The 288,358-nt window shown below is 41.7% G+C and overlaps 5 protein-coding genes across 14 annotated transcripts; 3 read left to right on the top strand and 2 right to left on the bottom strand.

The window, feature by feature from the left end:
* The first annotated feature begins 33,463 nt into the window (after positions 1-33,463).
* Positions 33,464-68,171, top strand: MRPS9 (mitochondrial ribosomal protein S9). Of its 2 annotated transcripts, none has more exons than XR_011050289.1 (11): positions 33,464-33,554; positions 40,270-40,449; positions 48,989-49,051; positions 49,151-49,181; positions 51,476-51,555; positions 57,709-57,791; positions 60,451-60,526; positions 63,267-63,435; positions 65,240-65,348; positions 66,246-66,390; positions 67,790-67,878. XR_011050289.1 is itself a non-coding variant. In XM_068424917.1 (11 exons), exons 1-11 carry the CDS (start codon positions 33,477-33,479, stop codon positions 67,879-67,881), a joined length of 1,131 nt encoding a protein of 376 aa, XP_068281018.1. In that variant the 5' UTR covers positions 33,464-33,476; the 3' UTR covers positions 67,882-68,171. The 2 variants fall into 2 exon arrangements, 1 of the variants encoding a protein (XP_068281018.1); XM_068424917.1 differs by having other exon boundaries at positions 66,221-66,390; positions 67,790-68,171.
* Positions 68,172-94,346: 26,175 nt separating this feature from the next.
* Positions 94,347-94,977, top strand: GPR45 (G protein-coupled receptor 45). The gene is given in 4 exon segments (XM_068395298.1): positions 94,347-94,489; positions 94,670-94,706; positions 94,806-94,838; positions 94,840-94,977. Coding segments are annotated over 4 exon segments (351 nt in total).
* A 1,781-nt stretch (positions 94,978-96,758) lies between these two features.
* On the bottom strand, positions 96,759-135,824 carry TGFBRAP1 (transforming growth factor beta receptor associated protein 1). 4 transcript variants are annotated; one of them, XM_068425494.1, is made up of 13 exons: positions 135,627-135,824; positions 133,868-133,937; positions 132,169-132,870; positions 124,056-124,250; positions 122,638-122,792; positions 116,652-116,734; positions 110,211-110,552; positions 108,784-108,841; positions 107,348-107,491; positions 106,178-106,324; positions 104,424-104,583; positions 102,369-102,802; positions 96,759-101,492 (listed from the first exon to the last, which is right to left on the bottom strand). In XM_068425494.1, the coding sequence occupies exons 2-13, from the start codon at positions 133,935-133,937 to the stop codon at positions 101,304-101,306; spliced, it is 2,679 nt and encodes an 892-aa protein (XP_068281595.1). In that variant the 5' UTR covers positions 135,627-135,824; the 3' UTR covers positions 96,759-101,303. The 4 variants fall into 4 exon arrangements, with proteins under 4 accessions (XP_068281595.1, XP_068281596.1, XP_068281598.1 ...); XM_068425495.1 differs by lacking the exon at positions 133,868-133,937 and having other exon boundaries at positions 135,681-135,824; XM_068425497.1 differs by lacking the exon at positions 133,868-133,937.
* A 2,484-nt stretch (positions 135,825-138,308) lies between these two features.
* C2H2orf49 (chromosome 2 C2orf49 homolog) lies at positions 138,309-151,149 on the top strand. 3 transcript variants are annotated; one of them, XM_068425131.1, is made up of 4 exons: positions 138,309-138,442; positions 140,150-140,316; positions 146,287-146,659; positions 149,572-151,149. In XM_068425131.1, the coding sequence occupies exons 1-4, from the start codon at positions 138,314-138,316 to the stop codon at positions 149,626-149,628; spliced, it is 726 nt and encodes a 241-aa protein (XP_068281232.1). In that variant the 5' UTR covers positions 138,309-138,313; the 3' UTR covers positions 149,629-151,149. The 3 variants fall into 3 exon arrangements, with proteins under 3 accessions (XP_068281232.1, XP_068281234.1, XP_068281233.1); XM_068425133.1 differs by lacking the exon at positions 138,309-138,442 and adding an exon at positions 139,224-139,488; XM_068425132.1 differs by lacking the exon at positions 138,309-138,442 and adding an exon at positions 139,797-139,862.
* Positions 151,150-152,767: 1,618 nt separating this feature from the next.
* On the bottom strand, positions 152,768-199,048 carry FHL2 (four and a half LIM domains 2). Of its 4 annotated transcripts, none has more exons than XM_068425125.1 (6): positions 198,976-199,048; positions 168,465-168,644; positions 160,403-160,577; positions 157,112-157,281; positions 155,132-155,318; positions 152,768-153,603 (listed from the first exon to the last, which is right to left on the bottom strand). In XM_068425125.1, the coding sequence occupies exons 2-6, from the start codon at positions 168,618-168,620 to the stop codon at positions 153,452-153,454; spliced, it is 840 nt and encodes a 279-aa protein (XP_068281226.1). In that variant the 5' UTR covers positions 168,621-168,644; positions 198,976-199,048; the 3' UTR covers positions 152,768-153,451. The 4 variants fall into 4 exon arrangements, with proteins under 4 accessions (XP_068281226.1, XP_068281228.1, XP_068281231.1 ...); XM_068425127.1 differs by having other exon boundaries at positions 168,465-168,639; positions 198,976-198,997; XM_068425130.1 differs by lacking the exon at positions 198,976-199,048 and adding an exon at positions 180,672-180,820.
* Between the last annotated feature and the right edge of the window lie 89,310 nt (positions 199,049-288,358).

A 288,358-nucleotide genomic window follows, 5' to 3' on the forward strand; every position in this document is an offset into this window, starting at 1 on the left:
AGCTACATCACCGAGCGCAGGCCTCAAATTGGAACCATCTGGCCTGCAGAAGCACCATGAGATCTTTGGGGAAGGCATGGATAGTTTTGCCTTGGGCTGTAACTCATACACCTGCAGAATGGGTAGACATGTTGGCAGACAAGCTGAACTCGTACAGCAATACAAGCCTTCTCTCACAGCGCTGTGGCAGTGCCGGAGTTTGGAAATTACCCTGACATGTTTAATAAATGCAATCACTGTACTGCATGCTCTCTGGATAGCAAATATTCAGCTACACTCGCCATTAAGCTAATTCAGACGGGTCTGCACTCCAAGGCCCATGTCTTTTCGCCCTTCTCACACAGATAGCCCCTTTGAAGGCAAAATAAGGACAAGGGAAGGAAAACAGTGAGCACAAAACCACACATTACATCTCAAGGCTGGCTCTTGCAGGAGTCAGCCTCATGTGATATTCGTGTGAACTGGATTAGATTGAGAAGAGTTTCTCAATAGTAAATACTACAGCTCTCTGGGAACACAAAAAGGTAAAAGAGTGCAGGTGTCAGTGCGATCTAAAATAATCTGTCCACCTCAGTGGGGGGTTTGTAAAATCTCTAGGCTGGATGCAGAAAGAAAGAGAAGCCACATGCAGATTCTGAAGGTCGCGACTTGAGAAACTGTCAGAAAGAGGTGGTGACCGAGTCCAGCCAGAAAATGAAAATGCACATCACAGAAGCAGAAGGACATACATCCTTTGACTGGAATGTTATTAAACAATTAGGATCACAGGTTTTCCCGGAGCCCTGCGCAGCACCCAGCTTTCCGCCTGCAGCCTGGCGGATGGCAGAGCAAAAGACCAGAACGTGACATTTGCACCTCTGTGATCTGTAGTTGCAAATGCTATTTTGCACCTGCAAATTTGTGCCCTGACCCTACGGGCGCTCTTCAGACAAAACTCCCAGCGGTCCCTCGGGGCCAAAAGGTTAAGGCCCGCATAGTTGGACATCAATACTGTGTTATTCTCCTTTCAGCGATACAACGTACACGGCATCCTAGGCAGAATTTCTGATGCCGGGTTAGAAAGTGTTGCTACTCACATCACACTGGAGCGGAACAAGTTTTCCCCAGCCTCCTCCCTCTGCCTAGAAATCACAATGACCGTATCAATCTTTCTATTGGGAAAGTTTACACCCCGAACTGTAACTGTACTTTCCCATACTCCTGAAGAAGTCCAAAGAGAACATTTTGGCCCAACTTTGCTTTCAATGTACCCTATATTGCTAGCATCTGGAGTCATGTATGTGGGCTATCCCAGCCCTGAGCCAGGGAATAAAATAGACAGAATGCACAAGATCGCAGTCTAGTCCTGTGAGATGCAGTGTCCTGAGCACTGCTGGCTCCTGTTGTCTTCTCTTTAGGAGGTGATGAAATGTTTTCAGAGCCAGATCCTCAAGGCGACTTTCTAATTGCTTCACTGAGAGCTAGACTGGGGTAGGGATAAAGGAAGCCTAAGTACAGTGTGTAAAAAATCAAACGCAAAGCCTCTAGCTCTCCTCTCCTGCACTCCTCTGTAAATGAGAAGCAGCTCTACAGAAGCCGACAGGACAGTGCCAGGGTAAAACAGATAATGGAGAAAGCAAAAGCAAAATAATTTTTTCTGAGAGGTATGGAGATATTATGGAAATTTTGTGGACAGTCAATTAAATATAACAGGAATAAAGGTTGAGCTATCTCAAAGGATAGTGCTCTGAAATGGGCTCCTTAGTTCCCATCTCAATCCTGTCTGATTTTGGATAGGAAATCTAACGTTAGATACTGACACATAAGAATGATAGGATACAGTATGTGTTGCCAGAGACAAACCTCCTTCTGCAATCGTATTGGATTTGCTTTTGCTCTTCACCATACCTTGTTTCACCTCGCCTCACAGCAGCTCCTCACTGCTGTCCACGCAGCCAAGGTAGCTTTGCCTAATACACAGCTCCAACAGTTTCCAGCGCTGTTTCAGCAACAAGATGAGAGTTAATGAGGCTCAACACACTTCCTACCAAACTTTATGGGGAAAACCCCTTGAGTGAGAGCAGGAAATCCATCTTGTAAGAATTACAATGTGGTCTCAGTTCCTCAACCAGAAGATGAAGAGAATATTAATACTTTTCAATATATCAAATACTAAATGTGGGGGTTCCCCAGCCAAATTTCTCTTTGGTTCAACGGGGCAATTTTTCATTTCAGTGTCATTTAGATTTCTGAAATAATTCATTATATACTTCAAGAATATTGAAAATTTCCTGAAGCCAGATTCTGCTACCTTTATTTCTCCAGGCTGTGCATAAGCAATCCCACTGCTTCTAGGAAAAAACGTGGTGTTTGCTATGAGGGAGTGTGGGCAGAATCGGACCTTTCCTAAAAGCCTTCTGAAAGACAAGGAAACGCAGAAGGGCCCAGGTTTCAACAAGTGCATTTTGACAAATAACTAAATTACCTTGTGATCCCAACCAGCAAAGCAGGGAGGCTTACCACAGCCTTGCCAAATGCCTTTAACAAACAGAAATTCCCTCACCGCATTCTGGGAATAACAACAACAAAAAAAAGGAAATCTTTATGAGGGGAAAGCAAATGTAGCTGTGAACCTGGGAGACCAGGTAAAAGGATATGCAAGCACATAAAGAGAAAAGTACTTTCTCTTAGCAAGTTTTTTCAGTCATCTGGCTCTTCCCGCTCTCCCCGCCCCAGTCCCGGGGGTGATGGTCCTCGCAGCACGTTTTTCCAGACACACACCAAACCTGACACATGGGCTGCAGCCGCAAGCCAAATGTCTGCTTCCAGATGTGTCTGCCGGCCCCAGCGGAGCTGCTCCCCCGTCCCACAGCAGGCGACCCCAGGTTGGCAGATAAACTGTCCTGGGGTACCCAGCAAATAAGTGACTGCCCAAATCCTGATCCTTCCTTAGCTCTGCCCCTGCTCTGGTTTCTAACAGACACCGGAGAGACATTCCCTGCCTCCGTCAGGTTTCACAGCACCAACTATCCCTCCCTGTCCAGACATGGGCATTTTCTTCCTGTGGAAACCATGGTGGGGGACAGGAGAAGGAGGATCCATTTTAGACACAGATCCCATCCCTGCACAAGGCCAGGATGTGGCCAGAATGTGCATTCGAATCCAGAAGCCGGCGAGCGCTCTGGGGCCCCATGATTTAGATGTCGTTCAAGTGCTGCTAGAGGAGTCATGTGTATGCAGTTTACAGAAATGGAGCTTTTTTATGAGATACTTTTCCCTTTCCATCAGCAAAGGCAATAGAGAGCTCTTTCTCCTCTGGAGCTTCAGGCCGTGGAGTTCACTTAGAAATGTCCACAGTCTTTTGAGATTGACGGTGTTCCAGCTATTGATTTTCTTGACTTGTTCATAAGTTAATATTTACCATAAACATCTCAATGAGAAAATAAAAAAAAAAAGACATTTTCAAAACAGAAAGCAGAATATGGGGAGATAATGAATAAAACACAACTTTAAACAAGATGTTTTAAAAAGCATTAGAACTTCCTTCCCTTTTTTAATTAGAGGCAAAAAGAAAATATGAAAAAAAAAAAACAAAACCAGAAGGGTGATAAGCAGCTGTTTGTTGTTGTTGTTCATTACTCTGATTATTTTGGGAGAGAAAACATTTTTCTCTTAATTGATGAGCCAGAAACGAGCTCTTTGCAGCCTGTATTAAAAAGATCTCCTTAAAAACCACTGCAAAAAGATGACTTTGCTAGAAAATTCTAGCTGGTTCAGCCATATCCAGATGACTGAGAAACCTGATTATGGCTCGACTAACTCTCAGCTGCCCTCATCAAAGCATGGTCAAGACCGGGAGCTCCCAGGAGCCAGTGTCCCGGCAGCGGCAGCACGGCAAGCGGAGGATGCGATGGGCTGGGCCACCATGAGCGAAGGCAGAGGGTTCGGCTGTGACAACAGGCTGTGTCGTGGCAGCCCAACCGGTTGTTAATGGTAGAGGGGGGGGAACCAGCTCGCTCCCCTCCAGCTTGCAGCCCCAACGTGGGCTTCGCTGGTCTGCCGGCCAGGGGTCTCCCGCACTTGTCTCCGTGCTGCCCTGGAAATGGCAGCGAACATAACTCTCCCCCTTCCCCTCTCCTCAGCCCCGTGCCGGGGAGAGCTGCTGACAAGCTCACCGACAGTGAGGGCAACGCATGAAAGAAAACACACAGCCGACAGAAAAACGAAAGGCACATGGCGGGGAATAATATTTCATTTGTGCGGTAGCGGCCCTGTGCGAGCAGTGCAAATAAAGCAGGTTACTGAGACGTGAATATGCCACTGTTTATAAATACTAGCCCTTCTGCCCAGAGACGTGCGTGAGGAGAGCTGGACACTCGTGAGGTCACCCGGCCGCATTTTATGATTTACATAAATCATGTCAACACCGCTAGCAGGAGCGGCGGGCGAACGGGGCCGCATGAAGCGAGCCATTCAGCCTTCTGTCACAGGTCTTAAAACAGGTAGAAGCTGTTAACGGACCCACCAAATATCTTAAAATGCAGAGGGGATGGGGGATAATACAACCAGGGAAGCAAGGCATGCACCCTCCCCACACGCCTCAGCCGACAGCAGCCTTCCCCATCTCTGAGGAGCAGAAAGCCAGCCAAAAAGTGGATGCCGGCACAGCCCAGGAGCTAAACTTGTTATTAATGTTCACCTTCACAGAGGGTAGTGTGTCCCACTAAGCAACTGCTCTTATGAAGAAAATGAGCCACCTGGTGAAGGTGAAGAAAAGGCCCCATGGCTGCTGCATGCGGGACCCTTCCTCCCCTTATTTACCAAGCACATGGAAAATGTGAAATTTTTGCCAGAGGAATCAATATTCCAGGACTAAACAGAATTCCCTTGGTAGGTTTGCCTTGCATCTGAGTGCCTGTGGTTTGAGGGCTGGAGACGAAGGCAGAGCGGGGACAGATGCAGGAGAGCGCTGCGCAGCTTCCCACGAATTTCCTTTTGACTCCCAGGGAGCTCCATGTCCAACTGGGATCACGCAATACAAGGCCAAAGCTGCAACTAAAGATAAAAGTGACAAACAGTTTTCCTTTTCCTTCACACTTTGCAGCCGTGTATCACTATGGGGCTCTCCTAATTTTGGAGGACAGTTGTCCCTTTCAGTCCAATTTGCCCAGCTCTGGAGACAGATGATGCCATCAGGGTGGGTGCCTGAAACATTGAGGATCTGGCTTGCAGTTTTTAACTCTGCCCAAATTTCAGCTCTAATAACATGCAATTATGTAAAATAATTGTAAAAATTACAATTACACATGAATCATGTATAATTATGCAAAAGAAATGTAAAAAATATCAAAGCAGTACAAAATCCTTATGATACATTGCTGGTATACGGACATGTACTATTCACTGCTCTTAAATGCAAGCTGATTTAGAAATATTACTTTGACCATAAATCAACCGTGTTCTGTGTGATTCCTGTTGATATACAGCTGTGACACGTTCTCAGAGAAGAACAGATGTAAATATTAGAGAAAATGGGGAAGTGTTTTGGGAAATGTTTTTCATTGGAAAATGTGGATTTGTGAAAATCAAAGCCTTAGGGCGGAGAGGGGATTTTTTAATGAATATGCCATATTCAAATACAGTTGGAAAATGTTTTTAAAAATGATCAAAATATCCCCTTTCTACACTTTCAAAAGAAAAGATGTAATTTTTAAGCTGAAAGTAAGCTTCTGTTTTGAAATCTAAGTAAATTTACACCAAAAACATCGGAAAAAGCCCCCTTAAGTCAAAACACTTCAAAGCTTACAAAGGATCAACATCTCAGAACTAATTTAGTTTTGATCCAATCTAAATTTTTGTATTTTATTCTCTATATTCAATTTTTTTTCAAGAGTTGCACTTCTGGGGCCAATCTGAGACAGGAAAAATTCTTGTAGTTATGCAAAATACGATGAGCTGAAAACCATTTTCTTTTACCTTTTATAATCTGTAAAAATGTGTTTTCAGCAGACCACAGACAGACCATGCCAGCTCTAGTATCTTCTCCAGAAAAGCTTCACCAAGCTGGAAGAAGGGGGATCTCAGTCCTTCAGCCCCGGCCCTCTCCACCCGTGGGGGCCAGCAGATAATCCCTGATCTGCTTCCCCAGTTTCATTTTGGACCCCAGGGAAAGCTTTTTACCCAAAGGAGAAATGTGGAGGCGCCCTGCAGCTGGTGCTTTTCCCCTCTACACAGAGGTGGCACCGCAGTGGGGTCCCTCCCTTGCATGGGGGATGGGTGACCTTTGCATCCTAGTCTGGTCAAGGTCACAGCTTGGAGGAGCAGGTCTCTGCTACTTGAAACAAAGCCCTGACTAAAAACCAAAAGATTTGGGTTTTGATACTGTGCCTTCCTGACAGTGACTTCTTTTCAGGGGCAATTAAATGCTAAGCATCGGTCTGTTAAATTTAGTGGCAATTTCAGTTGTAGGCAGCATCAAGTCAAGGACAATTTCAATTTCAGGGCAGATTTTATTTCATGTTTTGAAACTGAGAGTGCTTTCTATTCAAGAGCAGCTTTTGTTTGAAATAATATAGCCTAGCCTGTTTCTCCACAGACCTGATCCCGCAGCTCAGAAAGGGCCTTGCTCACAGCCAGAATCCTACTGAAAATCAGGTGTTTTCCATAGGGAAACTGACGTGCCCTAAGCACAGGCTGATACTTTCTGTGCATACCTCTCTCAGTGTGGGGAGGGTTATTAGGATCCAGAGGTTTTCTCCCTGAAAGCCCCCCAACCCAGACTCACTGGCGAGAACCTTCGAGAGAAGAGTCAACTGCAAGATTTGACTTTGGATGCAGACCCGGATCAGAGCTCCAGTGGTTTGCAAAAGTATTTTGTTCAGGCATGTCATTCGGTTCCTTGTGGGAGTGGGTGTGCGTACCCACTCGTACATGCCTGCATAGCCGTACTTCGCCTCTCTACAGGCAAGAGCTTCCCTGAGCTTCTTTCCTTAAGACTCAGGTTTTAAATTACCAGGTAAATTTCCTTTCAGCTTTATTTGCATGGAGCAAGAGTGACATTCTGTGGCCAGTTAGATTTATGGCAGCGCTCTCTTGCTCTCTTTTTTCCCCTCCCATAAATACCTCAGGGTATAAACCATCCTCTGATAGTCTTTTGTTTTGTTTGTGGCTTCTATCACGCTTTGTAAGAAACAGAAATAGCGGAATTCTCAAACACATTTTTGTGGCATAAAATCCTTAGGGACTACTTTGCCACGAATTCCTGACAAATTCGGATGTCTATGTACTGATTATTATTTTATGAGAGCAATGCCTGATCGTAATGTAAGTAACCAGAAGCATGAAGAACTACGACACGTTCCTCAGGCTCCGCTCTAGCTGGCTCAGCCTGTTGTACTTGGAAGGGATGAGGAAGCCATGTTCCAAAACCTCATAAAAAATAAAGCGGAGTGCTGTTTAAAACAAAGCAGTGGGCTTTTTAGGCACTTATGTGCTCCAGATAATACACCAATGACACTAAATTGAACTCATTTAGCTGTAAACATGATATTACACTTGACAGTTTCCAGTGGTGAAACACCAGACGGTCCATGCTGAGGAGAAAAGAAACAATATGCAAGGAGCAAAGCTCGTCACAAGAGTAGCCACAAAAGGGCCAATGGGGGAAAAAATACCCAACAAAACCCCAGCATTTTTCAGTGGTTTGGAGTCGTAACTCAGCTCAGACACACATGGTACCAAACGCAACCTGCCCGGTTTAAACAACGAAGAGCAGGCGGTGGAGTTTATGTTGTTCCTCTGTTTATTAAAAACGGATGGGAGCACTTGACAGAAAAATCAAACTTCTGGTCATGGCTCATTAATCTCTGTTGTATCTGTCAGATATGTGTGTCTAGAGTTTCAACAAGGCTCTAGAATCGAGGTTACTGCTGAGCTCTGTTTTTTTCTCTAATTTTGAACGAGGGGGAATGCCGCCAATCACCCCAGGCAAGAGGGGAGCATGGGGCTGCTTCCGCAGCCCTTTGCAGTGGGTCATCTCCCTGCCCCGTGGTTTGGATCTGATTTCAGAGGCAGTGACATCTCTCTCCCCTCCTCACCACGACCTGAGTTTTGGCTGGCTCCCCCCCTTCTCTCCCCTGAAAACCAGACTCAGCACTCGCCACCAAAGCGCATCCCCATCGGTGTTAGGGTGATGACGAGGGCAATCTGCGGTGGCAGTGGATGCTCCTTCATCTCTGGATTCTGCGCTCGCACACAAAAGTGTTAATCGCATTAATCTGCTGAAGAGAGTGGAGCTCCTCCAGTGTAAAACCAGGGTAAGTGATGGGCTCAGCAGGCCTAGAGTGGGCTCAGCAGGACTGAGATGAATATGGTATGAAACAATTAGCTGCAGATGGTATAGGAATCTCGTTTTCTGGAAATACAGATTTTGCCTGGAGATCTTTCTATATATATTGGATTTGTCAAACTGATAATGACTTGAACATTTGGAGAGAGAGGATAATCTACCTCAGGGCCAGATGCAGCTGTGATGGGGAAGATGGAGGATGTGTATTAGTCCCGAAACGTGGCTGTCTCCCCTTCGTGTCACCATGCCAGTCTGTGGCGATGGGAGGATGGGTAAGGCCCTGAGCAGGACAGGGGAGCTCACCCGCTGCCTCACCTTATGCCATTACTTTCCTTATTTGCTTTGGACATTGCTCATTTCATTCACTCATTCTTTTCTTCCCCCCTTTCTTCCTTTTTTTCATTATCAGCGATGCTGTTCCCAGAGATAGCAAAACTGCCAGGCACTTCAAGGATGAGGCACAAGACTTAGCTCCTGCTTCACTTGAGTGCAAAACAGAAGCAGTTGCGAGTGGAGGTTTCCAGCTCCGTCAGCTGGAGGACAGGATGGGCACTCCTTTAAATCCTGATATCACTAGCAAGGGTTCTTCTTCAGGCATGAACAGTGGATTCATGCAGCACAAATACAGACACAGACTGAAAAATAACAAAGAAGATCTGATGTTTTACAACCGTGGGTACAACACAGGCAGGCAGGCAGTCTGACCCTCACTGCTCGCAGACTGTAAATGGCAATAGTGGGACTGTGTAAAAGGCACGTTTGCCAGCTCCCTTCTCAATGAAACACATGGAGTTTCCCTTGAGGGGATGTCTCTCCTGCCTGCCAAAGTCTGTCCTCAAGTTCAGCCTTGCCTGCTGAGCCAGCTGCAGGTTTGCAGGCATGGCTGCTGCGTGGCACTTCAGATCATATGGAAAGCCATATTCCTGGGGATGCCCGGGCATGCTGGAGAGCCTGCCTGCATGGCAGTCAGCTGGACCGCAAGCGGGCAGTAGGCAAATGGCAAAAAGCAGAGCTTAGCCTTCTCCTTGCTGCAGCTCGTCATTTCTGAGAAGCGCAGGCACAGCCCCACGTTTCAACTCCAGCAGAGCTTGCCCATGCGGAACACTTCCCCAGGCCATTTTGAAGACCAGATTTATAAAGTTTGACCTATTAAGAAACAGAATGTCCTTAATGGACAGGGTGAATCCAGCCGCCCGCTAATCTACCTGCAATGTGGCAGACTGTTCTAATCCCAAGAGTAAATTCCCATTGCCATAATGCTAGCTCCTATCACTTAGAATATTTTTCCAGTGGGGTTTTAGGAATCTGGATTATTGGGCCTCTTGATCTGTTCGTTCTTGCAGACATGTAAGCAGCTATACTAGCTGGTATAACATGCTGTTGATCAGAGAAGCCTGTGCAGCTATATATATACTTGCAGCATTTCTGAAGCTTCTCTGTATTTAACACTTAATTTTTTTCTATAAAGCGTAAGTGACGTAGGAGCCATTTACTGTCACATCAGCACTTAAGCCCAGATCCTTTAAGCTATTCAAGTACTTATATATATATACCTCGGTGGAAGTGTTTCAGACACCTCGGCGGGTTAGATGAGTAGTTTCCACTGAAATCTGCCCCCAGTTCCAGCTTCCCCTCAGTTGCTTAAGTTGTTCCTTTGGGATTTAGATACTGAGGTGACAGGTGCCTAAGATACACAATAGCTGGATGACATGCATAAGGTAAAGATGGGTGTTTGAACACTGTGGGATGCAGGATCATCCTTAGCTGAGCTCAGAAAAAGGGCATGTGGCCCTCCTAGGCATCTCCTGGCCACCAATATCCCTGGAGTAAAATTGTCAGGTTGTAAGTGCTGACAGGGGCCCTTGAGGGTGTGAAATTTCTAATGCTGATACAGAAGTTATGGCACAGGGAAAATCTCCATGCTAGTCAGCTTTTTGGGAGCTGAGCCATAGCAGTAGGCATCTCAACAGAGAGCACTGCAGGTCAGCTTGGACATAAGCGGGAGCAGAGACGAGACCCACACACCAACCTGAGAGAAATACAGGTTTGTTTCATTGAAATAGAGAGTGAAGGCATTTTTAATGGCAACCTGTGAGGGAGCTGGAGTCTATCCTCCAAAAAGCTAATGCAACTGCTGCCAGGCAGGCAATAGCTGAGCATCCTTATTGGGCTGTATCACTTCCTAACTCTGTGCATTGGTCAAACAAAGCCACAAACTACAAACCCAGGATTTGTTATCTTCTTCCATCCTTTCGGGAGCTAGCTTTTCTCCAGGAGGTTACAGATCTACTCCAGCTCTACTTCTTTCTCCAGGACACAGAAGATATAGGAGACCTTGGTGTCCCTCACTGCATGGTGTGGCAGCAGCACTCTTTTTCTTCTCAAAAAGACTTTGAGTCTCCCTGGAGAGAATCACAGAACGGTTTGGGTTGGAAGGGACATTTAAAGGCCATCTAGTCCAACCCCCCTGCAATGAGAAGCCAGGAAGTTTCCTTGGGTGATGTCAGTTGGTGCTGCCATGTACCACAAATACCATTTTTAAGCAGCCACCATGTCCTTCGCCTTCATGGTTTCCTTCCTGCTCTCTATTGCTGGTAATTTTTTTGCATACATCTGTTACTGGAACAAAATAAAATGTTGTTTTCAAGTGTGTAACTATAGAAAAATCAGTTACTGGCAGTTTGCTGGGCAGGTTAGTGGAAAGCAATTACAAATGTTTTTATGCTTAGCAAAATATGGCTGAAGATATTACCTGCTTTGAACGGCAAAACCAGAAAGTACTACAAACCCTTTTGTTATATGAGACAATGCATCACTGAATAAAGACTCTTTTTATGATGGGAAAGCTTAACAAAACCCAATGATGTTATATTCATTTACAATGAAACCACAGCCTTTCCCTCTGCATCTCTGCTTCTACCATCAGCCATACAAACCCCTTCTTCTTATCACAGAATATATCAACTGCAGGTCTCCAGATAACTCATGGGTGAAATGTGCTTGATACCAAATGAATGGATGATCATAAAAACAGCGTTCCTTTTTCCTGGAAACGAAAACCAGTGGTGATACGTATTGCTTCTGTTTTCAGTCAAAGACTATAGTACCAGATGGTTAACACAACCGTAACAGCTAGCTGCATCTGGATTAAAAAGTTTGGATGGTGTGAGCTAATCTTTAAAAAATGCCAGATAACTTTTGTCTCTTTAAATCATGCTACTGCTCAGTGTATTTCCTGCTCACGCCATCCGAGGACTGCTCAGACATGCCTTAGATATGTTCATTAAGCATCATTAAACTGAACAAAAGGCTAGTAACTATCTTGGTGAAGTCAGAGGTCAGCTTTTGGGACATGATCCAAGCCCCACTGAAGGCAAGGGAAGATGTCTCACTGATTTTTGTGGCCTTTGAACTAGGAGCCTAGCAGTTATTTCCCCTTGTCCACATCTATTACGGCTGTAGATGAAACATACTGGTTAAGGAGAAGACAACTTGTCTCTTTGGATAGAATGACCTGGCTTTTCATCCTTAAATGTACTTTTTCCCATAAAAGCAAAAATGCTTGGGTGACAATGTTTGGCTAGCTATGTAACCTGAATACTGAACAGATGGAGAAGAAACACATCTTTTTGCTCTATGTGATTATGAGATACCCGAAACAATAATTTGCAGGGAGGCCCTGGGCTTAGCTGCAGAGGCTTGCATTGCAACAGCCAGATATCATTTCAAATGACTTTTAATTCAATATCTTTCAGAATCAGCTAGAAATGAAATTCATACACTGTTGGATGGGAAAGTTATTGGAATGGGCTTTGAGAAAGCAAGCATTTTGATTTGTGAACAGGAAGACCAAAACCTGTGGGTGATGGACTAGGTACAGAGGACACTGTTATTTCTCTCCAGAGACTGCGCCGGGCTACCAAACAAGATTCTGAGTGCTAGCTCTTGGGTTGGCTTTGCTTTTCTTTCCCCTCCCATTTTCTTTCCTATAATGGTAGCAGCGTACCTTAAAAATTCCACAATTTCCTACCCTAATCTTTGCCACAGTGTCTCAGACACTCGAAGGGAAGAGTCTCACAATTACTCAGTGTTTCGCACTGTTAAAATGTCACAAGCATTCAAGTATTTTTGATATGGGAACATCTACAAAACTGCATGACTCACTCAACCAGGACAGAAAAGAGAACAACCTTGCAATGCTTTATGCTGTTTCTTGAACGTTGGCTATCTTGAAGGGGTCAGCGGTGACATTTGTCTTGCAAGCCATCCAGTAAGGAGGGAAGTTCTCACACAGTCTTCCTCACAGATGGTGAGACCTGCCAGCAGTTTTACGGCTCAGCAGTGAATGGCTCTGCAGCTGTACGGGCATACCTGCTGGAAGGCTGCCCGAGTGATACAGCCAACGCGCGCGTCAAAAAACCCCGGCACTGCTGGTGGGTCCCTTTGTTTAATCTTCGTCCAGCAAACAAAAAGTGACTTGGCTTCAAAACAATGGGAGGGAGGGAGAAAAATAAGGGGAGAGGGTGCTACTGAAAGATTTAGTTAAAGTCTATTCTTCTCTGGTATTTCTCAGAGTAGGGGTCAATGGTTTAATTACAACAGGCTTGATTCACTGCCTGGATGAAGCAGATGGGGCAGACTGCCAGGCAGCGGCTTCCAAATAAAAGCTGCTGAGGGCAGCTTTAACTTTTCTCACAAATCAAAGGGCCATTATAATAGTGAGAAAGTGGGACCTGACCCTACTCAGCCTTCACTTCCATCTGCTCCCGGGAATTCTTCTTACAGCAGGTTGGGTCAGAAGGGCCAGCTGAACCATCCCTCTCCTCCTGTGCCAGCGGCCTGGAGATCCAGTACAAGAGTTGGCAGGCCGTCTTCCTGCATAGGGGGGTACAGTGATTGCCTAAGACCATCCAGCCCCGGTGTGTCATCTTATACTCTCACCTGGAGCCCACATTATGCTGCAAGATGAGGTGCTGCACCAGCAAATCACAAAAGATGCTCTTGCCTAAAAGAGGAGACAGTCTAAGCACAAAACTAGAGACATCAGTGGGAACATGGACATTGATAAGGAAACACAAAGAAAGAGTGAGCTGATGTTGTTCAGCATCCTGGTAAGAAGCCAGTTGCCTGGTTGCTGTTATGTGTGTTGCAGGCATCATGACACTTAAAGCAGGGAATGAGGTAGGTTTGCAGACATCTGCTGGGAGTTCTCCCAAAAGAAAGTTTGAGTGAAGGGGTGAAAGTGCTTACTTGGAAGTGTGGTAGGTGGGCAGTAACTATGGCTTCATGGGACAATTAGATGCAAGAGTCAAAATAATGGCAATGATGATAGGTCAGGTAGGAATAGACACTGAAGATCCAGGAAAATGGAAACAAGCAGTTTATATCAGTTGCAATACAGGAACCAAGAGAGAAGCAAAAATATACAGTCAAGCTGCAGTCTAAAAGAATTATTTTTTCCATAGAAGTCAAAATAGATTTCATTGGCACTCAACTTCCCATGATTTAACTGTGATGTTTGCACACTATCATCCAAGACCCCTTTCCCTTCTCAAACCTCGAGCAGACCCTAAGAAAACCCTCAGTGATAGAGGAGCATCTGGAATTAACACCCAAAGACAGCTACTTCTCATTGAAGTTTTTAGCATCAGTGGTCTCTGAGCATCACTGTTAGTCTACAGAGGAGTCTATGTTATGTACTTTTTCTAGATTTTTAGAGACCCAGACTTTGAGCTACTAGCACCCATGTTGTTTCCCAAGCTTTTCCACAACCTGAGTTATGAGTCTTCATAGCCATAAGAACACACAGATCTGATGAAAGGGTATTGTACAGATTTCTATTCCATGTATGGAAAAGTGTGAATACATTTTTCCATGTCTCTTTGGGCATATATATTATTAGATAGATAGATTGATAGACAAATAGATAAAAATAAATCATTCCACATACTGTATGACCAGGATATTCCACTGTCAGTAAAGTTATCTGTATTTCCATAATAACATTTATTTTTTTTATTCACTGATTCATAACTTTTTCAGTTCTTTCACACCAACGTTTGTCTGTTTGCTTGTTTCACGAGTGTCTGAACAAGCATAGCATAACTGCCTTTCATATGTCCATCACCTACCATTGCCTTTGCTTTCAGCCGTGACGTTCCCTAGGCACCAAAACAAAGCATTCTTCTGCACATGCTCAGGAGCTTTGCTCTCATACATCACAAGCTAGGCAGTTAGTTCCCACATAGTTCAGTGCTCTACTAATCCGGAAGAAAACTACACTTGTCCAAGTCCAAAGGGATTCTAATTTGGAACTCCTGTTCCCATGGGAATTATGTATTGATCAGACTACAGATATTCAGCCATAGTGTAGAAAAAAGTGCAACGAACTCATACAGGGCCAGGAAAAAGAGGAAAATGATGGAGGAGTCTGATTCTGTGGCCCAGTGACAACAGGAATCCCATGAGTGGGTAAAGTCATCATTACTTCATTACCTCTGTCTTCTGCCCTGACCCTGCACCTTATCATCAGTGCGTAATTCTTACAGTCCCTGGATTGCTGTGACAAAACCTTGACTGTACTTTCAGTTCTAACTTTGAAGAACTGGGTCAGAATGCACATGTAACAGATAACCAAAACTACAGAAGCAATAAAAAAATGCAGAAGGCACTAGTTGTGCAATGTAGTCCCATGAATGTATCACACCAAACATCTCACCTTTGGACTTTCCTGAGGTAATTTTAACCATATCGTCTTCACATGACATTAGAAGTCCTCTTTGTATAAGGCCTAGTGTGAGGTTAGCAAGTGGAGCAGGAACTGAAACGTGGGCTTGTGGGCTTAGTGACTTTAACCTCTGCTGCCTGACCTTGAAGGTGCCAGTCAGGAGAGACACACAGAGTGCCAGCGTGGGTTACAGTAGCATATTCTTTCGTTGTCTGCTACTCACATCCTTATTTTCAAAGAGGAAAAGGAAGATCAACAGGCCTGAAGGAAATGTAAGTGTTCCTGGACTCAAACTAAAATAATAAGACTTATTTTGAGTATTAAGACACATATGCATATGTGGGGGTTTGGAGTGAGGAAAGAAAAATACTCAGCATGGGTGTTAAGAAAAGCAGTGTCTGCTTTGACTGTTAGTATTTGGTGCTCTCTTCTGCACCCATCTGTATTTTTAAAGTTCTTTAGAATCAGGAGAAGAGCATCTGTTTGTTGTCCATTTCCACATAGCAGTACTTTGCTGCTAGGGGCAAGGGGTCATCCTAGCAGATGTCAGCCATCACGGTGATGGGAAAAGTAGAATGTTTTCTTAGGTGAGAGGAATGAGTTTGTTAATAGAGAATAAAAGGCTGTAAATAGAAATTGAAAAATATTTAACTAAGATTTCATTTATGACATCTAAATTATTATATTAATAAAAATAGATTGTATTTTGATTGTGACTGAATAAGAAACATTCCATGTATGTAAGGTATATAATCAGTTTAATCACATGCTGATCTAGGGACAATCTCATCCCAACATTTTATGAAATTACAAATAACATATAGCGCACACAATTCTTCATAGTAATTTAAATGTCACTTCCCTAAATGAACTTGAAGACAGATTTGCACTTCTTGAATGCAGAATCATTCCAATATTAATTTCTATTTTTTCCATTACTGAAAGATAATTTTATGCTAGAATTTCAAATACTGAAATCCAAAAGGTTCACTAATTCTGCTCTCAGTTTTTGAGTTTCAGCAGTATCAAATTCAATTGGAAAGCTTGCTAACTACCTTTATCTTTCTACCTTGAACTTCACTTTATCTGCAGACGCACGAGGCATTGCAAACACCTTGCAGCAGTCTCTACCAGTCTGCCACAGTCTGGGCAGCTCTTGTTTCCTGCAGGTTTATTAATTTATTTTGAAGAGGGATGATACAGAGGTTATCATTGTGCCTGCTCACAGCTCCTCCACTGAGAACTGAAGAGAGCAGTATCTAAATCATAGGTGTTGTTATGAACATGACAAGCCTCAGGTTCCTGTACGGCAGTCCGCCTGAGCCCCTGACCCAGGGCAGGGTTGCTCAGAAACATATCTGAGCAAGAAGCAGAAGACTGAGGTCTGGTTTTACCCTTCCAGGTATGTCTCTGTTCCTGTTTATTGCTGGTTGACTTCATGAGAAGAAACCCATCTGACATTTTAAGACTTACTTTCTTGGATACATAGGTTTGAGCAGCTGCTGCTAACCTCCCCTACAGTTTTGAAGCCAGTTTGTTTTCAGTCAAGCTAAACCTTAGAGCCAAAACTGTCAAATTTGGGTGACTACATTCCACATAGAGACATGAAAGCAATTGGCCAGATTTTTGAGGTTGAAAAACATTCAGTGTTTGCATCAACTCAGCACCTCTAAAACTCAAGCCATTCATTTAAGTGAGCAAATATGCATTTAGATTCCCAAACATAGATTCCTATTTGGAAAGGCTGGCTAGTATTTTTGATTTCCTTCAGCAATGAAGTGCTTACTAACCCGTCCTGCAAACTGTTACCTTCTTTCCTTTTATTTTAACTTTGGGGGAGGGAAGATATGTCTTTACTGTAATTACTAAATTTAATACCTATGTCAGAGGATAGGTAGAATGGGGTATATTGTAGAACAAGGCCCTGAAAAATATGCAGACTGCCACTCTGAGCAGACACCCGACCTCAAAAGCGCGCGCAGACACGGTGCACGCAGGCAAGTTCTTCCCAAATCTGACATATTATTGCCACTATGCAGATCTGAGCAATACAAGGAGTCTTGCTATACCAGAAGATCTGCATCTTATTGTGCAGGAGTGCAAATCCCAAATGCAGGAGCATCTCTGCAAAGCTAACTTTAGCTTAAATGTTGCCTAAGTTTAACTCACACATAGGATCCTAACTTCAGCGTGATGAAGACTGTAGCACTAACTGGCTGGCCCACTAATAGATGCAGTCTAACAATTGCTCTCCCTGTAGCAGGGACATATGTTTGGTCCATGGGAAAACTTCAAGGATATACAGTCCTTCAGTGCCTTCTGCTCATCTAAAGAGGTCAGCGTTTTCTTATAAACAATTAACGGGGGATGTTTTGTTTTGTTTTGTTTTGCAACTTGCTCCAGGAAAGGAATCCATAGGATGCCCATCCACAAGTCTCAGTATTACATACAAGCATAGCATGGACAAAACAAACACAAGTGTTATTTCACAGTGTGGTTGCTTTCATGCAAACAGAGCTAATACAAACAGTGTAATTCAAGCATGGATAATTCATGTTAACTCTTCACTGAAGACACATCCATCAGTGGTGCAAAGGAAGTGATTTTACCCTTGCTTTGTTTTCACTTAGGTCGCTAATTAAGAGAAGTTAATCTAAACAAGTTGAACTGGATTCAAAGTGTCAGCCTCAGGGATTTTTTTCTAGTTTACATAGATCAAATAAAATTAATTGGTGTAAACTTTTGGAACTTTTCTAGTGAGGACAAGACCAAGTGCAGCAGCAAATATGAGCACAGACTGCAAAAAATAGATTCTAGAGCTTACAGCACCTCTTTTTGTGATGTCTTACACTTTATATCATATGACCATCTGCAGCTAAGTGGAGCTGGCTATCCAACAAAGGGACCAGTCAGGTCACTGAAATATGGAGTTGCCCTTTGCTTGTATTTGGATAACTCTGATTGATAAAACATTGTCCAACATTATTCAGAAATGACATCAAACATTTTTGCCTCCGTACACAAAAAATTGCAGTCTAGACTGAGAGGAGGCTTTCAGCATTCTTGTTTTCTTCTCAATTTTTGCAAAAAAATCCCTTTGAATTCATTATTAAATGACGGCATTTAAAAATACTAAACCAAAGCTGCACTTTCAACTCAAACAAGGATGAAGTACTGGTAGAAAGAGGAAGGACATTTTCCTCCTTTTACCGCCGTATCTACAGTTTTTGAAGGTGATTAACTGTTGTATGCTCTAACATTAAAAGGATTTTTAAAAGGCATTTTATTGGGAGGATTCCTGATTTAAAGAGGTGCTTGAGGAAGTAATCAGCTGTTTTACTATCCTGTTGAGATAGCTATCTCTCTGCCACTGTAAGCTCAAGTAATATTCATATCAGTATAAGCAATGTTATGGCATACAATCTCAGAATAAACTGAGTGGAAAGTGGCTTCTAACATTGCATCATCTACATAGTAAAAATATATGCCATTAATAGAATGTACTTAACAAGGACAACAAACAAATATCACGGGTAGGCTGCCTAGGAGAAACAGGCTTTATCACTACGCCATCATCATATTCCTCTAACCTAATATCAGAGTCAGTTAAGAACATGATTTCAGAATAAAAACACTTGGGTCTTCTTTTTCAGTGTCTATGAACATCGGATCAACTGCCTCAGCCTTTAAACTGCTTGCCTCGTGTCACACTGCATCAACCGAAATGAGCAGAGGGACTTGTGCTAGAAGTCTCCTCTTTAAAAAAGAGGAGTCTGGCAGGGGGGTGAATTTCAGAGCAGTTTCCCTGAGTTTGGAAAGCATTCCCTACGCCGATTGGTTTATCCAGGCTTTTTTTTTATTTGAGTCTGTCCTTACAGATTCCAGAAGCTAGTTGTACTACCAGGCCTGACAATCAGGCTCTGAAAAAGCCCCCTTTTAACTCTAAACGTCACTTAATACATCCAGAACCTAAAAACTCTAGCAGTGTCCTCAGTCCAAAGGTCATGAGGAAACCATTCTGAACTGCTACCTAAGGTGGCTCAGCACTGATCAAAACATCATCAGTTCTTGAGGAGAAACAGCTTAATTCATCTCATTCTAAATCTATAGTATTCTACTTAAATATACCGATGAAAGGATTGAGCCCAAGAGCCGAAGTGTCTAGTAGCTGTATCCTGAGAAAATAACTCCGCTCTCATCTGAATAGGATGAGCTCTGGAAGTGTGTGCTGCCACCTAGCTCCCCATGGATCAGGGCAAATCTCACCTCACCTAGTGTTAACCACCTCTCCACTTCAAGGGAAACAGTCACCCCCTTCTTAGACCAGGCCACCCAGCCTGCAGCATGAGGAGAACATCTCTCAGCAGAAGCAATACCTGTGCAAAGGGACCCCAGTGTCATCACGAAATGGAATCTTAAGAGTCAGTAGAGGTTTTCTCCTAAATATGCCTGAAGCCAGGGCATAGAAGATCACACTCCTTGGCTTATGTCTGCTTCAGCAGAGGGCAGGAGAGAACCAGGCAGAAGGCAAGGAAGGTCTGGACTGAGATGGAGAAGAAAGGAAAGAAGAGTGCCTGAGGGAACTAGGGAAGGAAGCACCACTCTTTGCCATGCAGACCACAGGACCTCACTTGGCATGTTTGTTTCTGTTAGTACTCATCCTCCAGCAGAGCAGCAGGCAACTTAAACCTTAGCTGCATCTTGGGGCTGAAGCAATGTCAGGTTATGCCACGGTGCCTTGCTACACTGCATGCAGTCCTGACAGAAAGGTTCATCCGAGACCTGCTACACCATTCCAGAAGCTGCTACTGGCTTCAGTGACACACGGGATTCTTGGGACTCCGTTATTGAGCCAGTCTCTACTGCTATCTACTAATAAATTAAACAGTGTCAGGGAAAGTTCCTGCAGGGGAAGTCCATCAGCTATACTGTAAAATTACACTGTTAGAATAGTTCCTGGCACAGCTTTGGTCTGTGCCAAATAGGACTTCGCCAAGCCTAGGTCAAGAATTAGTATAGCCCTGGCACCACTTCCAGCAGGTGGTTTGGATGTGGCTGCCCTTTGCTGAAGTGTAAGAGCTTTATTAATATACTTGCAAGCCACTTGGTGACAGTTGGCCTCAGTGCCAGAACAGGGCCCCAGGATGGTTCGCCTACCACCAAATGTAGCCTAAGTGCCTGCCAGCTGAAGACATACTTGGCCTCTGCAGAAATTCAGGACCAGATTCAAGATGTTGCTCCCAAAAGGTCTGGAGACACTGAGAGGGTGGATGACGAGCCAGACCACTTCACTCGTCCTCAGAACTCCAGGGCACTCACTGACATGCCTCTGGAGAGCAATACCTTGTCCGTGTGTGCTGCATTAGCCTGACTTAACATTTGTTGATGAAAGTGAGGTAAGTATGCTTTTGGTGGCTACCAGAAATGGAAATGGAAGCACCGCTGAGCATGGGATTGCTGCTGTTATAGGTAATATGAAAATGAAAAGGATTATACACCTTTCCATTTAGGTGTTCATTTCCATAGTTGTAATTTTCAGATGAAAGGGTATGTCCTGCTGCAGTCTTAACTTCCAGTAAACACAGACATGGTTGCTAATAAATATATACTGTGGCTGACAGAAAATACAAATCATGTGCCTTACCACTATGCAATAAACCTCCTGGATTCCTTTTATTTAATTAATCAATGCACAGGGAGATTTTTATCTGAACATCAAGTCACTCCTTAACTATTAGAGCTCACTCCCTGGAGAGAAATATCCCCAATTATAATAATTATCATATAGTTCAACTTCTGCAAATTTTATATTATGCATTTAACTTTTGGCATCATAAAATGTGAAGCGCAAAATACACAAGATGTGCTTTCCTGCACAACTTAAGAGTAGCATTACCTACTTCCTAGCTTTGCACACTTTTTGTACTTCTGACATGGAATTACACAAACACTAGCCATTCTTCTCTGTTACCAAAGTAAGACAAAGCATTTGTTTGCTTCAAAAACACTTTCTATAAACCAATCCTCCATTATGGTAATCATTCAAAAACTGTTTTCTCAATTTTTAGAAAAATTCCCGATTAAATTCCTGAAATCAACATAACGGGTTAGCTATCTTCTTTCAGAGCTGACATGTATAAAAACTCTTAAACAAAAGTCTTCTGTTTATTGATACATTCATTCGACTTGTTTGACTTTCTTCTCATTTATTTTTAAGAGGTAGGAGCAATCTCTGTTACAATGGCACTGACATACCAGGACTGCCCCCAGCAATGACAACTTATTAGATGCTTTCCAAGAAAGAAAGGTTTCTCTGCAGCTTCTAAGTGGTAGTCTACTTGGCAAATGAGTTACTCAAGAAATTCACTTTCCGAATATACTTATTCTCCTGGGTTTTCTTCAGAAGTTTTTCTAACTATTTACTTGAGGAAAGATCAGAATAGATCATTGTTGGAAATGTAAAGATAATCTTGTCACTTGAAACATCGGATTGCATTTTTAAATTAAATATAATTAATCTGTATTTTGTCCTTTTGATATTAGATGCTTTGAAGCTCTGGTTAAGCAACCTAAGGATGTATTTAAGAAATTTTCTTTGGATTTATGAACAAGAGCTTTTATTCTCAGTCTTGTTTATTTAGGTGTTTTGGACACACGCTATAGCTTCCTTTCTGCCATAGGCTTCTATCCCACCATCATCTGTTTATTTTTACTCCTAAACGTATATTTGGAATTGTCACTTAAGAGAAAGCCTATTTTGTCAACATCCTTCTCTGTTCTGCTTCATTCAGATCTGTTTCTTTTATTTCTATATCTTCACCTTCATTTCTTTAAATATTGACTTAGAAATTTTTTAATTCTTAACTAAGAAAAAAGACAGACATCTTTATTGGTTTGTGCTAGAATTACTCATGATGTACTATATATGCCATTGCAATAAAAGAAATGTAAAAAGCAGATTTTGATCTAAATCAAGAAAATGTACCATAAATAGGACCATAACAGCTTGTTAGCAGAGACTGAGAATATTGCTGTAGCATAAAGGTTTCCACATTTTTCCAAAGACAAGTAAAACAATGAGATAGTGGTATTAAAAGGAAGAATCTTCAGACATGGAATATGGAGGAAGGTTCAAGAATGTAGATTCACTTGGAGCTACCCAAAATATGATCATATTCCAACAGTAATGTTTTTATAGATTAAAATCATAAGTATAACTGGCAGTCTAAGGAGAAGTTATTTAGAAAAGATGAACCATCTTTTTATAAAATTGGTTTTGATTCTTTGAAAACATTTGGCTTCCATCTGCTACAAATTATAAAACAAGCACAGAATAGGTACAAAAGAGAGAATATTAATTACTCATTATTATTGTCTTTGATTTATGGATATGATCTTGTTTGTGTTAGCATAAACTAACACTATATATGTTGGTCTAACCAGCATATTTTTAAGTAGAAAGAAGATACTTCCCTGCCCACTCCCTTTTATGGCTTCTCTTTTGGGTCAGCTTGTTCAGACATCTTTAGTAGGGTTCAAAGAGGCTGAAAGTTGCATACACATAACCCCAAAGTGTAAATCAACTATTTATTGGCCAGCAGCCACAAAAGGTAGTCCGGACCTAACATTTAAGCATTACTGTGCTCACCACCCTGACAAGGCACCTGATGACTTTCTGCTGGCCAGGCAGGCATCAGTCGCATGGGGGGAAAGGCTGACCTCCAGGGCTCCTGAGGATGGTCCTTCAGCGTGGCAGAACTGCCATCTTCCATCACAAGCTGAAAGTCCCTGATCTGAAAAAAACCCATGAACTGATCTTGGAAATGCTTAGGATCTAGATTTGAAATCCCTTCTTGAGGTGAATGGCATTTAATAGTGTGCCATTAATAGCAACAGTTTGTTCACCAGGTAAGAAGCTCTTTAAATGAATATGGCAGCAGAACCTTGGCCTTGGCTCAGTTCTAAAAGGAATTTCAAGAGAACAGAAGCCTCTCAGTTTTGCAAATATATCCAATTATTCTCTGCCTTCATTGACAGCATCTGTTTTACCCAGAGGAGATAACTGTTCCACAGTTTCTGTTGGCAATTCAGACTCTTCAGGTTCAAAAAATGCGGTGCTATTCATGTTCAATTTTGTTATAATCATCCACTCTACATTTTTGTTAATTTGCTTCACTGACCTTAAACTTAACTTCTGAATATTTCTAATTTTACATTTTTCTGAATACTATATTCACTACCAGTAACTGCAGTGCAATTACTCAGTGACAGTGACAAGCTGTTCTATGTATTCTAAAACACGTACATTACCATCATCTAGCTGCTGAATGTTGCAAAGAAGGTTTAAGAATCCATGAGGGTCCTCTAATATTTGAAAAGAGAAGACTCATTCATATATGTTGATTCATTTTGTCAGATTTGTTTACTACTGGAGTGAAGAACCAAAATATTTATCATCTGATTTCCAGCGTGAACATGAGAAGATGAAAATTTGCTTTCTCTTAAGAATTTCAAATAATTCCAATTTTGTCCATCAAATATTTTAATCTGAGAAAAAAATCTAAAGACCAATGTGTGTTTGCGAACATTCTCAAAATAATTAGAAGATGCTCCACTAGCATATGCTGGCAGAGTGTAAAAACCTATTTCAATAAACCTAAATAACCAATTTAAAGTAACAATTAAACTACGTATCATTTGTAGAAAATTTCAAACAGAAAGAGGCAAAACAAATTTTGTTTCCCTAAGCCCCGTCCTCATTGCAAGGCCAACCATTTGCAGGCTCCAACAAGGCATTTAAAAAGTGACCTGAGCACTATCCTGAGTGTAGAAATACTTTACCAAGTAATTCCTCATTTAATTTCATGTTATTCCGTGTATTGTCCATTAGATGAAATGGCAGTGGGACAAAGCTCCTCACCAGAGAGGTTTCCTATTTAGGAGTAAAGCACACATCTGTATTTCTTAAAACACTCCATCAGCTTGAGTAAGAGATATCATTATCAGGTCAAGACGAAGGAATAGCCTTGACAAGATAGGAAGGAGAATGTCCATATCAAGGCAAGAATAATAGCCCCATCAAGAAAAGTGGTGAGAAAAGGATAGATCCAGGAATGTAAGGAATATCTCTGCCAGCTATATCTCTCAATCCTTTACTTACTCCGGTGTCAAGAGAAAGTACTTCTAATATACAGGAACAAAAACCAAATGCCTAATTATGAAAAAACTCTGACTATTCTTCACAGGAGTAAAGTTACTCATTCATTTGAGCATTTTCAGAATCAGACCTTTTATGACAAATTCATCAAAAAGCAACATTTCTCACCTGAAGAGCGACAACGCTGGCAGTTTGTCAGGAAAGCGTTTATTTTACTTTCAAAAACCAAAGTAACCTTTCTTAGTGGTTCTACTGTTTAGTCCTCACACATGCAATGACATTTGCTTGTAGTGGGATTGAAGTCCTGCTTTTAACAGTTGCTGGTCCAAGAACTGCTAAACATGAGGTCATCTTTTGTTCTCCTATTTTAGCAGAATGAAAATCCAAGGAAAATGAGCACATAAAAGCTATGTAGACAGGGACTGATCCAGCAGCCGCAAGATCAGTGTCATACCTTCCATAGACTCATGAAAATCAGATCAGTAAGGTCAAGCCTGTATAGACAGGATCAGTAAGGTATGGAACTGTCCCTGAAGTGCCTGACAGAGCGAAATACAAAATCATGCCATTGATTGTGGACAAGTAAGTTAGACTTACCTTCAAGTTCTGGTTTCGTGTTAGGTTTATTGGAATGTAGAGGAAAGAGTACTGACAGGAGTGTTACATAGAAATACAAAAGAGAAAGGCAAAGAGAAAAAATGTCTATCATATTGATCCCACAGAAGAGTTACATGTAGTCTACTCCTCACCATTTTTATTTTTAGTGTTTGAAAGTGTAGCTTTTTATTTTGAATAGCATGTTTTCCCTGGCAACTCCACTCTAAATAATTTTTCTCTGAAAGAATTTAGGTTTTTTCCATATTTGTTCAGAACCTCTAGACTTCAAAAGAAACTCTTAATGAAACTTCTGTTTGATTCTTTTTTTTTAACGTATCCAGAAAAATGGAAATCTAGCAATCACATCCCACTTAGTGGGGGACAGTGAAGTCCTCTCCCAAGAGATATTTAGCAAGCCTTTTTTTCATTTTGCTTTGCTTTTATTTAAGTAAACTGAAACAATTTAATATGATCTGTTTTAATCATATTGTATATCTAAGTACAGATTGACCTTTCCATGTAACTTTATAAACGACTGGGAAGGCTTGGCCAAAGAGACAAAATGTCTGGCATCCTTTAAAACAAGCTGGAGCCTACCTACCTCCACAAGGTTCAGGATAATTTGCTGCCAGCCAACCACGTGCAGCTGGATTGTAGCAGCACGTTACAAATGACACATGACTTGTGTCATCAATAAGCAAGTAATTCAGTCAGTTTGTGACTATGCTCACAGAAGTTGGAGATTCCTTCTCTTTCCCTTCCAAATTCACAAACTTTCTCTCCCCTGTTTTGGCTCCCGTTTTGAAACAGAACTACCATAATCTGAGAAATACAGTTGCTTGCTGCAGATGTTCAGATTTAGGCTGACATGCAGTATTAGATTCTCACATGTAAGGAGGTGATGATTCAGGCAGTTTCTACTGATACTTATAATAATCTTAATTATGCATGCTATTTCATGAGTTAGCTCCAGACTGCATCGCTTGCCCTCTTAAGTGCTTTCTTTGATGGTTGAAGATGGCAGAGTAAGAGATGTCAAAACAGAGACTGCCTTTCTACCTGCAGGTTAGACGGTTGAGAAGAGAAAGCATTCAATAGCGCTTCCTACTCTTCTCCTCACGATTATTTTCTATAGTTGGAACTTGTCCCAAAGCGGTCAACAGCTGACAGGTTCTCAAGGCTAGCATGAAACGCCTGGAGGCAAAACTATTATCCAGGCACCAGCTGAGCTCTCGGAGAGCAAAGTACTACTTCTGCATTCAGGCTAGCTCTTGCACACATGTTTGAATGCTAAAGAATTTTCCCGTGCTTACCTCTCCCTCCAACCATACCCACACAGGATTATTGTGGACTACGCTCTCCTTCTTGTGCAGCAGAATGACAGGAAGGGATCTCATCCAGGTGTTGTGGTGACTGGCTCTTCAGGTACTGGCACGCACAGGGTACACCATAGGTAGTGTCTCATTGCTGCAATAAGAGAGAAGCCAGAAAGAATGATCCATTCTTTTCTTAGAACATCTGGGGAAGACATCTGTATTATGTTAGATACTCGGTTTTGCTGGACACTTTATAGCCTTGATGTCCTAACATAAGTTACCTGAAACACTATAGCAGATACAAAACCATTACTTATTCTCTTAAATAGTTGTCTTAGCATAAAGGAAAGCAAATGCTCCCAAAGTATTTTAAATAGATTCAATACAGGCACATGAATGGCTTGTTTCTGTAAAGCCATTTCTGTTTCTGTTTCTGTTCCTGTTCTACAGCAGAAAACTGCAGATTATTTTCTCCATTATTTTAATATAATGGTCAGAAAGTAACAGCAGTACTTGGTGCTTTTTTTCTTAATCCAGATCCAATTTGTTATTCTCTTTCCTTGTTACTTCAGTGAAAGATGCATCGTATGTATTTCTTTAGATTTTCTGTGGAAGCCCTGGATGACTCAGAAGCTTCTGCTGCTACAGTTGTTTTAAAACCTGAAATCTTTAAGTCATACTTGCTCGTGCTTTGTTATTTCAGAGACTGATCCAAAGCCTGCTAAAATAAATTTTCAGCTCTGAATTGGCTGGCATGTTGTTCATTGTTTTCATTTTGAGAGGAGAAGAAATTTAATTCTTCCACTTTGTCCTCTGTAGAGCACCTCCAAGAAGCATGGAAAAGTGTTAGGTGCTGGAACTGACATTTCCCAAGCTCCAAAGACACTGAAAGGACCACTTTTATTCTATAACTTTTCAACTCCCATCCAGCTTTCAGCAGGTGAATGCAGTCTCCTGCCAGATTAGTTTGTGGCCAAGGTGACCATGTCCTCAACAACCTGGTCTCCTCGGCAGGAGTAACTTAGCGTCTGGGACCACAGCACTCTATGGGATAGTGCTTGGCCATTGGTCGTCACATGCCCTGCATGAATTTTAATCCAGCAGGAAAGACGTGAGGCCACGGGAAAGCGCATCCCAGCTTAAAACCAAAATGGAGCTTGCAGTCTGACAAAGACACATAGGGAGTTCACAGCCTCCAACAGCACCCATAAACTGTACATCGGCAAATCCCTCGCGTTGGCCCAGGAGGGCATGCTCTGAGATGTATTTTCTGGTTAGCTGGTGAGGTAGATAGGACTTACAGTGTCTACTCCCTATCTATAAATGAATCTTGGGAAGAAAATACAGTTTGAAAAACTACTGTTTTCTTCCATTTATTCTGAATATATGTATGTCTCCAGTACCTAGAAAAATCAATAACGACAAGCTAAATCTGAACAGATTCAGTAATGGGAAGAGCAATAAATTTCCCTCTGTGTGATGAAGAGCTAAAGCTACTACTGCTCTGTATCTATGGATGGGGGAGATTATTTGTATTTCTGGTTTTATTTTGGGCTGTTCCAAGCAGCTCCACTGTACAGGGAACGTGGCTCTAATCAGCACTGATGTGACTCAGTCAAGGTCCCTTCATCTCTAGGCCAGTCCTTAGGCCTCTTGTATTTAGCAGTATAGGCACAGCTTCTGGATCTAATGTCAGCTCTGACTCAAAGTTGCTACTAGGATCAGTAATGACATTACTCTAATTATATAGAGACAAAAAAGTCTGATGCAAATCCTAGTCTAAATAACAGCTCCAAATGATTCTATTATTGAAATACTGAATCAGCAATAGCAACAGCGATAAACATATGGAGGCAAAGTGTATGGCAGACAAATGACAAAGGCACATTACATTGTCTAAAAGCACTTCCCCACTAAAAATAGGCCCAGACACTGCATTTGGATCTCTTTGGGCTGACTCTGGCATCCATGTGGTATAAAACAATCTTCAGATGCCTCCAAATTACATCCATACAAGTTCTCTTTCTTTTTGAGAACTGTTTGTAAATTCAATGGGGCTCCTCAAGCACATAAATTATGGCAGAGCTGGAACATAATACTGCAGAAAAGAATGGTCCCCAAAGTGCCTTGCAGTGCTCAGTGATACCCATAAACTGTGGGGAAAAAAAAAGCCCAAACCAACAACCCCCAGACTGCGAAGAAAAGATGAAACAGATGCGGGGCTGTGATCCAAACTGCGGTGAAGATTTGGGTAACACCTTCTTTCATGGAGAAGGAAAGCTGTAGGAAGGAACAAAACAGGGAGCACTGCTTTACAAGCAAAGATCTCTGGCTATTTTTGATTCACCTTTACTGATTCTGTGCTCAATCCAAACCACTTTCACTATAAAATGAAATAAGATCCCTCTGTATTTGGTGTTGTCATGTAAATTTATTTTATTTTTATATTTGATAAATACTGTTGGAATAATGATTCTTGAAATCTCTCTCACAACAGATTTGATTGACAGCCCCCTAAGTGCTGTGCCTTTTATAGCGTAACATAATTGACAACTCTTAGGTAGCTAGCGTATGCAGGCTATGAAATGGAGTGTGCTCGCTCCACATTTGAAGAAAAGTAGGTGCAATGAAACAGTTGTTCCTATTATTAGCTTTTAAAAAAAAAATCTATGTGCTTGCATTTAAGAAAGCATGACTTCTGGATATATCAGCCTCAAGCCTTTTAATAGCGATGAAAAAGATCAATGCAAAACAATTTCTATGTCAAAAAGCACACACATACCATAAAATATTTAGAAATTACTTAACTGGAACAGCATTAAAATACTGCTGAATTATCTACATTTTTAACATGCATTTTGTTTTTTTCAAACACATACTGATCAGCTTCTGAAACACAAAGCTTTCTGTCAAGCCACCCTTCTTCAGTGCTCTCCCCAGCCAAAATCTCAAGTTTAGGACACCTGGGTGTTCCCAAACTTCCCTGGGTCTAAAGAGGATCCAGAAAGTTAGGCTCTGAGGAATATGCTCAGCATGTGGATGCTCTCTCTAGCATCCTCAGACTCTGACACCCAAACGCTCAGTCCCTGGACGAGCACTGGTGACTGCTGTCCCTTTTGGCATAGGTGCCCCAGAACTTTAGCCAAAATACTGACAGCCTAAGGAAGAAAGGCACAGGGGAAAGCGAACAGGAAAGAGTTTACATGAAGAATGACTTCAGTTCGGAACGGAAAAACAAACCTACTCTTTTATTTCTGTTTAGGGAAAACCCTAAAAAACATAGGCATCTCTTCAGAAGCGGATTTAGATTATGGCATCCTGAGAAATTTAAACTCTCCTATAACTATTTTCTTTGTCTTCTGATTCATGGAGTCTCACCCTCTCTGCTGCAGGTTAGCTTGTTCTGTTGCACGGCAGCAGGTCCTGTTACATCCTCCATGAAGTCCTGCCCTCTTCTCCTGCATAAATTTCTTGTATGTCTCAGCCTAAGATACTGCCTTCAGCTCATTGCAGGTCAAGATACTTTATCAGGGAAGTATCTCTGTATATTTTCTCTGTCTTTCTACTCTTCTGTAAGCATCTATCATTGGCCACTGCTAGAGTGAAGCCACCAGGTTCAATGGACCTTCGGTCTGATTCAGTACTGCCATCCTTGCCATCTTTTCATCTGCATTGATGAGGCAGTGAGCTGAAGACTCATACATCTCCATCACTGCCACTGGGATACCTCTTCCTCAAGCAACTGTTTTTCACACTATTCACACCAGTAACCTGAACTCATGCTATCTACAAATCCCATCCCTGATTCAAAAGGACACCCCAAATCTCACTGCAGGGCTGGCTGCATGTAGGCTGGCAATGCAAGCAATCAGCAAATTTGGACTGAAGCTCAGCCTCAGGTTTCTGCTCAAGAATTTGCATATACTACAGATATACTACTGCCCCTCAGGCACATCTGACCCGTGCACGTGGCAGGCTCCGCCTGGTTTCCTTATTTTGCATTCAGTGATTTTTCATTTCAGAAACTTCAAGCCCCACACAGAAGCACCATTTTCTTAATGTCAGGCTGTCCCTGAAAGACAGCACTCCAACGCTTTTATCATCCCAAATACTATGCTTACCCTCCTTACCTAGTCTCAAAACAAAAGCAGGTAGTGCGCTGCAGGCAACAGTCCCCAGTTCTGTGATTGCATAGAGCGTGATTAGCAAGTTACACGAGTATGTGGGTAATCAGGTTCACGATTTAAACAAGTTCCCAGAGTTGAACATTGCCCAGCTGGGCTCAAAAAAGGACGTTCCTGCCACACAAGAGACTAAAGATCCGCAGAGGGCTTAGCAAAGTGTCAGGCTAGTTTCATGGATTCGGTAAGCACCTACAGTCTGTCAACTAAATGCAGAGATAGAAAGAGAAGCCCTTTGGAGTTATTCTTGGGGTAAGTAGATTAAACATGGTTTTCTTGCATTTCCCTCCACCTCTGTCTTAATAAACATTTGAGAGAGGGATGGGGATGCAGGGGGCTGAGCATGTAAATAACTTCCAGTCACTTTTATCTTACCTTGGCTTGTGCTAAAAACTGATTTTGAACTGGCAAACCCAGACTCCTGCCATTTGAGCAGAAGTGGCAACCCTTCCACTAGAAGGAATCTTTCTGGGACACGTTAGATGTGCCCACTGCAGAAGTACATTTTCTTCAAAGCATCCCAAGTAATAACTACATGCACTCACATTTAGCTATATGATCAGTCTAGAAACTGGTCACCCAGGCATCTCTGTAGAAGTGTCTTCCAGGGACAAGTAAGCCTATGTAAACTCTTTGGCAGCAGCAGGATGGTCAGGAAATATACCTGAATCCAAGGAGCTCAAAGACATTTGTGCAAAAAACTTCCACCTTGAAGAGGCAGCCTTTAATTTCTAAGGGCTGACTACTCTAAAGATCCAAGAGGGATACAACATGGCCCTTGTCATTAAATGCTGGACTCCACACACGCCAAGGTCTCCATTCAGCAATTTGTGAGAATAATTTTGTAAACTCATACTGAAACCATGGACTGTAATAGACTCTTATGTCATTGAACACCTGCTCCAGACTGAAAAAGCGTTTTCGTTTTTTTCACAGTGGGCATAGGAGTTGATAGACTGAGGGAGTTGGATTTACAGCAACCAGTTTCCAAGTGGCTGATATTGTATAGATGGCCCTGCTCCTCGAATTTAATTGACAATTAATTATACATGGGGAATGAAAACTGTTCACTCCAGCGGCGCTTTGTTTCTGTAGAGCTGACAGGGGTACGGGGTAACAATTGCTCAGTGTGGTGAGGACCGAGGAGCTCCTCTGCCGCTGAACAAAGCCAAGCCGCGGGGCAACAGATGGCAGATGAGATTCACCACGGGCCTTGAAGAGGCTGTACCATCTCTGGCTTTCTCCACCCCTTCAGCTCTGCTGGCTACTCCAGGAGGTGGGTCAGTGGGACCGTGACCCCAACCCAACCCCCTTTTTTTTCCTCTTTTGGAGAAACAGCTGCTAACCAAATACCATCCCTACACACCCTGTGAATGAAAGCGCAGCTGCACTTCCCAGTGCTTGGCCAGGTGTGCACAGGAGAAAGACACTCCACCGCTCTCCTTCAGTGCAGTGTTCACAGCATTCACTTGCACGTGTCCTTGTCAATAAAACTACAGACGGTTTCATTTTTGCAGCTGGTAACTCTAAGAATAAGTGCGCCTTTCCAGGCGGCTTCTCCCTGACCTCCCTGCATGGGTGACTTTCCTTGCCCATGGCCAGTTTTCTTACACCTGTTTTTCTATCCCAGGAAGGAAATGATACTTATGTCTGCACGGGGGGAAGCGAGAGCCACCTGTGAAAAAGTGAAAGGAGAAACAACTCTGGAAAAGTAGAGATTCACTTGAGAATTTCCTCTCAAATAATAACTGCTCCTAAAGGGAAGGCGCCAATAAGTCTAAAGTAGAACTTTTTTTTAATTCGACTTTTAATTAGTTTCTTCTTTTCCTGTGGTAGAAAACACCACTGCCAAAATCCCATCACCTCTAAGGGTACCTTGGGGAAATGACGAACACTCTCAAGCCCCCCAAGGTTCAGCATCCAGATTAACATCACCTTGGGAAGTGACAGTATCAGTCCCAAACTCCCCCTCAGTGGGAGACAACTGCTGCATCTCTAGAAAACGGCATTTTTTACGTGGAAAAAACCCCAGTGTTAGGGTGAAATATGCTTTTTGCTACAACTCTTCAGAGTTAGTCGGGTTTTACCAAACATGCTGCAATTTCCAATGCTTCCTGCTTAACCAGGAATCTTGGTTCACAGAATCATAGCATGGTTTGGGTTGGAAGGGGCCTTAAAGATCATCTAGTTCCAACCTCCCTGCCACAGGCAGGGACACCTTCCACTAGACCAGGTTGATCAAAGCCTCATCTAATCTGGCCTTAAACACTGCCAGGGAGGGGGCAGCCACAACTTCTCTGGGAAACCTGTTCCAGTGTCTCACTACCCTCACAGGAAAGAATTTCTTCCTAATATCTCATCTAGGTCTACCCTCTGTCAGTTTAAAACCGTTACCCCTTCTCCTATCACTACATCCCCTTGTAAATAGTCCCTCTCCAGCTTTCCTGTAGGCCCCCTTCAGGTACTGGAAGGCTGCTAGAAGGTCTCCCTGGAGCCTTCTCTTCTCCAGGCTGAACAGTCCCAACTCTTTCAGCCTCTCTTCATAGGAGAGGTGCTCCAGCCATCTCATCATCTTCGTGGCCCTCCTCTGGACTCGTTCCAACAGCTCCATGTCCTTCTTATGTTGGGGGCCCCAGAGCCGGATGCAGTGCTCCAGGTGGGGTCTCACGAGACCAGAGCAGAGGGGCAGAATCACCTCCCTTGACCTGCTGGCCATGCTGCTTTTGATGCAGCCCAGGATACGGTTGGCCTTCTGGGCTGCAAGCGCACGTTGCCGGCTCATGTTGAGCTTCTCATCAACCATCCAGCTATAGCCTTTTCCTTCAGAGCTGGGGTTGACTGGGCCAAAGCCCACCTCAGGCGACGCGCACACGCCTGCTCCCCAGCGCGACCATGACGTAAGCTATAAACCACCATTTTAACGATCAGTCTCAATTTTAATAACTCTGATGTGTTTGATCTTTCAAACACACGTTGACAGCCCCACCCAAACACGGCCACGGCCGCCACCGCACCCCCATGGTGACACCAGCCTCCCGCGCTGCGCTGCCGGCAGCGTACGGCACAACGCGCAGGCGCTGCCCCGGCCCCGCCCCCTCGGCCGCTCCCGCCAATCGGTGACGCCGCGCCGCGCCGTGCCCTCCCCCGGCGGCCGGGGCGGGGCGCAGCGGGCATGGCGGCGGCCGTTGGGCGCGTGCTGAGGCTGAGCGGCCGCTGGAGCGCGGCGGCGCCGGGCGGGCCGCGCACTCAGGTGAGAACCGGGACCGGCCCTTTCCCCGCCACCCCCGGTGCGGAGGCCGCCTGCTTCGTGCGCTGGTCCCCCGGGCCCTGCTTGGTGGCAGGAGGCGAGCACGAAGGCGGCCGGGGGTGTGGAGGCGGCGGGGCGGGTTCGCGTCCCCGGCGCGGCTGCGGAGGGGGCGGGGCGGAGCGGGGATGTCCCTGCCGGGGCGACACTGCGCTCGGTTCGGTTGGGCCGGGGTGTGGTGCCGCCCCTGCCCCTAGGCGGCCCGGCCGGCGGCGCGCCGGCGGTGCGTGCGCGGGGCTGGCGCCGAGAGGAGGCCGCGTTGGGCGGGGGGGGTGCGAGAGCCGCGCCGCGTCCAAGTCAGCCCTTCGATGAGCTGCGTTTATTCTTCTTAATGGGAAGAAAAAGCGTAGTTAAGCCCTGATTTTATTATGTATATCACTAGAGTTAACAGAGCCATGTATAGACCCAAACCAACACAAAAGTGAAGTACTTCGAGATGGTAGTTTTTTAGGTTGATTATCTTGAAATGTGTTTGGTCAGCAAGTAGATAATGAAGCCTCCCAGTTCCTGCAATGGAGAGAGAAATGCGTTCCTCAAGTGCAGTAACTTGTGATTAACCAGACTTAACGTGCTTGTTTTGATAGATACCGGTGTTCAGCAGATTGCTGTTTAATTAAAAAGCTTAGCTGCTGTCAGTATTGGGGATAGTCACTGTGTTTGTGTGGTGGTATTTGATACACCTGTATGCATATTTAATTGGTCACCAGCAAGTGGGTAACAAGGCATGCGGGTAACGCTTCCAAGTTACAACATAAGTTCTTCAGCTGATGGACAACTGAACTAAATCAAACCATGGGGTAACAGAAGAGAAGATGCCGTAAGGAAATGAAAGGTAATACTGGAAGGAGCAATTTGAACTGTTTATATGTTACTCCTAGATTAACTTTACCCATTAGGGATAAAGACCTGGTGCCCGTGTGGGTAGTTCTTTACGCAGCAGCTAGAAATAACACATGCTTAAATTGCCCAAGAAATGAGAAAAAGTCTGAAAATACCCTAACACTTGATATAGTTCTCATTTGGAATAGTTTGTGTTGTTTTGGTTATCCTATATCAAAGGTATGCTTATGACAGTAGCTTAGTTTTCCTGGCCAGGCACCTGCTTGAGTTTGAGCCGAAAACTATTTGTACGGTAAATGAGGAAATGATCTTGCAGGAGGAGTCACTGTAGAAGGCAGGGCTGGAAGGGGCCTTGAGAGATCATTTGTCTGCACCTTTCACCCCCAGAGGTGGGATCAGTACCTAAGCCTGTAGCTATGTACAAATCATCCTGTTTGCGACTGTCTGTGAACCAAAGGATGTGAAGGAAACTAATGGGAGGCAGAGCCCTGGAAACTTAAGACTTCTTTCCATTAGGTATAGTTAACCTGTGGAAATGCTTGATGAGGATGTTCAGGATATTAAGCATTTATGTGAATACAAAAAATACAACTTAAGAAACTCAGAAGAAAATTCCACTGAGGACTGTTAAAAGCAAGATATCAGCATGACTTTGAGCCACATATTGCTGGAAACTGGGGAAGTGTCCTGGCAAAATTATCACTACTTGTTTGTCCTCTCCTTCTGCCTCTGATTCCAGCTGCTGTTGAGGACAGGGTAATAAGTTGATGTACCCTTGTTCTGACCTGCTATAACCGTTTCTTATATCAAGCACTTGTCTGTCCTTACTCTTATGGAACTTTTTTTATGATGCCTATCCTAAAAATCCCTTGCTGGAGTTTAGTTCATTACTTCTTGTCTATCTTAGTGGGGGAAAAAGTGTAACTTCTTGGGGTTTTCTGTATTTGAAAGTGCCTTGCATTGCGAGAGAAAATGGGAGAGAAACTTTGTAATCCCAGTTCCCTTAGCTTTGACTGAACAATAGGTTTAGTTTCCTATTCTTCTAATAACTAAAACACAGAGATTTAGCACAACTTCTAAAGAAAAAAGATCTAGCTTGGTTACTGTCAGTCACTTCTGATGCGATTGAATAGCTGTTCTCAATAGAAGACTTCAGAGTACCATATGTGCTATTTCATTTGATTGGGTCTGGTACTTGATCACCATGGATGATATATGTACTGATATCAGAAAGAGATGATACCACTTTGGTGACAGTCTTTCAGGACTACATGTTTGGAATGGAGTAGCTTTTTCTGCAGTTGTTAACTAAGCTAGAGTTGAAGAGCCTGTTAGTATTTGGTAACTTGTGGCTCAGAACAACCGGATCTAAATTCTGTTCCCCGTTACGCATGTCTGACACTTGCCATGTATCTATACATTTAGAGCTATCCTTTATTTCCGTAGTAGACAGTATAAGCAAAACTTAAGACGTAGATTTGGTTGAATATGCACAGAAAGTATATTCTCTCGGTGAGAGAGAGATGCAGTTTTACAGTTACCTGTCAAGAGACTTCATTTTGAGAATAAGTTTCTTCTGATTAAATACTTTGTGAAATCAGGTATAAAAAGTAATATAAAATCACTTGTGCATATTTGCTGACACCTTTTAATACTTTCTGATGTGTTCTACAAAATGCTATTGAAACATAAACCTGATACTGTTTCACCTAGTTTGTAGGCCAACTGAAATCTGAGATTATGTAAATATTGTTTAAGCAAATAAATTAAAACACATTTTTGTAAAACAGAACACTAGAAAGCCAAAACTCACCTATTGAACAGAAAGTCATTCTTCAGAAACTCAGAATGGGTCTGAGCATTTACATTCTGTATGATCACTACTTTATATATGTTTTTTCTTGCACAATGAGTGACCAAAGGACCGCCATTGGTATCTTGCATGTCTGCTGGGTTCAGTAGCACTGGCTGTGCCAGTAATTGGAGCGACGGACACAGGGCAGCTTTAGTCTTGCATGCTGATGTGGTTATGCAGCTCCAGCTCTGCATCTCCTAGTGAAGTTCGATCCCAAAGATTACTTCTTAATACAAATTTCTTTGTGTGCTGCATGGTTTTGGAAAAGGAGAAGGTTGAAGTCTGCCAGTTTAGAGCATGGAAGCAGCATGAAAATGGTGCAACTGCATGCATGTCACCTCATTTGGTATCGTCTTCTATCTTTGTAACTATGTCATGTTGTAAAATGGCCAACATTTTCTCTTGAATTCAAGCCTCCTGTCTCCAGTTCCCCTTTCCTCCCATTCCAAAAGTACAGGAAACTTGATTCCTCTGTTAGTGGTACGTGTTGATTTTATATCCATATAACTCCAGTGAAGCAAAATGAATAGGACGAGTAAACAGACAGGTCCTACTTATTTCTGTTCCTGGAAAAAATAGGCCAGAGAAGTTGAAGTTGTCTGGAAATGCTTATTTTTTTCCTAAGGCAAATTTTACATAAGCTGATTTTCTATAAATTCACGGTCTCCCTGGAAAATCAGGATTTGCCAAACTGTTTTAATGCTAGGTTGCTGGGGTAGGAGTCAGGAGGGGAGGGTTAATATCAAAGAGTTGTGTTCAGAAGTGAAGGCTTTCCCTTCTCCCCTGTCCTGGTGGAAGAGTCTGTTATTTCAGGAGTACTGTTAATAACCATTATTATTTAAAAAATGGCGAGGCTGCTGTCTGCAGTAATGCTTTATGAAACATGTAAGAGGTGAATGCAAACCTCTGTGATTTCCTCTAGAAAGCAGAGGAGCATGCTTTCTTGTTTGACTGAAATGCCAGAAGCATTTAGCGGTGCTCTGCGGTTCTTGCCTGTACCACCCGTGAAACCGTACTCTTATCCCAGAAGTGGTACCCAATACAATAGATATTAATTTGCATAAGAGGCTGTTTTCTAATTATGAACAGTTTGTGTGTCCAGGGACTCTTGATTAGTGACGAATTGAAACTAGGGAAGAATATGAATAGCTTGAGGGAAGGAGGACAAAAATGAGAAAATTACAATAGAAATTGACAGGAGGAAGATGAAAGCAATCTTTTTTAAAGTATTCTGTTTAAAGCATAGCAGAGAGAAAGCAATTTTGGGCCAAGTAATAAGGAATCATATGTTCATTAACAAGAATTACAAATAATTAGTTACTATTAAGACAAGTAAGACAGAAGATGAATTGAATTCTTTCCTGAGGAGTGACTAGGAGAGAAGAATAGGGCATACGCAGAGATACCTCTGTCTTTCTTAGTGCCTTCTAAGGAAATCACCAGTCTTGCCTGTGGAAAATGTGTACATTTAAAATTTTGACTATTTTTCTTTTAATTCGGTGTATGTCAATGTAACCTCACAGAAAACATGAATATAAAAAAAAAAATGAAGGGGCAAACCAGGACTAGCATTGCATATGATACATGTAAGCTGTGGAGAAAACAAAGCAAGAACTGGCTCTTCAGCACCAAATTCTGCCTTGGAGTTGTTTTTAAATCTTTTCTGGCAGAGGTATTGGTTACTTTTCTAAGGTACATCCCTTGGGGGGCATATCTTTATCGATGTCAGATGGTGAAAGCATAGAGGGTCAGTTCTTTCCATCTTGTGTGACCTTGTTATTCAAAGATTATTTTACCTTCTATATCAAACCTCACTCATAGTACCTATCCTGCAGCACAGGCATGTGCTATACGTAGGTTTAAGGCAGGGTATTGTAGTCTTTGTTCCAAAGTATAATTTTAAGTGGCGTTGTTAGATTTTTGTATATTGAAGCCTGAGACAGTCATGGACAGGTAGATTGATCATGAATAGCTTTACATATGTGCAGCAAATTGGATATGTTGGACCAGTCGATCCTGGGCTGCCAGATGTCCAGAATACCAACCGGGCATTGTGAAAGTACAAGAAAAGCTGGTTTTTATCTCCTGTTCATGTAGGACTTGGCTATGTAATGCAGAACACCCAAAGCTTCTAGTCATGGGAGAAGTTTGTGTCAGCTAACTCGTGTTGCTAACAGAAGGTAGAAGTTGGATCTGCTTTTGTGTTTGTCTTGCAGATGTGTCCATGTAATCTTGTTTCGATGAGACGTCTGTGTTTGTATCATTGTGGTTATAATTAGGTTTGAAGATTACTGCTGTATGTGTAGTAAGTATAGGAAGATAGCAAGTATTTTGTGCTATTCATTTGTGCTTAACTCAGAATGGTTAAAATCCATCAAGATGGTCAGCATGTCTAAATTGTGATCTGGAGAAGACAATTCCTGTGACTCAGAGAACATTTAGCTGTTTCAGATACTAGCTTTTTTCTGTTCCTCATAATAAGACCCCTAACTAGTTCACTTTGTTGTGCGTGTTTGGGTTTTCATATTTGGTTAAAGGTAGACTGAGGCTGCAGTCCAGAAGCAGCAGAGGCAGTTTAATAATTTGGTCAAAGAAATGAAGGTAAAGAGGGGACTCCCCCTCTACTTCCTTGCTCCCAGTTGCATGGTTCAGCCACCTTCTCGTGTCAGCTTTGGCTCTTCTCAGAGCCTTCTCTGAATTGCTCAGACTTACCAGCTCAGCTGAGAACTGCCCACTTGTTGGGAGGAAACAGAAGGTAGTGTTCTGCCACAGTTAGGGAGCTGAGCTGGCGTGCAGAAGAGTCTGAATGCCAGAGCTGGCACAGGGTGAGTGAAGGGAGTGGAGGAAAGAAAGCCAGCAGGAGTGGACTGTGAGACAGGCTCGCTCTTCCTTGTGAAACTGCACTGTCTGCTCACAAAGCCAAGCCCGTGGCATGTTCAAGGGGCTGGAGAGAAGTGTTGCAGGATACTAGCTGGTGAACAGAACCAGTCATTTTTCTGATTCAGAAGTGATGTTTTTTTCTGTCTTTGCTTTTCTGTCCCACATAGCCTTTTTTCTTGTGATTCCCTCCCTCTCCCCACCCCCAGACGATCACACAAATAATCAATTCTCATTTGGTTTGTGGAATAATTAAGCTACAGAGGGCTTGGCTAATGCTAACACTGGGGAGACAAAATAGTGCATGATATTGGTACTAGGCTAGAATTGGGACATCACAGCTCTGTCATTGAAGTTCCTGTTTGTCTGGCAGAGAGCTTGATTGAAATTAGTCATTTTACCTCCTGGTTGTCCTGATAAAAGAAAAACCAAACCTGTATCCCACAAAGATCAAAAGATAACTGTCTTCTGAGTAATGTCGTCTGAGCTTGGTAGTTATTTGCTGATGAGAACTACCCTACTAGTTTTCTAACTGTTCTCCTGAGACAATGAAATAGCTTAAGAACCATTCTGGCACTGTGAACAAGGAAGGAGCACTCCACGGCCTTTCCAGAGCCTTTAGCAGTGTTTGTGCAGCCCCATGCTTCTGAAAGCCACTAGAGAGCTGCCCTGCAGCTTCTTTTCATGCTTTGTTATGGGATGCTTTTAGGTGAAGGCAAAACCTGCTTATTTGCTGATAGATTTTTTTTTTTTTTTTTTTTTTTTTTTTTTAAGACTGCATCTGTTGGTTAGTTATGTTTTGCTTTTGCTGGATGTTCCTGACATATGATACTACATTTCTTTTAGTCAGAAAAAATATTCTGAATTAATTGTAATATGTGAAAACGTTCAACTTTTAGAGTGTGTTTATGGGTATTAAACAATTGGAAGAAAATGGTTTCATGAGTAATACTGCCTTTTCTAACTTAATAAAATAATATGTTGAATCCTGTTATGGGTATGCGTGGGTTGTTATACTATTCATTTTATTTAGAGCTCACTGTGCCAAAAATATAAATTTGTTTGTTTGTTTATTTCTGTTTTTGTTAGATGTTAAGGCTAATCTATACCACTACAGCAGTGCAGAGGAAAAATGTAGGAGCCTCAGGACCTGAAAAATACACGGAGACATTTATTGAAAAACAGATTGAAGAGTTCAACCTAGGAAAGAGACATCTAGCCAACATGATGGGAGAAGATCCAGAAACTTTTACCCAAGAGGATATTGATGTAAGTACAGTTGCTCTGTTGGAGAAGTAATTTACTGTAGAGTTTCAGATATTGAAAGCACTTTACTTCAGCATGAGCCCCTCAGCTCTCTTGTGAATTTTAATCAAACTGTCAGAATAAGAAAGAATGCTACTATACATTGCAAACATTGCAAATGTGACTGTGAATAGAGATTCTACCTGTGCTACCATGTGAGGTCAGACATCACAGTATAGAGCTATATACTATATCTTGCTAAAGCACAGTAGGTTCTTTTCAAAAGTACTAATGGATAATCCCCTTGATCTGAGGGTGTAAGAGGCACTGTAAAGGTTTATGTAGCACTTCGAAATGTTTACCCACAATTTGACCTGCTGTGTATATTTGGGTCAGGTTTTCTTGTATGATACTGTGGTTGCTGGTAATGCAAATTAAATTTTACAGGATGTTTTACAACTAACGCTCTGGTTCAGCTTAGGGATTTTAATATAGACATGAATTTAAGCTCATATCAGTAGCTCCAAACCTACTATTTTATTGCCATTCCCTCTGACAACTGACAGATGGGTGGCCTCCTCTTTCTCTGTGTCATTTAGGCTCATGTATAGATATGCTCCCTTTCACTTGGAAAAATGTTCTGTTACATGTTTGTTTTTTTTTTCATGTCCCACCTGGTCTTCACTTCTGTCATTTCTGTCTTGTTTTATCACACATCAGAGGTAGGGAGGAGAAATGTCATTTGGTGACATTCACTATTAGGTGAAGCTGCATGAAGTTTCATGGCTGAAGCTTTCTTTGCACAGCAGCAACACTATTACTGTAGCCATGGCAGCACAGTGTATCAGCAGGGCCCTTAGGGTAGATGTAGTAAGGTGGTACGTGCCAGGAGAGAGGTGTGCGTGGTTTAGTTTTTTGAGGGTGAGGAGATTGTTGCCTCTCTCTCGCAAAATTCTGTCAGCATAGCTGTGTCCACATAAGAGGTCTTGACAGCGTGCTTATGCTGAGAAAGAACTACATCTGTAGGTGGCGATACAGGCTGATTTCAAACACATTTGACAGGCTTCAAAACTAAGTTCTGAAAACTTCTCTGAAAATAGACAGCAAAGTAGAGAAGAGACACACGGTTAATGGCCTGCTGAGAAAAAGGCTGAAATGAGACTTGAGTTTTGTCAGGTTATCAGAAAATCTGTAAGGGAAGCTTGGCTTCAAGTCACAAATCTGTAGGGAATCAAGCTTTATGAGTTCGAAGCTATGCAGTGATACCGCGAGTACTTTCGTTCAGAATCATAGATATCACTTTGCTTTTCTACAGACAAGTGACAATGCAGAGACCCTTCCAGTCTCAGTGTAGAGTAGATAAGGTCCTGTCAACAGTAAAAGTATTCATCAGGGTACCTGGATCAGCAGTAATAGCAGCCTGTTTCTTTACATTGGCTTTCTTATTTCTGTACAGACTATAGAATTTCCTTTCCCTGTATTTTTCAGGTTTTTTCTTACTGTTGATGACCTTTATCTTTTTCAATTACTTTCTTGTATTCATGCACAGACCTGCCACCAGAATACCTCCCATGTTAGTACAGTACGATGATGATGCTAAGAGTTCAGTTTGCTTGCCCGAAAGGTTAATGGTAGGAGAATGCATTAATCTGCAGTCTGGCTTCCTTTCTTGATAGGGTCCGGGGGAAGGCTTACAGACAGGAAGACAGCAAGAAATGGAAAATGATCATATCTAAGTAGTGGTTTCTTCTTTATCAATCCACAGAACTATGATCGTTTGCACAAAATTAACTGAGCTCCATCATTAGTAAAAGCAGATTCATTCTGGAAATTAGCTTTTACAAATGCAGTGCAGGTGACAAGTATGGGACTGCTTTGCAGACTCTCTTTCTGAAAAGACGGAGAAGTGGAGCCAAAAGAGTAGTGTTTTGTTTGGTGATACCAAATATCTGTGGTACATGTTTGAGTTCTTTATATTCTATCAGCTGTTGGAAGGTACTTAGAGTGTGTAATAGTGTCTGCTATGCATAATTAAATTTCTGTTATAAAAATATAAAAGCTGCTTAAGCACTGGCAGGAGAATTATCAAGCTTTACATTTCGAACAGTAATAATTCTTTCTGATGAGTGCTTATATACCTCCATGTCTTGTACTGTTAATCAGTCTGTGCAGTGTATTTCAAAAGTAGACATCATAGGATTCTGTCCTTCACTGGAGTTTTAGGTATAGTTTATAAAAGCTAAACCTTGTGAAGTTTTAAACAGGAAAATAAGTTGAATTGCTAATCCTTCTGGATGTTGTGGAAGCAGAATTGCCTCTTACTGATGCTTTTATTTAGGAATGAAAAGTTAAGCTGTGCATTACAATTGCATTTCTGGAGGAGAAAAATCCAGCAAATTGATATATAACTCTGCAGAAGTCTACCAATTGCTTTTTAATTGGTATTATAGACCTCACTCTGAAGCTGTGATGTTTTATTCTCCTACGTGTGAATATGTGCTATGAAGTTTCTCTAATTGATTTGCTTTGCCCATTCCATTTGATGTATCATTTTTCACAATATTTCATAATTTGTGCTGATTTCTAATGAACAGAGTCGTTAGGACAGGCATGTCTAAGTACAACTGACAGCTAACATTAGGTGCCAGATGCAGTTTATAAAGCTATGTAGAACTGCAGAGAACAGTTTAAATAAATTAGCACCTGTACATTAGTCTCACTTGCTGGTAATTTATAAGCGAATCAGTAGAGATGACATTTAGGTAAGTCATTGATCAAGTTAACAGCTGCATACCCATTGCCCAGCTGGGATACCTAATTAATAGAGATTGCAGTCCTGACCTAGTGCTTTTCCCTGGTTGAGTCTGTAATCCTTTTATTTTGTGATTTAACTTTGACTTATGGTTGTAGTAAACAGCCCACCTTCATTTTCCACTGTCAGTTCTGTGATATTCTACTTTAAAGCCCAGAAATCTAAGTAAGATTAATGCAAGAAAACCATCTTAATCTTCATGACCTATTTATATGCCAGTACTTTTATTATTCATTTTTATGCAGTCACTAAATGCTCTTCCAGATATGAGCTTGTCATAAAGCGATATTCTTTCCCTGTAAGGGTTAGTAAAACTCAAAAACTAGAGATCTCTGTTCGTTTTCTCATGTTGTCTGCCTTATGACCTAATAGATTGTTGTCAAGCAGATGGAATAATTTGAATCTAAAATACATGTTTATCTTCACTAGCATATATATTGTTGCAAAAGTACCAGTAAGGTCGTTAACTATGAAAACGTTAAATGTGGAAAAACTTCATTCCTCGTAGGGTGTAGTTTCTTTCAATGAATTAAGACTTCTTTAATGAAAAATAGGTTGTATTCAATTGTTTTTAAAAGTGGCTCAGCACATCTGATTGCTAAAAAACATTCAAATTTTAGCAATGCAGTGTTAGAAATGCGTGAATATTGGCATATGTGAAATGTCAGAAACGTTATTTAGAACAAAATGCATTTCTGAACTTTCTGTTGACTGCAAGAAGGGTGTGTTGTCCCTTACAAGAAGTACCAGAGTTTTGTATTGTTTTTTAAATAGTTGAAGCTAGAACACTTTTCTCAACTTTTTTTTTTTTTTTCCCGTGGAGGCAAACTCGGCATCAGTATTTTCTTACTTCTGCATTGAAGTCCATCTGAACTGATGACTGCTGTATTGTTTTAAACTCTTTTTAATACTGTTAAGTGTTCTGAAAAGTTGAAATGAAGATAGAAATAATGACTCTTTCAACAGGTTTTTGGGTTTTTTTTTGCTCTGGACGAGACACTAATTTTTGTTTTGAAAATGATTATAGTTAGTATAAAAATAATGTAATGTTAAAAGAAGGTGGGTTTTTCATATAATGCTAGTGGGTTGTTTTGTTTTGTTGTTTCCCCCCACCCCCCCCAAGTGATGGGGATAAAATGATATATCAGTGTGAACTTGAAATTTCTTTTTGTCCAAGCTAGGGTTTTATTGTAATAAAACAACTAAAAACTAACTACTAAACTTTATTGAAATCACCCCAATCATTTGTTGATTGGGGTGATTTCAATAAAGTTTAGTAGTTAGTTGTTAGAGGAGGATTTTGTTTTACAAGGTGTAGGTGTGTCATTGATATTTTTTTTTGTTGTTAACCTGTTTTGTCTTGTTAAATAAAAAGGCTATTTCAGAGTTAACATTTTGCATCCCATTTTTGTTTCATTCATTCCTGGTTCTACCCCAAACATTCTGGATTTTGGATGCTGAAAACTTCTAAAGCATAATGCTAGTGTGGTTAGAAGGAAGAACAGCTGTTCCAGCAAACATCTCAGTCTGAGAAATGCTGAAGTACAGTGGCTAAATAACATGATTCAAGAGGCAAGGTTTAAGAAGGGAAGTGGCTCTTGTGTGATCTAATTGAGGAGTAGAAGTAGCTGAAACAGTGATCACTCAGGCATTTCGTTAAAACGTTTGAGCATAAAGTGTCACTTCTCACCTCAGTGTTTTGATGATCGAAGTTTTGTGTATATTTAAAAAGGAATGAATTGGTTTCTTGAGCCCTCTACCAAAAAGGATGCTGCTGCAAGGGGACCCCAGGGTTGGAGGTTTTTGATTTATTTATTTTTTTTTTTTTCCTTCTTCTTTCCTTGTTTTCTACAAAATACCTTTCCTCATTGGCTGTTACTTAGATTGTCTTTGCACACCATTTGAGCAATGAAAATTAGTGGAATGTTTTGTGTTTGAGCTGTAGATTCAACAAAAGTGCGGGAAGACACTTGGGCAAGATCAATTTGCCCTGCCAAACCTCTCCTACTTATGACAGGTTAAGGACTGAACTGTCTCAGTCTCCTTTCCCTATCCCAGTATGACTCAGTCAATTCTATTTGAATTAAAGTATTGAATTCTTAATTTCTCAAGACAGTTTAAAAAAAAAAAGTAGTAACCCTTACTGACCCAGCTGAACTTGTTTGGTTCAGTTAGTCTCTGATGTTTGAGAAACTGAGCGAACAAAACTTCTTGGCTTGTAGATAGATAGGAAGGGATGGGGGATCAGAAGTTAGCATGTGCAACATGCACAATGAAGAGGGAAAATGAGGGTGTGGCAGGCATAGTGAATTTGTACATGCCACGTGCAGTGCTGGACAGGTTATTTAATAAATTGGTTTGCATGTTTGAAGGACCACCAGATGCAATTCTTTTTTTTTGTGGGATTGGAAGCTTGTTCTCAGTATTCCAACTGGCTTGAATTCAAACTTATAGCTGCAAGTGAAAGACATTGTGGTCCTATGGGCAGTATCTTGAATCATCTGATCCCTCAACAAGCGATGATATAACAGAATTCCTTTTAGTTTATTACAGGAATGTTAAGTTTACCAATGCAGTTTAAGAAACGTCTGATGTAAACCATCTTGTTACTAACATGTGTTCATTATGATCTGCTATTTTTAAAGGTGTGACTACTGGGATATTTTTTTTTTTGCTGCATGGATCAACAGTAGAATTTAAAAACAAACACTTTCAAATTCTGAAAGGAAATGGCTAAAATGTTTTTCATTAATTCATAGCAGAAGGAGGCTGTACCCGTTCCACCTCTTTCCAGTAGTTTATGTAATTATTTTTGGAAACACTATTGTGTTACTAGGTACCAGATTTTTAATTGTGATTCTGCTGAAAATAATTACAGATGTTTCTTTTTTAGAAAGTTGTGTTTTATTTCCAAACACCATGGCAACAGTGTGATTTAACAAACAGAATTGTGAAATATCAGCCCAGAACCTGTGGAGGCTAGAGTGGGGTGAAACAATCTTGTATAGCTGAAACGATGACCTGAAGAAAGTAGTTCTTGGTCATATTCAGCACAATGTTTCCTTTCTCATCTTGAGTTCAAGTCAAATTAAGCACTAGAAGAAGGATATGGGCCATGACCCTTAATCTGAAAACCACTCCTGGAATGGAAGACTGCAGTTAAATCTAAAAGGTTTCTTGGCAACTTTACTGCTAGCATTTAAACCTTGATTATAAAGTTTTAAGAGGGACGTTCACCTGCTTTTTGTATGTTCAGGAAAATGCAGAATGTGCAGTTAATTCTCTACAGAATTTTGACTCGAGACATGGAGATTCCTGAAAGGAAGCCTATGTTCCAAATCTGAAGACGTTGCCAAAAGATTTCAGGAAAATATTTCATGGTTGTTTATGTGCTCCAGCTGCAGTTTGGAGAGGGTAATTCTGATGCCATTCTTAAGGTTGATCCACCATCTTATTTTATTGCTAGTACACATGGGTGTTCAGAATTACAGTTTTCCTGAAATGCTCCTTTTCTACAAAACCAAAACATTTGCGTAGACAAAATCAGCTTCTATAAATGAATTTTCTGAGAGGCAGACTGACTTGCTATGTAGTTGCTAAAACTACAGTCTGACGACACAGCTATTTAAAATTAAGGAGAAACTTCTCAATAAAGGTGAACTGGAGTCTGTTGCATCCCAGGATAGTTCCTAACGCGATGTAAAGATAAATACCCCATCCTTGATTGCATTTCCTTAAAAAGGCAGAAGTCAGGAAGACTCTGTTTCTTTTCATTTTGGAACAACAGAAAAGCAAACTTATAGAGTGAACTATTATTCTTTGGCTAGTTGTTGCGTGGAGAGCTGAAAGTAGACGTTAGGATTTCTTAATGTGGGGTTTGTTTATGCTTTAGCGTGAAAGACGTGAGTATACACTCAAGCAATATATAATAAACTTTCTAGAAGTAGAAGGTGTCAGATGGCAGCCACTATTATAAATGTTGTTATATTTGGCATTCATTAAGGTGTCATAGTTACAGTGACTGTTTTGACTGAGATTCTGGAAATGCTTATATAAAGACTATGTCTTAAGTACACACACAGTCAGTCTCCATATCCTGTAATAAATTCTTTTAATATATTATATAAGGTGTTTGTTTAACATCATTTGGCTCACAGCAGATTTCTCTATTGTCATCATAATTAATCCCCATTTGTTCATAAATAGGTGTTCACCTACTGTGTGTATGCATAAAATGCCCTTTGACTAACAAATGGGAATACAGTAGTCACCAAGAGAAACAAAATTACCATTTCATAAAATCAAGTTAAGCCTTTTGTTTGCTTCAGAATTCTCAAAATTTCTGTTCAGAATGCCAGTAGGGGATTAATGAAAGTAATAGGTTAGGTCTTTTTACACTCCATGCATACTAAATCAGTTGAAGCACTGACAAACCACTCCATGTCCATGGAAAAAAAGTTATCAGCAAGTAATAGCCCTAAGAACCATTCTTCTTAAGAGAAGATTTTAAACTCTGATTTTGTTGTAATTCTGTTTTTCTGTACTGTCTAATGGAAATATAAACGAGACCACTGCTGGAGTGGTTTATTCAGTTAGTCCATGTTACTGTACAAGCACAAGATTTCTATCTCAAGCTCTAATACCCATCGTCTGAAGTTGGCTACTCTTGCCACACCTCTACGTTGGGGGTTTTTGATGGCTAGCTTTTTCTGTTTTGTTTTTAAAAACAAATGGAAATAAACAGCGATCATAAATGCATTTTTTTGCTTTATTAAATTATATTTTAGTTACATGGAAGAGTAAGATGATGTTGAACAGTAATGCATGTCGTTGGGCTTAACCTTGTAAGGTGCTTCGCTTTCCATTTTACCAGAATGACTTGGAATACTGGTATACCTACTTTATTTGTTGGAGGCAAATAATACTAACTTTATACATCACATGAATAGTGGTAGATATTGGTTAAGTAAAAGCAAGTTACGTACCGTGTACTTAGTGAAAACAGTGGTAAACAATGAGTATGTAATGGATGTCATATGTTTTTCTAAATTGTTCTAGCAAACCCTTCGGTACCTAAGGAGAAGAAAGATGGCATTTAAAAGTCTTTCTTTTCTGAGCAATTAGTTCAAGTTCAGCAAAGATTGTAGTGATTCACAGTTGTTTCCAACTGCAGTGATCAATGAAATGCTTATTTAGGCTATGTAAAATATCTTCGACTGTCGCAATGAGCATTGCTTTTAGACTTGAGGAAACTGTGTCTGTAGAAACTGGGATTCTAAATGTGTAAAACTTTGCTTTAAATAAAATTTCCATGCGTGGTCTGTCAGTAGGCACTGTTAACAAGCACTGATCTTTTCAGAAAGATAAATGTTGTGATTTCCTATGAAGTCACAGCACTTGAAATTTTAGGGGAAAATCACTGTGTATAAAGGTGGTCTTTGCACTTGAGTAGTTCTCTTAAGTTATGATAAATGCATACCATAAAAACTAAAATTCACAGAAGAAAGTTCACTCATTCTGATATAGTAGAGTACAGCCTTCAGAATGAGACTTTACTTTTCCTGAGGATTCCTGAGGAAATGATCTGCTTTTCTTTTCAGCACAGCACATATGCAGCACTCTTTCTCACCGATTTGGTTGCCTACTGTACAAAGGTTATGCTATTTTTCTCTACAAGAATGTACCTAAGAAATGCTTTGATGATGCTTTTGTGGAAAAAATTACATATATGATCTCTCTCTTTGTTTTCAGAGATCTATTGCCTATCTCTTTCCTTCTGGCTTATTTGACAAACGAGCCAGGCCCATGATGAAGGTAGGGTGGTTTTTTTTTGTTGTTGCGTTTCTGAATCGCTGTAGCATCATATTTTAAGTAGCTTTTTCTTTTTGCTGATATTTGTTTATTTATTTACAGCATCCTACTGAAATTTTTCCAGAGCAGAGGAGTAAGTATTCATAGATATTTTTATCATTTCTAAGTATTAGAATTTTTGCATATGTAGAATTCCTTATTTTCACAGATTTACTTTTTTCCCCATGTACCTAATAACTGTTAAGACATGAGCAGTAAAAGTCTGATCTGATATTCTAGGTTTTAGGATAAAAAATATTGCTGGATTCTGTAATACCAATGGTCTTTTCAGACATCTTGTTAACTGACTATAAATAAATGTTTTCATTGTTTAAAAATAAACAGTAGGTAGGATGCCGTGCAGAATCTGTTGAAGTCACAGGAAAACCTTTTGTTGAATTCAGCAGCTTTTTGTCAGAGCTGTCTATCACAGCCATAAAATATTCATTAATACTATTTTAAACCAAAAGTTTTCCTAGTAACTTCATTGCTCTAAAAGCTTAGAAATTACAGCTTTGGAATTGCCAGTTGAGAGAATAGGGAGAGTGGAAACTCTTCCAATCATGTCTTGGATTTGACCTGAAAGTTCTAACTCTGCACTTACGTCCATACTGTCTTTGGTCTTGCTCCTGAGACACTGTATGAAGTCCCAGTTGTCAGTGATCTTGCCAGTACGTTCATCAGTGAGAACTTCCCTGAAATCGCCAAATTAATTTTACATGGAATATTTCAAAGATATGTCAAAACCTATTGTCCACTTTTGACTCACATTAGTATGAACTAGTTGCATGGGTGTGAAATTCTACATTCACTGAGGTATCAAGTCCCAGGTGGATGCTTCTTATTATCAGTGAAATCTTGGCATTTTCCTTCCTCCCTTTTACTGTTCCTGGAATTAATTGATACTTGATGGTTTTGGGGCTTTGTGTGTCTTTTAGAAAGCTGTCCAAATTATTTGAAATCTTGGAATTTCAGCTTTCAAATGGTATCATCCATTATTTTCTAACTTCGCAGCATTGTGAAGTAAAAAGTAGAATGCGAAAGGGTAAGAGAGAGTTAATCATTATGCAATTTTAAAATACAAGGGCTGTTTTATGGCAGAACTAAGCTACTATTCTGCATGCTTTCAGGACTAAAGAATTTTTTAAAATTCTATCTGTGTCCTGAAGAGTGTAAGAACTAATTAGTATAAATGTATATCTTTGTGTTTACGTCTAAAATTAACACTTTCAATAAGTCTCTCTTTTAAGGCAGCTTTGTCTTGTCTATGCATTAAGTCTTTGGTAAATTTGAAGTACAAAAATGTAAATGTATACTTCAGAATGTTCCCTGAACAGTAATTTCAACAAAATAAGCTTTCACAGCTGCATATGTGGAAATTCACACATTCCACTAGCAGTATGTGTCGGTAAAAGCCCCCTGTATGGCTTCTGTTCTAGTAAGTTTTCCATCTTTCCATTCAACCTCTGCTGTATTATGCCTTAACGTTCCAGTGCGATACATATCGTGCAATACATACAGACAGGTTCTTGGAGTCTTATATTTGTCTATAGCTTATAGATATCTTCATTTGAACTTCACTGGATCAAACGACTGAGAGTTCCTGTACAGCTCAATTTGTAAAAAGCTCTCAGGTTTTAATTTTTATTACTTTGTTTGGAAAAGATCTTTGTTGTGTTACATTTAAGTTGTGGTTTTTTTTTTTCTGAAGTTGAAATTGATTTGTCCTTTAACATTTTTCAATGAATAAAATAAATTGAATGTGCTGAATGATATGGAATATATGTTTTCTTACTGAACTAATTATGTAAACGATAGCATAGGTCTTTGTGTTTAAATATCCCAAATGTATTAACATGAACAAGTCCTAAAATCACCCAAGCTGTGAATACAATTGTGTTACCCAGAGAAGACAATTGTACGAATACTTAGTTTAGACATATTATACTACTAAAAAATTTGCTCTGTGTTTGAAGCACTGTTTTCCAGAGCTGTTAATCTTTCGTCTTTCACAATCATTATGTAGATTTCAGTTGTCTCTTAATTTGTACTTCTTCCTGTTCTAAAATGGATACTTCTATCTGTAATACCAACTATACAGCCTTTGAAAGTTTATTTAAGATGTACATGAGGGATTCCCTCATGTTAAATGGTATTTAGAAATATTATGTTAAATATTTTGTTATAATTGCAGACAGAGATTGTTTTTTAACAAGGTAGGCTAATCATTAGATTTCTAGACAGGTTGAATACCTGTAAAGTGTCTTTGTTCTCTGATATTTAAAAAGATAATCAGTATTAAGAAAGAGGTTTATAACTGCAATTAAATACAAGGGCTTTTTTCAGTGAGTGTATATTGCTTTCTTGTCTAATCTTGCTTTTCATTAGAAATCCAGTGGGGAGAAGATGGCCGACCATTTCACTTTCTTTTTTATACTGGCAAGCAGTCATATTATTCATTAATGCATGTAAGTATGTTATAATACATAATAAATAATGTTAGCTCCCAGTCAAGTACATGTTATTCTAGAGATGTGTATCAGGAGCTCCTGAGTTTACTCATGTTTTCACAGTAGGCCATATATCACCACTGAAGCTAAATGCAATGTGTATTTTTATGGCACAATACCCATTATTGGGGGCATTTTTATGTCGCATTTAAGAGAACAGACTACATAATAGTTCTTGCTTTAATTTTTGGTTTATTTTACAGTTTTGACTATGGACTGGGTTTGAGTAGTCTAAATGCTTTCTTGTAGGCTGTATCTGGTTAGTAGCATAAAGTTAGTAGTGGAGAATGCATATACAACAAAAATGGCTAATTCATTGTAGAATAAAAAGTAGAGGTTTTTTTTACCCTTGAAGGGCAAAGCTATAGGAAATGTTATTTGTGCTGACATTTAGTTTGAAGAAAATTTGCATTTAAACTGCTTAATTGATTTTTCTAAGGCTGTTCCATTCATGTAAACTTAAGGCTTTTCCTGACTAGTATGGTTACAGGAGTAAAGGGTCTGCATCTGTTTACCTTTATGAAAAAAGCTGTATCTAATAGAACATCACTAGACCCTGAGTCTTAATGTGGATTATGAACAGACATTTCATATCTATGACCATCAATGGCACAAGCATTATCTGCCTCTGTAGAAGAGTTTATAGAAAGATGTGCATGTTTCTTACGTGTACTTGTAGAAGACAAAAGCATTAATAATGTATGCAGAAATATTTAATTGGACAGTCTTGTCAGATTTTGTTTCCTCATTAGACAGTCTTAAAAAGTTAGTTCTATGGTTAGTCTGTTGTGAAAAAAATAAATTTTATGTTATCAAATTTGGTGTGCAGCTTTACTGAGTGTAGTGTTTTTACTAGAGTTATCTGATATTTATTTGCTTTCTGCGTACCCAAAGGACAAAATCCCCACTTGTCAGGTACATTTATTTCTTTGGGAGAATAAAAAACACCCCTCCCCTCTTTTTTTTTTTTTGTTGTTGACCTTGGGCAAATGAGCTTCTTGCCCTGGCAGAAATGAAATGAATGATAAATGTAGAGTGTGTCTTTGCTGAGTAATGGAGCTGCAGCATAGGCTTTCCACAGAGGTTTTCTCCTGCACAGCCTGAGGCAGCCCGAGGTCCCCTGCTGTTCATTTAAATAGGTATGTCAAATCTGCCTCGAAACGCCGCTGGTTTGATCTGTGGTAATATTTGTGAAGGTTCCATATGGACTTGAGCCCCCTGCAGTGCTAAGAAATAATGTACAACGCTTCATGGTGCAGACGCAAATTTTCTCTGAAAAGGGATGCAATGCTGCGTTTTAGCTGTCGGAGAGGATGATGGAGCTGACGCGCTAAGCCTGTCAACTTGTTACACGGATGGGTTGCACGCAGCGAGGCTGTGGAAAATCTGTGCCTTTTAACTTTTCTACTTAATCACGGTTGTAGCATTGCCTTTAGACTGTATGCTACATTAATTCTCTTCCTGCCTTCTGCCTTTCATCCCAAGTTTCACGGAAAAAAGTAAAGCATGCAGGTCTTGTAGAGGAGCCTTATCAAACAGCTGTCATCTGACAAGCCATTTGCATTTGTTTTGGCTGAAACAGAGCAACCCAAGGGCAAGATGTTTTGTTGCATTCCATCATAATGAAGAAATTACAAATTTTACAAGGAGCACAAGTTTATTTTTAGCTCTTCCTAGCAGTTAGAAAGAGTATGCAAGCTTGCCTTGGAAATCTCTTAAAGAATAGTGTGCGTCTTGTTTCTAACAGCGTGGCAACCACCTTCAAACAAATCGATTTGACAAATGCATTTTTCATTAGTATAGGATACTTGAGTGTTCTTCGACTGTTTCTAAATACTTTCGTGAAATAGGCTTCTCTAAACCTAAATCCCTTAAGTGAGGTTTAACAGGGATTTTTTTAGTCAGCAAAATGAAAGCAGAAATCTACATGAAATTCCCGACATTGTTTTAACCTCTTATTAGACAGATAAGTGTTTACGAAAATGTATTTTTAAGTCTCAAACCTAATTAATTTGACTAGGAAAAAAAAGGGTTGTATGTTAATACAGTCTAGTGTAAGTAATCAATCCCATTTGAGGATGTCTTTTCAATTGCTACATTAAGTCTAATAAATCGGATAAACATAATATTTAGCTTAAACTTGTACACCAGTAATTACTACATAGACTCATGTGTAACTTGAATTTTATTAATTGCTAGTAATATAACTGGTCACAGCATTATTTGTTTAGTTAATGCTAATAAATAATATTACCACTTACTAAAAATAGACTGTCTATGTTCACAGGTATTATAACTGCCAATATATATGTTGTTATTACTTGAATATTAAATGAACTTTCATAAAGGATATTTGCTTTACACTCCATTGTTGTCTTTGTTTTACCTGTTGAATAAAGTTTAGCTGTAGGAAGAAGGACAATTTTTTTTTCTTCTGATACACAAAAGAATGTTTATTGCATGAAACACCATTTCACAAATGTTTGATAGTATATTTGATCATCATTTAACTTAAAAGTTTTTTAGAGTAATGTAGTATTTTTGTAATGTGCAGAACAAGACGAAGTGGTCTCTTCATACCATTCTGTCCAGCAAAATAGTAATTTTGTGTAATTGTGCTTCTTGTACTTCTTTAGGAATATCAGAGGTTGTAGATCAGAGGTAAATGCTCTAACAATAGAGCATTTTAACTCTTAAAATCTAAAAAACCCCAAAGTATGTGCTGAAGTCAAAACCACGTAAGAAGCAAAGAAAAATGCAAACTGTGATGTAAAATGATGTAGACTCTGCAGCATATTTTAACCAAAATATTAAAACTAAGATTTTTTTCTCCGTAAAAATCTCCCCTTCTAGGGTTCCATTTGTTAATTTATTCCCTAAAATTTTTATGCGGGGTAAAATAAGAGTTTTATTTTTTATTTTAAAAGAGAGCATCCTCATAGAGATAGGAAATTTGATCTCTCTATTAGAAATAGAAGCGTTTCAGTACGTAGCCAATCTTGTAAAATCAGCTATTTTGATTGTGTAATAGCTGAGTTTACAAGACACACAGATGTGTACATTCATGAATTGGACTACTGAATCCTGAAGTGATTAGTAAAATCTTCACCTGCCAGCTTTGAAAAAGCAAGTGTGTCTTCAGAAGCTTTCTTTACCCTTTGGGGAGTGAAGATTTGTCAGATAAATTATTGGGCATTACATGTGATTCCTGATTTTCCAAAGGCTCATCCACATACTTTACTTCACACGTGAGTGGTTCTTTTAGTCTGTTGACTTCATCTCTATATAGAGATTAAATGCATGCATTATTTTTTTTTTAATAGTTAAGACCAAAATTTTATTTCATAAGAGATGCAAGCCCACTTTCATTGCCAGAAATATGCAAGGAATTATATTTAGCCTTTCTCTAACACTTAGAAGTGTTTTAAAATACTACTTTTTATGTCGTTTGACTTCCATCTCCTGTGGAAGGGTTCTTCGTATGAATGGAAGTGGTTATGGTAATTAAACCAGAACAGTTTAAAGAGATCGTTTTGGTTTCTGGAAGTGCACATTCTTAGAACTTAAACAGGCTGTGGAGTGTTGGTGTTCTTTGGGAATACCTAGGGAGGGTCTTCAGGAAAATCTTAGTGTTCCAGCTGTTGTAAAGCTTTCTTTGTAGTTGTAATAATGAATTTCGGAGGCTGAAAACTGAACACACTTAATTTTATTTGCCTGTGTGCATCAGTAGTTTCTGAATATGATGACAAAATCCTTAAGTCTACCTTTAACTTTTGTCATGTTACCTGAAAATACTTCATGGCTGTTCAGAAGCAGTTCTGACTGTAGTCAGTCTGTCCTAAGGTAACAGCTGTGGTTCCCTTCCCCTCCCCCTTTTTATTTTTTAAGAACTGTGATACAGTTGTGTTTTTGTTGGGCTCCTGGTTCATGTGTTTTTTGCTGACCATTCCACTAGATAAATGTATGTGCCAGAGTGTAGTGAAGATGATGGGTATTTGTGAGGAGGCAAACTGGAGACTGCTTTTGCCAGGTAGGAAGGTGACACTCTGTCTGACAAAGGCAAAATGTTCTGGCTGAGCTCTCCCCAGATAGCTGAGGGGCTGCTGCAGCTCTCCTTCCCCTTCTTGTCCCTCCCTTGACAGTCCAGAGCAGAAGCTTCTATACTGAGTCTTTTTCATGTCCAACTACAGATGCAGAAAAATTGCTTGGTGTCAGGCACATCTCATGCCCTCTAACCCAAACCATGTCTGCGCTTTTAATGTATAGTCAATAATTTTTGCAGCCTAATAGTCAGCTCTGAATGGAGCCGTTAAGATTATTAGAGTGATGTGACATGTATCTTGCCCAGAGTCGTGCTACCGTATCTTGTTATCTTAAAGATCTACAGATATATTGGTGAGGTTTGGAAATATTTGGAAGTATTGTTTGTTATTCTCTTTTATATAATGTTTCCTGTGTTTGAAGATAAGTAGACTTTTCTTAAGTTGAAAAATTTTCATAGTTCCTATCTGATACAGTTATCTCTTACCAAAAATAAAGGATTTCTGAAAGGCATGCTACTATAATATGTGAGTTCTTACGGTGACTCAAAGAAAAGTGGACAATATTGTACTTCAGGATTTTGTACTGTGGAGTTATTCCAAAAATACTTTTGTTCCACTGTGCTGTTAAAAAAAAAAAAAGTCACCAGTGACCTGCATCAAAGACTTCAGTGAATTGTCCCTATTTAAGTCCTTTAAGTGCAGCTTAGATAACATCTGTTCTTAGTACACTTTAAATACAAATATTTTTAGTGGATGTGGGGGTGTATTTTTCTATTAGTGAATAAATCAGCTTGAACAGTAGGTGTTTATAACTAAGCAAGGTTTTTTGTTTGCGTTTTTTTTAAAATGTGAACTATTAAAGATATTTCATTGCATCCTGTTGCAAATCCCAGTATTATGTTAAGAACTAGTATGTCATTGGTTTATTTTTGGCAGTACAGAGCTGTCTCACATTGCTTCTTTTATTGTTTTTTGTAAGTAATACAAAGAAAAAACCCCAACCATTATTTCTTGTCCCCACTAATTCTTACACTGTAGTTTCTCTCTAGTATTTGCTAAAACTCATATTAATAATTTTTTTGAAAGAGATTATAAGCTTTCTATTTTCACTTCTTAATGAAAGTAAATTATTTGGCATATAAGTACTTTGTTGTAGTACAACAATTCTGTTTTGTTTCAATATTATTTGTAATTATTTCTCCAAATATTCCTATTTCACTTGTGATTTGAATCACTCTTGTAATTCAGAGTATTAGATGTTGTATTTTTAGAACCAAATAGTCTGAAATTTTCTGAACTGAAAAAAAACCTGAAAATACTTTATTAAAAGCATGTTTCTTCTGTAATATTTCCAGTGTGACTTTTTGGAATGTTTTTCCTTTGTTTTTCTGAAGTGGTAAATCACTGTCACAGCATTGTTTGAAAATAATAGCATAGCTGAGAATTTTGAGAAAACTGTTTAAAAAAAATACTGAAAATTCAGAGTCAATATGTCTGTGACATTTGAGAGAACAGAAATTCTGATTATGGTAAATATACAACTTTGTGTGTCCCTGTGGATATGCCTGGGTAAGAGGGAGTTCTGCCTGATACAGACCACCAATAAAGCTGACGCTCTAAATGTACAAAAATCTAACTAAATGAAATTATTTACAATCTTAAACCTTGTCTGTATTTTGAGGAAGTCAAATTAAAATGTGATGTGCTGGTGAAATTATTGTGTAGTATGTTTTGGAGTTACATGCATTATACAAATGTATACGGTTGAGAATTTTTTTTTTTACAAGCATATGTAAGAAGCCAACAAACATCGTTGAAGAAAAATAGCAGAATTCAAAATTAATTACTTTGAACTGCATATGAAAATATTATATATACTATCTAAATGTTTGTTGGTTTATATTTAACTTGCTATATATATTTTTTTAATTGTTAGAGCTCTGCTTGTTTTCTGACCTCTTCTGGATTTTAGGTGTTTGGAGAGCAAATCCACATAAACACGTGTTTTAAATAACAATATTTAAATATTAACTGGAAAAATACATTTAAATAACTTTATACATTCTAGGAAACATATGAAAAATTGCTAAATGTTCAAAAATATCAAGACCAACTGACAGCTCAAGACCTTCTTCCTCAGAAGGAAAAAAGGTAAGCTTCCGATTAGAATGAATATTGATACCAGTTTTCTTAAAATGCTTCAGTATGTGTTTTAGCACTTCTTGTAGTTCTCCACACTACCTGCCTTTTATTCCATAAATGCATTTTCAGACTTTTTCCCTATTCCTTGCCTAATATTTCTATGGTAATTTCAGGTTGAAAAAGCTTATCTGTAGTATGTACGTGCAGAGTGCTCACTTCTCACTGCTAAAATAGGGAAAGCCCACCTATTTCTCTTGCTCTTTAATCTCTCCCTGCTCTTTTCAATATTCTCTCCGATATAAAAATTCTAAAGTGTTATTTGAAAATAAGTAGAGAATATCAAGGACTCTGTGTTTCTGTATATGAAATTTTGTATTTACTTCTTTATTAAAGGTTTTTGAAAATGGAGGTAAACCTTTTATAAGAAAATAAGGCATTTTAAAATACCAAGTAAGTTGCTTACCTGTTGGAAAAACCCTAAGGCCTAAAGCTGAGCTTTTTAATACCCTTTCATTAATTACAGTTCTTGAATATTTTTACTTACCAGTATTTAACTTGAAGAGTATCAAAATACTTAATTTCACAGTTTTTCTTCTAATGGCTTTGAACAGCAAAATCATCAAAAACTATAGTAATTTTAGAAAAGTTTATTTGGTTGTATTTGTTTAAATATCACCATTATTAGTAACTAAAACTTAGTTTCTCTTCTTTTTCCTCTTTAACTTCTCTGGTATGAACAGCAAGCTCTTCAGGTAGTTAGCCACTGGACAAAGAAGATATATGTCAACCAGAAGCTATGGGAGATGCTACAATTGTTAGTTTCTTAGTGCATCAGTCAGGGTTGTCTTTGAAATGGGTGTTCTCTTAGACTGTATTCTTGATTTTCTATTTTGAGATTTTTTGCAAGGATTTTATGATATGCTAGAATATTAAATTAAAAAGAAATGGATACAACCAGGGAGTTTCGGTTTTGGCATTTACTACTTTACTGTATAGTTACTTTTTCACTGTCCAAGTTGTTTTTATCTTTGCTCTTGCTGTGTAATTTCTAGACAGATTTATGTGCTGTTCCAGTTGCACATCATGTTGGTTTGTTATTTCTTAATTACAGCCATTTGTTATTTATTTTAGGAAGAGAAAGGATTAGTTTGCTGAGATTATTTCAGTTTCTTAAATAACAGAAGTTCATGTTTCTTCATGATATAAATAGTGTCCTATGACCCAGAGAATGTTTTATCATAGATTCATGTTAGCTTCTGAGCAGACAAGAGAACAAATGAATTTAGTTTCTTGGTGTATGCTGCTGAAAAATAACCTGACTCCTTACAGAGCTCAGCCAGTGGATTTACTGATGTGAAAAATGACCTAAAGCTAGTCAGAGTTGAAAGGTTTTTTCCCTGTTAGGTTTGTAAAAGCTCAGAGAATTTAAAGGATTTTTGAGACTTATTTTCCACACTGGATATGTTACTTCCTCTGAGATTAGCCTGGATAATTTATTTCTGAAGTGTAGGTAGAGGGTGGGTGGGAAGGGCTGTTTGCTTTTTTTCCAGAAAATAATCTATTGTGGATGCATTCTGTAATATTAACTGTAGGGTTAGGACCTGATCTTATACTTAAAAGTAGTTTAGCTTTTCCCATGTAAAAAATTTCATTGGCTTCACTGGAAGTAGCAACATGTAAATATAAGTATATACTTGAGTCTCTCAGGATTGGAAACTTTTAAAAATTACTGTTAAAACCAACAGTGTTTCTAAATAAATGTTTCTCATGCCCTGACTCAGAAAAGCATTAAAATACGTACTTAAGAAGTACTACTACTTAAAATCACCTTTAGAGGTAATGCTTTTATGAGTCAAATCTTCCTTAATGCTGCTGAAAACATTCATTAAGATTGTTTCTAAAAAACCTAAAGAGGTAAGAAACTAGTTACAACTTTGCCTTACATTTACCTGATAACATTGGCATGTATATTTGTGGTGGCATTCTCTTTTGTTGGTCACTTCATATCATACATATTTCACAAAGATTTATTTCAAGCATTTGTTTTTCTTTGTGTTAGCATCTCCGTATGAGGCTGTTTTCTTAGAAATTTCTGCTTTTGCTATTATCAGTGCAGTTTCTGTGCTGAGCAGGTCAAGATTGCACAGTAGATAAAATACAGTGTGTCATTGCTGCATTAGTACTTTGATCATGCTTACTGCTAGTGGAGTTTTTTGTACTGATCAGAAAAGTAAAGACCAGAGACAAAATTCTGTTACTTTAGAATCTGATTTTAACGTTCTGCCTTTGATTTTGTTCTGTGCTGCTTGTAAACCAAACTTTTCCTAGCAGCCGGCTTTTAAAACTAAGTCCTAAGTTGGGGGGAAGATTGCTTACTATTACAATATCAGTCTAGCTCAATCTCGGACTTCAACAATATGAGTAATGCATAACTGATACTCATAATTTTCATGTGGTTGGTTCAATATGTGAAGTCACCATCCCTTTCAAAAGACGGATCTTTTAAAATCAATGTAGGCTTTCTCATGTTTACTATAGGAATGTGATCTGTATTCATTTATAATGGAAAATGTATTTCTGAACGAAGACTGACTGTATGTGTGGTCCTTTGTGATGTAACTCTAATTGCATGGTTAATTAAAGGGAGAATATATGTGATTTTAAACAGAAACCTGGCTGGCAGCAGATGGCTGACTAAGATTGAATTGGAAGAAATGTTGTTAGAAAAACTGTCAGACGATGATGTAAGTAATTAATCTTTCTAATCTTAAGGAGGCTTGTGTCTTGAAAATACAGACTCTGGGTGCATTTTTGGATACTGAAAAGGTACTATGTAGAAGCAGGTGCTCTTCAACAGAGTTTTCTTCCTTCTCATAAAATCTATATGTGCTCACAGCACTATCACGTTCATGTTGTCTTGAAAAGTGCCCTGTATAACTTTTTTTCCTCCGGCACAGTACAGAACTATTAAGGGTTTTCCATTGTTACTAACAGTTTAGTTTTTCTCCTGGTAACATTGTGAGGCCTAGAGCACTTGTTCGTTGTCATCTAATTATGTAGTCAGGAATGGAGAGTAGTAACACTTTATAATAGAACTAAATAGTCATTTATTCTAGTTACAGATGAATAATGGACAGAGCTAGAACCTCTGTTGCTTATTGTAGAGAAGGGGTAAATGTTCAAGATGGAAAACGTGATGGATTCGTGTAATGGTAAACATGCACGGAGTTTCTGATTGTTTAATCTTAAGAAGGATGTGATAATGATAGAAAAATCAGAGAAGGCTGGTGAGAAATAAGGAGTCCTTTTTCTTAGTGATTGGCTATAGAACCAAATATCAGAAACAAGATACAAAGCTACATAGATCTGTGGTCTCGTAGAGATATCTCTTGTTATATTCTTCTTGATTTGTATATGGTGGGAGAGAGGAGGGATTTGCAGTTTCCCCAGTATCTGCAAACTGTATCACTGTCTAGATTTGGAGTCCTTCTTTACATGTATCTCTGGGAATAAGACTATTCATCCTGATAGTCATACACTTTTTTTCTCACTCAGAGCTTTTTCTTAGTCCCCTAAATAGCATTGAGTTTTATAACAGCACGTTTAGTCTACATGGCCAAAGTCAGTTTTCTTTTGGAAGTTTAAGCTTGAATATGATAGTACCAGAGAATATAACACTGTCTCAGCATCCCATGTATTTTCTCACCTAGAAACACCATTCTTCAGTTTCTTCTGTCCTGTGGACAGCATCCTTGCAAAAATAGCAAGGCAGCAGCAAACATGCCCTTTGCTCACTTGTCATCCAGAACAGTAACATGTGATGGCTTCCTTGTCTATGGGCAACGTGAAAAGGTCTTGAGCAGGTTGTGGTCCATAAGCATAAGTTAGAAATCACTGTTGTAAATTCTCCATCCTGGTGTATCCAGGAGACTTCCTTTATCTTGCTCACAGTAGAAGCAGTTATGACTATAGTGTTTTCAGCAACTCCTGCACTTGGAATGGCTGTTTTTCCTCTCAGAATGCCAGGAACTGGTCTAGTTGGGCAACCAAACAGTTTGGTGTTCTTCACTGCTTGACTTTTGTACACTCTGCATCTGTAAAAATAGACTGCAGTAAACTAAAACAAAACAGAAAAAAAACCCGCCACAAAACAAAAACAAAACCACCAAACTCTAAAACCTTTTACATGCTGGCCTCTCACACGTAAAACCACAAAGCCTCAGCCTGTAGGAACAAACATTGTTTAAATGTATTTGAAATGTCTCAGTATGCGCTACCAGTCGTACCTGCTCAAATTCTTATATTTTGCTGTTGCAACAAAATTTTCTATGGTGTTTGCAGTATTAAACAAAGTCAGAGCTATTGATATTTTTTTTTCCTTTGTACTCTGCAAGTGAAAACTATTGGAAGCTTTTTTCATCTATAGCCTCCATAATTTTAAAATTTTTGTATTTTTATATTTCTGCTCTTCAAAGGCTTTACCACACATCTGTGTCATATTGTTAGACAGAAGTAGCTTTCTAAGTAATGTCAGAATTCCAGGGGCTATTGCTGGGTTACGAGAAAACTATTAATTTTGTGCAGAAGACTCTGGTAAGAGAGAGAAGAAAAAATACTTCTAATAACAGCTAAACTAAAAAAAGTAAGCAAAGAAAACTTAAAAAATAAGGTTATGATATCTATATGAAAAATCCATTTTAGATGATAGCATACCTTTATATCCAGTGACCAGCTGTATAGTGCTCCTGCCAGTAACACTTCATAACAGGGCATCCCAGCTTTTAGCACAAATGGGTTAACACAGGGGTGTTTACTCTTTAATCACATGTTAAAGAACTTTGGAGGGGAGTGTAAGGGGGAAGGAGAACTACACAGTAGCAAAGGATAATTTATTTCAAGAGGTTGCCCTTTAAGTCAAGTATCTCTTGAATTTTTAAATAGCTTGATTGTTCGATTTTAAAGGAAATCATAAACATTAAAGTAACTCAGCTTGAACAGCCAAAGATAGATAGATAGGTATTTCCTGTATATATTGTGAAATATAATCATATAAGAGGTTCAGTTTAGTGAAATAAAATCATTTCCAAGTCAATGAACATGCTGACTTACGGAAAATGAGGTGAAAATCTTTTCCTTTTGCCATTTTACTAAAACAATAATAAAAGGATGAAGACCCCTCTCAATGTTTTCTTTTTAAAAATGAGATGAACTTCATTCTAATACAATAATCCTGTATTACAAAGTGGTTGGTTATGCTTTGAATTAAAGTTTCATTGTTGCCTGAAGAAAGAACTAGGTATCTTTAGTCACACAGCAAATGATACATCTGCATGCTGTTCTTAAATCAGCACGTAGGTGCAAAAGTGTCATCTTGTCAGAAATCATCAATAACAGTGAAGTAGGAAAGATCAATTATGTAAAAATAGAAAGTTTTAGCAAATGCAATTAAACTTGCATCCTTTAATGAAGTCTTGTTGTCTACAGTATTCAAGATTTATTCAACTCTTACAAAAATTGATAACGTTGCCATGCGGTGAAATCGAGGAGGAGTATATAAAAAAGTTTTCTAAAGAAGTTCCTGCGCAGTTACAAAAGGTAGTTATTGAGCCCTTGAAGTATGATGAGCGAGGAGTGGCCTTCAGCACCGGTGAAGGTAATAATTTCAAGTTGGTTGGTAAAGATGCAGAATTCTTTCCCCTTCACGCTACTTCCTTTATAGTATGTACAACACTGCTGAATGTGTCACTACTTCATTTTATATGCTTATGTGTCTATTGCATGTATAATTGTTAATTATGTTATGGCATACTAAGTTATGATGTAGCCTGGTAGCAAAGTGGAAGTTTTTGGCCCGGAAGCTATCAACTATTAGTTTTTATCTGTATTTCTACACAGTAGTACCTCTGTAGAGAGGACCCTGTTGTGCTACATGTTGTAGGATACAAAAGGACTAATTGCTGGCAAGAGTTAACTGTTGAACATAAAGGGCAGGGGACTGGGGGAAGCACAAACACATATGGAGAATTCCATGGCTGTAACAGTGTTGTTGCTTAGTATAAACGTGGCATGCTTAGACCACTAAGTAACCTTTATCATGACTTTTGTAGGCAGTCCAGCAAAGGAGAATTTTGAACATGCAAAGAATAAATAGCAAGGTATTTGGATGTTTACAAACAGCCTGGGAAAATGCAAAGAGGGAATTCCTAAATTTTCAGACAAGTGGACGAACCACAGCTAGCATTATGGGACAGAGATGGGGATTGATCAATGGTACCGAGACAGAGGGGATGTTAGAGAAAAGCCATGAAAGGTCTCTGTATCTTCTAAATACAGACCACTTACATTTTCAGTGGAGGGACACTTTGTGGAAGAATGGTATGATATGAGTGATTTTCTAGAAAAAATAATGTAGCAACAACATGGATAAGAAAGTCTGATGACTTTCTGGACAAAGCATGTGCACACGCGCACACTTTATAGCTATGCTGTACATTTAAGAGGAATCTTAGAGGTGACATGTATTCTTAAGCAGCAGGCAGCAGATGATGATAAGAACAAAGATCACAGAGAATTTGAGGAGCAAAATGGCTAGAGAGCTCTGTTCTAGCTGGGTTGGCTTCAAGATGACGTGACGACAAGGAGGTGTGAGAGTGCCAAACTGGGATTTAATCCACAGTTGTTTTCAGTAGTGTCTTCAGGATAGTAGTTATTGAAATGTTATAAACATGCAACCCATGTTATTTAAGAAAAGCCATCAGATTTTGTAAGTTCAAGTCTTGTTTGTGTCCCATTTCCCCCCCTAAATTAAGAAAAATGTCTAATTTGTTTCATAATTCCTTTATCAGAATGATTGCTTCCTTTGTGTTATGGAAGATTGGTCTTAAGCTTTGGCACCGAGAGTTTGTCATGTTTTAGCTTGAAGCTAATGCACTTAGAACTGTAAGTAGTAATTTCTGAGGAAACTACGCTAAATGATGCATAGGCATTGCTTATACCAGTATAATGAATGTATTAACCTTTCCCATGTGAATATTCTTAAACTTCTGTACCTTGGTACGCTTTTATACAGTATTTTAGCATTATTAGAAATTGTACTTATGGTATACGTTTACCATACCATTTGTTGTTCAACAAGCTGTTTATTTTCATATACTGGGACATCACCAGGTCAAAGTGTCCCAATCTACTGAAGTTATGGGAGGAAGAATGTTACCTCTGCCTCCTCCCAACACACACTTCCGCCCCTCCTTAATAGACATTGATTAAAATATATTGAAACTTAGTTGTTCATTGTTTGTATTTATTTCCTTCTCCTAATTATTTTTTTTGTTACCTAAGCCTCCAAAAAGAAACATCTGGTACTGTATGGAAGTGTTGAGATTTGCTTAACTTCTGGGGCACTTGAAATTCTGTAGAATATTGAAGCCTCATAAGAGATTGGTTTTAATTCCTTTAAGGTAAAAGAAAAACTGCAAGAGCTACTGCAGTGGTTTATGACAATGGGACTGGAAAAATGACAGTGAATGGAATAGATGTTTTACATTACTTCCCAGTGCTTCAGGACAGGTGAGAGCACTATAAAATGCTTTATTCTTACTGTACTTAAATTATTCCACCAAAAGTAATGCCGTGCAATTCTATTTTGGTGCTGTGTTCCACAGAGTTGATGCTATGTTCCTGTTTCTGTATAACTATCTGTTTTATGAAAACTGATCTTGCTTTTCCTCCTACTTTTCAGGAGTCAGTAGTTTAAGAACTGATAGGTAAGCCTTGCTCTGTGCTTCTTGTCTCTCCCTTTCTGAAGGGATATAAAAACCAAGAGCACAGACTATTTGGATAGTTCAAATTTTGGTCCACTTAGATAGGGCTTGCAGATTATTTTAAAAATAAATAAATAATAAACAGCGTCTTTAAGTGTTTCCTGAGAGAGTTGAAAATTATATGCATGTGCAATTACTCTGGCAGGCAGTAACATAGTGGAAGCAAACAAGGTCATACACTTCATGTAAAGCTTCACATGGAGAATGTGCACAGTCTGATACAGAGAAGACTTCTCATAAGGCTGACATAAGCAGGTTTCTATCCCTTATGTCATTTTTATTTTATATTGTGGTTCCTGAGCTCAAGAATAGAGTGAGAGATTGCTCAGTTTGAATATCCAGAGCTGACAGATCTTGGCAAGTATAGATAATTAGTGAAACAAAAGTAATTGTAAAACTGAATTTAAAATACTTACCGTTGGCAGTTTGAATATGCTCCTAGCTGTTAATTTCCCATTTATTTAGTTGAGATCAGTAGGAAATTGGAGATATGAGTGCCTTTCAGGATATCTGCCTGAAAGTTAACTATGTTTTTGTATATACTATGATAAGAAATTTACATAGCATGTAACTTTATATACATGTATATATTTTATTATTATTATTTTTTATTTTTAGAGAACAGTTGTTGTTCCCTTTCCAGTTTCTTGACAGAGTTGGAAAACATGATACGGTTTGCACAGTTTCTGGGGGAGGAAGATCTGCACAGGCTGGAGCAATACGTTTAGCCTCTGCAAAAGCCTTAAGGAGTTTTGTGACAGAGAAGGAAGTGGAATTCATGAGGCAAGGTAGGAATTGAAATGATTTCAATGTTTCTTAATGGGTTTCTGGTAATGAACAGAATTAGTACAAGGATCATTAAGGATCAGATAGTGCAAATTTGAGTAAATAATCCCAGTGAAACCTTGTATATTGTATGAAAGGGATCTGCATTTATTTATAAATTGTTTTCACTTGTTTCCTAGCATCCTTTGTGTACATTTTGGATGACTTCTTGAGCATTTTTCCATCTGTTCATGACCTCTCTTAGGTCTATTAACCAGCTTATATTGCCTCAATATAGAATCACAAAACATGAATGTGTATTCACTAACAAATAAATCTGGATAAGGCATTAGTGAACTGTCAGGTACTAAGACTGTATTTTGTTTTACTTGGGTAGTCACATCTGTTCATGTTTAAAAAAGTTTTATTCTCAAACTTAAACGCTAGAGGGTTAGCTTCGAAGGGATAATAATGAGCATAAACATATTACGTGCAACTAGCCAGACTGAAGCAGCTTCTTTCCTCTCTTGCTTTATTTAGAGCTTACAAGTGACCTTGGATAAGATAGAACTTGTTTGGATAACTGCAGTATTTGATGCTTCTCAGTTATTAGATGCGATACTGTTTCAGCAAATAGAGAATTATGAACTGTGAGCTTTTAACTATGTTCTTTCTGGACTAGTAGGGAGAATACCTGCGTGTATTACTGGCACAACAGCTATGATTTTTTCAGTGTATAGCCATCTATGGAAGTAAAGCTGTCTTCATGCTAGTATCTTTGCAAGAAGTTTCTTTGATTATAGTTTTTCAGTACTGACAAGTACGACTTGCTAGGAATACCCCTGTAAACTGACATTGTAATGAGTTGGATATCTGTAATGAGATCAGCATAATTCTGAACATGTTTTGGACATTGCCAAATACACTTTGGAAACACTAAGTGTACTTTAAAGCAGTGGTCTCCAAAGTGGGGTGGGTGCACCCTGGTGTTGCACAAGATGATCCATTGGGGTGCAGGAAGAAAATCTTAGAATTTCAGTAATGTGTATAATTTATAAATGAATAAATACACATATATTCAGGGTACATGCTCAAAAATATTTTACTGATAGGAGTGCACAATCAAAAAAAATTTGGAGACCGCTGCTCTAAAGGCTTAAGCAATATAGATATAAAACAATGTGGGATTTTTTAGCGGTTTGTAAAGCAAAATGTGAAGAAAGTTCAGTTACTAAAGAAAAGTGAAAGTGTTAGAGGAGCTGATGAAATTCCTTTCAGTGTGCCTTATACTGAACCCTTATCCTTCTAGATGTTACAATTCATATGCAAAGTTATTGGCTGCCTTGAATCCCTCCACATGTAGTATATCTGTAATATTTACTTACAACAGTAAACAAATGGGTGCTTTTCTGTGTTTTGTAGCTGGACTGCTAACTGCTGACCCACGTGTGAAGGAACGAAAAAAGCCGGGTCAAGAGGGAGCCAGACGGAAATTCACCTGGAAAAAGCGATAAGTCCGAGTATTTAAAGAATGACAGAATGCTACTGGAATTTCAAAACATACTGAATTATGATTTAAAACTATTGTATAAATATATTTAGTAATAAAGACTTTTTCCATTATAACTACTATGTTTTCTCTGTTTGAAAAGCAACAAACAGCTTTCTTTAAATTTATTTAAAATTGTGGAAAATTGTGTGATTTGCCAAAATGCTAAATCTAAAAGCGTAGACTGAGTGCCAGCTTTGCATCTTAGCTCCACTGAAGTCAATAAAGATTTCTGAAACTGTTGGTGGATTATAACTTTTTAAAATCAGTGTGTTTAGTGACTTGACTATCTAAATTCAGGAATTAGGCAGCTCCTAAACAGGTAATTGGACAACTTTGACATGCCTCCCTTTCTGCCTCACAGGTATTGGAGGACAAGTGACAACTTCCCACCTAAGCTATGGTGGAGTTGAGAAACTAGTGAGAATGGTACTGACAATTGAGGGGATGTTGGGAGAGGAACAGTCACAGAGGATAATCTTTGCCTGTGGAATTTGTTGTCTCCAGGATGCCTCCCTAGGTTAAGTAGGGAGTGATTCAGAGCAAGTACCTAAATTTAGGTGTTCTGAATCACCCTCTGGCGGAGTCAGTTTTTCTCTTCTTCCCCTAAATGCAATAAGAGCTGGAGGGAATAGGCTGAAGTTAATCTTTTAGAATACTCTCTTCACCCCTTAAATCTCAAGGGGCCTGATCAAGGAGACGTGTTCCGAATATGGCTAATGCACAAAGATATCACTGGACTCTTTGCCAAATACAGTCATAACTTTTCTTTTTTAAAATCAGAAGCAGGAGGTGATGACAGTGTTGCCCACCTCCTGTCTATAATTGTAGCCTTCCAAAATAGATCAGTGGTTACAGCACTCACCCAAAAGTGCTAGGTTTTGGTTTATTGCCAACTTCCTTCCTGGGACCGAGGTCAAATACATAGGGCTTCCAAGGAAGAGCATATCCTTCATCTTTCCCGTAGGAACTGGGCTACAGCCAAAAAGAGTGTGAGTTTCATCTCACCAGGAGAAAGTAGAAAAAAAAAAAATTTCAACTCAGTAGTTTTAGCAACAGGGCACCTTCCAACTTTCTTTTAATTTAGAAGATTTCAGTACTTGAAATTCTTCCTCTCCAGCCAGATTTTTTAAGTGCTAGAGTACCTGCCCTGCTTCTTACTTGCTGTAGATTATACCAAAAATATTACACCTCAGAAGTAACAAAAGGTGCCTAGCAGGTGACCGCAGGTGATAAACAACTATGAGTGATCTGTATGGGTCATTATTTTCCTGAGCACCATTCAAGAGGGGGCAGCAAGAAAAGAGACCTCTTCACCTGAGTAAAACAGAGGTGGTGAGAAACTGGGTATGCATCATTGACTGATGTGTTTCTGATTTCTTATTCTCCAAAGCCACTCTGTGCCTCTTTTTAACTCTTGTTTCATGCGAATACTTGGTAAACTTGCGCAAGATTTCTCATTGCTAAGGTAGTTCGTCTCAATCAAAATATGTGACTCTACAGCTACCTGAAAGGAGGTTGTAGCAAGGCAGGTGTTGGGCCCTTCTCCCAGGTAACAGATAATAGGATGAGAGGAAATAGCCTCAGGTTGTGCCAGGGGAGGTTTAGATTGGATATCAGGAAAAAATTCTTCACTAGAAGGTTGTCAAACATTGGAACAGGCTGCCCAGGGAAGTGGTGGAGTCACCATCCCTGGAGGTATTTAAAAGATGCGTAGATGTGACACTTAGGGACATGGTTTAGTGGTGGACTTGGCAGTGTTAGGTTTATGATTGGACTCGATGATCTTAAGGGTCTTTTCCAACCTAAATGATTCTACGATTCTATGACTTGTTAAGTTGAATTCACTAGCTGAGGCAATTCACGTAACTGAAAAACAAATGGGGGTTACATGAGACATGTTTTATGCTAAGGCAAATACAAAATGGCTTAATTAGCATTTCGGCTAATTTAACTCTGAATTATTTGTGTGTAGCAAAAGAACTCTATATCGTGTTTCAGGAAAAGCTGTGGCTTGTAATAAAAGCATTCAGTAGATATCCATGCTGGGACATGGATTCATGGTACCTAAGGATTCTTTTGACATGCTTATGTAACAAAATCCACATAAGTACATGGACTTAAATGAAGGTGCTAGCTGAAGAAGATATAGGAGGAGATTAAATAGTAGAATTTTAATCTTAAGACAAATGAAAATCAATCAGTTTGACTATATTCATTTTCCTCCATTCCATTTAGCGCCTCATTATTAGGCACTAAAGCTATAAGAGTGCAACAGCATATCAGTATGTACAACATACAAAGTCTTATGTTTTAAAGGATTTCTTAACATTTTACCTTCTAAAAAAGTATGGGCATGGGCTTTGGTGTTTGGACCCAGCAAAAATTTTCGATAGGGTAAAGCTTTAGAATTTATCACAACTTTTTAGGGAAGTCCCTAGAAATACTACTTAATGCTCTGCAACCTGGTTGCTTGCTTCATATCTATTTGCTCAGGCTTCCAATAATTCTGAAACTGAGTGAAAAGGGAGAAGCATTTTGAAAAGAAAAAAACAGAATTCTACATAACTTTTGCATTTTTCACTTGTATGAAGTTCCTCTCAATCATCTGCAATACATGCCAACATTTAGGAGTTAGGGGATGAAATAATTCTATTAAGAAGGACTATTTTTGTAGCGTTAAAGATGAAAAAGTGAGACTACCCTTTTTTCCCCTCATTTTTACAGATTCATCAGAACTGAAGTATCTTATGGGAAAACCAGATAAGGAAATTTCATTGGGGTTGTTAATTTTGGTTTGTGACAGCAGCACAGTAGTAGAATCAGATTATCAGTTTGAATAATCTGTTGTAACTTCCCGTTCCTCTCATTCCCTTGCATTCCTAAGGTTATTGAAAGAAACAGTCCTGAACACCTGCCTGATAACTGTGTCTGAGCCAGGCTTCTCAGGTCTCAATTTTGAACCACTGGCTGTGTGAACCAGCTTGCCTTGCCAACAAAATCTCAGAAAAGTGTCCTGAATGTGACAGATGCTTATACTTTACACATTAAAATGTTTTCTGAATGTGGGCAAAAAGAAAGAAGTCCTCTGTGCTTTCTGGTCGGTGTGTTGCAATTCATCCAGGCTTTTCTTTTTTCTCTCCACCACACTGATGTTTTGCTTTCAGTTAGGATACCAAAATTGTCTCTAAGACAAATGGAATATATCTGTGCCATCGATTTTGGTAATCGTCACATTTCTTTAGTGTGGAAAGCAGTTAGAAGGTAAAGCTGTAAGGGTTTCTGTTTTGTATTAATGCTGCTGTGTTACCACACGATGGAGCAGTTTGCAATCTAATGAAATAAGCTAATTCCAGAAGTGGTATGGAGATACTTGGGAAAGAAATGATCACGAATCTTCCTTATAAACAGTGATTTTATAACAACAGATTAATATGAAAATAAATGTATTTGCTTTCAAAAGGGTAGATTCAGATTGTCTTTCCAGGTTTTTTTTTCTCCTGACAAGAGATACAAATTTTAGTAAGAAATAATAAATGTCAGTTAATGCTAGTTTTCAGCAATCTAATTTCAATGTATAAGTAATACCTTTAAATTAATATTACAATGTTATGCTAAGAAATACCAGCTGATGTGTGAAGCTTGGAAATGGTACAGTAACATTGTGCCATTCATCACAAAATTAAAATCACAGAATGGTTTGTGTTGGAAGGGACATTTAAAGATCATCTAGTCCAGCCCCCCTGCCATAGGCAGCGGCATCTTTCACTAGACCAGGTTGCTCAAAGCCATGTCCAGCCTGACCTTGAACATTTCCAGGGATGAGGCATCCACAGCTTCTCTGGGCAACCTGTTCCAGTGTCTCACCACCCTCACAGTAAAGAATTTCTGCCTTATGTCCAACTGTCACGGTTTAAAGCTGGGCTGGCTATTAAACCTGCGGCAGATGCCCTCTGTTATCCCCCCGCCCTCCCCCCAGAGGGAAAGGGAAAGGGAAAAGGGAGAGAGACTTCTGGGTTGGAAAATTAAAACAGTTTAATAAACTATAATAATGAAAAAAAAGTATAATAATAATAATAGAAATAATCAAATATATACAAATATATATACAAAACCAAGATTGAGCTCCCCTGAAGTCAGCCACGTCACCACCGGCACTGCAGGGCAGGCTCCGGGAAGGCCCAGCCTGGGCCTAACGATGGTCGAGAGCTGGATTCAGGAACGCACGGATCGGGATCGGGGGCAGCAGGAAAACAGACGGAGTCCTCCCTGGACACCGGCCATAGCAGAAAGAGAGCGAGACCCTCGTGATCCCCCCGCTTTATACTGAGAATGACGTGTATGGGATGGAATACCCTCGTTGGTCAATTTTGGGTCACCTGCCCTGTCCGCTCCCCCCTGCAGCTGCGACCCCCCTTCGGCTCTTCACTCGTAAGCAGTGAGGAATTCAGCAGTGACCTTGGTTTCTCTCAAGAACAAGTACAGCAAGAGCCTTTCTGCACAACATCCCTACCGGTGCCTCAGTGATAACTACAAACTTCGAGCGTTACCAGTCCTGGAAGCAGACACTGTCCGCAAAAACATGCAGTTAGTTTCAGAAAGTGCAGTTACTTAGAGGAGACTTAGCTGAAAGTAAAAATCACTGAAAGGAAAATCGGCCTGGTTTAGACCAAACCAGGACACCAACCTAAACCTACCCTTAGTAATCTCATACTAATCATATACATAACAAATAAATGTTATGCACATTTAGACAAAATGCCAGAAATTGGTTTCAGCTAGGGGGAGGGAGAATTGTTACTGAAACTGCATTTTATCTGTACAGTTTCATAAAATCCTTGTGTATATAGATATTAATTTTCACAGTATTCTGTGATATTTTATGTAGGTAAGAATTCATGGGCTGGAATTGGAACCAAATGTATTATTTATGCTCTGCTAGCACCCAGTGGACATCGGTTGTAGTAGCTTACTAGATGTCCTGCAAACACATGTGAACACGAATCACTGCCCATGTACCTGCCCACGTAAACAGAACAGTGTGGGAAAAGAACAAAACATGCAAACAAATGGACAATAATGGGTTTAGACCTCATATTGTTTAGCATTCACCCTCAACCACTATATCAGCAGTCACCTTCACTATTAGTGTTCAGTATTAAATAACTGAATATTGAAGTCTTTCTGGTGGGCAATTTCAATCCCGCCTGCCATTTCTCTTCTAGTTACCAGCCACATCAGCAGTAATGGGTGCTCTTCTGCTCACCTGGGAACTTGTTCATTTTGAAGGAAAAAAGCCTTGGGTGCTCCACAGAGGAGGTCTGTATTTAAACACGCTAAATCTTTAAGGCATTCAAGATGTGTGCTGACCATTTCTTCATCATTTCAATAAAACTGATCCCCAGTGAGGGCTCTTACGCAGGAACACCGGTCCCTGAGAAGGCTACGACAAAATATCTGCTTCATTCAACTCCGTTGCAAAAAGGAGAACGCAAGCACACAGTTACACAACATCCTCCCCACTCAGCTCACATACAAAATCACAGGGCAGCGGGGTTGTCGGACCTTCCAACTTCCTGCTGCATGCCACCTTTCATGCTCAACCCGAGTTGGACATCCCCATCTCAGTAACTTTGGGGATAGCTGAGGAAATCCCCACCAGCAACTGCTGCGGTGGTGCGTTGTGGTGCCAGGCACGGTGCTGTCATCTTTGCTGCCTGTGGTTACTGCAAGAGGGAAATGAGACTTGGAAAGATCTCGCCGAGGCTGTGAAGTTCTTGTGGGGATGGATGCCAGCAGTGCTAAAGCAAGGGCTGCCCCTTGTTATTTGCCCCTATTATTTAGTGTAAGTTCACTCATGGATTATATCACCTGCAAGGTAAAGAGGAATTTGTTTTTCTCCTCACCCAGCTGCAATTAAATTTCTAAGGATTAAAAAGTTGTTCTTTAGTGAGACCTTGACATGAGTGCTGACATCTCTCTGATGTTCTTGAGCTGAGAGCACAGGCCTCCTCTTTCACCTAAGACAGCTCTGGTAGCTATTGCTTCTGCTAGAACTGATGAGACATACAGGTTTAACAGTCAGCATCCGTCATAGTTTCTTTCCCTGTGCAAAAGTCACTTTGAGAGTTATTCTAAGTCCCCCCTGCTCCAACATTACCTCTGAACTCTGTTTAATTTCAAAGGTTAAGCAAACAGGCAGATTATTTTCCCCTCTAAGTGCATGTTTCCAAGGCTGAAGGACTCATTTGTACTCAAGTTGCGAAGAACACTTAATGATTTTGACTAAGGCAAAATGAGAAAGGGAAATGATATTTAGAAAACTTCATTAGAAAAATGTTTGCTGCTTTGTTTCTGTAACAGAAAGATTACTGGGTAATCTCTGCCTTAACTCGTCGGGGATACCTGATTGCAGCAGGTATGCTGATGGAGCTGATATTGATGGGCTGAGCATGCAAAGTGTACACATTACCCTCTGGAAGACTCATAAGATGCCTCAGACCAGGAACATGCAAAACAGCTGCCCCGTAAGGATATCCCAAGATGCAAAACAAAAACTAGGCAGGAGGCAGAACAGCTCAGGGCAGTAACAGAGAGTCGAGGGCAACTGAACTTGCTAGAGCACCAAGCCAGTGTTGCTGGCTGCTGCAGGCTGGGGAGGTCCTAGGAGAGGAGCCAGCTCAGGCAGTTGATCGCTGCTCAACGTGGAAGCTGTGACACTGATTGATGCAGTGATGGTGTCTAGCACTTCAACCATTTGGGATGTCACCCTTCATTCATGAGGTGTGGGGTCCTGGATCCCCCCTACAGACACCCATGCCAGCAGGTGAGGAGGAGGCAGGCAGCTGGGCTGCCCTCAGGTAGACAGGACAGAGGTGGGGAAGGGCTTCACTGAGGGAAGTAGGAACCACTGGCCGGAGCTCTCGCACCTTGCACGGGCAGAGGAGGAGCTCTTCCCTACAGCAAGTTCTGTCATTTACCAACAAAAAGAGGACACTGGCTGTGTTTCATAATCCACTGTGAATTTGTTTTTACCTTAAGGAACTTACCGTTTACAAATATAATGCTTTACTTTAGCATAAAGTTTACCATCAAACATTTATCATCAAAAGTCAAGACTTCATCCACCGCCTGAATTTGGCGTAAATCTGATTGGTTTCTTTTGTAGAGAGCCAATTTAGGAATGAATTACATATTTGAATGGGTGTGAAAACAGCTCCTCTTTGGTTATTGTAGTAGATTACAGCTTGTAGTCTGACATCACTTAACTGCGTAGCAAATTGTCTGAATATGAAAACTCCTATTAGGACACTTAAAAAATTTCTGTTTCAAAATGACTACTTAACAACCATTAAAGCATCTCTATAGAAATGTCACTCCCCTCGTTACATCTGTACCTTTGGTTAGTTTCTTCTCCCCCTTTCCAATTTTCTCCCAGCTTCTTGCAGCTTGCCTATTATTTGGATGTATAATTAGAAATCCATTATTATGTTTTATGGAGATGTAAAGAGTAGGAAGAAAGCTGCGCAACTACTTTTTACATTGAGCATGCAAATTATCCACCTTGTGTATTTTGGCTCTGAATGTTCCACAGATGTAGTTTCATTTCCCTTGAATCTCTGTTTACCCATTTTTATTGCTAGTCATCAAGTATAGCAACAGAAAAATGAAAATAGGAGCGGAGAGGGACCTTGCCGTAGAAGCAGCTTAGCATGCTCCTGTCACAGAGTGGTATAGACATTAATGTGCTTCACCTACGCAGCACTGTGCATGGCCATTATTTATAATAGATGGTCATGGATATGGTAGGGGTAATCAACATTGCATGAGAAAATGGTCACTGCCAAAGCTGAATAGTTGGGAAAGTGCTTTAAATGTTCTATCCGGATACTACATGTACTGAGAAGGGACGTAGGATGGGGCTTCGGCTGTGCCTCACAGCTCAGAGCAAGCAAACGCCTCCTTCCTCAGCCTGATTCTTCCAGCTGACATTTGTTCTGGTCTTGCCTAAGGGTAATATCCAGGTGCGTGATGTACTCAAGACCTGATCCGAAGTCAGTGGAAACCTTAGGGACTTCATGGACATTTACATCAGGCCCTTATGGGGCCTAGCAGGCATGCATTTAAAAAATACATTTTTTTCCTGAATACATTATCTAGTTCCTCTAGCCACTGACTGGACAAACCAGATATAACAATATCCATATTTTTCCCCATTCTGAATTGCTGCTGTTTTTACTTAACTTTTGATTACATAAAACAGGCAAAATAATACATTGCCCAAGAATATCAGTCTCTTTCAGTCATGGTAAAAGTAGGAAACAGATTCTGGTCAACCAGACATTACCATTTAATAATAAAGTAGTATTTGGTCAGTGTATTATATGCATATATATATGCACACACATATGCATCCAGGTATTATACACATATATGTATTAGAACTAGGGAAGATAGTTCATTCTTTCTGATAAAAAAAAAAAAAGAAACTTATTTCTTGGGCTAATTTTGTAACTATGCCATAGTTATGACTTAGGGAAGTCATATAGCTATAAAGACTGGAACAATTCAGAATAATATTGCAATTAAGAAGAAGTTCTTATGGTGCTGGGCTAGGACATGGAACATAGGTCAGCTCCTGCGCCATTCCAGAGCTTGTGTGTGACTACAGAGAAATTGCTTACTGCCTGACCATGAGCTGCAGGAATTTGGTAACACTCGAACAGTGGGAATGGCACTGGATGTCTATTTAGGTCTTGGTCTTTCTGACAGTGTCCAAGCTTTCAGTAGAGAATCCAAATAGGAGAGTGATACTGCCTGGCTCCTTGACCTTGTCTGTCCATCCTTACGGTTGCTCCCAGGCAGCCTGCAGCTCATGCTGCTGCCCTCGTGCTGTGTCTTGAGCCAAGTCCTCATGTCTGATGGCACCAGAGATGCTGCTCTCAGAGAAGAACAGTGCTGCCTCCTTATCTGCTCCCAGTTGGCCACCAGCCCTCCAAGGGCTCCGTTCAACTGGCTTTTGGGACTTTTTGAACTTAATATGGCTACACAAATTTTAGCTGGTGGTCAAAACTGGTCTATGGCTTTTCGGAATTGTAGATGAAACAGCAAGATGTTTCTAGGATGAGAGGCTGGGCTGGGCTGGGCTTGGCCATGGAAAGGAGAAAACATGGGGCAGGACAGCAGGTCAGACCTTTAGTTTCTACTGCCATTAGCAATGCTGGAGAGGTACGATGAATGACCGCTGCTTTGGGGTGGCAGCAGTCCTTCCTCAAAAAAGAGTTATGTTCTTTCTCCGTGTCTTCTCCTCCTTGGTGGCAGCTGTGGCAGCCACACTGGCTCTTTAGGAGCCTCGTGTGTGTTTGAAAGAGGCAGCAACTTTACGACCAGTTTGTTGCACCCAGAAGTTTTGGGGACAGACTTTTTAGTAGGGCCTGTAGTGACAGGACAAGGGGTAGTGGTTTTAAACTAAAGACGGGTAGATTCAGATTAGATTGAAAGAGGACGTTTTTTACGATGAGGGTGGTGAAACACTGGAACAGATTGCCCAGAGAGGTGGTAGATGCCCCATCCCTGGAAACATTCAAGGTCAGGTTGGACAGGGCTCCGAGAAAACTGATCTAGTTGAAGATGTCCCTGCTTACTGCAGAGGAGTTGGACTAGATGACCTTTAATGGTCCCTTCCAACCCAAACCATTCTGTGATTTTAAGTTTGCTCCCGCGGATGATGTACTCACTGTGCCTAAGCCAAGGTTGTCCTGCTCGCCAGTCAGGAGAGGGAGTCTTTGTCCCAACTGGAGGCCTGCCACAGTCTACCCAGGCATGATCAAAGAGCGACTAGGCTGCATTTGTGCAACCCTACATACATTTTTCATTTTAGACAAGGAAGGCTGCAGCAACATTTTAGCCTTACTTGAAGAAGAGAGTGGGATTTGAAGACATTGGGGTTGTTGCTTGCCTATCACCATGGCTGACAACAGCTTTATCCAAAACTGTAGCTGGGGGCTTAGGTCAGTGCAGTGATGCAGTTCAGCCAGGTACGGACCAGAAAGTCTCCAGCTCAATCCTGTTCCATTTATGGGTTGTGTCTTGCAGGTCCAACAGCTGTAGAAACTTTTTTTTAATCACTAGTTTAAGAAGATGTTTCTCTGGATACATCCCAGGAGTAGGTCTGTTGAGGAAGCAGGTGCCAGTTTGCCATAGTTACTTTTAAGAGCCAAATTGTGCTTTAGTGCTGATTTTTAGTTTTAAGGCAATATTGAGAATTTAAAACCCCTTCTTTTTAATTTTTTTTAATTTTATTTTTTATTTGATCCAGCTGGAGCTTGTACTTCCTCTTTAACTTTTTCTTTTATTATTTAAAATCCTTAATTATCCGAGACAAAATTGGTAAGGAAATCTGCAGAATCTAGGGATTCCACAGAGCTCTCTCTATAAACACTCAGGCTATTCACTGTTGCCAAATAGACATGTGCCAACTCTGAAACACCCACCCGCTCCCTCCTTCTGCCGCAGCAAACTAATAAGCGCATTGATTACATTCATTTAAAGAAAAACAGTGCTCTTTTAATCTTTACATTCCGCATGCTTTAGATTTCTGATTACGAGAGATATCCTGTTTATCACACATCATGTGGTGAAAAAGCTACTTGACACACCTCAACGCATTAGATATTTTAAAAGAATATTTTATAGGGTACAAGCAAGTGGTAGTAGGAGATAATTATCATTTCCTGCAAGCTGTTGTACTATTCGCAAGACGAACGAGAGGTCTCTTAAATGTGTTTTTTTTGTAAAGGTCCCTTAAATGCCTTCAATCCCCTCAAACAAAAATGTTCACATGTTCTCTCTTCCTTCCCTCTCCTTTCCCCCTTCTCCCCCTTGCAAATCTGGAATAACTTTGCTATAATAATATGAGACAACAACATGATACCTATTTCACGCTCTATAGAAATCAGTCATTAAGAATGACAATTATATAGTTATATATAGGTTTATATGTATACATATAAAAAGGAAATATACATATAAAAGGAAATATATATAAAAAAAAGAAATACAAAATCATATGCATGTATTGTACATGACTGATAAAATATATAGTGCACATTTAAGCCAAACTTGAAACCCACTGCTTTAAAGAGTTGAGCAACTTTTTTGATTTGAAGACTGGCAGGAACATCCAGAGTTAGGTGCAAAAGCCTTTCCAAATGTCCCGTGCAGGTTTACGTATGTATGTACACGGACAAGCTTGCTTTCCTCCAGCAGACTATAGTGGAAGGCGCCCACCTGACAGGTGGGGGTGTTTATTTGTTAAATGGGGAAAATACCCAGAACCTAAGCAATGAACCAGAATCCTGATTAACTCTCCTCGCTTGAAATAGCATACTTCTGAAGAGGGTCAATGGTAGGACGCCAGCTGCATTTGCTAACCAGCGATGTTCCACAGCAGTGTTGGTAACAGCGATCTGCCATGATAGTGCCGTGTTTAGTTTCCAATTCTCAGTACTTCGCACTCCTGAAGCTCCCTGACCAGCCCTTAGCCTTTAGACTGGCAGTGCCCCCCGAGAGCCTGCCAAGGGATTAAATCATTGGTAACGGTGCAGAGGGACATTGTCTGTAGACACCCTGGCATCAGTCTCTGCAGCACCCCTGCATGCAATAACCATCCTGTGCAGCTTTGCTTTTCTTTTTTTTTCAGAAAGGAGAGGATATCTGCAGGTAGCAGAGAAATCTTCTGGCATCCAAGCTGTCTTCGCTGCTAAACTTCAATATCTGGGTTTCTGAACTCGATGCTGTTGTGCTACTGTGATAGAGTGCAGACACTCATGCATCTGTAAAACCGGTAACCATAACCCAAGCAGCTTGTGGGTATGAGGTGACGTGAGTTCTTAAAACCCACTCTGATCATTCCTCGCCTGGAGTGCAACCCTTAGGATTAAAATTTTTTTGAAGTCAGAAGTCCTGTCTCCACACCATGCAACTGTCTCATTCTTCAGGCTAGAGCCTGTTCATATTTCTCAGTATAATCATGTATCCTCAGTTACCAATTCATTTTGCTGGTTACCTTTAACACAACTACTTATTATTGACCAAAACCATGAATACTTCTAAAAAATGTATCTTCTTCCCCCTTTGCTCTGTTGGCCTATAAATTACTAAGGTAGATTGAATTTTTCAGTTAAAGCCAGCTAAAGATAGATACTAGAATAAAACTGTTTGGTTTTATATATATGCAATCTCCATAGCTATTCTGGTAGATTTTAAAGACAGCATTTACTAAGAATTCTTCCTAATATTTTGACTGCTAGCCATTTTTTTTCCCCCTAAGAACATCTTTTCTAATGGAACAATTCAGAAGCAGCACTATCATCATATCATAATGTACTGTGACAAGCACTGTTCAGCTTTACATTTTGGCATTTAATGTATTCTCAGCTCTTCACTGTGGCTGGCAAGGGTGACTTTAAGCAGCCAATATTGTAGAGAAGTGGTTGAAAAAAATTTTTGTAGTAAGAGATTCAGGACCAATTGTAGCAAATCTGCTTTTGCTGGTTTTCAATTGTTTTTAACATGTGTGTGTTTCTGTCTGGTATCTTCCAGCAGAAGTAGACAACACCAGATGAAGACTCCTGTGATTCACCTCTACAAAGTTTCTGTACACTTTCCAAAATTTAGTAGAGATCATCCCTGTCCTTGGAAAGAAGGGAGCAACTAGCTCACACAGGAACCCAAAATATACAGAAATCATGGCTCTCAGTAGAGAGATTTTATTTGTAAAACCTAATTTGCTTCCAGAAACTTAATTGCATTGTCCGAATATCAACTACTTCATTATGGGCTTGCATATATATCACAAATAAGGAACTTATAAAGCTACAGAATACCCTGAAATTTCAAGTGCTGATGAGAAGCCCTCTATAGGGCTCAGTAGAAGTTGCAAAAGCATTTATTTCTCTGAGTCTAAAGGACCTGGAAAGAGCTGAAAATATCAGTTCATGCTGTAGAACCTTGTTCCTCTCACCACATGTTTTCCTTGCTGTTCCTGTTGAGACTTTCTGCTGTAGTGATCCTTACAGGGAGGATTCCCAGAAGGCCTGAAACCTTTCAGATCTTATTGCTTATACGTTTTCTTTTCTTGACAGAACAATATGAAATAGTTGATCTTGCCCAGAGCAATATCATTAAAGCTAAACAAGATGACACTTGTACTGCCTCTTGGTCAGCAGCTGTCTAAAGCACTTTCTGAATTCTTGCAGAACAAGAACAAAAATTTCAGGCAATTGAAATACATGTAATACTAGTCAAATAATGTTTCTTGTTTTAACATGAATTTATAGGTGTATTAATATGCACATTTAAAATGAAGAAATGGAGTGTTTTACAGCTCAGAAGCTCATCTTGAAATATTTATTTATCACACAGTAAATGAAATGAATACTTAGATTAGAAGAACCTTTGTTTGAGGATCTACTAATGTTCTCTGGGCTACCATCTGTGCTTGCCAGGTGACGGTGGAGGTCTGTCAGGATGTTTTCATCCCTCATACCAAATGTTGGAGAATAGACAGAGCCCCACTGACATTAGATAGCGTCAACTATACTTCAGACAAGGTGAATGGGGAGACAGAGGGGGCTAACATGGGCCAGTGGGGAAGGGGAGTAGACAGAAATTTTCTGTATTGAACACAAGAAGACAAAAATGATTTTTTGACAGACAATAAATCTAGTCTTCCTTTTTTTCCTTTACTCGGGAAGGAACTCGGCACACTTTACATACAGGTCTCATTCATGCAGCCTTTGTGTCCACATGCTTAATTGGGCAAATATTTTAAAGTCATCGTTCTCTTCACCTTCTTCTCCCCAGCGCCCCTGAGTCAATGCTTCAGGGGCTTATGCCAGCGCTGCTTCTGTTATGATGCTTGTGCCATCCTGTGACCTAGTGAATTGTCACTGTTGGTTTAAGGAGTGAGATGCTGCAACCCGTTCATGAAACCATGCAGACACCATGGGCAATACCCTCCTTTGGGCAGTTTTCCTTGCCTGCTCACTAGCTAGGAGACGCTCTTTTACTTCGGTTCTCCTCTGTGCTTGCACAGGATGGGTAGTGCTGAGGAGGGCGAATAACCTCATAAACAGGATTATTCTCCTTTCTGGATCACCTTTTCCCATGATGTACTGGCTGTTGTGTATTTTTCCTGGTACACCAGAGCTTTGCTAGGCTGGAGTGCCATTCACAGCACAGTTCCCATCCTGGAGATTGTAGTCAACACAGATGGCTCTTTGTCGCTAAGTGTACATGAGTGCTAAATTGAATGTGTGCTCTTGTCTAATATTTAACAAAGCACATTGAGTTAATGACTAATGTTTCATTATTGCAGGAAGCTTTTAGTACCAAAAGGTTAAGTGGTTCATTTGAATATCGCCCGAGTATCTTTGGCCTGTCAGGTTTTTTTTTTTTCCTGAAGTTAATTTGCTATTGTTGCAAACACGTCTGACAAGTGGTGGGTAAAAGCAAAGGCAGGTTGTGGGGGTCTGTTTCCATGACATAATTTTACTGGTATTTAGCAAGTTGGATTTTACTCAGCTGAGCATCTAATTTACAAGGACCCTTATTCAGGGATGAAAAGCCAGTTTTGAGCATAGGCCATCTTCTGCTGGGCATCATTTGCATCAGCGGCAAAGGGCCTGGGAGGAAGTGATAGAAAAGTGGGCAAAGTTAATGGAGCTAGAAGAGGCTACCAGAAGAGACTTGCTGTGCATTCACACAGGTAGAGGAGTAGGCTTAGGAATTATTGTTAAATATAAAATTACAGTGGCTGAGTGCTAGTAAAGCACCATGGAAACAAGTTTCTGCTACAATGACATTAATGATATAATTTGTGACAGGTGGTGATAAAAATGGAGAAAAAATTCTAAGAAAAAAAGCCTCCGTGTTACTTTGGTTATGCTGAACTCTCAGTTCTTTGAATGAATTTTTTCAGTGAAAAGCAGATTTCTAGAAAACTAGTTCCCCACATCTTTTCCTGTTTAATTTGTTGAGAAGGGGAACACAGATGCATGTCAAATCCACACAGTCCCACTTTGCTGCTTTCCTGCACGGGAGCAGTTTGTGAAGTTGCCTTCTGACCCTTGCAGGAAAAACATGGCTGTTGCAATTAATCAGCCTTTTTTTTTTTTTACATAGTCACTGTAGTGGCTTTGCCACCCTATGGCAGAACGTAATGCTAAACATTCACCTGTGCTTTGTAACACTGGCATTTTTAGCGTAACTGCTTCTCAGGTCTGAGTGGTCCAGTTGTCTTTTGAATAGATTTGGATACTTTTTATTCCTAATCTTCAATTCACAGAATCACAGAATGTTAGGGATTGGAAGGGACCTCGAAAGATCATCTAGTCCAATCCCCCTGCCGAAGCAGGATTACCTAGACCATATCACACAGGAACGCGTCCAGGCGGGTTTTGAATGTCTCCAGAGAAGGAGACTCCACAACCTCTCTGGGCAGCCTGTTCCAGTGTTCGGTCACCCTCACCGTAAGTTTTTCCTCATATTTATGTGGAACCTCCTGTGTTCCAGCTTGCACCAATTGCCCCTTGTCCTGTCAAGGGATGTCACTGAGAAGAGCCTGGCTCCATCTTCATGACACTTGCCCTTTACATATTTATAAACATTAATGAGGTCACCCCTCAGTCTCCTCTTCTCCAAGCTAAAGAGACCCAGCTCCCTCAGCCTCTCCTCATAAGGGAGATGTTCCACTCCCTTAATCATCTTCGTGGCTCTGCGCTGGACTCTCTCTAGCAGTTCCCTGTCCTTCTTGAACTGAGGGGCCCAGAACTGGACACAATATTCCAGATGTGGCCTCACCAGGGCAGAGTAGAGGGGGAGGAGAACCTCTCTCGACCTGCTAACCACACCCCTTCTAATACACCCCAGGATGCCATTGGCCTTCTTGGCCACAAGGGCACACTGCTGGCTCATGGTCATCCTGCTGTCCACTAGGACCCCCAGGTCCCTTTCCCCTACGCTGGTCTCCAACAGGTCTGCCCCCAACTTGTACTGGTACATGGGGTTGTTCTTGCCCAGATGCAGGACTCTACACTTGCCCTTGTTATATTTCATTAAATTTCTCCCCACCCAACTTTCCAGCCTGTCTAGGTCTCTCTGAATGGCTGCGCAGCCTTCCGGTGTGTCAGCCACTCCTCCCAGTTTTGTGTCATCAGCGAACTTGCTGACAGTGCACTCTATTCCCTCATCCAAGTCATTAATGAATATATTGAATAGAACTGGTCCCAGTATCGACCCTTGAGGGAAATTAAAAAATCTTTTTTGCTGCTGATTAATGATAACGCCCTATAGTTTCACCTCTCTGGAAAAGAGATCTAGCTTAGTACACCAATGCTAATGCAAAGAAAAAAGCAATCGGAGAGGCTTTGCTTTTGAGATAGTGTGCATGTTTGTTTTTTTTTTTTAACTGGTTCATTATTACAGTTTCTATATAGATTTTTTAAATTGGGCAAGGTTTTTTTTTTCTGTTTGCAAAAAAATTAAGATGGCTTTTGAAGTAACGCTTGCATTGTAACTGAACCTGAAATGTTGATAAATTCAGGTACCTCCTGGTTACATATTCTTGTTTAGTTTGTAAGATAGAAATGAAGCTTCTTTGCAGCTTTCAATTTGAACAGTCTGATCTCCCTTAAGCATTGATGGGGTGAGTATCCAGGAGTAAGGCCAAAAACAACTGTGTCTGTGCACTAGTATGGGGGATCTAAATTAATCATCATCAATTAATTTGACATACTTGCAAACTTCTTGGTCCTAGCACAAAATGGTTTAAAGTTCTTTTAAGGATACTTTTGTGGGCCTTCGAGGAGCCCTTTAGGTGTTCCTCTGGTGGAGTCATGCTCCTGCCCAGGAATATGTCTCTGCAGTGTTAGAGTAAAGGGAGAATTACTAAACTCCTTCTTCCCCCAGAAACAAACCCAATATTCTTTTTGTTTACTTTGCAGTCCAAAGCTGGAAATGTTCCCTCAAATGGTTCTCAATGGCTCCCTATGTGTCTTTCAAGCACAGTAACTAGCTTAAAAATCAGCCTCCCATTTTTCACGTGTCAGGAGTCCAGAGAATTTTGAGGTAAAAAGTGTTTTATCATGCAGTGCTCGAAGTACTTGAAGGGAATACTCACTGCAGGAAAAAACACTGACTGCTCTTATGCCAAGGGCCTTCCCTTCCCAAGTCCACATCTTTACCTCCCTTAGGGCAAAATCTCTGTGACTGTTATCAAAGCACTGTCATATCATACTGATTTTCTGTGTAAGTGCTTTGATAAATCAGGGTTCTCTGTGAATCTCAGCACTGAGATCCTACAAAGGAATCAGACCTCTTTTTATGAGTTTAGATCAAAAATAGGCATGAAGAAGTATTTTTGTAAAGGTACAAAAATTCGTCAAAAGGTATTAGTCTCTAAGACTGAATGAACAAGATCTTATGGGATTGACCTGATTTCACTCCTTCTTTAATATCATCCTTTTTTTTTTGGTAGCTTTTTTCTGCCTTATTACATCAGTAGATCCCTGCTTCTGGTGGTATCTTGTTACCTCTGACATTAAAAAGCAAAGCACGTGTTTTAGCAAGCCTCCTCACAACAGGGTTAGGCTGCCAGGCAAAGCACATGCCTACAAACCAAAGAAGTCCGTGTTGAGCATCACGGCGAGTGCATACTTTGAGCCAAGACATTGCACCCTACTTAAGAGACCAGGGAACAACCTTTCCCTCACATCCTCAGGACCGCTTCAGGAGAGACCAAGGGGTGACCAAAGGGCACACCTACAGTGCAGCACACACCTCCTCTGCTACAGAGCAAGTAAAAGAAAATATCTCATTTCAACAAACGACACCTCACATTTCAGTGCCTGCCTCCCCTGGCAGTGATCGCTGAGGGATGCAGCGACGCTCGTGCCAGGGCAGCAGCTGTTCCCAGATGCGGTGAGGTGTGAGAGAGCTTCCCTCAATGTGCCCGACGCTCCCTGTGCCGTGTGAGGCCAGACCGTGCTGCGCTGGAGCCTGAAGCAGCACTGGAGCCTGTTTGCTCCACAGATCTGAAAACGTTCGCCCATTGGCATTTTCCCATACAAGTTGACAGGGGAGGAGTTGCTAAATTTGTGTCAAAAGCCAACATTTTCATGCCTCTGCAGGTCCTTGCAATGCTTAACTCCATGTATCCCACAGAAAAAAAGTCTCTGTGTTGTGTCTTATCCTCTAAAACAGGTTTCCTCAGAAGATTAGTAGGGTTTTTTTAACCTTTTAATGTCTTTTAAACAGTGAAAAGCCAAAAAGATTGAAGGAGACCTCAGAAGCCACTAACGATTCCCTTGTGTGGAAGTAGACTCTGAGCCTTGCAATGTGATCTACTCCTTGGCCTTAAACTCATGAAAAAGAGGGAACTCTGCAATGCTGAGTAGCGGTGTATAGTTACTTACTATAACATATTTCGATAAGTTTACCTCTCTGGGCTCTGAATCAATGTAAAGCTCTTCCCACAGTCCTTCTAGTTTAAAAGTTCCCTACTACGTCTTGTTGTAGATGTTGTTTTCTGCCATTTCTGGGTGCATCTGAAGTTTGCTAATTTTCTTTTAATTTTGGCTGTTTCCACGCCTAGGATGTTGATATGCTAAACTCAAAATCTATGAAAGAAAATTAAAAAGACTAATGTGCCAATGCAATTACCTTTTAAAAATAAACTCAGTAGACTACTTTTTGGACGTATAATTGTGACAGCAGAGGTTTCTAACAAAGAGTGTGAAAGATGTGAATGTCTGGGACAGACACAGTTTATTTAATCCAGGTTAGAGACATGTATATCACCTGTTCCAAGATAGACAGACAAAATGTGCTCATCAGGAGACCCTTCAGCTTATAAGTAACCGTCAAAGAACGGTGGGCAAAGTGTCCTAATGTGAGTTACTATCAGGGAAAAAGTGATCTAAAGACAATACTGGGAAATATACCTTCTATGTGAATCAAAGTAGGCTTCAGTGGTAGCCTGGGATGAATTTAGGCTTCTCCAGCGTTAAAATTGTGTAGCTTCAACTCTTCTGCCAGCAAAGTGCTACAGCTCCAGGTCCACTCATGTTTTCTTTCTCAGCTTCAATTACTGTGGAGGTGCAACAGCCATTATATGTGGTGGGTACTGTGCAGGTATTAAAACTGTCCTGTAAGGACTACTGCTCCAGTTGTGTTTTGCTCTGGTGTGTGTAGGGTTCATGAGGTTTTAATGCTGTGAATTCAGAAGCCTTGTCCTTACCCATGTAGAAGCTCATAGGAACTGCCAGCAACCCCAACCCATTCCCTAAAACAAATGCAGCACCAGCTGCCTGGCAGCATCTCACAAAGCCAAGGGGCTTGCACATGGTGAACCTCCATCTCTCAGAGAGTCAGGACGATACATTGGCTGGCTAAAACTGCACACCCACAGCAGGTCAAGGCTCAGCCACATTCTGAAGAACTAAAAGCATTTTGGCCATTAATTGTCTGTACAGACCTAAACCCCAAACTTCTCCAAAGTAAATGCAGCAAGCTATCTTAAACTGCTAACCTAAACATAAAGACAGCAGCCTTCTTTTTCATGTACATCAGGGCCCTGGCAATATTTTTTTTTTGCAAGAAGGAAATGGAAAAAGGTCGGTGATGAACTGAAGCTCCCATGTCACTGGTTACAAGGCTGGCTAAGGCTCTTTTGTCTGCAGTTTTCACCACTGCAGTCGTGCTTGATTTTCCATAGGCATATGTCTAGCTGTAGCCTGCTGAGTTTTGTCTCTTACCATACGCTGCTCTCCTTCTTAGCACAGCATTTCCTATACGAACTGTGTCTAGTGCCTATTTCTAATGACTCTGTTTTGGTGGTCTTTCCTGGTAGCAGGCGATGGACCAGGCTGCTGTAGGCAAAGGTGGTACCCGGTGCCCATGGCTGTGCTGGCTGCTGCCCAGGGTCGCTTTCGCTGCTCTGCCGCCAGACGAGCACCCCATTCACTCAGGCGCTTCAGCAGATGTGCATGATTAATGGATTGCTTACTTTTTGCTGCCTGATTATTATTTTTTCTGCCTCTAACCTTTTCACTTTTACAAATTTATTTTGACTTTGAAATTCTGGGAATTCCACTTATAACCTTTATGTTTATTGGTGAAGTAGCTATTATTAGGCTGTTTTTCCCCCTCCTTCTAATGCTAGAGTTTAATTATATTTTTCCTTCTGCCTTTTGGTACAGGTGCAGTAATTAAATGGCATTAAGTCTGTTTCACGATCATTAAGTAGGCTCGTTATTGTCCTTGTTGTATATATTTGAAGTTGTAAATAAGTCACCTTTCTAATGAATTCACTTGGTAAAACTTTGACGCATCACTGAGATAGTGCTGCTGTGGTTGTATGAAGAAATGCCTTGAGTTAGGTACCATCCCTGGCCCTTTCCAGCAACCAGCACAGAGAGGTCTGAGTCAAAAGAGAATCGCTGTGTTTGAGAGCGCAGCGTAGCCTTGCAGGCGGAATGAGACAAGGGGAAGAGGGGAGGCAAAGAGGAGAGCAGCAGGACAGAGGTTTCATTTGACTCCTAGGGACAACATTCTCAAAGCCCCAGGGGCATTTGTGGGTGTCTCCAGACAGATAGTCCTAAAATCTGAGTGGGCACTGGGAAATACTTGCATAATCTTATTTTTCCTCTGTCTTTCCTTTTCTTTCACCTTGGCATTCCTTTCCCCATTCTGCCAGCCCCCTCCAGCCTTATCTCTGGATTTTTTATGCCGTTTCTATAATTTATGTGCTAAGGTGCACGGTGCTGATTCCTTCCTTAGTTTTCCTTTGGAGCGTTTCTCCCTCCCCCGCCTTTCTGATTGCTTGTGCACACTGACCAGGCACAGATGCTCTCGGGACTCTTGCTCTGCTGTAGCTGGTCTCTTGCATCAACTCTGTAAAAGTGGATCTGAATTGTGCTGAACCTTAAATAATAAATACGAATTCTTAAAATACTGAAATTATTCAGGGGCGAGTTTGTTTTTAAGGCTTGTGAGCTCAGGCCACTTGGATGAGATCCCTGACATTTTCTGTAAGGATGGGTTTTTTTCAGGGTTTCTAAAGTGCTATTAATGGAAGAATGTAATGTGACTTTTTTTAAAACACTGTTTAAGGGGTAAAACACTAGATATCATATTGATGTAGTATGCATAACTTCAGAAAGGGTGAATTAATCAGCTTTATGTGATGGGTGTGCAAAAACTGAGCTTGCATGAATACAGACCACACACTTTAAAATACAGTAATGGAAGACAGCAAACATCATAGTAGAAATGTCCCAAAGGTGAACTAGGGCGAGGAGCAGAGAGGAAGAACAGGGGCTCCTTGGCAGCATAACTCCACAGTGTTAATGCTCTTTTCAGCACTAGCTAAGGCTGGAAATTTATTCTCCGTGATTACACTAGAGGAAAACCGTACCCATCTTTTGGAAGGCACAGACACAGGTTTTAAAATTTTCTTATAAGAAAGCACGTAGAGTGACAAGCATGGACTTGAATAAATGTTGCCTCTGTGTGGTACGCACCTCTTTGTGCTGCAAAAGATAAAGCTGTCAGTCTTTTTCGGATTGTGTGGATCTGTTCGGTGACCTTTACCGGTACCATCAGAACAAGCAGAAACGTGTTGCTCCTGAGGCCAGGCTGGGTAATTCGATGCAGTAAACAGGTCAAGTGCAAGAGCAGTTGTCTGGGGGCATCACCAAGTACGCTGGATGCTGTGAGCCCATCTTTTTTTTTTAACATACTACTGCTATTGTTCTGCTGCTGGGCGCACGGGACTCAAGTTTGTACTCATCTTTGGTGCATCTCTTTGTCAGTGTGCTTTAAGAAGAGCAGTGTATTTGTTGTATGGGTGTCCTCTCAGGTGCCCTGCCTCCCACCTGCTGTTGGGCTTGGCTGAAAGAAAACCTCCGTCAGAAAAGGCCGAGTGAAGGACAGCCTTGTGTCACGGTTTAAAGCTGGGCCGGCTATTAAACTGGTGGCAAGCTCTCTCTATTAACCCTCCCCCCTGCCCCGAAAGGAAAGGGAAAGAGAAAAGGGAGAGAGACTTACGGGTTGGAAAGTTAAAACAGTTTCAATGAACTATAATAATGAAAAAGAATATAATAATAATGGAAATAATTAAATATATACAAAACCAAGACTGAGCTCCCCTGAAGTCAGCCACGTCACCACCGGCACTGCAGAGCAGGCTCCGGGAAGGCCCAGGCTGGGCCTAGCGACGGTCAAGAGCTGGATTCAGGGATGCACGGATCGGGATCGGGGGCAGCAGGAAAACGGACAGAGTCCTCTTCGGACACCGGCCATAACAGAAAGAGAGCGAGACCCTCGTGATCCCCCCGCTTTATACTGAGAATGACGTGTATGGGATGGAATACCTCGCTGGTCAATTTTGGGTCACCTGCCCTGTCCGCTTCTCCCTGGAGGTGCGACCCCCCCTTCGGCTCTTCACTCGTAAGCAGTGAGGAATTCAGCAGTGACCTTGGTTTCTCTAAGAACAAGTACAGCAAGAGCCTTTCTGCACAACATCCTTACCGGTGCCTCAGTGATAACTATAAACTTCGAGCGTTATCAGTCCTAGAAGCAGACACTGTCTGCAAAACATGCAGTTAGTTTCAGAAAGTGCAGTTACTTAGAAGCAGCTTAGCCGAAAGTAAAAATCTCTGAAAGGAAAATTGGTCTGTTTTAGTCCAAACCAGGACACCTTGTAAACAGCACGTTTCACTGCACAGTGGAGGACACGCTATGGTTGCCTTCAACTTACGTGCCCACCGCAGTGCTGGAGCTGGTTCTTTCTCTGCAGCACCAGGGACCTGCAGCGGGCAAAGTTATACTGGCAAAGACTCACACTTGTACTGATGCTGCCTGCTTTTGTTACAGCATGGTTATATTACTTACTGGAAAGTACAGTCAGCAAGAGCACAGTTTTAGCACCACCACCATCACTTCACCGGTAGAGCATGCCAGTATTCAAGGAGAAACGAGGTCCTTTTCTACCTCAGTTAACAGTTTTCTTCCCCTAAAATGTTACAAAGAACAGGAAAAAAAACTCTTTGTATACCAGAGTGTTCCCAGCGCTCCGACAGCAGGAGGACAGTCGTGTGAAGCAATAGCAGGTAATGATGCATAAAGTGAGCATATCAAAGTTGCTGGATTTTTTTTTATGATTTCTATTGCTGGGACTACTTGAACAAGACATTTAATAAGTTTTCTGTGGTGGGTCTGACCCCACGCTGCAGTGAGCACACAACACTTAGGTGTCATGTTATAACAGAACTAAAGCATCTAGATAAGACATGATGACATGATGGAAAAATACGGGTAGCGCTTAGCTTTTCCTCCACCTCCCTCAGCTTACCTCCACCAGAGCTGGAGGTCAGCCTGAACGGGCCAAGAAACCCACAGCCCACAAAATTTGTTGCTCGAAGCTGGCATAAACTCCACCCTCAAAATGTTAGGCTAAAAAAAAATTATGTTTTCTTCTTTAGGAGAGTGCTATGAAGTGAAGAGAATTGCCCAAACAGGCTGGGTAGCTTTAGCGTTTCGATATTATGTTGGTGGCATGAAAGAAACGAGAAAGTTCAGATGTAGTTGTCATCTCTGTTACCAAATATTACTGGCTACTCTGTCACCCCACTGCCAGGGTCTCAGGCTAGATCCAGAGGGGCTTGGACATAAAGAAATGATGAATAGCCCAGCTCCCTGCACATTTGCCAAATATCCATCAAGCTCTGGTGGGGAGGGGTCATTTGTTTGGGGTTTTGGAGATGAGGAAGAATGAAAATGAAGTTGAAGGTATCTCACAAATATTATTCCTATAAAAACTGTTCAGCAATTAAGCACTGTCAGCCCTCAACCCATTCCTCTCAGCCCAAATTTTGCTACCAGAGAGTAAAATGAAGCAAAACTTATAGCAGGTTCATCTCCATTTCCTTCCGTTCAGAAGACAAGAGTATCTTCAGGATTCTTGTCTTCAGGACTCACAATTTTTAATTCAGGAGATCTTATCTGAGACTTCTATTTTGCATGAAATCAGCACGTGTTATTTATTGTATGGTGTAAGTCCATATGCAAGCAGCACTGTCCCCTTGGCTTCCTCAGACTTCTGCAGATAGAGCTGGACAGAATTTGGCAGGACTGCTTACGAATACCTTCTGACTCCTTTTGGTATTAAAACAGTAAGTTGACTTAATAGCCATTGTTTCCCTAGTAAAATCATTAAAGATGACATTTCACCATAGATACTTTCATACATCCATTAAAATAGTGGGTGTATGAAAACGTTTCAACACAAGGTATTGCTACCAAGTTAAGAGACCTTGACTTCTTGTGTTAGAGCACAGCTTTGCTCTTTATTTAATGCGACACTGTTTAATAAAGTCAGGAACCACTGTTTATTTTTACTTTATTTTTATTTTCTAGCATTTTACTAAAGCTTAATATCACACTGCACAAAGTTTGGATACAAGTCTGGATGGGAAAGTGGTCAAACCCAGGTGGAGGGAGCTCCCCCCAGGCAGGGCACAGCCTGCACCACCCTGGAGCTGCACCGCTCTTCAGCCGGGGAAGACGCCTGGAGTACAAGGTGCAGCCAGGCAAGGAAGCAAGTGAGCAAGCCCGCCAGGAATGGACGGGAGCCTGCGGGCTCAGTGGAGACCGGCAGCTCCTGGGAGGAGTGGGGTTTTTCCCCAAGGAAGCAAGAAGGGTCTGGGTGGAGAGGGCTTTGCAATTTAGGAAGCCACCAAAGTCTGTTCTGAAGCCTAACAACAAGGCAAAACCTGCCCTGACAGGACACAAGGTGGGGGATTTGCTTGCAAACCTTTAGAACATTCTGCCTACCCAACTCATGAGCTTTTTCCATTTAAAAATTATTCTAGCTCACGATTTCCTGAAGTCTGGCTTTTGCATTCAGAGCTCTTAGTGCTTTTGGGTGTGTTTGCCTTGAAAAAAGGCCCTGGCAGATCTTCTTGGCTGCCTTCTAATCCTGCCACGGCATGGCTTCATTCAAGACAGCCTTTCCATTTTTCCTTCCACAGGGAGGAAAGTTATCAGCAGAAGTGATTATTTGTACAAAACACTACACACACTTGTAAGTGACTTGATATCAGGCAGATGGGAAAAACAAAAGGGTAGAGTATTGAGGTATCAATAATTAATTGCAGCTTAACAAGAGAATTCTTCCATCCTCCGGGACCGAGATTTCTTTAGTTTGTAGTTTTTAGTTTTGACCATCACATTTCTATGGCCATTCAGCATTCCAGAATGAGCAACTGCTGTCAGAAATACTTCTGGCATGATGACTGGGGTCTAGGGGGGATGTACTGAGTGGCTGCTATCCAGAAGAAGAGCTTTCAGGAAGGTTTTGAAGGAGGAACACTAAACCTTCTGCTTGACAAATTAGTGTGTCACAATAGGCCACAGAGATGCTTTGAAATAAGATATGACAAGTTAAAACCTAAAGATGGATCAAGCAAGTACAGAAATGAAAACCTCCTTTCCTCTTTGCAAATATAAATCCCCAGATCCTCAGTGCATAACATTTTTTTAAAAAGCAGACACAATCCATCCTGTGCTCCTCTCTCCCCAAATTCAACTGCTTGTGGTTCAAGTAGAAAACCCCATACTTCTCTCAAACTCTGGCAGCTTTCTGGTATGACACTGCAGAATAACCTTGTATGTTACAGGGACTGAAGGGATTGAATCATCTTTGCATGCAGCCGGTGACTTTCAAACAGATATGAAAAAACTTGCATTTTGCTTGAATATACTTCTCCAGGTCAGAGAAGCACCAAGCAGACACTCTTCAAGCTGTCATCAGTAGCTTGTTATTTTCTAGAAATTCCCTTTTTACTCAGTCCTTCTGTAATATCTGAAAAAAAAAATCCAAACAATTCTTCCAAGACAATTCCTCCTTTTAGCCATTTACCCACCACAGAGTCTTGTGGATGCTTAAGCAATACATTCCTCTGGCAAAGAGCTGACAAGAAGGCATTTGGACCCTTCCCAGTCTGGTTTCAAGCTTGTCAGCACTGATCTGAAACAACACAACCAACCTGACACAGGTTGACCCTGCTTTGAGTTGGGCTTGGACAACGCGGTCTCCAGACAACCCGGCCAGCCTGAATTTTTCTAGGATTTTAACACACATTGGGATGGTCAGGTCCCACTCAAAGCAAGTACCATGTTGACAAGGCAGTATCTTCAGGTGGTTATTGGCAATTATAGGCAACACTAATGTTGTTCATGACTGCTATTGGATTTTTAGGTACTATTACTATGAGCCTCATTACCTAGTGAAAACGTGCTGTGTGTTCAGCCATCAGCTTTCTGTTGGCAGCCCTGACCTCTTTGACCTTATGCTGTCCTGCAGCTATGGTTGTTGCAGTGAACTGGACCTTTGTGGCTCATTTCTGCCAAAACTCAGTTATGCTCTATTGATTATTTGTCTTGGAAGGAGTTGCCATCTGGATGATTAGTGTGGACCATTTTCTAACCACTGTCTAGAGGCAAAACTAGCTGAAAACCCCCTGTGCCAAAGCCACAACTGCTTTTTTTAATGCTTTCTCCATTGCCTTTCCTCCACTGACTGGATGGATGGTTGGGGAAACACAAACCAGGGCTCTCGAGGGTGTATTTCCTGCTGTCTGAGCTAAGGAAGCAATGCTTATTGCGGTAACCTTTTTCATTCCTTTCAGCATCATACCGCACTCCAACCTTTGCATCCCAAACACCGTCTGTAAGAACATCCTGAGCACCCACCAATGTGCCCACAACCTTTGCTTCAGCCAAAGGAACAAACTTGACCTGATAGGGCTGTAGAAACCTTACCAGGTGAACATACACTTGAACTTCAAAACAAGAGCCCTTCACTACGGTTCCCACTCTGTTTCTTGGATTTTTACCCTGCCAGATCCCCAGCTACGCAGTGCACAACTACATTGCCTGGCTGAGGGCTTACCCTGTCCTCTACTGCCTGAGCACCAAGATGCTCCAAGAGGTTTGAGCTGAGCTCAGGCATAAGACATCCAAGATTCTCCCCAAAGTGCCTGAATAAGGAAAAACAATACAACCTATGCTTCTGCTAAGAGCCACTTAACAGTCTAAGCAGAGGTTTCAGAGAAGAAGCTGAAAATCAGGGAAGAACTTGACAAACTGCACAAATTTTGCTTCTGCATCTTTCTTTCTGACCACCCCATGAGTTTTTAATGCACAAACCAAACTGGAGAATGAGCAAATTCCCATTTCTTATTTGGCTTTGAGACATCAAATAAAACCACAACAGTGCAATACTGTCAAAGCCACGCTCGCAACTAAAACCAAGTTGACTGAATGGCACATGGCTACTGCTCAGCAGTCTTTATGGTATTATTTCTTTACATAACCTTACTTTCGGCTAAAAAAATGCAGCAACAAAAAGACAGGTGAAAATATATTTTTGCACAAATTTGAAACAAGCAGCAAGTCCTGATGAACTGAGAGCAGCCCTGAGGAGAAGGACTTGGGGGTGGTGGTTGATGAGAAGCTCAACATGAGCTGGCAATGTGCGCTTGCAGCCCAGAAGGCCAACCGTATCCTGGGCTGCATCAAAAGCAGCGTGGCCAGCAGGTCAAGGGAGGTGATTCTGCCCCTTTACTCCGCTCTCGTGAGACCCCACCTGGGGTACTGCGTCCAGCTCTGGGGCCCCCACCACAAGAAGGACATGGAGCTGTTGGAGCGAGTCCAGCGGAGGGCCATGAAGATGATCAGAGGGATGGAGCACCTCTGCTATGAAGACTGGCTGAGAGAGTTGGGGCTGTTCAGCCTGGAGAAGAGAAGGCTCCAGGGCCACCTTCTAGCAGCCTTCCAGTACCTGAAGGGAGCCTACAGGAAAGCAGGAGAGGGGCTTTTTACAAGGGCAAGTAGTGATGGGATGAGGGGTAATGGTTTTAAACTGAAAGAGGGTAGATTGAGATTAGATTTTAGGAATAAATTCTTGACTGTGAGAGTAGTGAGACACCAGAACAGGTTTCCCAGAGAAGTTGTGGCTGCCCCCTCCCTGGCAGTGTTTAAGGCCAGACTGGATGGGGCTTTGAGCAACCTGGTCTCGTGGAAAGGTGTCCCTGCCTGTGGCAGGGGGGTTGGAACTAGATGATCTTTAAGGTCCATTTCAACCTAAACCATTCTATGATATGATTAAACAACTTATGCAAAGAGTGTCCTTCTCTGGAGATATTCAAAACCCACCTGGCTGTGACCCTGTGAAATGTGCTCTAAGGAAACCTGCTTTAGCAGGGGTTTGGACTAGGTGATCTCCAGAGGCCCCTTCCAACTCCCAACTATTCTGTGATCAACACCTGCCCTGTTTCAACGTCTTCCCCTCAAAATGTTTTAGTACTAGTGTTTGTATTGCTCCAGGATGTCCACACACCCGTCAGTGACCAGACCCCCCATGTAACCGCTGGCTTTGATCATGTAAGGGATTGCTTTGGCTACACAGATGCAGATCAAGATCTTCCAACTCCATTATGGCAGTAGCCACTTTCACCTGAATCTGTAAAAACCCAAGTTCAATCAAGGAAGAGGTAAAAACAAAGTAAAATTTCTTCCCCAAAGTAAAATTCACTAATTTTTAAGAATATCTGCTTATTTCCATTAACACCCTGCACTTGCTTAATTCAGCCTTTTCCTCTGACCACCTCTGTCAGTCACCCAGATAAATCCTCTGTTTACCACTGAGGAATCTTCCTCCTTCACTTGGCCATTCATATCGCAGGGTTTATATATCTAGGAATGAATGACAGAAACTTAATTAAAGTTTTTTTTATTAAAAATCAACATATTTATACATTTGTACATTCCACATACTGCTGTATATGTTCACCAACATAACCATTAAGTCAGAAAGCATTAACAGTACAGATTTCCATCCGAACAAATCTACTGCAGGGGAACTTCAGTTTTGTAACCAATCAGACATTACAGAATGTCATTAACTTCTTTTCCCTTTAAAAGTAGCAACACATTTAATTATCAGTGTTCACAAGGCATAAGCCCCAAAGTGTTGTACAGCAAGAGAAAAATTAATTAGTAAATACAGGCAATAGGAGGAGAGCTCACAATGAAAATGTATTAGTTGCTGCCTATTATAAACAGCAGGATGTTAATAAAACACTTAGAGCTATGCTGAATAGAGACTGCGGCGAATGGGGAAGAGTAATAAAATAAAAAGTTACTTCTTGATACAGCTGTATAAAATAAAATATTTTTTAATGTCATTCAGGATAGGAGTCCTGAAAAGAACAGACATCGTTATAAAGATTCAGCAGAGTCAGGGTAATGCTTGTGTGTTCAGACATGTAATAAAGGTCTCTGAAAACATACGCACGCTCCATCCCTACCACCACCTTTCCACAGTTGACATTAATAATGGGTTTCACATGGCTGATGTAATAAAGTGACATTTTATTGAACAAAGACAGATGTGCTCAGGGGTCCATCCACAGCTCCAGACTTACACCCATGTCAATTCAGTGCTAGAGGAGTGACATTAATCAGGTAACAAAGGCTGCAAAGTTTTTGGAGATTGCGAGCTGGGGGGAGCAAAGAGAGATGTTCTCATTGTAACCGAGACTCCCGTTCACACCTGAGCCACCACAGAATGGGCTGCCTGAAGAAGTCAGTTCACAGGTACCTGTGGTGCGCCCTGTGCAACAAAAACCCAATTGCTTATTTTCTCCTGACTTTGAGATTGGTATTCTTGTAATATTATCAACATGATAACTTATCCCTTTAAAGCATAGAAATGAAGATCTAACTGAATTCTTTCTCATAAATGTACAGCCATTAATCTTATTTTGAGCAGCGTGCCAGATTCTGGGCAATTTTTTCTCATTAGTATTTTTCTTCTTTCTGACTTGAGAGGGGAAAATCTGCATATGATGACATATACACATCACAGGTAATTTTTACGTGAGGAAGCATGGAAATATGAAAGAGTAGAAAAGGGTTTGCGTGCTTTTTGTATGTATCAGTGACTGTAACAGAGGATGGCTAAAGAAAGTCAGAGCTGCAATATTTCTGTAATTAGAAGCTACACGTTAAGCAAACGTGCCTGAATATCTGCAAAAGCATCTGTGTGAGAGACTAATCTCATTTATTATGTCCTGAATCACAGACACATTAAAAGAAAAGAAAAAAGTGCACTACTGTTTTGGTTTTCACACATACAAAGTTGGAGGAGACTCATTGGTAAAAAAAAGTGAGAGAGATTAATTACAAACACAAATAATTTAGCAAGAGCTAAATTAAGAAGAAATATTCTGATAGAATCTCCTCTCTCCACATTCCCTAACTGGAGAGAGAAAAAGGTTGCATCAAGCTTAAACTCTCAGAACCCATTTGATTTCCAAACTAGAAGGATGGTCAAAGAAATATTCCTCTTTCCTGCCTCTCCTCCTTCACGTCTCCAGTCAGCAATTAATAACCAGACTACCATTCATTCCCTCCTTGCTGCTGCAGCCATACCAGAAGAACTTACCACAGGAGCAATGCTGTCCCAGGACTTTGGGTACACAAAAAAAGAATGAGCAAACTGACAGTACCAAAATAAAAGGAGGAACGAACTCAGGTTCTCCAATGCGAAGTTCTCTTACCCAAGGGGTGTTGTAAGCTGTCCTGCCTAAGGGAACTTGAATGCAGACCTTTCATAAGTTTCCTTGTGAACAAGTACAGAATACCACGCACCACTCTGACATAGGCTGCCACCTCCTCTGGTCGAGTGTTATCCCCATGGCCCAAGCACTGTACGCACACTGGAAGAGCATCCTCCACCTGCCACCTCCCTGCTGAGCTCTTGCTCTACCTCAGCCTCACATCATTTTTTTTTGCTTTTTGTTACCGTGGGACTTCCATACTAATTCATCCAAATGAGTTCTAGTATAAAATTTAACAAAGAAACAGGTAACAATGTATGAATCAAATGTCAGTATTTTTTCAGTCCACATTTCTAGAGGGGGGGCTAAAAGAATTAGATCCCCCAACTTAAATATTAATCACTCTTTTGGTCATCTATGATTGCAAATATGCCACCTTGCATTATTCTGATTTGTTCTGTATGTACAATTATTGTTACTGCTGCATTTTAGCCAAAGTACAAATCTGAAAAAATATCGAATATTAATAGAGAATTGTTTAATCTTTTACAGCCACACCTTTTCATGCAATAATGGTTAAGAACTTTCTTGTGGTCTGGAATTATATGATGTCTGTTCCATTGCAACATCAGTTGACAAGACTAAGTTCATCACTACCTACTGGCTAGATTTAGTCTTAATCACAAACAGTGATATTTGTTTTAGTACCTCCGTATTAAACAGAAACAAAGCATACAGAGGATGCTTGCAGCAAAAGAAACTATTTCTTATGAATTGCATGCTACTGTACGCAAAAGGCTTATCAGATCTTTGTAAAATCACTTCCCCTCTATCAGCAAGTATTTGGGGACAGGGGACTACAAATCTGTCTATGTCATCATTGCCAGTTGTATACACAATGTTTGAAAACCATGAATACAAGATACAGAAGAATCTGCTCATACCAGTGCAACACAGGAGAATCACTCATGCCAGAATTGTCAGAAATGCCCACATTGGTCTTTTTTTGAAGGTGCCTTTCACTAAACGTGGCTTCCATGTCTTAGTAGAAAGTGCTACAAAATTCCTTACTTGGATTTTATTTATTTTTCAAAACCCAACACAACAGCCATACTTTTCTAATTTCAAACTCAGGAAAGAGAAAGATGCAAAGCTTTTTGCTTCAAAGACAAAGAAATGGCTTTTTTTTCCCCCTGGATGTAGTCTGACTGCCGGTTCCTGGAGGCAGCACTATGCTTACAAGGCTGTTTCATAAGCCCAGCTTTCCATAACAGGAGACCTCTGCTGAGACTGCATCTAGAAGATACCATGCAGATACCCATTCTGCTGAAAGTCTCCACTCTGATTTGGAATGCTGAAACAGTGAGCAGCCATACTAACTCAACTGCATGCTGGTCAGTAAGCTTGGTATTTATTAGAGCTTTACAGAAGTCAAAAAAATGCTTTGACTTTGAAATACTTAACTTTAAATAGAAGTTGTCATTTTTGAACATCTCTTGTGGGAAGCTGCTTCTTTTAAACTGATTGCTCTAAAATGGCTAAATAGCAATGCGAATACTTATCAGGGCAGTTAAGTAAAGGTTTTTTGTTGTTATTTGAAAAACCTTGCTTTACAGAATGTTTTGTAGAATATAAACAAATCTAGTACCCCTGTAGTGCACTTTTGTAGGTTTCTTCCCAATTATACCTTCTTTCCATGATTTTGATTGCACAAAGTCATCCGCAGGTACTAAAACCTGTTCTTGTGGAGTTCCAATCTGTCCAAGTTATGTTACAGCAAACATTTAGCACATAACCTGTACACTTATGTATCACCTACACCTTCATCCTCCAAAGAAACTCTAGAATGATTTAAGATCAATTCATTCAACTGTATGTACAGTATATTTGCATATTAATAAATAAATCAATATTAAAGATAAGGTCTCTTCCCTCATATAAAAGTGACTTCAGCCTGACCAGACAATCTGACTTTGTTTTTTTTTTTCCTTCCAAGCGCAGCTGCGTGACTGAGGCTCAGTTTCCACTCAGTTTATTACAGTAACTGTAGGAGTAGAAACCTAACGGACCAGTGCTTACATTTAAATTCTATATAGCAGAAGAGGGTGGAGTGAGGGAAGAAAGTACTAAAAAGTGCATCAAAAGCCAACAATTTGTAGATCAAAAATCAAGTTCATAATGTGATCCTGGGGAAGAAAATCCAGCCCAAAACAGGACACGCTGCAGTGAACATTATAACCAACGCACATTTTTGTCTTCATAGTAAGCTGTATGATGCCAGTCTTGTCACATAATGTTCCAAGAATTCCAACTCCAAGAGATGCCATCTCCACCTCTACAAATGTATCAACACCACATTCAGTGCAAAGTGAAATTTCTTAAAAGAACTGTTTGCCTTGTCTCCATAACATTCATCCTCACTGTGAAGAAAAGGCTCATTTTCTTTAACTGTTTATTACTATATACAGAAGAGCCTATATTTGCACCTCTCCATTTCTAGTAGTGAATTTTCTATCTACATTCATTAGAAATCAAATAGATAAGTGGCAATATTTCATATTTACTGGAAGTCTTCCCATTAACCCAAAGACTAGCTGTTCATCTTGATTTATACCTAAAGTAGCTGCACTTTGTTCGTTTTTCCAGCCCACTTTCAATGGGGTATAAGTCACGGGAACCTGTGGGACCAGAACATGTTTCAAGTCTGATTGCTGGAGCTGGAAGAGTGATGAGTTACGTTTGAATTCAGATGTCTGTTTGCAGCACAGTGTGTGTGGACCACACCCCCATTTGGGTATCTTACAAATACAGGCTCGCAGAAAGGATTTTGGCACGCCTGACAGACCTTTTTGTCCGAAAGAAGAATTGGGGTTCCTTTTTGTTTAACCTGAAGAGAGGGGAAAAAATCCAAACATGAATCTAGCAAGAAAGGAAGGGAAATTACGAGGCATATAATTTCAACTGTACCAAATGGACAAACGTGGTCAATGACAGAGGTACCAGGAAAAGACAGTTTGAACTATTTAACTTGAATTCAATTTCTACATTCATACTCATTCATTTTCATGCTTCCTCTTAAGAACTGCCCTTTTTTTTTTTTTTTCCTTTGTTTAAAAAAGAAAAGCTCTCACACATTTAATGCAACTGAAAACCCAATGCAGCTTCCTAAAGAAGGTCACGGGACAACTCCACCGCAACCTGAGCACTGATGCATTTTTATTCCAGACAGATTCTGCTGGACATACCGTCATTAGAACTAAACAGATTTAAGAATCTGCTGGGAGCTTTAAGTAACACAGCTCTAGCTAGGAATAGAAGAAAGCTTCACAAGTTAATTTACCACTAACAAAAGCTACTAACAAGCTTCAATTGATACTAAGTGCTTGGTAAACTTTTTTGCAAATTCTGACAGGTCTCAACCCCACCGAAAAAAACACTAACTCACATCTGTTAAAGTTTCTGCAAGAACTTCATTAATCTGTAAATCCCAGATTCACTTTCATTCAGCCCACAAGTTCACCAAAGTTGCTCCTATTTCAAGGCCCCCACCTTCCCTTTTGTTTCACAGAGAAAGCATAAAATCAGGTTTGAATCTAGCAGTCATGGCAAAAACTAATAAATGCAGCAAGTAAAATTGCCAATGACATGAAGACAACTTTGTCCTAATTCTTCAAACTTCTTCTGATTATTATATATCAAAGGACTTAATTGTAAAGCTTCAAAGTGCCTCTATTTAAAAAAAAAAAAGCAAAAAACAACTCACCTTCTCGTGTTTGTAGATTAAGTTTTCAGCTTGTGCCAACCCAAGTGCAGTCTGAGTCATTCTTTTTGTATGAACGCTTTTCCTCACTGCTCCCGCCAGAAACGGGGAGAGGAGCTGCACTGACCAGCTGTCAGGCACCAGCTGCAAAACCAGAGCCGCATCAAATTCAGCAGCATGGTTATTCAAGAGATCCACAGCAGCCATGACTAGTGTGCAATCCGAAGTGCCTGGATTTAGATACACTGACAGCAGCATATGGAAAAGCCTCCGTCTGTACTGCACGTCTCTGTTCTCAGAGTTCCATATACAGTATTCTTCAGCAGCATGGAAGTCCTTTAACTCGTGGACAAGGATATGCAAAGCCTTCTCATGTTCTTCCAGTTTTCCATATAAAATTGCACTTTCCATATGAAGGTCTGTGCCCTGGATTTTGTCTGTTAAATGAGAAACAAGGCAATATTTGCTCAGTGGCGAAGACGACTACTCCCTTTCCCCAGAGTCAACACAAACAAGCCCACAGAACTCAACTCCTGCTATTTTTGCAGGGGTGATGGCAGCTATAAAGAGGACAGATGTTCATAAGCACAAAAATGCCTAGATGTAAGGAAACACATCTCTAACAGGAGAGCACCGCAAAATATGGGAAAAAGAAATTACTAAATAACAAGTGATAAAAACAGTGTAACTGACATTTTAAATTCTAGCATGTCAGGCTTGCACACTTCCGTGCACACTGGTACCATGTATGATCAACTGTTAAGACGAAGCCGCAGTATTTTTAACCTCTGCTTCTCCCAATATTATAGAAAATTACTGAACAGTTTAAAGTTCATAAAAGATAACAAAGATCAAATAGTATTTCCCTTAAAGAAAAGGACACTACAAAAGCTTAATCCAGTCTGACAGTTTAAAGTGTCAGTGACAGGCAGGGGGAATGGCAAGTTCATCTGGCATTTCAAGATAAAGTAGAAAATCCTCTACTTATTGTAAAGGTAATAAAGATTTGGCATAGGCCTCTGTAAAAGGTATGGAAATACAATGTTCTTCTCCCCAAAATATTTTGGTTATCAAGCACTAGCATACATTGGTGTCATCTTCATATAAGGTAAGAATTGTCATGTAAGAAATCCTGTGTTTTGGAGTACATGGATTTCAAGAGAATAATCTGTCTTGTAACTCTTGCCCTTAAAAAATTGGTTAAAAATTAGAAGATGAAAAAGAGCAAGAGTTTCAATGACTGTGTTATAGTTGTACATTATCTGTCATATAATGTTTTGCTGACTGGAAAGGCAAGAGGACATTAAATGTTGGTAAATTATTTTAGTTGCTACTCAGCTTTTTTTATTTCCACGTTCACTGGATTTTTCCACTAAATGTCAGAAAAACATTTAACATCTTTCAGTGCAATAACAAGTCATTTCTCTTTCATACACTCTTCCTGCGGATGAAACATTAAAAATTAGCCATTATAAGCATTGGCCAAAGGAAAAAATTTAGCTCAACTGTTGCTTGCCTTATACCAACAGTAAGACATATTTTGTACTTTTCACTCAAAAAGATGCTCATATTTTTGTTTAGCATGAACCCCAGCTTTCAGGGTGAGAGTGGGTCACGGACAACAAACAAGTCCTTGGTAATCAGATTCCTCAAAGCTTCGCTTCAGTTCACCGAGGAACAGACCGCTTAACAAATAAACTTGTAAGTCTTCCATTTGCAAAAGACTGTCACAAGTTACATGCTCATCATTAAAAAGAAACTGACTATAAATTAAGATAATTGAATGAAGATATTTTTTCCAGCCAGTTATGGTATTCTGTCTTTGGTGCAGTGGCAAACATACCATTGTACCTCATGAGCTATGGGAGATCAAATACAACACTACCAGATACGCTTTCTAAATTAACTCGTGTCTGTTAGAAATACAGACGGTAAGCCTATCAACCAAATACACCTAGAAACCCCAGATCTTTTAAGTTTTCTATCCTCATGAGGACTTCATTTTGTTTCCTGCTGGAACTGACATATAGCATTTATAACAGACAACATGCATCTTACCCAAAATAAAGTGAATTCTATAAAGATCAGATTTCTGAAGAAGACTGCGCAGTTTAAACAGCAGTTCAGTTGTTTCTGTACAATTATCTGTAGTCACAGCTTTTAGCTTAAGTATTGCCTCCAAGTACAAGACAGCTAGATGAGTATGGTACTTTTCTTTCTACAGATGAAAAGAACAATGTTAGCTCAGTTTACAAAGACAACCCCTTCTCCCCACCAAAACCAGTGATGAATATTTACATAGTTACATAGAAATGTGATTTAATTAATTTATTTAATTCAAATTAATCAGAAAGTCTTTTGTTCATGCAGATAGACCACTTATTCAGACCAGCTTCACAAAATACACTATACCTGCAGTATGGGATTCTCTATTTCATTAATACAGATATTTCCAAAATGCAGATATGAAACACCTTATTCCTAAACCTCTCTTCACCTCAGATAAACAAGCTCTATAAATAGCTCTTCTTGTGCAAAAATTACTTCCTTTCAAAAGTTCACCTAATGAAAGTCAATGCAGTAAAGCAGATCTCTCTCCTTTGAGTACAAGTATGATCTCTACTGTGTCTTCTCCTTTTATTTCTCTTGTAAAATGAGTAATTTTGATCTAATTAATTCTTCCTCATATTCAGGTATGTTCTTTGACCTTTTCTATTTCTGCCATAAAATTTGAGAAAGCCACCAGAGGCAGACAAGCACTGTGAAGGCACAATGCTTTCTGTGTTATCCACTATCCAATATTCACAGAGACAACTTGATGATTTGACGGTTTGAAACATTCTCACTAAAGCATTCACAATAACCTAGTACTTTCTAAAGACCAAATCAATTCATAACCCAGCCTTTACTAGCAAGTAGAGCAGATTTAATTATAAATTATTTTTGTTACAAATATTCTACAAGGCAATATGTTTAACTCAAAAAGTTTGAAAATATTAATGACATCAGAAACTAGCACATTCATCCGTCATGGTGTCACACACCTTGACACATTCGCAATAGCGACAGAGGGAAACCATTGACCTAGCATGTGCATTTGAAGAATGTAAATTAGTGAGCTGGTCATCAGTTCTGCTGAGTTCTTTCAGTGTTCATTTCCTTGATTTACTTGCAGGTTAAAAGTAACTTCTGTGCTTAAAACATCTCATATTCCAGTACCCTAATGTTCGTCTGCTTCTGTATTGTACTTAAAAACCCAAAGGTAGAATACACACACTGTCACAACTTGTGAACACATCTTTTAGACATTCAACATCTAGAGTGGCTTGGAATTCTACAGAGGTGCATGGTTTAATTCTATCATTAATTGCTCAAATCTCTCCAGAAGGACAGAATAAAACAGATCTACATGTAAAACACTGAATTAGCAATTTTAGTACATCGCTGCCACAGTGCAATAGGATTAGCAGTTGCTCAACCATTTTTCTATGATCTTACCAGATGGAGGTTTGAGCCTCATCGGTGAAACAGAAAAGTACGCAAAAATCAGATGGGAAAAAAAACCCCAAAAACCTCTGATGGGAGGTAAGCAACTGTCTTGACATCGTAAGAGTTGAAAAGTTAAAAACAATGCAGGTGTCCACTCCTCATCATCTACTTTAATCTTAAAACCACTCCTTCCCTACTCTGAGTACATCTGAAAGCCTTCAAATTATGCTTATTTCTTCTAGACTTTGGCTTTTTTCAGAGTTGTTCATCATAGTCTGCATTCTGAATCTTATGCCTATTTTTAGTATTCTTGTAGGACTCACCTCTATTTTTCTTTCCAACACTAGATGTTCTAGATATTTAACACGTGCTTTATGATATTTGTTAAGGCAACTGATGACATCATCTGGATTAATGTTGTTTTTCTCCTGTTCTTCCAAAGGCCTTTTAGTGAAAATCTGTATGCCAACCTAGAAAGAGTTAATTGCATTTATGAACTCAGTGGCAACTATTTTATTACCTTTTTATTTTAAATACTTATTTAATAGCACTATCAGATTAGTTAGTACATTATTCTGAAAGATAAACAACAGAAAATCCTGCTCAACACCATCAAGATTACACTACTCTGTGCTTCATGATCTCTCTCATTCCTATCTCCATTACCTCAATTCATAGTCTATACATTGTCCAGCCTATAAATCTTGTGTTGGGCACAACCTCCACCAGCCACAAAAAGTATTGATCTGCGTAACAGTAGAACAAGAGACTTCAGCCTTTGCAGCAAGAAAGTGTAAGTTAGAGACCAGAATGTTTACAGCCTTATCAAATGTAACGATATACACAAAGCAAGAGACTTCTATGAAGACCAAAAGTTTAGAAATCTGTCATTGCATGTAATAACTCAGCTTTAAATTAGCACAAATTAGGCAGTGACAAGTTCCAGCAGCACTGACTGCCTGATACAGCATCAAGCATCCCATTTAACAGCACAGCACGCTAATGGGTGTTACAAAATTATTTTTTAAATTTTGATGGATTAAGTTAATTCTTATAGCAATGAGGTTTTGTCTTGAATGAAGGCTATTTATTCTACATCCTAGTGTACACAAGATATCACCCATCCCTGGAATCCTTTTAAAAAAGAAACTGCAACAACAGTTAAGTTGTTAGGTGATTTTTTTACATTTTTAAGATCTGAAAATTATCTTGCTTAATATGAAGAAAAACAGAAGACGTGCTGTATCTTTCATTGTATAGAAGACCTAGACTTTGTTTTCAGAAGAAAAAGATGCAATCATCACTAGCACTTGTTAACAGAGGGACTTAGAAGAACTGAGAAACCTGGAAGTTTTCTCCTGTTGATCACTATTTAACAGGCATGAAACATTCTGCCAAAATGGTCCAATTAGCTTTCAAGTGTTGCCCAAACACCACTGCAGGGAAATACATTATATTTATGACGTTCTGTGAAAAGTACACCAATCACAAACCTCTTCATTTTTTTGTAAAACCCATTCAAAGTATTTCCACACCAGATCTTGGTCTGAGCAGAATGTAAGGAAGTCTACTATATATTCATAGAGATCCGAACGTGTAGAATCTTGAATGTCTCCATCAACTATTTTCACCCATAACTGCAACAAAAACACACACAGATTAAAGTGCTTAAAACATGTACTAGCTCTCCCAATACTTAGTATTAGCTATTGGTACTTGTGGAATTAGAAATTGCTCCTAGGAATACCAATTGCAAGGGACCACACTGCACTAAATTTATGCCTCCTCTCCATCACAGGCTTTTCTTGCACCTGCCATATTCAACTAATTCAGATTCCGTATCATGTGGGTTCTCATTCTGAGAGTGATTCATCAAATACTTCAGGAAAAGTTAACTAATCACAAAGAAAGCTTTTAATACAAGTCCTTTTCTCCAATGCATGGTATGCTTTCCATGTGTTCTGTGTGTGCAAGATTAAAAGCAAATGATACAAACAATTTAGAAGAAAACCTGATCTTGTACTCTTCTTTCATTTTGGCTGAAGAACTTTAACTACCATGTCAGATTATTTTTATATACATTATAATTGGAATTAAAAGGTGTCACATCTAGCAGACCAGTTTAGCAATAAATCTTGTTCCTTGAAACATAAAGAAAAATATCTTGCACGTACCAAAAGGTACACACTGTTTTTGTTGTCCTTACTGGTTTTCTGCTAAGGAAATTACTATTTACATAACTGACTTGAATGCATTTGACAGTGTTACTGTGATTAACTTACTCAAAAAGTCACACACTAAGGCAAGCTACTTAAGGTACTGGATATAGTCTGAGACATACATGCTCTTTATTGATCAAGAACATATTAATTTTTCTAGATGAAGTTTTGCAGACAGGAATAACAAAATTATTTGCTCCGCAATCTACAGACTACTGCTCATCTTAGTGAGGTCAGAAGGGGGGTTCCCAAAGGGATTACTAACCCAGCTGAAACCCACAGATCTTGCAGAATGTGTTCACCCATTGCTGTTAGCGTCTGCCATGAGATTACAAGACTGCTTTGCTATGTGCATACAGAGTAATCAGCACAGGATATGTTCCTGAAGTCCCTCAAACACCTTTTAAAGTGGTCTCTTGATTATTTTAGTGCTTCTGTACATCTTAAGTGTACAAACAGATGTTCTGGTATGCACAGTTTTGCTTAAAAAATAGCACACAAGCATCTAAATAGGTGTCATCTTCAGTAAGCTCTTCACGTTTTTCATATTTAGCACATTAATTTATTCAAGGAAGTCTTAGCATAAGTTTCTCTTATATATACACCTCACTACTTTTCAAACAGATAAATTAGCACCTCAGATTTTTATCTCAGAGGTAAACTGGTATTTTGGAATGTTTTACAGATAACACTAAAAGCTTTATTCTAACCTGAAGTGCTGCAGCATCCTGACCATTGTAGTGATACAGGAGACCAAGGGCAAAATACCTGTATAGAAAAATAAAATAATATTAAAATCACTAGATCTTTCCTACCAATTTCATTATGGTTTGGTTAGCACAGAATATAACAAATATTTGCTTTACAGTGACATGTACATGCCAGGTCTACACTTGGACAAGTGTCTGTTGGCTCTTTTTCAGAATCAAAGGAGAGAAGTTCTGTCCTAGAAATGTGCCTGTGTCTCTCCTGTCTCTAGGGCAGTTTCTAGTTAATAGCTCCAACTTAAACAAAGTATGTGTCAAATCAGAGAGGATTCCCATGCCGTTCTTTGAATTTTATATACAGACTAACACACAGCTCCAAATAAATATTCCTCCAATAGTTAATCAGGTGTCATTAAATCCAATTTTTATGATGCTTTTACTTAAAACTCTGTTTTACTATCAAAAACATTTTTTTCTTTACCGTAGTATGAAATCAAGTCAGGCAAAGAAGAGCTTTGTACAGTGCCATTACAGAGGGTTTTTTTGTGTACTGTAATAAAAATAAAGCCAAATTTCTGTAATGGCTGTTCTCATGGAATGATGTTCTATCATTCACACTTGCAAAAGTTTGCCATGCAAACTATACTTACCAAGAGGATTTAACAAAACACCTGAAATAAATGAAACTACCCTAAATCTAACCACAGTGAAAGATGACTCCTCACCACTGTACTTCCTATGACTGCCCCACTCAGTTTAAAGATTAAAGAAATTAAATTTAAGACAGAGACACTACCTACAGCTGGAGTTTGTATTTTACACATTTACTACCTAGCATTTCCTGCTTAATGACAGTCAATTCTCCACCTGCTGGCACTTCCAATTTGAAGTAATTTGCAATCATCTTAAGCAACCTCCTTTTGATGAATCACTGGGAGCACAGAAAGTATGCAATTCAAAAGTAAGATCTCTTTCTCTGAATAAGTAACTGCAATTTTAAAGCCACTAGCTGGTTAATAGTTTCTACCCAAGGTAGTGCACGCTTTAAGGCATCTTTTCATTCTGTCCCAGTACCACTACTGCATCCATTCAACTCTCACATTGTCACAAGGGCAAACAAATAAGTACGCCCACCTCCCTCCCCGCCCCCCCCTAATTTGTACCAAGCCTTTATTTTTGTGTTGGACATAACTTTCAGGGAGAACTCTGTATTTACCAGCATAAGACAGAATGCATTTCCTTTTCCTCAGACTGTCAATTAATACCTTTTTGCCAACGTTTTTAAATGCTGACAAGTCAGGCCAAGTTGTCTTTTGGACCTGAAAGCACAGAAACTACAAGGATTCGAACATGTTGCTCAAGAAGCCAACAGCATTTAAGACAATTTTCCCTCTGGTCTCAAAGGTGCAATACTCAAAAAATCCACTCACTTTTTGTGTTTTTCCAGCCAGGCAGCACTATCTGTTAAAAGACAAAAGTTCTCCGAAACGAGCAGATCCAGCAGGCTTTCATGATTTGCCTCTGCATACAGCTTGAGTAAAGCTGTGTCAATATCTTCCTTGTAGCCATTTGCAACCTCAGTGCTGCGGACTTCATTCAAGTAACTCATGAGGAATCGTTTGCATTTTGTCATCTTCTCCTGGTCCCCTTGGGTCAGCTGGTTTAGGTCCGCGTACTCATGCAGAGGGGGATGAGACCGTATAAATGAAGAGGAAGTAGGCAACAGGAAGGGGTAGAGAGAGATCAGCTCCCGGACATCAAGCTGGCCGCTTCTGCAATTACAGTGTCAAACTAGATGAAGCAAAAAGAAAGAAAAAGTATACATAGGCACAAAAAAATAACATACTGGGAATGTGTGCTCACATATGCTTAGAGTCAGGACACTGACAGGTTGTCAGTTTCTAAAAGTTTTTGACTTCTATGCTGGAGAAAATATATTCAGCACAAAATTTAGGTTTTTTTTGCTATTTCTATCCAAACTTATCATTCTTTTTCCTCCTCTAGACACTGAAAGCTCTGAGATTTCAGAGACTGGCCAGCCTTTTGCTTTTAACATACCACAGCTGTTCTGTGCCATATACAAAAATCAGCTGAACAGACTTAGTGCAGTTCCTAGGAATGTCCCATATATTATGGGACTTAGTCTTCTGATGGAGGCAAAAAAAAAAATGGAGAGAGTGAACCTTTTCAGGCAAGCCACAAAGACTGTGCAAGTGCAATTCTGTAGAAAACAGCAGCTTCCTGTAGAAAACTAAAGCTTTCAGAACATGTTTGGATGATGAAAACATTTTCCCCAATCCTAAAATGCACCAAATTCCTCTTTCATCTCACTTCTTAAGGAGGCTCTGAAAATGAACCGTGGATACTGATTACGTGTCCGTCAAACCAATAAGTAGTGGTCTGTTGTACAGGCATAGGCCTTGGCTTTTCCACTTTGCATGTGAAGGGCATCTATACTTTATCTACGAGCAAGCTGTAACACAGATATGCTACACAAAACATTTTTCTTTCAGCCTAGATTGAAGAAATTCCTCAAGCATTTGAAGAATGCGTGTTGTGACAGAAGAATAAAATGAGAAGTTTTTTCACACATGGCAAACAACTCCCCAGTTTTCACAGCTAGAATGACTCCTCCTCCCAGGCCTTGCTTTAGAAGAACAGCAAGAAATCAGGATTTATATTTTATTTCACTGTCAAAGTCATTATTCAGAATTTATCTTTAAAGATGAACACTCCTGAAATGCAGGAGATACTATTGTCAAAAAAAATCAAAATGAACTGACAGTTCTCTAAAAGATACCCTGGTTAGCTACTATTATTTGCACATAAAACTTTTAAAAAATAGTTCTTATCTATCTGGTGATCAGCAACCTCAGAAAGATTTTCCCTTCACAACCTTGATTGGAACGAATGCCAAAAAGAAACAAGTTATAGCCATGGAAGTAGATGAAGCAGATTTCTGCAGGCAATAAAGTGTGAAAGATCCTCACAAGCAGGCGAATTCCTCCCCTATTACTGTAAAGCAGCTAAAGCAGTGAGGCATGCCCCGAGTTGTTCACTTCTTGCCAGAGACACTGTTCCAAAACCATCCAGTAAATATGAACTAGTAGGAAGCATCACCATGGCAACACCTATTTAGAACTTTTAAAAGAGTAAATACTGTCCTTTGGCTACAAAAATCTATACCAGAAGAATGAAGTTCTGGGAGACAGCAGCAACAGCGAATTTAAAAGCAGCAAGTATCCTGTTCCAGAACCTAGTAACTGCAAAGCATGAGAACAGCAATGCGAACAATAGAGGACCTCAACAGAGAAAAATCTGAACATGGGAAGCCTTCCTGTGAGAAGAGGTGTGAATAGCAAGTCTTTCAGAGCTCCTACTGCCTAAAAAAACACCTCTACACTAGAAAGGCCAGCCTCTAACAAGAGTAAAGTGTTCATGTCTACTTTACAGATTTCTGCAGTTTAAATTTCCTTTTAATCCCTCTTTTCAGACTTGATATTTGGTTTTGAAATTTTTAGATCTACATTATGACGGAACTCACAAGTAGATGAGGACTTTTTTTTAAGAGACAGAATAACTAAGAAGTAGCAAGTTCTATTGGTGGTGTAACCTGATGGTTCAAAGAGCATTTGGGCTTTCAGTATGAACTCGTTACAGTAATCTAACCGCAGCTTTGGCTGCTCCAACTACTCACTAAAGTTTAAGACCCAAGGACCACCAGACAAAATACATTACATGAGAAGTATTACACTAGGAAATGAATCCTATTTAAAGATTCTTTTTTTTCCCTCCAAGGTTCTTCACTGATTTGTTTTATAACAAATGCTAACCCATAACCTGAATAACATTAACAGGCTACTCAGAATTAGTGGAGAAGCAAGGAGTCTTGATAAATCTGCAGAAATCCAAGTATAAACACTGGTTCCCTTGCTGGCTATGCTGTCAAGTATTTGGAGATAGCCTAAGCTTGAGAAGGAAACTATGACCATGGAGACAGATGAAGAAGTTAAAAATGCTATATTTAACATGACACTTTTAATAAGTTCTAAATCATTTTCCAACTTCTACAGTAGCTTCTGTATTCTTTCATCTTACCATACAACTTTTCCTAGATAAGGAAGTAGTCAGCTACTTCACCTCTGAACTTCATAGATTCTGGCCTTAATGACCATCTCTTTCCAAAAGGAGAACCAAAACTAGCTTCCAACTCAGGCTAGCCCAAACCCTGGGCTGTGAATCACCAGTGGCTCTCTCATCAGGTCTGACTCAAGCTCACGTTGTACAGTTTTGCTCTCCCCACAGCAATGGTAACAGGCACTCGAGCAGCCTCCTTAAAAGCACAGTATTGTCCACAACAAACTTCTTCAGAAAAATACCAAATACTAAACAATGACCCCACCTGCATGAATGGTTAACATTCATCTCAAGGCTTATGGCTCCTGGGATCTGTGGATGCCTTTTGGCTTTGGCTCTTTCCACTACACGTGGAAGAAACAGTTCAGGAGCAGCTATAAAGGACCTCATCTTCCTTGAAAGACACATTTGAGTCTTCAGCTTCTAGCATCTCAGGTTTAGCAAAACAGAGCTAGCAACCTATCACAAAGTAGAAAACAGGCTCTTCAGACAAGTCAAGCTGTCAATGTTAAGAGGCAACTTCCCTCTGAGTAATTCTGCATTAGGTCTTTTTGGGCTTCATATATACAAACAATGCAACAGGCAGAATCTACAAGTTTTCAGGAAACTTAGGTTTAAATTCAAACCCCCAGATTTACAGACAACTGAGATGTCAAAGCAGCCTACATGATTTAGCTGTTTTGCCTAGATCCCCCTGGCTGTAATAGAAGCTTATATTCTTGAATCACATTTAAGATGTAGATCTCACTGAGGCTTACTTCTTATGCCTCCAGCTATAAGTACCAGCAATTTTTTAACCTTTCCAGTGTAGGAGAGATTTTAGCTGTAAGTCTCTCTATAGCCCTTCCCAAGTGAGATAACACTGAAAAGAGTTAACATTTTGATTTGTTAAAAAGAGCAACAAAGTTTAGAAAAGTTCCAGTATCTGGTGTGTCAGATTGCAAGCAACATCTAACCAGTGAAAGGACATAACCAAATACACTGGAGAGAAATGGTTTCACTGTGACAGCTACCAACTTCTCAGAAAGACATCTCGAACTCAGCAAAAACAGCCTGCCAAACATTGCTGATTGGTCTAACTGCATGCAAGCCTCCAATGACAGCAATATGAAATAGCAAAAATATAATATATAAATCACAACTATATAACACAATCACAATTCTGTTATTGCTTATAACAGAATTTGTCAGACCAAAGAGGCCCCACTGTGACAGCTCACACAGTTTAAGATTAACAGATCCAGCTGAAGAAAGTTCTCCTCCCTTTGTTGAACTATCTGAGTTTCAATAAAGCTACCACTTCCTTCCTTTTTGTCAGCCTCCTTCTGCATTCAGCATTATCGGCATAACCAAAAGGAACTTAGCAGCAAAGTATTCCTCTTAAAAGTTTCAGTATTTAAGAACTATTAACTTAAAGCATAAGATATAACTGTATCTTGACAAGGTTATCCAAGAAGGATTATTGATGCAAGAAACAAGACCTTTAGTCCAATATAATAATTTCACCTGCTAGCCTGTAACTGACAGATATTTCTGAGAAGTGAGACAATCTCACTCCATGTATGGCCAGAAGTAGGTCCACATCACATCAAGTTCTTGGAGATACTGCTGCTACTCTGTTTAACTGCTAAATCCATTTTTTTCTCAGATAGGTACCAAGTTTCCCTTTGGAATTTTAAGACTGAAGTTATTCCTAACACTAGCTTGAAACACCTGCAGAGCAACACAAGGGGATGGGAGGAAGTGTCTGCATAGACTGCCATTATCTTTCCCATTCTTCCTCTGAGCATCAGCAAGTCTAAAATTAACAAGATTGATAGAGCGTATATCAGGGCATAACCACATATTACTCAAACCGGATGTGTCCACCAGGGCTGAAGATCAGGGAACCTGGTTTCCATAAGGAGTTTTTCAGAGGCACCAAAATACTCTGCTATAGCTTATGTATGGCTGGTCAGAAAAAAAAGCACAGAAACCTTATCTTTGCTTTCTCCCCGCAGCAGACTTGAGCAATTCATGAACAGTTGTTCTGCTTTGGAGTTGCAGCTTTTAGAGGAAGAGAACACCCTGGGATGCCGACTCAGCTCCAAAATTCATGCCTGGACAGCACGTTTTTCTTTCTATAGAGGAGCTCCCACAATCCTGTTCATTAAAGCTCATTTGTCAGATGGGCTGCTAGTTGAGTGGAGGCTGCATAACTGATCTTGGCTCCTTCCACAAGGTGCTGGAGCTCCTTGCAGGATACATTTCCCCCTTTTCACTGCTTTTAAAAGATCCTTGGGCCACTACCAGAAGTGGGGCCCCCAGATTAGACCCCACAGGGAATTATTGCCAGGTGGGGTGGAATAAAGTGATAGAAAAAAAGTTGAAGTGTCAGCCATAGTCAAGACAGCTGCAGAGCTATAAAAGTCTGGCCACCTAACCACACCTAGACAATGAAGACACTTTATAGCCAGTACAACCTCAACAAGCTGTTTTACCAAAGCTGTCCACACTGAAAAAAAAATGAAAAAAAGTCCATTGGAAAGCCACACGGAAGGGCTTTGTGGGAATGCTGTAAAGGATTCCTAACTATGTACAGCTTGTACTTCTACTTCAGATACACAACACAGCAGCAATTCAGCCTAATGTTTGGAAGCTGACAGGGAGGTGAAAGATTGCAAGTTGCTCACTAATGCCAAAAATTACAAGGTGACACAGAAAGAGGATGTGGTCAAAACAAATTGCCACTAAATGCTGTTCAGGCCTTTCCTGTCATTTCCTAATCTTCACTCAGTGTACATGGCGCATTCAACACCAGCGTCTCCCACTATCCTGGTGAGCAGGCGGCAAAATGGCAAAGTCCCTCATCAGTAGCATCATTCCTCAAAGCTTTACTTTCCTTGATACATGTCCATAAACTCATCGACAACTTTTTTCCTATACTGTACACACTTACAATATAGAGAAAATTGTCTAACCTTAATTCTATTCCATAGAGTCTAAACTGATTTAGAGTGAATTTCAGCAGATAACAAGGAGAGTTATTTCACGTGGTCAGCATGGATTACACTAACTCTGGACAGCACCCCATCACAGGATGAGGCATGGCTAGCAGAAATGAAATTATCAGGTAAAATAAAGACAACGAGCAGCATTTTTAAAATGAAAGTGAAGCACCAAAGTCAATTGGTAAACAAGTGATGGCTGAAACAGCTGAATTGGGAAGGTTAGTACAGACTTCAAGAACAAATAATCTGTCTTATGGAAAAGGCCTAGCAGAACAAGTGTTAAAACAAATTCAGTATCAGCATCCTCAAAAAAAATAGTGCAATTGCGTCAGTAATATTTAAATTGTAACTAGTATTTAAACTGTAGCTTTCTGTTAAAAGTTTTTTCTTTAAAAAAAAAAAATAACCAGGCAATGTTCATGCTGTAAATCACAGCAGAGGCTCAATAATAAAGCCTTGACCTTCATGGGCATAAAGTAAAAAAATCACACATACAACACTCAGATTACAGGATTACAGCCTTAATGCTACTGTATGTTAGCATACCAAAAAATCAATTGCATTAACTCTTCAGTTATAAAGTTGTTTCAATGTTACTCTGCTTTTACCCCCAACAAAACTATTTTATCACAGTGAATTCACATCTGAATCAAAAAACATTCAAGCAACTAAGTATTTAAAACGAAGAACACTAACTCCTTATTTAAAGAAGATAAATTAATAAATTTCTTGTCACACAATTACCTGAAGAGTTCTTTTGCTTCAAGGAACTGAAGCTGTGCAAACTGTATAAAACCTGCTTGCTGCAGGATTCGTTTGTACATTACCTATGAAAGAGAAGGGGGGAAAAAGGTTTATTATATTTGTAAGGAGTTTTTTACATAGTGCTAGTCACTACTGCAATAACTGCCTGCCAAAAACACTGAACAAATGATCTTCAACCAGACCTGTCAAGTTACATGCAAAATAGAGCCTTGATCCTCCACATTTTAAATTGTATCTACCTGTATCTGCTGCCCAGACTCAGTTTCTTACACAAAAGTGTGTGACCACAACACTATTCACAAGTATTTACTAAAAGCAAAAGTCAACAAATAGCAAGTTTAAGTCTTCTTATTCAAATAAGGACTTATCTGACATCAGTTTGACTTGCCTCAAGTTTTTGCTTGTGGTATCTGCAAACCTAAAAGCCAAGGGTCACCTTTGAAGTTCCCCATGATTCAGCAGGCACAAAAAAAGATTTAAACTCAAGGGTGGTCCCACTTGACCCCACAGAGCCAACTTTCTCCCTGTCTCACCTCACTTCTGCAGCAGCCTTGCTGGTGATTCTCACAGTCTAATCCTCAGATGATGATCACATTTCTGACCTTCTGCGAGGTTTGTTTTTTTTTGTGGGAATTTTTTTTGTTTGGTCGGTTTTGGTTTTTAATAAAAATCCTTCCAAAGCAGTTCAACTTATCCAATATACAGTACATTATGCAATGCACATAATTATATGGTTAAAAAGAAGAGCACAAGTAAACCATACGAAAAGCTATGTGTTATGAAGTTTTACTGTTAAGGTCATGCCTTGATAGAAAAAACTTTACAGGAAGTTCACTAGAAAAAAGAACACAAAACTACTTTAATCTGAATGGTCAATTAGTTACTGCGAGATTAAAGGAAACCCTCGTGCCCAGAGCATTCCCAACCGCAAAAGACAATTACTAAAAGCAAAGAACCTAAACTGTGCTCTGCAAAGCATCCACCGTTTGTGATGACACCGGTATTTTGCAAATAGACCCAGCTAAATCCACATGCCCTCAGTTTTTCCCTTCAACTTTCTCATGAATATACAGCTTTCTAATGTTTACCAGTGTACATCAATGCTGTTATTAATAACAAACTCCCATTTTCAATGGAAATACCCAGAGAAACTGCAATACATTAGCAACGTATTCCAGGAAGAAATTGCTAGTGCCAGGCCTCAAGTAGGGTAGACTGATATTCTAACTGGTGATTTTTCACCTTGACTAAAGATTGTGGATTTACCAAGAGAAAAGCTTGGCTTAAGTCCATTTAGTCTGTGCATGCTTTACTAATGGATTATCTTAAGGAAACAATCTTGATCATTAGCAAGCCGTTAAAACCTATTGATTTGTAAGGTTGTGGGACTTTTCTTGCCTCCCCAGTGTGGGGGAGAGAAGGGAAAACAGAGGGAAATGCTATCTGGCACACCTTTTCAGACAAAAGTAACAATGTAAAAATAAAAGAACAATACTTCATGACATCTTTATATTAATTAATGTTACTATGCTTTACATCCAAGTGTACTAATTCAAAATACAGTTAATTAAAGCTAAAAGGGAATTTAATTACAGTAATAAAGTAAAACTACCTCAGGTGATTAACTCACAAAATATCCTAAATATTTTGGATTTATGACTGTGTTATTACATCAATAAATGGTAATTTGTGAGCTGATGAATACCCATCTGGTCACATTCTTAAGGATGCCAGTAAAGGATTTCAATCTGCAACTATCTGCATCTTGTGGCACCAAAAAAACTTCAAAATCTGGCCTTAGACTTTCCAGGGAGGACTGAAGTACAAACATTTCTCACCTTGCTAACTAGTATCAAAAGTAGGTTGGTTTTGGTTTTTTGAAGTCTGTTTTCAATCTTTGCAATGGAGTGACCATCAATACTTGCATATTTAGTGCATTAGGATATTGGAATTAAGTTTGAATTTGTGTAAGACACTGAAAATACTGCTTTAATTGTAGAGCTTAGTTGGTACAGTAATCTTTTCAACTAGAAGATGAAAAGAGCTTGTTGATAGTGTAAGCACAGGCCCATGGAACCAGTTTTACATTTGAACTGATTAAGTGGTATTCACTTTCACTTAAATGTTGACATATCTTCTCTTGTCCCTTAAAGCCACACAACAAAAAAGCCGTAGAACATCTACAGACAATTTCCAAACTTTTTAAAGATGCAATGATGGGATAGGGAGTATCCAGTTTGATTTTTAGCCAACAAGATAAACACGAGACATTACAATGTCCTGTGGTAAAGATTATGGAACCAACAGACCAGACTATCTGTTTAAAATTCAATATTCTCTCTTTTCACAGGTTTTTAAAAACAGGCTAGACCTATATGCCAACCACATACAGTTAACTTTTGTTTATGATAGAAAAAACATCTTGAGTTCTTCGAGACCCATTTGCCAGAATACTGTAACAGGGTTCTTTTTAAAAGGTACTAAGTTATACTTAGTCAAAATTCAACACATTTTTTATTCCTCTATCATTTTTGAAGAACCACCATAGGACTTGAAGTGCTCTAAGCAAATTCTATATTGTTGACTGAATTCACACTAAAAAACTAGCTACAAAAACATGAAATAAGATTTGTATTAATTTGTATCTGAGACACTGGAACAGGTTGCCCAGAGAAGCTGTGGATGCCCCCTGCTTGGCAGTGTTCAAGGCCAGGTTGGATGGGGCTTTGAGCAACCTGGTCTAGTGAAAAGGTGTCCCTGCCTGTGGCAGGGGGGTTGGAACTAGATGATCTTTAAGGTCCCTTCCAACCCAAACCCTTCTGTGATTCTATGAAAACAGAAAGATGACTGCTGAAGCACGATAGCCATAGTGAAGCTTTAATTCTCTCAACTGCTAGAAAACTCCTTTCTAAAGTGGTCAGAATTACTAACTAGATTGTAGAAAAAAAAAATCTTTTTGGCAAAGTCACTTCAGCTTTTGGTCAGGTTTGGGTGCAGTTAAGTTTTTTGCAACTAAAAAGAAAGGAGAAGGAAAAAAAAAAGAGAGATACCTATGCAAGATGTGTGTCAAGCTAACCAAGGTCTTCACTACCATCAACCATGATTTCTGCAAACTTCAGTTGTCCTGGAAAATTAACAAGCAGTATTCAGTCATTTCATGGTATCATGGTAGAAAGGCCTTTGTATTCTTCTACCAAAAATTATATCCAGCAAAGCCACCTCCTTGCAACACTTCTGCTTAGCGTTTTTTACTTAGCACTAATTCTTGATGCTCAAAGACAGAGGAATTTTCATCTAACATGGCAGAGATAAATTTGCAGTCTGCAGGGACCACAGGTTAAATAACAGGTTAGAGCCACTAATGCATGACCTCCTTTTTTCCAATAAATAAATATTGACTGTACAAATAATTCTGAGAGTACAGTACTTTACAGTTTCAATCCCACTATCATTCTGCATTGCCAGCATATATATATATATTTATGCTGATATAATACTGCTTATATAAAGACAGAGAGCACGCACATGTGTATGCATGCAATGACAATGCAGTACTGAACTGGAGGAAAAAAACCCATGTCATCAAGAACTGTCTTACAATGCCATGACTGAGTTCAAGTCACACGTAAGATGGCAAGAGCTATTGCGAACTGCAGAAATTAAAGCAGCATGTGGAAAAGGGGCCACTATACTACATGTATCAGACAATTACTATCACTCTTCTGTATGGACAAATTATAGTGGCCAGACCAAGTGCCTTAATACCAAACTTATGCATTCCTTCCCACTGCTCATATAAAATGGCAAAATAAGGCCTTGAAAGCGTCAGCTACTTAGGAATCAGTAAAGCTTACAAAATACATATCCGAAGACATCTATTACAAGATACCTATTATCTACCTAATATCTATTATCTGAAGATATCTTTTAGACAGGAGTTAGAAAGGAGCGACTATGTGATCAGTTAAAGTATGCCAAAGAAATGTTGCCAAAGACATATGTAACGCATGTAATTTGGTTGAACTCCAACAGATTTATATTATGCAAGAGTACAGTAAAAGAAAGTCTGATGTGCTTGTAACAAACCTGTAGTGACAGCATTAAGCATCAGAGCATTAGAAAGCAAGCTCAACAAGTTAAATTTCCAACTACAGATAAGTTCTGAAAAACTGGACTAACATCTCAACAACTAACCCAAGTTCAGTCATTTTAATACGAGTCAGTGTGAGACTCCATCAGTTTAAGCTGGTTAATATCAGTTTGCAAATACAGCCCAGAACTAGAATGGGCTATTTTGCTTGCAAGTAGTGAGTTTTCTGTTTTTCAGCTGTAGCATTGACTCAAAGTAACTGAACACCCTTAAAAGCATGTTAAGTTAGAGAGAACTTACAATATTCTTGCAAACTGTAATTTCAGGAAGACAGACATTGTGCACACAAGATACACATGAACAGAAAGTAATTTATCCTAAAGACAGAAAAATCCTAAATGCAAGAAAACTTAGGAGGAATGAGATTCTATATCATGTATTTTAATGAATTACAGTTCATCCTGTGGCAAAACAGAAAGAAATCTCCCACACTAAATCTATATAAACTGGAAAGAAATAATTAGAGATTTAGAGGTCATCATACATAGAAGACATTGATTAGATCACGAATCCTGTCCTCACAGCAGGACTTTGGTTTGCTTCTTTAAACAGATCGAAAAGGAAAAGTTGGAAGTGAAGATGCAAAATAAAACATGCTGGAAACTGAACTCTGTATTTCCCTAAATACTTTTCACCTTCAAGTACTTCCAGATAGGTGTACCTTAGCAAAACGATGGAAACACTTTTCTGGCCAAGCTTTTTACTTCCAACAGCCTCCCAGCTGTTCATTCAACAGAGGAGTTAAGGATCTGATTAAAGGTTAACGCTGATACAAATTTCATTTAATGACTGCTTTTCAAGGGCCTTGACCAAAATTTAAATGACAAGGAATGAAAAACTACTTGAAATTAAAGAAAAAAAAAAAAACCTGAAAGACTGAATCATTTGGACCACTGCAATTCAGTAGTTTCCACAGTCATGTTCCAAACTTCACATCTTCCTAAACAAACCAAAAGTAATACAACAGATACTATTTTAATGGCAACAAAATGCTCCAAAGTATATTAGAAAAAACAAATCAGACTTTCTGCAGGTTACAGATCAAATTTTGCTTTTCCAGAAGGAAAGAAACCAAGTCAAATATTCATTCACCTACTTGGTGAGTAGAGATTTCATGCTACTTTTTCAAAGTTTCAGTCTCTAAATGACGAACAGGAATAAATACAGTAGAATATATATTGTAATATAAACCAGAGGTAGAAGGAAATGAGTACAAATCTCTAATCAACACTCTTAATCAAAGAGTTACTAAGATATCTCGCCACACAAAAATGTTAAATATTCAGTTACACACCAGTACAAGTACTACTTGTATGAGTTTAGAAGTAGGACATATTCACTTTAGATTTCCCATCACCTAACTTCAAAGTTGTATTATTGTGGAGTTTAGGATATGGCGAGAATCTCCGATAAAAAAAAGTAAAACCTAGAAATTCTGATTTGAACAAAAGTATACTTTTTTAAACAGCAATAGCAAATAAGCAAACCTAGTACTAATGAAGCATCGCAGTGGATTTTCTATCACTAGTTTTTTGGTTTTGTTTTGTTTTCCATTTTTTCAAGTTACACACTTGGAAAAAAAACAACACCAAACCCAGCAGAAAACAGCATTCAACGCTGCCAATGTCACAGCCTTTACAAGCACAAGCCAGTTCAGCAGCGTGTCTATTTCCTCAGGCTGAAACCATAAAAGGTATCAGACTTTTCCTCAATGTAAATAAATTCCTCCCCACCCTCTCTAGTCACTTGACCATTGGTATACATGGGCCCCACTATGAAATTCATATTTTCATGAAAATTAAAGGAAGAACAGACCTGAAATTTCTCTTTAGGAATATTCCTTCGAGCTGCTTTTGCTAGAACAAGGGCTTCTTCCACTCTGTGGCTAGCTAGAAGATCCTGAATCTGTTTTTCCAAAGGTAGTGGCACCAAAATATACACACCCTTATTAGTAGCAACAATCACCTTTCCTGGACAGAGCAAACAGACATAATCAGTTTACATTCTCTACAAAAAAAAAAAAAAAACAACACATTTCAGAAATAAGCTTTAAGATTTACTATTTAAGACACAAGAACCTAAACAGTGTTAAAGTTCCAAAACTCATCTTTGTTGTTACCATATTTACTAGGTAGTATAGTTTACCTTAAATTGCATCTCAGAAATACAGAGATAATGGTAAATTTATTTATTTACAGCAGATTTTGTTCCACTCTGAGTTAATGAAATGGGCTATAACCTCTCATGATGAACTATGCTGTAAAGGCCACCACTGAAACTAGTGTGCAGATTCCACATTATGGGTGCAAGCTGGAGCACAGGAGGTTCCACTTAAATTTGAGGAAAAACTTCTTTACTGTAAGGGTGACTGAACACTGGAACAGGCTGCCCAGAGAGGTTGTGGAGTCTCCTTCTCTGGAGACACTCAAAACCTGCCTGGACGCGTTCCTGTGTGATATGGTCTAGGCAATCCTGCCCCGGCAGGGGGATTGGACTAGATGATCTTTCGAGGTCCCTTCCAATCCCTAACATTCTGTGATTCTGTGATTCTGTGATTCCAGGGAATAGTAACTTTTAACTGCCAAATATTTCCACAGGCTTACAATTTTCTAATGTAAGCTGTACAAAGGTAGCAAGTAACATACAGTTCATAGTGCTAGAGTTTGTAGCTCTCCTGGAAAAAAAAAACCAGCAACGCAATGTATTCCACGCTTAAGAATTCTTAACTGAGGAATAGATCAACAGAAATTTTTGTATTTTTTGTTTAACAATTCTTTACGAAATATCCCCTTTTAAGCCTCTTACACAGATATTTTAGAAAGGAATACAAAAGAACAAGTTTTAAGATGTTAGAACTTTGTCAGCATAGCCAATGGACAAATATGTGTAAGCTCACAATTATTGACTCGCAGCATTAAATTAATATTACTCCTTTGAAAGAAATAATTAAGTTACAAGAAAATCTCTAACTCCACAGACTCCTACCCAAGAATTAACTTGACAATTAGAGCACATTTAATGAGCATAAGTTTTGTTAGAAGTGTGGAATTTTGGATGGTTAAAGTTTTCCTATCATAGTCTGCAGGAATGTAATCAGGAAAGCATTTGCAATAACAGTTTCAACAGTTAACGTGCTTGCTAGATATTTTGTTTAAGAAACAAACTGAAGTGACTGCGCCCACGGTGGCAGCTGTTCCAGAATTACTGATGCAAAAAAGTGTCCTTTTTAATACCTTCAAATTCTTGTAGAATGTGACCTTCTTTAAACGGCAGCGTTTGCTTTTGCTGCTGGTCGAGCATGCTGTGCACTGTGATGAACTCATCATCGAGAGCAACCACGTAAGGAAAGCACAAAGCTGCTCCAATCACGTTCTCTGACCAGTGCACAGGGGCGTGCTGTGAAATGCCGTCTACGGTTGCAAACATGCCTACAAAAAGGGAGAAACAAAGCCTGAGGCTCGTGCTAGTTGAAGACTTATTTTCCCAACACGAAGCATGGCTACCAAGGTACAGAAATAAGAAGCCTCAGAAGAACAGATGCAGTATCAGGTGGCATGACAACAGAGCATCACACCTCCCTGGACCGTACAGACCTGTTGGTTAGTACAGTTCAAAATTTTTTTTTTCCCTTTCTCCTTCATCACAGAAACACACAACAGCAAAAACTGAAAAGAGAGGAATACTGAAAGAAACTAGCAAGAAATATTCAAGTTTAGTAAGTTTCAGATTTTTTTTTCTAAGAATTATGCTATATAGCTTGAATTCATTTCAAAACAGTAATATTTAGTGAGAGCCAGCATTCAAACAATACTGCCTCAGAAGGAGCTGCAAACCTGCACTGCCTGGCATACAGGCATATTTGTTCCTTGCAGTGTCAAATATCTAAGCAGCATTTTAGTTGAGAGACAAAAATTTACTTATACTTCTTCACTTTTGCTACAGGAAAATCTTCACAGAATGAGGGTCCAGCTCCTTGGGACAAGTCACTTCCTGTGAGGCATCTGTGCTTTCAATCATTTGAAAAAAATGCAGAGGCTGCATATAAAGCATATTTTCTCAAAACCCAAGCACCGAGTGAAGATTTCTTTAATATCACACTGATACCTCCTATGCTGTCTTCAAAATACCCATATTAAATCTTCAGTTCATTTGTGTTTTTCTTTGCCACTATCTTTCCTCCTGTCTATTCCATCCTTCTTCCTTCTCCTAGCTTAACAGAAGTTTGACTTGCTTTTGGACCACACGCCACTGGTTCTATTTATGCTACTTGGTATTTCCCAATTCTTCCTGAGACATTAATTGAAGAAAAACTCCAGTCAGAGTTTTCAGACCTCGTTCAGTAACCCTTTGCCAGCTGAGCCATACCGAAGCACTATGCAAACTTCTGTTCTAACCATGAATGCACACCCCTTAAAACCAGTATTCTCATCCTGTTAAAAAGACACGCCCACGAAAATTGTTCTTCATCAGGAATGAGCCACTTGACAGCTGGCAAAATAAGTCTCCGCTCTAAAGGACAGAGGAGATTAAAAGATTATGTTATTTAATTTACAAAATCTCTTTCAAACAGAGGATAATGAGGTAAGGGTAGCTGGGCAGGAGGACGATCTTGGGGGGCAGAGTGGGGGAAGGAAAACAGAAGGTTGTAGCTTTTTACAGAACTACAGTGATAGACTAAACTTCTGGATCCTTTATAGCAGCTTTGAAATACTTAGCCCTCTCCCTTGACTAAGGGTGCAACACAAAATTAAAATTTCACATCTGACTCTTAGGAAGCAATGCTATTTGCTTTTTCACTATAATGACCAGCTTTTCAATCATAGCGCCTTACAGAAAATACTTTTTTTTTGCCATAATAAATTCCCAATTTCCTCTATAGATCTTGATATTCTTACAGATCCGAAGAGGAATTTTATGTCAGGCAGACTGCACTACCCATTTTTAATGCCTTCTAGTTGTTGCTCTGTGCTATAATCTCATTTCAAAAAGTGGGAGAAAACTTAAGTACATACTACCAGTAGTAAACTCAGGGCTAATTATATTTGAAATATTAATTCTTAGAATTTTCTATTTCTCCAACATGCTCAAAAAATATTATAAAAACCTGATTTTAAAAACTTTTTTGTTTTTAAATGACAAAGCTCTTTTTCAGGTGATTTTAAAAACCCTTTATGGATGTGAGAGCAATGCACAGTACTTTTCCAAGTCAATGTCTCTCTACATCCCTCTGCCCTCAATAGCTAGGGTTTCTGTGGTAGAATGATGCATTTTCTGACTTCATCCAGGTCTCACCTAAGGATAACAATAAACATGACAACTACAATCACAAACCATGGCCTTTTTATAGTACAGGAATGCATTTGATAAAACCCAGATGAAGCCAGTAATCAATTCCATATTAAAAATATATACACAATCCAAAGGTTAGAAGAGTTCCCCAAAACACAGCTACACTGTTTTCAGCACCAAGAGATCTAGAAATTTATAGAATCATAGAATAACTTAAGTCAGAAGGGGTTTCTGAAGGACATCCAGTCCAGCGCTCCCCACTCAAAGCAGGACCAACTTAGATCAGGTTACTCAGGACTTTGTGCAACAGACTGTAGATTTTGCTTATTTGTTTGTTTTAAAACAAAAATGGAAATAAAACCTCTTTATTATGGAATATGAAAACTTTATGATAAAAGTTGGCAGCATGAGGAACACGAGTGGGTGAAAACGAGAAGGGAACATGCTGGTTACTGTTGACTACCCTGCTTTACGCAGTGTCATCAGCTATGAGAAAAGGACCTAAATAACCTTCTACGAATCATTCTGCTTAGTACCTGTGTGCTAGCTATAAGGCTCAGTTCTCCAACTCCATTTGTAGTCTACTCAATCACAGTACAACTGTTCAAACCATGCACCACTGAGAAGAGATTATTCTGGAAAAGCAAAAGGAATAAACTAAAATTTGGTATTTAAAATTTGAATTTTTTTACTCATTAAAGTCATGGAATAGTTGAAGCAAGCAGGAGGGCACCTCTGGAGACTGTCTAGTCCAACTTCCCTGCTCAAAGTAGGGTCAACTAGAACACGTTGCTCCAGATCTCGCCCAGTTAGGTTTTGAGTATCTTTGAGAAGAGACTCCACATCCACTTCAAGACCTGTTTCCTGGTTTGACCACCATCACAATGAGAAATTTGTTTTCTTATGTTTATGAAAAATTTCCTGTATTTCAGTTTGTACTGACTGCCCCTCCTCCTTTCACTGGATACAATACCACTGAGCAGTCTGGTTCTGTCTTCTTTATCCTCCCCATACAAGTTGATAAGATTTCTGCAAGCATTTTTTCTTCCAATTGGACACTCCCAGCATTCTCAGCCTCTCCACATCGGAGGTGCTCCACTCAGTTGTCTTTCTGGTCCTTTACTAGATTGACGTCCATGCCACTCCAGGGAGCCCAGAACTGGACCCAGCACTCCAAACATGGTTTCACAAGGACTGAGGGGAAAAATTGCCTTTCAACCTGCTAGCAGCACTTCTCCTAATAGAATCACTTACGTTGGAAAAGTCCAACTGTTAGACTAACACTACCAAGTCCACCACTAAACACAGCCCAGTAGGCTGTTGGACTTTGCCACAAGGGCATTGTTGGCTCATGGTCATTTTGCCCACCAGAGCCTCCAGGTCCCTCTCTGCAAAGCTGCTTTCCAGCCAGTCAGCCCCCAGCCTGTACTGGTGCATGGGGCTGTCCCTCCCCAGGTGCAGAACTTGACATTTCCCTTTGCTGAACTTCATGAGGTCCCTATCAGCTCATTTCTCCAGCCTGTCAAGGCCCTTCTGAATGACAACACAATCCCCTAATGTACCAGCCACTCCTCCCACTTCTGTATCATCTGCAAACTTGCTGAAGGTGCACTCTGCCCCACCATCCATGTTGTTATGAAGATGTTAGTATTGACCTCACTATCAGCCCCCTGGGGTTCATGACTACTGACTGGCCTCCAGCTGGACTTTGTGCTGCTGACTACAAACCTCTGAGCCAGGCTTTCAATCCACCTCACTGTTTCTCTACTTCATCCTTCATCTGTTTGTCTAAAAGGACGTTACTGAAGACAGTGTCAAAAGTCTTGTTGAAGCTCACAGTACCCCTGCTCTCCCCTCATCCACCAAGCTAGGCATCTAATCACAGAAGACTATCAGGCTGGTCAGGCAATTTCGCTTTTGTAAATCCAGGTTGATTGCTCCAAATAACATTCCTGTTCTTCGTGTATTTGGAAACAGCTTCCAGGATCTTCTCCATGACTTTTCTGGGGATCAAGGTAATGTTGGCCAGCCTGTAGGTCCCCGGATCCTTTCTCTTGCTCAAGCATTCATGGGTGCATCCCCATCAGGTCCCATGGATTTGTCTGTCCAGTTTATTTAAATGTTCCATAACTCGATCCTTCTCTACTTAGGGCAGGTTTTTGTTGCTCCAGATTTTCCCACTGGTCCTAGGGGCTGAGGATTCCTGAAGGAAGATCATACCAGTAATGACTGAGGGTATTAAGCACCTCAGCCTTTTCCATGTCCTTTGGCCCAGGTCCCCCACCTCATTCAGCAGTGGGCATCCATTAGCCGTCCTTTGCTGCTGATATACTTGTAGAAGCTCTTTTTATTGCCCTGTATGTCGCTCAGCAGAGTCAATGCCATATGGACTTTGGCCTCCCTAATCCCATCCCCACATGCTTGGACAGTGTCTCTATATTCCTCCCAGATCACCTGGCCCTGCTCTCACTTTATTTGCTTCCATTTTATATTTGAGTTTAGTCAAGAGCCACTTGTTCATTAATGAAGGCCTCCTGCAACCTTGCTTGTTTTCCTGCTCATTGGGATGGACCACTCTTGAACTTGGAGGAGGCAGTCCTTCTCTTCAGGACCATATCCCATGGGAGTCTTTTGAGCAAGATCCTGAGCAAACCAAAGTCTGCTGTCCTGCTGTCCAGACTTGTGGTCTTTTTGCCTTGTTCCCTTCTCTCAGGATCCTGAGCTTCACCAGCTCATGGACACTGCAGCAAGGCTGCTCCCCTGACATTCACATCCCTAACCAGGTTCAACAGAGCACATCCCATAATCAGCTCCTCAGTCACCTGTGTCAAGAAGTTAACACCAATGCACTTCAGAAATCTCCTGGACTGCTAGTGTCCTGCTGCGCTGACCCTCTAGCAGGCACTGAAGTGGTTCCAGTGCCCCCTAAGAACCAGGGCCTGCAAACGTGGGTTTCTTCCTGTTATCTGAAGAAGGCCGTACCTACGTCTTCTTCCTGATAAAGTGGTCTGTAGCAGACACTCACCACCATGTCGCCCATGTTAGTCTGCCCTCTAACCCTAATCCATAAACTCTTAGCTGCCTCCTCCTTTGTCACAAGGCACAACACCACACCCTCCTGCTGCTCCCATGTAATGGGTAACCCCCACCTCAGCTGTTAACACATAGCTGTGCTGACTTTCCAGAAAAAGTGAGAAAACTTTCATCATCATGTTGTTTGGTACATACTTCTTTGTGCGCGTGTGCCTGAAGCAGGGCCTCTTCAGCCCTGTTCGTTGACTATAAAGTCTCTCATTGACTTCATCCTGCACTCTGCTGACCTCCTCCTGCATCTCCTTTACTTGACAACACAAATCCTCAACTAAGCACACATCTCCTGCAGGCAAGGACAAAATTTCCCCCTGCCCCAGTCTCAGCAAGAGGCACCAGGCACTTCCTGCAGCTTAAGACCTGAAGAGCTGAACCCTCCCTTGGGAGCTTGGTCTGAGTCAAGGCCTCTGATGTTTTGTGGTAGTTGCTCCAGCTGGTGCTCGGAAGCATGCCATGGGCCAACATGCAAGAACTGTTTGCTGAATTAAAAACTTAAAGCCTCTGTACAGCAGGAAATCTGATCAGAAACATGCAACAAGAGCTTCATGAAATGAAAAACTGAATTTTGGTAAGCATAGTTTCATACGTAATCAGAAATAATTCATTTTCAATTCTGAACAAACCAATTACTGAACAGAATGAAGATGCATCAAAAATGAAGTTCCTCCTCCCTTTGAAAGAATGAGCTATATGCTAACTGCAAGTAGGGCCAACAAAGTACCAAATGGCTAAGTCTATGGATCAACTACGAACAATTCTAACAATCAGTTTTAAATGCAAAGAGTCCAGGTAAGGAAAGAGGTTACCTACCCAAGAAACTCAACCATATTTTATTACTACCATTTTAAGCAGTTGCTTTCTGCCATTCTAAATTCCAGTCTTAACTGAAAGGCAAATTAATCTAGATAAATGTCACTTCAAATACTATAAAGCCAAATATATTAATGCAAAATACGTCCACCTCAGTAAAAGAGGCTGAATTTAGCATAGATGCTCTACCAAGTGCCAAACGAACATGTCTTAACCAATAAGACATAGAAAAGCAAACCAAAATTAGAACTGAAGATTTACATCAAGCCTTTTCAAGTCCATTCACTTTACAGCAAAGGCCTACCTCAAATGCCAAGATATACAATGCTTACATATTATAAAGGTGCTCAGCCATTTTCACAACTTCAAAGAAACAAATATTAAAGACACTGAGAATTTTACCAGAAGAACAGCAAGATGGATAATACTAATCAAAACAACAGTGGGGAGGGATCAGAGAAGAGATGATTAAAAAAAAACCCACATGTTAAATTAGGCAAGGAAAAACTATACAATCCATAGCAAGAAGTCTTTGTAAGGTTTTTGAGCTAGTACAAGGTAGACTTTGCCTGTATTATGGGAGAAATGGAAGTTTATAGCATGTTTAGAGCTGCATAAGTGCATTTGCTTAAGACATCCCATATCTGATATTTTAACCCCAGGACAATCTACTCACACAAGGATGTCAGATTTTATAAGTAAAGGTCTTATTGTATAGCTCTCTTCCAGGACACCAGATAAAAGCAAAAGTTGGACTAAATAAAATTCTGCTTGCTGACTAAATACAATTATGCTTTCTTCTTAAATCAAAAAAGATAAGAACCAGTTGAACAGAAGCTGTTTTGACATTCCTAAAAAGACATCTAAAGATTAAAGTAAGAATGGGATGTCCGTAGAAATATGTCAAAAGAGAATACTTTCAGACAGTTAATTTACAAATTTTAACTTTCATAGCACTACTAAAATGGCTAATGTCCACAAATACATGCCCACATTTCAAGTAACTAACAGTTTTAATAACAAGGGCTTAGAAAAGCCCTATCTCTGAAAAAACAAGTTTATCTTGGAACATCTTTAATTTGCATAAACTGATATTCTAATGAGTCTCTATTTCTTTCAAGAAAAACTGGTGAGTTGATGTACTCTCACATCCTGGTCACAAGACAAAACAATATAAACAACTGATTGCACTCCTGCCTTTCTTTGGAATTTATATTAAAAAAACAAAACCCATGAAGATCCCTGAATTAAGGACCTAAATAGTTGTGATCTTTGTGTCATGCTATTCGTAATGTGTCAGGGAAGATGCAGTTTATGTATCTCCTAAATGGAGACTCATATGGCAAACAGCATGAAAGCATTCTGTCTGTGGTCTGTCAGCTCTGGGATATTTCAGCTTTTCCAAAAAAAGCTCAAGATTACTGACCTCACAGCATATTGTTGATTTAGACAGATTACAGCAGCAGTAGTCCTTACAATCACCTATTAGACAAGAGCATTATTTCACATGATCTAACTTTGGTTTTGTAATACTTAAAACTATCACTTTCTGTAACACGGAGCTGAAAAAGACTATTAAAAAAATTAAGCAAATGGGCACATAAAAACTGGACAGCATTTGACAACATCTACAGTTAGGACAGAGTTTACTTCTACAGGAGTTAAGATACAGTTTACTTCCACTAACATTTCTTACTAACATTGTAATACAATATACCTATTTGTGAATCTATTACAATCTATAAAATGGACTTCGTATGAACTCCTCTGAATAGTAACTGAGGAAAAAAATTAACTCGTCTACACTAATTTAACAGTTTTATAGCAACATGGGGCTCCTCCAATCCAGTCCGGCTAGTCACTCCAGAAAGGCTATCAGCCTCTGAAGCTTCGCTTGGTACAAACCAATTTTTTTACTCTGGGCTGCAAGAGACTACTACTGTTAGCTGTCTATACAGAAATGAAGCTTTCTACAGATACAATTAAAATACAAATAATCAGATTTTTGCACATTAAAAAAAGCAGGAGTTATAATACCTGTGAAGGAAATTATCATTATTGTCCACAACAATTAGTTAAGCTTTGCTTCCCAAATTGAGAGAAATTAAGAGAGAGAAGTTAAAAAAATTGCAAAAAAATTACAATCCTTAGTCTCACCTAGGCCTCCGGGGCCAGCCAACAGAAACTCTTGTCTGCCTATCCTTTTCACAATTGGCCGTTTCTCATCACTGCAATAAGGAAATAGATCCTGGGAGACGCCAGTATTATAATTCAAAATGATATACTGTGTAGTAAGTGCAAGACACAAGTAATAACCATCTACAGCCACAGCACAGGGTTGCTCTGGAGTAAAAACTTCCTTCACTATCTGGACTCTGTCTTCAAACACCATGAACATTTGAATGGTCCGTCGCTTGACCGAGATAATGCAGACTTCGACACAGAAAGGATCCCCCCTCACAGGGTTTTCATTTAATGTGAATGTCACAGCTCCTTTGATTCTAGCACCAGTGGGGACAGGTTCCAAGTTCATCATGTTGACTAGTGTTATTGTGTTGTCGCAAAGCACAAGAAGCCTGGTGAGGGCCGAGGCTGCTTTCAACTCGCTCACAGGCTTCTTCAAGCCCAGGTATTTATGCAGTTGCTTGGTGGCAGCAAAAGTTACTTTTCCAGCTGTTGAGATCTTTTCATCCAACAGAAAGTGATAGATAAAGCAGTCATTGGTTCCAATATAGAGGTTCTTTCCACAACACTCAATGCATTCAATGTTGATGTAATTTTTGTCTCCCATTAACATCTCCCGCTCAACAGCAGAAACGAGCTTGAAAGCTTTAACACTCATTGTGTCTTCTGTGTGATCTAAAAAGAAAAAAGAAAACACTATTTACCTCCACACATAATCAAATATCAGAGGTAGCAATTTAACATTCACCAATACAAAAACCTCATTGTTGCACTTTTTAATAGTCTGTACTCTATTTCCAACCTGATTACACAAGCCAGAATGAGCACATTAATAACCACAAAAATGAATCGAATTATATGCTTCCGCTTCTAGTATATTCCGAAGCAGATTTGTAACAGCACTCAGCTATTTTGAAGTGATGCTTTTTCCACAAGTAACCACCATATTACCGGCTCTCTCAGATACTTTGGCACAACAAGTGGTTCCTGCCAGTACTTAGTGATTTATAAACCTGTCACGTACATGTTCGTATCACCTGCACATGAAAAGATAGAAGCTTCGGCTCTCAGATTTCTAGAGAAGCCACAAGGCATTTAGCGCCACAAGTTAACATCTCATGTTGTTTTGCACTCCATTTAGGCCTATTAGAACACAGCAATAGCAAAATATCAGACATGTTCCATTTTAACACATACCTTACATTCCTTACTCTCCAGCAATCAGAAATACATAACTTTCAAGCCACTTAAATAGTAATTTGCACAAGGTATCATCCAACTCATAATAAAAGTTGTTGGTTTGTGGCTTTTTTTTTTTTTCAATATCTGCAGAGAGTCTGTTTTATTCAGTGCTACTTACACATTCTCTGTATTGGACTACATGCACCAGCAATTATAAAGCACAGTCATAACCATTCCAAAAGTCTGTCTTTAAGAGCTAAGCAGCACTTCTAATATTCGTTCTACAAACTGTATCTACCATTTTGCAATCAGGCACTATCAAGGGACAGATACAATTTATGAAGCAATTCTTAGTGTCTTAAAAACAGTCCGCGTAATTTTACTGTACTCCAGACTTGTGTTATTTTTATAAGAAACCAGCAGACAGCTGTGCTCAACACTCCAAAGCCAAAGAAGAGCAGATGAGAAATTGCTGACCTTGTTTAATTACCTTTTAATTTGTCATGACTGGTCTGTAACAACCACTTAGCCAACACAGGGGAAGGCACAACACTGAACATCTTGAATGGATTTAAGAAATAAAAAATACAATGACTTCTAGTCCACGTGTACAATGGAGATATAAAGCATCAAATGAAATTTCTGTGGACCAACATAAAGAGCAACATCAATAAGATGCTCTTGTGAACAATCCTGAAACTAAACATAGTCAACATGAATTTAGTTTCAAATTATTACATCTAAAAAACTCCTTTGCTTTTTCAAGGGAACACAGAAAACCATGGCAAAAATTTCCAAAACTGAGTGAGAAAAGGTAAGGTACACAACTCACAAGTAACAACTAAATAAAATTAGATCAAACTAAGAAGCAAATCATGTTGCAAAGAGATAACAGTGATCTTTTTTGCCTAGAACTTCCTATTTTTTTTTTCAGAAGTTAAAAAGATTTTCATTTGGGCTTCCATGGCATTTTCAAATTGCATCCTCACCTGAGGTGTAAATTAGTGTTCTGATCTTCAACAAAAAAAAAAACAAACCCAGGAAGTACTAGAAAAATAGCCTAAGGTAAAATGATAATACAAGCCTCTGGCAACACAGCCATGTTATCCTCGACGGTTATCAAAAGAAACACAGCACATTAAGTTAAAGAGGGCTGCCCAAAGGCTGACTGCCAAAAAAAGCCCAACTATTTTTAAGAGCCTGTGTGTAGTCTGAAGCGATAAACTATCGTCTGAAGACGTTAGGCAGCTTTCATACCTGAAGCTGTCAACAACTTAACGTTCCTGTAGCCCAAGGTAAAAACGTTAATGTATGTGATTGGGAGAGCTATAGAACATTGCTCTTGACCAAGATGTATGAAAAACCTCCAAAAAACTTACTACTTGAAAGCAGATGAAAAGCAAAAGTATAAAAGAAATCAAAATGCACACACAACGCCTGAGCAGAAAGAACAAAAAGCAGTACTACGTAAGTCTGGTAGAAATAAAATCAAAACTTTCATGCTAGGAAAAAGCTTTTAAGAACAACCAATACCAACACACATAAACTGCATGAGAATTTTTTTTACATTTATTTTGTTCTCATTTATAAGAGCTTAGGGCCTATGTGCACTGCAAAGAAACCGGTTCTGCAGAACATGCTGTTCCTTTAAAGTGCAAGAGGCCACGCCAGAGCTACAGATGGAAGTCTGTACGCTACTTTTTAGATGTCCAGAACTCCGGAAAACACGATCATGGGGATGTCTGCTGTCAAAAAATAAACAACAGGCAAGCAAATTATCAGTTTATTAAGTCTGATTTTCTTAAAAGCACTAATAACCCTGCCCGCGCTCGTTTCCAGCACGAAGCCGCAGGCAGCTCTCCCCCACTTTCGTGAAGTAACACCTCGCTTTGCATTTACACGTTGTTCGCGGCTGCCCTGCAAACCAGCACCCCGCCTACTTCACCTCTGCGCTGCTCGCTCGCACACTGCTACACTCTGTGCAATTAGCTCCGTGCAAGCCCTAATTAACCTTTCCATACGATTCCACAGTCCTGAGGTGCTGGCCCACTCCAGGGCCGGGGCTGGCCGCACCAGGCCCCGGCAGGACGGGGATGCGCTTCACCCGGGGCGCGCCCGCACGGCGGAGCCGCCGCACCCGGCCCGGCGGCAGAAACGGCACCGTTCACTTCACCCCTGTCCCCTCATACGCCCGCAGCGCATATCAAGCCCGGCAGCGACCGGCCCCCGCGCCTCCCCGGCGCGCCCACCTCCGCCCCGGCAGGCGACGGAGCCTCTCCTCCCTGCTCGCCCTCCCCCAGCACCTGCCAGAGGCCAGGCACCGCCGCCACACCGGGAGCCGGGCCCGCCGCTTCAAGGCCTTTTGGTGCGGTGCCGGCGGCCAGGGCCGGGCCGGGCCGAGGCGCCGGCTCAGGCCGCACTGTCAGCGGCCAGGCCTCGCGGCGCGCGGGGGTACGCCGGCGGGCGGGGGCGGACGGACGCGCCGCTTCCGGTGTGGCAGAAGCCCCACCCTGCGCCAGCGTCACCGCTTCCCGGCGGGGAGGGGTGCGGAAGGGAGAGCGGCCGCCTCACCTCGAGGGGCCAGGGCCCTTCCGGTCACGTGACTGAGGAGCACCCGCCGTCCCGGCGCCACTGGCTGGGGGTGGAGCCTCAACTAACCCCGCCCATGGGGGGCGTGGCCGGGGCTGGCCGCTGAGGGAGCCGGCGCTGGAGGAGCGCGTTGGGCGGCGGTTACCGGGGCCGGCCGGCGAGCCAGTTCCGGCCTCCACCTCCCCGCCTCCCGGTTTCCCTGGAGGGGGAGGCGAGGAACGGCACCCTTGTGCTGCTCCTGCCCTGCAATGGGAGGCCCCTTTCCTGCGCCGCCGGACGCTGCCCGGCGCCGTGCGTCCTCACGGAGAGGAGGGCTGAGCGGCGGGCGTGGCATCACCGAGGGAGATCCCACTGCAAGCGGTCCAGCGCCGCAGCCCACATACGCCGCTCGCCACCGGGGCAGTCCCGGAGAGATCCAGTTATGGATTCCAAATGCTGCAGTTATGTTACAGGCAGCTGTTTCGGGCCAGGTCCAACCCTGACTGCACAAAGAATGAACGCAGATGGAAAAAGCAGTTTTTCCGAGCAAAATCAAGAAATAAAAGTAGTTGATGGTTTGGGAGGAGGGAGAGCACAAGGAAGCAAACAGCATAAACTGCCGGAAGACAGATTTGAGGACAACATATGAAATAATATCAATAAATGTTATTGCATTGCTTGCTTGTACACTTAAATGATTTTTGAATATTCAAAATTTGCATACTCTTAGAAGCGCTGCATATATATAGCAATAATGTTACTTAGTCATATATATACACGACTTGTTCCACATGCGTGTATTTTTGTTACGTTACTTGCGTTAACTTGTTGCCCGCGCCTCTTAATTCTGTAAAACGCGTCAAGTGCTTCAAATTACATCGCGATTTTATGTCGTAACGACAACACGGTTATTTTACTAACGTAATTATTTATAGCTCCCTAGACTGCTTTTAAACATGTGAGCAGATTACTAACTCAAATAAGCGGGCGGTTATTTTACTTTGTAATTACAAAGCAACTTTTGTTATTGCAGATCAAGAAGTGTTAATTGGCAGTTATCACTTTTATGGGCAAAATTTTAGATCCTGTGTAATTCGGTGGCAAAGCTTCTGCGTGGAGCAGCACCACTTTGTTATGCTGACAGAATGATGATAAAACAGGTTTGGTTTCCCTATCCAACAGCGTGATGTGGGGATGACTTTACCTTATCAACAATGCAAAACTCCTTCCGACCCGCCTGCCAACCCTGCCAGCAGAGCTGCCCGGAAAAGCCAACCCAACCCAGTGTTACCAGAAAATAGTAACCAAGAAAACTCTCTAAACCAAATGATAGTTTAGAAAGCCGACATTGGTTTATTGCAGCGCTGGGTGCATGGGGGATCTCTCCTCCTAGCATGCACACCAAGGGACAAAAGCACAGTCTTTATATACATAATAGAAAAATGAACATTCATACAAACTCTGAGAAAAGCCTCCGTATTCCAAGAAACCTTATGCATATGCTAATACATTATGTGATGCCTTTGTGCATGCGTACTAAATTGGGGAAGTGGGGGGGTCTCTAGTGGTCATTATCCCCCCATAGTGATGCTGTCCGCTGTATGACCCCGCTTCTACGCAAGCGCGGTCGAGGCCTTTCTGTTGACTCATGCAGGTGGCTCCGAGGAGAAGATCCTCTTCTGGTTCTTATGGGATTTATCTCTTCTCCTGGCATCAGAGCTGTGAATCAAGTCAGTTAAGACACTACAAAGATGCTGTTCACAGTCTTGTTTATCTTTGGCCCTTCTTTGTAATTAGTGGGGAATTCAACAGAGACCTTGGATTCTCTAAGACTAAGCACAAGCAAGAGTCAGTGACGACTATAAGTGTTATCAGTCCCAGAAGCAGACACTGTCTGCAAAACATGCCGTTAGCTTCAGAAAGTGCGGTTATTTCAGCTGAAAAGTAACCATCACCCAAAGGAAAATTGATTCTGTTTAAAGGTTACACAGAGTAGACCTTTTAGGGCCTAGTTTGAGGCCTGCTTTTATTAAACCGCCTGGTGTCACCGGGAGGGCTCACCCCCGCTTTTCCTGTCCCCGAGCCAGGCTGCTCACGTCACAGCCTGCCTCCCGCTCCAGAACATGACGTCAAAGCAGCGCTTAGCGCAGCGCGGCTCCTCTGGAAGCCCCTTCCCAGCCCCTCCGTGCCTGGCCGCCACCGCCGGGACCGCGCCTCCGTGACACGAATTTACGAACGGGAAAACCCCGGCAGCGCCCCGCACTGCCCCGACGTCACGCGGCTCGCGTCACTTCCCGCGCGCGCCCCCGCCCCGCGCGCTCCGTGCGGCATTGTGGGAGGCCGGAAAGGGGTCGCTGGGGGGAAGAAGATGGCGGCGCAGGGAAGGGGCCGGCTGGGCGGCGGCAAGGAGGAGCGGGGCTCGGGGCGCCCGGAGTCGGAGCTGCTGCTGCACCCGGAGCTGCTCTCGGAGGAGTTCCTGCTGCTCACCCTGGAGCAGGTGTGCCCGGGCGCCGCCGGCGAGCGAGCCGGTCCCGCAGCGGCCGCCCCTGGGGCGGGGCGAGGGGGATGCGGCGCGGCGCCTGCCCCGCCCGGCGGGACGGGAGGTCTCCGGGCCTGCGGCCCTGCTTGTCGTCGTGTCCGCTCCTCCGCGTTACGCTCGCCGTGTTTGTTTCTCCGCTTTACTCTGCAGGGAAACGCTCCGCCGCTTCTATCATCTACACTGGAGGTTTTCTCCCGGTGCTCCTGCGGTTTCTAGCCTTGGTACCGCCCTTAACGGGTGCGCCAGAAGCATTCAGGGGGAAAACCAAACAAAACCCAAGTCCATAGTCTGTAGGCTGGGTGCTTGCTTGGAGGAGGCCCGTAGTGCGGGAGGTGTCTCCGTGTTTGCAAAGGGGCTGTGTTCGACCACTGTAGCAGCTAAGGAATGATTTACCCAGATCAGCGTGTCTGTGAGATGGGGTTTGCGTACAGTAAAACTGCCTGTAGAAAGATGATCTTTACTCTGTTAAAGTTACTACGTTCATACCCAGTGAATTAAGGAAATGCATCCTACGTAATCAGTCAAGCTAATGCTTAAGTATGTGTAATTGAAAAAAAGCTGAGTTTGAAAGTGAGTTTTAAACAGTTTTGGGCCATATGAAGCTTCAGTTAATGCGGTTTGGAATACTTGTTACTGCCTTGCCTGAAAATTTTAGATGCATGAAAAAACAGTAATCAAAGTTTTAGGTTTTTTGTATGAAATAGATGAATTTTTGTGTGCTTTTGTACGTGTAGTCTATGTGGACTAAAACATACGGGGTTTAGGCCCACATCAGAAGTCATGAGGTGTTGCCAAAACCAGTAGTGGCAGACACTTGACCTGCTTTCAGTGACCTCTAGTTTGTAGGAAGTTAGTGGGGTTTTTTCTCTTTTAATAAATTTGGCAGGAGGTACCAAGAAGTTTTGTTTTCACAACTATATACGTGATCCGAAAGAAAACTGCTGTTCTGTTATAACTGACAGTTACTGGAAATCTCCCTTGACAACTTATTCTTTGGGAACTGGGTAAGGAAGCACAGCTCTACATCTGTAAGTTTGAACTGCGTTATGTTCTGATTGCTTGTTTTTTAGATGTGTGAAGAAGAGCTCTGGTATTGTAGTTGGATTCAGGGAAGTGTGTTTAAGAGTGCATGAAAACATCAGTCATCAACAGTATGTCTATCACAACTTTATCCCTTTTTTTGCTACTGTTTTTGTTGGGAAAAATTGCAGAGTTTTGGATAGGGAAGGGCTCCAGGGTGGACCTGTATGGGCAGAGGTGATGAACTGCCCAGTTCTTGTTGCAGCTGGATCCAGCTGTCTCTGACACCGTTGAAAACAGCCCACCACACACCAAAATTTCAAGCAGAGATGCTCTTGGCACCTGTGCTCAAATGCAGGTAACCCAAATGTCCCGCATTGCCTCACTGAAGGGAGGGACCGAGTGTAGGAAAACAAGAGAAGCTGGCAGTAGGAAGACAGGAGACCGGGCTGTCGATGGCATGGGGTTGTTCATGGTCTCTCCACACCGGTCACCCCTGCAGCTTCCTCACTTCTGAAACCCTGACATTTATGCCCAGTACACTACCTTAAAGTGGCTTTTGAAAAAAAGAAATTATGCCACTAAGATGTTTGTGCTTTGAATTTGTCATAATAATAACAACTTTTTTTTTCCTGTTCCCCACAGAAAAATATACTAGTTGAAAATGATGTAAAGATGGACAAAGATGGTCTCACTGATCTCTATATTCAACATGCCATTCCCCTGCCTCAGCGTGACTTACCAAAAAGTAGATGGGGGAAAATGATGGAAAAGAAAAGACAGCAAAATGAGTTGAAAAGTGAGAATAAAAGGTAATTTAGCTTTTATTGGGCTAGACTTGGAGATTTTAGGACAATGCATTTAGTTTAATCTTTGTTTGCTTGATTAATGAAATTTGTACAGCTTTTGGACATTGTTACAGTTTACAGAGAATGCCGTGTCAGGTCTCCCGTGTCAGAAGTGTGAGATTCTACTACTGCAATGATAGGAAAAAGGGGAAGATAATCTTTTTTTGTCATCCAAACGTTATTAATGGTATCTAGCTTATATTGCTTCTTTTCATAGAATCATAGAATGGTTGGGCTTGGAAGGGACCTTTAAAGGTCATCTGGTCCAACCCCCCTGCAGTGAGCAGGGACATCTTCAACTAGATCAGGTTGTTCAGAGCCTCGTCCAACCTGACCTTGAATATTTCCAGGGATGGGACATCTACCACCTCTTTGGGCAACCTGTTCCAGTGTTTCAGCACCCTCATCGTAAAAATTGTCTTCCTTGTATCTAGTCAGAACCTACCCTCTTTTAGTTTAAAACAATTACCTTGTCCTGTTGCTACAGGCCCTACTCTGTCCCTGTCTTTCTTATAAGCCCGCTTTTAGTACTGAAAGGCTGCAATAAGGTCTCTCCGGAGCCTTCTCTTCCCCAAGCTGAACAACCCCAACTCTCTCAGCCTGTCCTCATAGGAGAAGTGCTCCAGCGCTCTGATAATTTTTGTGGCCCTCCTCTGGACCTGCTCCAACAGGTCAATGTCTTGTGCTGAGGACTCCAGAGCTGGACGCAGTACTCCAAGTGGGGTCTTACAAGAGCAGAGCAGAGGGCCAGAATCACCTCCCTCGACCTGTTGGCCACGCTTCTTCTGATGCAGCCCAGGATATGGTTGGCCTTCTGGGCTGCGAGTGCATATTGCCGGCTCACTTCCAGCTTTCCATCCACCAGTACCCCCAAGTCCTCCTCTGTAGGGCTGCTCTCAGTACCTTCATCCCCCAGCCTGTATTGATACCAGGTTATTGGTACGTTTCAAGGTACTTTCTAATGAAGAAAAATTACTGATTTTTTGTTTCACCATATAATTTTTAAAAATAATTATATTTACAGTGTTTAAGAAAAGTACCAAAAGCATGTTTAATTATGCTTGCTACCTGGACAGGGTTGGTCTACTCTAGAGTCAGGGGCGTATGCTGTAGCAGTTTTGTGTGTCCAATTCAAAACTAACATCTACTTTCTGAAAGAAACATTCTGCCTTGGTTTTAAAATCTTTCTGTTTGTATTTTATCAGAAAGCAAAATCTGCCTCAGAAGTTTATTTTACTGAATCTCTTCTCCGCTTGACCTTCCCCCTGCCTAAGACTTTGACTTTGACACGTGATGTGCACGGGTGGTGTTCTGATTTAGCTTCAATAGTAAATCCTAAGGAAAGATGGATGGAAATTCTCATTATAGTTTTGCACTATTGCAGCTTGTTGATTTCATGAGTCTGTTTTAGCTTTACTGAGGTTTCTAACTGGGAACAGCTAAACAAATTCTGTCAAGTGATTTATTCTTTTTTTTTAACTTATTTTTTAAATTTTTGGCAGTGGCTAGGGCACCAAGTTATCTTGTTATGTGAGTTTTTTTTCTCGTGCATAAAAGGTTATAGTACCTCGGTTTGTTTACAACTTGAGGATGAAAGCATGTGGTTAGTGTTTGAATAATAAGAAACTGTTGGTGTGCTGAAATAGGTGCAAAAGAATTTTTTATCAAAGAAATAAAGATAGCAGGCTGGATATTTTTGAGAGAGGAGGCAATGTTAATTTTTAGATGGGAGAATGGCTTCATCCAGAGTTTATATGTAGAATAAGTTTAGGAGCTCTTATTTTGATACACTAAAATTCAGTAATGCTTAAACCTGTGTAGTATTTGCTGGGGAAAATAGTGAGTAAAGGGAGATATGTTTAATCTACCAGTTTGCTTTTCTTCACCAGTTGCTCTTAGCGCTTAACATCTAGCATACTAGGCTTAGTCTTTTGCTCTGTTGTTAGACAGTTTTAAGATTTTCCAACATTTACTGTTTTTGCTTGCATCACATCTTTCATACTTAACAAATATGCTGGCAAAACACTGCCTAGAAAAATGAGTCTTTTACTGCTAGCATTATTAACCCCAGAGAAATGCAAGAAATAGACTTTCAGCGCTTTCAGTAAGTAAAACTTGCACAGAGAAAACTTCAATTTTAGTATATTCATGGAAAGAATCAAGGAAGTTCAGTCATCTTTGTGGATGTTAAAATATTACACTTATGCTCATAGTTGTGTGCACCACTTAAGCAGAACTGGCATGATGCCAGCATGCAGAGGAGGAAGTAGAACTTGGCGTTCTTGTTATTAAAAACAAAACAAAATACCGAGGTATTGTGAGGCTGTAAGTTGTGTGCAAGTCAGAGATGGGAACTAAGTGTGCTCTTAGTTTGGTTTAGAAGTCAGATAAACTGATTGATTGTATGAACAACAGGAGCTTTCTGATAAGCTCCTCTGTGGAAAGCACAGCTTGACAACGTGCTCTGAAATTAATGAGGCTTGGAGACTTGACCAGCACAGCTCAGTGTGTGTTTGCGTGCCTCTGGTAGTTACAGGTAGGAGGTAAAAACTCATTGAAATTTAAAAGTCAGTGTTGAATATCATGTTTAGTTTTACTGCTGGTGATTGATGGCATATCCTAAAAGACTTGCTGTATATCAGCTGACCTGCAGTAACATGTTATATCTCAGTAATACAATCAAATATCTGAGGTCACGGATGATGATTTATACATCGTACTACTGAATAATATGAATAATGGCAGTGTTTAAGGCCAGGCTGGATGAGGCTTTGAATAACCTGGTCTAGAGGAAAGGTGTCCCTGCCTGTGGCAGGGAGGTTGGAACTAGATGATCTTTAATCCCTTCCAACCCAAACCATTCTATGATTCTATGATTCTATGAATATTTGAGCTTGCAGACAATCATACTAAATAAAACCAAATGCAGTCTATCCAACTTTAAACATGTCAGAAAGTATTTGTGTTCAGGGACAGTTAATTTTGTAGAATGATAAGATCGTCTTGCCTGCTGGAAGAAAGAGGATGTCATGAATCTCAAAATGTATATGTAGTTTCTAAGTGCCATCGAGCCTGAAGACTCTCAGCTGCAAACTCTTAGTCTCCAGGAGTGTTGTGGCTGTGCATGCTCAGAGCTGTGGCCTTGGTAGAGAACTCATTGTTTCTCCTTAGTCACCTGAGAGGCCACTTCAGCATCCTCTGGGAACTGCTAATCACAGTATCACAGAATGTTAGGGATTGGAAGGGACCTCGAAAGATCATCTAGTCTAATCCCCCTGCCGGAGCAGGATTACCTAGATTGTATCACACAGGAACGCGTCCAGGCGGGTTTTGAATGTCTCCATGCACTGATAATAATGAGTTCAGTGTAAAACATGGTACTTCTGACCAGTTTCAGACATTCACAGAAGAGGTGATCACCTGCCCATTTTGGTAACAGGTGAATGTTTAGGATAATAAGGGGGTGGGAGCTAAAACCTACACTTCTCTCTGTTTTTAGGGTGCTACGTTAAGTATCAGGCGAAGCTAGACAAGAATAGGAGCATTTTTGATTAAATTGTCGTCATAATTGGGAGTTCCTGAAGGGCCATCTTGACTACATGAGTAGTCATGTGAAACAGTGGAAACCTAGACTGTTCATGTAGAGAAGCTTTTGCTTCCTCTAGTAAATCTTGTATTCTTTACCATGTGCTACAATGTAAACAGCAGTGTTAGAAGCATGCCCTCTGTCCAGCCCTGCCCAAAGCGTGGCTAGAACATTTATCTAGAATGTAGGAGCTGCACATTAAAATCTAGGTTTCATAGAGAGTGTCCTGCAGGAGGGGACACAATCCCAAAATGGTTCTTTTCACCTGTTAGCTAGTGTCAGTGTCCTCCCTCAGAAGAGTGCTGGCTAACATGAGTCCTGCTCTGAAGCTTTTAAGCTGTCTATACTTTACATAAAGTAAGTGAATGTGTCACCCAAGGTTCTGTGTTCTTCTGTGAGCCATGTATCTAAAAATTAGATATGACAGTTGTTGATGGTACAGCATCCAAATTTCTTTGGAACCTTTCCCAAAGTGTTTCTCTGGGAATGTTATCTGTATTATAGCATGTGGTAATTTATACAAGAGCTACAGTTCTAAAATTCAGTTTAGAATAGATAACAATACTCCTAGAATTGCAGTTATTTCCTGACTTACCAGTCCTCACCAAGCTAAATTAAAAAAAAAAATGTCCATAGGAAAAGCAGACTTCTTATGTTAAGGAGGGTGACTGAAAAAAGGTATACATTTTTTTCCTCGCATACTTTGTAAACTAGCTTTCCAAAGAGGCTGCTGGGGAACGTGTTTCTTGTCAGGAGTGTTGAATAAATTCTTGGACAAAGCAAAAGTAACCAAAAAGCATAATGTTTTATTTTTGAAGTGTGTGTCAGCTTTTTAGACTTTTCAAGTGAAATTATACTCCTTAATTTAATGGATGTGTTAAATACTACTATTGTTTCAGTAGTATTTAACTGAAACAACATGCCTGGCTGAACAGTCCTGGTCTTGGAAGCTAATCTGATTTTGTAGCAACTCTGCTAGAAATGGCATCTACTGTAGATACAAGCCAAAGAGTTGTGTCTGATCTCTTGACAAACGAGTCCCAAATGAAGGTCTCTCGTCTCTATCATTTCCAGGAACCTGATGAATAGAAAAAGAGGAGGATTGTGTAACATATGTTGTTGTGAACAGATAGTAACGTGGAAGCAAATCTGAATAAGAGCTGAACTTTCTCTTGCTCTATAAGCTCTGAAATTGTGGCTCCTTTCATTTTTTTTTAAAGAAACCCCCGGGCTTGATAGAAATCGTGCAAGCGATGTGTAATTTCTTAATATGTGAGGTTTATCAGCAGCTACTAATCTAATGTTTTTCCAAGTAAAACGAATGGGGTCTCTGCATGCAGCTTAAAGTCTGTTGACATACCTAACATCAATATTGTCAAATTCATTAATTACAAATTAATGAATATATTTCAATGTTGAAAATGCTATAGTTGATTTTTTATTCCTCTGTTTAATATGAGATGATTAAATAGTAAATGTGTACTGAAAACTGAAGTTTCTGAACAGGAATATTCTGTAACTTAATGGTGATTTGGTTTTTCTTCTTGTTAAATCTTCACTTTCCAAACACTTTGTCATTCTTGAGCAATGCTTTTTTAAAACTCTAAATTCATGTAGAGTGAGCTATGATAACTTCGTGCTTTATTTTTTGGCAGTCAGGATGTTTTCTGATACTACTGTTTTGATATTAGCTTCATAGTATTCCTTTTTCATAAATCAGTTGTTACTAAATTGGCCAGCTCTGACTAGACATAGGCTTAAAGGCACAAAAAATAGTCATTAAATCAGCTTAGGGTTCCTGTTCGAGGACAGCTTATTTCAAAAGCAGGTATGCTTTTTTTGCTTAATGTTTTCATTCCTTGTCTAACAGTCTTTTAGACTATCTTAACATGATGATTTTGAGTAAGAGTGGAAACAGGGAGATTTAGAAGCATTAGAATATTAGGTGCTGTTCTTGTAGGTAAGGTGGCACACACTTTCTCAAATACTCAACTTTTGAAATACTTGATAACTATTCTCTCTTTAGTTACTCTGGAATAGCTACAGTGGTATAAGCGTACAGTCTTTGATTGTACAACTGTAATTGTCTACCTAGAAAGTTCCTCATACAGCCCTCTTGGCTGAGGAGCACTGCTCCTCACACAACCCTCTGCCGCCCTCCCTCCTTTATATTTTGGAAGCAATTTCTAGTGCCTAAGTTTGGAGCAGCTAAGAGTTTAAGGTTAGTATTTTGGGATATATTTTTACTTTAGGCAAGATTAAATTCTTTTCACTCCTCATGTCTTGGATATGCTATTTTTGGATCATCTAGCTTGTGTTTCTGAGAATTATACAATTTGCATTTTCAGTGTTACAACGGTGGAAGGTTTAAGGAAACGGCCATTAATTGTATTTGATGGCAATTCAACAAGTACAAGCATAAAGGTGAAGAAGACAGAGAACGGAGCTGCTGATCGCCTAAAACCTCCTCCAGCTGGAAGCACCACCAACACTGTTAGAAGATTATCAGTTCCTTCAAATGCCTCAACATACATTTCAGCCTCCAGTTTGTCAGAGGACACTGAGCTGGGAATGAGGAATAATGAGGCTAAGCAGAACAATATTTCAAAGACTAACAGCAGTGTGTTGGCTAGTCTGAAGGTGTACCCTTTGTCTCCAATAGCAGGAACTGCTGTTGTGAAGTTAAAGAGAGCAGTTCCGAAAGAAGAATCTGATTTGCCGGTATGTACATTCAGTATCTTGTTTTGCAGGTGTTTTTTTTTTAATTGAAACTTGCAGGAGCCAAAGGTAGACCCTTGTAAGATTTTCCAGGATTATTTTATTTTGGAGTAATAGTAGCTTCTTTATTTAGAAACAGGCAAAAGAGTAGCTAGTTTGGGAAATATTAGAAGGAAAGAAATGAAGTACTTCATTCTTGTTCATTGGAAACTTCTGTGTGAGAGAGGCAGCTTTGTAGAAAACACGCATGTAATTTTGAAATGAGTAAGTAGGTAATACTTAAAGGTGGTGCGGATACTAGTCAAATAAGACACAAAGAAAATAAGCCTACTGGTAGGTCTGAGGGAGGGAACAGGTATTATAGAACAACATGAACAGCCTTAAAGGGAGGACAAGTGGTCTGTTTTCTATAGTAGGGAAGAAAAAAATGGAATGATAACATTTGTAGCAATCACACTTGAATGGTTGAATAGGACAAGCTTTCATTTGTCAAAGTGAAGGAAGAGATGTTACAGGAACTGAAGTGAGATGCTGAGAGCTGTAGGATATATCCTTAGAGGAAGAACGCCATCTGTTTTAAATCTCAGATGGGAACTGGCAAGCTAGAGGAAGTAACCGGATGTGAAAATCTGGAGAGCTGCCTAGATTGTGGGTCTGAATGTTAAGCTGTAACAACAAACCATACTAGTTGAAGTGAGAGGGCAAAGGTCGAGTGCTCATTTTGAGCCATGGTGATCTTAATCAGGTACCTGGGCTTATATAAGATGGTGAGAAAGACATGCTGAGATCTTGAACAGAAGGGTGCTGTTCTCAAGTAGAAGACTGATGACTGAGCTGTTAACCATGAAGGTAGTTATCTTCTTTCTGCAAGTTAGATTCAGCTGCAAGCAAATTTTCTGTAGAGAAGAGCACTACACTACTGATGGGGGCAGAATGAGGCTGATGAGCTGAAGTGATGAGAGAAGAGCTAAGGCAGGATATATGAATTCAGGAGAGCATACCTTTTGAAAGTGTAAGTAATGGTGCTGAATGTAGCTGCCAGTTAGGGAGAAAGAACAGTGGTTAATTTTGACAAAGGTGCGATTAGCCTTTAAGGGCTTGTCAGTGAGCAAGGAGCAATGGGCCATCTCCTCTTTTAAAACATGCCATGAGGTACAGTTGAGTCTTACATTTGTGTTGTATTCCGTCATGATACAAATGAAGGAATTTTCACATTTCCACTGGAATACAGGAATATCTGGAATAAGAAATATCAATTCTCTGTTGAACTGCAGGGGGAGCTTTAGATATGCGATGTGCAATTACATTGATGAAAATTTTCCCAGGACATCAGACTTAACATCTGTTTTCTCAATATTGCCTCATGAAATGCTTTCTATTTGTCTCTTTTTTAAAAAATCCTTTAATGAAAGAATGCGGGTAATATCCTTGCTGCGCAGATTGATACGTTCTATCTGACTTCAGTTAAACACAAGCACTTACACCTGTGGCTGTTCCAAAAGACAGCTTTAGCAACTTTTACAAGAATCATGGCTGAGGCCCTGAATCAAATTTATGCTGGAGAGGTGTACCAGTATCACTTATTTTAGTATTTAGAACTCTTCTAAATATTGGTCAGATCTGAACCTACAGAGCCTTTGAAACTCATTTAGTATACACCTCACAGTGTCTTTATATTTAATTTAAATGTTTTGTAGAGACAACGATGAGCCCTTCTAAGTGACACTGTATAACTGACACTTGGAAGCTGTGGCTTCTGACACTTGGCTTTCTATTTTAGCCACAGTTTATGTTGTTCAAGTTAATACTGGTAAATTCAGTCATGCCTTAGTTCATGTCGGTCAGACACGTTTGAAGTTAGGCAAGTGTGTTGTATGGATGTTACTTTACTGTCTGAAATTAAAAAACTTGGGATTGAATAATAAGTGATGCAGCCAGGCAGAATCAGTACATTTGGCAGGTGGCTGTAGAGTGTAAAGCCTGATGTATTTTTAATGTAGTGACAGTAATGACAATTTCAAGCAAGTGACTCTTTGACTTTCAAGAAAAACTGAAGTTCTTGTGCTGAATAGCAGAGAACTAGCCTTCTGATCTTTGGGTCTAATTCCCTTCAACCTTTCAGTGGTTGCAGTCCACAGGATTGCTGTAAATAAACTAACATTTAAAGTCTTAAGGAGAAGAGAGATCTCTAGATTGCGTTCCCCAAACCAGTGTGTTGCAGAATGTTCTCGAAAATGCATATACCTGCCTTTACTCTGCTTATGTAAACTGTTAAAGCTCTAATTTCTCGGATTTTTTTCTTATTTTAGATGTGGAAAGGTAATTATTTCACCACTTCAATCTCCCATTGTTTTACTTTGAGTTTGCCTGATTTTTTCTGGTTTCTTGGGGCAGGGCTTGAAAGATGAGTTCATCTGAGGCTTTGGCAATTATTTTGCGTTTTTATACAGATCACTACAAAGGAAGACCTACTCTTCCTTCTCTTTTTCTAATGTTTTTACTATTTGACAAAAGTAAATTGGTTTCCTAGTTGCATGTTTATTTTTTCTTATACAATCCCATTTCAACAAGTATTTTAAGGCTGCAATCTGAAATAACTTTAAAAGTATGTTTTGAAACTCCAGTATGTACCTGTTTCTAAGCTGCATAATTGAAAGATATTTTTGCATAACTAATTGTAGGATTAAGAAAAAGCAAAAGGTATATATGATTTGCAGTTAGTTAAATTCATTGGCTTTATTTTTGTCTTCTCTAGAGAAGTTCTGTGATATTTAACTTTCTCCACAAGATGGCAATAGAAAGCTGCTGTACAAGTACAGCAGCACTCAGGACTAGATTTGAACATGGCAGGTTAATTACTAACATCTACTTGCACAGTTTATCTAAGAATACTTACATATTTTCTTGTATTCCAGAATGACCTGAAGCCTACGGAAGCAAAGAAGAAAATCCAGCATGTTACATGGCCATGAAGTAGCTAATGGTGCTTGAAACGTAAATGTTACTTCCATTTTTTCAAACAGATAAGTCATATTTAAACAGTTTAAGTACAATTCTTTTTAAACCTTACAGGGATTCAGATTGCTGTGAAGTTTTAACAAGTTTAAAAGTTCCCTGTTGGAAAGCCAGAGTCATTATCACCGTCATTATCACCAGTCACCTTAAGAGTGTCTGCTCCTGTACACCAAGTAGTTCATTACTTCTTTAAAAAGTGGTAATATTACAATATACTAAATCCCCCACTTTTAGTTTTCAAGATCATTACAGTTCATCTCCTGCATGTCCTTACGATTTACACATATAAATATTTTTTTTTTTTTTTTTTCAGTAAGATTCAGTTTTGTTCCACTTCTGGTTAAATAGCTATTGAGATTCAAAGTGATCCCAAGAGCCACCTTGGCTTCAAAAAGATAATTCATTTAGATGAGAAAACTGACCATTCTGCTGCTAAGATAGTCTGGGACAATTTTTTTTTTTCCTTTTTGTTGCACAGAACAGGAGTGTAGAATTTACAGTGCAAGTTAGGTTGGTAATAAGAGATGAACTATTTAACAGCATTACTTCAAATTGAAGTTTCTCTTATTGATGTATGAAATAAGAAATGCACAGATGGAAGTATGTTATTAGACTGTTTGATATGAATCTTTGAGAGGAAGTAGTGAATGGATTAGTGCCATATTCTCTTAAATACACAGGCATATTTTATACATGCGTAAGTGTAAAAATGTGCCGATGTAGCAAATTTGCTTGTTTTCCTGGTTACAGTCATGATTATAAAATATGGGGAAAACCTGTGGAATTCAGGCCAGTGCTTTCTCAACTTACTAACAGTTGGAGAGGGACAGGGATACGAAGACAAAGTAGTACCTTGAGAGCATTAACATATGTAGTTGCACTCTAAAAAAAAAACCCACCAACCTGTTTTCCCTTCCTTTGATAATTTAAGATGGATGTTGGTTTTCTGTGAAACTTGGTGTTTCATCTGTAGTGCCTTACAAGGCAGAAATTCAGTTAAGTTGATGGAAACATTTTTATTAAATCTCAGTGGCTCAGGGTGAAGCCAATTTAGATCCATTTTAGATATGGATGGTAAATAATAATAATGCTCCCAGACTGAGTAAAACAAAACCAAAAAAAGAATCAGCTTCTGAATCCACTTAGTTAACCCACTAAAAGAAGCTGTCAGTAGAGATCTGAAAGCTTGTTTGCATTTTTAACATTGGTTAATATTGAAACCAAACACCTGTGGCTTAATTAGTTACTGACAGAAGTTCTCCATTCACTGTTATGACATAAAAGGCACTTCTCGAATGCTGTAAAATGGTAAGATGTGTGTTTTGGAACGTTGTGTGCCGTTTCCCTTTTACTAAACACTTGTGCAGTTTTTGTACTTGATTACAGCAAACTTTAATGTAACGTACATTTTGTATGTAAAGAGTTGTCTTTTAAGTAGCCTTATCCTATTTAAATAAATACAATTAAAAGCAAACAAAGTAGTGCTGACTTGATTTGTCACGTAATTAAGCTTCAGTGGGCTTGAAGTTACTAGAACTTAAGAAAAAGCTTACAGGGTAATAGGGTCAATTTGAGTTTTAGCAGGAGTTAGTATCATGTAAAGTGGTGGTCCTTGCACTAGTGTAACAGTCTAGTAGGAGTTCTGTTTTGTGGGTGGCTTCTTGGCAGTGGTTTGGAGTTAGACTATATTTTGTTGTCGTTCCAGTTGCTAGGAGCACGTGTGTGGGGGAATGTGTTAAGGAGTGATATGCAGAACCATACTGGAATAACGGCATGATGCTGCTATTGCATGGTAACAGTCTTGTTTTCAGGCCAGTATGCTTTCCAGCCTTGTCATGTTTCACCTACCTTTCCCCAAAGCTGGGCCCATTTTGCCATCTGTTGTAGCGCTTGGGGGGCAAGGTGCAAGCCATGCTGTTCTTACTGCCTTCTGCTACCCCCTTAGCTAATAGTAATCCTTCTTCTCTCAGCAAAGTATTAGAGCAGAACTGCAGTGTGCTGGGGGATTGCCAGAGCCCAGAGGAGAGCCTGAGTGAGGTGCTTGCCCTCCTTTGGGAGGTGTGGATATAAGAAGGATTTTTATGGCTATTCTTTACTACAGCCTTCATCATAGAATGAAGTTGCCAAAGGATAGAATTTAGCCATTCAGTGAGATCAGATTAGTACAGCATGTGCTTCAAAAATGTCAGCCAGCCAAGTTCTTCAAATGGTGTACAGTAAACCAAATCTGATCTGGTGCATATGTTTAGCTTGTTGAATTAATGAGAGAGGAATGACCTATGGGCACTTTACACTCGGTACAAAAAGAGACAAATTCAAGAGTGGTAGCAGGAACTAGGAGCAAACTTTCCCTACGCAGTTACACACAGAGTAGGTATATTCCTAATTCTTCTTTCCACATCTGAAGATTTCTGTTGGAAGTGTGACATACTACTTTCCTCCTTTTGCTGAATACAAATGAATTGCATCTTTAAGGTGTACCAGGGTCGTAAATTGCATAACGTGGCCATAGTTCTTGAAGTTTGCTTTGGGAAGAGAGTTATCTTCTTTTGGATTGTTTCCTCTTGATTTTATTGTCCTGCCAGCATGCTGTTGCTGACACTTGCCTTTGCAGCAAACATGTAGCAGAAATGATGCTAGAGCAAAGGGTATTACGTATTGCAATACAGAACAAAATTAAAGCGTGCCCTAGTATAGGACTTAAACTTCTGACTTTTGCAAAGATTAAATATCTTTTGAGTTGTCTTGAACTCCTTGCTTGCTGAGAGCAATAATATTTTGGTTTTGGGCGTATGAACACATTTTTATCAGTCAATTCGGTATTTTCATACCATTGTTCTGTTTTGCTGATAATTTTCACACTGATTTGAGTTAGTAGAAGGCTGTGTTGTATCAGCAGGGCCCACATGAGGATTGTCTAAACTCCAGTGTTTCATATGACTGGATGCAAAAAGGGTTGTGTTTGTATGGCTCTTACATGGTGTTTATTCAGACTGTGAAAGCATTTTATTTGTAAATATCTAACATGTAAATACAATTAAAGCACAATCACAATTTTGTTTTAAATGATTTTATTTTGAAAAATACAATGTGCAGTGTAATGTCGACTAACTGTGATACTGACACTGTCGATCAGAACTTGTACTTCACACACTGATCAGCTAGTCATGCAATAAAATATGTACCTGTTACGAAGCACTCTCACTTCAACTGTTTTATCATTATCTCTTTATGGCACAGCACAAATCCTTGGACATTGAAACACCCTCTACGTTTGCAGTCTTTCTACACACTTGACAGCACACACTAGTCACATAGCTCAAGAACACTGAGGAAAGACCCCAGCCTTATTGAAATTGAATGGTGTTTGCCATTGATTTCAGTGGGCTGAGGCTTTCACCCTGAATATCCATCTATGAATGTATAGTATGTGGCCATTGTAATCCTTGAACTATATCACGTGCTTGTAACTGGAATATTTAGTGGAAGGAAAAAAAAATCCAAAAAGAGTATGTTATCTCAGTAACACCCAAATGGTTTTATATCTCAGGTTCTGCATTAGTTTTGATTAGCTGTAGAAATCTTAAACACCAACACTGCTACTAGAGATTTTGAAGTTGTTTTCTCTCCAGATTTGGAGAGTTTGAAGAAAAAGGTTAAGTGATGTTAATAGTACAGCAAAACATAGAGTGGCAAAGCTAGTTCCGAACATCCATGTATTTCAGACTATATATTGCAAGCACGGCTTTCCTCCCCTCTCCCTGCCTCTTATTTTGAGCTTTAAATATCCTTCCCACATTCAGGGCAAAGGATGTCATCCCTTTCTGTGAGGAAGCCGCGACCCACTAATGAGAGAGAGCACTTCTTACAGTTAAAGCAATCATTATGCCACTGCCGTTCTTCAAAGGAGATGTACTTGGTTCCTCCGAGTCCTGTTCGAAAACCAAAAGCATTCTGTTACAAGAAAAGAACAGCACTTCAGCCATGAAGTGATGCTATTTCAGACTCCCCTCATGGACTGATATGGAGAGCTGACATACAGTAGTGAAAAAATGACATTGTGACAAATCTGTTCGTTGCTGTGCTAGTTTTTGCCACCCTTATTCAGTAGCAAGTAATATTTTCATCCTCAAATAATTTTGTTGCTTTTGGCTGTTAATGAACAAGAATGTTATCACTGGTGATAATGGCAGAAATGAACTTTCAAGGGATGGCACTACGAAATACAGCAGAAGAAAAGGAAAGCAACTGTCTCTGAACAGAAGTCTGATAGTTTTTTAAGAATGTTTTGTGGCATCTGAGCAAGTTAATTTTGTTTTGTAAAAATGCATTTAGATCATTGAAAGAGAAGTCTGACAGGTTGTGTCATGACTTGATTCATAGCTTTGAAGGAAGAGTGCCTCAAGAAAAGAAGCAGGGTAGCAAACTGCAAAAATCATTCAAGAGTTTGAAGCTATGGAGGTTATCATAAGGGGTATTGAAGTTGTACAGGAAAAAAGAGAAAAGGGACAAATGTCTCTTAGTAGTAATTATCTCTTGCTTAACCTCAGAAATGACAAGCAATTTGAATATGATGCATTGGCATGACTAGCTGGAAGTCAGTGAAAAGATTTAATTGTGTGTATCTTATCTGATGAGAGGGGGTTTTGTTTTGTTTTGCCTTTAGTAGCAACATTTTGGAAAAAAACCAGCATATGATAGAAAGGACTGCAATATTCAAAAGAGAAATGCCTTTTTCACGTGAACAGAAAACAGTAGCTGTGGTGTTAGGCGCTGACTTTTCTAGGAGCTATGCAATCAAGTGTACATTAGTGAGGGACAGGCGCAAGGGCAGAGCAATAACAAGAGCGAAAATGGTCCAGATATAATTCAGATTTGCAGTCTTGGACTGTATGGATCATGCTGTTAAATGCTGATTACTTCATAGAGAAGGTTATATTTCTATGCTAAGTGTTTCATAGGAAAGCTCTAAGCAGTTGCTCCTTTAAGTACTTTCATACTGGAAAGCAGTATCTAAAAGCCTTGTGATTTCTCTGTTGCTGTCCTGAAAGGTCAGGGAAGAAATGCGCTGTGCTAAAGCATGAGGTATGAGCCAGTTAGACAACTTTCTGCTGGTGGAGGGACTGTTGATGCTGAGGTTGGCGATCCCTCTAATGAATGCAAGTGGAAGGACATACAGAACATGCATATCCTGCTACATGCATAGCTCTGCTACTGTGTGTCCACCGTGTTCCATGAAAATCAGGTGAAAAGGAGAAAACTTCAATTTAAGGACCTTTTCCATTTCTTTTTGTTAGGCACTTGAAAGGCATAATAAATATTTAATTTCACACATCTTGAGTTGTATAGTGTCTTCAGTCTCAAGTTATTCAGAATGAATTATTGAACCATTTTTAATATTAGAAGCAGTTCATTTAAAAAAAACCCCAAATTTAAAGACACTGGCCACGAGAGACCTACCACTGATTGGGTTTGTGCATCCAGCACACTTTTTGGCGTAGAGGTTGCAAAAGCAGCTCAGGCAATATGCAAACTCATCCCTGGAGGTGAAGCGTTGTCCGGACAATTGCTTCTTGCATCCAGTACAAACGAAGCACTCCTTATGCCACGGCTGCTCCCGGTAAGTAACGCCTCCTGTAGTGATAGGCTGTTTTATGGAAAGTAAGACAGAAAGTGTTTTCTTGAGGGTGGCAGGTTTGTATCTTGATTTGGTGGAGAGGAAGGGTGATGAGGTTTTTGTGGGTGGGAGGAGGGAAAGAAGGCTTAGCAGCAGCAGCAAAATAATAATTTGGGCTGGAGTTGGCCTCAAGAAAAGCATGCAAGTGATTTATTATAATTTCGTAATTTATACAAAGAAACCCTATACTAAAAGTACTTTATTCTCCATATATTGTATAATCTCACTCTCAATTGTCCTCTTTGTTTTTAAAGCTAGTCTTTGTATGTTGGTTTTCATATGTGTGTGCTAGGATTCATCTCATCTCTGTTCCTTCACTTGTCCCATTCTTTATGGTGAAGGAACTACCTTACATGTTTCAACTTCCCTGTTACTTTCCTTGGCAAAGACTTTTATTTCAAATTTTAGCTGCAGTCTTTGCTTTCTGCTTCTCCAGATTTTGATTGGAGTTTTCATCTTATAACAAGTCATTGCCTACAAAACCAGCTCCACTGATGTTAGACAAACTGAACATGTTTTGATCCTTTGAGCGTTCCTAAAAAGGCTGTAAATTTGGACAGTTTAATTTTTCTTCCTTTCTCCCCTAAAGGGAGATTCCCTGGGAATCAGGCTTGTATGTGATCATGCGACCTAATGTGTGTATGCATCTGTGTCTTTGCTTCTTTCCCAAGTATTTTTGAGCCTGTTCTCAAATGTGGTTAAAATTGGACACTAGACAGAGTTTTTAAGATATGGAACTCCTAGAAACTTCTGAAAATTGGTGGATGGATAGAAGGTAGTAAAGGTAATTAGGTATACTTTAGGTTGTTAGGTATACTTTAGGTCAAAGGCTGAAGGAAAAATTTAGCCTTTACCTGTTTGCTTTTGCCTGTGCAGCAGCAAAGATGGAGTTGTTTCTGGCCAGCTGATGTGTCTGACCAGACTGCAGCTTTGCTTGACTGGAAGGGCAAATGAACAGGTAGCACACGTGGAAGAAAGTCTGGATAGTGTGGGCACAGGTGGTGGCTGGAAGTACGCAGAGGGTGAAGGGAAACAAAGAGGAAACGGTGGCAGCGGGAAAGGGAATTTACTGTGGATATAGCCGTAGTTTTGATTGTCTTTGCCTATGTATATATCCATAGGAAACTGAGATTCGTTAGTTCCGTAAGTGATGAGGCGATTCTTTTCAGGAAAAAATTCTAAAATTCTTATCAGGGTCTGTATATAGAATTCAGGAAATTCACAAATAAAAGGTCCTTAGCCTAGAAAGTCATACTCCTGAACATATTGAGTTTACTAGTGCTTATTTCAAGAATGGCATTTGCTCTGTGTAAAGCTTATCTCTCTGTCTGGAACTTCATTAGAAGATTAAAATATGATCAGTGTTAACTCATCGTCCTTCCAGTTGGAATGTTTGCATATGTGATATATGATGGGTTATATGGGAATGAGGTTATTCCAACACAGGGTCGGGTTTTTTTCCTGTTTGTTTGTTTGGTTTTTTTTTTGTGTGTGTGTGGTGGTTTTTTTTGTTTGTTTTCAAAAACATGTTCTCTGTATGCTTTCAATACAAGGCAATCTTTAACCCTGAGTAAGAGAATTCTCACTCTAGTAAATGCTGTGCCTGGTGCAGGATGGGAGCTGAAATTATATAAACTCTTAAAATCAGTTGATTCCGAATCTTTTATCTCATATAGAAAAAAAAAGGTATTCTACCTACTTGGATGTAAAATGGGATGGACTTCAGTCCCTTAGGTTTTAGGTAAGTAAAATAAGAGCACTACCTTCTTGCACTGGACGCACTGCATGGCAAACTGCTTTTCATAGCAGGGTACACAAAAGTTTTGATTGTCCTTAGGGATGAAACTCTTTGTCCCAATAGGCTGTTGGCAGCGATAGCAGATAAAGCAGGTCTCGTGCCAGCTGTTGCCCTTGTATTCCATCTTCCGAGTACCTGTAATGAGACCAGAGCATCAACTGAACAACTTCTGGTTGAGACTGATGCAATTTGTAGCTCTTGTTTGCCTGACAGCTGGCTGTCAGTCAATAAACAGTGCAGCTATGAGCTAGAGGCTGTTTCATGTTCCCACCAGCTTTGCGTGGTCTTGGGTACCATTTTAAGTTTTTGGAGAGAGAGCGGTTGTTCTCTAAAGAAGAGAAACATTTACTGCTAATAATGAAGGCTTAGGACACCTTTTTGTGGCATTATTGGAATTAATAATGAATTCTAATACACAGGAAGATTCTGGGAAATTGGGGAGACACCCATAAAAGCAGCTGCTAGTGCTGAGTGAAGATAAGGCCATTACTCATTAAAGATTGACTTCGTTCATTTCGGGTCCCTTTTGTTTCTTTTTCAGACAGCTGGTTAATTCCTGGCAAGCTTCTTGCCTCCCTTTCCCAGTAAAATATAGTCACTGTCTGAGAAACAGGATTATTTCGTGTCTGCTCTTTGGCCGTGTTCCTGTTCTCATTGAAGTCCACTATGAATTTGCAAATGTTTTCCAGGTCTTCTGCAACACCTATCCTAAATGTTTTTCTGTCTCTTGAAACTTTCAGTAAGAAAGAAGCTTTCTCTCTGTCTTCATTTCTATTTAAACCATAGTTGCAATGTGAAAGGAAAAAAAATCTTTAAATAATCCTTTACTGAAAAGCAGGAAAGTGATATTTTAGGTAGGAGCTAAATGTACTGCTCTAGAATGCAGTTTTAGGGTACAGAGACTGTACTTTACAGATTCAGTGCACTGTATGACAGGTGGACTCTGAGCCCTTCCAGGAAACTGGAGATGCCCTATGATATGGAGAAACTTCTTTGCACACTATATAATTTCCTACGTACCCGTTTGAGTCAGAATATCTGCTACTGGCTAGAAGGGTGAACAAACACATGATGCTGTTACGGTTGTGTGTTACTCTTGAAGCCTGTAGCAACAAATGTGATGTCAAGTGCTTGGAAGACTGACAAGCTGATTGCATGTTGACTGATTGCAGGATGACGAACCACACTAACTCCTTTGATGCCAACTCTCTCCATCCCCGTTATTGCAGGGTGAAGTTTTACCATTTTTCCCTTCTCAAGCATTAATTCCTCTTTGTTTACCAGTTGCATATTTTTCTTCTTTTTCTTTTTCGATCTCATTAAATTCTGCCCAAAAGCATACTTCAGGATTTTTTTTTTTTTTTTTTTAAGAATTGACTTGCGGGAGTGTAGTAAGCGAGCTGTTAATTATCTTTCTGCCTAATGCTCACATGCTTGAATATTTCTGATCCATTTTATTAATGGACACATTTTACGAATTACGCCCTCTATGTGCTGGTGACTTTCTATATCATACCAAGGAGCAAATAAATCGGTTCTTGAAGTAATGATGTTCTGGAAAAAGGAGAAGTGGATACATTGCTTTGGAATACTCTAGAATTTTATTTTCACATTTTTAGCTGTTCTATCTTTGGGATTGTGTTGTCACTGAAGCACAAGGCAGAGGGAGCCTTGTTTGTTAGCTGCTGGGCTGAAGTCAGTGGGAGTTCAGTTTGCAGGAGGACTGAAAGATCAAGCTTGCAATTACTTTAGTATTTAATGGGCATGTCATGATAATGCTTTATTAAATCTAAATTGTACATTTAGTGGAGCAAAGCAAAGGGCAAGTGTAGCATTAACAGTCTCCATAAAGGGTATCCAACCACTTGCTGGTTCTTTCAAAATGAGTTATGCTTCAGATGGTGATCATAGTGCCCTGGTGTAGCTCCTGTACTAACATGGTGTGCTGTATGAGTAGAAAATACATGGTGGATGTACTGCTCTCCAAATGTGGTGACATCATGGCTATCTTGAGTAAGCAGCTAAAGACCAGTTGGTGGTTCTAAAGCTTCATAAAAATTTATTTCTTCTGTTTCAGATTATAACAGAAGAAGGCATTCTCTGGGTCGCTGTATATCCAGCCTCCATTACTACTTATCAATCCATAGCTAGCATAATAGGCAAAAAGAGATCCATTCGGTAAACTTGCTGATATTGGAGGTGAATTTGATGAACAGTCTTGAGAACATATAGATGTATGTAGTTCCAGCTTTAAAACTAGCACTGGCTTTTCCCAAACGTGTCAGTTGTTAGTGCTGTATCGGTAAAAACAGGTGCACAGGGAATAATAGGAGATGCCTAAACTCAGTCATGAATGGATAGGGCCATCTTTTTTTAAATGTCATTGTTGTTTCTACTTATATGTCCTGTTTCATCATCAAGCCCTCATTTTTACACCTTAGGTGCAAAATGTTGTGGTTTTCAGCTGCTGTCTAAGATGACCTATGTCAGAACCGGCCAAGGAAAAATTTTACTGGGAAAAAAAACTAGTAATTGTTATGGAGCGTGTATGTAGATTCTTCAAATTACCTTTTAATATTTTATTTCTGGAGCAATATTCCTTCCACTTTAAGCCCTCAAATCATCACAGAATGGTACAGTATTGACATGAGCAGATGAGGTTTTAGCAATCTATTACTATAATCTCATGTTTCATATTGAAAAAGAAATAGCTCTTTCCTGTTTCTTCATATCTTTCTGCTCAAGAAGACCTTAGCGGCACTTTGATCAATTTTTCATTTTTATGAGAGAAGCTAAATTTAAAGTAATTACATAAAAAGCTAAATCATGAATTAAGTAAGCTGTTAAATTTGCAAGCTGCCTCTGATCTTCAAGCAGTGGGAGCCAGTCAAGGTGGAGTACAAAGCTTGGGTTGGACAGAAAGATCAATTTTAGTTGTCCAGCCATCAAAAGCCTTTTCATGAATACTGCTGTAGAAAATTATAAATCACATTAATAAAAATGCTAAATGAAATAAATACTAATTTTCAAGAGTAATCCACTTAATATGAATAACAATTCAATCATGATCCATTATCAAAATTATGTGTTCTGGTCATGGAAATGACTTAGAATGCACCATTGACTGGATTTTACAAAGTTCACCGTGAGTTACCAGAGATTATAGTCAAGGGAAAACATCTGTCACAAATGTTGCTGAGTTTGGGCTTGATATTTAGCCTCATCTTTTCTTAGTCCAAAAAGTGAGCATCCTAACCTGGCATAATAGTCTTCTTGCACTCATTACATTTGGAAGAGTATTCGTTGGAGTAGCAATCAGTACAAAGTAGATGTTCCTCTTTTGCAGCAAAAGGTTTGTCCACCAACGAATTCTTGCACTGGAAGCAGTGGAAGCAGTTTTCATGCCAGTGACGGTCCTTGTAAGACAGATCCTGCAGAAATCCAAAACCACAGAGTAAACGGAATGAATAGTTTGCACAACTGAAAGCTCAGAGAATGTAAATGCGTCCAAATCTGAACCACAGCCAGGAGCTGAGGCTAATTCACACAGCTCGAGAAAACAAAATGTTCTGATGAAGGTGAACTTATTTTGCTATGATAACCAAGAACAGCTCATGACAGCTATTGACCCTTTTTCAGTTGAAGGTAACCTTCATTTCTTGTATGTGGCAGAGGAACAGCTAGTTTCATTTAGGTATTTCCTTTGAGAATAAAGCCCCATTTTTGAGTCAGATTAAAACTTGTTAACCTTATAGGTATAACAGACTTCCCCTATTTGTCTTAGCTATTGCTGATTTCTAGGTCATTTCATAGACGTTCATTGCTGGACAGAAATCTTTTTCCCAATTACTTTCTGGTATTTATTCAGTTCAACAGATTTACACCAAGGGTGGAATTGTTCTGATCTCTGTTCCTTCTTTTTTTTCAGTGCAACTAATTTTTACCAAGTCTTGTGTTTTGGTTTACCTATGTTTCAAATGTGGATCAGACTGAAAGATGAGAGATCACATTGTACCTGCAGCCAGTGATCCAGAACACTCTGGCCCAGGGATTAGCATGGACACGTAAGTATTTAAAATACTCTCCGCAGTGGTGCTTTTATTATTTAAAAAAAAAAAGGTCCTTCTAAAAATTGTGACCTAAAGGGATGGATTGTGCCTTTTAAAATTTAAATTAAGGTGGTCTAATCATGTAACACTTGAACAGTGTCTTTGGACTTCAAACAAAACGGAGCTTAGATCATTACAAGAAAGGGTGTCTACCCCAAAATATATAGGCTTTGGTTTGAGGTGGGAGTGTGAGGGGCTAGTATTGTCATGAATGGGGAGTACAAATATTCAGCAGAAATGACTTCTCAGGTTCTAGCTCAAGATCCCCTATGTATTAATTACAAGCACTGAATGAATCTGGTTAATTGAAGGAAAAGAATGAGTTGTAGAATATCAGATTTTTTAATTGTGTAAATGGAAGCATCACGATGTGTTCAAACATAACCTGGCCTAAGATGCTCTGCGTCACTCAGTACAGTCACAGGTAATCCAAATGTACAATCTTAGCCCAGAGCAAACAAAAGATACTGTGGATTTAAATTAACCTAAAATAACCACGTTATGTCTGCAGGAGCCTTGTTGTCATCAATAGCTAACAGGAAACACTGAAATAATTCTGCCTAGCTCAGCTGATGTGTGGTAGCTTGTTAAACTATAGTAACTTCAGTCAGAATTTGACCATGTGATAAAGAATTTTTTTTTGGACATCTGCGCTACTCACCTAAATTTCTTAAATCACTGGGAGTAACAGTTGGTACCCAATGTCTTTCACCTCTGAGGTTGCACTCTGCGATAGAATATCTAAGCCTCCTACTTTACAGCTTTCAGACAGCTCTTTATTCAGCTTAGGAATTCTAGTCATTTCAGCTAGCTCCTTTTGAAACAACCCAAATTTCTAACTGTAAAATTTTGTTTTTTTCTAATAGCAAAATGAAAAAAACCTTCTTTGGAAGTTGTTTACATTTTTTTCTCTTTAAATGGAGTTTAATAACCTAAATCTGATCTCAGAGGGGAATAATATTTTCAACAGAAAAATACAACATACAGCCAACAGAGTTTTCCAAAACATGAAATTTGCCTGCTAGAAAATAGAATGACAACAGATATGTTTTTCTTTCTCTTGTCTCTTTCCCACTTGATGCCTTTCTCCTCTTTTTGCAGTATTCTGCAAGCTATTTTTTATCTCCAATATTCATATGCTGTTATCTGCTTTTGTTTTGCCTTGTTTTATCAATAAAATTATAGCCTGGAGAAGGTGTGTTCCTGTTAGGAGTAATGAAGACAAGGATTGTCAATAATGAAAAGTTTGATCCTTGAGTCAGTTATGATGGCAGCTTGTATAGACACTATCTGGGTAGGTGAAAGTAGCAGGTATTTCATCATGGCAAGGCAATGAAGCACAGCTACAATCCAAAGTACCCAAGATACAGACTGAGTTGAATCTTCAGCTGCCTTGGATGGTTATAACAGATACTGTCATGGAATGTAGGAGGAGTCTAAGATGTCTGGCTTTGATGTGCCTGCAGCAGAATATTAGACCGATGAAATGGGTATTGCTTTCTTTCTCTGAATCTGTCTCATCCAAAGCAAGCAAGTCCAAGGTACTGATGAAACCGTTTCTGCATCATGATTGTTCTTAGGCCAGTATAATAAAGTCACTGGAAATCAGGTTTGGTCTACTTCAGTATGGTGCATGTGTCTAACTGGAGCCTTTGGCTTGTACATAAGCTGTGGCTGTATTGATCTGGAACAGGTTCTGCACTCTTGCATGTGCAACAGAGAACTTGCATGTTCAGAACTGACTTCACGCGTGTCTGACTGTTAGGCTGGTCCGCAGTTAAGCTGAAAGAGCACTAACTTTACTCTAAGCATGTGAGCTCTAGATTACGCTAGCTGATTGTAACCCAGATAAATGTGTTCCAGCAGAAGGTACAAGTGATATACAACTAATTCCTGTTTATTGTGTGGATTTCCAGGAAGAACTAATAAGGAAAATTACTACTGTGGACTCGGTACTGGAGTATATCCTTAATACACTGATGAGCATGACTTCTCAGCCACTTTATTCAGCCTTAGGGAAATGAGTCCCTGGTGCTACCTATTTTAACTGTAGTTTTAAATGCAGCTTCCTATGTTGCCTAAAAAGTCTGGAGAATGACTCTTTTTGCGATCAATCTGTTCATCTATCTATGAAAACTGACAGCCACGTGTTCTTGTTAGGTGAAGCACAAATAAACACAGATAAGAGACTGAAGAATTACCATAGATTGAAATTTGAGGAGTGGAACAGTGTTTACATATATAGAGGTGCATGCACACAGATGCTTGTGGGCATGGTCTGTCCTGTACAAGTGTTTTGCAGCTGAAGTGCAGAGAGAACCAGACTAGTTCCAGATGTGCTACTAGTGAAAAGAGAAGGGGAGGAGGGCAATGCCTGTCTCTGCAGAGCTGCGATAAATCCCACAGCAGAATTTGCGGGGAGAAGTATTTCTTCTGAACATGGAAAATAATCCTTGCCTTATCTGGTTTCATCTGAAGATAAAAAGTAACCAGATTAGCAAAACCTGAAACTACTCAAATTTGAATGGGTGCTTTTCTCAGCCTGATCTGAGAATCAGCTTCATCTGAAATTTTCAGCTCGGTGTTCCTTGGGATGACCAAATGAATGGTGGATGTTTCTCAAACAGATGTCAGAGTGTGGGCCAAGTGGAGGTCCCCTGTACTCTTTCAGATGACTGACTGTAAGAATATGGTGAAACCGAAACTTAATGCAGATCCTATTTCTAGCCAAAACTTCAGAGTCATCCCAAACCCAAATGAGTTTGAAACTTAGGGTTTTGAAAAGCCATTATGTGATTTTTAAACAATTCACTTATTTTCATGGCGTCATCCCCAAAGAAAACTGTCAAGATGACTGTTTTCAACATTGGCAAAATCACATTTCATAGCTTCTCCATAGTTCTGTGTAGTTTTGATCCAGCATGGTTTATTGGGCCTCTAGGATGGGACTGCCGGTGACTTCTTTTGTTTTTTGAACTAGAAGAGCCCCAAGACTAGAGTTACCAGGTAAGTGGGTTAAGCATACACTCCTCATATCCTGCAACTGCATTGTCTTCTACTCTGGCTTTATAAGTCTAAGTAAACTTAAGCCATTATGTATTACCCTTTCTCTTGAACTGGCTTTCAACAGGGACCCAACAGGAAGCGGGAGATTAGAGAGGTTATTACCAGACGAGTAACGGTATATGTTGGTTCATGAATGAAGACTACATCAGACTTCTTTGCTTGACGCAATGCTCTTTTCAGAAGGTTGAGCAGAGGAAATAGGGTATGACAACAAAATGCTGTACAGGTTTTAGCCATGTACACCCTGTAGCAAAACAAATATGATAGACTGGTACTTCCCCATCAAAAGCATGTTTAGAAAAGGTAAAAATAGATGATACTGTGCTGAACCCAGCACCTTAGGTATATGAGAAGAGATGAAGGTATCTGCCTCTTTTACCATTCTGCTTCACAGCAACTAGTCTGATGCTCAGTAATGCACTGAAAAAGTGCAAGGTTTAAACATTAAAAATTGAAAAACAAATATTTTCTCCCTTTCCTGATCCACATTACTAGAGGCTTTATTTTTTTGTTTAGTTTGAGCGTAAGACTGACCCTTTTGATTAATTTTTGACCTGCGTACTGACACAGTAGCTTTATCTCACAATCCACTTTTAATTTAACTCTCACATTTTGCAGAGAGCTTTTACCCCCTCCTGCCTGCCAGGGCCAACTTGTGGACTGCATTAAACACTGGATTATTGTAGGTATTTCCTGGATTTGTGATGGTTTCTGTGCCATAGAGCCTGCAAGGAAACTATTGAAAAGCCAAAATCAACCAAAAGTCACACTTCAGCAGTTAAGCAAGTGAGAACATAATGGATGGATTTCCAGAAAGAAGTGTGAAACTGTAGGTGTGGTGAGTGTTCACCAGGGATGTAGGTGATGAAATGCCAATTCTTTTTAGAAAGAGTAAGTTTCAATTAGAACCTGTTGGCATACGGATAATGTGTAATAGCTGTGAGAGAAATGGCATTGTGTTTTTCTACTGCCTGCCAGTGCCTCCTACCACTCACTATATGATGCTTTTAAACTGTCTGTGAAAGTTTCATAAACATCAGCTAGAATTGTTCACAATTAACGAAATGGCCTAAGTCCAAAGGTGTCATTCGTGTTTTTTTAATGCAAAAAAACAAAGCTTTTAAAATAAAGAACAAATTAGTTATTACTCAGTTACATTCACAGTTACCCATAAATTGCCATAGGAAGATTGAAAGAGAGTGAAGCAAATTCTCTCCTGATTGGAATTCAAAGAGAGCTTGTCTTCAGGATAGTTGTCTTATGGGCTCTCTGTGCCATAGCTAAAACAAGGTGAAAATCTGGCATCAGTTTGACCCTCTCAGAGCCCAGTGCTGTCAAAGTTGGAGTATTACCAGTGTCTGAGCAGGCTTAAGTTCAACTCAGGTGAGATGATACTATGGATCAGTGCTGATACGCTACAGTACTGTCAGAGATGGAGAGTTGGCTGTCCTCTTGTCAACACTTCTTTTACTTTGGTGAACTTTGGGGTTTTTTTGTGCAGTAATTTACACCCTGACAAATAAACATTTAAGATGCTATCAAAGCTAATTCTTGCTTTGCACTCTTAAGGAATCAGGAGCTCCAGATCTTAATCCTAGTCTTTAGTATCACATTTTGCAAGTCCTGAGAAACATCCATAGACTAACTATATAGGTGTCCTCAAGAAGGAAGTTCTTCGCAGGGTGAAAATAGGAACATCTGAACTGTAGCTGGGTTCTCAGTTCAGCACTTCTCTATGTAGAGGAACAGCAGTGGCCAAGAAGGGACTTGAAAAGGAGGATCCGAGGTGAGAGCTATATGGAGCTTTTCAGGTTGTAATGTGGATGTGAGGGTGGGCGCCCCTGCCACATGCAGAGGCCTGGATGTGACCCTTTCTGATAACACTGTCAATCCATTAGGTTTTAGTTCCAAATTTTACAGCTGTATAAAGACTATGTCAGACCATACAAATAAGTACGGAGTCCATTTTGTACATGTAGTAAACATACTGGTTTAATTCCCAAACACAGTACATTTTATCTTCTTTGCTCAGGGGAAAATGCACATGCAATGTGTAAATATATATATCTATATCTAAAAATACATACATATGTCTTGTGTATGTATATATGTGTATATTTCTTATGTGTTTATATACCTCTATATATATACAGTTTAATGAGGAGAAGAAGCATGAATTTTTGTGGCTTTGTGTTTCATGGCTGAATTATGCTCAGTCATACAGTGCAGAAGCTTTGACTGAAACTTATCTTGTGGCTGAGGCACTCATAAGGGCGCTCTCAAATGTATTCTCTAGCATCTGTTTCTGTCATTGAAAAACTACTCTAGTTTTCCTCTCAGTGGGAACATTAGTAGGATCTCTTTTTCTACCCAACCACGTTTTTTTCAGAAAACTTGTAGGAATTTAAGTTTGCAACTTTTATCCATCTGTCAGAATTCGGTTAAAATTGGTCAACGGGTTCAAAACCTGTAGCATAAAGCATGGGCAGGCACAAACAGCAGTCGCAGAAACAGAAAAGGACATGTTTGTTTCTGGTACACTTTATAACTCTTCAAGAAATGTTTATTTACTATCTTATAGTTGTGTTTTCCACATATAGTTCTGGTTCTTTATGATGTAAAATATTCTTATATTGCAAACAATTAGGGGCTTTTTTTTTAATCTGCTATTAGAGTGTATCTTGCTTAAAAGTACAGAAGAGCAATATATCAGATAACACCCACACTCCCTAAATCCATAAATCTGGGTTGAAAAGTTCAGCCTGATTAATTCCTGAATACTTTGTCCGAGATTTGTTGAAGCTGGTCCAAGTTTTTAAATTCTTGAATATCAACACATGGAAATATCTTCTCAGGGGATTAGAAAGAGACCTTAAAACAAAAGCACATTCTGGAATGGGGCAGAAATGTTTTGCTTTTTCAGGTCAGGTCAGCTGTATCTCTTCTCTAATCTGAATATTTATGAGCTGTAGGAAAGCTGGCAGTTTTAGACCCTCTTACAGATTATTGCCAGTTCCCTGTCATGAGAGTGAGACATTCTCACCTTTTTAAGGCTTCTGAAAGGGGCTTTCCTACTGATTTGCCAATAGGGTGGGATAGATCAATTTGGAAGATATGAGACATTTATTTTTCCCGATCTGAGTAAGCATATATTTTTATACCTCTGAACTAGCGATAGAGTGGTAGTATCAGTAATAGGGACTACCTGGTGCTTCTAGAGGTATGGATCAGCAATCAGTAGGAAATCAAACGTCAGACCTCCTCATACCAGTCAAGAATCCCATGGCCATGCAATGCAAATTGGTGTTCGAGTGCAAACTCACTCTGTCAGTGAAACTCTCAGCCAACTTCGAACAGGTCAATTTTGTGCAAGGAGGACGTATATTGGATGAAGTCTGTCTGCAGCAGTCCAACAGACACTTCACTGGATGGCTCAAATATCATCTGTCTTCATTCAGTCAGAGTAAAACTGGCATGAATTCTGGTAGTTTTAGTTAATTTAAAAGCAATGCAGGTGTACCAGGTAGGTGTTTCCATGTGGTGCAGCAGTGCATAGCTCAAGCAAGCAAGGGTTCTGCTCTGTCCTTTCCAATCTTTAGTTAGACTCCACTATCATAATTCCATATTTAAAAGGCTAATTATTCTGTGTTCTAACTGACTTATTACTTCTGTCAGCATTAGCCAGATTTTTGTGGTCCGTGAGTTGGTAGCTTTTCTTGAGCGTGTCTTGTCTCTTGATGACAACTGAGTTGTGGTCACTGCAAAGCCAGCAGTCACTTAGCTCCCTCTGACCCAAAGGTAGGCAAAATCAGCTTCTGCCACCTTTCCAGATCCCAGCTGGCCCCAAGGACACTTGGACTCTCCTAGTGAGTTAGAGATACTTTCTAGCATCAGATCGTCCTATGCCTTATGGGAAGAAAGGAGTGTTCTTCCATTTCTATTTAAACATGCCTGGTAAAGAAGGGTCTGCCAAGTGAAGTGGTGAAGAGCAGATACAGGGGTCCAGAAAGCATGCTCTCCCACCAAAAGAAACCCCTAGGTAGCTGTAAGCTGGATCCTTCCAGGTGATAGCACCGTGTCTCAGAGCTATACATTCAGGCTACTCTGGCAAGATTTCTGTAACAAGACACAAATCTGGCATACCTTGCAGTCAGCGCCAATAGGTTTTTTGCATTCCTCGCAGGTGTTGGAATAAAGATTTTCATAGCATTTCACGCAGTAGGGGCTGTCTTCCCTCAGGATGTACTTCTTGCCAAACAGGGACTCTTTGCAGTAGTGGCAGTCAAAGCGTTCAGTCATGTTGGTGTCTGGAGTCCAGCTATCCTGCCACAAAGACAGAAATAGGCACACATCAGACTGAGCTACACTTGACCCAATCCCCCAAGAAAGGTTTATAAATTCTGGTTTATCACATTGTACCTTGATTTTAGTTCAACTTTCAGTCAGATAAATGAACACTATAGGAAGAAACCGAACTATAAATTTTGCAGTGCTGGGTACTGACAATAGCGCATCTATATTAGCCATCCACTGACCCATCACATGGGATTTGTGATTGGGATTTGACCAATAGGTCCAAAGCAAGAAGATGTCTCTGTAGGGGATGGAGGGGGCCAAGTACATTAAGAGCATAAGCCAGATAATCTTCAGAAGGAGCAACTTCTCCTCCATAACGCAAGACAAAGATTTGCATTGATGGTAGACTATAGTCATGCACAGGCTATTGGGCTCCACTGTTATGTGCTTCTGCTCCTTCCTTCTCTGCGTTCTCAGTGAGCCAAGGTCTGGCAATCATTACGCTGCAGTGACACACCAGCCCTCTCTCTCTGCTCATGCATGGGACTGTGGGCACTGTTAACAGCAGGAGATGTGGGGTCAATGTTTGTATATCTGATTCTTCTCTGATGCAGTTGAATGAGTTATCCAATAGCCGTAGCGTACTGGGACACAAATGGGAGCTAGATGCCCTGGTTCAGGCAAAAGTCAAACAATGGTTATGGATGGGGAAAAGTGAGTAGAAGAAACTGCAAATGATGTATCAGCTTGTCTGAATTAGGGACAACTGCCTGTTTGATCCTCAGGTCTTGTTATGTCTCCAGCATTTTCTAGATGCACACACAAGCAACAATGACACAAATGCCTTTGATGACTTGCCTGAATGTTCATTATTGCCTGGGGCAATTTATTTTGAGTTTCATTGGAGTCATCAGCTTCTTTCTTAACCTGAGGCTTGCAGTGTGTGTTGCACCTGAAATCTGTTTGGAGGTTACAGCTGGAGCAGGGCATAGCTGCCTGCTTAGGAAGGGGAATTTCCCAGAGAGAAAGCACATTCCACCTGGACTGCATGATCTTCAGTGCCTGCCAGGCCTCATCTCCTCTTTAAGCCACATTTGATCTGTAAATCCTTAAATGTTTTGGGTACTAATGGCTTAAGTGGCTACCTCAGTCTTTCACACACAAGTGACATTTACAGCAGCTGCACTCCTTTTGCCAACTTCAGCTCTCAGTTTTAAACAAAATTTGTTGCTTGCTTAATGTTCTTGGCACAGGTTGCTCGATTCTGGAGTTTGTCCTCTTCTGGCAGTGGGAGTCACCCTTAGGGCATTCTGAAATCCTGAGTTTTCCTCCAGGATTTCATTTTTATTATTATCTTTTATTCCCTATAGCTGGGGTTTGTTTAAGGTTTTAGGGCAATCTGAATGGGCGAAGTTTGTTAAGTTTGTTTTGATGGCTAGAAAGCTTTTTTTTTTTTTCTTCTTTTTTTTAATGCTTGGTCAACTGCTGAATTGTGTGGTGACTAGCACAGACTAAGGGGCAAGTGCTTTTATATGTGTGAAGTAGGTAAGTGATGGCTCAGCTGCTAGGAAGTCTTTCGAACGCCAAGTAACTGCTGAAGAAGAAAGAGAGACAAACTACCAAACCCCAAAATGTACTTGGAAGAAAAATCCTATCAGCTGGTCATCTGTGATACTGACAACCCAGAAGGAGTAACAGTCCAGCTGCTTTGACACTACAGATGCTCTAGGAACTAATTAACTTTCTTATCTCAAAGGGGCGCTAGGAGTATATTAGGTGCTCTTGGTCCTTAAGGAGTGGAGAGGATCATAGGGACTGATAACAAAAAGACAGAAAGTAAGAAGACTTATGCTGGAGAGGGGAGAGCAATGACTGCCCAAAGTTCCCCTCTAGCCCGTCTCCAACAGCAGTGGCTAGTAATGAAAATGTAAGGAGGAGAAGAGGGCCGGTACAGAGTGACCTTTCCTTAATAACTGCTTCCAGCAAGTTAGTCTCCTCTTGGAGCAGAGGTGCAGTCTTTACCACAACATTTAAAAGATGATGGTGGGTTTACTTTCCCCTCCAATTTGAGCTGGTTTACACCCCCAACCTACACGATACGTTTGTACTTCCCATGAAAGAACTAGAGAGGACTTAATTTCCTTCAAGGAGTAATTTCAGCAAAATGAATGGAGTCAGACCAGTATAAACTGGTGTGTTTATGTATGACCGAGTCTGAGAGGAGTGATAGCTTTGTCCAAAGAGTCTGTATTTAGGACAGAAATCTGTACTTTTTACCAGACTTTAGTAGATATTTTTTCCAAATGATAAGATTTGGTTGCGCAGTTAATGTACGTTATCACTAAGTTAAAGTGCAAGCAGGAACCATTTATGAACTTGCATTTTTCACTTTTCTTCAGAATGAGTTCTTTCTAGCCCTGAATTAGAAGTAGATGTGTGATACTGAAGAGTGAAAAATTTCTCTGCAGTCAAGATGTGCAAAAGCAAAAAACAGAGTGTGTGATTCCTTTACAGGTTCATACCACTCTGTCCTTCATCCAAAGCTGCTAAATGTAAAATATAGAAGTGGTTTGTGACTGGAAGAAGGATGATTCCCTTAGAGGTGGATGTTCCTGTCTCTTGGTCACAGAAGGTTTCTCAAGTGCTGTATTATTTTCTGGGTGCTTGTCATAGGAGCAGAGGCAAGCATTATTTACTAGATTTATTTAATAATTTAATTATTTAATAATTTATTTAATAATTGTTTAATAGTCACTGCCACTATTTTAGAAAATACCTGAGCACTTGCCTCCCTATCCTCAAAGGGATCTAGTTTTGTTAAATGTGCTCTAAGATTGTCACAGTGGATTGCCCCCCTCACGCTGAGCAGGGAGAGGCAGGCCTGATTTTTATGTCCCAAACAGATTTAGGGGTGAACTCTGCTCTACGAAGACACTGCAGGGGCAGCTTTGGATGGAGTCCAAGGCACAACTCCAGAGATCTGGGAAATCAAAAGACAAGAAAGGAAAGTTTCCAAGATCTGCATTTTGGTTTCAGTTACGTGAATCTTTTATTGGATCTGGGACCAATTTCAGATCCAATATTTCTTAAAGTTAGGAATTCAGGTTCATATGGTTTAATTCAGAAAGCTGGAATCCAGGGTGAAGCATCCCAAATTGCAGACTGTTTAGATCTGGGCCTTGGGTTGGACCTTGTGATCTACTATGTGATATTTTGAGGATATTTGATAGTTTTTTTCTTCTCTGGAGAGAATTATATGTAAAGTAATAATGGGGCCTATCTACTGTGAAAAATTTCACAGGAATGTGAAACAAATCATTTCACTGTTGTCTTACAAACAAGAAATGTGAAATCATACTGAGCAATGTTTTTGACTGTTGCTTTGTACACACGGTCCTTTACACCACCAGTCCGTTGGTTCCTGTCATGTACAAAAATCGTGCTTAGCTTAGTGCAGATTTTATGCACTGCTTTGGGCTTTAAGAAAAAAAACAAGAGACTTTCACAGTTCTGGATGGAGACAAATTGCAATTCAACCTCCTTGCCATTGATCTATTTCTTCGTCTTGTGTTTGATACTTGTTGACTGTAAAGCTTTGGGGGCCAGAGGCTCAACTTCATTACACATCTTTGTGGTACAACAAGGTCTTTAGATATTATCTCAGTAGTCATTTTATAATTAATACTTTTTCAGATTGGTCTCAATATTATCATGAAGGAGGAATTGATTTTTCTGCCATACAGTCTCCCTCCTACAACATTAGACATAACAAGTACGTCTCCAAAAGGAAAAGCGCTTTCCATTGCATGCCCAGAAGAGAAGTTACAGCTTATGCCAAATGTTAGCCCTACTCACATTGTGTCTTCCAGGGAGTAAGAAATGGCAAGAAAATTACCAAAAAGTTAGTAGACTGACTTAAAAAACTATGCTTCTTTCCTCTTTTCCCCCTGTTTGCTCAAATGCTGTCATTTTACTAGCAGTAATTGTTAAAGTTATCATATTACCTCACAAAAATTAGAGCTCACAATGTCATTAAGAAATCATCCAATGTTCCCCCATCCCATGGCACTATTGACTGCTGGAGAAGGGGACTAACTGCCCCAGACCTTGCCTGCTTTTTCAGCTATCTATGTCTGCAAGCCTAATAAGAGGTGTTCTGTGCATCTCTTATTTCAACCCCTCTTAGGGGGTGTTAAACCCTGAGAGATACAGATGCACACACACAAGAGAGAGAAAGAAGCCAAGGGAAACTGTCTAAAAAATGTAGGAGTCGTTTAGTTTATTCAGTGAAATGAAGCTCTGATCTCTTGCTGTAACAGTATCTGGAGACACAACATTAAGCCCCTGTAGGTACCAAAGGGGGACTTGCTATTGACCTCAGTTAGGTCAATAGGGCTGGGGCTCTACCTATGCCCCTGGAGCAGGATGTTCTGTTAGCCACCTGTGCAGGAAATAAAAGGTCTTTGGAGACACCCGTCTTCCTCCAAGATGTACACACATTTCTACCACTTGACTTTTTTTCCAGAAGAACTGTGCACATGGAGAATTTTCTATCTGTTTATTTTCCTTCCCCTGAGAAAGGAAGATTTGTGTCTGGCAACTCCAGTGACATAAGCCATGCAGGTCTAGAGCATTTGGAAACAATTTATGTTAATGTTCCAAAGGCTAAAATGCAAAGATTTATGATATCCTTTGTAACTATGAACTAGCAGTTCAAACTATGCAGGTCTTTCTGGCAAGAGGTGATTATTTTCCTGTAACTTAGCAGCCGCATTCGTTATCTATCATCTTGTTGCAGCAACTGCAAGCCACTCTTCTAAGAGCTAATCATTTTTCCAAACCAGGCCATAATGCCATGCAAGGGGAGAGGAGGGAGAGATAATTTTATTTCTTTTTAATTTACTTGCCAGTAGCACTGACAAGAAGAAAAAAGAAGTACATACAGTCAGTTAGCTGGCGTAGATGCACACCACAAACACCCAAAGCATACACCCTGTGTGCTTAGATTTACTAAAATACTTTAAGAGGCAGTAGCCTTCTTTCTTTGTCTGGGCAGGTATAGCTTATGCTTTTCTTCATGTGATGAGTGCCCGCAGATACCATGACAGAGCAGAAGGAGAGCAAAGGGAACTTGAGTGCTTGGAGGTCTAGCTGGCCATAGGGCAGGTGTTTGGATCCCTGATCCTTCAGCAGCAGGCTCCCGGCCATGGAGAACCAAGCCAGCTGATGCAGAGCAGCCAAGTCTTCCTCCATGGGCCACAGAAGGACATGTGCTTCCTTACGCTAAAGATGGCCAATGCAAAAGCTAACCAGGTGCTGAGAGGCAAGTCATGCACAGCTCATCCTGCAGGAAGCCCAGCCAGCCACTCTTCTCCTTCTATAGGCCCTCTGTCCCTGCCAGTGGCTGCTGGGTTACTGCTGTGTGAAGGTACATTTCTTGATTGAAGAAAATGAAAATACTTTTGCAAGGTTATGGAGGCACTCAAGCTTATTACTACAACTGCCGTTCATACCATCATCTTTGTGTAGGTCCTTAAAAAGGGGAGTCATGATTACTGCAGGGAACAAGTTGTTGGGTATCCCTGTATCCCATGGTCTGGGGTTTATGCTAAGCTCGTAAGAAAGACAAGGATGCTTAGACAGATGTGGCTGCACTCTTTAATTTTTAAAGTTGAGAAGAAAGTGGAAGCCTTTTTCTCTTTCTGCTGCTATGGAAGAACATAGCATGCATTTCTAACCTAAACTATTCTATGATTCTATGAACAATCCTGTAGTAAGCCCATCAAAATAATTTGGCACGTTGACTTCAAGAAATCAAGGCCTTATAACATAATATGTCATTGGTCTCTCAGAACAGCCCTGTTAATAAGCTCAGACTGCTTTACCAGTGTCCACATCCAGGTTAGGATATTAGAAGTATCTAATTAGGTGTTCGTTGCTGCTTCTGAAGGTTTTAAGCCCAGAGTAGATATTCATAGATCTCCTAGAAGCTCCCCAGCAAAAGCCAGGAAAACTTGGTTTGATATTTGAACATAATAGTAATAATAAAAAACAATAAAAATCAAACCCAAGTAAAGAAACCTTTTCCTAAATATCCCACTCAGGCATTTCTATATACATGCTAAATATTAAAAGCTATTTTAAAAAATGTTTCATTTTTAATGGACTTTTTAAAGTTACCTTAAAACATTCTTCAGAATCACAGTTAGGTTTTTCCAGTGACTGAGCTTCCTTCTGAATGGCTGACTTATTTTGCCTATGGTATAACATTCCGGTGTCTCTTTTTACGTACTTTAGAGCAATTTTCTGAGCAGACAGACTGCATTAACATGTGCAGATAACCAAAGCATACCTGGCTTCTGTCTGGATTGCACAATCAGCCTATCATGAATTGGAAAGTGGATAGTCTGCTATTTAAGATTGTTTTCCTTAACATAATAGTAAGAATTAAAAAAAACCCAGAAAACATTTCTAGTGCGGTAAGGCGCCTGGCTAAAGTAATCCCAGTTATAGTAGTGGAGAAGGAACACTCCAGTTGTGGTTTCTGTGTGGTTTGTTGTGATTGGCAGTCAATAAGGATCTGCTCCAGTTTAGAGCCACTCCAGCAGTGGTAGAGTAAGCACCAGTGGTAGTAAGTACAGAGGCCACAGAAGAACTGAGCACTGACACTTTGAAAGTGTACCCCACACAATTTACACTATCATTATCTGAGGTTGATATTGAAATGACTGGAGGATGTATGGTCTTACCAACATTCCTACATGCACTTCAGTTACGAAAGGAGCCTATTGAAGTAACACGGAGCATGACTCTTAAATCTACCATAGCAAGGAAAAGCACAGTTCAAGCGGAAAGGCTTGCTCTTATTTTCTATTTTAAAGCCTTTGAAACTGCTGTCTTCCTTCCTTCTCTTGCAGAATAAGCAAAGGCTTACCCAAAAAGAAAGATCAAATACTTGCTATAACTTAAGCATAAAAATTCATATTTCTAATGAGAACATTTAAGCAGATAACAGAAAATTATAGAGGAGAAAAATAGTATAAGATTAATGAAACCTGTTGTTTTCTCTGGCCCTACCCTACAGAAATAATGTATCAGCTAAATGACTGCAGACACTAAACTCCAGTGGAGGTTTGTTTTTCCAGAAAAGCATTGTTTTCTCTTATTGACAGTAACACTGCTAATCCCAGAGAAATTAGACCCTCAGATAAAAATATCCAGAAAATGCCACATGCTACCACGCAGTGACATTTCCCAATTCTCCTATGTTTTTGAAATCCTGCTTACTGCTATCCAGGACACAAAACCAGAACAGTGTCCCAAATATTCTATGTTTCCTTCTTTCTAGAAAGGATAGAGGCAAAACTGGGAGGACCCTATGGAGGAAGAATGCTTTGTTATTTGTCCTGGCCTCCAGCAGAACAGCTCTGGGTCTCTCTGTCTCGTTCTGTTTACAGAGGCAAGACCACAAAGCCCCTTTTCCATATAAGATAATTGGCACATGTGGTGATTTGGAGGTTCAGTTAATGTACGTCTTTCAGCTGCCTTATAAAACTGCTGTAGTAGTGCATGCCTCAGGGCTGTGAGGCACCCTTAATTCTCTGATCATCTGCTGTGCTGTTGGCTTTCTAAAACATGGCAAAGGAGGCTACGTAAACTAGAGGTACTCGTTCAGCTGGGCACATCTTAGCAAAACAGATTGATTACACCTGCGTGAAACCAGTTCAGTTTATTTGCTGGGGTTTGAGGCTGGAGACTGGACACAAGGAGCAAAGAGATCAGCTATTAACATTGAGTCAAAGTAGCTGCGGTGCATGAGAGATGCAGGAGCAAGCACAGAGAGACACAGAGAGCCTGGGGACATGGACATAGGCAATCTTTTTGTGGGGAAGATCCTTTGTGACTGAAGAAGGAAGATGTTGGGTCCACCATGGAGAGATTTATGGCATAGTATAGAGTGGGGGAATTCATCAGAGGTGGGATCCTGGTCTCTGAAGTTACTTTTGGTCTAACTCTCAAGAGTGCTTCAGAGCAATGACAAATAGAGCTAGGTAAATGCTTACAGGTATTTTCTGGTTTTATGCAACTCACTACTTTTGTTATGCAAGATGAAGTAAAGAGTGATAGGTTTTTAGCCCTTGTGGCTGTGCTTGCCAGGGGTCTAGAACTACCTCCCACCATCAAAAGTGCAACACTTAGGCTGTGCTCTGCTATGGTTGATATATTTGCAACTTCAAAGTTGAAAATTTGCTATGAAAGGGAGAGATGAATATTCTTATGTCAGTGTTACACTCATCTATATTCCTCCAGCATATTACTATATGTACAGTAGCCATTCAGCATCCTGGTTAATATTATCCAATATAATATAGAAGGATATGTGAAAAGGAACAAAATTAGGACTGTAACTTTTTTTACCTGGCATGAGTGTTTTCATGTTCAACCTTAAAAGAAGCCTCTAGTGGTTTTTAATCAAACTCTCTCTCTCTCTCTCTCTCTCTAGCTAATTAGTATTGTTGAAATGTTAATGCTTCAGTGGCTGTCAATGTATCCAAGATTTATTTCCATGAAACCTGTCATTACCCTGCCATTTCAAACCCTCACTTGGGGTGAATCTACATCACAAATAACCGTGCATATGTAAATGAAGCATTAAAATTACACAATTATAATTAATCAGTCTAAAAATGCAAATTATGAGATCCCCAATCTCTGAAGCACTACCCAAGTAGGGGAAGGTGACTGCCTACAACACTGCACCATCCAGAGTTTCTCTGAAGATACTCGGGACCTATTTATCTGTCAGAGAAACATGAATGAGCCTCAGACCTGCATGTAACTAGTCTGTGGGGATCTTGAAAGAGTGGCAGCGTGCTGACCAGCAGCAACAGGCATTACTTCAGTTTTCAGCCTGATTTTCATGGAGAAGAAGCCATTTCTTCTGGCTGATGGTTTTAACATTCACCTGACCTTCCCTTAATTCTGAATGTCCTGACCCCTGTGAGGCAAGGCAAGGACATGAGGACAACAGCAGGTAAGACATTGCTTGGCTCTTGGGCTCAGGGCTCAGTGTCCTGGAGAACAGAGCTAGAAGTCACTCATGTGAGTACGGGTCTTTACAGCCCTCCTCATCCCTTTCTTTTGGGATGAAAGCTTCAATTTGCAGTGTAATGCAGCAGAAACTCTTGCCAGCCCTTACAATTGCAGGAGTTGTACTTTGTCACCAACTTTTTTGGTTTTTTTTGGCTTTTTTTGGTTTTTTTGGCTCCTGATGTTTAAAGCATGATGGGATCCTGGAGCACTGTGTTGTGTGTGATTGAAGGCGTTGTCTGATTTTTTTCTGATGCAAAGTGTGCCATCTGGGAGTGCTGATATCTGTATGGACAGGAAAGATGTGATTTCAGGGAAAGGACTTCCCTAGACTTCTTTAAGAAACTCTTAGGTAGGAAATGGGGCCTTATCTGTACCCGAATACTTTAGTTGGGAATCACCATTACATGCTCTTCATGGCAGGAACTTTGCATATACAAAAATATCTGACACAGTATAGCCACCACTATGTGATAACAGCGATCTCACAAAAATTAGCAATATTTTGATATAAAACCCAACCACCTGGAAGTGACTACTTGGTACTTGCATGTGTAGCACTGCTGATTCCCATGGGAGCACATGGTGCTCCCATGGGAGACTGGTGAGAACCAAAACCAAGCATATTCTACCACAGCACTTCTGCCATCTTGGGATCTTCTAAGCTTTCTCAAAAGACCTCAAGAACTGGTCCATCCTCCAGCCTCAGGCCTGCTAGTCAGATGGAGATGTCAGGTGGGAACCCCAGGTAACTTTCACAAATGTGATTTCTCAGCAATAGCAGTTTGTGTCCTTTCAGCTGCCCCACTCACCTCAACCACATGTTGGCTCAGAAGCCAAAGATCATTATCTATGTTATGGCTTGTATAAAAGGTACTTTTATTGGCACTCTGGTCAGATTTTTGGATACAGTAGTGCCACTATGGCAGTGTTACGAACTGATTTTTCAATAAATATAGTACCTCATATCCTTTTTTCATTTTCTTCAAATGTGGTCAAGAATATACACAGGGTCTATTGAGTTGGTGGTCTGCCGCAAGGTGAGCCACTGCCTGTCCCAGCCCCTGCCTCTTGGCGCCCCCTCGATGCTCTTAGCTGAGCGTCCTGCAGGGCCTGAAACGTTTACTTTGAGAAAATTAGTGTTCAAAGCTGGCCAGCTGCAGGCATACTTTGAGGGCCACGAAGATGATCAGAGGGCTGGAGCACCTCTCCTATGAAGACAGGCTGAGAGAGTTGGGGCTGTTCAGTCTGGAGAAGAGAAGGCTCCGGGGAGACCTTCTAGCAGCCTTCCAGTACCTGAAGGGGGCCTACAGGAAAGCTGGAGAGGGACTATTTACAAGGGCATGTGGTGATAGGATGAGGGGGAATGGTTTTAAACTGAAAGAGGGTAGATTTAGATGAGATATTAGGAAGAAATTCTATACAATGAAGGTGGTGAGACACTGGAACAGGTTGCCCGGAGAAGCTGTGGATGCCCCCTCCCTGGCAGTGTTCAAGGCCAGGTTGGATGGGGCTTTGAACAACCTGGTCTAGTGAAAGGTGTCCATGCCCATGGCAGGGGGGTTGGAACTAGATGATCTTCAAGGTCCCTTCCAACCCCAACCATTCTATGATTCTATGATTGACAGAGCAGCCTTTAGAGTGCATCTTTTCCCAGTTACATGTACAGGAACAGAAACCACACAGAAATTTTTATAAAATTGAAAAAAATAGACTATTTTTCTGCCTTCCAAATCCAAATGCCTGAAGCAATCATTTTAAAATTTTACCATCTGGCTGATAAAATGCACAGAAGATTTTAGCCAGAAAGCAGGGAGTCCCATAAATTTATGAACTCATGAAATGGCAACCTTAGTTACAGCATTCCTTCACATTTGGATGCATGTGAGTATCTAATAACACACAACCTTCTGTTGGTCCCTTCTAGGACAACTCCTGTTTAAGACAGCGTACAAATATGTATAGCCAACAATAAATGTTACAGCTACTGACTGTGGTGATCTCAGTGTCAATCAACAATCAGCAATCTTAGTTAATATACCTCTAGATAAGAGTCAGGGGAGTAACAATAACAGACTGACTGCTGCTAGTATATAGATTTTATAAGGTTTGCTTTCTTGTGACTATGTGTGTGTCTCTGTACACAGCAAAGCTGAAATATGCAGGTGCCTGATGAACTAAATAAAAACCATATCCCTTTAGGGAAGTAGAAAGTTTAGAACAGCCGTTAATGCAGACTATGAAAGTCAGTATTTCCTTTATTATGTACACAGAGAAATCCATGTTAGATAGCATACATTAAGGATCTGGGTTACCGGGGCTGCACACACATGCACACAGAGAGAAGCACGAAAAGAAGGAATTCAGAGCTATCAGTTCGGATTTGCGTTCTAATTTATTCTCTCCATGTAAAAAAAAACCGAATGCGATGCTGATGGCTCCCCATTTTTCCCATACACAATCTGTCCACAGTGTTTGCCTGCAAAGAGGAAAGACTACCTTTGTTTCATGTGCATCTGCTCTTGCTACAGTGCAGAAATGCTCCTTTGTTGAGCTTGACAGCAGGAGCGTGCACAGAGGTGTAAGGAATCTAAGACCCCAGCTTCTACTTTTTATCACCTCCCCAGTGGATTACACACGCAGCACAATACAGTCATTAAAAATAGTTACACGTGAAATGATCTAGCGCCTCATCAGCTCGCTGATGTGTCACTTTTTGGATCGACATGCAGCAGTAATTTCTCTGATAAGAAATTTGTCTTTTTCTCCTCTCCACACCCCTCGCTCTGTGCTCAGGAGAAAGGGGGAACCGGCAGTCTCTCTCCTCACATCCTTACCCAACAACCCACTGGGGCATTAAACAACCCTCTCCTCCTCTCTGTACCCTTTGTTTAAAGCGACACCTTCAAAGACAGAGTCTGTGGATAGTGGGGAGGGAGGGGAAAAAAAGGGATATGTACTTACAGAGCAGTAGCAGGCAGTTAATGTCACCTCCTGGACCAGGGACAGGGGGTCACATCCATTAACAAATGTGTAAGGAGCACACCGGCCTGCTGGCAGAGGAGAGCTGTACAGCCGGCCGGGGCTTCCTACTGCCTGCGAAGAGCGGCTCTTCTGACTTCAGCTCTGCAGTCAGCGTGGTGTGGAAAGCGGCTGCTGCCTTCCCTAGCCTAGTGAAACCCCTCTCTATCATTTTACCATATAAGGAGACAAAAGCATTGGAGACACTCATTCTTTTAGGCGCTCTGCAGCTGGCATTCGACACTTTCTCTATTCCAAGGGTGTCAATACTTCCCGCTCCTAAACATCTTGTCTTTCTTGGCCCCCTTCCTAAAATAAGGCTCCCCTCCCCTCCTCCAGCCTTTGTTTCTCTAAACCCCTGACGCTTATTAATAATGTAGCTTTGCTAAATCCGAGGGATCGTGCTTTACAGAAGGAAAGGTTTTACAGCAACTCAAACCCAAACATTTGTAAGGTTCTTCACCTGGCTGAGAGAATAAAGTATTTGGTTAAAACTGGTAGGAGGCTTTATTAGCTTTGGCTGTTTCGCCTGCTGCAACTTAGTGCCTTGCCCAGAGAAGGGTGAAACAAGCTGTCTCTCTTCTCCTTCGTGGAGAGGTGCACATTTTTCTGAGGAGCAAGTGTGCAGGCGTTTCTTTACGAGCTTTCAGAGCCCATTCTTGTTTCTCTCCACCCTTCTTTCTTTCCAAGTTCCCCCATAGTGAGGAGGAAAAAGAAGAAAAACAGGGGAAATCAATGAAACAAAAAAAACCCCTTGTGTAAGAGAAAGCCAAAGGAACAGATTGTCTCAGCACATGCTCAGGACCCAGCGGAGAGCCTTGCCAGTGGGCGCATGTTAAAGAGAGCAGGAACCATTAATCCTCCTATAACCAGAAACTAATTTTTCTGCTACAAAATCCAATTTCATCTATCAACCATTCTAGCAGAAACACATTCTGTTAATCAAAACAGTGAGGGTCCTGGGAAACCTCCCAGAGGGAAGAATTTGTATCAGAAGCACACAGGAGATGTCTGCTCATTTGAGGGGTAGAATGGGGAGGCAGTTCAGGGTAATACTTCAGTAATGACTGGTTCTTGCCAAAGGGAGGTGCTTTAATTTGAATGCTTTCAACCTTCAGAGAAACCAGTAGGATAAAAATGTAAAGCCCATTAGCCTGAGACAGCGTTGCTGTTTTTTGCATCCAGGTGATGCAAGGTAGTCCAATGTCCTTCTGCATTGGACACTGGGTGGCGGTGTTTGGGTGGTGGCGCAGGTGCATATGGGTTGGCTAAGGGTTTCTCCTGCAGTAGAAACTTATGCCAGAACCCTGACCTGTCCTCTTGTGCACCCAAATGGTAGTCATATTTGGAATGGGGATGAAATGTCAGTCTCAGCTCTACTCAAAATCTGCAAAAGCACAGACAGAACAAAATGGTAGGAATGGGCCATTCCTAGTTCTTCTATAAGAAGCAAAACCTTGTTTACACATCTGAATTATTTTGATGACAAGCAATGCCCATGGGCCAATCTGTCCGTTGCTGCAGCCATTGCAGTTGTGTTTTCAAAACACAAGCATTGTCCCCTGCAGGACCGCCCATGGACGTATGGGATTAAGGAGTTTGATTCTACGGCAATTAAAGCCTATTTAAATCAAAGCTGCTGCACTCCCCAGCCACATGTCCCTGGCTCCTCCCATGCATTTGCACTGACAGATGAGTTAAACCAGACAGTGAGCAATTTTCAGTGAGCCCTTGAGCTACCATGGAGCTGCACCTATGTCTTGGGAGAGCTGCTGGTTGGGTTTCTAGCCCCATCACTGGCTTGCTGGATGCCCTTGGACAAGACTCTACTCTGCACTGGTGCGGCCTCACCTTGAGTACTGTGTGCAGTTTTGGGCGCCACAGTATAAAAAGGATATGAAGATAGTAGAGAGTGTCCAGAAGAGAGCCACAAAGATGGTGAAGGGTTTAGAGGGGAAGCCGTACGAGGAGTGGCTGAAGTCACTAGGTCTGTTCAGCTTGGAGAAGAGAAGACTGAGGGGAGACCTTATTGAGGTCTACAACTTCCTTACAAGGGGAAGTGGAGGAGTAGGTGCTGACCTCTTCACCCTGGTGACCAGTGACAGAACTCGAGGGAATGGCAGGAAGATACATCAGGGGAGGTTTAGGTTGGATATTAGGAAAAGGTTCTTCACCCAGAGGGTGGTGGAGCACTGGAACTGGCTACCCAGAGAAGCAGCCATGGCGCCAAGCCTGACAGCATTCAAGAAGCATTTGGACAATGTCCTCAGACACATGGTGTGAATTCTGGGGCTGTCCTATGCCAGGACAGGAGTTGGACTCGATGATCCTTGTGGGTCCTTTCCAACTCAGGACATTGTATGATTCTATGATTCTATGAAGACATTACATCTTTCTGTTCTTTAGTTTTGCTGTCTGTAAATGTAGAGTTCAGGACAGCCAAACACTTGTGTGAATTGTTAGCAAAGTTACAAAGGACTAGTTAGTGCAGAATAATAATAATATTTCTTTCTTTTAGATTATTGCACAGTGACAACAATAATCATTAATTTCCATCTTAGTTACAGTTCTTACCTCAGCTCTGATTTGGAAGTGCATGTAAAGAAGAAAAATGGGCCCTGAAGGTGATTAGATTTGGGCTATTTGAGTCAGTTTATATCCAAACCTTTCTAAAACTAATTAAATATTCCAAACATGTTATTTAATTCTTTCAATTTCCATGATATTTTAATTTCCCTATCTGTCCACTGACAGCCACTGCAGCATCTCTGCCAGAGATTTTTTGATGTGACCTGCTGGAATACAATACAAGTGTTTTCCACAATTACAAGTTAAAATATATCCTGGCTCCAGCTGAGATGGTTTAGTTTAACTGTTGCAGGTCATGGGTTGACTTTAGGGAGATAAGATCATTTTTGTTTGATTTAGTCTATCATCTCTGACTCCTTGAAGGCAGAAGAGCCTCTGCCAATTTAAAACCCGATGATCTGTGGGCTCACTATGGGACTTGATGCTCAGCAGCCACACCAAGACTGCACGGAGCTACGAAAGGGGTGAGAGAGAGTTACCAGGCAGCTCCTTCCCTCATCCCATGATGTGATGTATGCACTCCATCAGATACTACTAGGGAAGGCAGAGGGAACCTCTGACCTCTTATCCTCCTTCAGTCGGTCCACCCCTGCCCACTTTATTTTTTATCTCACAAGTAAATATTCATCAGTGATTGGCAAAACCCCACACATCCTCTTTCCCACCAGCATCAAATCCACTGGGGGTGGGTGGGTGAGAGAAAACTAAGTTTCCTTAATTGTCAGGGAAATGGGGAGGAAAGGACTGGGGCTTTTTTCACTGGCAAATGTAATGTTTAAATAGCATTTTCTTTTTTACTTCATTAGTTGTCTGATTAACCCAGCACAGATCAGCCATCTTCAAGACTTCAGAGGAGAAAATGCAATGAAAGCAGTGGGCAATGTTTCTAATAGGGTGCCCAAATTTAAGGTTGAAAATAGAAGTACTATTCAGTGCCAACCTGTGGTTTACAAACATACCCTACGGCTTATGTATTCCTCATATACGTAGCATTTACATAGTGTATATTGCTTGTTCTTCAGTGGCCGGTGTGCTTTAACAGGTTTAATTCTATGTGGAGAAGGCCATACATCACATATGAGAAACAAGATTGAAAAAGTATAATTTTCATAGCAGGACTTCTCAATGATTTTACAAATCCTTAGGAAATCTCACTTCAGCTACTGGGTTGATGCTGGAATAACTACCATTTCAGCACTTATCTCCTTTTCTGGCTGAAAATAATGAACAAAGAAAAATAGTGGAGAGAGCTGGAAGTGGAATATTTCTATTTCCCTCAATTTGAGTCACAGAGAAATTTAATGTCTCTGAGAGGGCAGAGAAGGTGGAAAGCTACGCTTTCAGATTTGAAAATGGCTAAGCTACTGACTGATTCCTTCCACCACTATTTTATCCTGGAAACTGTTAAGTTACTTTATCAGAATTCAACGAATCCCTTTCTGATGCTAGAACCTGCGTAACACAAGCTTCCATTGAATATGAGAGAGTGCATTTAGGAGAACTGCTATTTTTGGCACTACTGCTTAGGAAGTAGTATAGACTCATGCAGACGTTGCATTTTAGCTCATTAAACCTAAAATAACAGCCAGGCAATAGTAAATCTTCCTGACATTTCATTCTCATAAGATGTTCTCAGATATGTAGTTTTCCCCAAGCATATGAGAAATATTCAAAGGGTAAATAGCTTTATTTTTAGTGTGTATTTTCTCTCCCTACTCAGTCTCCCAGTCACAAAGCTTTTTGCAGTACTCTGATCTTCCTTTCTTCCCCTAGGTGACTCGATTCTCAAGTAGAAATACTCAGCAAGTAAGAAATATCAGTGTTTCACAGATTCTGATGAAGGAATTACGGATATCTTTGGACAATCTGTTAAAACCACTGCAGCCAAGGCAGATAGGGGACTTAACATGAAGTGAAAGTCTGTCTGCTTTGGGTTGATGCAAGACTTCTTTTATTTTTGGGAGGGTGTTTAGCGTAAATCAATGTGAAAAGTTTAGTATTTTAGAAACTTCAATCTATTCTGGAAAAAAAAGTTTCTATGTTTGCTTTCTTAATGTGTTTGAATAGTTTTCACACACAGTCTTAAACAATTTTCTTCAGTGAATTTAGAGAAAGGTGCCATGGCTCAGTAGCACCAAAGAACTTGTTGTTTTGTATAGGAAAAGTTATCTTCAGAAGGATAATATATTGCTATGTGATGAGATAGATGATGCTGACTCAAATTCAAGGGTGTTTCTGTGATAGCATGGTCTGGGATGGAGCTGAAAGCAGTTTAGACCATTATGGTCAGTTCAGACAAAGATTTCATTCAGTTTTTAAAGTTAGTCAGGACCTCCTTTTCTATTCAGTTAGCCCCAGTGATTCTTTCCTTTCCTCTGGATTCAGCTTGATTGCCATGTGGGTCCCTGAGTATGACAGATGGGAAGAGGCTTTTGGGTTTCCTACCCCGGCGGATTTCAAATTACTACAGAGTTTGAAGTAATTGCTGGTCATCTGAGCTGGCAAGTACTACCCCTTAATTTTGGATTTATTCGTTTTAGTAAAATAAGGATTTATGGTTCTCTGTTTCAGACACATGAAACAAGCACACTGTGATTGTTCCAAAAAACTGATCGCTCTATTTCTGATAGCACAAGAGACATGCAGTTCTGTACAAAATAACTCACATACCTAGTATTCCCTGCAGTGTTCCCAGCAAGCTCCAGTGTTTTTAGGCAAAGTCCCCTTTCCAGCATCCTCCCCCTCTCACTGCCCGACTGCTCATGGCTTCTTCTCCAAAACCTTACATCTCTGTGAATAACTTTCTTCTGCTCCCTTTAACACTTTTTCTGCCTACACCCGTGACATCTTTTATGACCCTCTAGAAATAGCCAACAGCAACATTTGTAACTGCCATTTCCCCATACCAGCCAGGCAGAGGCCCCAGGAACTTCTGAGCACAGAGAAGTTTGTAAAACTGAGTGTTTGTCAGAAGCCTCAAGAACTTATCTAATTCATTCCCAAGGCAGGAGTGACAACATCTGTCTCGTTCCTGGCAGATCTTTGTCTAACTTGCCCTTAAGGATTGTCACTAGGACTCCACAACCTCCAAAGTCAAAAGACATTTGCACTAGAGTTTTCAGTCTAACATTCACACCTGTAAAGGACGATTAGTGCCAGGCAGAATCTGTAATTTGTAGGTATTTGGATCATTCCATAGCACTATGAGAATCGTTGAACAGAAGAGTTCCTCCAACTCATTATCCTGTTCTTGGGGACTAAGAAGTGTCTCGGGAAGAAAGTGAGAATAGCCTGTAATGATACTGCCTCATAATACTCTCCCAGCCTCCAGCAACTTTTGGCTCAGGGATCTCCCAACCTGGAGGCAGCATCCATACCGAGTATCACTTCCATGAACTTGCACAGTTCCCTCCTGATCCCCTGAAAGGAAATTCATGGTTTCCCATAACAGGTAGCTCTGCTCTATATTGAAGAACCATCTCCTTGTGTTCTTTTTGAACATATTACCCACTAGCTTCATCTGATGCCTTCTAGGTCTTACATTTGGGGAGATAATGAGCAACTAACCTATATTCACACACTACAGGCTGTTCATGTCTTTGTCAATCTTTATATCTTCCCTCAGCCATCTGTCTCCTAAGCTGGAGAGTCCCAGCCTACCTAGTAACTGAAAGCTATTCCTTATGTTTTATCATCCTTCCCCAAACTTTTTCCAATATGACAGTTTACTTTTTCAGATGAAGTGGCCAGAACTTTAACATTCAATTTGTTTTTTGGCTGGTTTTGACCACTGAGCAGGTTTTTTTTTTTTTGCAAAACCTATATAAACCCCAAATTTCATACCCAGGTGGTCAGCTCAAAATCATTTTCTTTGTAGCTAAAGTCACGTTTTTCCCCACGTGCACTGCTTTATGCCTATCTACATTCAATTTAAGATGCTGTTCCAGTGCCCACTCATCCTGTTGCCTAAGATTCTTCTGTTTCTTGGTCTTAGTAGAATTTCCACTAATAATCTCCTATTAATCTCCCTTTACTATAAGAACTGCCTGTTTATCTTTCAACCATTTTTATGCAACACATGCAAAGATCTTCCCTCTTATCCTGTGGCTGCTTACATGTTTTTAAGGGTGTTTGGTGAAGGTCCTTGTTGAATACATGGAAAAGTACAAGTAAGCAGATGCTGCCAAACAAAGATCTCCTGTATCTGCACACTTCTTATCATCTTACAGGAACCCAATGAGTTTGTAGAGCATGATTTCCCTTTATAAAGCTGTATTGAATTTCTCCCAATGTATCATAATTATCCATCTTCTTTACCCTGCAAAGTGATTTCTACTGAATTTATCAGACTTACCAGGCTCTAATTCCCCCAGTTTTCCTTGGAACCATTTGAAGAGGCTGGCGCCATATTATCTACTTTCAGATGCTCAGTTCTAAGCCTGTTTTAAATAAGAGGCCATGCACCATTATTATTTCAGCTAATCATCCTTGAGTCCCTTTAGATCTCTTGGGTGAACGCCATCTGTTTCTAACATTTTCTTCCTATCCATTTAGTTTATTTGTTCCATACCTCTTCTACAGACCCTTCAGCTTGAAATAGATCACAGAATCACAGAATCACAGAATGTTAGGGATTGGAAGGGACCTCGAAAGATCATCTAGTCCAATCCTCCTGCCGGAGCAGGATTGCCTAGACCATATCACACAGGAACGCGTCCAGGCGGGTTTTGAATGTCTCCAGAGAAGGAGACTCCACAACCTCTCTGGGCAGCCTGTTCCAGTGTTCGGTTACCCTCACCGTAAAGAAGTTTTTCCTCATATTTATGTGGAACCTCCTGTGTTCCAGCTTGCACCCATTGCCCCTTGTCCTGTCAAGGGATGTCACTGAGAAGAGCCTGGCTCCATCCTCATGACACTTGCCCTTTACATATTTATAAACATTAATGAGGTCACCCCTCAGTCTCCTCTTCTCCAAGCTAAAGAGACCCAGCTCCCTCAGCCTCTCCTCATAAGGGAGATGTTCCACTCCCTTAATCATCTTCGTGGCTCTGCGCTGGACTCTCTCTAGCCGTTCCCTGTCCTTCTTGAACTGAGGGGCCCAGAACTGGACACAATATTCCAGATGCGGCCTCACCAGGGCAGAGTAGAGGGGGAGGAGAATCTCTCTTGACCTGCTAACCACACCCCTTCTAATACACCCCAGGATGCCATTGGCCTTCTTGGCCACAAAGGCACACTGCTGGCTCATGGTCATCCTGTTGTCCACTAGGATCCCCAGGTCCCTTTCCCCTACGCTGCTCTCCAACAGGTCTGCCCCCAACTTGTACTGGTACATGGGGTTGTTCTTGCCCAGATGCAGGACTCTACACTTGCCCTTGTTATATTTCATTAAATTTCTCCCCGCCCAACTCTCCAGCCTGTCCAGGTCTCTCTGAATGGCTGCGCAGCCTTCCATTGTGTCAGCCACTCCTCCCAGTTTGGTGTCATCAGCGAACTTGCTGACAGCACACTCTATTCCCTCATCCAAGTCATTAATGAATATATTGAATAGTACTGGTCCCAGTACCGACCCTTGAGGGACTCCACTAGACACAGACCTCCAACTGGACTCAGTCCCATTGACCACCACTCTCTGGCTTCTTTCCTTCAGCCAGTTCACAATCCACCTCACTACCCGATCATCCAGACCACACTTCCTCAGTTTAGCTGCGAGGATGCTGTGGGAGACCGTGTCAAACGCTTTACTGAAATCGAGATAGACCACATCCACTGCTTTACCATCATCTATCCACCGGGTTACGTCCTCATAAAAGGCTGTCAAGTTGGTTAAGCATGACTTCCCGTTGGTGAAGCCATGCTGAGTGCCCCTAATGATCCCCCTATCCTTGATGTGCCTAGAGACAGCACCAAGGACAAGTTGTTCCATCACCTTTCCGGGGATGGAGGTGAGGCTGACCGGTCTATAGTTACCCGGGTCCTCCTTCTTGCCCTTTTTCAAGACTGGAGTGACATTCGCTTTCCTCCAGTCCTCAGGCACTTCTCCCGTTGCCCATGACTTAGCAAAGATGATGGAGAGTGGCCTAGCAATGACTTCCGCCAGCTCCCTCAGCACCCGCAGGTGCATCCCATCAGGGCCCATGGATTTATGGACGTCCAGGTTGCTTAATTGGTCCCTGACCCAGCCCTCATCTACAAAGACAGATTCCTCCTCTATCCTGACTTCTTCTGGAGCCGCAGGGGTCCGGGGCTCCTCAGGACAGCCTCCAGCAGTATAGACAGAGGCAAAGAAGGCATTCAGTAACTCCGCCTTCTTTTTATCCTCTGTCTCCAGGGCCCCCACCTCATTCATCAGTGGGCCTACATTGCCTCTAGTGTTGGTTTTACCTGCAATGTATTTGAAGAAGCCCTTTCTGTTGTCCTTGACCTCTCTTGCAAGGTTTAATTCCAAGGAGGCCTTAGCTTTCCTAGTTGCCTCCCTACATCCTCTGACAACAGACTTATATTCCTCCCAAGTGGCCAGCCCCTCCTTCCATGATCTGTACACCCTCTTCTTCCACTTGAGTTTGCCCAGCAGTTCCCTGTTTAACCATGCAGGTCTCCTGGTACCCTTCCTTGACTTCCTACCTGCTGGGATGCTCTCTCTGATCTTGAGCTCGGAAGAAGCAGTCCTTGAATGCTAACCAACTATCTTGGGCCCCCTTACCTTCTAGTACCCTGTCCCATGGGATTTCCCCTAGCAATTGCTTGAAAAGGTCAAAGTTGGCCCTCCTGAAGTCCAGGGTTGTGATTCTGCTAGCTATTCTGTTCCTGCCACATGAGATCCTGAACTCTACCATCTTATGGTCGCTACAACCAAGGCTGCCCTCAACCTTCACCAAGGAAGATCACCTTCAACCTTCACCTTGAAGGTTCATCCTCTGACGATCCCATAAGGACTTCCCATAAGGAAGTGTTCTGCTGCAGGAAGCTCTCCAAGTTCCTCACAGTGAACACAGGAGCAAAAAAAATTCATTTAGTTTTTTTCTGTTACAGCCATCTTTTCCCTGAGGACTCTTTTTGTACCCTGATTATCTATTGGCCCTAGCATTCCCCAAACCGTTCAACTTGGCTAGTATTCAAAAGAACCCTACTGTTGCACATCGCTTCCCAGATTACTTCAGACTCCTCATATTTTGATGTAAGTAGAAACAGTCACCCTCTTTGATCTGAATATGACTGGGGACATCCTGTTTTGCAGAGAGATCCTTCTGTATGGCAACAGTTATTTTTCTGCTCAACCACTGTTTGTATATACTACACATAAACTGAGAGGGTCTGAGACGTAGGCTCAGACATATATTATGATTGAAAATATGAGCTTAGATTGTGCACTTTGAAGTAGAGTCCTTGCTGTCGATCCTCTTAGGCCTGTGCTTACTTTGAACTGTATAAGTGCTCAGGCCCTTTAAATAATAGGATTAAAGCAATCATTTAGTTAGTGATGTGAATTTCATGTCTAACACTTCACATAGAGCTGAAAAAATATACCATCCATTGTCAGCCTGATAGACATATGGATTGCATTTGTCCCTGCCAAGTTTATATTCACATGGCTGTCTAGTGGAGTTGCTGTCTTAATGTGAATGAAATTCAAATGTTGTGAGTACAATTAAATAAATGCTTATAACAATGGCATGTCTTGAAGATAACATGTCTCATGCTGGAAGATAAGTAATTTTTTAGAATCATTAGAGAGGAGTCAGAAATCACATTATGAAGCAGCACTAGTCCTTTCATTTATCCCTAATGGCTAAACATAAAGTCTAGCAAGTCCTTGCTGGGTTGGTACAACACAAATGCCTTACACAACTGAGCACTGCCCGTCTGGCTGGCTGCTCCCTGAAGAGCACCCAGTCCACAGTAACACTGGCTCTTCCTTATATCCAGAAGGATTTTCAGCAATCCAGACCCCTCATTTGCAGGGAAGAGTTCCTAACACTTGGATGTCCAGGAAAAAAAGTGCAGGGAAGGGGCTGGCTTGTCTGGCAGCAGACACAGCACTGACAGGCAGCAGAAGCTTCACTTGCAGCAGAGGGCAGAGGAAGACATGGGAGGAAGGCAGGTTGCTCTGCTTGGGTGCCCACAGCTTTCCTACAGCCATGCCCACGCTGTCTCCTGCCAGCTTTCTATGTGAGCGTGCCTCGGACCCAGAGCTGTTTGCTATTTCCTTTAGTAAGCTGCATAGCCACACAACATTTGCATTTGTAAAGACAGAGGGAAAAGGCAGAAAGGAGGCATGGCTGTGGGTACTTGGGCAGGAATCCAGGCCAAGAGTTTGGCCACAAGTCCTCTCCCATCAGCCAGCACAACCGCCTGAGTAACCAAACCCTAACCCCTTCCAGGCATGATGAGTTGGATGTGCCCATGCCCCTCATGTGCTAAGTCTCTGCTAACTCAGCTGCTCTCATTCAACAAATGAGGAAACCATTGCCAACAGCAGGCAGCTGGAAGGAGTGGCAGATTCCAGTAGGAAGTAATGATAACAGAGGGAGAAATGGCTAGGACAAAGGGAAGACCATGCATGGACCCAAATGATCCCCAGGACATAAGCTGGGAGATCCTGCTCATGGTGGTGGGAGAGGGTGGCCCGACCACACCACCTCTGTGTGTGTATTTTGCCACTGGAAGCAAAGCGAGGACTGCCGAGAAGAAAAGCATGGATGAACAAACTGCCCTCTCATACTGCAACCTCCTTGTGCTAATGACAGGGACATCTTCTCAGGGTGACTGCATCGCCCATTCTTCTGGCCCCTCTGCCTTCTCTGCCTGCATCTATACCAGTAGCTTGTGTTGGCCCAAACACAGCAGAGGGTGGTCCACACTGTTCAGCTGTAAGTGCAGCCCCTGGCCTGGTTGAGCCCGAAGTCCCCATTGCTCTCCTAAGGGGTCTCTGGCATGGCCCAAGGGCTGGCCTGCTCAAAGGACAGCTCCTAACAGAAGGATGGATGTGTCCATCTCATTTTGCCTGGTAAGACAGTATAACTGTATGGACATCAGCTGTGCTATGGCCCCAGGGCCAATATTTCGTCATAAACCAAAATGTTTCTGAGACAAAACTAGCTAACAGAGCAACACGACAGTAGATCAGATCTACCTATTTTCCACAAGGATGTCCTTAGAAAAACTGTTCCTGAGATTCCTGTGGTTTGGTTGATGTCATCTGTTCCTCTGTCTCGTGCACCATTTGTTCCTCAGGGTCAGGAGAAAGTCTTTTTGGCCCACTCTAGTCCCTCTTTCTTGAATCCTTTGCTACTTGTAGTTCTGTGGTCTCTTGGTCTTCAGACCTGGTGGAGTATGGATGTAAGATCCTTGAAACAGACAGTTTTGCTGGTTGTTTTTCAAGTGTGTGCTGGGGTGCCAACATCTGGAACCACTGTCTTCCTCACTTCTGTCTGCCTAAAGATCTTCTTAAGCAGAACAATATGTCTTTTTACTGTGCACATCATATACTATGTTCGTGTAATCAAGTTCATATAATTATACCCTCTGCTTAGCCAACAATATTCCACAGCAACAAATAATTATATCATACGACACTAATTGAGGTAATAAATCTAGATTCAACTTAGGTTATGAATCTGCAAGTTATTGAACTGTGAGACTTAAGTAAGATGACACTACAAATAACACCATGGCTTTATTTAAGGTTGTGGTCTACAAAGAAAAGTGAATATTGTTACCATGAAGCTCAGAAATGCTTCTTCAGCCAATTTTGGAGGCCTCAGAGTAAAACTTTTACTGAATTTGATGAGGTGGAGGGTGAAACAGTTTAGAAATGAATGACCTTGGCATCAGTCCTGATAAGAAGTTCCAATTATCTTTTATAATAGGCTATCTATAATGATTGAATATTTTCCCATCGACTGCCTGACTAACAAATTTACGTAAGCAGCTTCCATTATTAGGGATAGTTCTGTTCTTTTTCTTATTTTAAATGGTTAGTCTAAAATGCTGGCTGATTGTCATTGCTACCACAGTCACACTGATCCTTTTTGGAAGAAGTAAAGCAAAAATAATCAGGAATGCAAGCCTAACTCATAGCATCAGGTCACGAAAGTACCAATCTCATGCAAAACCTCTTCTTTCCATTCCAGATTTCTACAAAAGGCTGTTGATGTTTCAATTGCAATCTCCAACTTTTCAGAGACTTTCAACTTTGCACAAAAATGTGCATTGCATTGAAACTTTTTCAGGTCATGTTGGCTGAAAAGACTATTGCGATTACAAATTTTCAAATAGGTTTGTGTCATTTTCTTCCTGCAAATGAGAATGGATAGTCTAGAAAACCATGATTGTTCGGTCCCTCCTACTAAGTTGCTATGCTTTGATAACCCTTAATTCCTGAATAAACTCTTTCACACCCTTTTGTTTTGAGAGGCAAAGTCATTTCTGCAGACTATTGCTCTCTGTTACAACCCCACCAAGCAAGGAAAAATTCTTAACAAAATATTTCCACTTCCTACATGGGTTCTTGTTTCCACCAGAAGCACTTCCCGTTCACCTGATGTGCTTCTTCTGTGCTCTGGGTCCCACTTTGCACCTGGAAGCAGACTTTCAAGAGTTCCTACAGCACCAGGATAGCCTTGCTTCACCTCATGAATCTCCAGAGAATGCCCCACATCAATATACAGGAAAACCAATACAAGAAGTAAAAATGACCAAGGAGAAAGATGAGAAGTAGGCACAACCCAGTTCTCATTCTGTGATTCTGTGATTACATAGAGTCTGTATTATTAAAGCTTCCTGGTTCATGAAAGTAGAAAGGAGGGGAGAGTTTGCAGCTAGTAGTGAGGGACTTGTAATAACAAAGTCTGTTCCTTGATCAACAAAATGCTTTGTGTAGTCGTTGCAAATAACCTATAGTGGCACCCATCTCACCTCATTTTAAGTGACCAAATGTTAGCTGAACCAAAAAAGCCATCTGTGGTCCCACTTTAGTGGATGGAGAAAGAGGGGTGCTTGCAAGGGGTGATTTGTTAGACACCTATTGAGGATGAAATGAATTGACCTCTAGATGTGCTTTTCTTTCAACATTTAGTCTAGAGGGAATCCAGCTGTCTAGTTCAGACAGACGCCTGACCTTGGATAGCTAAAGTGCGGCAGATATGTCCAGGCAGAATTCACACACCTGAATTCATCTGCTGTATTTCCCCCTGCTTAACTGAGCAGAAATGCACACAACGTCTCACATGTTGGCTAGAGGATTTTTAAGTGAGATGAAAGGAAGAGAGGGGAGAATCTCTCTCCAAGAATTATTTCTTGGAGCCCTGGGTCACTGCAGCCCTGAGCTGGGTCTCACAGCCTGCCAACACTTGCCACACTTCAGTACTTGAGTCTGCCCTCAGATCTGGCCCTTACTTCTCCTTTCTGAATTAGGAAAAAGTGCTACTTTTCTCCCCTAAAAGGATGTTGAGAGAATACATACTCAACAATATGAAATGTGGGCCATATGAACACATAACACACAATGTGTTTAACCTGTGCGCATGTGAATTCCTGAGCCGGGGCTTACACCCAGAAGTTGAAAACTACAACAAATAGAGTTTGTTCTGATAGCTTCCTCTGTTTTACTGGTCTGCACCAGGAGTGCCGTGCTATACAGTGTTGGCACATCTCTCTCTTTGTATTATAAGCTGTGTCCTAACTCGTTGAGTGTCCTGCTGCCTTCTGCACCCAACGCCAGAGGCTGTGGGGCATGTTCCAGTCAATGGACTTCATGCATAGGAAATTAGGAGACTCAGCATTTAAAAAATGGGATAAATGACAGAATAATGGGCTTCTGTGTGGTGGTATCTGTGTATTATAGGTATTCCTGTTTTCGTATGGTAATCTCTAGGCATGCCGGGCTTTGCTCCCCTAGCTGCAGACTACCAAAAGGAGCACTAGTCAATGTTACCTACTTCCCTCCAACAGTAAGCATGCAAATTTCTAGTGAGACTCTGGTGACAATCCTTTAAGCTTGACAGGGAATATGCTGATCTGAAAGCCCACTGGCTTTGTTTATGAAGTGTGTGAAACAATTTCTGTTCCCATGTCTGTATCCATTCTACTCCCACGACAATGTGGTTTGATAGTCTACTTATTTTCCTTTTTTAAAGGAGAGTTTTCCTCTCATTTGTGGTGATATGGAAGTTTCACAGAGGCAGCAGGAAAAAAGTACTATAAAAGAGAACCTGTACAACTGGCTTCACACAAAATGTTACTGAAAATATGAAGTGAAATTGGGGGAAAATATTTTTTCTTCTAGCTTTTTCAGTCTCGCTACTTCTTGGTGGCGTGTGTTGACGGTAGCCTGCAGCAGAAACATTCTGAGTTTTATGAAGCTGATGGATCCCTTTGAAATGTGTACGGTAGTGCTCTGTCCGTGTTTGTGTCAGAGCGAGCTGAGCAAAACCAGGCAGAATTGCTCCAGCTGCCTTCAGAAAATCTGGGACTCTGTGTAATATGACCTATGCTTCTCAAAGCTAATCAGCGTTAGATGATGAACATATTGTTGAAACAGCCTGAGATTTATCAGCATGAAACTTAATCACTGTGATACAAAGCCAAAGATAAAATATTGCAGCCAGTAATAATTCATCTCACTGAAAAACAACTGTGTCAGAGTGTCTGTGCTCTGGTTAGACAACACACGGGTACAAAAAAGGAAAACTGGTAAGGAAAAATGTGAAAACACGCTTTGCTGGTGCAAATCCACACAAGTTTGGCACTATTAAAATTAGAAGGAAAAGGAGGAGATCTGAGCTTTGCTAAAATCAGTGGATGTTTCTGAGAAAACTCCCATTGATTTCAGTGGGGCCAGGATTTTACCCTCAAGTCAGTCTTCACATTCCCTTCCTTCTCTGGTTTTCTTCCTTGTAAAATGACCTTTTACATTTTCCGTATTAAAGAAGTGTTTGAATGAGTCTGCCCCCTCCCAGACTCTTGCCAGCTGCAATCAAAGGTCTGCCTTGTTCTGATGGCTTGCTGTTTGGAAGCGAAAAAGTAAAGTTATTCATCCATTAATCATATTTTCAAATGCTAGGTAAGAACAAAGTATTATTGTTGGAAAGACTGCCTTCAGAATGGGTTCACTTTGGGAACAGGCTTTGGGTCTTTTTGTATTATTTCACTTTTAAATTCAAATCCAGTGAAAAATCACTGCATTATTACGTATGTTTCTGCATTTTTTCAAGCTAAAGATCTTTGGCCAACATATTTAAAAAAAACCCCAAACCCTAATGTTTTGCTGCACATGATTGGAATGCTGCTTCTGCTTCTTGTTTTCAAGAGGGAATACTGTCAGTACACCAGTGGCGATACTTTAACACTAAGTGCCCAACCAGAACAATTTTGTTATTTTTATTGTTTTAGCCTGAGGCTTGGATGATAGACAAAGAATTTGAGGACGTGAGAAAATTGATAGTATGGGAGAAGTGAGACTACTCTATAAAAAATATTAGTTTTGTACATGATCTCTTTATTGCACAATTCACTGTGGAGGCACATCAGTTTAGCTTAGTAGCAAGACCTTAGAAAAAACAGACCAAGTGGAGCAGTGGGTCCGGCTAAGGCAGCTGCCAGCTCCTGCTAGTGGCCTGCTAAGAGTCAACACTGTGCTCTCTGGTGGGACATGCTGCCTTTGAGCTCCAGACAACTTACAAAACTCATCTCACCAGTGCTGGGGATCAGAAGATTGGAGCTCTGTGCAGATCTGAACAGAGCAGACCATGGTCTAGCGGTGAGACTGTTACTGCTGGAGAACAGAGGGATGTGCAGAGGCACCGGCTGCGGTGTCTGAAGACATTAAGCCTTCCAAGGCATCCATACGGGGACAGTAAGCCTTGAGATAAGATATGCATGTATGCAGACAATTTGGTGTTTTACATTCCTTTTCCTTCTGCTTAAGTTATGTGCTGTTCTTCACATAAAAGGTAGAGCAAGCTTGTTCCTAAGCATGCTGTCTCGACGCTATTTACACTGACAGTCATGGACCCCGCCAGCTTAAGCCTGGAGAGCTCAGCTGGATGAGACACATTAACTGAGGACATCCACCACTGTGCTCATAAATCAAACAGGACCACAGGATGCTCCCAGGCACTGAGACTCAGTCAACCACACTGGTCGGTTATGTAGATGCCAGCTAATGTTGTCTCACCTGGGCATGGCTTGGGAGCAAACCCTATCCCTGGGACATATTTTTGGATGTGGCTACTTGGTTTCAGAGGCCAGGAGTGTGTAACAGCCCAGGCATGAACCCAGGGCTGCATCTCCTGTGGGAGCATTGACGGGTGTATTGCACACACTGCCCTGACAGCCCAAGAGACAGCCCTGGGACCAGACCTGCGGCACATGTCCACCAGCCCAATCAGCACCTGATGTAAACACTCACCTCTCAGCTAAAGTCGGTGGATCTCCAACAGCGTTGGATCAGCTAAGGACCTGCCCTTTTGCCTTTGAAATTCCCACTTAGGGATTGAGCCCAATTCCAAACACTTTGAAGTGAGCTGACCATTCCTGCAAGCCTTGGGTTTGCATCAGGTCTAAGGAGTCCTGCTTCCCAGGGGTGCCAGGGACTTGAGATCTGGTCAAAGCCTGCGGAGCAGTGCTCAGCATTTTGAAAAAAATCTTTCTTTCATTTAATTTCCTAAATAATGGAATAGAAAACAAACTCTAATGCCAAATGTAATAGCTTTAGTTCTCGGGCTAAAAGTAAATTAGTATTTCTTACCTTCACGTCATACTTTTTGATCCTTGGATGAAAGAGCCTTTCCTTATAAGAATGTTTATATTAAAAATGCATGTGTAAATGCATCCAAACAAATGTACACACGTGCACAAACAAACTTATTTTTCCAAAGAGGTCTTCTTTTATTGGCTTCATTTGAAAATTAATGCTCTCATGAGATGAGGTTAAAAGTAATTTAATGTAACAATAGCCTGATAATTGGCATTTGGCAGTTAGTGCTAATGCTGTTTTACAGACTGGTTCTAACGAGTTCCTGCTTTGACACCCAGTTACGTTTCAGTGCTTCGCTTTCTTTTCTCTTTCCCCACAGCTGCTGTAATCTATAACAAGCAATTGTTTAAACATGAAATCAGAAAGCATTGCCTGTAATTTGCCTTTCTTTCTTTCATGGCCATTAGGAAACGGTCTGCAAGAGGGGAAAAAAGTAAAATGTTCCTTCTGTCCTCTTTTTTTTTAACTATCTATTCATTTTCCAAATATTCATCATAAAGAAGAAAATGCTGATAGAGGGGAAAAAAAAACCTAATCGAAATCTTTCTACCTGAAGTCATTCAGTTTGCTATTCAGACCAAGAAAGTGTCTATAGTTAGACACGGTTGTGTTCCTTGAGAACATGAAAACATGACAGTGTATTATTAGTGTAGAAACTAAAGAGCAGCTGTTAGTTAGCACCTGGTTCCCGACAGCAGACTGGAAATACAAAGAGAGACGCTCTGTGTGTGCCCGGGCAGCAAGAAGGGAACAAACATCTTAAAATCCATTCTTCCTATAAGAAAGCAGTGCTCCCCTCATGATGTCTACACAGAGCCCTGAGAAACTGCTGCAAAGGGAAGGTGAAAAGGAGAAAGTGGCCCAAAGGACAGTGAAAACCACAATAAGTCACTGTCTTACCTTGCTGCAGCTTGGTGCTGCCTCTGCTTGTGAGTCTGCGAACGAGAGAGGACAGGGACAGACTCACTGCTTTATTGGATTGCCCAGACTATGTGTTTAGTAATTGGACAGTTAGGCATTCGTTCTTCAGATGAGCTATAAATATAATATCTCCAAAGTACCAGCCATCCACAGGAGATAAGGACTGCAGCGCCTCTGTGCTACCAGCCTTTTAAGGCATTATAGCTAGAGCAGCACGAGGCCCCCGATAGAAAGGGCTGCTGTGCTCCTGAGCAGCCCCAGCCCTTCACTCTGTGCCATTTGGGAGTGCCTGATCTTAAAATACACTCACCTGCTATAGGGAGGTCCTGCGAGCGACCCTAAGGAGCTGACAATATTTCAGGGCTTGATATTTTGGCTGAGCTATGAGCAGCTCTGATTTCTCAGATTATCCATCAGGGCTCTGGGATTGACAGAAACACCCTAGGAGATGCCAGCTGCTCTGTGGATGTAACAAACTCCAACTCCCTTTGTCTGTCTGTCTGTCCACCCCAGGTGTGCAGCCTTGGTGCCCCATGTCCTGCCTCATTTTACCTCTGCACTGCCTCATGTCCTGCCTCATTTTACCTCTGCACTGCCTCATGTTGGGGGAGGTAGTGCCAGTGATACCGTTTCATAGAATCATAGAATCATAGAATCATAGAATCATAGAATGGTTTGGGTTGGAAGGGACCTTGAAGATCATCTAGTTCCAAAGCCCCTGCCATGGGCAGGGACACCTTTCCACTAGACCAGGATGGCTTTCCTCATCCAACCTGACCTTGAACACTGCCAGGGAGGGGGCACCCACAACTCTGGGCAACTTCTGCCAGGCTCTCACCACCCTCAGAGTAAAGAATTTCTTCCTAACATCTCATCTAAATCTACCCTCTTTCAGTTTAAAACCGTTACTCCTCACCCTATCACCACATGCTCTTGTAAAATGTCCCTTTTTCGCAGCAAAAAAATTTCACAGCAAAAAAGACAGCAACTCTAGAGACTAGCCTGTGGTCATGAAATAAATCTGCGTGGGCAGCGTGACTGTAGCTCAGGAGTGAGCTCTCTGCTTGGGGCTCCCTTTCCACTGCAATGCAGGTGTGACACCGGGTGAAAGGGACACTCATACATGAAAGAAGCGAGATATTAGAGGTGGAAAAAAGGTCTTCCAGCAGTTCCTGTGGGCAGCTCTCGCTGGCTCTGGAGGAAAACCTGCCCAAGGAAGGCTCAGCGCAGAGGCGGGGTTACAACCTGCCTACCTCCTTGCTAATGCTGGGTCCAGCTCTGCATTTCAATGTACTTCTGCAGAGAAAGTTGCAGCAGAGACACGGCCTTTGATGGGAAGTTGAACTATTTTAAGGTGTTTTTTTTAAGGGGAGGAAAAGGAAAACCTCTCTTTAAGACAAGGAGGTGAAGAAATAACATTGGGCAGCCTCCATGTGCAGGCAAAAGACTCTCCTTTACACAGCAGCATACTCCTCTGAGGAAGTACTGTGTTGTTGAACTCAGATTGCTTATTGTTCCTTCTCCTGGCTGATGCAGGAGTATTTGCTGAGGGATTAGATTTCTTTGCTGAACTTATTTGTTACTTCCACAGTCCTGAAGAACACCCCATTTGCTTCATCTCCCTCTTCTCTCTCTTGTCTTCAGAGTGCTGGTAGAGCAATAGACTTTAGGAGATAGTGTCACATCCCAGCTTGTCTCTGAGCAGTTCGTTTGGATAGCAAGCATGGGTCAAGCCATGGAGACTGGATACTAATACAAACTGTGTGCCAGGTTTTCTGGCATGACAAATTGATTTATGGCTTGACATGGAGCCCAGTCAGGTTTTATGGATTTAACTCCAAACCAATGAGAGGCATCTGGAGGGTTCATCCTAACATAAAAAAGCTCATAACAACACCTCCTCGGCCCCTGTCAAGCAACATGATTTGACAAGTCAAGTCTCCTGGAACAAATGACTTTCACCCATCTCCTTTTCTCCATGCAGAAGTGCCCAGCTTCCAAGTGCTGTGAACGAGAAGCATGGCCCAGAGACTTAGGTTAGGGAGATAAGTGTCCCACGGATTCCTGATGAAAATATTGTTCTTCCTAGACTTAGCGGCCTTTTGCCATGTGTTCCTTTAGTTACCATGTAAACAGCCCTTTCTCATTTCCCAGAACAATAAACAGTTATGAAAAGCTGTATAAGCAGCAAAAATATGGTAGTTAGGACATATGTTTGGACAGCTCTGGAAAGCCTCAACCTTTTCATGTTAGCCAATTTTTCTGTTTGTGTGATTCAAAGGTCCGAGTGACATTGCAGAAACAGCCTGGATAAAACATGGTTGTCCCCAGCCCCAGTCCAGGCTGTACTGGGCACTAATGACATGTTTAATCCCCAGGTGTCAGCCCAGTTACAGAGCATGTTTGGATCTGGTGTAAACATCAAGCAACTGAGGACCAGCTTGGGGTAAATGTGGCCTCCCAGCACACCTCATCTAACTACTTGAGAAGGTGGATTACAGATTGGTTAACACAAACGTTACTGCTTTTATCTCTGAAAAAAACAGGTGTCCTGTAAGGCTGGTTGCCCCACACTGTCCCTCTAATTAAACTGTCCCAGTTTCATTTTGGGTATTGCTTTACTCTGATGAGGCTCACCGGGGAAAGGAGGGCTCCTTGAAAAAGGATGCCGTCAGAAGGCTAAAGCATCGGTGACAAGTCAGGCTGCTGGGCCTGATCCTGTGCTCCCCGCAGCAGGTAACAGTAGAGCCGCTCCCCTGAGACAGGCAGTGAAATGCCCCCACGCTCAGGGCACCAACACTTCTGAGATACAGAAGGGTGGCAGGATGACGATGGTGGAGAGGTATCCCTGTGGATGTTGTCAGGCTTCTTAGCTTTATAACAGCATTGAAATTTAGCCCTTTAAAAAGAGGGTCAGGGGCTGAAGCTCTATGGCCCAAAGCAGCGGTGGCACAGTGAGCCCCTTTGCCATCTCCATGGGTCTGTGGCACTGGATTCAGCCCTGCTAATCCCATGACTTACATCCCCAGGCATGAGGAGGAAGCAAAGCAAGATTTAAGACAATTCTCTACTCCAAGGTGATGGGAGGTGCGTGTGCTAGAAGAACTGCTTTAGAATCATTGAGTTATTTAGGTTGGAAAAGACCTTTAACATCATCGAGTCCAACTGTGCTTTTGAAATGCAAAGGAAATGCTGCAAGCTTTAAAGCACAGCCCCCTGTGGAAACCATACCAAGGTCCTGTTACTCATTCGTTACACTGAGGTTAGAAGTTTTACCACTGATCCCTCCCAGTCAGGATTTGCCCCACCATCCTCTGCAAGCTACAGAAGATGCCAGAGTGTGGGCATCTGAGAAGGATGTAAATCTTCAGAATAGTTTTAACAAACAAAAGATCACCAGCTTGCACCAGTACTGCCTTTTCTAATGGAAGAGCTCTACTGACAGTTATTCATGGGAATCTGCCCTTGCTGTCCTGACATTTGTGTTCATGGTGGGTAGCACAGGGATTAAAACCATGTTATGATGTTGCTGAGCCTTTAATCTAATTTGGGGGATTTAAAGGTAGATTCTGTACATATGATATTGACTGCCTGAAACTTAGCAGCAGAGCCAGAGGGGAAGAGGGAGCCTGTGGAGATTTTGCTGGTAGTCAATATTTTGCAAACACTTTACACTCAGGCCCTTGCAGTGAGGAAGATGGGATTAGCATTCGCTGCTATGAACTGAGGATTCGACTGTGCTAGGAAGCCACCAGCCTGCCTGCTGCTTCTCGCCCTTCGCAGCCACAGGTCACACCAGTACCTTCCAAATAAGACATTTGCACATGAAACCCCAAGCCCAGCTGCCCTGTGCCTGGAGGAAGAGCATGAACAAACACTGACCCCCATGCAAACCTACAGGTACACATCCTTTTGCCAGGAGACACACAGGGCATCAGGAGCATTGCACATCTGCAGGCCTTCCCATGCCTGTGAAATGCTTGCGGCAGGCAGCATTTGGACTCCAGCAGCAGTGGCCTCAGGGACGCCAGTGACCTTCAGGCCCCTGGGGACCGAGGAACACCTGGAGGACCCCAGCCCCAGCTCCCTCCTGATGGGCGTCCATCCTCGCTGCCACCATCATGCCCAGACTCTGGAGCACAGATGAGGCAGAGATGCCTTCCTACGAAACAGCAAAGCATGTGGGATTTCCAAGGGCCTCATCTCTGCCCGGCTTTCCCTCCTGCCCTGTTTTTTGAGCCAAGGCTCCAAGAAGATGTCATCGCTGCAAAGCTACGTGCAGGCTTGAGAGCAGGCTGAAACACTCGGAGCCCTGTGACCTTTGTGTTTTCCATGGGTGCTGTCATCAGCAGTTCACCTCACCTACTTTGTGCCATCAAAAGCTGGCATCTAGTGTAAGCCAGTTATCTACATGCTTGCTTTGGTGGGTGGAGGTGTCTATCTCCCACTGCTGACTACAGGGGGAGAGGAGGTGCCTCACACCAGACAGCTAACTTCTGGTGACTGAAGTTACTTGAAATGCACCTCACTCAGCTGAGATGCCCTTGCTGTGTGTAGTGTGCCACAAAAATGGCTGTCTTGGGCCAGCTGTAGGTTAGCCTAGCCCATTTGCTTGCTTCCAGCAATGGCCAGTAGTTCATGCTTGGGAGTATATATTCCCCAGAACAACTTCCTTAATTCCCACAGATGTTGGTTTGAGGACTCTCTGAGACAGAAGCAAACTATATTTAATGACCTTGATGCATTTTTTTTTTTCTTTCCTTGAAGTTCTCCAGCTGTTTCTGAATCCAGATGCTCAGGGTATCTGGTCCATCCCATGCCTAGTCTCTGCAGCTTGCACCCCCCAGGTCTGGGGTCTGGCAGAGGCTCTGAGCACAGGCGGGAGCTCTCCCTCCATCACAAACAATACCACATTTGGGTAAATGATGCAGATGAGCCTTAGTTTGAAAATTCAGACACCCAACTCTCCCAAACCTCTAAAACCAAACTTCCAAACTTTGCGTGGAAAACCTAGGGAGTTTTCCCCTTTCTCCCCCTCTCCATTCCCTGTCCCACTCACGCTGAGGGAGATGAATCCAGTCCCCAGTCTGCACTGCTGCCTTTCTGCCCCTACTCAATGGCCCCGTATCTCAGGGTTCACTTTGCAGATCCAGTGACACAGCACTGACAAATGCCGTGGGTGAGGACTGGATGATGCCTCTTTAGCCAGAGGGAGCTCTGGATATATTTTCAGAGTGCAAACAAGGTTGGAAAAGCAGGAATCATTTCTTCTTCACTCCTCCATTTATCTGCCCAGCAAATGTTAAAGCTCACAAAAGGCCACTGCTCTTAGCAGCTGTTTCGTGGCCCCACCTCTGCCCTTTCCCATTTTGGCTGAAATACTCGTTCACTCCGCTGTGGCTGCTGTTTTTGGATCATGCTAAGAATTCTTCAGTCCAAAACTAAATCTACCCTCATAATCCACCAAACTAAGTCCCGATAAAATTAAGCAGGCTTCACTTAACAATGAGCTGAGATATAACTATTTGTGGGTTGCAGTGACAAAGGGATCCAAGTGATTGCCTGAGTTCAAAGCAGATGGGAGAAGCAATCCCAGTAACACTGAATTTCGGTGCCCCATTTGCACACTTACCTGCCTGTTTGAATTATGTCCTTACCACACTATACCTAACTCCATCAATGAGTACAAGTGCACATGCAAAAGAAACATTCAGGATTCCTTTTAAAAGAGAGGTATTTTTTCATGAGATAACTACTGTCTGAGAGAAAAACAGTGCTGTGAACCCAGCAGCGAGTTGGGAATTGCCACTAGCAAAATTAAGCAAGCAGGAGCCCAGTCTGTTTCTCCTGCCTGCCATACAAGGGTGCCTGTAAGGATAAGGAATTCCAGCCTAAGCAGTTTTATTTTGGCATGCGTAAGAGACTGAAGCAGACTTTTGTAATAGAAGCTGTAGATTGCCTTAAGCATAGGTGTAATCACCAGCCTGCCCATAATAAGTAATAATAATACCAGCTCTGGCATTAATTCATTATGTGACCTTGGACCTGACACTCACATTCACGTTATCAAACCTGGCAAGTGCATGAAAGTCCCAGTGAAGGACAGAGGAGCTGCAAGTGCCAAGCACTTACTTAAAAAAAAAGTCAAATTAAGCTCCCTGGGGCTCAGGTTTCCCACTTACAGGGGAAACTCCGAGAGAGATCGTTGCTGAGAACAAGATCTGAAAAATACACTGAGATCATTAAAAACCTCCAACCCTTAGAGGACTAAGAATTTCCCAGACCTCCATAGCCATTAGAAGGATCCTTCTAGCAGGACCACATTTCTCAGCAAAAAGCCCTAAGACTGTCTGTGATAGCTCTTTCCCTACACCTTCTGCCTCAGGCCAGGTGGGGGGCACATGGTTTCAAGCAGAGGTGCTCCAGCACCCCAAAATCATCCTGTCTGCATGCACTACATCGCAATCAACAGGCTGTTCTTAGGACATATTAAGTAGGACTTCAGTCTTCAGTTGTAGAACTAGTATGACATTATACTACCTTCAAAGGCACTTCCCAAAACAGCATAGAAATAGAAACTAGGATAATGCAGCTGGCAGTGGTGATAAATCTAAAATCTTCCACAAATTGTTTAAGCCTTGTATTGTCTCTGTACACTGTGGAATAGGGCAGTGGCCCCCCTTTTTGGCATTGACTTGGTATAAGCCTGGTGGCTCAGGTTAGCCTGATGAAGGCCGTCGTGTGCAATTTGAAACAAGCTCAGCAATATTAAAAAGTTATGTTTATAAAGAGCAGCTGTTCACGTTACGGTGTATATCCTTCCCCTGGAGACATAATCAGATGCATAACTGGTAACTCAATCTTTGCTAGTGGTTTGTTGCGTTGCTGATGAAAGTGCAGCACAGGGCTACCATGTACCTTTTAGGCCATTTAGCACAATGCAAAAAATTTCACTGGAGAGACTAGATTAGCCTGGATGCAAGTGCCAAAATTAATGTCAAACTTGACACCTACTGTTTCCCCTTACCCAGATCCTGTGTGTGACTATGATGATCCTCAAACGCTTGTTTTCTCTCTTTGTTGAGTCACTAATTTGCCTCTATTCTCATCCATAACATAAAAAGTTTTCATCTGATTGTATTAACACCTTATCTGTGTCAGTGACACCTTCTGTGAGAGTTCACAGTGATTTTGCTGGTGTCTGGAAATAACTATGTGTATTAAAACTGCCACCCTAATTTTATGGCCAAGTTTGACAGAGAGTATGACATTTACCAGGAGGACAGCTCTTTATGGTACCTCAGTTAAACAACATGGCTACTTCTGTCATCATCAGAGCTGCTCAGATTTTTCAAAAAACAATTCAAAGACAAATAATCAGTTCTATGGCCATGCATTAATTTGATGCCTTGGCAGACATGTTTAGCTGTTAAGTTGTCGGGGCGCAGAAACTAAAACCAAAGCATGCTGAACAAGGAAGCAGCAGGTCTTTGCTATGTGTGTCTTGTCAGCTGAGAATAGCTAAATTGTTAGTTACATACTGATCAAAATACACAAAGATCTCCCTGATTTTCAGATTGTTAGGAAAAAAACACACCACACCTTTTTTATGCTTTAAAAAGATACATTTGCATGTTATATAACTGGAGGCTAGTAAGATAAGAGTCTTTATCATGCAAAATCTGCATTCCGTTTTTGCACATATCCTGACTATGAATTTGCGGATCTTTTTCTAATTGCCACCTGTATGCCTCATAAAAACATCATCCAATGTAATACTAGACCACCTTAGCATTACAGTAATTTTCTTGCATTTTTCCCTTGTTCCATCGTCTCTTCTCCTCTCAGCTGTTACGGCTGGCATGCCACATCACTGCCCTGATTCCTTTCTGCCCTGGGCACCTGTGGTGTCAGCAATGTGGTCTTGCCAACCTCCCCTCTCCACTCAAGCTATGAAACCTGCAAGCTAATCCTCTCAGTCTCTGCCTCCTTAGCATCCTTGCTACCACTTCCTTCCCCTCAAGGATTAGCAGGTGTTTCCTCCAAACACCTGCAGTTTTCCCCCTTCACCTCATTCCCTTTATCTCCCCGTTTAACTTCATGTCCTTATGGCACATTAGTTCCCTTCATTTTCAGTTGACAAATGTTCTCGTGTTATTCCTCATTCATCAAGCCCCGCACAAGCGTGCGCGTCTGGCACTGTTTTGGCAGGGCACACCAAACCAAGACGAGAGCTGAAGCCATCTGTTGCAGCTGCTGTTTTATGGCTCCTCTGCCATGCTAGAGCACGGCCCTGCCTCCCAAGCAGGAGCCTTGCGGAAAGCAGTTCAAATCAATTAATCACCCAGACACTCAAGGTATGCCCAGCACCAGCTATAAGGGCAGCTGCCAAACGTAGCCCAGGCATCTCTTGGAAAACGCTTCCGTAAACAAATCTGCCATTTAATTTTTGGTCGCAAGCATTGAATATTCTGCAGAGCACCTTGCTAAGATGAAGATGAGAAGTTCACACCTCTCTTTGATCTGTGATTGCACTAGACTTGGCTCCTGCTCAGCAGGCAGCAGCACTTCTTTCTATCTTTTAGGAAGAATGTGCTGCTTTGCAAGAGTGTATCAAGAAGAAGGCATATTTCTGAGTCCCTGCACGAGACATGGGCATTGCCCATGGTTTGCAATTAGGCTTGGGCCTGAAGAGATTCGATAGCTGCCCAAACTAAAGGAGTATAAAAAGCAAGGCCTCCTGGCACTGAAGAGTCTAGAACAAAGGCAGATGAACAAGTTGAAAGAAAGTGAAGTTGCTATCTCTGCCTTGCATGCTGAAATGCTTTTAAGGCACTCAACTCTGTGCGTCATCACAACAAATCCTAAAACACCACCAGATCCCAGACCTGTGGGCAATCTGGCTCTGATCCTGCTTTGGTCCTAATCTATCCTTGTGTACAGGAAGGGCTCCAGAGACAACTTTGCCTTCTGGAGATCAAACTTTTAGGAAAACAAATATTGAATTGTATAGAAATACAGTAATTTCATGGATAGAATCTAATAGGTTGGGGGAGGTTATATCTTAAAAAAAAAAAGAAAAATCTGAGTGCTACATAAGAGGGGTGAATCTCCATTTACTCTACAGCTGGGTACCAAAACAGCACAGAGGGTGCCTGCTCCTCTGCAAAGCTGCAGGACATTTCCAGGATGGCTTGTGCAGAGCCATGGTAGAGCATTGGTATGAGCTCACCTGGGCACTTAACCAGCTCAGTCGCTCTCTTCATTCCCCTGACTTGTGGCATCCAGACCTGACCTGAAAAGATTAAGGATCAAAAGCTAAGCTCTGTGATAGACCACCCTAAAACCCCTTCCCACAGGCCTCCCACTGCCCCAGCCCCAGCAGCAGAAACCCCTCACTCCCCAACCTCTGCTGCAGCTTTGCCCCAGGGCCAGGTCCAGCACCCTGGGACTGTTGCCAGCCCAGAAGGAGCTACTCTGCAGTCATAGCTATCTGCCACCAAACAGGATGTAAAGTCGCTGCCCTGTCTATAAAAGAGGGTTCCACCACCTGCATTACACATGCTGCAGGGCACCATGGCTTGAGGGAGGAGGAGGAGGAGGAGGAGGAGGAGAAGAAGGAGGAGGGGGAAGAGGACATGGTGGAAGGTTTGGTAGGGGAGGCCCAGGGAATTGCAGAAACACAACTCCCAAAGTCTCCTTTCTGGCACAGTTGTGTTAAAGGACTGAGTAGAGAAGCCTTTCACATATGTCACCTATTGCTTCTATGACAGAAAGTGATTTGCATTGTCTCTCAATCTGACTGTAACAGAGCATTTCTGCTCCTTTTCAAACATGGTGTCGTGCTAGCAGCTCAAGTTGCTCAGCTTTTTCTTGGTAGCTCAGTAGATTTGAATGCCAGAATCTTCTCAAGGACAACCCTCCTGCATAACATTAGCCAGCCAGCAGTGCTTGTGCAAAGCAAAATAACCTGTAGGTCAAAATCATTCTTCACAGGAGTGAGATCAGGTTAATACCAAACAACCCAAGATCATTCCTCCTGATATTAATGTGACAGTGGCAGGTGCGTGTACAGTCCTTACAAAAGAAGTAAAAACTGTCATATGCTTGCCATTGGTGACCAGTTTCAAAACTTTGCAAATGAGCGTGGGCACTAGTGTCATGTGTGAGATCTAAACACAGAGACTGCTTGATGCAAAGCATTGGCTAACATGGATCCTGGATTTAGGAGAACAGATGGAAAATAAAGCTGTTTTAATAGAATATGGAGTATGATAAATGACATGTGATTTTAGTGTTTTCCAAAAATCTTTCATCCAGTACATTCATACCTTCAAAGGAAGAAAATGCCCTCATAGGGTATTGCAGGGGCATTATTCATGCCAAGCATGTTCATGTCATTGTCATTCTGAAATAATTTGGTTACCATTAATTCTTGTCTCAATGCAGCCAACATCTAATTAACTACATGCATTATCACTGTTTATGTGTTTGAATCTACTATGATTATTAGCTTATGCATATATATGAGCAGGTCTTTTGAGTGTATAAAGAATTAACACAAGGAGGCTTGAATCCTGCTCTGCCTTTGAGGAGAAGCTTTCCTTCACAGTCAGCATGCATTAAGGTAAGCATCAGGATGGTGATTTTTTTTTCCCATTCTGGGCAGGAGGAGATCCCACCTATCCAGCAGGCACCAGCACTTCTCAGGTCAGGTAATGGCATGAATGGGAGAGGTGTGAGGGGAGACCTGAAACATCCCAGGGGAGAAAAGAGATGTGCAAGGACATACATATCTCTGAATCAAGATCCCTTCAATGAAATACATGCTCTGGACCAGGTCTTGCTTAAAGATGGGTTTCCAGCTGAAAGGTATGTAAGCATGCTGAGAGCTTTTTAACTGGATAAAACAGAGAACAGAGTTAGAATAATCTGTCTGCAGCTGTAAGTTTTCTTTTTTTTCTGCACAGCCGCCTCTAAATAAGGAGATCACACTGCTGATCTTTGAATTCCTGAATAAATTCATTCCTTACTTTATCTTGAAGCCTGTCTGGTGGTAGGAGTGATTTAAGGATAACTGGCAAACCACTGTCATTCCACTCCCAAGGAAACGACGATTCAGTAACCGGGGGTGTTGGACCGTTCTCCTAGAAAAGATATAAAGCCAGGGGTAGTCAGATGTTTCTCCCCAGGTTGTGTGGGACATTTTGGAAGTTGATAAGGAGGCCTGGAAAGGACTTCTTCTTGGGACAGAGTATATCTCTGGAAAGCTAAGAAAGTGCCTCAACACGGAGTTTCCAGCAAGTTCGTGGTGTTACGTGTGGTTGAATCTGGTGAGCTTTGGGATGTAGGTGTGGCTGGTGCAGCTCCACATTCATGGGTCCAGCCTGTAATGAGGCTGAGCATATATTCCCAGTAGGCAAACACACATACGTGTGCACACACACACACACAGAGTGTGCACATCGCTGGTCACACGAATCAGCACAAAGAGGAATCGGTGCGTTTATTTGCACAGCCAGCACTCACGCAAACATGAACACCACAGACAGTCCCATCGTGTTCCCCCTCTCTGGGGCATCAGGATTGAAGTCCACTGCAGGGATATACACACAATGTATGGGTCACTCCAGGAGCTGGTCATAGACACTATGTCCTCTGTTTGGCACCTAGCTCCTGGTCTCCTCCAGCTGCTGGTGCTTGGACCTGAGCCCCTGAGGTTCATAGTCCCCTTCTGGGTGCTGGTACTCTCTAATCCTACTAGTCTGGTCTGAAGCTTGGTAGCACAAAACAACTCAAGACAGAGAGTGTACCCTCACAGAAGCCAGTGAGAAATAGGATGTAGTGAGAATACAGGATAGATGGTGGTGATGAAGCGCAGGACTCAGTCAGGCAAGTGTACACTCAACTGGGCCCTTTTATCTCCTTCGCCCCTCTATTTCCTCATGTTTGTTATCCCCCCAATTCACCTTGATGCCTCCATTTTTCCACCTCTGGTCCTTCCCATAAGCATTCCTTACTGAGACCCACACATTCCCACAGACCCTGAAAACCTCCTGTAAGAAATTTTGTACAATCCTCAAATTCTCCTTCCTGTGCATACCATGCTAAGTCCTGCATCCTGTTAGGCAGTATCCCCCTTTCCCTTGCATGGCTGTCTGACCCATTTGGCTGCCTCACTATGGGGTGTTTCACACTGGTAATGGTCTAATCCTTCTCCTTTGACGGTTGTAGGGAGTTGCCAATTCAGTGGGCTCTATTTTCACTGCTCAGGTCACTAGGCTGCTCCCATCTGTCATTGATCCTTGCTGGTCTTACACTTGCTGTGGTTGCCCTTTAGTCATGTAACTTAACACACAGAAACCTAACGTTGCTCTTTGGGTGGCTAGTAAAAGTAGAGGCCATAGGGAGCCATGGTCTCTTGGCATGCCTGGCTGCACGGAGGATGTCTAAACCACTTAAAAATACTTCTTTAGCACAGAGGAATAGCTGGATCTCCATCTCTCTTTGCATGTGCAAGGCAAAGTTTCCCCGAGTGAGGTTGATGGCTTCCACCTTGGAGCGTTCAATTGAAATATGTGAAAGGAGCATGATTTCTAGAGGATTCAGACGCTAATGAAATTCAGGCCTCTGAAAGCTTCATCTTCACACAGAGCAGAGTCTATCCCCTTCCCTAAAAGCAGAAGTTTATCCTCAGCATCTCTGCCTCAGATGCTCCTGGAACTGAAACAACCCCAGTTGTCATAATTTAATTAAACTATCGGTTTGAAATGTCTGAGTGTTTTATTGAGACTGTGGAAAACACGAGCACAGATAATTGCTTTAGCTAGGAATAATGAGACAGCTTGCAGTGTAAGCCTAGGAAGGCCAATGTTCAGTGTGATCCAATCTGACAAATCCTGAGATTATGGCATTAGGCTGGTCCTGTTGTGGACTGCTGAAGAACTGAGACTCTAAATGTTTATTTTAAAATGGGCATCCAAGGGCGTGTCCTGGACCATTTGTTACTCCCTAGTGTGATTGTGTGAATTCCCTTAATGTCCACTATTGATATTAGCCCATCCAGCACTTGATACTGCTTGAGCAAAGCCATTTGTAAGAGAGAGAGCGCAAGAGCTGGACTTACTGTTGGCAACATCTAGATTACAGAGGGGCTTAGAGACTGACCACAGCTAAGGAGGCTTTGGCCCCTTTTATTTATACTCAGATGGCTTTTTTCTTTACTGACATTATGTTTGTTGGCACATCACTCAGACTGAAGAGCGCTCCTGTGAGAAAGAGGAGAGCTATAAGGGAGCATCAAGGCAGCCGCACAATGATCTCCGCCTCTGAAAAAAACACCAGGTTTATCCATCCCCTGTATCGTGGGTGGGGGGCTACGCTACGTGGTTTCCTCTGGGCTTTGCACTTTGCTTTAGCAGCAAACCTGTGACAGGGTTGTAGCGATAGCCGCCTTCTGCTCTGTCCTCCTGTCCACTTCAGCCCTACTGAGGAGTCTCCCCATCCTCAGCCCCTCCTAGTAAATCCTGCCCGGGCAGGTGGGTGACGCAACAGGTCTGATGATTGTAGGGATGCAGCTGGAGGTGGCCATTAGTGGGGAGAAAGCAGTGCCGTTATGCTTGCTTATCCCGTATTGACATACTTTGAATAGAAGAGCAGAATGCTTGGTGGTTTTATTGACATACATGAAAAAGAGCCTCTGCCAAGCAATTGGGAAGTTATGGCAGCTAATTAGTAGAAAAGCCATTAAAAGGCATTTTATCTTAAAAGTAGCAAGGTGTGAAAGCTGGTTTTGTTTGTAAGGTTGATCGATTGTGTGATGTCAGTTCCAAGGCCAGATCATAAAGCAGGGCTGCTTTAAGGTAATCATTAAAAACTAAAAATTTTTATTTTCTGACTGTTCTGAAGATGTTATTTTTAGCATGTGTGTTCCTGTTAAATGTATCTATGTGCTCCTAAATCAAAAGGATGTGAAAGGAAACAAATGTGAGACTTTTGTTTCATATCAGCATCCTGGCTGATAGGGCTTTCACACCAGGAGCCTGTTCTCTGGGCTTTCTCAAAAATGGAAAAGCAAAGCTTAGTTCAGCCAGAACACAAACCAGAGCATTAAGACTGACTTTGGACCAGGCCCAGACTAAACAAGAGCATGGCTCACGTTAGCATAGATCAAACCCCTGTATTTCCCAGTGCTTGCTCACCGGCCCCTGGGATAGCCACAAGGACTGCGATGGGTTTGCAAACTCTGCTGTCAAATCTGTGGGCTCAAGGGTCACCCCATTATCTGGTGATGCTGCACTGGCTGCTGGTCACCTTCTGTCCCCCACGGCAGCATCTGCCCAGCACAGCTCTGGGGAGAGGACATCTGAGCACAGCTCTGCAACCTCATCCAGACCCAGTGCCCGCCCTTTCCCCAGCCCTTCAGGAGCCCTGGCTGCCAGCTGGGTCGTGGACTGTGCTTCTCTGCAGGAGCTCCTGCTGCTCCATTTCAGCTGCCTGCTGGGTCCTGTGGCCAAAGGCCCTGCAGAATGTTCTCCTTAGAAATCACAAGAAGAAGAATGTAACATTAAAAATAATCAAGGCATTAGATTATGAGCTGCTGTGGGGAAGAAAAACCCAACGAAATAACAAAAAAATCCCCCAACAAAAAACAAAACACCACAATATCCTACTTCTCTCTGCCTGAACTATTTTCCTGGATCTTTCTAGAGGACAAAAGTCAGTTTATCTTTTCCCCCTTGCAGGCTGTTGGGTAGCTTTCAGGCATGATCCAAACTCCACAGAAGTCAATGGAAAGTTTTCAAGGTCTCTGAATCAGGCCCTGGATGCAGCGTGGTAAAAAGTGTGAGCATCCTGCCTTACACTCAGGGTGAGAACACACAGGTCCTACAAGGGTTGCACATTAGTGCCCTGTAAGTAGTCCTCTCTCTTTCCCTGTTTCCCCATCACATGAACAGGTCTCTCTGGTGATATAGTAGTTGAACCTCTTCTCTTCCTTTAGAAGAAGGAATCGACCAACAGAAAGGAGGACAAGTCCTCCTTCATTGCTCCCTTCTAGCAAAGAAGATGCTGTTAGCAATGGAGCTACACATCACAGGAGTGGTCCTTATCCTGATCCTTGGCTGCATAGTTTCACATGAAGCCCTGTGGTAGTGACTCTGTGACTGTATGATGCTTTACCTGGTAACATCGTAGGTCTCTGGATAACGCACTGTCTTCTTCAGATCAGGCTAAAGAACTCTACATGATCTCTGTGAATAGTCACCAGACTGTCCTTTTGGCCCAGGCCATCTGTGTTTTAAACTGTCAGCCTTTCAATTTTATTCTCTGATATGGGAACAACCTTATATAGCAAAGGTTGATTTTTCAGTGTCAGCCTAATAGATGAGACAGTGGCTGATGCCACAGATGGATAAACTTGTACAGACTTGAGTGCCTACTGATCTGGGCCTTTGCACCAAGGCCAGATGAGCATTTGGCTGTAAAAACAGTTCCACAGGCAGGCAGGCAGAGTGGTAGAGGCTCAGATGATGAGAACTGTTTTAAACCCTCTGATGCATTCTAACTACTACGAGTTAGACCAGCTCTGCTTCCCAAAGCTTACTTTGCAAATAGACAAGGTGAAGGCTAAAGACTTACCAGTGACTACATAAGCTCTGTTTGGTGAAGCTTTTATCAGGCGCAGCTGAGGTTGAGGTTTACCAAAGCATCTCACCAGGCCCTTTCACAAAGGCATTGAACCTTGTAGCAAAAACCACACACTCTTGTCCTCACTTAGCACCATTTTCTAGTGAAAATTAACATCTCGGAGCTGTAAGGAAAACTGCACACCAAGTGAATACTTGTTACAGTAGCTTGACTTTTCAAGAAATGATGCCTCAGGCAAGTTTCAAAATTTAAATTTCTGATACTCTTCGCATTTCCTCAAAGCTGTTTTTTCATTAACTTTTTTTCCTGAGCTGTTAGAGCTTCCTGAGAAATTCAGGGTCTCTGTGGCTTCCTCCAGCTTTCCTCCTCCTGACCATGGTACTTGCTGAATGCCACAGAGCCACAGAAAAGCAGGACTGAATCCTCTGCCCCTGGGCAAGATCAGCTGCAGACATACCATTCCTGACAGATGTCCTGACAAAATGTTAGCTTATTCTTAAACACCCATAGCACCTGTGTGATATTCAGCAGCCTTCTTGAAGTGTTTCAACCTTTTTTACTCGTGACTCACTCAAACCTTTAGCTCAGCCCATCAATAAAAACTCTTGAGTCCTTCTGTGGTCAGTGGAGGCCCCAGAGGATGTGGACCAGAGGTGGCTCAGGCAGGGGTGTCTGTTCCCGGGGTGGGTTAGGTTAGGCAGCCTGAATATTCTGCTGTGTGCATTTCTGCATTGCACCAGACTGATTTGGAATAAAACTTTTGTAAGGATCTTCTCCCAACCCCCATGATGTGATAAAGGCTGAAGGGGTGAAGCACATCTGGCTAGTTGTGCTGTGGGCACTCAAAGAGGGTGATCAGTGGCAGCAATGCAGGTGGAGACATGAAAAGATAAGAAGATATTTTTTTTTTCGCCATGAAAGCTGTTTGAGAAAATTCTTCTTCTTGGTACCAGTTGTTATGAAAGCTGCCCATATGTACCTACCACAGCACACAAGGAAATGAGAGTCTGATCTAGGGCTAGTCCTCAGTCACCTTTCATCTTCACTTCCCTGCTATCAGAGGCTGGGCTGTTGTGATCTGTGCATTGTATGGCAGAAGAATCATTGTCCTTTTCTCACTACAGTGTTAATGTTGGCAATTTCAGACAAAGTAATTGTGATTTCTTTGTGGATGGGTTAACTACACTTGTATCATTGTGGCAGAAGGGAAAAAAAATAATTTCCTAAGCAAAGATTTTGCAACCTACTCGCTGACATACTATGATTTCCCAACAACCTGGCAGCATCATACGGGACCATGATGAGCTAAATATTTCATCATGTCAAATAATTTTGGGTGCCTAAACAATCTTCAGAATAAAAACATTTTGTCAGCCTGTAGGTGTGCCCAGACAAGTGAGATATCTGTGGAAATGGTGTCGACCCCTTAGGGAACAGTCTGTTTCTCCATAGTGCCATGGCACAAAAAGCTTCTGCCCTAAGCGGTGTCCCTGGCTTTGTTTAGGATCACTGCTGTGTACTCAAGGAAAGGCTCTTGGTCTGGATTGTCTAAGGGGGTTTATTTTTTCTATTATTATTTCTCTGCTTAGTCTGTACATGTTTTTATAGCCTACACAGACTTTGCAGTGGATCTTAAACATATCAGAGCTGTTTTTTTTTTTTTCTTTAATATGCAATCACTTTTAGGGATCATGAACTGTACAGCACAGTAAACAAGAAGGTAAGGCTATGGGGCAGCGAGACTGCTGCAGATACCCCTGCAGATACCCCTGCAGATACATCCTGCATTAATTATTGTTATTGTTGTTGTTATTGCTATTATTATCGATACTTGTAACAATGGCAATAAATATAGCAGCTGTTTTACATTAGCTTCTATCAGCATCTCCCTTTTTAATGAAGCAAGGTCCTCGATAAAACTGCTTCCCGCTGCAAAAGATTGTTCTGAACCACTTCTTCCATCCTGCTCACAACAGACACTTTCCAGATACTCAGGTTCACCAGGCACTCCTTCGAAATGTCAGATACGTCTTTTGTGAAGAGCTCTTGTTTTGAACAATATATTAATATTTCAAGTAAACACTTGGCAAGTCTTCAGATTTTGCCAGCAGGTCCTAGCATATTTTGAAAAAAAGGAGATTTATGGGCAGTGCTGGTGGGTGGAGGGGTGGACATCAGGAGTGTAAAAAGCATACCTTGTGGTTTTAGTGACGCATGAATTATCACCACAGATGGTAGTGGGGTGCATTCCAGTCACTGTGACAAAGATAAAAGGCAAGGCAAAGATTTGTGATACTAATTATTTATAGGAGCCTGGTGTTCAACTACGCAACGCTGCCATGGGTAGATTGCCTTTCAGAAAAGTACCATAACATTAGCTGTCCCCCAAAACATCCACTCAGTTATTTTTGCATAGATGAACAGCAACATGGCAGAAGAACTCCTTGTCATGCAGGTGTGACTGGAGAGCAGGGCACTTGGGGGTTGTTCTCTGTGTTCCCCAGGTAAGTCATGTTCTACTGTAGAGCCTCCACAGAGCAGGGACACATGTATCTGCCCAAGAAAGAGGGTCTCAGCCATCCTGCTCCACCCAGGGTGAAACTCCAAATGGGTACAAGTCCTCTCCTTCTTGCCCTTTCTTTTGCCCTTTCTCTCCTCCCTCTCTCTTCACTCCAGATTACAATCTGGCCTGTTTTAATGTGTCATCTGCCAGGCACCTTTTAGCTTACTGTTATCAGATGGCTTAGACAGCTATTGCCTTGCCCTTGTCTTGGCTGCTCATTCTTATCCACCAGCTACCTCCCCCGCTAGGCTGAAATAAGGTGAGTTTTTTCAAAATGTTGTCTGTTTTTTGTTTTTTTCATACGGATTGGTTGCTAGATCTGGCGCGATAGCAGCAGCAGAGCTGTGGGAACAGGAAGAGGGGGTGACTTTATAAGCTGGGTCCTGCAGCAGGGCTGCCACATGTGGAAAGCATTGCCCTGGTCAGCAACGTGACAGGCTGAAGGGAGTCCTTCGCCCACCCCTCTCTGCTGAGACAGTGTAAAAGCAGTGTTGTCCCTAAGTACGACAAATACAGAGGAAGTCTCTGGCTTCAGCTTGAGGTCCTTTCTGTGTTGCCAGACACAAAAGTGGATTTTTCATGGTGTAAGTTTAGTTATGCAACACAGTTTTATTTCCTGCAATGTAAAGTCAAATGTACATATATACAGAAGGGAGGGTACAAGCTGAGGGCACGTAGATGCTACAGCTTAAATATCTACATCTGAGTGAACCACCTCAGGCACCGTGTACAGCCTGTGGAGCCCAGAGCAGCGTTCAGCTTACCCGAAAGTATGAGGACATCCACATTTGTTTAAACATCCTCACTTGTTTAAACATCCTCACTTGTTTAAACAGTGAGCACTGCTAAAACTAAACAAGACAAAAACCAGCTATTAGCTGTAAAGACTAGTTCAGAAAAAGAGTTGCTCCAAGGTCAACCTCCAGTCGGAAATCAACCTCTGGTGGTCTTCTGAGTTAAGAAAGACTGTCTTCAGAGATGAATTCAGAGAGGGAGAAAGGCAGGAGAGCCCTCCTGTGATACCTTTTTTTCAATTTTTTCTTTTACCACACAGTACTTTTTACACGGCTGTAGCAGCTGTAGCAGCACAGCACCAAAGAAACTGCTACACCGCCTGCTAAAATGAAGCTAATCCGAGCACATGCTGGGCTGGGCTGACACAGGCTTACAGAAGAAGATTTTAAAGCTGAGAGCTGCTTAAAGCGTGCTAGTGGATGGCAGGTTATTTGTATGTCAGAAAACACTCCTGGTAGAGACAAGCAACCATAAACACCGACCGTTTACAAGCCTGCTTTCATTCTGAAAGAAACCTGATGCTCAGCCATGTGGAGGAATCATTTCTTTCCTCTCTGTAGCAGAAAGTTCACTGAAATGGAAAGAAGCTCTTACAGCTGAGTGCTCCAACTGGAATTATTAACTATATTTTAATAGCTGGCAAAATGATGCATTCACTTTATCTGTTATCATGTAAATACTTTGTACTAAATGCACTAAACCATCTTTTGCAAGATTAGATTGGATTAGACACATACTATAAAAATTACTCTTAATGAAAATGTTTAGGTCTGAAAGAGGATTTAAATATAATTTTCTACCTCTTTAGGGCCTTTGTATAAAGGAGAATCTGGTTCTTTATGTTTAAATGATTTAAAGCATCCAGCTTAAACTGCGTTACTCAGGAATTTCTGTGTTGCCATTAATAGCCCGCTCTTAATTTGAAGTACAGAGGAAGAAGAGTAATCAAAACCTGAATTTCCAGGAATTTTCTAATTCAAACCTGTCTCACTTTCCTATATAAAAAGTTGTGATTTATACGCTAAGTTAACAGACTCTTAAAATAAGACAATAAAGCAGAAGTTATAAAGCATATAGTTTACCTGAGCTGCTTTGAGGAGTCCTTCTATATCACACGCTTGCCTGGGCTGAGTCTTTAAGGCTGAGTTAATTGGGATTTAACAGGAAAACGCTGCCACAAGCTTACCAGACTGGCAGGCACAGCTCCCTGAAGGACACCCTCCTTCTGCACCCGCGTCACTGCTGTCCCTGCAGACGGCTGTGGCCTCCTTCCCCAAGTGAGGCTCACCCAGCCCCAGCCAGGTACCCTGCAGCTCCCCCGTGGTTTCTCCTTCTGCAAGGGTGGCCGAGCCCAATCTCTGGGGCAGGAAAAGGCCCTGCCTTTGGCAAGGGCAGCTCTCGAAGCCAGGTCTGTGTGAAAGTCGGGTGCATCGCCTGTGGGAGCCCCAGTGAGGCTGCTCTGGGTGCCGTCCTGCCCAGGGACCTTTGTGGGTGCCTTCTTCTCCTTCAGCTCATCTCCCTTGAGCTGGAGCTGGGTTTCGTGTTATGCAGCCACATGCAATGGGGGCTTGGTAAATAGCAATGTAGCTATCAGATGGACTGACTGCACCAGGGACAGACATTTCCCCATGGAGGCTACTGCTTTCATGGATCTTCCTTCTCCTCCATCCTCTCTCTGAGATTAAACCTACATCTTTCCCCTGTCGCAGTGGGCAAGAGGTGCCAGGGGTCGGCCTGGAGGGGTGAGGGAGGTGGAAGGAAATGTTTATGGTTCACAGGACAAGGGTCCCACTATACTCTTGGTACCTGGATCTGTGCCCACCCCACTCACCCTCTGGGATCAGCTCCCAACCCTGGCTTTTGAGCCCATGACCCCGCAACACCAGGAAGACACCTAAACACGTGCTCAGCTCTGAGAACTGTACATGCTCGTGGCGTGCCTCAGACAGTACGGACATGTGCACACGTTCAACTCTTTTCCTGACCCAGGGGTCTTAAGCACATGCTCAGAGTTTAGGAATTGGTTCCAGGGAAATCAGTTTCGTAATTTGGAAGCTGCTTCCCTGCACAACACAGTCATTTGCTTTCCTTGAGTTATTGATACTCAGCCTGATGAGGACTCTCAGGTACAAGTTTGGGGTGGTCTGAAAGATGCAACTGGGGGAACCACTGACATGTTTACACCTGGCCACAGCCCTTTTCCTTTCAGAGCAGAGGGAGGTGGCTCTCTGCAGGAGGTCATGCTCCCAGCAGGAGCTCTTCAGCCTGGCTCGGGAGGCCATGATCCTGCCTCCTCCGTCACAGCAGCATGGCCGTGTCTCCCCCTCACACGTGGGTACACATGGTTAAAGGTGATTTGACAACACTCAAAGCCTCTGCTGGGGGATTTAGCCTTTTACTGGGGAATCTTGGCACCCTTCAGTACATTTTATTTTGAAAGAAATGAAACCACTTCCACCTATATGCTTAGGTGATTTTAAAATACTTTTTTACATTATCTGAACAGTCAGTTAATACTCTACAAGATTTCATGTTCTGGGACAAAAGTCTGCGTTTTTTCATCAGCCATTAGCCCTGCAATGACTAGATCCCCGGAGTTCTAAGACCATTTTATAAGCAGACAGCAAGGTGGCAAGCCTGGCTCTTGCAGCAGGAGCCACTTGCACCCCTCTCCTATGTAACCCTATTAAGGCATGGCAGCATGCAGGCAGGGAACAAGCGTTACGGCTGGGGCCACCTCTGACAAGTCTGGGTGAAGTGACTCCAGTGTTCACACAGGTGATCACACTGTCTCATCTGCTTGTCAGAGAGAGAAGAGGCAGCAGGATTTTCACCCACACACTTGAAAAAAGACCAAAGTTCCCCACTTGTTTGTTTGCTAGTGAAACATGGGTTGGCTTGGGGAATTTCAGCTGTGAGGCAGCCTGTGTTTGGAGAATTACGTATGTTCTCTGTTTCAGCTCTCTGTATTTTGTTTTTGCTTTTTTTCTTAATTTCACAGAAATTCTCAGTTCATTGAGAATACTGGAGTACCTGAGGGAGGTTTGGAGCTGGTTTTGGATTGTTTTTCAGTCCCTTTTGATCCAGAGGCATGGTGTCCACATCATCAGCCCAAAACAATAATCCAAAAAAACCCCGAAGCCTCTGCTCAGGGCCTGCCTTACATACGTCTCCTTGATCTACTCACTTGCTGTGCACTGTACAGCTCTGCTCCTGCCTGCAAAGGCCCCTCCTTTCCCAGGGCTTAAGTCTGGGTGTTAGGGTCAGTCACCTACTTCTGACAGCTGAGCCCCTGCCCTTACAAATCTCTGTCCCGTACGAGAGTTAACCCTTTGCTCACGGTTCTCCCCTGCTGGAGAAGCTCATTTTGGTTCCACCATCTTAGGTCTTCTATTAAGGCGTGGCACAAGAGAGCAGAAAACTTAAGCTGCTGAGCATGGGTCATGATGGTCATAAATGTGATGGGGAAGTGCCTGTCTCAGAAATAGGAGTCAAGCATGTCTAGTAGCCTATAAATAAACAGCTTTGGGGCGCAGGCTTTCGGACACATGTATGTGTCACAGAAATGACTGTTACAGCTCTTCCACACTTTACAACTGAAGTTATAGCTATGGGCACATGATGGGGAGCAAAAGTGTGAGGAGACTGGAAAAGTATAGCAGATCTCATATGGCATTTGTAAGTTATGATAGAGCAATGTCACCCCCATAGACAAATGAAAGAGCGTGTGCTACCTGTGACTCTGGTCTAACCTGTCAGGCTACATCTCTCTTATTTTGGGTCAACAGGTACCGCCTCTTAACCTAGTCTGTCTAAGGCAATCGGCCATATTCTCTAGCTGCATCGGTTGCCCTGCCTTCTGCATCCAGAACCGCAGCCTTGAGCACTCCCAGTGACCACGTGCCTGGGGGATCAATCACTTTCCGTGACTATCAAATAAAGAAAAAGGGATGGGTTAAACTGTCATTAAAAAAATGCAGTGAAGGTGTGATTCTGTCATTTGTTAGCTCAGTCTGTCTCACGTCGAGATATGCAGTGTAGGTACAAGGTAGCTTGAAGGTTAGACAGACAGCCAGTGTTTAATTTCTCCAGGGATGTGCTCTAGATAAAGTGTACTCTAAAGCACAGTCGTCTCCCGTGCCTCTGTGTAAGAAGCTAGCTGGATTAAACAAGCACAAGTATGCAGGCTCATGCAAGCATCACTCCTTTCCCTTGCATGAAGATGTGCTGCTAGGGCTCGCTGCCTCAAAGGCTTATATATCTTATTTGTGCAAGCCTAGACACTCCTGTTTGGTATATCTCGACTTGCCAAAAATGAAAGCTTTGAGGAGATTTTCCTGAGGTAATTTATTTGCCTTTTTCCAGTCTCTTAAATCCATTCCTCTGCTCGCTCACAGGTTCATTTCCCTTCACAAAGCAACATTCACAGGTGGCAAATCTAGCCGATCTCTTCGGTGTGGTGCGTGCTTCCATGGATAACTCTCCCCATGGCCATGCCACTGTCAGCAAAACCCATTCCGTCTCTCCTCCTGCCTGAGCCCCCAAAACTCTCACCCCTGCTACTGAAACACAGAGCACAGCTGGCTCTGCCTGAGTCTGTACTGAGAGAACTGAGCCACCTAAAAATACTCTTTAAAAAAAAAAATAACCCAACCAGTTTCCCTGCTTGGTTCAGTGTATGCTCCCCACAGGCGAACGCAGCAGTGCAAGTAAAGTAGGAACATGGCGTTGGAAACTCCTGGTGAAGGTGGGGAGGTTGGCAGAGGAACTCCTAGCTGAAGTGGCCACAGAAAGAAAATCGGTGGTATCACAGAAAGCTGCCTGCATCACGGGAAGCTGCCATGATCAGAAGGTTTCAGGCTAAGTCTCTGTGTTTGCAACCATCCACTCCCAAGAGATCAGAAGGAAAACCAGTACGACAGGTAAATGGAGGTGGCCAGAGATTTTTAAGCATGGCTCATATCTGTGGGCTTTTCCCCAAAAAGAGTTTCTTGTCTAGTGCATCTCTAACACCACACAGAGCCCACAACTTAACACCTCAGATCAGTGTTATCTGGTGTGGGAAGGTGGCCAAATGACTAAAATAAACAGGAGAGGTCAACAGAAGCCTCCTGCTGCATTTGGGTTGTAACATGATCCTTATTTCACGTTTTTTTCTCTTGATAAGGGAGCATGCAATCTGCCTGAAACTCACATAACAAGAAGAGTTCAGTCTCGTGATTAAGGGGAACAAAGTATTGGGAATAATTCGTGCATGGGGAGCAATACTATTTTGAGCACAGTTTGGGAGAGTGCTTGTTCAGTTAACAGATAAGCCAGTCAGTGAACAAGCTTGTAGATGAAGGTCTGATTTTTAATTCAGAAGAGAATCAGGAGGTGTGTATGGAAGAAGGACACCACACACCCTGGACAAGAACACAGGAGTCTTTCCTCTAAAGTCTTCCCCTCATTATTTTAACCGAGGCACGTAACGGGGCATTTTTTAGAGGAATGCAAACCACAGGATTACTAGAGAGGGATGGTTATCCCCAGCTTAAAATGTGGAGCAGGCTGGCATTTAACTGTGCGGTGAGATTTTGAGCGCTCCTTTTTGCTTTGTTTTTGCACAGCACCCAACACGACTGAGCCATTGACTTGGCCAGTTCATGCCTGCTGCAGTAATTAAAAATAAATGTGGCTATTGCTTTTAAGAGGATTCCAGTTAGCATAGATTATTTCAGCATAGTCCCGTGTACCGTGGAAAAGTTCCCGAAATAATTTTTTTTATGCTGAACAATAATTATGAGACTTATTAATGAACATGAATCCTTGCTTAAAAATTTCCCTGTTAGCCAGTTAAAGGATGCTAACGCTCCTTATTTGCACCTTCAGTATCTCATGCTTTCATACATCAGCAAATGTAGATGGCTACCATTAAACTGTGAAATGGTTTTGTGCAGACCAGGGTCTGCCATCCAGGACCTCTAGCATCAGGGGGTCGCTATCCCCTTTCACGTCCTGACCAGTTCAGTCCAGGGAAGCGTACCACTTTGGGCCCAGCCTATCTTCTGGTTACCACCATGGTCTCTGAACAGCTGGCTATTATTTGTTCTTGTGGTCGAGTATTTCAAGCCCTCCAAAGTGTCAAGAAGTCAAGACCTCTGGTTGCTAAACATGAAACATATAAAAGGCCAGTCCAGAATGGTGAACCTCCTCCCAAAGTACCTGAAATCCCATGCGAAAGAGCAGGAGAGTAAAGTGGTCCCTTTTCACTGCTGTGCTATTCCCCCATATCTTATGGCAGGTCCCTCAAAATGACAGCAATGGACTTTGGCACCTGAAATACATTCCTGACTACTGTGGCTGACCTCAGGGCTGCTTGTGCAGAGCCAAACTTTGCCGTCCATACCCAGGAGCTGAGTTTCTGAGAACATTCTCTGCTGCCTATCAGCCCCTCTTCAAAGGTGATGAATTGCTGCTGGTAGTCCTCTTCAAGTGAGCCAAACAAACCAGGAGGAGCTGAGTAAGGCTTTGACATTGATTAAGGCATGCAGTGGTTATCCACTGTCATGTGTCTGTCATTAGCTATTAATTAAGCTAAGTAAAAGATAAACATTGGCTTTAGGAGCCATTCCCAGGCATTAAGAGTTTGCTCTTACTGTATATCCATACCCTAGCATCTGCAGAAAGCAAGTTAAGTAGCTCTTAATTTCTCTGGCTATATGTGTCAAACAGTATTTGCTCTTAACTTTAGAGAATGTCATCTTGCTTCTGGCATAGCTGAAATTTTATGCCACGTTCAATTTTTAGCAACCTGCCTATTGTCAGTCTACACCAATGACGGCAACTAAATCTGTCTGGGAGTCATCTGGGTGTCTGAAAAGAATTTCCAGGAAAACCCTTAGTAGGATGATACAGTGCATTATTTGAGTTGGTGCTGGCCAATCTTCTTGGCTCTGAAGCCAAATGCATATTTTGGCTGGCATGGGGCTTTCCCCATAGCTGCTGCTCCTCACCCCTTCTGCAGTGCCTTTGATGGCTCCCAGTGGTCTGTAGGCTGCAGGAACCCATTGGGAACGGGCTGGACACATGCATGTGCCCACATGAGCACCTTCCAGCCCAGCTGCCAGTTACTGTGATCCTCACTCATTGTCTGCAGTCCCCAAGCACAGAGGTGCCCACAGCAGCAGAGACACAGCCAGGACATGTGGGTGGAAGTGCTAGCACTGCATGGACTCGCCAGCCTGGGTCTCACTCTGACCTCTGCTAATGTGCTAATGTCTCTGCCCATACATCCCAGGAGTTAGAGGGTGGCTAAGTCATTTTTGCAGGTGAGCCACCACCACGTGATCCATCTGCTTGTGTCCAGCCGTGGAGATGTATCCCTAGTCGTAGAATCGTAGAATCATAGAATCATAGAATCATTTTGGTTGGAAAAGACCTTTAAGATCATCACGTCCAACAATTAACCTAACACTGACAAGTCAACCACTAAACCATGTTCCTAAGCACCACATCTACATGTCTTTTAAATACTTCCAGGGATGGTGACTCAACTACTTCCCTGGGCAGCCTGTTCCAATGTTTGACAACCCTTTCGGTGAAGAAATTTTTCCTAATATCTAACCTAAACCTCCCCTGGCGCAACCTGAGGCTGTTTCCTCTTGTCCTATCACTTGTTACCTGGGAGAAGAGACCGACACCCACTTCGCTACAATCTCCTTTCAGGTAGTTGTAGAGAGCTCTAAGGTCTCCCATTAGCCTCCTCTTCTCCAGACTAAACAACCCCAGCTCCCTCAGCCGCTCCTCATAAGACTTGTGCTCTAGACCCTTCACCAGCTTTGTTGCCCTTCTTTGGACTCACTCCAGCACCTCAAGGTCTTTCTTGTAGTGAGGGGCCTGAACACAACATTCAAGGTGTGGCCTCACCAGTGCCAAGTACAGGGGGACGATCACTTCCCTAGTCCTGCTGGCCACACTAGTACTGATACAAGCCAGGATGCTGTTGGCCTTCTTGGTCACCTGGGCACGCTGCTGGCTCATATTCAGCCAGCCATCGATCAACACTCCTAGGTCCTTTTCTGCCAGGCAGCTTTCCAGCCACTCTTCCCCAAGCCTGTAGCGGTGCATGGGGTTGTTGTGACGCAAGTGCAGGACCCGACACTTAGCCTTGTTGAACCTCATACAGCTGGCCTCAGCCCATTGATCCAACCTGTTCAGATCCCTCTGCAGAGCCTTCCTGCCCTCCAGCAGATCAACGCTCCTGCCCAACTTGGTGTTGTCTGCAAAGCTACTGAGGGTCCACTCGATCCCCTCGTCCAGATCGTCAATAAAGATATTAAAGAAAACTGGCCCTGATACTGAGCCCTGGGGAACACCACTTGTGACCGGCCACCAGCTGGATTTAACTCCATCCACAACAACTCTTTGGGCCTGGCCATCCAGCCAGTTTTTTATCCAGCAAAGTGTACACTCATCCGAGCCATGAGCAGTCAATTTCTCCAGGAGAATGCTGCAGGAAACAATATCAAAGGCTTTACTAAAATCTAGGTAGACAACATCCACAGCCTTTCCCTCATCCAGTAAGCAAGTCATCTTGTCATAGAAGGAGATCAGGTTAGTCAAGCAGGACCTGCCTTTCATACACCCATGCTGACTGGGCCTGATCGCCTAGTTGTCCTGTACATGCTGTGTGACAGCACTCACGATGATCTGCTCCATAACATTCCCTGGCACCGAGGTCAGGCTGACACACCTGTAGGTCCCCGAATCCTCCTTCTGGCCCTTCTTGTAGATGAGTGTCACATTTGCTAACTTCCAGTCAACTGGGACCTCCACAGTTAACCAGGATTGCTGATATATGATGGAAAGTGGCTTGGTGAGCACTTCTGCCAGCTCCCTCAGTACCCTTGACTGGATCCCATCCAGTCCCATAGACTTGTGTGTGTCTAAGTGGCGAAGCAGGTCACTAACCATTTCCCCTTGGATTATAGGCTTCATTCTGCTCCCCATCCCTGTCTTTCAGCTCAGGGGACTGGGTACCTGGAGAACAACTGGTCTTATTGCTAAAGACTGAGGCAAAGGCGGCATTAAGCACTTCAGCCTTTTCCTCAGCCATGTTCCTCACTATGTTTCCTCTCACATCCAATAAAGGATGAAGATTCTCCTTGGCCCTCCTTTTGTTGCTAATGTATTTATAGAAACATTTTTTTATTGCCTTTTACAGCAGTGGCCAGTCTAAGTTCTAGCTGGGCTTTGGCCCTTCTAATTTTTTCCCTGCATAGTCTCACAACATCCTTATAGTCCTCCTGAGTGGCCTGCCCCTTCTTCCAAAGCTCGTAAACTCTCCTTTTTTTCCCAAGTTCCATCCAAAGCTCTCTGTTCAGCCAGGCAGGTCTTCTTCCCCATGGGCTTGTCTTCTGGCACATGGGGACGCCCTGCTCCTGCGCCTTTAAGATTTCTTTCTCGAAGAGTGTCCAGCCTTCCTGGACCCCTTTGTCCTTCAGGACTGCCTCCCAAGGGACTCTGTCAACCAGGCTCCTAAACAGGCCAAAGTCTGCCCTCTGGAAGTCCAAGGTAGCAGTTCTGCTGACCCCCCTCCTTACTTCTCCAAGAATCAAAAACTCTTATCATTTCATTATTGGTATGCCCAAGATGGCATCACCCATAATTCCTTCCCTGTTCACAAACAAGAGTTTCAGCTGGGAGCCTTCCCTAGTTGGCTCACTCACCAGCTGTGTCAGGAAGTTATCATCTCCCACACACTCCAGGAACCTCCTAGACTGTTTTCTCCCTGCTGTATTGTATTTTCAGCAGACATCCGGTAAGTTGAATTCCCACACGAGAACAAGGGCTAAGGATTGTGAGACTTCTCCCGAACTGCTTATAGAATATTTCATCTGCCTCTTCATCCTGACTAGGTGGTCTATAGCAGACTCCCACCATGATATCTGTCTTTTTGGCCTTCCCCCTGATCCTTACCCGTAAACACTCAACCCTATTGTCACCATCCTCAAGCTCTAGACAGTCAAAACACTCCCTAACATACAGGGCCACCCCACTGCCTCTCCTACCTTGCCTATCCCTTCTGAAGAGTTCATAGCCATCCATTGCAGTACTCCAGTTGTGAGTCATCCCACTGTGTTTCCGTGATGGCAACTATATCGCAGTTTTCCTGCTGCACAAGGGCTTTCAGCTCCTCCTGTTTGTTGCCCGTGCTGCATGCATTGGTGTAGATGAGCTTCAGTTGGGCTATTGATCCCACCACCTTTGTGGGGGGAGAAGCCCTAATTCCTGCATGACCATTCTCAGGTGCTTCCATGGTTTCTAACCCATCAACAACCCTAGCGTCTTTGCTGTCACATGGCTCTCCATCCCCTACCTCCACTGAGACGTTAGACCAAATGATCTCGCTAGCACACCGTCCTACAAACACTGATGTGTCACCTCCAGGTTTCTCTCTAGCGAGCGTGGTTTTATCCCTTTACCCCTTCAAATCTAGTTTAAAGCTCTTTCGATGAGCCCTGCTAACTCCTGTGCAAAGATCCTTTTCCCTCTTTGAGACAGGCATACCCCATCTGTCACCAGCAGGTCTAGTGTCATGTAGACCGACCCATGATTGAAAACCCCAAAATCCTGCTGGTGACACCAGTCTCGGAGCCAGGTATTGATCTGCTGTCTCTTCCTATTCCTTCCCTCATCATTCCCTAGCAGAGGGCCTGGCTTTCTCTGGCTTTCTGCTGCTGCGTCAGTGGGCTCCCTTCTGGTACCACTGACCATTACTCTAATGTCTAAAAGTCAAATATCTCTTTTCGGGCCATGCTGCTCCTCTTCGCTGAGACATCAACATCAAAGGCAGGCAGGGAGGAGAGGGACCTTGGCCCCAGAAACAGGAACATCTCTTATTGTCTGCTGTTCAGACAGCAGTGTCAGCAAGCATTAGTTGAGTCTAGTGTGTATTTTTGATACAGGCATTCTTGGAAAATTCCAAATCTGTAAAATTTGCAGAAAGCATTCTATGGAAAGTAAATAGCTGCTGATTCAGAATGACGGTGTGTATTCAAATAAGAGCTGCATTTTTCAGGAACCAACAGAAGATAATGCCGTTGCCTTAAACCTGAGTAAAACAGAAAGAGGATGCAATAAGATCTACCTTTAACTGCGTATCATCACAAAACACATCCTAGTGATGCCTCAAAGGAAAATTTAATCTGTGCCTTTCATATTCTTTACTCTCATGTCCTTTCCATACTAATTACTAAATGTTCATGGAAGTCTGAAAAGAAAAATATTTAAGAACAGCTTTATTCTTTAGACACACCACTCTTCTCTATTCCTTTGCAATCTCCAACCCTTATCTAAGCATATACACACTGTCAGTTGTTTAATATGTTTAGCCAAAATAATATTTAAGCAAAGAAAATGTTTTTAACATTGAACCTAATGGACATCTTCATTTCTATTATCGTGGTAGATTGAAGATACCAGATTGTGTAAGATAACAGGTTTTGAAACCTCTGTGCTCTGAAGATCCTTTAGTCCAGGATATGAAACAAGTGGAGCTATAGCCTTCATCTCAAAGGGATTTAGCATAAATAATGTTCAGAGCTCGGTTTTCTCAGACTGTGCCTTCTTACCTCAAAGACAGAGAGGTCTTTTCTATCTTCATTCACCATGAAAGAAATTCAAGCTGCAACCTAAACTAGCATTATGTCTTTGTGGATCTCCCACCTAAGACTCACCAGATGAAACAGTGCTTGCTCAGGTCTAGCAAAGGCTCAGCACTAGCCACGAACCATTTCACAGCACAGGTTCTGCATTAGAAGTGAAGGAGTGAATTTCCAGCTTTGGGGTACATCACTGCTAAGGATCACACATCTCCTCTGCCACTTTGTTAATAGTGCCCTGGAAAGCAATACAGCTGGAAGGATTTTGAAAATCAAAAGTAGCTTTTGCTGTTTTGCTCAATCAATACACTGCGCTTTGTTTTAATGTGTCTGTCTCAATATATGGTATCTAACCACCACTCGTCTCCTTAGCTTTGCCTAGACACTCCCTCTTAAACAATTCCTTTTTAGATTGTCTTGCTTTGTGCCAGGCACTTTGTTTGCCACCCGCCTTAGCAGATGGAAATACGCATGCCTCTAACAAACATGACCTTGTTAGGCTGCTCGTCCTTCATCTCTCAGCAAGAGAGAGAGATGTAAAACGTTACACCCACTACCTTCCAGAGGGTGAAGAGACTCCAAGAGCAGTCGTCTGCCATGCTGCGAGGTGTCTCCTGGTAACGCTGCCTTGATATGATCAACGTTGCAGCTACTGCTTTTCAGCTTCTTGGCGTTGTTATAAAGCATATGCTCGCCCTCTCACGCACACGCCAGCGCTTACTCTCTCTTCACCTCCTGGAAATCACACCTGGGGGCTAAACGTGGTGTGCTGGGGAGCAGCTGTGGCGCAGTGCATGATATCAGTAGCTGTCCTTTTGGCAGTTGTTAAAAAGGGAACTTGAGAGATAAGCATAAAAATAGAAAGGTAATGTGTGAATGGAAAAAGAGGATAAATGAAGGTTTGTATATAGTTTTGATCTGTGACCTCATCCTAAAAGAAATTTCTAAAAAATGACTGCAATCCACTTTGCCTGCACCATGTTTTGCTGCAGCATAAGTGGGCTTTGTCTCAGTTTATACAAGATACAAGAAAGTTGTAAGGCTAAAGTCTGTGGGCATGACGGAGAAGTGAAACATGAACCTCCAGAGGGCAATACATCTGGCCTCCCTTAGATGCTTAGTTGTCCTCTGGATCAGCCAATTCACTCCTAGAAAAACAGACTATATTAGTCTCAGCCCTTGAGGGCTCCAGGCAGTTGTCCACAGGGAGCTGTCTAATGCCCCTGGATATACCCTGGGGTCCCTGAGACACCTGTATGGGGCAGGAGGGAGGACACAGGAGCTGGAGGTGACTTGTGCTGTTGTGGCTGCCTGGGTTACCCCAGGGCAGAACACAGCTCACAAGCCACCTCTGTGTGGGCAGCTGAATGAACTCCCTAACCTGCAGGTCCTTATATTGGTGCTGGTGGATCTTCCTGCAAATACCCTAAATAACCACACTCAGCTCATTGCCTTAATAAGAATAAAAATTGTTCCTGTTATAACTCCATGAACTTCAGGCAGCCAAGCCCCACCCCTGCTCCTCTGTCAAAATGTGCTATGGGGCCGAATGCGAGGGCCAAGGACTGTTCCCAGCGCGAATCACAGCTGAGGGCAACATTTCAGTGCCTTACAAGTTCCCTTCCCACCTTACACATCTCTTCAGTGGAAGAGCGTTGCGAAGTGGCAGGGGGATCCAAGGGAAGGGCTGCAAAGATGTGAGGCTGGGGAGTGTCAGCAGTGAGCAAGGAAGGGGGTGCAATTCCCTTCGGTCCATCCTAAACCTTGCCTCCCCTCCTCCACACCTCTGTACAACTTCCAAACCTTTTCTACTGCTGGCACCTCTTTCCGAGTCCTGTAGCTGCTGCATACGAGGGAAGGAAGAATATGCAATTAGAATATACTAAGATACCATTATGGATAAATAGGAATATTTGTCTCTATATTCGCATAAGATGCAGCTGGCACTACAATAATTTGAAATGAAATAAATCTAGGCCCTTTCAGCTCGTTTAAGACGGCTGAAGCCTGACAATGGGCAGCAGAATGACTTGGCTTCAATCCTCTGCCCTTCATCATCGGTGGCAGGATCCCACCGATGCAGTGGGATAAGGATTGAGCCATCAAAAAACTTCACACCAGTTTTCCAGACCGGGCAGTGTGGGTGACTGATAGCAGCTCTTAAGAAGTATTAGCTCACTGAGCAGTTGTTAGCAATAGACAAGCAAGACTTAAAAGACAGACAGCCTAAAAATCAGAAACAAGTTAGCACTCGGGACAACTTAAAAGCAGGTACCGATACCCTATATCTCTCCTTTGTTCAGGGTGGTGAGGAGGCTGCCAACTAAAAATGTGTTCTCCTTTTAGGGTGTAAGTCCCTGCTGTTGGCAAATTGTTTTCATGTTTTGTAAACCAGCCAACTTGTGACCTATTAGTTGCTGACAAGTGAAGAGGGTACTCTTCTATCCTTGGGACAATAATCAAAAAATAATAGGCCAGATTCTCAAATCTGATCTGCTACTTCTGTGGCGTTCAGGAGGTGAAAAGGACCTGGCAAACATCCAGCTGCAAATGGCCAGCCAAAAATGCCTCTCCCAGTCACCCCACCTCACAGGGAGAGTAAAAATTGAGAAGAAGCAGGTGGAGATCTGGCTCATGTAGAGCTAAGCTTAACCCAGGTCACTGCATCAGTCTAAGTGAGGTGTCTTAACGCACAGCCTGGGTACAGACTGCTGAGATAACCCAGCTGGCCTCATCCTAATAGCCCTCATTTTAGTGGATCAACCTAGACCAAGCTGCAGGTTTATCAAATTGCTCTGATGACAGCTTTCTGCCAAGCAGCATTTTTGGGGCAATCCGTGGAGGTATAGCTTTGTGCCTGAGGAGTGGAGAAGAGGGATTACCAGCACTTTCTGAGTTACATTTCAGCAGGAGTGGAAAAGAAAGGCGAAAGCTGTTTGGAGCTCCTTGACCCTTTTCCCATTGCTCTTGACTCACAAGAAAATTATAAACTGCTGCTTTTCCTTCCTTCCCATTTGGAAACGCCTCTCCTGAAAGGGGCACGAGATTTCTGTCCTCCTCCTTAGCTGTTCTACCTCCTGCTGGGAGGAAAAGCAGCCCCAGAGCAGGAGATGTCTCCAGGCTTCGCTGGCACTCCAGAGAGGAAAGAAACATCTTTCCTGTCAAGGAAAATCTTGTCAGCATTAATCATTGCCAATGCCAAGTGTTAAGAAAAAGACAAACAATGAGGCAGATTTCAACAAACTAGAGATTAAAAACAGTGCCTCTGGCTTGTGTTAATGCCCTCCTGATACTTGAGCTTGTGGTGTAAGGAAAAGTTGGATATGCGTGGGAAGGGAAGGATTAGATGTTACCTTTACAGGCTTTCTTTATCTATCACAAGGCTTGAAGGTGTAATTTTTAAAAATGAAATCTGAGATCCTTACTCAGTCCTGTGTATTCAGGAACTGGACCTCAAAGTAAAAGATCAAATATTATTTAACCATTGAATGAAATGATAAATGGGCATCACCATCAAAGCACAACACGTTCTGGCCACCTTCTCTTAATGATATCAGAGTTTCTGATGAAAACATCACACAATAATCCTCTACCACAAAAACTCAGACCTGGGAGAAGCTTGCAGTCTTGCAGCAGTAAATGTCTCGGTTTCAGTTTTTGTAGCTGTGTAGACTCCTGCTTCCTTTGGCCAGATACTGGGAATCACAAACCATCCCTGTAGGATTGATATACTCTACTTATTGATTAGGTTGTCCAAAATTTTCTTCAAAATTATTTTTGATGAAAACCAATGTAACATTTTTTCCCCAATTAAATATTTGCTTTCCAAAATGAATGTTTAATTTACTGAGAAAGCAATTTAAATTAATTGAAATCTTGGCCCTAGGATCTTATGGAAGCTGTGGTGGTTCTCCTCCCTCAGCTTGATTTCTGTTCTGCCCCACCGCTTCGCCAGGGAACGCAGATCCTCAGCAGCCGAGTCGCATGGCCTGCTACAGGCACTGCTTGCCCATTGAGCCTGCTGTGTGTGGAAAGGATGGGGATGTGAGAGAACTAATAAACAACTTTCAACATTCACTGCAGAGGCATTTCTAAAATACATTTGTTTTTGGTGGTGTGGGGTTTTTTTTAATAAAAAATGATAACCTAGTGGTTTCTGTTCTTTTTTCTGAAAATCAAATTTTCTTTGCAAAGCAAAGGGGAAGCATCCATTTTCTACTCAGCTGGTACAAACTATTTTTGCACCTGCACCATTTGGCATTAGATGCAGTTATTATTTATGTGTATTGCCATAGTGCCTAGGAGACCTGACAGAGATCAGAAAGCTATAGAAACCAGAACAATATTTGTTTCTTGAAGCTGAGGTAACGGATTTTTTAGTTGACAAATAGCAAATCCTTACATTTGTTTGACAAAACCCTTAGTACCTTTCAGACCATGATGAGAATTTAAAATACAGACATTAAAATAGGGATGTGTTGATGTTTCTTATCTGTAAGACAATAAACCTGAAAAAATGCCCGTACACATGCAACATGTACACCAGCTACAACTAGAAGCAGAGACATTTTAGCAATTAAAACCAAAAGGTCCTACTGCTCTATACAAATACAAAATGGAAAAAGTATTTTTTTACGGCTTTGTGTTAGATTCAGCATTATCAAATAATGCAAACTGAAACCTCTCCTTTTTTTGGGGCCTTCAGTGTGGATTCTCTGATGACTAGTGAGGAGACTATCTGAACCCTACATGTTTCTAGGGTTTTGTTTCTCTAGCTAGCTGCTTATTTTCATGAAATAAATATATATATTTAAGGCCACTACCCCTCTAACAATGTATATGGAAATTATCAAGGGGTTTCAATGGTTGTTGGGTGATACACACACACACACACACACATATACACAGAGTAAGACTGGACAGAAAGACATCTGCAGTAATGTACCTAACAGCTGCTCTCCCATAAAAGTCAGAGTTTTTCAGAGTCCAGTAGCCTGAAAACCTTACCTGTCAGTCTCCGCTATATCAAATTATTTAGGAAAAGCATTTGGAAGGCTATTTTTGCCTTCGTGTTGGCATTTAAAAACTTTCCTCAGAACCACCTCTAGTGTTTCAAAGAAAGTGCCATGTGGGAGGGGAGAAATAGTGCTGAGCAAGAGCAGGAACAGCTCGGGAACGCTGTCTGCCAGGTGTTGCCCGTCATCCTGAAATTCAGTTCTGAGGGAGTCGTGAGTCACTTTTGTGTGTACAAGAGCAGAAATTTGTACAAACCCAAGGAAATCTATGGGCTTTTATTTCCAGTTCCCTGCTGGCTGCTCAGCTCTAGCTTTTCTTGCCTGCTTCTCCATCTCATCCTTGGATTTTCTCAGCCCTCCTCTGCTCAGTAATTTTCTGTTTTATCTCCAGAGCCTTGCTCTGTTTTGCCTTGCAGAGTTTCGTCACTCGGATGCTGCAGGCAAAAAAGAAAGGGAGGGTGGGTAGGTCAGATCATACTTCTGCCAAGTTCATACCTGTGCAGTGGCTGACCTACTAAATTGACTGGGGGTGTCTCCCCGCTGGGTGCCCCAGCGAGTCCCAGCCGCCTCAGAGGAGAGGCTATTATCTCTCTGACAGTGTTTGGGAGAGAGGTGAGGAGGAATAGGAGGGGAATCTTCAAGCAGAAGAGAAAATGAGATGGGAGATTTCCCTGTCTCTGGGATTAATGGCCTTCACTGGCAAATGTTAACGCAAGTCCAGACAGGAATCCTATCTCTCATTCAAGTGTTGGGAGAGAGAAGAAAGAGGGAGAGAATTAATTTGATATGGTTGTTTCTGGCCCTTGAGTAAGGAAGAGTCAATAGTTCCTGGAGCAGATACAGATGGGTCACACAGCAGCATGGGCAGTGTTGGTGAAACACTCATCAGCCACCAACAGACCCCAAATCTTTTCCCTGGTCAGACTGTGGCCAGGGCAAAAGACACACCTACCGCAAAATTTAATTCTCTTCTACCAGTGCAGAAGACACTGTTTTCCAGCCTGTTTGACTTCAGAAAAAGATGAGCTTGACCCTTACTCATTGCCCTTTCAGATAACAGTGTAAAGGCCTCCTCTGGTTTTGATAGCTATTAAAAATAAATAAATGAAAAGGTCACGTGGACTGCAATTTATGGTAAAACTTTGATTGCTGTGCAGAGCTTTGCTCTGTCATGGGAGAGAATGAAGAAACTGTTCTTGGCCTTTTCTCTTTAAATTCATAGAGGAGGATATGTAGTTTTTTTCTTCATCTACAGAAGTGATTTAAATTAGTACATTGGATAAAAACCTCATTCTATATAAAGATGGTTTTACTGAACTACTGGATCATATGATTTGTTTTCTCCTGTTTTTACTGGGTTTTCTTTTCAGGTTACAAACCATGGTAACTGAGCCTTTTTATTTCTTACAGTTCTACTGATTTATCTTTTCCTTCTTCTTGCTTCTACCACAAAGTTATAATCCTCTACCTGCATAAGTCAGTCATCTGCACCACCTCAGCTAATTATGTCACAATGCCTTAAGACTTTTGATGAGAGATAAAAAGAATGATTAGAGCTTTCTGCTTAGCTACTTCTGATGCTCATTTTTATATCTTCACTAACAAATTGGAGGGAATACACACAAAGGTCAACATACAGTCCAGAAGTAAAGCCACTAGTGAACAATGCATTTAAGTTTTTCAAATGGTCCGTAGGACTGAATTTTAGTCAGCAATTTCACTTAAGAAATGGTAGCTGATTGCAGATTAAGCTAAGCAGAGGTATAAAAATTTCTGCCATATCATGGCTGCTCATTAGCCATCATGAAATAAAAAGAGTTTGATCCATCCACAACACTAACTCAGGTTATCCACCTGGGAAAGGTAGCCAGGTAATAAAGCTTCTGTACGACTGATGTAAATTCCCAAAACTACAGCTGCTTTGGAGAGCAATGTTACAAAACTATTCCTAATCAGGGTCTGTCCATATATGCTGTTATTTAGAAAATAGCTTTCTTTTGAGGGGAGGCAACTATAACGGCATATGATCAAAAGTCCAATCATCTCAGTAACTGCCTCCAAAAGTAGCTGAAAAGAGATACGTAGAGACGCCTACAAGAACAGGAATCCTCCCCCACGGTACACTCCCAGTATCCAAAAATGACTATCACATTGATCGTAAGAAAGGAAGGTATGGTATGTCTAAGCAATAAATAAAAAAAAAAAATATAAGAGTCTACAGTTAGCTAAGCTTAGACGTGCTGCGCTGTAGGAGTAGCAGCAAGAATGACAATTTAGCAGGAAATACCGCTTCGATCTGTAACTCTGTATACTTCTGACTACAAATCATGAGAAGGAAAAAAATTGAAGAGTCTGTTTAAGGAAGCCTGCTTGGGATTAGGCATTTATAACATTTCCATAGGCACATCTCCCCTACCTCCCCCTCATCTGATAGCTCATTTCAACAACCAGAAGGCCATACCCAAGTGCCTGTTGGACAGTGAAGAGTGAGCATCATCCCCCTGTGCCTGCAGAGAGGCCACTTTCAAGTCGGCAAGTACATCTCCAGGAAAAAACATCTTTATTTTTATTAGTGTAACCACTGTCCTGTGGCCTCTTTTTTGAAGCTCGTTCCTGAGTCTTTCAACAGCTGTAAACATCCAGATGTCTTTTGTCTCAACTGAGAGCGCTTTCTGAACATTTTTCCTAGCCTGTGCTTCTGCGCGTAACTCTGACATGAACCATCTTTTCATGGGATAGAAAGTCATTTCATGCAATCAGCAGACCAACATTTTGTGGATCATTAGGCAGCCCAGCACAGGAGGATTGTTTGGAGGAACACAGGGCAAATGGAGGCTACAGTGACGGACATTTTTACTCGGGAATATCCTAAATCCTGAATGCTTGAATAATTTATGTTTATGCACAGATTCCTTCGTGAGAGGACAAAACAAGATCTGATAGTTTCTTTTAAGCAAGTCTCAACAAAATCATAGCTCTTGCTTGCCAGATAATGAGGCTGCTTCTTTTCCTTCTTTTTTGAAGGCATTGTATGAATTTTTGTAGTCTTGGGTTATTGCCCTAGGGAATGGTCTATAATTTGAGTGACTGAACGTACTGTCTTTGTTTTGACTTTGAAGGGGGGTTGGTTCTAAATAAACTATGAATAGCAAGAAAAATGCAGCAAGCAAATACAGAAACAGACATGTGACCAGCCCAGACAAGACCAGCCTTTTGCATCCAAGCAAATCGTGTGGTGGGAAGTGGATCTGCTCACACTGCAAATGACAATTAAAAATCCTGGTGATGACCGCAAACTTCGCGTGCTTGTCACGCTGATGGTTTATGTGCTTCCTTACACTTTTCATGGTGGGCTTTCTCAGGCAGCAGAGAAACCCTTGCCTGCAGTAGGAAGGTTATACAAGTTCAGGCCTTCACCATGGGTGAGCCATTCAAGCCACCCACACAGGAGAGCAGGGGGCCCATGAAGTGTAATAGGTCATTCAGGCCACTGCAAGCATTTTCCCCTACTGAAGGAGTGAGATTAAGATGGACACCCGGGGCTAAGAATAAACTTCTTCTGGAAGAGAATCTGGCAGTTGTGTGAGCACAGGGTTGCCCATGCCATGAGACAGACTCTCTTTTCCCTGTTGGCACATCCAGATCATTTGTGGCTTGCCATCATTTCAGGGCTGACAGTTGGACTGTCTTGGTCCAACTCCCCCCTCATCAGCTAGAGAGGGGCTGCATGGAGAGGTGCTCCTCTTGACCACTGCAGAGCATGCTTCCTGCCACTACAGCATGTGTAACCACAAAACATGGTATGCAGTCTGTGCATGTCCTCCAGGAAAGGACAGAGACAAAGAAATGGCTCCATGTATGCCATGGCCACCTTGAGGGACAATTTCCTGCCTTCCCTCCTCCAGTTTTGTACCCAGCCTGGCAGCTGCAAATGGACTAGCTCCAGCAGTCCCCAGGCTGCAGATGTTTCTGGAACTGATGGTTGGTAAGAACAAATATTTAGGGGATTAAAAAAACAACTCTGGTATAAAAACAAATATTTCTTTATTAACTTAAGTCAAGGCCTACAAACTTCAAGTTAATAAGCTTTATCCCTGTTTTCTGCTTTTAGAACTGGTCAAATTAGGGTTCAGTCCTTTTCTGGTTTAAACTGAATCCTATGCTGTAAATCCTAACTTGTAAGTAATGTGCTGGTATGTATGAATGAATGGATGGACTAGAAATATAAATACACTGATGGCAATCAAAAAAAAAGGAAAATATAAGGTGAAATGATCATGTAAGTGACAGAAAAGTAAGCAATCACAGAATTACAGAATCACAGAATGTTAGGGATTGGAAGGGACCTCGAAAGATCATCTAGTCCAATCCCCCTGCCGGAGCAGGATTGCCTAGACCATATCACACAGGAACGCGTCCAGGCGGGTTTTGAATGTCTCCAGAGGAGACTCCACAACCTCTCTGGGCAGCCTGTTCCAGTGTTCGGTCACCCTCACCGTAAAGAAGTTTTTCCTCATATGTGGAACCTCCTGTGTTCCAGCTTGCACCCATTGCCCCTTGTCCTGTCAAGGGATGTCACTGAGAAGAGCCTGGCTCCATCCTCATGACACTTGCCCTTTACATATTTATAAACATTAATGAGGTCACCCCTCAGTCTCCTCTTCTCTAAGCTAAAGAGACCCAGCTCCCTCAGCCTCTCCTCATAAGGGAGATGTTCCACTCCCTTAATCATCTTCGTGGCTCTGCGCTGGACTCTCTCTAGCAGTTCCCTGTCCTTCTTGAACTGAGGGGCCCAGAACTGGACACAATATTGCAGATGCGGCCTCACCAGGGCAGAGTAGAGGGGGAGGAGAATCTCTCTTGACCTGCTAACCACACCCCTTCTAATACACCCCAGGATGCCATTGGCCTTCTTGGCCACAAAGGCACACTGCTGGCTCATGGTCATCCTGTTGTCCACTAGGACCCCCAGGTCCCGTTCCCCTACGCTGCTCTCCAACAGGTCTGCCCCCAACTTGTACTGGTACATGGGGTTGTTCTTGCCCAGATGCAGGACTCTACACTTGCCCTTGTTATATTTCATTAAACTTCTCCCCGCCCAACTCTCCAGCCTGTCCAGGTCTCTCTGAATGGCTGCGCAGCCTTCCGACGCATCAGCTACTCCTCCCAGTTTGGTGTCATCAGCGAACTTGCTGACAGCGCACTCTAATCCCTCATCCAAGTCATTAATGAATATATTGGATAGTACTGGTCCCAGTACCGACCCTTGAGGGACTCCACTAGACATAGGCCTCCAACTGGACTCTGTCCCATTGACCACCACTCTCTGGCTTCTTTCCTTCAGTCAGTTCACAATCCACCTCACTACCCGATCATCCAGACCACACTTCCTCAGTTTAGCTGCGAGGATGCTGTGGGAGACCGTATCAAACGCTTTACTGAAATCGAGATAGACCACATCCACTTCTTTACCATCATCTATCCACCGGGTTACGTCCTCATAAAAGGCTGTCAAGTTGGTTAAGCATGACTTCCCGTTGGTGAAGCCATGCTGAGTGCCCCTAATGATCCCCCTATCCTTGATGTGCCTAGAGACAGCACCAAGGACAAGTTGTTCCATCACCTTTCCGGGGATGGAGGTGAGGCTGACCGGTCTATAGTTACCCGGGTCCTCCTTCTTGCCCTTTTTCAAGACTGGAGTGACATTCGCTTTCCTCCAGTCCTCAGGCACCTCTCCCGTTGCCCATGACTTAGCAAAGATGATGGAGAGTGGCCTAGCAATGACTTCCGCCAGCTCCCTCAGCACCCGCAGGTGCATCCCATCAGGGCCCATGGATTTATGGACGTCCAGATTTCTTAATTGGTCCCTGACCCAGCCCTCATCTACAAAGACAGATTCCTCCTCTATCCTGACTTCTTCTGGAGCCGCAGGGGTCCGGGGCTCCTCAGGACAGCCTCCAGCAGTATAGACAGAGGCAAAGAAGGCATTCAGTAACTCCGCCTTCTTTTTATCCTCTGTCTCCAGGGCCCCCACCTCATTCATCAGTGGGCCTACATTGCCTCTAGTGTTGGCTTTACCTGCAATGTATTTGAAGAAGCCCTTTCTGTTGTCCTTGACCTCTCTTGCAATAATTTGGTTCACATAAAGTAGGCAAAGTAGGTAAGGAAAATACTTGAAATAAAATTTTTATCTTTGCTATGAAAGTGTTTGTAGCTAGCTGAAGATGAAGATTCTGTGGGAAAACATCTACATTTTAGCAGCTTTATCTCCTCAGTCTGTTCCTATGATTCTATGTACTGCTGTTGTGACAACAGATCAGTTACAGCCATTCTATTTTCCAATTGAATTTGGATTAATGGGTCATTTTAAGGTCTTCTCTAAATCAACTGCATGCTCCACATAAATTATATTTGAGTCAGGGTATTTTGGAAGTAAAGAAAATGTTTTCTAAAGCACATACATTGCTACAGATTTTTTTTAGCCTCATTGTGCCTTTGTCCTTTTTCCAATGAAAAATAGAGAAAAATGTAGTCCAGGATACTTTACAAACTTTCTCTGTTTAGCTGTATGGTGTTAATATTTCACTCCAGTTCTTCAGAGTGTGTAAACTTGAAGCTCAGTGAAGTAAATGGGGTAGCTGGAATTCACAAACATAGCTGCAGATCCTATTAGCAGTTAAACACAGCAGGTCTGCAATGCTCCCTAGCGTGCACAAAATCTACTATGCAAACACAAAATAGTCACTTTGGGTTGAATGACATTCGCAACTCAGAGGTGAAAATATTTAAAGAAATTATTCTATTTAAGCAACTCCACCTTTTCCAGAAAGAACCTAGTAAGTCACTTGAAACTTAACATTTGATAGAGGAGAGAGAAAAACAGCCAAGATGTCTTGGTCAAGTGAAAGAGTTAGGTTGTGACAACAGACAGGGCTGTTACGTGGCAACTGGAAAGAAGCAGCAGTGTGTTTATCTTCCAGCAGCACTAAAGTAAACAGGTAAGAGCATGAGGCTGGATGGGGATACGTATGTGTTTCGCACTGGAAAGTGCTATCCGGGATATCTAAACACATTCCCAGTGTACGCTCTCCCAGCCAACACCCACCTCCCACATCCGCGCCCAGGTCTAATTCAGTCATATAAGCAACCTTATTCTAGCTGCTATAACACAGCCAACATGCGGGAAGAAATCCAGTCCATTTTCAAACTCATCTGTCAGTCCCAGGGGCTCAGCAGTAGACACTGCAGTGACATTTAATGGACTTGACTACATGGCTGTGACCTGCACCGTCTTCGTAGGACCATGTCCTCTGTTCCATCCTGATGTGTCGAGGAAACTTCTAGTTTGGAACGCACAGACTTTAAAATCTGACCACTTCTCTCATCTGCTTCACAGCAAAGGCCACAGTACCGTATCTTTCTGGGGAAAAAAAGAAAAGAAAAGAAAGGAAAGGAAAGGAAAGAAAAGAAAAGAAAAGAAAAGAAAAGAAAAGAAAAGAAAAGAAAAGAAAAGAAAAGAAAAGAAAAGAAAAGAAAAGAAAAGAAAAGAAAAGAAAAGAAAAGAAAAGAAAAGAAAAGAAAAGAAAAGAAAAGAAAACATGGTTTCTCCAGAAAGACTTGCCCTTACTCAAAGATACCTAATGATAGCATATGCAACATTTTGCCTTGTAACTTGTTCCAGCAACTAACGGCCTCACAGCTGAAAACGTCTGTCACTGTTTCTGGTTTAAGTGCACTTGGATTTAACTTCCAGACATTAAGACTCTTTTTTTCCCTCCCTGCACACAGGAAATTACACACAGAAACTGAATCTCCCTTCAGTCTGTTTTCTGAAGAATTAACAGGTTCTTCCTGTCTCCGAGTACATGGCAGTTTCTCCAGCCATCAATTAATTTTGGCGGCTCTTCTCTGTATTGTCTGTAGCATTTCAAGTCACTTTGAAAATGGGGACATAAGAATTTCATGCTACGTTGACAGCAGAGCTAAATTTACCTCACTGCTCCTCTGATGATATACCCAGGATCTTGGCTGCTGGCGCTACCCGGGTGACTGTGCTGGTCCTTGTATGCCGTCACCTCTCAAGCTGCTGTAGGGAGCTGACATTTCTAAGGATATGACTCTCCACCCTGCAGGGATGGGCCAGCTCTTTTCCACACACGTCCTTTGAGGCGTGATCCCCACTTGGCAGCAGTATCAAAGAACGTCTTGGCTGTGACACCACACCTGATGGACAGTACAGCCAGGAGTGCTTGTGGATGCCCTAGGCTGGAGGTAGACATTGAAGCCCAGCTTCCCTGAGCGATCAAGGTCATTCTGGATCGCCATCCTTTCCTCACCACTGTGCCTTTCTTCATCATCTATACCTATTACTAGAAACAATTTTATGTATGCTTTTCAATTTGAAGTGATGAGCAGAGTTGAACTTTAATACAGATCCCTGTGAAACATGAATAGAAATGACCATTTATGAATACCCATGGACAACAATTTTTGTTGTCTGTCATAAAGACAGTTTAGGGCATTTAGTGTGTTCTATTGATAGCACTAGCCCATGTGTCATGCAGGATTTCTTTAAGGAGAATGTAAGTATTTTTCTCCTGCTGTCAGGCTCCTTTATCACACAAACATGTAATCTCAACAAAAAAAGAAATCAGACTTTCTTTATGAACAGATTGATTTTCCATAAGGCCATGTAGATCAGCATTAATTAATTTCTCTGCCTTTGCTCCTTCTTTCATTTTCAAGGCCTTTTATTATTTTCTGTTTCCTGATATCTAGTATCAGGCTCAATAGCCAAAGCTAGTCTGCTGTTGACACAGAATCAACATGTTCCCACACATCTGGGATTTGCATTGTGCTCCAAGACCTCTACAAAAATAGTATCAGAATGGGCCATCTTGCTTTTTTGCTAACACTAATACAAATTCTTACTGAATTATCATCTTAAATAGTTTGCCATCTCTCTCTAGCAACTGGCTGATATCACAACAAGTATTTTGCTCCTGGTAGGATTAAAATTCCTCTAATAGTCTGTGACCCCAGTAGAAGACAGGCTGTACTGCTCCTAAGCAAAGAGGCAGCTAGCACAGCACCAGCAGCTCAAAAAGCAAATGCTGAGGAGAGCCTGATAAGGACAGGTAAATAGCCCCAAGTTCTCTTCCAGCAGCCAGCCAGTGTACTCGTTTTTTCTCTTGTTTTGCTGCACAGTATATTTTCTAATTTGTATTGTCTTTACATTCCCTACATTCACTTTTGTATATATGTACACATACGTGTATACACTCTCACACACTTATGCTCCCACTTTCACTATTAACAAGCATATACTTCAGCCAAAGCTCTCTCGATTGCAGAAGCGGCACTTCTTAGGTAGATCTGAGAAAACCTTTGGATATGCCATTTCTGTACCTGTTGATGCATCTTGCCTGTACTGACCTAGCTAAGGCAATGCAACCCCCCATTTAAGACAACTGATTATCTGTCTTCCATTGCTGGCTTGTTCAGGGGGCATGTTCACACAATCCTCCTTTTTTTCCTCCCCATTGAGTTGGTGCGAGCCCATAGGGCAATTTTTAAGCAGCACTGTGGAATATATTGATAAAGTAGATCCATTAATGTCTTGACTGTGCTGAGGTCTCTGTGAAAGGAAAAAGATGACTAGTAGATAATAGGAATGCTACTTACTTTATGCACTGCAATAATCTAATTAAAAGCATAAATTATTATATAATTGTAGGCCAAACAGGCATACCATAGAGAGTAAGCAAGAGTGTCTAAGATGGGCTTGCCATTTGGTGAGCGCACCATACGAGAGCATGTGTCACTAATTTAATTTAATGTATGATTAACAACTCCTTAACATGATTAGCACTTCTCTAATTGCGATTGACATGAGAAACAGTTCAGGAGCCTTTCCACAAGCGCAGTTTCATTGATTGCTAAAATGGAAAAGCAAATACATTTGCTTGTCAGCAACCCAGCGTTTTGGAAAGTTCCAGAGGCTCTTCCAGCAATGTCCCAGTAAATCTCTAATTACGTCTAACATGAGTAGCTTTAACCATATCCCTGGTTTTTTTTCAAAGCTGACATTCAGCTCTGAGATGTTCTCCAACAGGTGGCCTTTAGCTGGACAGTTACCAAGCGACACTGGTGACAGCGATATTCTGCCTCTGTACATAAAATATAAGGGATATGACAGATTCAGGAGACACCATAAAGTACGAGGGAAAAACATCCAGATAAACTGTCGCCAGTTGTCTTTTTTTCCTGGTTTCTTTTTTTAGAGACGAGCTTTTCTGAACTTTGCTTTTCTCTTAAAAAGCCTGGGTTTACTCACCCATTCGCTTGCCTTAGCCCTTCTCCAAGCACATTTGGAAGGCAAACACCATGTTCATTTCTGTCCCCCCAAAAGACTCTAGGTGCTACAAGAAAAATGTTTGATATGGAGTGCTTTTTCTCTTTTAAAACATAAGCCTTTTGGTGCTCCTTTTGCTTTTTGGACCACTTGGTGGAGACAGCGTAGTTGTGTGACTCCGTATCACAGCATAAGGTCTTGATTTTTTTTTGATTCTTTAAGTTAACTCAAGACTTTATGGGAGAAGGACAGTACTTCATCCACCTCTGCTGGGTTGCTTGCATCCCTAGGGAGAGTTTTACAGAAATTGCCTTTGCTCCTCTGGCAGTGAAGTGACCAGAAAAGCTGGCAGTGTTTTATGAGCCAAAGGAAAGGGGCACAGTCCTTCCCTGGGGAAGTAAGAGCAGCAGCCAGCTCTCCTGGGAAGCACAGCTCTGGCAATGAGTTAACTCAGGGAATTTGAGGAAGTTCTGCTTCCTCCATGGGGAGGAAAGTTTCTCTGTGAATGAGACCCACACCCTGGGTCTCCTGGGGTAGCTGCTCCATGTGTCGGTACCCAGAGCTGGGAAGGGGCTAGCAAACAGTCCGGGTTGGGACAAGGTGTCTTTTCCTCTCAGGGAGATTAAATGCAGGTTTAAATTGTAGCCAGGCTTGCAAGTGCTGATTGAGCGTGCCCTGGGGAAGCAGGGCTGAGGGGACAGCAAGTCGTCCATGCCGGGGTTTCAGTTCCATGTCACACAACATGCTGGAGCAACAGAGCCCCCAGTCCACTGTCAGGTCGGGGATATTTCCTCCCCGTCAAAAGGTTTTGAAATGAAAACTTCATATTCAGCCATCAGAGAGGGGTGGAAACCCTGGTGTCTGAGCTTCCAAAATTGAACTGGGGGAAAGGGAGGAAAGAGAGTGGGGGAGAGGGTGAAAACGCCAGGTGGGAACCCTGACTCTTTTTAGGCTTGAAAATCTGTTTTTTTTAGGCTTGCAAATCAAAACGTTAGGTTCAGTGACCACACTGATAACAATATAAGGGAGCATTTATAAGCGCGTATTTGTACTCCCATGGGTATTGCTTTAGCAGCATAAAAGGCCTTTAGACCATCCCTAGAGGGTATTGCCTATTCAGACTAAAACCTTGCCTTACATCTATGCTTTTTCTGTGACATCCAGCCCCAGATGCCTGGCTGAAAGCAGAAGTTACTGGTGAACAAAGTAGAATAGGAGACTGCTGATGATGAAAGGAGAAGCAGATCTGCCCTCTTGTGTACAAAGCATCTACTGCAGCTTTTTCTAAATTAATCTGAAATTAATTTATTCCTTGTAATAATAGATAAGGAAAATATATGAATACTTTGAGTGTTTTAACCTTACTATAAAATGAAGAACAAGAAAAGAAAGGATGAAGGCTGAGGTGATTTCTTCTCAGGAATTGGTTTGTAGACCTAAAGGTAACAGACCAATGTGAGTAGCTTGGCCAGGAGAAGCTGCTCTGCACACTTAGGCTATCAAACTAGAGACTATGAAAATATGAGTAGTACAAAAACTCTAAGGAGGATAAATCTAATTGCCAGGGGAAACTCAACCAGCCACAAAATTACTACCCATTAAAAGTAAGCTTTTTTTTTTTATGAGGGAACAAAATAGCTTGAGTGTTTTCATTGCACTCATCACAGCATTAAGGACCGAGAGAGAAGATTTGAGCTGAGGCAAGCATATTTTGCCAGCCTTAATTAAACCAGAGAGGGACACAGGGCCGCTGACTTCACAGGATTGGTAACATCAGACTGAGCTTCCATGTCCTTGTCCTTCCAGATGTTTTTTTCTGAAACTTCATGGCCCATTCCCTTAGTCCCTCATCTTCCCAATTCCCATGTATTAGACATGATACTTTAAAGAAATTATAGCCTGGACAGCTTCTCTGGACACCAAGATCAAAAGATCAGACCCTCAGCAAACAGAGAATGCAGCACGGGCTCTTTCTAGTGCAAAGCTCAGTCTTGTCCTGCCATGGCACTAGCAGGCCAAGCTGTCCGTTTATAACCTGCTGCTCATTTTAAGCTTGCAAACTATTTAGTAACATCTGTTAGGGGTTAGAGAGAGCCCTAAAGCAGGACTTGTTCTGTATTGGCCTTCTAGGAACAGATGTTTCCCCCCCCTTTCCCCCCCTTTCTGTTATTCCTTTTTTTTTTAATTACAATGGAAAAAACCCCCAAACAACAACAAAAAAACCAACACCCTGCCCAAAAAAAAGGGCATCACTGCAGAGGAATCTGTCAGTAGACCATGGATTTACAGCTGAATAGGCCAATTTGGTGTGAAATCTGGATGCAGCTTTAGAACATGGGCCACAGCAAAAGGTGTATTTACAATTTGCCACCACTGCTCCAACACTACACTGATCTGATGGCATCAGTTTTTCTCTTCTTTACAATGAAAAAGCAATTATACTTTGGTCCCGAGGATACAGTAACATGTAAAAAAATGAATAAACTCTGCAGCATATAAGAATTCAGTCTTCCATAGAAGTGGTAGATGCTGTTTAGGTGCATTTTCTTACAATTTTCACACTCTTGACTCTCTCCAGAGTGTTTTTGCAAGTGTTCCAGTGAGATAAGCAATAGAGCCACCTCACATGAATTAGACTGCTCTTGTCTGCGGAAAATTACACCAGCAACAAATATGACTTGGTAAACCATATCGAATATAATTCCATTGTAAAAAAAATACCCTGATTCCCCTCCTTACCCCAGGAAAAACAACAACAAAAAAGTGAAAAAAGTAAATTTTCTGCCACTGAAATAAAAACAATTATTATTCTGGTTCCTTCTTTTCTGCTGGTTGTCAACTGACCCATCCCTTTACCCACTTCAGACTGATTGTTGCAGATTTGGGGGTCTGTGGCTTTTTACGCTTGTTTGTGCTATAAAACTGCATCGTTAGCCGCTGTCTAACATCTGGGGTTGCAGTTTGAAATGGTAGTGGGGACAAAACTATTCAAAAGCATCTTGAAGCTCCATTTCATCTTTGTTCTGGCCATAATGTCTGTGCTGTGTGACCAGCCTAGGGACAGTCTAGCAGGCTGCAAAGGGAAGACTCTGGGCAGGCTGGGAGAAAAGCAGATTAGGTGTTTTCTGTTAACCAGTTCTCATTAAAAGAAAGGCCTAAATAAACATCCCTTACAAGTACTGTTTACCAAAAAATATTCAAACACTTTGCTTTTTTGATGTCAGATACACTGTTTCATATACGTATATGTATATTTATACATGTATATATACACACATATACAAACCTCCCAAGTATCTCCCATCCTCCTCCTATTTCTTTCTTTCTTTCTCTCCTAAAGGGCTGAAACTTATGCACAGGTAAAGGAAAACACACAATATTTCCCTTCTAGTTTCTTCTCAGGACACTTCATGCTGGCAGGTGTGCATAAAGCAGCCCCCTGAGAGAGGACCTCCTTGAATCCAGGAGAACTGGAAGCACATGGAGGTGCCTCCTCACCTTTCTGCCATCGGCCATCAGCAAACACCACAGCTCCAGGACTCAGACAGAAGTCAAGACGTTCTCAAGAGGTCTTTGGGCCATTGCAGCACTGACCCTGCTGCTGGCTATTTTTGCAGAGATGTCTTGCTCACTTACAGTCATTACACTGCGGGTGCTTTTAGTGTAACTTTTAATGTCTGTGTTTTTAAAATGAGAGGAATCTGCAACAGAGTCAGCACATGGCAACATCTGAATGACTAATAGCCAGCAGAGGTTAATGTCCCTTAGCTTCCTCACAGGCCATCAACCCCTAGAGCTGATCATTAATTGCCTGAAATAGCCTATGCCATGGTCATTATGGCTTAATTATTCAGATGAAATGAATAATATCAATTCTAGGACTTCAGTTTGCATAAATGGAGAACTCTGTCTTTTTTCCCAGACACATTCCACATCCAATCTAACATTATTTTCCTCCCTGCTTCAATAAACGATGCTTTGTGTCTTTTAAGCTTTCATAAAGGTGAAGACATTCCTTACATATTGATTAGTATACAGAACAGACAAATAACCAGCTTATATTCAGTTATTGTCTCATGACTGAACAAATAACCACAGAAATCAATCATGGCAAGTAACAAATGAATGAACTGGAAATTAGAGTAAGAAAGAGCTGCATCCAAACTGCAGAGCAGATGCAGCATATGTCCCGGTCCTACTTTCTGTTCCCGAGTCACAAGGACATGGGGGACTCTGAGGAACTCTTTGAGCTGAGTCCTGAGCTTCCTTTCACAGAAACCAGAAAGCAGGGTGAAGCTTTGTTTCATTAAGATACCTAACTCCTACAGAGTAACCCACCAAAACCCTCTCTACCTGAGGCTCCTCAATTACACTGCAACATATTGCATGAGCCCAAGTTACTTCAGGTTTGTGTTGTTAGGAAGTCTTGTAGAGGGTCTCAAACCCATGTGGCCTCATTTGCACCCAGGAATCCACTAGCTCAGCCTTCCCCACCCATATTTTCCACAGAAGGAAACGTGTATGTGCAAGACTGTGGTAAGCTCAAGCTGATCCCTGCTACAGATGTGGCAGACACCTGGCATCACAGGTATAACTCTTTCCTTCCCAGGAGAAAGGTTTACACACAGTCTTTCTGAATTCAAAGCTAAATGCATGTGTACTTGTTGTTAGCACTCAGGAAAGGTATTTAACCTCAAAATTACAGAGGCACAAAGTGTCAAATTCTTCCCATCCCACATGAAACTTTGTGCAAGAAATGACACACCAGATCTTCCCTGCATGGATACCTACAAATAGCAACACAGAATTACCTCCTGGGCATGTTTTATATGGTGAAACTCTGTGGCCAGCAGAGTGGAAGAGGTCACACTTGTCAGTCATAGCAGTTTCTTCTGCTTTGAAGATCAGTGAATTTGTCAGTTTGTGGAGTCAGGAGAAAAGCGGCACCAGAAGCCATCCCAAGCATGACAGTTAAAAGTCAAAGATTCAGAGAGGTTTGGATCCAAGGTTTTGATACACCTTATCAGAGGTAATTTGCCAGCTATTAGTTTTCCTACCCCAATGAATGCCTGGATTCCTGAAGCTTGTTCTGACCATGTACAGTTCAGGGTGTCAAAATTATTTGCAACGTGATTGTCCATTATAAACTACTGCTGTTACCACGTTTACATTCACTCAAAAACAAAAGCATAAGACAGTTCTGTGCACCTCACATCTGACAGCTCTTTTGCCCAAGGCAGATGGGCAGACCAGCACCCTGGCTTAGGAATGCATGTGAGAAAGAAGGGGTAGAAGAACTGGCATTGTCTCTTCAGCCACTTCTATTATGAACATTTTCAAAATGTGCCTCTGCATCTGTTTGTGTCTATACACATAAAAGTCATGGGTTGATAAATGGTGTGTCTCAGAGTTTGTGTTTAAAGGATGCTGCTGTTGAGTCTCTTTGGGACCTCAGGCTCATGTGCATGAGAACGCCTTCCCAGTCAGTCTGGAGAAGCAAAGAGGAAGGTGGTGTGCAAGTACTGTCCCGCAGGATTTCATGTTGCACAGATACATTTCTCAATATTGCACTTTCTGCAGGCTCTGCTGGACAGAGTGGGATGTGAGCCTCTCACATTTCAATAGACAGCTAACTCTGTGTCAGCTTGTCAAGAAAAAGTAAGGACAAGAAAAGGCATTTGCTAGGGAACAGACGCAATATGGGCATGTTTGCACTGGTAAATTAAACAGGGTCAGGCTATGAGTTTGAGCACTGTTCCTCCATATGTCCGTGCAGCTTATCAGTAACATTTTCCCTAAACAGGTTTGGTTAAGTCAACCAGCAGTCTCCTACGCAGTGCCTGGGTGCAGCTCGGAGGTTAGGATGTGAAGGGACATAGAATCATAGAATTGTTTGGGTTGGAAGGGACCTTAAAGATCATCTCGTTCCAACCCCCCTGACATGGGCAGGGACACCTTTCACTAGACCCGGTTGCTCAAAGCCCCATCCAGCCTGGCCTTAAACACTGTCAGGGAGGGGGCATCCATAACTTCTCTGGGGAACCTGTCCCAGCGTCTCACCACCCTCACAGGAAAGAATTTCTTCCTAATATCTCATCTAAATCTACCCTCTTTCAGTTTAAAACCATTATCCCTCATCCTATCATTACATGCCCTTGTAAAAAGTTCCTCTCCAGCTTTCCTGTAGGCCCCCTTCAGGTACTGGAAGGCTGCTAGAAGGTCTCCCTGGAGCCTTCTCTTCTCCAGGCTGAACAGTCCCAACTTTCTCAGCCTGTCTTCATAGGAGAGGTGCTCCAGCCCTCTGATCATCTTCGTGGCCCTCTTCTGGACTCGTTCCAACAGCTCCATGTCCTTCTTATGTTGGGGGCCCCCAGAACTGAACACAGTACTCCAGGTGGGGTCTCACGAGGGCAGAGTAGAGGAGGAGAATCACCTCCCTTGACCTGCTGGCCACGCTGCATTTGATGCAGCCCAGGATATGGTTGGCCTTCTGAGCTGCAAGCGCGCATTGTCGGCTCACGTTGAGCTTCTCGTCAACCATCACCCCCAAGTCCTTCTCCTCAGGGCTGCACTCAGTTCATTCTCTGCCCAGCCTGTATTTGTGCTTAGGATTGCCCTGACTCACATGCAAGACCTTGTACTTGGCCTTGTTGAACTTCATGCAGTTTGCACAGGCCAAGCTCTCAAGTTTGTCTCAAGGTTGGCATCCCTTCCCTCCCAGCGTGTCGACCGCGTCACACAACTTGATGTTGTCAGCAAACTTGCTGAGGGCACACTCAATCCCACTATCCATGTCACCGACAAAGACGTTGAACAGTGCTGGTCCCAATACCGACCCCTGAGGAATGCCACTCCTCACTGGTCTCCACTTGGACATTGAGCCATTGTCCGCAACTCTTTGAGTGCCACCATCCAGACAATTCCTTATTCACCGAGTGGTCCATCTGTCAAGTCTGTGCCTCTCCAGCAACCCCAGGACAAGTCTGGACATGGCCATCCTGGGGATTTTTGAAAGGGAGGAGGAGAGGACACGGAGTTTAGCTGGTCAGAAATGAGTCATGTCCTGCCTCTTGGTTTTCAAGCTGGAGTCAGTCCTTTTTTCCATTTTGCATTGACTATAGACGTAGCTTACAGGCCTAAAATTGTGAGATTTGTATTCCCAGTCCTTCAAGAGCTTTCTTGTGTGACATCTGGATCATCACTGGGTTTGAAATGAAATACTTGTTTGCAGAAAGTTGTCTTCTGTTAGACCAGTGCTCCAGGAGAATTGTGTATGTGTAAATGCACTGAAAATTATAAGAAAAATGCACAAAAAGTTAGCTTGCTCCTCGGGTCTTAAAGATGGTACAAGAAAATCAAGTCTGAAAGCTGTACATGTAGCATTTTATCTTACTGGATAACAAAAGTAACAGTTTTGTGTGGTATTCACTAGCAGCCCACTGTGACAGACAAGAACTGGAAGAGGTTGCAGTGAAGATCTTTTCTGGGGAGGGCTGAAAGCTGTGAGAGAGAGGATCTCAGATAGAGCTGCTGTATTTCCCTGCTCCCTCCCTGCCACCAGAGACACCATAGCTGTAGAGAAGCCTTGCCTTCACTCCACATTTCCATTTTCTCACCAGTTACTCAATAACTTCCTTGTTTGGTTTTTGGTCTGTTGTTATTTTCATTTTAAGTACTCTCCAGTGACAGAAATAGTCCCTGGTTGAAAGAGTTCACTGACAAAATGAAGAGGCAATGCAGAAACCAGGGGGAAATAAATGAAGAGAGAGGAGGAGGAAGAAGAATGTCCTGCTTCCTTTTAGTTACATCCTCTTGACGGCTCTCCTGCATCCATATATATATATATACACATATGTCCATCATGGACATCTTGAAGATCTACTGTATTATTGCTACCGTATTACTGCACTGCATTACTTGTCAGGACTATGACAGAAGTGAGCTTCCTGATGGGAGAGGATGAAAATGCAAAAAGCTTTCTCTGGAGGTGATTTCATGCACAGAGAGCTGCAAAAGGGATGGCAGCAGAATGAGGGTGGGAAATGGAGAGTGAAAGGGTGCCAGGAGCTTTATTGGGATGGGAAGGGAAGATCAGAACGGTATTTGCAGGGGCAGGGTCCTGATACATAGGGTCTTGATGAAAAGGAGATGTCTGTGTTTTTTAAGCTGTGTAATGGAGGAAAGACAGCATGGGAAGATGAGGGGACAGACAGGTGGTACATCCAGTGTGATGGAGGTTAATCCATTCCCAGAAGGGGGTCAGGAACTAAGAAACTGGTTTGGTCCAAATGTGTAGATTCCCTCCTTCTTAACAAATGCTGCTGAGAAATCCCACGGACTGTGGGATTCTTCAGATTTGCTTCTCATAGCTTCACTTATATTTGCAATAATTCTCCACCCTTGCTCACACAGTCAGGTCTCACACAACTCAAATCTGTGCTGCTCCAAAGACAGAGGTAAAGCTACAAATTTGGAGAAGAGGGGGTAGCACCACAGCCTGGCTCCTATTGGAGATGGCTCCTGTCTGATCAGCCAAAAGGCTACATCTAACATCACCTAACACGCCATGTCACAGGATGGGATAGAGGCGTGACATGTCAGGCAGGCAGGTGTCACCCATGCTCAAATAGGTCCTGATCGGTGGCACGCTGCCCTGCAACAGCCCAGTATCCCTGAGACCTCTCATTTCAGACATCACTCCGTGTTGTCCCTTGCATCAAGTGAAAAGAAATTTGGCAGTACAAAGGAAACAGAAAAAACTTTTAGGCTTCTGCCTTCTTCACTGAATTAATCATCTCTGGCAGATTTGTGGCTTCCTATGACCCTCAAGTTTTACTGTCTGCTAACATGTCAGGCACTGATTTTCCTCTCACTGATTTTCCCCTACAGCAAGCATTACAGTTATCTTTCTCAAGACTGACAGGAACAGGGCTTATTTCCAGTAAAAGGGCACCATACTTAGCTGCGTAGGGTAAGTGAGGTTAGGGAAATAGGTGCATGGGAATAATGAGAGCAAAGAGGGCAGCAGTCTTTCAATATGTTTATGCAGTTAAATGTAACAAGTTCAGACACTATCATTTTTTTTTCCATTGCTCACCAAAAGAAAAACCCCTCTCTGTTTGCCCTGTTTTCTCTCTGTGAGCTCTTTCCTATTTTTCTTAACCTCTGTTGCAGTGCAGCTAGACTGTGTACATGAAGATATGCTCCCTGCCCTGGGGAAGATCCGAGATAAGCAGAGAAGTGACATACAAATGGCAAGGGGGAGAGAGAGATCTAATCGACTGGCCGAGAGCTTTGTACATTAAGACAGGAAAAGCACACAGAGAGAGGAAAGCCAGCTTCTGCTGGGAGAGGCATGCTGCTCTCCCTCTTCTTTTCTTTGTCCTTGTCTTTTCGCCCTCGTCTCCCTCATGCCTTTCTTTGTGCTTCCCATGCTGAGATGATGTTAGACTTAGGGAAGGCATTGTGAGGGCTGTAGCATGGCCTGTGCACATATATTGGCCAGTTAGTTTGTTTTTAATTTAGTTTGCTGCCTGTCTCTGTCTCTCCTCATGACATTCAGCCTGGCACAGGGATGGCGGCTGCTCCTTTCTAAAATTGGCTCCATTCTTCTCACTGTCTGGTGAATCCCTAACACCTGCTGTTCATCTTTGGGTTTGAGCATTTTCATGTGTCTTTCATATTGCACGTAAAGATAAAAAAAGGCTTTTTCTTTTTCCTCTCCTCCTCTCTTTTCCTCACCCCTAAAGCTCTTTTCAGGTGTCGAATCTGAACTCAGCAATACCAAAGGATTTCCTGCACTTTGATTTCACTAAATTGTTCACCTTTTGGTGGAGTTTTTGAAACTTCCCTCTTTAGAACATCAGATGCGTGAAGTTTAAGAAGGAAGCTGAATGCTTTTGTTTCAGGGCAAAGTAAGTATTTCATACTATAAAATGCAAATTCTTTCTCTGTCCCTTCTGTCCAGCTGGAAAATGGTTTGAAGACATCTGAGCAACCTCAGGGCTTCTTGTCTTTCTGCTACTCCCAGCTAGCCATAACCAAAAAATGAGACCAAACCCTCCCTGTGGCACAGCGTCATCATGGCATTGATGGAAGAGCATGGAAGATGCCATTGCAGTGACCCTGCCACCTTTCCTGCTCCTCCTTGCTGCCTGTGCGAGGGCAGCTGCCGAAGAAGCAGCAGCACAGCAGTGACTCGGTGGCATTGCATGGAAGAGCCTTCACACTGTCAGTGCCAGGATGGGGCAGGAATGGACGGATCTTTTTTGACCAGTGTCTGGCCTGTCTCTGATCTGCCAGGCCTCTCCTCTTCAGACTTTGGACCTGGTTTCAGCCTTTGTAAATGCCCCATTAGGGATGGACTTTGGTTTATGGACGGTCTGAGTCACCAAGTCTGTGACAATGCCCACCATGTGGGCCATGATCCCTCAGGGGACATAGGAAAGGGCTCCCATTGGTGTTGCAACACACTTGGGCTACCATGCAATGTGCTCGTGGAGCCAAGGTGACAAACTCTGTTCCTGTGCTTTGCGGGATGCTGTGGCGTGTGTCCAGGAGGAAGAAGGACATGCCTTCGATCTCATTGCACAGCCATGGTTGATACTTTAAACATACAAAGCCTGTGAAACCCCTGGGACAAAACTCTGGCAGGGTAGTGACACACTAGGAGATCTCAGAGGTCTGACACAAATGCAGTAAACTGACTTTACCATTAATATCTTGGCTTTGGAAGTGCTAGCCAGTGGAAAGATGGGCATTTGGCTAGGTGTCTCTGCTCTTCTGATGACTTTTTTCATCTTCCTTTCTCACACCCAGTATCAGGAAGAGCTGTCAGACTGCAGCTGCCCGTTTCACACCTCTCTGAGACAGCTAGGACAAGGGCATTGGAGCTGTGTGTTCATGCCTGGCTCTCACCCAGACCACCTGTGTGCACTTGGACAAGTCCTCAAATCCTCCAGCACCCCTCCCCACCACCCCACATTTAACAGAGCTCATTTCTTAGCTCTCCAGTACCTCTCCTCCTCTGCAACCACTGTAGACTCTTCAGTCTGGATCCGTCCTCCTTAACTTCGTGTGTATAACTGAAGTGCCTGGTAAATGGCTCGTCCCCATCACTGTCTCTGCAAAACAAACCCTACACTGCTGCTGCAAGCACAGCACACCCAGGGGTACAGCCATGTATGCATCTACCAAAGGGACAAAAGAACCTCATCTAGGCTAGTGTCTCCCAGGACAGGCTCTCCTGCACTAAAGATGTGGTTGCAAACAGGTGATGGTGCAGCCCCAGCTGTGCGGACCTGCTCTGCATCCCCTCCTGCTCAGTGGGCTCCTGCAGCTTCAGGGGCTGCCGCCCGGCTATGGCTGCAATCCTTCAAATGTAACGTAAAATCCAAGGAGAGGTTTTGGCCCAGAGAAAGTCAGTGGTGGAAGACCTGTTTTCAGTAGCAGCTGGATTTTACCCAAGTTTTTATATGTCCGAAGATGTCATGTTATTTTGCATACACTGTTATAGTAAACTATTCTGTCATGGCCAGATTCCAATTCTGAGATGTCCAATTTACACCAGTTAAATGCACAAGGAACTTCAGGATTATTGGTGATGAAAAGTTATGAATTTTTTGCTACTGTTCAGTCCAGGGACAGGTACTTCCAGGTGGGACGTGATATGAGGTGGGATGTACTGGTCTGGCATGAATCTGAGCTGCAACTCCCCTTCTCTGAGTCCATGGCACCTAGAGTAAAGGTGCTGAAGCTGGGGCATGTATGGTACAACAAATTGCCAAAGTGACTTCAGAATTGGACTGTCTTCAACCAAATGTCTGAAATGTGGTGGAAACTTTATATCCAGACTTTGTCTGCTATCTATAATAAAAATCTTTCCAAATGCAGTTTAATTGCTTAGTCTTGTAATAAATTGTATATTCCCTGACTTCTCAGAGAAGAAACGTGTCTCTTCCTGTGGCTGCCACTGCTCAGACATCCCTTTTGATGCCACATTGCACTAAAAGCAATGTTGCCTTTCTCAGGGCACAGATAATACAAGACAAAAATTTGTAAAGTGACTTTTGAAAAGGCTACTTCAAAAACATCTAGCCTCATTAATACAAACTGAGAGCTTCAAAAAGCCATCTTTGCTGACCTAGCTCAGAGAAACGCCAAGATTTAAGCCAAGGAAAGGTCCCAGTGAAGTCTGTGGGCTTAAAACTAAGGACAGACTAGCGGGATCTACACGTACGCAGGGCTAAAAGTAGTCTGGTGTGCTTTGGCAGGGTGAAGCCCTGCTGTGAGACTCACCGCAGTGACCCAATTTCTTTGCAGGACTCTGCAGGGCAAATGCACACTCCTGCAGTTCATCCCCTTCCTTCGGTGTCATTAGTTCTGTTCCTTCCACATCAAACTTCACAGGGGAAGGATTTTGCGGCACTGCTGAGGGTCTGGGAAATGATACCTCATTTTTGCTGTGTGGTTTAGGAGAGGGTTGTTTAATTCTAGAAAAAAAAAATGCCCTGAGATTTTCCATACAGCTGGAGGACTGGAAGGGAGATGAAGCCTCACTTTGTCCCCTTCTCCATCAGGGAGCAACCTTATTGCTGCAAGGTCTGAGACAACTGCCCCACAAGGAGGGGGCAGCTTGAGCAGGGGTAAAACCTTCCCTTTTTGTGCCCTCAAGTAAAGCTGGAGACTTAATCCACTGGACAACAGAGACACAACGACCCACCTCCAGAGCCTGGGCAGGAGATGGGCTACGGCTGGTACAAAGGAGGGAAATGGTTTGGTTCTTGCTTTGAGTTGACAGCTCCCTGAAGACACAAGTAGGTTGCAGATATCTTGTCTTGTACCCAGCACTGCCTTTCTTATGCAAATTTATGTGTGTTACTTGATTTCCATTTTCCACAACTTCCTCCTCAGTAATATGCAGTTAATATTTATATATACTTAGTTAATGCACAGTTTATATGTACACATTTCACTGCGGTTCTGCAGATTAGTTAACCAAAATCTGGACAGATTCTACCCTGCCTACAGATTTGTATGGATGTAAAGAGGATCATGACTTATCTGGTGCAAAGTTCTCAGGAGATGAGAAATGAATTAAATTTTATAAACAAAGCCTTCAATGCTAAAAAACTGTGTAATTTTTAGCACATTATTTTAGAGTAGGAGATGTAGTAAAATAAAGCATCATGGAGCAAAGACACTCCCAGGTAGCAAGCACTTGAGAAGCTGGTAAGTACAGCTCCTTATGTCCCCCAGCATGTCTCTGCCGATGACACTGTTTGCGTGACTGCGTTCGTTCAATCAACTCAATATCATGTAAGAATCTACTTAAGGGAAATTCGGTGCTTGGTAAAAACCCATCCCCAGCGAAGCTACAGCCTTATTTTTGATAGGAAACAAGGCTGCCTGCTTTTTTCATGGTCACTTTTGGTGCAAATAATGGGTTTGTAGAGCCTCCCCTTTACCACCAGAGGTCATAAGCAAAACATCTCAGCCCCTCCGTCATTCTGCTGGAGGGAGGGAAGTGAAAGAGTCAGCAGAAATATTGCTTCATTGACGGTAAGCAAAATGCAGGCGATAACCGAAAGGATCCAAACCATTCTGTGATTCTATGATCCGCAGCAGCTGAGCGGGAGGGTGCCAAGGTTAGCAATGCAACCATCAGTCTGCCAGTGCGGGAGCTGAGAGACGGGTGGCAGGAGGATGTGCTGCTCCTGTGCTGCTGGATCTAACGCAGATTTGTTGACATTTGTTGCCCTTTTGTATTTGCTTATTCATGAGCACTAATGCAGGAAACTTTCTGTGTTTTGCCAAGAGGCGTGCAGAATCTAAAAGCCCTGTTGAAACCTGTGTGAATATTCAAAAAAGGCACTTGCATCTTTCCTCAAAATGTGCTTTTACTATTTGCAGACACATTTCTGGAATACTAAAAAAGCATTTGAGCATAATCAGTAACTGAGAGGCAATTCTCCTGGCCATAAAGCCTGGATCAGCCCATGGACAAGGAACAAGAGCATGTGATTTCTCTGACCATCTGTAAGACATGAAAATTGGAAAGGCAGCAGAAAGCTTAGGATGAAAATCGGCTCAAGTATATCCACAGTGTAAAATTTTAAACAGTTATTAAAGTCATGGACTGCAAAATGTGAGCAGATCATTTGCAAAAGGAAATGTGCTTTCAGACAAATAATTTATGACAAATAACTTGATCTTCTCTCCCTGCCCCCTTTGAGCGCAGTTGTGGGCTATGTGTGTTGGAAAGGAAAGGACTGATGACGGCAAATCAAAATTGTCATTTTTTAATTCAGAAGATGTCAAGCCAAGCAAGTGTGCTATAAAGAAGCACCCTGGCTCTGCTGTAAAGCATCGTCATGTCCTGGCTGGAGTTCTGTGCGCTCCTGCTTACTGGTGGCCAGGATTAGTCGTCTTCCTGTGAGGAGCACACATGCGGAGAGAGAAATGGCATAAGGCAGAGAGAATAACGCTAAGGAGCCAGAATTTCCCAATCCCCCCTGCCCAGTTTTATAACTCTGTAGCACACATACTCTCACTATAAGTAAAAAGGAGTGATTATATTCATATTAAAAAAAAAAAAAGTTGCTCTGAGGAAGTCCCACAGTCTGTTTTTACTGAGAGATAAGGCTCTTGAAAAAGATGTTTATTTCTCAAAATTGATAAAACACATTTCTGAGCAATGACTAAAAATACGCTTCATCTTGAGGTGAGTTATTGCTTATCACTCTGAAAGAGAAGTTTATTACAGAAATCCTGACAGCTCATTAACTACCTTACTAAAGAACAGTTGTGCTATAATAAAACTCCCATCACTCCACTTTCACAGCAAAAGAAAAGATAAAATGAACAGACCGTTTACATATTGCGTTCGATCAACAGCCACGGAAACACAAGCCCCCCCAAGTCTCAAGTCTGTGCCACGGTGTGGTTGTGGTGGGCCCTGGAAATGCCTGCCTCCTGCAGAGAAAGGCCACCTCCTCACCTGCCCCTCAGCCACCTCCTTCAAGCTCTTTTTGACCACCTCCATCAATTGGGGTTTCTTCTTGAGTCTCCATAGCAGGGGGCTGCTGGGGTGGGCAATGGTTTCTGAGACACTTTTGCCATTTCTAGCAGCTCTGCACAGATCAGCCACAGGTCCACCTTCTGTCGCAACATTAACCTTCCCTTTTTGTCGAACCTGTTCCTAAAAATCTCCCATAAAAGAGGTTTCAGGATTTAAATACTTGTCACTGATGCAAATCAGGCCAATTATCTTGTGTCCTGCATTTAGTGGACAGAGGAAGCTTGATGTGCCTCCTTCTTATTATAACCTCTGACGAGCTGGGGGACTGGTACGGGTTCCTGCCCTCCCCTCGCCCCTATCACCCAGTCTTCCCCACAGTAAGCACAGTAAGATCTATGTATTTATGCAGAAATAATATTTTGTAACTCTCCTGTCATACTTATTTTTCTCCTCTACTTTCTCTGCAGCTTGTCATATCTTTCTTTAAAGTGTGGTTATCAGCCCTGGATAGAGTAACACTCTAGCGAGGACCTTATCACTATGGATCAGAGAATGTTAAATACTTCTGGTGTCTTGCACATGACATTCCTGTCAGCAAATCCAAGAATGGGAGTTGTCTTTTCTGCAGCACCATCACACACACATTTTTAGCTTGTGAATTACAGTAATCACCAAATTATTTTCCACTCTACTGGTGACTTACCGCTAGTTCTCCATTGTGTATTTCTGTATTCACATCTTATGACTAAAGGAAGCTCTTTGCATTTCTTTTTACTGAACACCCTGCAGATCTTGGATACTTCTCCAGCTTGCCAAAATAATTTAAAAAGTTATCCCCATCCTCCAAAGTACTTACATCCCTTCCCAGTTTGCTGTCATCTATGAATGGCAGAAAAAAAAGTTTTCTGGTCCATCCTACAAGTTGCTTAACATGACCAAACCTAAGGTAAATCCCTGCTGAACGTTATTTGAAATACATACCAGTTTGACCAAAAAAAACCCCTCTAAGCATATTTTTCCCTCAGTGTATGCATCCACTTATGAACTAGGTGTCTAAGCTGCTGTTCGAGTGGGTGGAAGCTGGAAGGCTATTCTGCTCATCCTCAGGTGGGCAATGAGTAGTAAGGTGAATTTGTCTTCCGAACTGTACAGTGATGCCCTCAGGACAGCCATACGGGGCTAGCAGATCTGACACAGGACCTACGGAGGTCAACCTCCCTTTGAAGCGGTAGCTGAAGGTCATCCAGGAGGCATCTCAGATGGTACTAAATACCTTTATGTGGGCAAATGCATTGAGCCCTAGATCTCCTCCCTACAAAGGAAGCCTAGATGGCTAGGTTACATGTACACACCTGCATGCTAAACAAGAGACATTTCTATGCATGACTCTGAAGCTGAATCTTGTTCTACCTATCTTTATTTTTGCTTAGGGGAATGCCATGTAGGGCAGTGTGAAAAGCCATATGAAAGTCAAAGCAAATCATGTTTGTTGTTATCCCCTAGGCCAATTATTCAGTCAAAGACTGAAATTAGATTGGTTTGACATGATTCTTCTTGATAACTCCACAATTGCTGGTTTTCAATCATTGTATTACCCTTTAGGTGCTTTGGTGGTGTTTGCTTAACAATTTGTTCTAAGTACCAAAGTTACATTCCCTGAGCTGTTTCCTTGGACTCTTCCCCACCTCTTAAAAACATGTGCCATATTCGCCATTCTACACTTCTCTGAGATGTTCTTGAAGATAATTGTTAGAGAATCAGAAATCGCTTCAGCAAGCTCTGCAAATTCTCCAGTTTGTTTCACTGGGTGTTACCAATTTGAATAATTCTACTTATCTAAATGTTGTTTACCCTATTCTTTTGCAAGTTCATGCTGCATTTCTATTCCTGTATTAAAACTGTGATAAATATCAAGTCCTAATTAACCTTGTTTTCTGATGACTGAGGCTGTTGAATACTTTGGCCATTGTTGCCCTTTTCCCTTGTGAGCTGCCGGACCTCTGCTTTCCTTTGTCTTCCTCTTGCTTTCCCTGTATTCCTCAGCGTCCTCTGTGCCCCTTGCTGTTCGTAACACATTTTAACACTTGGCCAATCTGAATTTAATATTACGTACTGTAGTCATGAGGACTAGAAGTGAAAGATTGTTTTTCCTTCCTGAGGACCAGATGCCAAAGTCAGTTACTATTAATATTATCTGACAACAGTATTGAAAACCAATGATGTCAGGTTTTGGCTTTAGAGTACCAGTGCTATATTGCTGCTTGATTACTTCAGCTGTATATATGAAATGGCGTATGATTGTTTTTTTGCAGGATGTTTTGAAATAGTCTTTATGTAACAATGGACTATATGAGGCAAAATTGAAGGATACAGGCAATACCCCTGATACAGTCGTCTTTAATCTTCCATGTTTACTTCCAGCATCTGCTTTCAGGTCATTGAGATCATTTTGCTATCATGTTTTCCCTTGTACTCACCTCAAATAGCAATCTAGACATTAAGGATAGTTATTAAAAAAGGTCATGTTGGAAAAATGATTTCGGTTTGTTGTTTTGTTTTGTTTTTTGAATTCTGGTCAAATCCAAATGTTTATTCAAACTATAGAATTTCTGGACTCATGTAGAGTGTCCAGCAGCAAAGGGCAAACATATTTGCTGACGGCAAGTAGCCCATTACGCAGCGTGGTTGTGATTAAAGCTTAAAATGGTCTTGGAGGCAATCTTTTGAACTCCAAATTATGGCTCACATGACAGATTGATGCAGAAAATGTTTACACTTCATTATGCTGTAAGATGATGGATAAGCTTGCAACTGCATTTGATCAGTGATCTGTACAAACAGGTCAGATGAAGTAGCAGGCGGAGCAGGTTGAGAAATGAGAATAGGAAGTTAATTGTGGCCAAGATTAATTTCCTTTATTTGACTATGTGGGAGAAGGGTTTGAAATTGTTTGGAAGGTGTTTCTAATTTCAGAAGACAATAATAGTATTTAGCACTGCACATGACTTTAGGCACATAAATTTAATCCATAGATTTCAAAGCACTTCACAAACACAGTTGTTAATCCTTTTGCTCATCTTTGGAAGGGGAGGCACTGACAATTTAGTGAACTGTTTCTTTGCCACAAATTTTCCCACAAGCCCACACCACACCCGATGCAGATTCCTGCTGTCACCGGTTAGCACATCCTCAGACCTCAGACCAGACACAGAAAGTCAACTCTCTCTTAATATCATCGTAAAATTGTAAATGGTATCTGTTCTTCCTGGAGAATCCTTTTGAGTCCCAAGTGAATGGGCAGGATTGCAACCTGTCTCAGGAGAACATCAGTTAATTGGCAACTTGCTTAGATAGCAGCACTGTGAGGATGCAGTGCTTGATAAAAGACTGAAGACTGAAATCTGCATCCAAACAGTGGGACACAGGAGTGCCTTTGACCACACCTCGGTGCTGTGTCAGTATGAGACTCCAGCACTTAACACCTTTCTCTTCAGTTTCATGGATTTCATCACAAGGAAGCCTGAGTGGACAGGCCTGATGGCACCTTCCAGACAGGTGCCCAATCTGGACACCTGTGAGTCAGGACCTTGGAGTCATACACATACATCTGGCATGCAATTGCCTTTGTGCATCTGCTGTGTGCAGAACACACAGGTATTTGCACAAAAACATAGTGAAAAAAGAATAAAATTATCAGCGATGTAGAAACTGGATAGTTTCTGTGCTTTTTTTGCTCAATTACGCATTGCCGTCTTCTTGCTCTTAAACCTTGTAAAGTTTCCTGCGTGTCACTGAAGTTCTTCATGCTCTATTCTATAAGTGCACATACAATGTCTGGTCATCCCGAGCATAGTTTCCACTCCTCTGTAGCTTGTGATCCCCCACATCCCTTAGAAATCACTGACTGATTTCTCGCCCATTGAAATCAAAGGCCAAAATCCTGTAGGCTTCAATGAGGCCAATACATTTTTCCTGTGTCTCTGCCACTGTTAAGTAGAAGCCATTTGGCTTTAGATACCAAATGTCTCATCATTCTGAATAAGCTGCAAAAAGAAAGAGAAAAATAACACTTTTTCAATCATTTTAATTCCTCAGAAAATCTGAAGTCATACACAGACTTTTCAGTTTTCTCAGTATGTGTCCTGTGAGTTTGTCTCCTCTCAGAGAGTCTGATTATGTATGAGTTGCAGTCATTATAAAACAGCCATTTCACAAATAACTGATTTCACAATGTGATTGCAACATATTAAAAATACCATTTGCAGTATTTACAAATGCTGACTGCTAACAGGGGCATTCATAGAGCAGATGGACATCTTTTCCGTTAGTGTTTACCAATATGGGGTACTTCACTGAAGAAGAGATTTTTGTAAAGGGATGGGTAGCTGTGTGCCCATGCTAAGTAAGAGGATAGCTTTTCTTGAGTAATACAGTCAGGTGTAGTCCTAATCATGACAATTAAATAGCACATCTCCTGGCACCTGGTAGCGGTACAAAAGTCGCAGATAATATTCATCACATCAAAGTAACTGGAACTAGTGTGGGGCACAGATCCTGCACATGTTACACAGGCAAAATGGCAATGAAGTGAATAGGAATTTTGGCTGAACTGTGCCTCCTGTCATCACACGGCTTTGAAATCTGAAAATCGAAGGCCTGAGTCCAATCATTCTCACTCACGCTCTGAACGGGAAAATAAATGAATATGTAAGAAATGGCATCTTCTCATATAAATCTGACTTCTCTGCACAGTTCAGGTTTTGTGCATTTAAACAAAAGAAAATGCAAAAAATATGCAGAGTATTACCATATCTAAGAAGCACAAATTTTGAAAATTATTGAGATAAGGTATTGTTTTTGTTGTAATAACATCATAGAACAACATTGTTTACAATATGATGTAATATATACTACGTAACCATATATTACCTAGTTCTTCTAAGGTACTTTTCACCCTGAGATATCAACCTGCCGTACAGAGAGAAGCAGTATTAGTATTGCTATTATAATTACTATTATCATTAGCCAACAAGAAATGTGCATGTCTGCACAGTGCAGATGAACCCAATCAATGTATGTGTACAGAAGAGAAATGCCTATAAATATTCATCTGAAATATTATTTCAATAACACATCACATATCAACAAAATCGAAGTGATTTTTATAAGGGGTGAGGGGAAATTATTTTCTACCAGTTTATTCACTCAGTATAGATGACTGGCGAAAAGGACAATGACCATGAAACTAGCATTAATCTTCACATTTGATTGATCATTTAATTGTAGGAGCCTTTCATGAAGCTAAATAATCACCAGTTGATAAAGAATTGTACTCAAGATTTACAGGGTAAACGCACATCACATTTTAGACATCACACAATAGTCCAAGATACAATTATCAGTTCATCATTAGTATTGTTAAATGTATCATGTACATACTGGAAATAAATCCCCAAATACCAAAACCTCAAGCAGCATCTTAATTGAAATAAAACAACCTTCATATTCAGGTTATTGAGTAATTTGAAATTAGTATATTTAGCCGCAACTCTTTTTCTGCATTTAAAATAGAAACAGGATACAATGTTTTGGGGTAAACTATTATGTTGCTGTGAAGAAAAGCTGTCAAGATAATAAAACATGGGAAGAAACAGAGAGGCAAACTCCAGCAGTGGTATTGCTAGACTATCTTATTAATTTTGGATTAGGTGTGAGTGATGGGTTTATCATTTACACTAGAGATCAGGGTGGAAGGGTTCCATCCAATTCTTCTTTATCAAAAAATGGCCTCCTTTATGACCTCTCTGAAGACTGCTATGTGAACAATTTATAGCTAAATTATATGATGCAGCTAAAGCTCTGGTAAATAACAAAGGTTGTTGGCAATGATAAGTTGCACCATGCAGTAGAGAAATCTTCCTTGTCCAGATTTTACCACCTTTTTTTTTAAATGGTGGCAAAAACTTTAGAGAAATGGGGAATATGTTTGAGAGCAGAGCAAGTGATTACCTTGTTTAGCCAAAATCTTGCCCAGAATGCAGTTGGTAACCATCTGCCTTCGTACTATTTGTCTGTGGCCCTGGCTGTGCCTGACCTACATGTGACACTTCTGAGCAGATGTGTATCAGGATACAACAGATGAGAGAACGTCAGCCTCTGCCAAAAGGACTCCACACATATTGGGAAGGATGAATACCAATAAATCAGGATCAGATGGGATGTGTTGTATGGCTTTTTCAGAGTTGAGAAACAGTTGTATTGTTTTACCTATTAAATGAATCAATAAAAGATTTTATAGTAATATGTCTTCCTGATGTATTTGTCTTAAGCAGTAACATAACATTTGTGTCCACCCAGGACTTTTTACTTTCAGGGCATTAGAGACAGAAACACAGGTTTGATGCCTGGAAATCAAGATCCACCAAAACAACATTAATTCCATCCTATTACCTCCCACTTACCTCCTAGTCATACTTCATTTAACTCGTATGAATGAGTGACTGAGGCATAATATCAGAGTTCACAGGCTCAGAGTATATATTTAAGATATTTCAGGAAGTGGATAAGGGAGAGGGAAGGGGATACTTCAAAGGATTAAACACAGATGAGTTGAATGCATGTATGTTGGAAGGAGGGCTCTAAATGTCCATGAAACCTATGCGACAGCCGAGACAGGAGAAGTGCTGTGCTGTCAACAAGCATCACGTAGAAATGGAGATAACTGTGTGCTCAGCTAGTATCTCATATCTGTCTGATACAGAGCAGCCTGTAACTCTTCATTTAAATTGTGGGAAATGGCATTTTGCGGTAGGCACTTGTCACTTGGAAGAGGTGTTGCATTTGGTTGGCCAAGGAGGGTTCATCAGGAGTTTTCAAGGGACAAGATCCCTGGTGTTAAGAATAACAGTTAGGGCTATATATGGGACTGAAACTTCAATTTCACTGTCTTTCCAGTATTAGATTCACAACTGTACAAAGTTCTTCTACTCGGCACTGGTGAGGCCGCATCTTGAGTACTGTGTTCAGTTCTGGGCCCCGCACTTCAAGAAAGATGTTGAGGTGTTGGAGCAAGTCCAGAGGAGGGCGACCAAGCTGGTGAAGGGTCTGGAGGGTCTGACCTACGAGGAACGGCTGAGGGAGCTGGGGTTGTTTAGCCTGGAGAAGAGGAGGCTCAGAGGTGACCTTATTGCAGTCTACACCTACCTGAAGGGAGGTTGTAGTGAAGTGGGAGTTGGCCTCTTCTCCCGGGCAACTAGCGATAGGACAAGAGGACACAGCCTCAAGCTTCGCCAGGGGAGGTTCAGGTTGGACATCAGGAAGAATTTCTGTACAGAAAGGATTATTAGACATTGGAATGGGCTGCCCAGGGAGGTGGTGGAGTCACCATCTCTGGATGTGTTTAAGAAAAGACTGGACATGGCACTTAGTGCCATGGTCTAGTTGACAGGGTGGTGTAGGGGCAGCGGTTGGACTCGATGATCCCAGAGGTCTTTTCCAACCTGGTTGATTCTGTGATTCTGTGTTTCATTGTTACAGTGTCTTTTAATGAAGCAGATCCAAGGATCTGTTTACAACTGGACAATGACCTATTAAAAATACTTTGTATGGTGACTTCTTTATACAAAGAATAAAAACAGTTTTCTCATCTAATATCTGGGTGTTCTACATCATCAGCGAATTTATCACAGGCAATTCATAAGCATTTGTATGAGCTGGATACACGATGCAGTTAGCTACATGATTTTAAATACGAATGCCAGAATTTTTCTTAAAGAAAACAAGTGGGCAAAAAACAGAAGCAAAATTGATGAGAAAATGGAATACATTTGATTTAATAAGGGTGCATGCACCTTTTCAAAGACAGATGAATAAATTTAGACTAGAGGGATTTGCCTCCTTTTTTGTATTATTATGCTTATTAACACCAATAGTATTAATTTAGCTCAATGTTATTTTAATCCCAATATGTTTTCAGAATCAGAGATAAGTCTTTGATGTCCTTGAATGTACATGAAAGCTGTACATTTAGAAATAACGTTTTCCCTAGTACTGACTTCCCCACTGTATTAATATGCTCTCACACATCCCTGCTTTTCCTACTCCCAGCTCAGTTTTGCACCCATTGCAAAATTCACCAAGAGCCACAAATCTAAATACTGTCCTCTGAATGGTGACCACTTCAGTAAATTATGCTACATTATAGTAAACTGAAATAGGGCTCTTTCCCTGGAGCATACACTTTCCAGGGCCACCAGGTTTGTGTATGCTCTCACAGTCCTTCCCCAGCGATGTACAGGAACTGAGCAGTGATGTTTCTCTCTATGCATATGTTCCAAGAGCAGAAAAGAGATTTTTTGAATTGTGCTGTTTGGATCACACCCTCTTGATCTCTCTGAGTGCTGTCTGGTCATGCGGTTCTGGTTTATCCTTTTTGTTGAGGATGGTTAATACGCAGCTAATACTTGAGTAACACCAATGGTAACACCCTCAGTTGGTCAAGTGGCTATTTCTCAAAGACTTAGCTCATACAAAAGGTGAGGTGGAAGGAATTACTCAGTTTCATTCCAAATTCCCAGGCACCTTGCAGCTGAGACAGGACTGCCCAGTAATATTTTAATCCTGCGTTTTTCATGAAAGCTACAAGGCCTTCTAGTTAACTTGTTATTTAAAGTAAGTAGCAGCAACTTGTAGAACCCAGTAATAAAATTACATCAAAATGACAGTCTTTAAGACAGAGCAAGGAAAAATTTTAAATGCTTTCTTCTGCACTAATGATTCGAGAGGCATAGCTAGACTTTCAGGAATAAATCTACATAAACTAATATTTTTGTGTGTTTTTCATTGGTGTGATCTTCTTGTAGGTTTTCATTATAGCATTTAAGCTTCAAGATTTCCTTAAAATCACAAAACAACAGATTAACCTTAGCACTAAAGAAATAATCCTTTTTATCCTGGAAGTTTATTTAGTAGGCTAACTCTTCTCCTGTTTGGAGTAATACACATAGAGAAAGCAGAGCCTTACCCCACAGAAAGTTTTTGACAGAACCCCAGCAACCACTGTCAAACTGTCTAAATGGTCTCAGCAAAGTGGGTTGTCCTTGATATTTTGTGGAATTAGTGCCAGACACTAATTCCTGATCTTTCTAATTCAGAGGGTGCAATTCACCTCACCTAAACATAGGCATCTACAAAGGAGATGTCTCCATCAGAGCTATTCTTCTAGACGCTTTTTTCTTATCAGCAGAGAGAAATGAGCCCTTCTCCCTTGTGATTCATCTTGTCCCAAGGTAATCATCCAAACCAGATCAGATGACTCAAGAACTAGAAATGCATGTTTCTATCCATTAGTCTAGGAAGGGAACCCTAGTTTAGCTCAGGTGGAGACATCTACCTGGCAGATGCCTCAGGTTGGGTGAGATGAATGCTATCAATCAAGCGTCTCTCCAGCGTTTCTGTGTCCTTGGTAGAGTAGACAGGATTAATTTGTCATAGAAGAGGAAGTCTGCATTCAAAACAGGATCTTCCCACACAGTAGTTTGCTACAGGGCACGGTCCCTTTCCTTCTGGAAGGAAGAACTGAAATAGGGCAGCTTCTCCTACAGTGACAAAACATAAAAGAAGTGTTCTCCATAAAATTTAGGGATGCATTGAAATTGCACCCTGCTGCTCTAACAGAGGATTCATCTTTCTGTTTTCCAGGAAGAAATGAAAGGAAACCATTGCAGCACCATTCAGAACAAAGACCCTCCGTACCCATCTCAGCACTCTGCTTATTTTTGGGTGGGTGGGTGGGGGTGTTGTCAGGGTTTTGTGTTATCTGAGTGGGAGGGAACAAAAGAAACAACAACAAGACATATAAAACTGATTGATAAATTCCAGGTGTGTCTTTGAAGAATACTAAAATACTGTGTTTCCTTTTGTTTACAGTATGTATCCTATTCTAAAATAAAACTGATGGGAAAAACACAGCGTACCTCTACATTTATTGCTTTTCTGGAAATGCGTCTGTATTTATCACTGGCATCTGCTATTGGTGACAGCTCTTGAGTAGAATCCAAAAGTCCTGAATAACACTTGGCTTGCTTTATTATGGTAAAAAAATTGCTTTTGCAGGCTCACAGCAATTAGCAGGAATATTGTATTTTGTTCTGCATGCCCTTTACTAGCAGTAATCCAATATTGAATTGCCTCAGAGGGTCTCAGCAATAACTGGGTCAAACTCTCTCATAAGTCTTTCCACTTGACCTGGAAAATTGACACTACCACAGGAGCGCACAGTATATATGTATACTATTGAAACGCCATGTGTATTTCAATCCCGGACTCAGTTCTCCATTTATTCACCTTCCTTTTATGTTTTATTTGAAGTTTGTCCATACCTCAATTTTTTTCCAACCTATTCAGCCTCTAGATAAAGACCACTTAGCTGCTAGCAGAAGCAAAATTCATCTTCGTGCAGCATTTATACTGAGCATGTTCTAATTAAGTCAGTTAAAGTAGCTGTCTACAATTCAGCATGTCTGAACAGCTCTCCATTCATCAGTGATCTCCTGTAAACATTTAGGACATCTTGACCTTGACTAGCTGTGAGTGTAGAAAATGCAACATGACTGAGACTTAGGGACTGCTTCTTGGCAGCAGAGTGGCAGCGTTTTAAGCTGCTACTCCAAGTTATTCCTGGTCATGAGGGTAAAGAGCCAAGAGGAACGGCAGCAGCTCAGGGAGACCATGCTGAGGTCCCATGGCAGGAACAGGGCGTCGGGTGGGGGGAATCTCTTGGTAGGGTTGGAGTTGTGATGTGATATGATGTAGAGTCTCCCTCTGATACTCACGCAGGAAACTAGGTAAACCATATGTTTCTACCACGTGAACGAAACATTTTCTCACTTGATTTTGCAGAAATCCAATATTTTAAAAGTCGGCCCAAATTCAACTGGCATAACCTTCCCCCTCCTACACCCTTTTAGCCAACTCTCAGAAGCTGGTGTGTGTACCATCAAGGTTTCTTCATTATCACAGTAGAATGCTTCACTACTTCTATCTACAACACCCAGAAATGTTTTCCCTTTTGTAAAGTCCATACATAAGGTTAACATCTTAGTAAATGTTAATATCTAGGCTTTTGAACCAGCAGAACAGGTTATACTGAAAAACGGGGGGTTTGCATGCGTGAAACCATGACTGAGAAGAAAATATCGCTGCTCATGTTCCCATGCTTTGCCCAAAGTCCAGAGATTAAAGCAATCCCTAGACTACGTGAAATCCAGTTCTTATTCCTGCCATAACCAGAGTGGATCTAAACCTACACTTCTTACCTGCCCCGAGTGCATAAACACCAGGCTGTGCAATATAAGGATGCTCCTGTCAATGCCACTCCTCTTGGTACCTAAAAGGTTATTGGGGTAGGAACTGGTGCCCTGGTATTACAAGTCCCAGATGAATGCCCTGACCTCTGCTCCATCCATCTTTCTCTCCTTGTCTGCCTCTGGCTCAATTTGTATTTAACCAGTGAGCCTTTGTATAAAACAAGCAGTACATTCTTTACGTCCTTCCCTGCATTTTGAATGCTGTCTGTACTTTGCACTCCATTTCATGAGGGACTAAAATGCTTGAAATAGATTTGATATGATTTCTTTCAGCCTGAAGTGATAATTGTTATCATTTTCTTCTACAAAAGAAATTTTGAAAAGTTTTAATTTTGTCTCATGTTTCATAGCTGCTGTTTTTAAATTTCATGGTTTGAGAGATGAACTGAAGAATCAATTTTTTAAAAAATCCTAATTTCTCTTTGTTCTGTTCATTATACTATCTTCTGTCAACTGCCTTGAGGTTTGGTAAGGTTTCAGACACTGAATGTCCTTGCTGGTTGAGACTAAGCTTAATAATTTAACAGCATTTTCAGTGTTCAAAGCCAGGAGAATCTGAGCTGTTAAGCCTGCTAGTTGTAGTTGCACAAAGTCCTATTACACAGTATAAAATGCTCGTAATTTACAATCTATTAAAGCAGCCTCTTCGCATTCTGCTCTTATTCCCTCATGTTAAAAAAAAGGTGCTAATTAAGCAAAATTAGTTCAACTACAGTTTTATTTAAGGGAATTTTGCTTAAATTTGTCAGAAACTACCCCAGACAAAAACTTTGGAGATGAAGTAAAGTAAGATAGATTTTAACTCTCAAGGAATGGATAGAGATATAACCAAGAGCTTATTATGACCTAGATATTTTTGGCATTCATATATAGGTAGCAGACAGGTTTCCTGTATGTCATCCCTCTAGCAAAAGAGAGTTGAAGACAGGTGGATTTTATAATCCTATCCTTACTCCACTCCATGAAAGCTAAGGATCACAGTGAACGAAACATATTTTTCATGCAGAGAAATCACAGTAAGAGACTTCCTCTAGCAGCATGCTTTCCCTCTCGTCAATTGGCTAAGGATACATCTCTCCCTGAAGGGGTGAAGTTAGGAAACAATGGGGATCCAGAGAGAGGTGGCAGCTTCAGGCTCTTCTACAAAGAAGTCCTGATGAACATCCTGTGCTTTGCCTATTTTTATCTCTATTGTGCTCAAAAATTTCATAAAAGCCCCTATTAAACTTCAGTATAAGAGCAGCTATAGGCAGGAAATGAAGGTTTGATGACACTGGGCTAAAGTTATGACCAGCCTTGTGAGATTTAGTGACCTGGGATGAAAAGTGAGATTTATATGCATTCATAAAATAAATACACATACATATGAAGCAAAAAAAACCCCTTGCTTACAACTATTTGCATAAGTAGGTTTTTTTTTTAACAGAAATAAGTTATGTGATTATGCTTTTGATCTCACTGACAAATAAAGGCTCTGGATAGCATCCTCTAAATGCAGTAAGAAAATAGCAAAAAGCCAGAAGATTAAGACCTGGATGAGGGAGACATGGTGCTACCTAAAAGCCTGTCGCTGGTGAAGGTGGTATTTTCTGCTGCCCAGTTGGCTGAGACCACATCCAGGGCATGACCAACTGGCTAGTAGGGAATTGATGTCCTGGCTGCACGTCAGAGTCTCGTGCCATTTGAGAAGCCCTGAGGTCCCCCAGCATCTCCAGCTGCTGCTCCAAAAGAGCACAGTTCTTCAGCAGCCCTGTGTGATATCTCCCAGCCCCACGTTTTCTCTCCATCCACATGCTTCCAACAGCATTAAACACTTGTATTTAGTAATAGGCTTCTGGAGAGGCCTAGACTGCCACTGACTGCAATGGTACCTGTATATAGCTGGCCACCTACATGGAGACCCCAAAATGTAGAGGTCCTCACCAAGAGTCCAAACCTACACCAACCCTCACGCAAATTTGATGAAGCTAACAAAGAACATCAAGATGTTAAGGAAGCTAATACTGATTATAAATTAAAGGGAATCTTATTTGACAACTAAATTCTATTAAAGTAAGCAGGTGGATTACAAACAGCATGGCTGATAATGAAATGGGCATGTGGAAAATATTCCGTAGGCCAAAAACAAGTGAACACAGAACAAGTGTTAACACAGGATGAGTGTAAAGGCTTACTAACAGTTTGGTTCAGTTATTGTGGTGGCTGGTACTGCACATGATCATACTGGAGAAATGACATGGCAGACAAAGTGACTAGCCCTTGTACATGCCCTGTTTGCTTTGCAATGGCAGGAGCCTGCCCGTTAGTCACCAAAGGCAGAATTCATCAAACAGGTCTGTACTGCAGACATCTGTATGTGATCTGGTCACCCTATGTTACAAGCAGACATGTCAAGGACAAAAGTCCCCTCACTTGTTTCAGATATTCCCCTCAGGGTGGGATGAAAGAGATCCTATGCGTTCCTGTTCCCCTACAGCAGCTATACTGGGTGGCCTGCTGTGGCGGGCAGCCACCCAGTATAGCAGTATGATGCAACTTGGCATGCTCCTACACTGGCAAACACCAAATCCAACAGGACTGTAAAAATGCAGCTGGATAATTCAACCTTTATGCTAAAAAGGGGGATCTCACAAAACGTTGAGGTTATTGCCTGCATATTTTGGGCTCCCAGCTCTCAAGGACTACCTACGCTAGGTAAGAAGATCTGCTGAAGGGTTCACTGAACGTGTATTGACCCACTGATCTCGGGCCATGAGCACACAGCTGTGTTTTGGTGTGGTACTATGACGATCATATTTCATGTTTTTGTGGGGAGACCATGCTCACCGAGGTGCAGTGCCATGCAGCGCCGGCTGTCATATGCTGAGGACCTGAACTTCTGCCACCACCCAGGGCTGTGCGGCGCAGTGCGGGGGATACTGGTTTGCTCAGTGGTATCACGCTCTCACAAGCTTTACAGACACCATCTGTCATAACCTGTGTCCCACCCCTGAGTAAAAACCAAATGCTACCTCTAAGCTATCAGAAAAAACAACCAAACCCAAACCTCAGCAGCCTGACATTTTTACAACATCCCCACTTAAGAGCGTGCAGCAGCTGACGAAATGCAGGCTCAGCAACTGGCATCCAAGCAAAGGAACACTTGCAATGCTGTGGGAAAGGAAGACAGATGGGATGTCTCACTGTGAAAGTACGCTGCTATGACAGTGCACAGCCATTTCACTGAGACAGCCACAGACATCAGATGCTGAGAAAGAGGAGTTACAGTCAGCAAAAGGGAAGTTACTTAGTGCCCTGGAAGATATACGCTATATTATTTTCTCACTCTGTATGTGCAAAAAGCAATGTTATGGGAGAAATTCATTCTTGCCGATTATCTACTTTCCAAACAAACAGAGATTCAAAAAAGACTGAAATAAATCCATAATGTGTGTGCTATCTATCTACGGTCCAAATCAATATTAGAGATGGGCTACCAGTGTGAAAAGCCAGAGATCCAGGCCAGAGATGCATGCAGTATTACAGGGACAGAGAGAAATCTATACGCTCAGTGTATTTATCTACATTCTAAGCCAATATTAAAGCTAGTTTACTCATGTGAAAAATAAGTGGTACATAGTTCAGAGGAGGAGAACACATCAATAGCTGTACTGTGGAGACGTGTGCTAAATAACAAAGATCGCCTCCACGCGATGCCTATCTAGTGCATCTGTATTGTGCAGAGGAATTCCACAGTCCCCCAAAATGCTCAAGCAGTCTTTTTGAAAGAAGAATATTTATGCTTTCCATTCATTTTCTTACAAACTTCATCAGAAGCTGCTAAAAGTTATTTACTCAGTGCTCTCTCTCCACCTTGGTGTTTTCTACAGCCCTCATGGTGGTAGTGGGTGGCCTCACTGAGCCTGAGGAGAGCAGTGCTGCTGTGTCTCCACAGGGACCAGTCCTCCCCTCCATTGCTTGCTTCTTTCCCTCGTGACTGGTGGTGGCTTCCTCTCTCCACACCTCGCTGCTTGCCCTGCCTTCACTCCATTTTACTCGTAACTGTTGAGCTTGACAGTTTTGCAGCACGTGAAAAGGAGAGGCAGGTGAAGTCTGATCCACCGTATCTGATTCTCTGGCATTTCGTTGTTTAATAGCAATACCTGCTTCTTTTGCCAGCAGTCACGGCAGCACAGCTGGCACGGAGTAGGTGTAGGGAAAAAAAAAGGTCTTCTCCTTACACAAGGCTTGCCTGGTCCCAGGTTTCCCTATCACTGACCCTTGCAACCCTCACACACATGCCCTTTATGTCTGCTCACACAAAGGCTGCCTCCTGCAAGCACCAGGCTTGCACAGGCTGCCCTGCCCTCCTGTTCCCTTGATTCCTTCTCTGCCTGTGCAGGCTTTTTTTTTCCTTTTAGCTTATCAACCCCAGGAGGGGACGGCTGAGCTGAGCCCTTGCTCTGTTCTATGCGCTCTCACCCACATCAACACCTGTCTCTTTCATAAATTAATCCAAAATCAATCAATAACCCAATCAGATAAGCCATGTCCCTTGCTTTGCACACACGTTTATCTTGCTCTGATTAATATCCCAACAATGAGTCACCAGCTGTTTAGCCTAATTTTGGGAACGTTACAATAGACCAGCCTGTTCTGGAGCTCACCATTTGTTTTCCATGTCAACAGAAGAGCTGTTTTTTTTAAGAAAAGGAAAATGCCTCAATGCCCCACTCAGCCTATTCAGGTGCTGATGTATAATTATCCCCAAATAAGGCCCCTCCTTATCAAAATAACGTTTAATATGACCATTGGAGGACTGCTTACAAGCGTAGCTTGTAATCTTGTGCAATAACAGTAAAGCGCAGCAAATCTGCAAGGGAAAGGCATATTCAAGCAGCCCTGGGAACGTTGTACATAAATTTTGTTGGGTGTCTGATCTGGGCTTAGTCCTGAACTTGAACTTGATAAAACTGGCACTTGCTAAAGATTCAGGTACAGATCTCCCCTCTTTGCCTCTAAAAAAGTTCTACTGCATATACGCAAATGAAGGTAATCAAACACCACTGTCTGCCTGGCTCCTCTAAATCCTTTTTTCACAATGAATTTCTTCCTGAGAGGACTGTCAGATCTGCTGGCTGATAATGTTGCATCTGTGAAGCCAGGAAAACCGTTTTCAAAATTCCGAGAGAACACACTCTTTGTTTTGTAAGCGTGGGGAGATGCGGTGATTTTCATCAAGCGCTGTACGGAACAGGCAGGTGGCAGTTCACGTTTTCTGCCATAGGCACTGCAGGTTAATGATGGACAGAAACGACGTTTTGGAAAGCGCCAGACTCATGTATCACATTCTTGGAAACGTGGCAGTGAAGAAAACATGCACCACTTACATGCGGGCAATGTCTTTTTGTTCTAAGTATGTTTTATGATATCTATGTTATATGAGCGTATATTTCCCAAGACAGCTCATTTTTATTTTCTTTTAGAGACCTTATGATGGTTTCATGTGCTGGACTGAGATCTGAGCTCCTGGAGAGCAATCTCATGACAGGTTCTCATACTTGATGCCTCTGTGGCTTTGGGTGCGCCTGATCCTACAAGGTGCTCAGCATTGTGCAAGACCCAGGTCCCAGTCCACCGAAGCTCTTAAACATATGATTAATTTTTAGTCCCTTTGACTTCAGTGACTAAACTGCTTAGCTGGATTCACTCTGAGGCACTTAATCTTCCTGCCTGAATTCCAACGTTAGCAAAATGAGGATAATTCTTTCTTTAATATAAAGGGATACGGCGAGCATTAATTAGTTAATGTATGTGGACTGCTTTGGAGATATAAAGGCTATCTAGATGTTAATTTATGCAGATAGTGGAAGGAGTAAAGGGAAATAATTGCTGTCTCTCACCTGTGCAGGGTTTCAGAACAGCATTCATTCCCTCACCCCCTGAAGAACAGAAACTAAGTGCTGAGACAAGCCCACGCTTAGGAGACACTCAGAGCATGCTTATCAGATCTAACACACTTTCCCATTTAAGGGAATGCAATCAGCTCTGTATTTGCATTTCCCTTGCAAATGAGCTTCACTGACTCCTTACTGTTGGTTTTGCACTAGCTGCTTCTCATGTCTTGGTGCCATGATAACAAACTGCCTCAGCACTGTAGCATGCTTTCATCTACCATCTATCTATACTTAATTATGAACCTGGCAAGGAGACTCCAGCACTGGTGATCAGTGGATTCTCACCTGTTCCTGTTTTGAGATGCAGAATTTGGGCCATGTGAGATCTTGTTATGGCCAAGTGCTTATCTTGGATCTATAGATAAATAAATAAAGCACATAAAAGGGACTGGTTTATCTCACTTCTTTTTAAGTTTTTCATGCAAGGTTTGTGTTCGAACAAGTACTGTAAAGTGGCTTTGGTGAAGATGCCCTTGCCATTGGCTTGAGAGGCCTGTGAATATTATTGTTATCTCTCCAAAACTGGAAAGCCACAGCAGCCCCTAGATCCCTTTCCCAGTTGACAGAAGTAATAAAAAGCTGTAAACCATAGAGCCAGACCTCTCCTGTTATCAGTTGGAGAAAACCTGAATAGCAGAGTCTTCAGAGTTTCCCTCTGGTTGTGCTCCCGGGATTTCTGCCCGGTGTTTCAAGCCCGCCATCACTGGCTGCACCAGGGTCTGGTTGTTCTTCCACTGTGAAACTATTTCACCAGCTGAAAATTGAGAGTGAATGTAAACATGAGGCTTTACACTCAGCTCCTCACCTGCCTGTGGACCTAAGGAAAGTAGGAGGAGATCTAAACAGGGCTAAATAAAGAATAAGAGAAATAAGACTCTGGGTAAATCCCTCAGAGAGCAATATCTGGAGACACTTTCTAATCCTGATGGAGGTAAGTCTGAAAGTACTTGCTGCCTGTCAGCTGGGAAGCGGCTTGAAATGTGAGGTTGGGGGGCTGGGTCTGCCCCATTCATCTGGTGGGATCCCATTGCTGCATGAGGGCGAGTGGCAATGTGCACAGTGGGGGGGTCCTGACACCTCCCTGGGGAAGCCCAGAGGTACCACAGGCATCAGAGGGGTCTGGCTTGGAGGGCACAGGCTGCAGCGAGAGCCCTTCATATATCTCTGGGCAATGTGACAGCTCTACTGAGTTGCAAAGATCATTATAAAATTCACCTTAAATAAAGCTGCTCCTGCCTGTAAAATGTTGCTGGTATGTCAGAACAATAGCGTATAAAATCCCAACGACAACCATATGTACCCATACACTCTGATTTACATCTTCTCGTTCCCTAATGAAACACCATCAAGTGTTATTGCTAGTGAGCTTCTTGGTAATGGGAAACAAGCACTCTGGATGAAAATGAAGAGAATAAGTTTTTCTAATTTTTGTCTTCCTTGTTCACCAATGCATGTTAGGTTCTGAATTAATTTTTATTCGTTCCTAAGGTGAATGCCAGCTATCCAAAATTACATCGCTGATGCAGAGAATGTATGAATCTTCTGGCTGGTATGTTGTGTCTTTACAGAAATTTGCATCTTGCCAGGAGGAAGGCTATCACCAGTGAGGTAACTGGCACCCAGTTCATGGAGATAACAGCCATATGTCAGGGATTACTGCTTACACCAGAATTTTACCTGCGGACAGCTCTGCTGACTGTTAGCAAAATCAAGTTTACAGTCCCTGAGAACAGGACTTTGTTCAAATATTTAAATGCAGCAGACAGATCTTAAAACTTTAAAAAACATTATGTAAAAATCCATATAGTAACACCACAGGAACCTGCCAGTTAGTGTTTGCATTACAGCAAACCCATTACACTGTTACAATAAGCCAATCTTTCTTAAAATTTACTGCTGGCTCATAAGAAGCAAAACATTTCAGATTTTTTTTTTTTAACACAGAAGCTTCAAAAAACTCAGTTGTGTATTTTGTTTGTGTTATGGCATCACCCATAGGCTCTGCTTGAGGTTGCTGGATACAGTACAAACAGAAACAAATCAAATCAGAGACAATCAAACCCAAACAGAGAGAAATCAGAAATCAGAGGCGGTCTGTACTGTGTTTACAGTCTCAGCAGGTGAGGCAGGCAGAGGAGAGAGAAAGAGGGAAAGACGGGTAGCGCTGTAGTGGGGGAATCCATGTAATAGTGAAGGAGTGGTGGCACAGAGAGATGAAATGACTTTGGCCAAGGTTATAGCAGAAGCCTGAGCAGAGCCGGGAAATGAGGCCAGAGCTCCCGAGACCCTCAACCACAAGGCAATTCTTCCCACTCTGTGCATCTTCTCTCTCTTTCTCCTCCTCTCTTTTTAAGGCAGAAAACGTTTCGGCTGAACATCTGCAGTTCCCCAAATTCCTTCTATTGTTTCCCATTCTGGGATTTTGCAGCCAAACAATCACCTCTTTATCTGGGCTCACCCTCATGTAGTCTGCCTGTGTTCGACAGGTTTACTTTCAGGCACTGTGCTGATGATAATCAACACAGTGAGCTTTTCAAAGCAGGGACGAGACAGTGACAATTTACTTGGCTCAGTTTGTCTGCCTGAGCTAGTAAACAAATATTATCATTGCAGATGTGGGTAGGTACTGGGTAGTCTCCCGTTACAAGCATGCAAGACCCCACCATGAAGATTCATGTCTTTTGGAGCCTTCATAATTTCTAAAATCCATTTTATATGTCTATCACTGGGACAGGTGACCAGGAAAAGCAGCTGGTACTTTGGGTGGTGGGGGAAACGCACCGTCCAGCATGGGAGGAATATTCCCAGCTCCGCTCATCCCTGCAGTCTCTCTCTGCTCTGTGAGCTGCAGCCCGGGAGCAGATGAGTAGCCAGTAGCAGAGCGAAGGCATCCAGTTCTGGTTGACAAGCCAAGCGGTGCCTGTGTTGTGGTGCAAATGAAAGTGGCACAGCAGCCGCAGCTGGGGAGCTTGAAACCGGGGCCAGCCGAGTGAAGCTTGACAGGTCTAGGGCTGGCTGGGAGCAAGCCTGTACTACCTACCACCTGATGCACAGCAGCGATATGGGAGCAAGATGTCATCCAACACAAGCCTTCTTGCAGAAGGCTTCTTGGCTTAGCTAAGCAGTTTGGAGGGAGCAATAGGGTAACATAATTACACTGATTCTGGGATCAAAGCTGCGTTGCACCACTGAGACATACCAGCTTGTAGCCCGAAGAGCTCCAGCATGGCACGGCATGCATTGGACAGAGCAATCCTTGTCTTGCAGAAATGCATATATACGCATGTATAATAGATGCTGCTGTGGAGCAAAGCCTTGCCAGTACCAATCAGGCAGCCAACACAGCTCTGGATCCCAAGCCATGCAGGTGGTGTGGTCATATTGCAACATTCACTTTTGGGATAATTGAAGGCACCAAACATTTCAGCACCTTGCAAGTGACTGCAGAGGAAGCCTTTAGGATTCACGTTACTCATCTATTCTAAATACTAAGGGTTGTGAAGGATCAGCTCAACTAGAAAATCAAGATGTTCCCAAGTGGGGGGAAAAAAGGCATTCTGAATATGGCTAGATAATACACAATGGCAGAAAAAATATGTATACATAAATTAACAACCTAAAATCACGTTGAGGAGGGAGGTAGGAAAAGGAGTTTCCTTCTGAATGCCACATTAGCAAACCTCTGTGAGGAGTGTTGTGTGCAGGTTTGTTATTGATATTTGCAGTGGAGACGCTGAAGGCTGTCAAAGGAAGGACACCAATTGATCCAAGATTGAAAACCAGTGGAAATGAGGACCAGGAGAGAGACCACAGTGCTTGGCTCCAATGACTTCTGGATTTCATCCCCTGCCAGCAAATTGCTGAGGGGGTTCAGTGACAACTTGGCCAGCCTGCGTAAGTACTTATGGATGGAAAAGGTACCTCATGGGGAAGGCATTCAGTATTGCCAATAAAAGATTTGGGACAGTGCAGTTGAACAAACTTAGCCTGAAAGAAGAATGTAATTTCTTAGGAGTGTAGATGTTCCTTTGTTTTGTCATAGTGCAGATGTGCTGTTATAAAGATCCCTCTGTCTAGTAAACATGATGACTTGGATCCCACTTTATCCATAGCACTCTTGATAGAAAGCTGAAATCAATGGGGCCTCAAGCCACCAAAAGAAGTCCTTTCACAAAATGACAGTCAACAAGGGGAGGAAGGGAACATGACTGTGACTTGAATAAGGTTGTTTGCACCCCCTCGGTGTATTGGCTGAGCATCTGCAGCTCTGCACACAAACAGCAATTCTAACGAAATCTCACACTTCAGAAGTTCACGGGGAGCCCCAGTAGACAGTGGTTAATTAATTCATTACTGTCAGCATTGCTATCATTTTGACTTCCCCTGAAACACAAGAAGTTGATTTGCTAGACCGTGGCTGTAGGATGAGTAACGAGACCGGTGAGCCACACACATGCAGTTTCTGTGTGCACTCAGAGTCAACCACCGCCTGTAACTCTGCAGCCTGTTCTAGGGGCTGGCCCAGGCTGCCAAACATTCAGAATCACTCTTTTACAAATGAGCTGTACACAACTTCGCAAACACCTGCTCTGCACAGAAGGGATTTTTTTTGATAACAAATTTCAAGCTTCAAAAGTCAGGATGTATCTACACAAACAGGTGCGGATGAGTGCATTTGCTTTGCATATTCTCAAATGCAGGTGGAAGAGAAGCACACCTGCCTGCACCCAGCTGGGCTATGTATTCTTAGATGTGTTCAAACCCTTGCATTTCTCCTTTCCCCTCCAAAGAAGGCTGATCAAACCACATGGTCAATGCTAGGGAAGTGGTTTGCTCAGTTTATTTACTATTTCACCTTCTTTTACCTCAAAAATAGCAAAAGAATTAGGTTTATATTTTTTTCCTAAAGCATCCCCAACCTCAAAATTCATTTTCAGATGAATTTTCGTGCCTTGAAGGGAATATAGCTGCAGGTGTGTGTTACATGTGCAAAAATGGGAAGTTGTCTGGCGATTTTTTGGCAGCCTTAACTTTTTTGTTGTAAAACAGAGTAAATACTGAGACAGCTGGTGCACTGTGGGGAATCTGTGGCTGAGAAACCTTTGGTGTAAGAGGGCTGATTAAGTGATACTCGCAGTACTTCTGATCTTGACGGTGGCTGAAGCACAGCAGCAGGCTCAGCTGGAGCGGGAGCCTCCCATCAGTGGTGATAAAGCAGCCCTTTCTGGACCGGTTATTGTCCTGTATCACATGAGTAATATAGCTGGGGGAATGTGAAAGGGACTATTTGGTTTCCTTGTTCAGATAAATTTGCAGGGAAATTATGATCATTTTCAATTAGATAGGTATGAGGAGTGCAGTATCATATGCTAACTAGACTTATCCTATCTTTCAGGCAAAGAAACTTTATGTCAATGCTTAAAAGATGAGACAGCCTCTATTAACAAACCTCAGTGCCCGAGAGGAAAGAGGGAAAGATGGATAAAGGCAAGAGAGTGTCGCGTTTCAGACCAGTGCAATACATTGTGCTTTCTAACAGCTTGCAGCTTTGGAGCAGGCTGTATTTTGGGGTCTTTAGTTCAGACTACCCATAGATATGGAAGACTAAAAAGCATGACCTGCCTTAGATAGCAGGTATGATGAGAAGCGGTGAAAATCCCAAGGGCAAGGCACAATTTTGCTCCTGGGTTGCTTTTACTCTGCCATTTCTCTGAAATAAGGGCAGGGTACTGCAGTGCAATTCTGCTGTTAATGAACTCATAACTTGGTGCACGTAACACAACACTTGGACACATAACTCAGTGCACAAAACACTGGGTTCTCCCCCTTCGCTAACCCTATGCAAATGGCAACCTCCTTGGCTTGAAAAGTTCAGTTTTGAAATGAGTACTTGGCTTGAATGATACAAGCAGGATCTAATCTAGAGAAAATAGTTTCTTACCTTCTCATTCTGTTTCTGAACACCTGAAAGTAGACCAGGTTATGCCACCTCCTCTCTCTGTGAGCCATCACTGCAATGAGTCAGGTGGGCTCTTCTTGACATGAAGTACTACTCAGACTCAGCAAAACATACAGAGTTCACACTGCCTCTTGGAGTGCTGGAAAGCTTGGTACACTCCCCAAAGGCACAAAAAGTATAAAATCAGTCAAATTTCATTATGAATGGGATTATTAATTCAGCAGACTATAGTTGAAAACTTTCTTGACTAATGTGCTATCTCCTCCTTGCCAAATTCATAAATGTGTAAGAGCAGCGATTTAGAAGTAAATTAATCTATTCAGCAAGAGTGCAATCTACTGTGCTTCCAATTAGTAAAGGTAGGGCAAACACAAAAACCTTCTGAGAAAGCATTGCACAACACAATTATGACCAGAGAAATGCTTGTGTAGACGTGAAACAAAGTCAAAAGCCTGGAGCCAGAAACTGGAGGACAAATATGGGGCTATTACAAGGCACCAACTGCCCATCTCCATCTTCACACCACTTCTTGAATCACAGCAGCTCCCTTAGGGGTTAAACTGACAAACATGGCCATGTGTTTGTGAGCTCAGCTGGCATTTTAGAGTACCTCTGCAAGCTTGCTTCCAAACAAATGTCATAGATATTGGATGCTAAAGCCTGTTGCATTAAATGTGTCTCTGGATGTTCTGTCCACAACATGACCCAAAGTATTTTCTTTGGAGAGGCTGATACATTTCAACTAGGCACTGCAGTGCTAAGTGCCATGCTTGATTGAACAACTTGTCTCCATTATTAAAATGCAGAAAGAACTTAGACAAGCATTTAGAAGCTTTGTCATTAAATAGTTTTCTTGTCAATTGATATATCTTGTAGGAGGAAGACAACTACTAGATCCATCAATTGCCAGCGAAAAACTAGGAACAGGTCTTAATCAGTTAAGTGGGCAAGTATTGCTTGACAGCTCCCTTTGGGACACAGCTTGTTTGGGGCCTGACTATTCAGCAGGATTAGTAATTTCAAGCATTGGAAAGTTGACCTTAAAGGAAGGTGAGCTCACCTCTGCAATGTGTCAGTGGAGCAGCACTGTGAGAAGGAGCAGCACAAACCTCTCTCGGCTCCCCTACTGAGGACTGTAAGACCTTTTTTTTTCCTTTTTTTCCCCCCAAGAGTCTCACACAGCTTTTAAGTGGCTTAATTGTTTCTGATGCCTCAGCCTTTTCTCCTTCTGTGGATCTTTTATTGTCATGCATTCTGTGACTTTTTCTGTTCAGCTCAAGTCCTGGTAGTTCTTGGTGCTTCCCAGGTGCTGTGCCTGGAACAAGCAGCAGCGCCTGTGATTGGGGGGTGTGCGTTGAGATGGAGTCGGGCACTGTCAGCTCAGTTAAAATGACTTTTCTTAGTGATAAATGGCCAAAAATGCCCATGCACACAGTGTATTCCCACTCCTGACATGAGTTTTAAGCCTTGGTAATATTACCAACCTTGTCACTTCGCACACCTTGCCAAGTCTTGTTTTGCTTCTACTCTGTGTAAGTAGAGTAAATAGAGTAATTCATCCGCCCCACACCGAGCTATGCTCCAAGTGTTTTCAATACACCATGAGACTAATTATTCCTCTTAAAAGTAAGGTGGCAGTCAGTCAGATATTGTACTTTAAGTAAAAATCCCTGTTGAGATTCAGCCACTGCATGGGAACGTAGTGAAAATTATAATGTTCCCACTTTTTCAAAGCTGCAAGTGAATGTGGAAACTCAGATGAAGGTCATGCCTATTTAGAGATGTCAAAGATTGATAAATCATGCTTGTCATCCTCACAATCAGTCTGAGTTTTAATTTAGTAGAACTGAATCACCCAAGTATTTATTTCAATTACAGACGGGTGGATTCAGGCCATAAGGTTTACATGTCCAGTTTTATGTTTCTCACGTTCTGCACTAATTAGTTCTCCAGAATAATAAAAGTTGCAGAACATAGTATTCACAGCGGGTGTGCTCCAGTAGATTTGAAATTCTGATGCCCATAAATATAAGCGAGTAGTTTGGAAAACAATTTTTCTGTGTCCTAAATTAAAATTAAATTGGTGACCAAAGTTTATTTGTCTCTCACTTAATGATGCCATCACTGATACCAAGGGATGTGCTTGGCCATTAATTACAGCATTGACTTTACAAGGAGTCTGTGTGGAGCTGAGCAATACAATGGCCACTCCACGGAGTGAATCACTGTCGGTTGTCCCACTGCGTTTATAGAAACTGATGCCAATAAACTAAGCAGAAACGCACAACACCTTACTGCAATCATCGCTTTAATTTATCGTAACAATTACAACAAATCACCTTCCAGCCAGGGTAGCGTCTTTTGACGTGTTTTTTCCTCCTGCCCAGCACGGCGTGGCTGTGCTCCAGCAGCCGGGCTCCCTCGGCAGTACCTGGAAGGGAACAGCCCCTGCCTGGTGGCTGCATGGCAAGGGGGAGTGTGACTCCCTCCCACACCCCACACCTGGGGGGCTGCTGGGGGTCTCCTTCCCACCCCCTGGGGCCGGGTGGCCTCTGCCCAGCATGGAAAGTTTTGCTGCGCTTCTGCCAAGGATTGTGCTTTTCAGCAAACCTTTGTTTTTAGGCTTCTCAGCTTTCCTGAGGGTAGGATTTATACATATATATATATAATTTTTTTACTTTTTAAAGATATTTAAAGATATATAATTGTTTTTAATAGAGAAGGAAAGCTTGGTGGCATAGCAATCCATAGGCAGAAACTCTGCAGGATGCAACTGCATCCCCTGCCCAGGTTTTGGGGGTGGCTGGCCCAGAAGCCCAGCCACTGGGCCCCTGAGGAGGGAGAAGGTGGCCAGGTTGGGCTCAGGGTCAGAAATACAGCTGCTGGTGCCCCAGTTTCTGCCATTCTGGGGCTGGAATGTGGATGAAGGGTGGCTTGCCACCTTTCCACAGTGGGAAGGGAGATGTCCCCGGAGTGAACCTGGGGGAGGCAGCACCCTGGTGAGACATTGGCTGCCGAAACCACATCAGCCCTCGGACCGTCTCCCAGGAGGCACAGATCCTGGCTGTTGGCAGCAGAAGACCCCCAGGGAGGCTCAGCTGCAGAAGCAGAAACGTTCCTGCTCCTCATCCAATGTGAAATAATTGCCTGAATCCACGTGAGGAAATCCTCTCCCTGGAGCAGCTTTGGGGATATGACAGAAGGCCTGCTCCACTTCTGCCAAAGATAAAGCAATTTATCCTCCTTTTTGCTGTTTCTTGCAGTAGAAAGCCCTGAATTTCTTCCAAGACATGACAGTGGTGAATATTAGGACATGATGAGGAAAGAAATTGGCTGCTGTGGTTCGGTTTTCTTTTGGGGGCCACCGCGGGGCTTTTCCTAGCTAAGGAATTGTGTCAGCAATTTCAGTGACTTTATCCCCGCTCTGCTGTTGCTGATGTTGGTGGTGCCGTAGATCTGCCCGTAAGGTGCTGCTTGCAGAAGCGGCACGTAAAGCAGAAATTTGTCCTTTGTATTTTGAGCAAACGGGAGACAGAAATTACGGAAGCTGACTCCCCAGCTCTGTCAGACGGCCAAGAATCTGCTTCGCTGGTGTCCTCCCCTTGCAAAAGTTTTGGGGTTGGGGTGGTATTTATATACCAGACATATATACACATATATATGTGTATAGATACAAGCATGTATGAAAATATGAATATATACATATATATGTGTGCATATACATATATATGTGTATATATATATATGAGACAGAGGTTTCAGATGTAGGACAGTGTACCTATAATTATCATAGACTTCTTTGGTAGAAATGATCGTGCACATTATAATCTTTATTACAGAGAGACTGATTGAAAGAACATTTTTGTTCTTTTTTTCTCCTCTTTAATTTCTCATTTTATTTTTTGTTTTGTTCCTTCTTTTCCTCTCTTATTTTTTCCCCTTCCTGTTTAAATGTATCCAATAATAAAAAGAGACTAAAAATGCCTTTGCAGCAATGGTTTTGAGAGATATACTTAGGGAGGACAAAAATCTTTTGAATGTTTCTATGTAATGGAGATGCATCTGAACATGTATCCTGTGTCTCTCATCAGCAATGTTCATCCCATGTCTCTGCAGCTTAATGTATAGATACCACTGCGCTTCCATGACATGTTATGGCAGCATGGTATGTAAGCACATATAGAAACATGCAGTTGAAAAGAATGCTGAAAATAATTTAAATATTTGTTAGCATATTTAAAATCAATGCATACACCTCAACACAAGCATGTTTTCACATGGGTACATGTGTTTTATTTCTGTATATATCAGCCAGCCTTCCTATGAGTGCATGTGTGTGGGAGGAAAGTATACCATTATGGATTTGCATAACATCCTGCATGAATGTAGACTGAAACTGAAAACATGGAGGGAATTATACAATCTATTTTTAAAGTCTGCATTACTGCAAATGTTGCTTCATCAAGCTCTTATCATAGCTGATTAATTATGTAGAACTTCTTTACGGTGAGGGTGACCGAACACTGGCACAGGCTGCCCAGAGAGGTTGTGGAGTCTCCTTCTCTGGAGACATTCAAAACCCGCCTGGACGCGTTCCTGTGTGATATGGTCTAGGCAATCCTGCTCCGGCAGGGGGATTGGACTAGATGATCTTTCGAGGTCCCTTCCAATCCCTAACATTCTGTGATTCTGTGATTCTGTGATTCTGTGAATTAGTGATGATGAGTTCTCGCCTTATCTTCCACCTCTGCACCGTAGAAGAAATGTAAGCAGGCTGGTTTTGGACACTCGCAAAGAGACGTTTAGGCAGACAGTGGAGGGAGTACCACAGCCTTACGTTTTTATCCTCCGGACATCCTACAGATACCAGTATCTCTCCTCATGCACGAGATTATTGATTTCCGTGGCAGTAATGAAAGATGAAAAGGTCAGTTTTTAAATGTGAACAGTAGGGACCACTTGCTACGACGACAGCTGATATAGGAAATGTGTGCCCTTGCCTTTTGCGAAGATCTCAGTTATATTAACAATATTGATCTACTGTGGGAAGATCTTGTTTTTC

This window comes from Nyctibius grandis, chromosome 2, assembly GCF_013368605.1.
Source record: "Nyctibius grandis isolate bNycGra1 chromosome 2, bNycGra1.pri, whole genome shotgun sequence".
Classification (NCBI taxonomy): Eukaryota; Metazoa; Chordata; class Aves; order Nyctibiiformes; family Nyctibiidae; genus Nyctibius; species Nyctibius grandis.

Coding starts and splice junctions, on each gene's coding strand:
- MRPS9 (XM_068424917.1), top strand. CDS start 33,477: ATGGCGGCGGCCGTTGGGCGCGTGCTGAGGCTGAGCGGCCGCTGGAGC. Junction 49,182..51,475: donor AATTTTTCCAGAGCAGAGGA/GTAAGTATTCAT, acceptor GCTTTTCATTAG/AAATCCAGTGGGGAGAAGAT. Junction 57,792..60,450: donor CTTCCTCAGAAGGAAAAAAG/GTAAGCTTCCGA, acceptor GATTTTAAACAG/AAACCTGGCTGGCAGCAGAT.
- TGFBRAP1 (XM_068425494.1), bottom strand. CDS start 133,937: ATGTTCAGTGTTGTGCCTTCCCCTGTGTTGGCTAAGTGGTTGTTACAG. Junction 132,871..133,867: donor CAGTCATGACAAATTAAAAG/GTAATTAAACAA, acceptor TTTTCTTTTTAG/ATCACACAGAAGACACAATG. Junction 110,553..116,651: donor GAAGCAAAAGAACTCTTCAG/GTAATTGTGTGA, acceptor CTGTAATTGCAG/AAGCGGCCAGCTTGATGTCC.
- C2H2orf49 (XM_068425131.1), top strand. CDS start 138,314: ATGGCGGCGCAGGGAAGGGGCCGGCTGGGCGGCGGCAAGGAGGAGCGG. Junction 138,443..140,149: donor TGCTGCTCACCCTGGAGCAG/GTGTGCCCGGGC, acceptor TGTTCCCCACAG/AAAAATATACTAGTTGAAAA. Junction 140,317..146,286: donor TTGAAAAGTGAGAATAAAAG/GTAATTTAGCTT, acceptor TTGCATTTTCAG/TGTTACAACGGTGGAAGGTT.
- FHL2 (XM_068425125.1), bottom strand. CDS start 168,620: ATGACTGAACGCTTTGACTGCCACTACTGCAAAGAGTCCCTGTTTGGC. Junction 157,282..160,402: donor CAAGAAGACTATTATGCCAG/GTTAGGATGCTC, acceptor GTCTCATTACAG/GTACTCGGAAGATGGAATAC. Junction 153,604..155,131: donor ATGCACAAACCCAATCAGTG/GTAGGTCTCTCG, acceptor GTTTTCGAACAG/GACTCGGAGGAACCAAGTAC.